General features: G+C 42.9%; 9 protein-coding genes and 2 pseudogenes across 16 annotated transcripts; 7 read left to right on the top strand and 4 right to left on the bottom strand.

Moving 5' to 3' along the window:
- The first annotated feature begins 16,773 nt into the window (after nucleotides 1-16,773).
- Nucleotides 16,774-17,377, top strand: LOC127687142 (geminin-like; annotated as a pseudogene).
- Nucleotides 17,378-36,733: 19,356 nt separating this feature from the next.
- On the top strand, nucleotides 36,734-63,004 carry Ptgr2 (prostaglandin reductase 2). 5 transcript variants are annotated; one of them, XM_052185446.1, is made up of 10 exons: nucleotides 36,734-36,876; nucleotides 44,950-45,034; nucleotides 47,241-47,359; nucleotides 50,377-50,568; nucleotides 52,006-52,176; nucleotides 56,235-56,444; nucleotides 58,178-58,299; nucleotides 58,808-58,895; nucleotides 59,879-59,918; nucleotides 62,835-63,004. In XM_052185446.1, exons 2-10 carry the CDS (start codon nucleotides 44,998-45,000, stop codon nucleotides 62,909-62,911), a joined length of 1,056 nt encoding a protein of 351 aa, XP_052041406.1. In that variant the 5' UTR covers nucleotides 36,734-36,876; nucleotides 44,950-44,997; the 3' UTR covers nucleotides 62,912-63,004. The 5 variants fall into 5 exon arrangements, 4 of the variants coding, with proteins under 4 accessions (XP_052041406.1, XP_052041407.1, XP_052041409.1 ...); XM_052185447.1 differs by having other exon boundaries at nucleotides 62,813-63,004; XM_052185449.1 differs by lacking the exon at nucleotides 56,235-56,444.
- Nucleotides 63,005-65,776: 2,772 nt separating this feature from the next.
- On the top strand, nucleotides 65,777-91,231 carry Znf410 (zinc finger protein 410). Its single transcript, XM_052185433.1, has 12 exons — nucleotides 65,777-66,038; nucleotides 69,596-69,776; nucleotides 70,452-70,587; nucleotides 73,867-74,088; nucleotides 75,597-75,788; nucleotides 79,199-79,349; nucleotides 79,794-79,975; nucleotides 81,098-81,187; nucleotides 83,890-84,015; nucleotides 85,021-85,158; nucleotides 86,468-86,595; nucleotides 90,465-91,231. The coding sequence occupies exons 2-12, from the start codon at nucleotides 69,744-69,746 to the stop codon at nucleotides 90,501-90,503; spliced, it is 1,437 nt and encodes a 478-aa protein (XP_052041393.1). The 5' UTR covers nucleotides 65,777-66,038; nucleotides 69,596-69,743; the 3' UTR covers nucleotides 90,504-91,231.
- Nucleotides 91,232-92,680: 1,449 nt separating this feature from the next.
- Nucleotides 92,681-108,755, bottom strand: Fam161b (FAM161 centrosomal protein B). The gene is made up of 9 exons (XM_052185428.1): nucleotides 108,616-108,755; nucleotides 105,085-105,407; nucleotides 103,538-104,091; nucleotides 102,251-102,588; nucleotides 101,539-101,666; nucleotides 96,034-96,198; nucleotides 95,714-95,813; nucleotides 94,005-94,145; nucleotides 92,681-93,731 (listed from the first exon to the last, which is right to left on the bottom strand). The coding sequence occupies exons 1-8, from the start codon at nucleotides 108,667-108,669 to the stop codon at nucleotides 94,038-94,040; spliced, it is 1,770 nt and encodes a 589-aa protein (XP_052041388.1). The 5' UTR covers nucleotides 108,670-108,755; the 3' UTR covers nucleotides 92,681-93,731; nucleotides 94,005-94,037.
- A 154-nt stretch (nucleotides 108,756-108,909) lies between these two features.
- Nucleotides 108,910-119,401, top strand: Coq6 (coenzyme Q6, monooxygenase). The gene is made up of 12 exons (XM_052185434.1): nucleotides 108,910-109,153; nucleotides 112,735-112,869; nucleotides 113,850-113,908; nucleotides 114,294-114,417; nucleotides 115,900-116,030; nucleotides 116,528-116,635; nucleotides 116,713-116,775; nucleotides 117,054-117,161; nucleotides 117,754-117,956; nucleotides 118,032-118,147; nucleotides 118,263-118,429; nucleotides 119,276-119,401. The coding sequence occupies exons 1-12, from the start codon at nucleotides 108,967-108,969 to the stop codon at nucleotides 119,303-119,305; spliced, it is 1,431 nt and encodes a 476-aa protein (XP_052041394.1). The 5' UTR covers nucleotides 108,910-108,966; the 3' UTR covers nucleotides 119,306-119,401.
- A 1,057-nt stretch (nucleotides 119,402-120,458) lies between these two features.
- On the bottom strand, nucleotides 120,459-154,001 carry Entpd5 (ectonucleoside triphosphate diphosphohydrolase 5 (inactive)). The gene is given in 17 exon segments (XM_052185435.1): nucleotides 120,459-122,941; nucleotides 122,944-122,982; nucleotides 124,032-124,147; nucleotides 125,235-125,291; nucleotides 127,122-127,262; nucleotides 128,703-128,804; nucleotides 129,627-129,688; nucleotides 130,283-130,362; nucleotides 130,659-130,747; nucleotides 131,237-131,272; nucleotides 131,518-131,593; nucleotides 134,531-134,674; nucleotides 136,637-136,716; nucleotides 138,333-138,612; nucleotides 140,680-140,746; nucleotides 150,091-150,160; nucleotides 153,916-154,001. Coding segments are annotated over 14 exon segments (1,407 nt in total). The 5' UTR covers nucleotides 138,547-138,612; nucleotides 140,680-140,746; nucleotides 150,091-150,160; nucleotides 153,916-154,001; the 3' UTR covers nucleotides 120,459-122,770.
- Nucleotides 153,992-180,611, top strand: Bbof1 (basal body orientation factor 1). Its single transcript, XM_052185432.1, has 12 exons — nucleotides 153,992-154,177; nucleotides 156,828-157,056; nucleotides 158,660-158,725; nucleotides 160,018-160,161; nucleotides 166,338-166,418; nucleotides 169,682-169,752; nucleotides 172,169-172,313; nucleotides 173,658-174,151; nucleotides 175,109-175,210; nucleotides 176,951-177,025; nucleotides 177,166-177,280; nucleotides 180,473-180,611. Exons 1-12 carry the CDS (start codon nucleotides 154,128-154,130, stop codon nucleotides 180,485-180,487), a joined length of 1,587 nt encoding a protein of 528 aa, XP_052041392.1. The 5' UTR covers nucleotides 153,992-154,127; the 3' UTR covers nucleotides 180,488-180,611.
- LOC127687139 (E3 ubiquitin-protein ligase RNF113A) lies at nucleotides 162,529-164,163 on the top strand. Its single transcript, XM_052185451.1, has one exon. The coding sequence runs from the start codon at nucleotides 162,910-162,912 to the stop codon at nucleotides 163,921-163,923; it is 1,014 nt and encodes a 337-aa protein (XP_052041411.1). The 5' UTR covers nucleotides 162,529-162,909; the 3' UTR covers nucleotides 163,924-164,163.
- Aldh6a1 (aldehyde dehydrogenase 6 family member A1) lies at nucleotides 177,298-205,213 on the bottom strand. 2 transcript variants are annotated; one of them, XM_052185430.1, is made up of 13 exons: nucleotides 205,201-205,213; nucleotides 198,325-198,388; nucleotides 189,831-189,890; nucleotides 188,385-188,459; nucleotides 188,061-188,222; nucleotides 187,137-187,215; nucleotides 186,280-186,582; nucleotides 184,877-184,998; nucleotides 183,449-183,638; nucleotides 183,072-183,253; nucleotides 181,042-181,221; nucleotides 180,606-180,704; nucleotides 177,298-179,484 (listed from the first exon to the last, which is right to left on the bottom strand). In XM_052185430.1, exons 2-13 carry the CDS (start codon nucleotides 198,373-198,375, stop codon nucleotides 179,380-179,382), a joined length of 1,608 nt encoding a protein of 535 aa, XP_052041390.1. In that variant the 5' UTR covers nucleotides 198,376-198,388; nucleotides 205,201-205,213; the 3' UTR covers nucleotides 177,298-179,379. The 2 variants fall into 2 exon arrangements, with proteins under 2 accessions (XP_052041390.1, XP_052041391.1); XM_052185431.1 differs by lacking the exons at nucleotides 198,325-198,388; nucleotides 205,201-205,213 and adding an exon at nucleotides 197,869-197,979.
- Nucleotides 198,720-277,593, top strand: Lin52 (lin-52 DREAM MuvB core complex component). 3 transcript variants are annotated; one of them, XM_052185461.1, is made up of 6 exons: nucleotides 198,720-198,986; nucleotides 202,255-202,329; nucleotides 204,131-204,168; nucleotides 206,353-206,419; nucleotides 208,791-208,874; nucleotides 275,702-275,789. In XM_052185461.1, the coding sequence occupies exons 1-6, from the start codon at nucleotides 198,956-198,958 to the stop codon at nucleotides 275,710-275,712; spliced, it is 306 nt and encodes a 101-aa protein (XP_052041421.1). In that variant the 5' UTR covers nucleotides 198,720-198,955; the 3' UTR covers nucleotides 275,713-275,789. The 3 variants fall into 3 exon arrangements, with proteins under 3 accessions (XP_052041421.1, XP_052041420.1, XP_052041419.1); XM_052185460.1 differs by lacking the exon at nucleotides 275,702-275,789 and adding an exon at nucleotides 272,441-272,830; XM_052185459.1 differs by having other exon boundaries at nucleotides 198,729-198,986; nucleotides 275,738-277,593.
- Nucleotides 247,524-248,370, bottom strand: LOC127687725 (elongation factor 1-beta-like; annotated as a pseudogene).
- Nucleotides 277,594-279,993: the final 2,400 nt, after the last annotated feature.

The raw sequence follows: 279,993 nt of genomic DNA, 5'->3' as shown, positions 1-279,993 counted from the left end.
TGCACCTACATTCAAGGCATGCCCCTGCCTTAGTTACTAATACTCTCTGCAAACTTTCTCACCCGCATGCCTAGTGATGCATTTCCCAGATTACAATCATCTTGACAATGGAGATTAACTCTATCTTGTCAAATTGTTACCCAAATGTATCACTTTAAATTGTAACATTCCAGCCCTAGCCCGTACATTTGCCTGCTTATCTCACGAGGCAAACCACGTTCAACCCAATTTCAAAGGTCCCCGTGGTCTTCAACAGTCTTACCGCTGTACAGAGCCTCTTTTGCAATGCGAGAGACACTTTCCTAACTGCAAGCCACTATAAAATCAGAACACGTTTTCCTTCCAATGTCCAGGACACAAAGCAACTGTCGCTGCTCCAAAAGGGGGTGGGGTGGGGTTGGCAGAGCCAGAAAAGGCTAGACCCTGTTCAAACCAAAACCCAGGAGAGCACATACCGAATCCTGCAGCTCCACTTCCAGCGTCTGTGGCTCATGATAGAGTCATCTGGACATCAATAACCCTGGGAATCGCTGCTCCTCTAGCCCATGGCTACAGTACACAAAGCCTTTGAAAGAAGCTCCACTGTGTCTGCAGTTTTCTGTGGTGGCTTCCCCTCAGCCCCAGCATCTCTAACCACTTGGAGTCTCTGCAGAGACAGAAGCTTCTCCTTCTCAGCTGCACTCAATCATCCCTGGGGACCTGCTGCAGGAAATCTGAGCCCGACACAGACTTGCAAGGCCATCTTCCTTGACCTCCTCATTCTCATGAGATCCATGCTTGTGACACCAGTTCCAGGTGGACAGCACTGTCTCTGTTACCAGTTTGAGGTGTAGCCTGGCTCCTTGGACCGCATTTCATTGGCCTCTGTGTGCCTTCAAGACTGACTTCTGGAGTAACACTTCCCTAAATATTTGTTTTGAATGGGGAGTTTTTCAATGACATTACCTGTTATCGGTTTAGGCTTTCTCCTCAGGATATCTTCCCCATTGTCCCAGTCCCCTGAGGTTTCCTTTGAATGACGATAATCTCTTTAACAGATGCAGCCTGCCTCTCTGCACCTGTCTTGTCTGGGAGTACAGATCACTCCTTTCCTGAAGGGCTGATAACCAAATCCAGTGAAATAGCTGGCAATCTTGAGATTTTTTTTTCTCTACCAAACAAAGTAATCCATCACTTTGAGTGTGTGTGTGTACATGCCGAAGTCAACCTCGTGTGATGTTTCTCAAGGAGCATTAATCTTTTTTTTTTCCGAGACAGGGTTTCTCTGTGTAGCCCTGGCTGTCCTGTTCACACACACACACACACACACACACACACACACACACACACACTACACCATGCACACAGAGGTCAGAGGATAACTTTTAGGTCACTTCTCTTCTTTTACCAGTGGGTTCTGGAAATTGAGTTCAGGCCTGCTGGCAGATGCCTCTAACTGCTGAGCAACCTCTCCAGTCCCCAGACCTTGTTTGGTGAGTCAGGGTCTCTTCGCAGCACAGAGCCCACCAAGTCAGCTAAGCTGGCTGGCAGCAAACCCCACCCCCGAGTGCTGTCATTACAAAGGTGTTTACCATGCCTGGCTTTTTATGTTGAATTCTAGGACTTGAGTTCTGAGTCCTCGGGTACTAGGCAGGTACCTGACAGTCAGCTGCCCCGACAGCCTAGTTCATTATTTTTGAACCCAGCTTCATTAAAGGACACTGGCAGAATGAAGCCAGATTCTTTTTCAGAATGTAATGTGAGAGGTCCCCAGCCTAGGTTCCAATAGAGTTCTTGTTATTCTCAGAAAGCATGTGATCTGGGCTTCCGGCATCCACATTTCTCCCCACAGTCTCATTTTCTTTTTTTTTCTTTTCCTTTTTTTTTTTTTTTTTTTTTTGGATTTGTTTTTTTTTTTTTTCAACAGGGTTTCTCTGTATAGCTCTGGTTGTCCTGGAACTCACTCTGTAGACCAGGCTGGCCTCAAACTCAGAAATCCACCTGCCTCTGCCTCCCAGAGTGCTGGGATTACAGGCGTGTGCCACCACTGCCTGGCTATAGTCTCATTATCTAAACTCTTCAGGATGGGCCATTCAGCTCTGCTTAGAGCTCGGTACTTCATAGGTCCAAGTGTTTCCGTATTCCTCCAGCAAAGCTGGTCTAGAGCCATGCGAACCACACAGGAAGTCTCACACAGAAACCGGTCCTCGGTTCCCTCTCAGCACCAATTTCCCAGTCAGTTCCTTTGTTGTTGCTGTGACCAAAGTTGTGGCAGAAATCAACTTAAAGGGAAAAGGGTGTATTTCAACTTATAGTTTGAGGGGAAATAGTCTGTCACATGGAAAGTCTGCACACTGACCCAGTCAGGAAGGAGAGAAAAGTAAACCATTTCCACAGAGAGAGTTTTATTGTTTTTTTGTACAGAGAGGGTTACTATGTAGCCCTGGGTGGCCTGGAACTTGCTATGTAGAGCAAGCTGGCTACAAACTCACAGAGATCTGTCTCCTTCCCCCCAACTTATCAAGGAAACTCTTGATTTGTGAGATGCCATGGTAAGTGAACAGAGCAGACAGGGTTGGGGTCAGGGACACCGGTGTAAGGAGAGCTCCCAGGGACCAGAGACTTTGAAGACAGACTTAAGCAAATGACTTACAGGTAAAACTTTAGGGCTAGAGAACTTTCTCTATCTTCTTTCCCAGTTGACTCCAATTATGAAGAAAAGCATTACTATTTGCAAGATTGTTGGGAGTCAGCTCTGTGTTGCTTTTGATCATGATGCAATACTGTAGATTTTAAAGAATGAAAGGGGGCTCAGATATATTTGGGTCACATTCCTGTGCCTCTCTTTATCTTCCTCAGCAGTATCTGACATAGAAACATTTATTTTACGAGAATGACTGTACGGGATGTATCATTACTGAAGGAAAGGGTCTGTAGCTCAATGGTAAAGCACTTGCCTCGAATGTTTGAGAACCTGGGACCTGTCCCCACTACCAGAAAAACTAGACTGAAAACTTAGAACCTCAGAGACCCCTCAGGGACTTCTTAGCAAATCTGCAAGAGGCCTATTGTAGCTCTAAGGCCCACAGCTACATGGTGGGAGAATCCCCCCAGTACTGTGCATGTGAAATAAGGATTGAGTGTGAGGCATTTGTTTAGAAAGTATCCTAGGAAACATCAGAGGGATACTGAGGAATGCAGGCCCAGGAGCTGGTCACACCATGGGATAGAGTGTGTGTGTGTGTGTGTGTGTGTGTGTGTGTGTGTGTGTGTGGGAGAGAGAGAAAGAGAGAGAGAGAGAGGGAGAGAGAGAGAGAGGGAGGGAGGGAGAGAGGGGGAGAAAGAGAGGGAAAGAGAGAGAGGAAGAGAGAGACCAGGCCAGCAACAAATGTGAGACTGGAAAACCATCCCAGCTGTTGCTTCTGCCTTCCAACATCACTCAGTACTTTCCCTGTAGGCAAACCTTATTCTTTGTTTTTTGTTGTTGTAGTTGTTTGTTTGTTTCTGGTTTTTTGGTTTTTTGGTTTTTTGGTTTTTTGGTTTTTTGGTTTTTGGTTTTTGGTTTTTTGGTTTTTTGGTTTTTTTGGTTTTTTTGGTTTTTTAGTTTTTCCGAGACAGGGTTTCTCTGTATAGCCCTGGCTGTCCTGGAACTCACTCTGTAGACCAGGCTAGCTTCAAACTCAGAAATCTGCCTGCCTCTGCCTCCCAGAGTGCTGGGATTACAGGTGTGCATCATCACCACCCAGTGCAAGCCTTATTCTTATGTGTGTGTCGATGTTGTGTGAGTATATGAGGGTATCTGTGTGTGAGTGTGTGTGAGAGAGTATTGTGTGTGTGAGCATGTGTGTGTGGGCATGTGCTTGTGTGTGAGTGAGAGAGAGAGTGTATTGTGTGTGTGAGCATGAGTGTGTGTGAAAGTGTGTATGTGTGTGGGCATGTGTGTGTATGAGTGTGTGAGAGAGTGTATGTGTGTATGTGAGAGAGTGTACATGTGTGTTAGAGATGTATGTGTGTGAGTGTGAGCATGTATGTGTGTGAATATATGAGTGTGTCGTTGTGTGTGTGACAGGTGGTGGATGTGTTCTGGGAGCTACGGTTCCACTGGAGCTGGATGGAGACAGTTCTCTGAATCTCAGAGAATAGGATTATCTGTCCAGAGTCAGGCTCTGTTGTCCATACCTTGGGCTTCTGCCTCTGAGCCGCCGTCTAGCAGCATCTGGTACAGTACTTAAACCACATGTTCTTGGTGTTTCACGCCTTGGAATCAGGGCAAGATTCTGTGATCGTACCGAGTCCACATTGGAGGTTCCCTTCTGTCGCGGGTGCCGGTCCTGAGATCAACACTGCCTGCCTCAGAAGCTGCTTCAGACCTGGTGATATCTCCATTTCCTTGTTCCACTTGGTCGCTATTACCTTGGGGCCTGGCCTGGAAATCAAGACTGAGCACCATTTCGATGTAAACCCTGTGACCCTTTCCCTTTCTCTTCTGTGTTCTATATCTTCTAGGACTTGGTTAATGAGAACCAAAAAGATGATTTGCCTTTCAGAGTCCTTCTCTAGGGAAATAAGACACAAACATGCTTGGAGGGAAATATAAAATGTTGGCTTATTAATCATTAAAGTTTTATCTGGTTACCCTGCCTGCAGTGGCTCCCCGATTTGTCTCATGGGAACCCTAAGTGGTAACAGCAGCTGGGATCGAAGGACAGCCTCCACCTCAGCTGCCAACACCCTCTCTGCCTTGGACACTTTTCCCTGCTGCACTGAGGCAATGGGTTGGGGAGGGTCTGACATCAGTGTGAAGCCTCCGTTGCTAGGAGACTCCTTGAGAAAATAATGCTACAGACTGCACACAGCAATATTACACTTGTCCTGAGCCTGGTAAGCTTTCCTATCTCCCTCTGTGACCACATCATAAGAACTGCCAATAAGCTTCATTAATATCACACACACACACACACACACACACACACACACACACCACCTTTAACAACAGAAACAACAGCAGCAACAACAACAACAATACTCCTCAGTCACAAGCAGCTCAGGGTTGACAAAGGTGAGACCTGAGAAGTGGATCTTACTTGCAGATCACAAGTGACAGAGGTGATGGGATGCATGGTCCCTTGAAAACAGAAGAGAGTAGAAGCAGAAAGGCCACTGTCACCTGCCCCTCACCCTTCATCCCTAGAGCTGGCCATAAGATGACTGTCTTCCTCTCCACCCTGCCCCCACCTCCCAAGGTTTGCATGCATTCCCATTTGCTTGAGGAATTACCTTATCTATGAGGACACAGAGATACAAGAACCTGAACAAGAGGGCCTTTAGTTGCCAGGGTGGCTGTCAAGGGTCACCTTCTTGTGTCCTCTAATTATACTTCTGCACAACTGTCCACAAAAATAGTCTTTCAGCTGGGTGTGCTGGCACATGCCTTTAATCCTAGCACAGGAGCAAAGGCAGGTGAATCTCTGGGTTTGATACCAGCCTGGTCTATACAGAGAGTTCCAGGACAGCCAGGGCTACATGAATAGATGGATGGATGGATGGATGGATGGACGACGGACAGACAGATAGATAGATGTAGATAGATAGATAGACAGACAGATAGCCTTTCTTGAGTTGGTGAGGTGGTTCAGTGGTTATCCACTAGCTTCCAAACCTGATGACCTGAGTTTAATCCCTGGAACCCTGGAAGGAGAGCACTGACTCCTATAGCTTATTCTCTGACTTCTGCACACACATGTGTGCACACATACTCAAAAACAAATACAATTAATTTATGAACTTGTTCAGTTTGACAGCAAGCAGCCAGAAACCAGCAGAAAGGCAGAATGGAAATTCCTAGTAACTTTCTCAGAACAAGAGGCCCCAGCACAGACACAAAAGCCCATCTTTTATTCACACACTTGTCCACGTCTGCCGTGCATCTGTCGTTTAGCTGAGCCTCCACGGCCTCTTTGCAATCCTGTTTCTGAGAAGACTTAAATGAACGTTCTTCCTGCAAGTGGCCGCACACTGTTGTCGAGGACTTGAGTGCAGGTTGTACTTTAGGCTAGTTGTTCTCAACACCCCCTTCAGTGTATTTCATCCCTGTTCAGGCTAGCTTTGCATCTACTTGACACAGGCAAGGATCATCTGGGAAGAAGAAATCTTAAATCAAGAAAATGCTTCCAGGTCGGGAGGTGGTGCCACACGCCTGTAATCCCAGCACTCTGGGAGGCAGAGGCATGTGGATTTCTGAGTTCGCAGCTAGCCTGGTCTACAGAGTGAGCTCCAGGACAGCCAGGGATATACAGAGAAACCCTGTCTTGAAAAAACAAAACAAAAACAAACAAACAAACAAAAAACAAAGAAAATGCTTCCAAAGGAATGGCCTGTAGAGCATTTTCTTGGTCGATGATTGTTGTAGGAGGGTTTGGCCCACAGTGAGTGGACCCACTCTTGGGTTGGTGTTCCCACTCCTGGGATGGTGGTCCCACTCTGGGATGGTGGTCCCACTCTGGGCTGGTGGACCCATTCCTGGACTGGTAGACCCACTCCTGGGTTGGTGGTCCCACTCCTGGGTTGGTGGTCCCCAGGTACTCTAAGAAAGCAGGCTGAGCAAGCCCTGAGGAGCAAGCCAGTAAGCAGCATCCCTCCATGGCCTCCTCTTCAATTCTCACCTCCAGGTTCCTGTCCTGACTTTCTTAAATGATGGACTACAAACTCTAAGATGGAGCAAAGACTTTCTTTTTGAAGTTGCTTATGGTTATGGTGCAGTTTGCTTTGTTTTGGGTTTGTTTTTTTTTTTTTAATTTGGGAGGGGGATGTGAGACAGAGTTTCTCTCTGTGGCCCTGGCTCTCTTAGAACTCACTCTGTAGATCAAGGTAGCCTCAAACTCCTCCTGCCTCTGCTTCCCAAATTCTGGGATTAAAGGCATACATTGCCACCACCCAGCATGGTTATGGTGGTTTTTTGTTTGTTTTTGTCCCCCTCTCCCCCAGACAGGGTTTCTATGTATAGCCCTGGCTGTCCTGGACCAGGCTGGCCTCAAACCCAGAAATCTGCCTGCCTCTGCCTCCCAAGTGCTGGGATCAAAGGCATGTGCCACCACCTCCTGGCTTGGTTATGGTGTTTTATCACAGCAAAAGAAAACAGTGACTGATTTTACTCTACACACTTTGCATAGGCATGCCCTCTGCCCTTCCCTAACACCTCTTCCTATTTTATCTGTATAAAGATCTTACTGCAATTATGATTTAATGATTTTTTTTTTTTTGCTCAGACTGATGCAATGGTAAAATCAATTAAAACTTGTGTGCATGTGCAGCGTTTGTGAATGACATCAGGAAAACCATGAAGAAGGCTGCATCGCGAGTGGATGGCTAAGTGTACTGTTCCGAGTGAGCTCACTAGTGACAGTGGCTGGTAGAATGGCTCCCTTTGGCCTCCTGGGTTCTCTGCATTAATTAAATTGGCATTAAGGCAGATTGACAGGAGCTGGAGAGATGGCTCAGCAGTTAAGAGCACACTGGCTGCTTGTTCCTCCAGAGGTCCTGAGTTCAATTCCCAGCACCCACACAGGGGCTCACAACCATCTGCAATGAGATCTGGTGCCCTCTTCTGGCTTGCAAGTCTACATGCAGGCAGAATACTGTATAATAAATAAATAAATAAATAAATAATTTTTTTAAAAAGACAGATTAACAGAAGAAAAACAAGTCTAGTTATGCAAATAAGCAAGGAATCCCTCAAAAATTAGTCATTCAAGAAGGGGTCATGTGAGGTTTATGTAATTATTCTCAGCTACAGAAAGGAATGGGGCTTGGGGCTTCTTGGAGGTGGTGAAAAGAAAATTTGGGATGGCTGCTTTTCAATATCATCACAGCCAATGAACCAGAATCTTACCCTCACCTAATGTCTGTGCCACCCTCCAAGCAGAACCATTGTTCATTGAAAGAGTTGATGAATTACTTCATGGACAGACCATCTTAATACACAAACCATTTCTTAAATGATTGTAACCTGTTCCCTGTGGGCTGAGAATGATGACAATCACTCAAGCCAAATAGCTTTTGACCATAGTGAGAAATCTGTATCCAAATAATTGTGCCTATAATTCATTCCTTGGCACAGCAGAACTGTCAACTCTTAGCTACTATGGAGGTGAAATCCTTTGATGATGTGAGGGACATCGAAGTACAGCCTTATTACAGTGAACTCCAATGTCTAAAAACTGTCCTTATTTTTAGACAAAAACAACAACAAACAAACAAAAACAAACAAAACAAATAAACAAAATCCAAAAGAAAGAAAATTTGGGAAGGTAAGCATCCGGAGGGAAGAATGGGGAGCAAATCTTACCCTCCGTGCCTGTAGAAATGTCTCTCAGCACTTGGGAGGCAGAGGCAGGCGGATTTCTGAGTTCGAGGCCAGCCTGGTCTACAGAGTGAGTTCCAGGACAGCCAGGGCTACACAGAGAAACCCTGTCTCGAAAAAACCAAATCCACCTCCCCACACACACAAAAGAAATGTCTCCGAGTAGCGTTCTCCGTTGTATGGATATCTTGTCTAATATCGATCTGCTTCAAGGATGTCCATTTCCTCTATAGAAGGACAAATCTAGGCATTTGAGTGTGAGGTAATGAGCTTTTCCTAAATCAGCTGGTTGGTTCTCAATTTCTTGAGCTCAAAAAAATAATCAATATTCCAAAGTAGTATATTTGTTGGTGGCACATTCTGAATTCCTTCTTGAGCATTTTCTGATTCAGTTGTTTTTATCCTGTGAGCAGTTATGGGCATCGTTCTGAGAAGACAGTTGTGTGCTAAATTGGATGTAATCTTCAACTATTTTTGAATTTTTTTTTTGTTGTTTTTTTGGATTTGGTTTTTTTGAAACAGGGTTTCTTTGTGTAGCCCTGGCTGTCCTGGAACTCACTTTGTAAACCAGGCTGGTCTCGAACTCAGAAATCTACCTGCCTCTGCCTCCCAGAGTGCTGGGAATACAGGCGTGTGCCACCACCGCCCGGCTTGAATATTTTTTATTTTCATTATTTTCTGTGCTTAGATGTCTTGCCAGCTTGTATAGCTGTGTCCCATGTGTGTGCCTTATGCTTACAGAGGACAGAAGAGGGCTTTGAATCCCCTGGAACTGGAGTGACAGACTGTTGTGAGCGGCCATGTGGGTGCTGGGAATCAAACCCAGATCATCAGTAGAGCAGCCAGTACCCTTAACTGCCGGCCCATCTCTTCAGTTCCAATCTTCAGCTATTTTCGAACTTACATATATTATGTAAAACTATCTCTTGTCAAAATAAACACTGAAATAGAAAGTGAAATTATTGGTCCAAATGTTAAATTGTAATTCTGTTCTTCATAGTTGTCTTTATTTATTATACATTGTCATAGTCAATTCTTTATTAGTTGATTATTATAAAGTATGCATCATACAGCTAGTACAAAGGTGATTTGCTAATCAATATGATTTTTTAGTTTTTCAAAACAATCAAAAATTTGCTTGTGATTGTACACACCCCACATCTTTAAACTCAGCACTTGGGAGTCAGAAGTAGTCAGATCATATCTCTGTGAATTTGAGGCCAGCCTGGTCTACACATTGAGTTTGGGGCTAGCCTGGTCTACACATTGAGTTTGAGGCCAGCCTGGTCTATACATTGACTTCCAGGTCTACAGAGGGAGACTTTTGTCTCAAAAAACCAACCAATCAAAAAAGTAATTTTCCTGTTTTTGTTTCTTAGGTTTTACTTATGGTCTTAGTCAGGGTTTCTATTCCTGCACATGACCAAGAAGCAAGTTGGGGAGGAAAGGGTTTATTGAGCTTACACTTCCTCATTGTTGTTCATCACCAAAGGAAGTCAGGACCAGAACTCAAGCAGGTCAGGAAACAGAGGCTGATGCAGAGTCCATGGAGGGATGTTTCTTACTGGCTTGCTTCCCCTGGCTTGCTCAGCTTGCTTTCTTATAGAACCCAGGGATGACACCACCCACAAGGGGCCTTCCCCTTGATCATTAATTGAGAAAATGCCCCACAGCTGGATCTCATGGAGGCACTTCCTCAACTGAAGCTCCTTTTTCTGTGATAACTTTAGCCTGTGTCAGGTTGACACACAAAACCAGCCAGTATACTTATTATTCTTTTTTCTTTCTTTTTTTTCTTTTTTCTTTTTTTTTTTTTTCTTTTTTTGGTGTTTTTGGAGACAGGGTTTCTCTGTGTAGCTCTGGCTGTCCTGAAACTCACTCTGTAGACCAGGCTGGCCTCGAACTCAGAAATCCGCCTGCCTCTGCCTCCCAAGTGCTGGGATTAAAGGCATGCGCCACCACTGCCCGGCTTATTATTCTTATTTTTATTTATGTCCATGTGTGCCTGCATATTCACCCTGTGTTCAGGTGCCTATGGAGACCAGAGGGTGTTGGACCCCTGGGACTGAGGCTGCAGGTACTTGTGAGCCACTTAGTGTGAGTGCTGGGGACAAACCCAGGTCCTCTGCAAGAACACCAAGTGCTCTTGACTGCTGAGCCATCTCTCTGGCCCCCCAAATTTCATTTTTGATAGATCAATAGCTATCCTTATAGTTTTCCACTGAATATCAGGTTGGTTTTGGTTTAATGTTAAAATGGAAATCGGGTTTGTTGCCCTGGCTGGTCTGGGACTTCTGGGCTCAGGTCATCCTCCTGCCTTAGCCCCTCCCAGAAGGTGGGACTGTAGGTGCTGCCAGTTCCCCAGAAGGGAAACTTTGAGGTTTCATCATCTGGGCATAGCTAAGTGGACATTGGACATCTTATGTAACTCAGTCTCTGTCTCGCTCCCATTCCTGGAAATCATACTGGTCAAAGCTCCAAACTCCTAGTCACATGGTTGGTCCTGAGAACCAGCACCCCATCTTAAGAGCACTCATTGTCTCAGTATAAACTCAGGGGTGAACCAAGGGACTCATGAAACTAACACCTAGTGTTCTAGAACTCAGGAGGCTGAGGCAGAAGGATTTTTAGGTCAAGGCTAATTTGGATTACATAACTAGACCTTGTCTTAACACATATCATAAAGATGATGACAACAACAACCACCCCAACAAAGACAGTCCCCTTATTTGGGAAGTACAAAGATTTATGTTCTTACTTCCAGGAATCAGATACAAAAGCCAGCCAAATTCTCAATCCTCCTGCCTCAGATTCCAGAGGATTAGGATTAAAGGCATGTACATTACACCAAGCCCAACTTCAATATGTATACTTCTCTATTCTTAAAGATTTATTTTTTAAAAACTTTTTATTTAGCGGGGGTGGGGTGGTGGTGGTGGTGGTGGTGGTGGCGGCCGCCGCTGCCGCCGCCGCCGCCGCCGCCGCCGCCGCCGCCGCCGTGCACACCTTTAATCCCAGCACTCAGGGAGGCAGAGGCAGGCAGATTTCTGAGTTCGAGACCTGGTCTACAGAGCCAGGACAGTCAGGGCTACACAGACAAACCCTGTCTCGAAAAAACCAAAACTTTTTATTGATTCTTTGTGAGTTTCACATCATACATACCTCATCTCCCTGTCCTGTAACATACACCCTTTGCCCTTGTAGCCTCCCCTTCAAATAAAGCACACACACACACACACACACACACACACACACAACACAACAACAACAACAACAACAACAAAACATAGAAAACGTCTCATCGTGGAAGCTGTGGTGTGTCACAGCGTGTCCCACAGTGTATCCCTCTGTCCATACATCTTCACTTGCAAATGTTCACTGCAATGAGTTGTGGGTCTTGTTCAAGATCTCTGGTTTCTGTGACTCCATCAATATTAGCTCCTCATTCGGGACTCCTCCCTGTTGCCTGGTGTCATGGCGATCTTACAGTTTGGAACAGCAAGACTGGCCCTTTCACGTGTCCCAACCGTTTGCAGATGATAGAGATTTGGGGGCAGGTCAACTCACAGCTCTGGATCCTGGCCTGGGTGGCTGCAGGGCTTGTCAGTCGGCAACTCTCTACCCACACCACCGGACAAGCTCTCCAGCCCCGCGCTCCTTAGGCCACTCATTGCCACCACGCTCAGCAGGGACAGGGTCAGCTCTCTTGCTCTCTCAGGCCCTTTGGGCCAGCTCGCCAGCACCTCCACCTCCACAGCCAGCTCCACTGTGCTGCCCGGTCAAGGTGTGGATCTCAGTCTCCCAAGTGGGGCAGCCTGCGAGGGGCTGGGCCAGCTCTCCCACGCTCACTCCCGTGGAGTGAGCTTACCCGTCCGTGCCTTCAGTGCCTTCACCATCCGGGCTAGTTCCAACGTGACGCCCAGCTCTGGAGGTGAGGTGCAGGGCAAGCTCTCGGAGAGCTTCAGCCAGTGAGGGGGTGGGGTTAGCTCTCCTCATCTCATGATTCCCGGTCCAGCTCCCCATTTCCCTGACACCCAAGCCACACTTCACTACAGATGAATGACGGGGCCAACAACTCACCTGTGCACACTCTACTCTCCTGCCCAGATGAGGAGGTGTAGGCCTGCTCTCTCTGTTGACAGCTGCAGCTGGTGAGAGGAAAGGCTACTCTCTCATGACCCCACAGGTAGTGAGGGGTAGAGTTGGGGGTAGGGCATCACTCGACAACCCTCACCACCTCATGGCAGGCGAGGGGAGGGCTCTCCTGCACTCTTGCTCTCAAAGCTGGCCTGTGTGCCAGTAAGGTCAGTTCTGATGTGCTCTCCAGGCAAGATGTAGAGGGCCCTACATCTCTCTCTCTCTCTCTCTCTCTCTCTCTCTCTCTCTCTCTCTCTCTCTCTCTCTCTCTCTCTCTCTCTCTCTCTCTCAAGCTTTATTTATTATTAATGTAAGTACACTGTAGCTGTCTTCAGACACACCAGGTGTCAGATTTTGTTACAGAAGTTTGTGAGCCACCATGTGGTTGCTGGGAATTGAACTCAGGTCCTTCGGAAGAGCACTTAGTGCTTTTAACCACTGAGCCATCTCTCCAGCCCACCCCCCCCCCTTTTTTCTTTTTCTTTTTTTTTTTTTTTTTGTTTTTTTGTTTTTTTTGTTTTTTTGAGACACGGGGTTTCTCTGTGTAGCCTTGGCTGTCCTGGAACTTACTCTGTAGACCAGGCTGACCTCGAACTCAATAATTCACCTGCCTCTGCCTCCCAAATGCTGGGATTAAAGGTGTGCACCACCACTGCCCAGCCCCTCTTTTTTTTTTTTTTTTTTTTTTTTTGAATTTGGTTTTTTAGAGGCAGGGTTTCTCTGTCCTCTGGCTGTCCTGGAACTCACTCTGTAGACCAGGCTGGCCTCAAACTCAGAAATCCGCCTTCCTCTGCCTCCCAGAGTGCTGGGATTACAGGCGTGTGCCACCACCGCCCGGCTTAGATTTTGTTTTTTAAGACAGGGTTTCTCTGTGTAGCTCCACTGCTCTGTAGACCAGGCTGGCCTCAAACTCAGAGATCTGCCTGCCTCTGCCTCCTGAGTGTTGGAATTAAAGGTGTGTGCCACCACTGCCTAGCTTAAAGATTTTTAATTGTGTATATGTGTGTATGTCTGTGTGGGGGTATGTATATGAACATGAAGGTATTGATGAGGCCAGAAAAGGGAGAAGGAGCCCTGCAGCTGGAATTCTAGGTAGTAGAGGCCACCGTTAAGATGTGGGTTCTGGGAAGCAAACATGGGTCCTTTGTAAATGTAGTACACACCCCTAACTGCTGAACTCTCTCTCAAGCACCTTTTCTTCTTGGCATTTATTTAATGTGTTAGGTGTTCAAGATTGTGTACGACCTGCATGTGAAGGTTAGAAAACAACTTGCAGATGTCAGTTCTCTTTCTTCCACAAGGATTCCAAGGACTTAACTCAGGCCTTCAGGCTTGGGTGAGAGGGATGCTATTCATGGAGCCTCTTCCCAGCTCCAGGTGCAGAACTCAAAGTCCTTCTAAGCATTCACTTGTGTGTGAATGAATACCATCTATTTATTGCAGTGGGCAATTAGGTTTTATGGTCCCTTTGCTGTAAATAAAGTAGCCAAAAATAAAATAGCAAAATACAATAATAAAGCAGAGTAAAACACAGTATTTTTTTTTTTTTTTTTTTTTTTTTTTTAGGTAAGATATACTTTGACACAGTTCTGTAAAATATCTCCAGGCAGAGATGGTGTCTGACTTGGGAACACATTCTGACATATGTGTCATTAGTTTTTCATTGTTGTGACAAAGATGTGAGTACAAGAGTTTAAGGGAAAAGACTGGCTTAGGTTGTGGTCTCCAAGGTGACAGTCCACTGTCCTTCCAGTGGGCAGGCTGGACAGCATGCCAGAAAACATGTAGCGACCCGCTGACCTGGTGACAGACAGAAAGCAGGAAGAGAAAGACAAGAAGGGTCAAGCGATAAGGCACTCTTCCAAGCCCCTCCCCCCAATAAGCCACTTCCTCTAACTAGGCCCTTCCTCCTAATGTTTCCAGAATCTTCCAAAATAGTGTACCAGCTGGGCTTGTGAGGACATTTTACATTCAAATCATAACAGGTATGAACTGATAGTTTATGTGAAGTACAAGCCCCTGCCTAGTAGGTCTTTAGTCGCCACAAGGAAAGGCAGACTGTGGGAGCAGTGTATCTGGAAGTCTTTGCTGGGTACCAACAGAGCCTGGAGGAGCCCTAGAACCCTTATTGATTAGTTAAGGTAGACAAGAGCTATTTTAAATAAGTGTCTAAGTCTATGCAGTGCTAGGCCTTATTTTCTCCTGGATTCTCACAGACTGGATGTGGAATTGCAGAAGGGAAAAGGGAAATGTAAACAGTACTATCCGTGATGTTACCATTCCTGATGTTACCACTTGTGATGTTACCATTCCTGATGTTACCAACCCTGATGTTACCATCTGTGATGTTACCATTCTTGACGTTACCATTCATGATGCCCCTACTTCTTCTGCAAAGAGCCTTGCTCTAAGTAACTGCTCATCCCAACTTCTGTTTTAAGGTTCTTGTGAAGGAGCTGGAGAGATGATTCAGGGGTTAAGAGCACTGGCTGCCCTTCCAGGGGACTGGAGTTTAATCCTCAGCACTCACACAGTGGCTCACAAATGACTATACTTCCAGCCCCAGGGGATTGCACATTTCTTCTGTCTTCTGTAGCACCAAGTGTGTACATGATCTCTGATAAATATGCATACAAAACATCCGTACACATAACTAAAAAATAATTTTAAAATGTTTTTTCTAAATGCCCTTTAAATGACAAGTAAGGCTGTTAGTACTGTAATAAGGTGTGCTTCACTTTTCTTTGAGGAGTGAAATTCAACAGTCAGTTTAACAATAGTGCTGCATACAAACTCACACTGAAATGTAAAACTAACCCAGTTAAGAGAAAACGTGTAGATAAAATGAAATGGGCCATAACAGGTAGATGGTCTTTCAATTATGGATTTCATGTTGTGAAGATTACAAACTGAGCCCTGAATGTTAATAAGGCTCTCAGTAGTCTGCTGGCACTGGGAAAGAGAGCATACATCTTTAATCCCAAAACTCAGTAGCAGAATGGTTGTGAGTTTGAATCTGAACATTTCTCAAAAAAGAACTCTAGAAGATGGCAAAAAAGCTTAATTTTTAAAAGTTATTTTATTTTATGTGAATACTTGTTTTCTTGCATGTATGTATGTACCTCATGTTCATGCCTGGTGCCTGCGGAAGTCAGCAGAGGCTATTGGAGATCCTGGAACTGAAATTATGAAGGGTTGTGAGATGTCACATGGGTACTGGAGACTGAACCCAGACCCTCTGCAAGAGCAGCAAGCATTCTTTGTTATTTTTTTTAATAATATACTCTCTTGTCATTCATTGAATACGTGGACTTGACTTTTCTTTTTTCTTTTTCTTTTTCTTTCTTTTTAAAGGCTTATTTATTTTATATATGTGAGTACATTGTCACTGTCTTTAGACATAGCAGAAGAGAGCACCAACCCTCATTACAGATAGTTGTGAGCAGTCATGTGGTTGCTGGGAATTAAACTCAGGACCTCTGGAAGAGCAGTCAGTGTTTTTAACCACTGAGCCATCTCTCCAGCCCCTGGCAAGATGGCTTGACAGGTAAAGGCACTTGCTGCTGAGCCTGATGGGCTGAGTTTGATCTCTAGAACTCACGTGGTAAGAGGAGAGAACCAGTTCCCACCTAGACACTTTATTAAACTTATAAATACAAGTTGTGCTTTGTTGTTGCCCCCCCCCCCCCAATAAGGTCTTATTTTGTAGCCCAGGCTGGCCTCAAACTCTCAACAATCCTCCTGCTGCAGCACCTCCCCCCAAGCTGTGAGATACAGACATGAAACACCCTGCCTGGTTTCTTTAACTTTTTCTTTTTGACATAGGGTCCCACCACGTAATGCTAACTGATCTGGAACTTTCCATGTGGACCAGGAGATCCCTGCACTCAGAGAATTCTGTCTCTACCTCCCAGAGCTCTGTGATTAAAGGCAAGCAACACCACGCCCAGCTAGTTTGCATTCTCCCACACACACCCCCAGTCCCCGAATTCCCCTCCCCCCCCCCATGTCACACAGGCTCTTAAAAAATGACTAGCCTCCAGGTGGTGTCGCACGCCTGTAATCCCAGCACTCTGGGAGGCAGAGGCAGGCGGATTTCTGAGTTCGAGGCCAGCCTGGTCTATAGAGTGTGTTCTAGGACAGCCAGGACTATACAGAGAAACCCTGTCTCGAAAAAACCAAATCCTCTTTCTTCCTGCTGCCTGTGGATCCTGATGTAGATTCTCAGCTACTTCTCCCGTGCCACGCCTGCCTGCATGCCACCATGATGATAATGGATTAAATTCCTGAAACTCTGAAAAATGAATCTCAGTATGAAGCAGAAACAAGAAGAAGCCCAAGAGAATGTGAAGAGCGGTCCTGTCCCAAAGAGAACGCTGAGGACGACCCAGCCTTCTGCAGCCGGATCTCTTGTTGGCAGAGAAAATGAGTTGCCAAAAGGCTTGTCTAAAAGGAAGCTTTGGGGTGACCAGTTAACATTTAAGACTTCAAGCCAGAAGCTAATGAAAATAACGATGTTGGAGACCTCACCCAGGAAGCATTTGATCTTATGATTAAAGAAAACCCATTTTCTCAGTATTGGAAAGAAGTGGCAGAACTCTCTACGAAACACTTAAAGAGAATGAGAAACTTCATAAAGAAATTCAACAGAAGGACAGTGAAATTGCCCGCCTGAGAGAGGAGAATAAAGACTTGGCAGAAGCAGCTGAATACATGCAGTTCATGGCAGAGGTAATCAAGAGGCTGAGTAATGAACCTCTGGATAACTTTGAATCACTGGGTAGTCAGGAATTTAATTCTGAAGAAGAAACTGTTGAATATTCAGAACTGGAAGACTCAGGAGCTGGTATGTGTGCTGAAGAGACTGTGTCTTCCTCCACAGATGCTAAGCCGTGCACATGAGGCGGTAGGCACTGCCAGTGTTGCGCTTTGGTATAGCTCTTGGTAAATTAACTACTTGATGCAAGTGCTGGAATCCAGGTGTGAATCCTGGGGCTGTTACTACGTTAAAATACAGATGGTGTGTATTTTTAACCTGTTTTATGTAAATAGCATTTTCATTTTTGTCAGTGTCAGATGTGAATTGTATATATTAAATAAACTCCAATTTCCCACTGGGGAAAAAAAAAAGAAAAACCAAATCCAAAAAAAAAAAAAAAACCAAACAAACAAACAAAAAAATGATTGAGATACAATCTCTAGGCTCACACCAGTAGTGAGAGAATACACACAAAGAATTGTTAAACGGGGCAAGAACAACCTTCTATAGGAAAAGGGGGCAACATGCTGGTAATCTAGCTAACAGGATGGGAAAGTAGCATTGTTTTCTGTTACCTTAGCAACACCATTCACCATGCAACACAAATGTTCTTGATTTCTGTTCTGGATGATCCAGAGGGTGATCTAGAGCCTGGGGCTTGTGACCCCTTTGGGGGGTCAAATATCAGATATCTTGCATATCAGATATTTCTATTACAATTCATAACAGAGGTAAAGTTACAGTTAGGAAGTAGCAACCAAATTAATTTTATGGTTTGGACTCACCACAGCATGCGGAACTGTAAAGGGTCGCAGCTTTAGGAAGGTTGAGAACCACTAATCTAGAGGATGATTTACAACAGACATGGTCCAAAGGATTATCTACAATGGACAAGCGTTTAGTTTCAAATGAGTATTTATAAAGCATATAGCAAGCACAAGGTAAAGAGCAAGGGGCTGGGGACATGGCTCAATGGGTTAAGGTGCTTGCTGCCCAAGCCTGGCGATCTGAGTTCCATCCTTGGAACCCACAGAAAAGTGGAAAGAGAGACCAAACCCCATAAAGTTGTCCTCTGATCTCTAAGAGAGCACCATTGACTATGGACCTGTGCATAGTAAATAATGTTTTGAATGAAAAATAGAACAGAACAAATAACAAGAAACTGATAAGTGGAAGCATCAGGTTGATTGCAAAATATAATCAAACCAAGCACTGACAACATTCAACAAACAGAGACAACTGGAGCAGTCTGATTGAGAGTGCAAACAAAGGTGACATCATCAAGTAGGCTTACAAACATGTAGCAGGCATGCGCCAGGAAGAAACAGTCTGTGGAAGCTCCTAACTGTAGCTGCTCCATCTAAGGGCTTTGTCTCCTCACCCTCTCTCTCCATAGGCATTTTATATCATGGAATAAACAGTAACCTCCGTCCACAAACTTTTCCCCCTTGATCTGTCCTCAAGGGCACTGTGTTTCACTCTTAGGCTATTCTACTGTTTTGTGTCCTTGTCACAGGGCCAGGGGGCTATCCCATCCCTGACAAAGGACTCCAGGAGGACACTTGGAGACAAACATGCTTGGATCTGGAGAGAGAGGAGGGAGTCTTCCTCACTTTGGGGTCACTTTGTGATAAGCTGAAACAGCCTGTGATATTTTACCAAAGTAAGGTACATTGCAGTCTCTGATAAATTCCTTGAGGTTGACTATGCAGAATCTCAATTCGTGGCTCCTCTTGCCTCTTGGCAGCCCTGGGCATTGTTAACTTTGTTCTCATTTTTCATTTGTGGGGCTGTGGTAGAATTCACAGCCTTAGGCATGCTAAGGCTAACACTGCAATGAACTGTATTCATAGCCCATGCTCTCCCTGTGATGTGTGAGTGTGTGTGTGAGTGTGTGTGTGTGTGTGTCCGTCCTTGTGGAGGCTGATGTCATGTGTCTTCCTCAATTCTTATTTTTTAAGACAGGGTCCCTCACTGAATCTGTTTGAGCTAAACTGGTTGACTCCCATGATCCTCCGGTCTCTGCTTACCCCCTGGCAAGCCTGGATTACAGAACCATTCCTGGATCTCTGTCTCCATGCCTGGCAGGACCTGAACTTAGCCTCATGTTTGTGCAGCACCTTGCCCACTGAGCTTGCGCATACCCACCTCTCATACCCACCTCTCATACCCACCTCACATACCCAAGGGAGTGCAGGGGAGAGAGAGAGAGGGTATCACAGAAGCCTTCTCTGTCTCATTCTCAGCAGTGAGTCTATAGTCACTGACACCACCGCAGAAGATGCTTCCTTGCCCTTTATAGTCAGCAGCAGCATGGATCAGACATCCACATGGCTTCTGTCAACAGCATGGGCCTTGGACATCAACGTGGATGATTGCATGGACCACAGACAATCCTTATACACTGGAGCTTAAGGTGGTTTGGGATGGTTTTTATATGCTCGGCCCAGGGAGTGGCACTATTAGAAGGTGTGGCCCTGCTGAAGTGGGTGTGTCGCTGTGGGTATATGCTTTAAGACCCTCATCCTAGCTGCCTGGAAGTCTGTATTCTGCTAGCAGCCTTCAGATGAAGGTGGAGAACTCTCAGTTCCTCCTACTTTCATGCTTGCCTGGATGCTGCCATGTTCCCACTTTGAAGCTAGCCCCAATGAAGTGTTGTCCTTATAAGACTTGCCTTGGTCATGGTGTCTGTTCACAGCAGTAAAACCCTAAGACATGGTGTTAACACAGATCCTGCCCACAGCTAGGTCACAGACACCCAACAGTTTAGACATCAACATGGCTTCTGACTGTAGCCTTACCCGTGAACATCAATGTCAATTCAGGCAGCATCGCAGACTGTGAACATCCACATGGCCTTTGGTGGTAACAGACATCAACACAGCCTCAGGTGGCAGCACCAGCTACACACATGGGCTGAGGACATCAACATGACCTTTGGTGGTAACATGGCCCATGGATACCACCAACACCGCCCTTGATCTAGTAGCAGCATGATCCACAAACATCAACATGGCTTCAGACAGCAGCTCAGGCTACAGCTTGGCCTTTGGTGGTAACACCAACCACAGACATCCACACAGCCCCTAGCTGTAGCTGGACCATAGAGTCCAATATGGCCCTTACTGGCAACAAGGACTCCAAATATCAAGATGGCCTTAGACCAGGCACATCAACATTGCCTCCAACAACAACATGGACCAGGGACTCTAACATGGCCTTTGGTGGCAGTACGGACATTTACATGGATGTAAGTGGCTTCACAGACCCCAGACATCTCCATGGCCATCAATGATGACATGGGCCTTGGACCTCAGCATAGCCTTCAGTGGTAACACGATCACAGACTGAGGGCATCAATTCAGTCCTCAGACACGAACAGGAATGGTGAACACCATCACGGCCCTCAGCAGCAGCACAGGCTGTGAACATTGACATGGTCTCTGGCAGCAGCACAGTGAGGCAGACTCTGCTTTGCCCTTTCTGGCATTCTGTGGCCTGGTTTTTCTTTCATGTCCCCTTCTCTCCTTGGGTTTTTTTTTTTTTTTTTTTTTGTTGTTTTTTGTTTTTTGTTTTGGTTTGGTTTTTTGGATTTGGTTTTTTCGAGACAGGGTTTCTCTGTGTAGTCCTGGCTGTCCTGGAACTCACTCTGTAGACCAGGCTGGCCTCGAACTCAGAAATCCGCCTGCCTCTGCCTCCTAGAGTGCTGGGATTACAGGCGTGCACCACCACCGCCCGGCATCTCTCCTTGTTTCTTTGCCAACTCTTCTACTTTTCTGTATAGCTTACATTTTCCAGCACTGTTCCAAAATACCAGAGAGACACAATTCAAAGAAGGTTTATTTGGGCCCATGGTTTGGGGATGCAGTCCATCACAGCAGGGACGGCCGATCTATAGTCAGGCAACAATGAGATGAATGGGGAGCCCCCTTGTTTTCTTCTTACTGAACCCTTGACGCAATATTGCTGCCTTGCCTTGTAAGCTCGGTTAAACAGACACTCCCAGAGGTCTGTATCCTTGGTAACTTAAGTCCCCTAAAGCTGACGATCAAGACCAACCATCATACTGTCCACTAAGTACTGTGTTACGTGTGCTTCTGTGTGGGGGCTGGGGGAGTGTCTCTTCCTCAGTGATCTCGAGTGTCCACAGATCCCGACTTGCATGTCTATACTCTCGTGCACTCTCTCCCAGTTGGCTGGCTCTGCTTGAGGCTGGATCGTCTCAAGTGCTGTTGGCCCGGACGTCTAAACACTCATCTGTGCTTTTCTTTCCATTGCTTCTGTTGGCTTCCCTTAGGTCACCGTTAGCTTTGCTCAGATTTCCTGTTTTCAGTCCAGTGCATTAAAAATCCATTTTATTTATTTCAGCCAAATAACATGATTATCTTTTTGTTTGTTTGTTTTTTTGTTTTTGCCTTGTTTTGTTTTTCAAGATATGTTTTTTCTATGTAGCCTACCTTGGCTGTCTTGGAACTCGATCTGTAAATGAGGCTGGCCTAGAACTCACAGAGATCCACCTGCCTCTGCCTCCCAAGTGCTGGTATTAAAGGCCTGTACCACCTGGCAATGTGAGATTTTTTTTTTTAATTGTGTAAAAGTCTTTTTTATATAATATTAATTTTTATGTGCACTGGTGTTTTGCCTGCACATTTGTCTGTGTGAGGGGGTTGGATCTCTGGAGTGAGCTGCCATGTGGATGCAGGAACTGAACCCTGGTCCCCGGGAAGAGCATCCAGTGCTCTTAACTGCAGAGCCATCTCTCCGGTCTGAGACATGATAACTTTAAAAAAAACAAAATTTTGGCCAGATCTGATGTTACACATCTGTAATCCCACAACTAGGGAGGCTAAGGCAAAAGTCTTGAGTTTTAAGTCAGTCTGGGCTACATAGGAAAATCCAGTCCTATAAACAACTAACAGAAACCATCACAAATATAATCAGTTCCTTTAAAAAGAATCCATTAGGATTTTAATAGTTTTCTCATTGTTTTTAGGATAATCCCCTCCTCTTTTTCCATATCCCACAGTCTTGAATGCTGAGCAACACTCCACAGATGAGCTCTACCCCAACCCGAAAGCTCTTACATAGCTTACACAGTTTTGTATGATCTGGTTTTTATAGGCAGGAGGCAAAGAAAAGCCATTACTGCCATCATGGCTCTGTGATATGGTCAAGTTACGGTTTTTATTGTGGATATGAGAGCGGACAGCCAGAGGCATCTGGAGGAGTCCAGAACGCAGAGAGAAAGTAGACAGACTGGACATGGCCCGAACTGCCTGTGAGAGAGGGAGACCATCAGGAGAGAGCATCGGTGAGAACAGACAGCAGGGGCGGGGCCTGGCTCTTACAAATACAAGTGTGTGCCTGAGAAGAGAGAAGCCCGAGGAGAGACAAAATGTCTGGGTTATATGGTGAAGAGCCTCTGTGTGAGAGAAAACCCAGCCTCTGGGTTGGAAAGTTCAGCATAGAGGGCAGGGCCTGTCAGCCAAGTCCAGTCATAGGTAGGGACTGAGGGATGCTGGGAGAAACTGGAGGCCAAGTCTACTTTAGTATGTTAAGCATGCACCTCAGCTGTTTGTACCAGGCCTGGGACCCAACATATATGTGCATATGTGTACCACCATGGGGAGTACGTGGAGGTCAGAGGACAATTTTCAGGACTTAGTTTTCTCTTTCATCCACATGGGCTCCAGACATTGATCTCAGGCCGTCAGCGTTAGGGTCAAGTGCCCCAAGCCACCGAGTCCAAACTCCTTGTTCCAAACCTTATCAGTTCATTTTCTCTTATCTGCAGATTTGCTCACATTATGTTCTCATAGCCCAGGTCAAGTCTGGTGGTTGTTTTTCAGGCAAGTGGTTGCCTAGGCTGGCCAGAAGTCACTACGTGGACTAGGCTGACCTCGCACTAACAGCAGTCCTTCTGCCCCAGCCTCCCAAATGCTGGGATTAACAGGTATAAGCCAAATACCCAGCTTTAGTCAGCACCCTCCTGTAAGGCATCCTTCCTGCTGTAAGCGCTCCTTCACTGCTAGCCTCATTTGGCCTAATGTCTTTCGTATTTAATCTAAACACCATTTCCTGTGAGAGGTCTTTGTACTGTCACAGTCTTCCTTCCCTCAACACCCGCCTTGTCAGGGTCGGGATCTCTCCTGATATACTCCCATAACATCCTATACATCATAGTGAGCTATTGAACTATAGCTATGCTGTCTCCTGGAAATATTCCCAGAAATAATTTCATTGCTAAAACTCTCTTGGGTCACCTGGCTTCTGGTCACTATATGATGTGTCCCTGATCTAAAGGTTATGGGAACTGCCCGGCCACTTAATTGTGATCTTTCCAGTTCTGTAAACAACGCTTGCTGCAGCTATCCTGCTGCCTTTCTGTAGACGTCCCAGTCTTGGTTTTTGCCTTTAAAAACTGGAACAGCCGGGCAGTGGTTAAAATTAAGAATTAAAAAAGGCTGGCCCACCAGGTGTGGTGGCGCACGCCAGTAATCCCAGCACTCTGAGAGGCAGAGGCAGGCGGATTTCTGAGTTCCAGGCCATCCTGGTCTACAGAGTGAGTTCTAGGACAGCCAGGGCTATACAGAAAAACCCTGTCTTGAAAAAACCTAATCCAAAAAACAAAAAACAAAACAAAACAAACAAAAAAACTGGAACAAGCTGAAGGTCAGCCTGCTTCCCACTATTCTGCCTGGGACAGCACACTGGTTGTGAATAAAGACTCCATATGAGTTTTTCTCTTCAGGCACTCCACAACATCCCGTTGCCCTGGAGATGCTGCTTGTACCTTCCAGGGTTCATGTTCACACCTCCAGACAAAGGGTGAGGAAGGAATCTCTGTGTCTGCTTTTCCTGTTCACTGCTGGTCCACGCATTTGCCACACATACTTGCTTAATTAATTTAAGAATAATTGAACAGGGCTGGAGAGATGGCTCAGTGGTTAAGAACACTGACTGTTCTTCCGAAGGTCCTGAGTTCAAATCCCAGCAACCACATGGTGGCTCACAACCATCCATAATGAGATTTGATGCTCTCTTCTGGGGTGTCTGAAGACAGCTACAGTGTACTTACATATAATAATAAATAAACCTTTAAAAAAAAGAATAATTGAACGAATGAAACATCTATTGTGTAGTTTGCTCATTTGGGTTCTTAACTGTATATAATCTTCCCAACAATTGTAACTTCCAAGGGTCTAACGTGTCTGCAACACAATATTTATTACTTCTTTATGAATAAGTATATAATAGATATTATCTTTTCAAAGTATGTATCACATGATTAGAATAAGGACTAGACAGATATGACCTTAATCATAAAGAAAACCCTGATGCATTGATTTTTTTTTGTGTGTGTGGGGGGGGGCAGGCTTTCACTATGTAGCCATGGTTCAGAACTTCTTTTTTTGTTGTTTTTTGTTTTTTGAGACGGGGTTTCTCTGTGTAGCCCTGGCTGTCCTGGAACTCACTCTGTAGACCAGGCTAGCCTCGAACACAGAAATCCACCTGCCTCTGCCTCCCAAGTGCTGGGATTACAGGCGTGCGCCACCATGCCCGGCTGGTTCGAACTTCTAATGTAGACCATACAGGCCTCAAACCACAAAGATCCACCTGTCCCTGCCCCTCCCCCTGTCCCTGCCCCTGCCCCACCTCTGCCTCCCTAGAACTATGAGTAAAGTCATGTTCCAAGGTGCCTGGCCTCTGAGTCTATAGTGTGGTACTTTTTCAGTAAAGGATTATTGCATTTCCAATTGCTAAAAGATTGGGAAGGTTTACAAATAGTGTTAACTTTAATTTTTTTCAAAACTTATTTTTAATGATGGTTCTTAAATGTTTTACCCTCCCTTTTAGTTCACCACCCACCAGAGGCAGTGGGAAAGAAAGGATACGGGTCAAGTGGACCTGTTTGGAAAGGTTCTTTGGGGCAACTCCCATCTGTGTTGTCTGCAAATCAGCAGCTCACAGGTCAGCGGCGGCAGCTCGATCTGCTCTCAAACACTTCACGGAGATACACCAGTGGTCCAGTTTGGTAGAGTCAAGTTAGCAACAGTGGAGACTCCACCTGGCAGAGACAACCAGGCCTCAGCAGGAGGGACCAGAGGGAAAGCGGGAGAAGTTCTCAGCTGTGCCTCTCTGAGTGAGATCGAAGATCAGCAAAGATGCAAGACCCACAAGTGTTGCACAGGTCTCTCTCTCAGCAAGCCCAGCTCAGCTTCCTTCACATCCTATTTACACCCTCCAGGCCTCACGTGTCCTCCACCGGTCTCTCCTCAGCACGTGAGTCTGTCTCAGCTGACATCGCTCTGCCAATCAGCCCGAGTCTGAGAAAGCAGCAAGAGGCCTCGGCACACCACCAGAAGATTTTTGGTGCACTTTTTTCTATGGAGTCCCAACAAACACAGCTCAGCCATGCAATGTAAGGCGGACCAATACATGCATGCTGATAGAAAAGAATCCTTCATCATGTGTCCTTTCCGTGCTTGCTTTAGCAAAACATCCTCTCTCCTGTGCCTGCTTCTGCTAAACGTTCCTTCATGAGTGTGCCTTAGTCTTTCACTTGTGCCTACTTCAGGAAAACACTCCTTCACATGTTTGTCCCAGCAAAACACCATCAGCCGATTTTCAAAAGAGACCTTAAGTTTCTACTACAAAATAAGAGTTTTTAAAAGTCTCTAACATGGGGCTACAAAGGTATCTCAAGGTAGCAAGGTTCATGGTAACCCGAGTTTGGTGCCCAGAACCTACAAGGTGACAGGAAGGAACAGACCCCTCCCACAATGCAAGTGGTATCTAAGTGGCATGTGTAACACCCTCCCAGCCACAGAAAGTAAGTAAATAAATAAATGGAACATGCCTATTACATTAAAAAGCAGAGAAAAAGGTTTCTGTTCTGGTTAGATTTATATCAGTTTAATGCAAGCTACTGTCATCTGAGAGGGGCCTCATTCTGAGAAATGAAGATATGAGTATAGACAAACCCAGGAGACACTGTCTTAGTGACTGATGGAGGAGGGCCCAGCCCTTTGTGGGCGGTCCCTGGGCTGCTGGTCCTGGGCCCAATAAGAAAGCAGACTGGGCAAACTATGGAGAGCAAGGCAGTAAGCAGCACTGTGGCCTCTGCATCAGCTTCTGCTTCTAGGTTCCTACTGAGTTTGAGTTCCTGTCCTGACTTCCTGCAATCATGCATTCGATGCATCGATGCAGTGATGGGGATGAGTCAGCTAAACAAACCCTTTCCTCTCCAGGTTGCTTTTGGTAATTGTGTTTTGTTGCAGGATATTTGATCACATTGTGAACCCGGAGATTGTGAACTGACATGGTGTGGTTCAGCCCTACCACGTGTCTTTAATCCAAGGGCTAAATGAAGTCAACTCTAGATCAAGAGGCAGACCAAGCAAGCAGCTGACAGGAGTGGACAAGGGTAAACACTGTTAGGATTCCGTCTAAGCTCCACCCCACAGTTAGCCAGGTAGGTCTGGCCCACTATTAAAGGGGATGCTTGCCCCTCCCCTCTCTCTTACTCTCTTCTCTCTCTCTCTCTCTCTTGCCTCTTGTCCTCTTGGGCTCTCCTCCCTTCTCCCCTCTCTCCACGTGGTCATGGCCAGCCTCTACTTCTCTCCTTTCTCCTCTCTGCCTTTCTCTGCCTTTACTACCCTCTTAACTCCCCACCCCATGCCCTAAATAAACTCTATTCTACACTGTGCCGTTGTCGTCGTTGTGTGGTTGGTCTCTCAGGGGGAAGGGATGCCTCGGCATGGGCCCGCTGATGCACCCCCTTCCTCCACACCTCATAGAACATAGTCTAATGCTGCTTTCTCTTTTATGATCCCAACAAACCGAAAGGAGGGATTTTGAGTTGGAAGGAATTTGAGAAAGTCTGGAGACACAGAAAGGCTTATTCCTTCTGGGACATTGGTGGAGGAGGAAGGTCAGCCGGGTGTTTTCTCTCTGAGCTAGCAGGCTTTCACCCCAGAGTCTGGTCCCTGAGTCTTCATTAGTAAAATTGAACAACTGAGATTTTTCTTTAAAACAACAACAAAACTGTTGGGTATTGGAGAAATGGCTCAGTAGTTGAGAGCACTGACTGCTCTTCCAGGGGCCCTGAGTTCAATTCCCAGCAACCACATGGTGGCTCACAACCATCTAAAATGGGATCTGCTGCCCTCTTCTGGCCTGCAGGTGCACATGCAGCAGAGCAATCATAAATAAATAAAACAAAAAGCAAACAAAAAAATACATGTATTAAAAAAAAAACCAAAAAACAAAAAACCAAGGGGCTAGAGAGATGGCTCAGTGGTTAAGAGCACTGACTGCTCTTCCAAAGGTCCTGAGTTCACATCCCAGCAACCACATGGTGGCTCACAACCATCTGTAATGGGATCCATCTGGAACAGTATCTGATGCCCTCTCCTGGGGTGTCTGAAGACAGTGGCGGTGTACCCATATTCATAAAATAAATCTTAAAAAAAAGATAGTAGCCATAACTAAGGCAGTTCCCAACATAAAAAAAAAAGAGAGAGAGAGAGAGGAGAGAATAAATGAGACTAAATTCCTGGGGCCCAATGTCTGTGGTCAGGAGGTGAGTAGCTTCCTTTTGAGCAATTTGTGTGAAACATCACCCTCATCCTAAGACCCCTATCAGCAGAGATGTTAACAAGGAAAACATATAACAAACTTATCTAACCACAGCTTTATATAGCATAGGAGACTTCAAACAACACGGAGAATGAGGAGGGAATGTAGCTCAACCAGTAGAGAGTTCTTTGCTAACACACAAAAGCCTTAGTTCCATCCGCAGAACCACATACACTGGGCAGGGTGTGTGGTAGCACACACACATTTGTAATTCCAGGACTCAGGAGGTGGAGACGGGAGGCTCAGAAGATCAAGGTTATCTTCAGTAACAAGGAAAGTTTGAGGCCTATCTGGAATACCTGAGACCCTATCTCAAAAACAAAAAACAAAACAAAACAAAAAAAATCAACAATGAACAAACAATACCCACCAAAGACAGAGGGGAAAATGCCTGTTTTATGGCTGGGGTAATGAAACAGGCACAGATACAAACAAATATGATTGGGAAGGGGGAAAAAAAAGCATGTGAGATATAAGTCACTGACAAATTTGAGGCCAGCCTGGGCTACAGGACAACCTGTCTCAAAAAAAAAAAAAAACAAAAAAACCCAAAAAACTTCAACAAATATTCAGTGTGCAAAGCATGAGCCTGTGCGCTAGGATTTTTCTAAGCTATCAAAGATGAAAGAGGACCTATCCTCTTGTTATGGAATCATTTTTAGCACTTGTTTAGCAAGTAGTAGGCCACTGGTTTGATTCCCAGGACCGTAGGACTAAAAATTAACATGTGGCAAAGATTAACCGGTGGGGGAACCAGTAAAGATATAAAACTGACTATAAGTTAATCCTCAAAACAGGCAGGAGCGCTGAAACTAGCCCGTTAATGGCAGTCGCCGTGCCTTCTGGGAGACAGGGAGAGAACAGTAGTATTCTAGGCCTTATCCTCATTTGCATTTCTATAGATAAGAACATTTGCACTGTTTTGCAACTGGACCATGGTAAACAGGCAAAGACAGCAAATGATGGAAAGAACCTGTCAGATACGTGCAGTGTCTGTCTGCTGGGGACCACTTCAAATATTTTGCTAATACCAATCTTTTGTTTACTGAAGGTGAACTTAAAAGACCCATTTACATTTTCTTCTCTCATAGCTTTGCCTGACACTGATAGAGCCTTAATTTGCTACCTAACATAGAGCTTCAACATGTGACGCCTTACTGCCTCTTTGAAAAGGCTTAAGAAAATGAAGGGCTTTGGAAGAGTACATTAACCACACAGATGGGAGTGAGGCCTCTGGGTAACTCAGATAACACTACTAAGTGGAATAAAATCTCTTCGCAGACAGCCGCCTACGTGCTCTAAAAGCCAATCTGTTTGTCCTCTTTTAAAATTTTTAGATTTACTTACTTATGTGTGTATCGGTGTCTTGCTTGCACATATGTGTGTGCCCCAAGCACATAGCTGGTGCCTGTGGAAGCCAATGAGAATGCCAGATACCTGGGAACTAGAGTTACAGTAGTGTGTGGTGCCCCGGGGGTGCTGGGAATCAAACCCGGGTCCTCTGGAAGAGCAGCCAGTGCTCCACCACTGAGCCATCTCTGCAGGCCCATTAATTTGCCATTAATTTGTCTTTTCTATTCAACATCAGGGTTTTTAGATCTGGCATTGGGTTTGTTATAAAACAACAGTGGATGAATAGGAGGTATATCTCAGTGGCAGAGGGCTTGCCTGCCATGTGCAAGGCCCTGGGTTCATCCCTAGCTCTAAAAGGGTAAAAAAAAAAAAAAAGTAAGAGAAGAGATGACTCAGGAATAGGGAGTAAGTTCTTCGATTCTTCTTTCTATGTCACTGTAATGGTGCACATGACTGTCCTCTCTGATGACATCATACTCTCAAGAGCATGGACAATGCCATCTGGAAAGGCAAATGTCAGCTGTGCTGGGCTGTGATCCAAAGTCACATTAGATGCTGTGTTGGTGAGGCACAGTCACAGTCACACGGGTGCATCTGAGATCATCCGTGCTCACAGAGTTGGGCAAATTGCTGTGAGCCTCACAGCAATGCTAAATAAGAATGGAGTGATTCACTCCTGATTTAATGTACAGCTCATATTCCTGGAAAAATGGCAGAAGAGCCCATGCCCAACCATTAGTTTGGCTGCATTATATTATGATCTCAGCTGGCATTGTGGACCATGAAGAAGGAAGGAAGAAAAGACTCAGAAAGGATTTGGGGAGTTGTTGTTTAGGAATGAAAATCATCCATTCAGATAAAACTCGTAAATGTAGAAGAAGGAAAGAAGGAAGGGGAGATGGAAGGAAGGAAGGGAAGATGGGACAGGAGGGAATAATGGCCTGTTGGTAACAGGAATAGGTAGGGATCAGTTGTACGAGCATGATCCTTCACTGATAATTATAGGTCCCAGCTATACATCCAGCGAAACCACATGCAAAGCCAAGGTCACAGGTGACCAACACATGACAGCAAGTTTAACAATTTATAAAAAAGAGTCCTAGGAAAGGTCATTTTATTTAAATAAACAGAAGGGTCATTTGTGGCAATTAAAAAACAAAAACAAAAAAACGAAGTTATCATCAGGAACACTGGGAGTTTGAGGTATGCCTGGATACACTGAGAGCTCTGGGCCAGCCAAGGTGACATAGTGAGACCCTGTGTGTGTGTGTGTGTGTGTAACACAAACCAAACAAACAAACTACACAAGATCTTATTGTGTCATTATGTAGTCCAGGCTACCCCGAAATCATAATCTTCTTGCCTTAGCCCACCACGTACTTAAGATTATACGTGAGGCAGGAAGGCATGAGTTTAGCATCTGATGCTGCACTTGGATTGGATTATGTACAACCTCCTCTTCTAATAATGTACTTGATAACCTAGCTTCTTTACCCCACACATACTACACACACACACACACACACATTCACACTACAGACATGCATACACATACACATACTATACACACACACACACCACACACATGCATACACATACTATACACACACACACACCACACACATGCATACACATACTATACACACACATACACTCACACTACAGACATGCATACGCATACACATACTGTACACACACACTCTCATACTACAGACATGCATACACATACTATACACACACATATACACACATGCATACACATATACATACTATACACACACACACTCACACTACAGACATGCATACACATACTATACACACACACACCACACACACTACACACTACAGACATGCATACACATACACATACTATATACACACACACTCCTCTATGAACACCGAACCTAGAATGTCACATAGGTACCTGCATCAGACTACCCTTCTTGAGCAATAGTATGTTTTTCTGCCCCTAATGACAAATATAGGCTATTTCTATTCAACTATATTCCCAGTACATCCTGGTGCATGGTATGTGGCAGGGGAGTGATCCAGCCTGATCTGGTTTCAGAAGCTGTGCAGTAAGACAAAACTTTGTCCTCATGTAAACCTTTAGGGAGAATTTACTATTCATTAACTTGTGTCTATGCATAAAATCTGAAGCATTATAGGTAAAGTCATGCATATTAGGAAAATGATTATAAGACCTGTCCTATCAATCAAAACAGAGAACCACCCTCATTGCATCCATTAGCAACTAAACAACTCCTTCTCCATGTTTTTAAAATTATTCATTTATTTTTATGTTATGGGCATTGATGTTGTGCCTTGTGTGTGAAGGTCTTAGATCCCCTGGAACTGGAGTTCCAGGGCTGAGCTGCCATGTGGGGGCTGGGAACTGAACCAGGGTTCTCTCAATCACTGAGCCGTCTCTGCAGCCCTTTTCTTGACTTTTAATCAAGGAATGCCCTTGAGTATCCTCCACTGCTCCCTGGTATTATCCTCTGACCTTTTTTCATTGTGTTGTTTTAAATAATTTTTCCATGCAACTTGACATTCGCTGTGGATTTTATTTCAGTTCCTTGAATAAGAGTTCAAAACTCTGGAAAGCCCTCCTGCCCAGCCCTGGGCATCCCATTCAGCTGCTCTCTTTTCTTTTCTGAATTGCTGGGCTTGAATTTAGAGACACTTTCTCAATTCTTTTTTTGTTGTTGTTGTTGTTGTTTGTTTTTTGGATTTGGCTTTTCGAGACAGGGTTCCTCTGTATAGCCTGGCTGTCCTGGAACTCACTCTGTAGATCAGGCTGGCCTCGAACTCAGAAATCTGCCTGCCTCTGCCTCCCAGAGTGCTGGGATTACAGGCGTGTGCCACCACTGCCCGGCTGAAACATAATCATGATCTTGTGATTATGGCCAACTGAGGAGATCCGTAATTCAACTCCTTTAAAAAAGAAAATCAAGGGGCTGGAGAGATGGCTCAGCAGTTAAGAGCACTGACTTCTTTTCTAGAGGTCCTGAGTTCAATTCCCAGTAACCACTCGGTGGCTCACAACCATCCGTAATGGGCTCTGATGCCCTCTTCTGGGGTGTTTAAAGAAAATGACAGTGTACTCAATAAAACAAAAAAAAATTTTTCTTAAAGGAAACGAAAATCAGAACTATAAAGATAGGCAAGTTTCTCTTGAACAATCATCTTGTCTAGATCACAAGGTGTAAACAGTCTAAGACTTCATGCCTGAAAACTGCCAGGCTTGTGCTATGCCTCTGAGGAGAGTGAGGCGTTCTGCCCGTGCCTTCCTCCCTCCTGCCTCACCCCAAGGCAGTGTGTGGAAGTTCTCTCAGAGGACTGCCAGTCATAAGAGTAGGGGGCTCTCCTGCAGCTGAGGGAAGCAAGGCTTACAGGCAAAAGCAATGTTCATGCTAGGATACTGTCAACCAAAGCCGCCTCTCACAGGCAGGCCGGCTGGCAAAAGGGGGTCAAAGGGCCGGATGTAACCAGAGGGTACAGAGGGCAGAGCCTGCAAAGTGTGGAGGGGGAACTCATGCAAAGAAGATTCAGGCCCTGCTGGCAGTGGGGCTGCACTGATATGATGACTGATCCTTAAGGGTTTGTTCTGTTTCGTTAGGTTTTGTTTGTTTGTTGTGTTTTGAGACAGGGTTTCTCGGTGTAGACCAGGCTGGCCTCGAACTCAGAGAGATCCACTTGCCTCTGGGTCCAGAGTGCCACGATTAAAGGTTTGTGCTACCATCGCTTTGCCCATAACAACTCTAAGTAATAAATGCTCATGTTTTAAGATACCAAGTTTGAGGGTGATTTGTATGCAGCAATAGAAATAACACAAGCCTCCCCCACCCAATCCCAGAGGGAAAGGCCAAACTGTGAATTTGGGGCCTGCTCTAGAGTGAATTCTAGGCCAACTAGCTACATAGTAAGAACCTGTCTAGTCTTTTTTGTAGACCAGGCTGGCCTCAAACTCAGAAATCTACCTGCCTCTGCCTCCCAAGTTCTGGGATTAAAGGTGTGCGCCACCACTGCCCGGCTTGTTTGGTTTTTTTTTTTTTTTTTTTTTGAGACAGTGTTTCTGTGTATTCTTGGTTGTCCAGGAACTCTGTAGACTAGGCAGGCTTTAAACTCACAGAAATTTGACTGTTTCTGCTTCCAGAGTACCAGGATTAAAGCTGTAAGCTACCATGCATGTCTGGCCTAAACTTTTATTTCCCTGAGACCAGGTTTCTCAGAGTAGCCATGGCTGTCTTGGAGCTCACTTTGTAGACCAGGCTGGCCTTGAACCTAGAGATCTGCTTGCCTCTGTCTCTGTAGTGCTGGAATTAAAGGTGTGAGCTACCTCTGCCTGGCATTGATTTTGGATTTTTTTTGTTTGTTTGTTTTCTTGAGACAGGATTTCTCTGTGTAGCCCTGGCTGTCCTGGAACTCACTCTGTAGACCAGGCTGGCCTCAGAAATCCACCTGCCTCTGCCTTCCAAGTGCTGGGATTAAAGGCATGCGCCACCACTGCCCGGCGACTTTGGATTTTTAAGGTCATGTTTGATATTCCCGTAGTGTACATTGTTAGCAAAACATGGGCTAGTAAAACTGAATTTTACTGGCAGAAGTAGGAGAAGAGATTAAATATACATAACATGGGAATGGGGAACTTATTAAAGTCTTGCATTAGGAGGTATGGGAGAGAAAATTAGAATATAAAATGATCAGATTCACTATGTATAACGACTGTGCCTGGGGCTGGAGGGATGGCTCAGTGGTTAAGAGCTCTGACTGCTTTTCCAGAGGTTCCAAGTTCAATTCCCAGCAACCACATGGTAGCTCATAGCATGCGTAATGGAATCCGACTCTCTTCTGGTGTATCTGAAGACAGCGACAGTGTGCTCACATACATTAAATAAATAAACAAACTAAATCTTTAAAAAATAATAATGACAGTGATTGAAAGCAGCCTGGGAGACTTCAGCCCAACTCTGCACACAGTTCTAAGAGCCCATGGCGCTGTCTTCCCATGAATTTCAGCTGCTACTTTAGCCCAAGTCATTCTTCTCTCTCCTTCCTTCCGTGGGCGTAGATCTTGAAGGCATCCGAGATCCCTAATAAACAGCCAGCCCATTAAACTTCTGCTCAGAGTATGTGTTCCCGAGAAGGCACCTTGTGACAGGAATTATTTTACTTGATTTCTACATGCTGACTGATTTCTGTGGTTTGAGGCCAGCCTGGTCTATGTAGTGAGTTTCAGGACAGCCAGAGCTACACAGTGAAAGACCCTGCCTCTAAAACCAAAATAAAACAAAAGACAACAAACAAAGAAAAACCCTTGTTTTTCTGGGGCTCCAGAGATGGGTGCAGGTAACACGCGCTGCTGTTTTGGAGGGCGGCAGTTTGGCTCCCAGCATCCCCACAGCTCACAACCATCTAACCTGAGCTCAAGAGGCTCCGATACATGAAATAAAAATAAAAAAAAAATATTTAAAATAAAATTATTTTTCCTAAATGCTCAATTCGATTAGTAATGTACATGTAGACATGAATTCAGAATCATATCACAGCATGTTTTTTCAACTACAGTATCAAGCTCATGCAACAATAAAAGCGACTCTAAGATAATGATCTGATTAATACAAAATGTCCAGTGAAAGCAAATCCATGGAGAAAGAAAGGAGATTAGTGAGTGCTATTAGGAACCATTATCACTTCCATGAAAATGTATTTGTTTAGCATCAAATTATCTCTGATGCGTGGAGTGGCTATGTATTAAGAATGTTGGACACACTTTAATTCTTTCTCCTGAGTAATTTGCCATTGGAAAGAGATGATTACACAGGAATTCAAATGAAGTCATTTTAGTTTTAAACGTATCAGATGAAATGTTTATATTTCATGCTGGAGCGACACAGTATATGCCACAGTTAGTTCGCATTAGGCTGAAGTGAGAAAGATTGACACCTCCTTCTAAAGTCTGGAAAACATTTATCTCTGGCACTGGTCAAAGGACAAGAGGCAAAGCTCTACAGAGAAGGAAGTGAAGGGGATTCCAAACTCACAGCAAAGGCAGAAATAGATGGAGGTAATTGGTCTCATTTGGGGACTTGTTCCTTTTCTTACTAGTTCCTTCATCTTGGTGCTTAAGTGATTAGCCTCCATTTCCACAAAAGTAAAATGGGAATGGCAGTAATACAGTAACCTTGAAAATAAAATCAAGCTGGGCGGTGGTGGCGCAGGCCTGTGATCCCAGCACTCTGGGAGGCAGAGGCAGGCAGATTTCTGAGTTCAAGGCCAGCCTGGTCTACAGGGTGAGTTCCAGGACAGCCAGAGTTATACAGAGAAACCCTGTCTTGAAAAAAACAAATCCAAAAAACCAAAATAAATAAATAAATAAATAAATAAAATGAAATAAAATAAAAGCTGGTGCTGGCATGCATCTTTAATCCCAGCACTCAGAAGGAAGAGGTAGGTGGATCTCTGTGAGTCTAGGCTAGCCTGGCCTACAGGTCTATGTAGCAGCACCCTGATACAAACCAAATCAAACCACACCAAGCCAAACCAAAAAGCATGAAAATAAAATCATATCAGGAAAAAAAGGGTTTATTCAGCTTACAGTTCCACATTGCTATTCATCACCAAAGGAGGTCAGGACTGGAACTCAAGCAGGTCAGGAAGCAGGAGCTGATGCAGAGACCATGGAGGGATGTTCCTTACTGGCTTGCTTCCCCTGGCTTGCTCAGCCTGCTCTCTTACAGAACCCAAGAATACCAGCCCAGGGATGGCACCACCCACAAGGGGCCCTCTGCTCTTGATCACTATTTGAGAAAATGCCTTACAGCTGGATCTCATGGAGGCACTTCCCCAACTGAAGCTCCTTTCTCTGTGATAACTCCAGCCTGTGTCAAGTTGACACACAAAACCAGCCAGTCCAGGGGTTCTGTATTAAAGGATTGCATTAGGAAGATTGAGAACCACTGCTCAAGTCTTTTAGCTCTCAGCATCCTCACATACAAAACGAGGGTTAGACTTGATGCTATTTCTCTCACTGTAATACTCCATCCAACCTAGGACTCAGTGAATCTAACATGAATAACGTTTCTTCTAGAGGCTGGGCTGTAGGTCAGTGTCAGAGTGTCTGCCTAGACCGTGCCAGGATGCGACTTCAACCTCTGGGGGTAGAAGAGGACACAGGGGACTTGACCTGAAGTCTTTAGATAAACAATTTGCTCTCTGGGTCCTGGAGGCAGGGACAGCCATGGAGCCCCCATGTGGTTAACTTATGGATACTTCTTGCCGAGACTAGCAATGTATTCTGTGTTTCTTCACTCTCACCAACCTTGGGGACAAAGAGATCGCGTCTAAACTTCAAAATCCCAGCCCTGGGAGAGGGCCAGGTCACAAGCTTAGTCCTGCGCTTGCGCAGTGCGGTCCTAGGGCTAAGGTCGTGCATCCAGCCGACCCTTCGCAGTTCATCAAATCCCGCGAGATCTCAAGCTGACAGCGGCGCAGGGCCCGCTGTATCCGGGCACCGGAAGCTGGTGGAAGCCCACAGAAAAGGAGGAAGTTCCGAGCCGGGGTGACCTGTGGGCGTCCTCGTCGAGCTCCGGGCGACACCGGCGGGATAGCTGGGGACACTAGACTAGGGAATGCCCAATAACAGGTGCTGTCCGTTTTTTAAGAATTCTGAGGGTAAACAGCGTGAAGTTTGGGCGCGATTGTGTTTGGGGTGCTTCTGATTTGAGCATCTATTGAGAACCTGCAGTGTGCCACGCACAGTATTTAAGTCCTGTTAAAAAGCCAACACGCATTTTTATCCTCTTGGTGCTGAGGATCTAGGAAGTCGGTTTGAAATTCAGGGCAGATTGCTAGTAATTTCTGTGAAAGTGGTTAGAAATAGGAGCCGTAGAGGAAGGTTGGGTTTCTGAGGAAGGGAAGAGCCATGTAGAAATTCTCACACGATGACAGAGATGGCACAGGGAAGGTCAGCAGAGTCCTTTGTGGCAGAATGGTTGAACAAAATACGGATGAACGCGAGGCGTATTTTATTAAAAGGTATCGGGGACAAGTTGTGTGACCTTGGACAAGTCATTCAACCTCTGTAGCGTCTGTGAAAAGGAGAGGATGTTGCAACGTCATAGCGGTGGAGGGAGGGAGTTGTATTTAAGCAAGCTAATTTATAGTTTATTTTCTTCTGTATTGGGACTTGAACCCTAGATTATCTTTTCCTCTCCCCTGTGTATGCTGGGCAAGTGGTTTTTTTGTTTTGTTGTTTGTTTGTTTTGTACTACTGGGCTAGATTGCCAGTCTGTTTTTCATTTTTATTTTGGGACAGATTCTCACTAATTTGCCCAGGCTGGCTTTGAATTAGGCATCTATATTCTCTCTGCCCAATAACTGGGATTACAAATGGGTGCCACCATGGCAGAGTAAGTAAAGTCGCGCACCCAGTTTTGGGGCACCTGGAAACGTTGAGGCAGTAAGCTGCGATGACCTCTCCAAGGGCCAACTTGGTTAGGAACAGAACACAGTTCAGTGAGCCTTCCTTCCAGCAGGCTGCCACACAGATGCTTACCGCATATTTTTCTGACTCTTATTGAACCATGTCTTTCGGGGGTATTATTTTGGAAGCATCAATTAGAAACCCACTTTAACAGCAAATGGGATTTACTCGGCTCTGTCTCTGTTGTGACGCCTCCGAGCCCACTGCCCTTCAGGTCTTGAATGTGATCTGTCTTATTTTACACTTGATCTTAGCCAAAAGGCCGAGAAGCGATGATCTGCCTTATTTTAGATGGAAACCCTGTGAGTGAGTCAAGGCTTTTGTTTCTTTGGTGCTGGGTTCCAATCTGGGGAGTTGCAGAATGATCTGAGTGTGTTGTCAAGAGACTGTAGTTGTCATTAATTAATCAGTTGTGTTTGGCACGTGGAGATTTCTGATTTCAAACAGAAATAGGAGGCCATAATAGCATCCTTTTCAGGATGAGAAGCAGTGAGGAGGCAGACCTGGAGTATCCTATTCATTTTTTTCTGTGGTGCAGGGTCAACAGAGTGCTTTACACATGTTCAGAGATACTTCACCGCTGAGCCACATCCCAAGCCTTAGAGTTTTCTTTTTTCTTTTGTATGTATCATCTCCCACAAAGTCTAGGCTGGACTTCAGCTTGAGATCCTCATGCCTCAGCCTCTGGAGTGCTGGGATTACATGCGAGCCACATTATACTGTGTTATGTTATGTTATGACTGCCTGTTAGGTTTGGGTCCCGGACTGAATAAAAAAGACACAGCCAGCTGCACCCTAACATTCATTTTTCTGTCTCTTGATTGTGGGTGTGGTGTGACTGCCTGCCTGAAGCACCTGGCGTGACTTCTCCATCACAACTGTACCCTTAAACTCTGAGCTAAAATAACTCTTGTCTCCTTTAAGTTGCTCTTGTCAGGGTAGTTTATCATAGCAACAGGAAAAGAAACTCAGTTCGGCGACAGTTCTTTGGTTGACAATTTAGCTATCTCAGTACGGTTAATAACCACTCAAGGACAGTCTGACAACTGTAGCTGAATTTTATGAATTTTATTAAAAATTTATGATTTTTAATTTTTCTGTGATTTCTATACACTGTGTTTCCACAGAAAGCGTCTCTGGCTGGGTGTAGAGAGAGGTTCTTGGAGTCTGCACCCAGTAGGAGGGTATGGCAGGGAGCTCCAGAACGCAGGAATTTGAGCACCTAGCAGTCACATCTTAAAAAAAGTTTCCTCACTACACTAAATGATATGACAAATAAGATGCAGACAGCAAGGTCTTTATAGATTCCCGCCCCACCCCCCAGTCTGAAGCACTTGCCAGGATCTGGGTGCAGTCTCCAATAGTTGGGGAAAGAGAGAAATTGAATCTCATTGGACCTCTAAATCGACTGATCATTTCCAAATAAGAGAAGAAAATAGAAGAACTAGGCAGGTTACACTGAGGAACCAGTCAGGACATTCTCCAGACAAAAGAGTGAAGAAATAAAGCAAAGAGAGACTCCAAACGTGGTGTGTGATCCTCGAGTCCCAATTCTGGTCATGCACTGTAAAAACATCTGCAGGCATTTGGGCAAGTTGACTTAGCACCCGACGTTGTAGGGGAGGGACTTACCTGTGCTGTTGATTCTGTTAATAAATCATTTATTACATAATTACTGTTAACCAGTATTTATGTTGCCAGGGAAACTTAACTGAAGGGTTTTGAGTGAAAAGGGATGGAAAGTAATTTACCCTGATGGAAGAGAGTTTGAGAGCAGCTAGCCATTGTTTCTGCCACCATCCATGAGACTATCAGTCTGTGTGCTAGAGAAACTAAAGGAGGGAGGATGTTCCGTATTCTTCATCCTGTCTTACTAACGTCTTACGAACGTTACCAGCATCGGACATTTGGTTCTTTTACCTCTTTGAGTCCTAGGTTTCAAGTTTAGGACGTCATACATACCAGACAAGTACCCTGCCACTAGGCTGAAGCCCCAGTGCAATAGCAATAGCAGCAAGTGCTCCTAATAGCTGAGCCATCTCTCCAGTCCAGTCTTTTTTTTTTTCTTTTTCTTTTTTTCTTCTTTGAGACAGGGTTTCTCTGTGTAGCCCTGGCTGTCCTGGAATTCACTCTGTAGACCAGGCTGACTTCGAACTCAGAAATCCCCCTGCCTCTGCCTCCCAAGTGCTGGGATTAAAGGCTTGTGCTACCACCGCCCTGCCAGGAGTACTTCTTGAGCTCAGGCATTCAAGGCCAGGCTTGGCAACATAGTCAAGACCCCCTCTTAAAAAACAAGAGACTAAAAGATTTAATTTCAACACTTGGGAGCTAGAGGTAGGTGGATCTCTGTGAGTTCCAGGTCAGTGTGGTCTACAAAGAAAGTTACAGGACAACCAGACTTACATAGAAAGATCCTGTCTCCAAAACAAGGTCTGGGCAATATAAATATTTTCTTTCTTTCTTTCTTTCTTTCTTTCTTTCTTTCTTTCTTTCTTTCTTTCTTTCTTTCTTTCTTTCTTCCTTCCTTCCTTCCTTCCTTCCTTCCTTCCTTCCTTCCTTCCTTTCCTTTCCTTTCCTTTTCTTTGTTTTGTTTTGTTTTTGGATTTGGTTTTTTCGAGACAGGGTTTCTCTGTGTAGCCCTGGCTGTCCTGGAACTCACTCTGTCGACTAGGCTGGCCTCGAACTCAGAAATCTGCCTGCCTCTGCCTCCCAAGTGCTGGGATTAAAGGTGTGCGCCACTACTGCCTGGCTTTCTCCAGTCCATTCTTAATAATTGATTAAGAACAGAGTTGGGACTGGGAGTGGTGGTGCAAGTCTTTAAACCCAGCACTCTAGAGGCAGAGGCAGGCAGGTCTCTGTGAGTTCGAGGCCAGTTTGGTTTACAGAGTAATAAGAAGTAAGCAGGAAAAGTGGAATCATTCTTCTGTAGCATTGAGCACCTGCAGGAGAGTCAGGGTAGCAGTCCGGTTATGATGTCAGAGCACCGTTTGGGGAAGTAGTGGTGGGATGGGAAGTGTGGGAGCCGTGAGGTCTGACTGAGAGCTGCGCCTTTCAATCTCACTCCTGTCTTTACCTGTGCTGTGGTCTTGGGCACACATCATACTCAGCTTCCTTTGTAAAATGAAGTTACTTTAATAAGGGATATAATTTCTCCATATCTACTGGAGATTGGTTTCATGATCCTGTGAATATCAATGGATATCAAACTTTGCTGATGTCTAAATTCCTTAAAATAAGATGGTCTATTAGTGTATCTATACATCTTCCTGTAATCTCTAGATTACTTTCAATACTCAACACAATATAAACAATGTAAATAGTTGTTAACACTTTGTTGTTCAATGAATAATGTTAAAAAAAAAGTCTGTAGGTGTTCAGTACAGAGAGTATCTCTTTTAATACTTCTAAGACTATTGATTGATGGAGATAGGGCCTGGCTGTGTGCTCCAGGCTGGCCTGGCTGCGCTGGCCACTAGGGTCAGACTCCTGAGTGCTGAGATTCTAACTATCGGACATTACGCTGGCTTTTTGTTGTTGTTGTTGTTGTTGTTTTTAATACTTTTTTGTGTGTGTTTTTGTTTTTTTGTTTTTTTCGTGACAGGGTTTCTCTGTGTAGCCCTGGCTTGTCCTGGAACTCACTCTGTAGACCAGGCTGGCCTCGAACTCAGAGATCCGCCTGCCTCTGCCTCCCAAGTGCTGGGATTACAGGCATGCGCCACCACGCCCGGCTTGTTTTTAATACTTTTAATCCACAGTTGACTCTTTGGGAGCAGAGCTCAGGGGTATGGTACACTGTTCATGTCTATAACTTTGTTGCAAGCAGTAGTAATGGAATCTTTGCAAAAGTTATCTGTAAATTGTCCATATCTAATAAATACTAACTAAGCAGGTCACAAATGAGCAGGAAAAATCAGCAAAGCCTATTCTCCTATTAAAAATTGATTATCAACTTAAACATGCTGTATGGAAAGTTTCTTTCTTTTTTCTTTCTTTCTTTCTTTCTTTCTTTCTTTCTTTCTTTCTTTCTTTCTTTCTTTCTTTCTTTCTTTCTTTCTTTCTTTTTCTTTTTGATTTTTTTGAGACAGGTTTCTTTGTGTTGTTCTGTCTGTCCTGTCAACCAGGCTGTCCTTAAACTCAGAGAGACCCACCTGACTCTGCCTCCCAGTTCTGGGATTAAAGGAGGTGTTTGGCTGCACAGAGTCAGACAGTTTAGGTTGGAATTGGCTCCACCACTCCGGTTTAGTGCTTAAGGCCTCTCAGGTGCAGTTGCCTCATCTTTAAGATGGAGGTAATGGCTGGTGAGATGGCTCTGCTGGTAGAGATAGTACTCAGAGATCTGATGGCTTGTGTTCAATCCCTGCGTCCCACAAGGTGACAGAAGAGAACCAGTTCCTTAGAGTTGTCCTTTGCTCTACTAGAGCACTGCGATGTATGCACACCAGTGAGCACACAGATAGGGGATCGTGCTGTTAGGTGATTAACCAAGAATCCATTCTAATGTGGGCACATTGAGGGCTTGGCCTTTATTTCTGCTGACAGAGCAAAGGGATATTCAGGTAGTGCCAGAACTGAACTCAGTTTGCTTCATTTGCTAGCTCAAATGATAAATTCTGAAAAATTAATCTTTTACTTAACATGAATTTCCTGTAAATTGAAGATTTAAAAATACTTTGATATACATGGATGTCGTGGTGTGAGCCTATAATCCTGTCTATTTGGGATGCTGAGGCAGGAGGACCAAAAGGTGGAGGCCATCCTGGGCAACATAGGCAGACTGTCTCAACATAAACCTTGAGTTATAAGCTGAGCCTTGTCAAATAATCAAGGTAATTTTCCAGCCCAAAATAAGTATTTTTTTAAAGGGGGAAATTATGAGGAAGGCATTTGAGTTTAACCACAGTACTGTAGAAAAAGTGGTCATGCTTTGATATATTTTTAAAAAAGTATTGTTTTTATTTTATATGTATGGGTGTTCTGTGTTTGCACATGCTCATGTTTGGTTCACTTTGAAAGCCAGAGTAGGGCATTGGCTCACTTGACACTAGAGTTGGCAGTAAGCCACCATATGGATATTGGGAGTCACACCCAGGTGCTCTGGGAGAGCAGCACTGAGCCGCCTCCAGCTCCTTGGTGTGTTTGGACTCAGCTGTTTGCTCTGATGAAACACCGTCACCAAAAGCTAGTTGGGGAAAAAAAGAGTTTGCTCCCAGTTAGTTCCATATAACAGTTTATCATCAAAAGCAGTGAGGACAGGAACTCATGCAGGGCAGGAGCTGATGCAGAGGCCATGGAGGGCGCTGCTTACTACCTTGCCCATCGTGGCTTACTCAGTCTGTTCCATTGTGGATCCCAGGACCACCAGGGCGGAGATGGGCCCACCCACCAGTCACTAAATAAGAAAATGTTCCACAGGCTTGCCTAGAGCCCAATTTTATGGAGACATTTTCTCAGTTGGAGCTCCCTGCACTCAGATGACTAGCCTTTGTAGAACTGACATAAAATTACCCAGCACAATATTCATTTTAGTAAATGAATAAAATAAATCTTTGAAGAGCTTAAATCTTTGAAGAGCTAGATATGGGGGCTTGGCCTGTAATCTCAACACTTGGGAGGCTGAGCTGGGAGGATTGCCTCTGAGTTCCAGGCCAGTCTGGGCTACTATTGAATGTAACACTGTCTCAAGAAGACAGACAGTGATAGAAAGCTGAAGGGAGGGAGGGAGGGAGGGAAGGAGGGGGAGAGGGAGAGATGTGGGAGGGGGGGCAGGGACACACACTCACACACACACACACACACACACACACACACACACATGGGGGGTGGCAGAGACAGAGAACACTTAATTGGCACTTTCCTTGCAATCTTAAGTGTCTGAATTAGGTCCCCAGAACCCACAAAATGGACCAGTAAAATGGCTTAGCGGATAAAGGTACTTGCTACTGAGCCTGATGGACTTGAGTTCAATCCCCAGAAACCAAATTGTGGAAGAAGAAAACAGGCTTGCGTATTGTCCTCCGACTCTATATGCGCACCATGGGTATACTCCCCTCCCCCGACAAAAGGATGTAAAACAACGAGACCAACCCCATGAGAAACAGAAAGCTGATTTATTTTGTTTGAGACATAGTCCCACTGTGGAGCTCTGACTGGCCTGGAACTCACTTTGTAGATCAGAGTAGCCTTGAGTTCACAGAGCCCTACTTGCTCTGCTCCCACAGTGCTGGTATTAAAGATGTGTACCGTCATGTCCAAGTAAACACTGTTTTAAAATACTTTTAATTTATTTTGCGTGGGTGTCAGGGCCATGTGGATGCATGGCACATGTGGAGATCAAAGGGCAACTTCTGGAAGTCGGTTCTTTCCACCATGTGGGTCCTGGGGATCAAACTCAGGTCATTAGCTGGGCATCTTTAAGGCATCAGGAACCTTTACACATTGAGCCATCTTGCTGACCAAGCAGTGAAGGTCTTTGTGCTCTGTGGAATCTGGGATCCCATCCTAGCTGTACGTTAGGCAAGTGCTTCACTCTTGAGCTGCATGTCCGGTTCCTAGGCTAGTGCTTTTTATATTTATAGCGTAAACAACTGCCTTGACCAAGTCCTTCTGGCTCTTTTAGTCTTTAGTAAACGCATTCCTATTAGCTAAGAATTGTAATCGGATTTAGTTGGCTTCTACATGTTTACCTTAGGAGGTAATATGTAATTTCCTAGATTCTGCTCTTTTTAGTTCATGTGTGTGTGGGTTTGCCTAGTCCATGTCTGTGTACCACATGCAGGCAGTGCCCAAGGAGAATAGAAGAGGGAGTCAGATGCCCAGTACTGGACTGGGGGCTGCTACATGCATGCTGGGAACTAACCTTGGTTCCTGGGGAAGGGCAGCCAGTGCTTTGGACCACTGAACAGACTCTCTTTTTAGATTCCAAAATCTGAGTTTTCCTCTCCATTTAGAAGCACAAATGAAGTTTTAATTTTTTATTTATTTTTTATTTTTTTGTTTATTGGATTTGTTTTTTTGTTTTTTGTTTTTTTTCCAAGACAGGGTTTCTCTGTATAGCCCTGGCTGTCCTGGAACTCACTCTGTAGACCAGGCTGGCTTCGAACTCAGAAATCTGCCTGCCTCTGCCTCCCAAAGTGCTGGGATTACAGGCGTGCGCCACCACCACCACCCGGCTGAAGTTTTAATTTTTTAATTGAATACTTTATATCTTTCTAATAATTCTTTTTCTAATTACAGGAATTATTTTATATAGAAGTCTTGTGAAACCATTGCACAAATCAAGTGATGATCATACAAAGAGTGGTATTGAATTCCCGACCTGGTATGTATGATTCTGTGGTAAGTGAACAGTTGTGGTCTCTGGTAATTATAACACACATGGAAGAATAGAAACCAACATGATGTCAAGGTGGCAAACTAAGGTAGGAAAGTAAATTAAGACGAGTAAATTTTGAATCTCTGGGTTTGAAGCCAGCCTGGTCTACAGAGCGAGTTCCAGTTTTCAGATGATTACTTTTCAAGGCCATTGAACCATAATATTTGAAAGGTTATATTGAAAGTGTACGAGTTTAGTATTTTTTCCTTGTGGTAGGTGTAACTCATTCTTAAAATTTGTTTTTCTGGGCTGGAGAGATGGCTCAGCAGTTAAGAGCACTGACTGCTCTTCTGAGTCCTGAGTTCAAATCCCAGCAACCACATGGTGGCTCACAGCCATCTGTAAAGAGATCTGATGCCCTCTTCTGGTGTGTCTGAAGAAGATAGCTACAGTGTGCTTACATACAATAATAAATAATCTTTAGGCCAGAGTGAGTGGGGCCAACTGGAGGGAGCAGAGGTCCTGAATTCAAATTCCCAGCAACCACATGATGGCTCACAACCCTCAGTACAGCAACAGTGTATTCATATAAATAAATAAGTAAATAAATAAATAAATCTTCAGGGAAAAAATTGTTTTTCTACTTCATACCATCTTATGTCGGTACTGATATCCACCTGAATCATAGAAGCATTTTGTGGGCCTGTTTTGTTGCTCGCCTACCATGTTTTCTGCCCTCAGTGTTAGGGTGGTAGACAGTTGGCTTGAGATATTTACATTGGATCCCCACCTTGGAAATCAGACAGTTCTTGAAAGGAAGTGTGCTCATGTTAAACGTAATTCAAGACAAACACACTGTAGTGATGATAGCGTCTGCTTCAACATCTTTTTCAAACCTTGAAATTTCTAGTTACCTTTTTCTAAGACTTTAAAAGCAAAACAATAAATGTTCACCTGAGTCTCTGTTTGTTTCTTAAAATGAAGATGCAAAGCTTACCTAACTTTTATTTTGCCTTTTCTGTTACTTTGAAACTTTTAATTCCATAATTAAAAGAAAAACTTGAATTCAGTTTTTTAAAGGACTTATTTTATTTTTTGTGTATGGGCATTTGCCTACATGAATATATGTGTGTACCATGTGCATACCTGGTGTCATGGATCCCCTGAACCTGGGGTTACACACTGTCCTAGTATGGGTTTCTGTTGCTGTAAAGAGACACCGTGACCGAGGCAACTCTTATAAGGGACAACATTTAATTGGGGCTGGCTTACAGGTTCAGAGGTTCAGTCCATTATCTTAAGGCAGGAAGCATGGCAGCGTCTAGGTAGGCATGGTGCTGGAGAAACTGAAAGTTCTGCAACTTATTTCAAAAGCAAAAAGAAGATTGACTTCCAGGCAGCTAGGAGTCAGGTCTCAAGTCCTATCCCATAGGGCCAACAAGGCCACACCTACTCCAATGAGGCTGCATCTAATAGTGCTATTCCTTGGGCCAGCCATTCAAACCACCACTCAGACAGACAGATGTGAACTACCTTGTGGGCTACTGGGAATTGAGCCCCAGCCCTCTAGAGGAGCAGCCAGTGTTTGTAACTACTGAGCCATTCCTCCAGTTAAATTTTTTTTCTTTTTGAGAATTTATTTTATGTGTATAGGGGTATTGCCTACATGTATATCTGTCTACCATGTGCATGCAGTGCCCTTGAAGGCCAGAAGAGGGCGTTGCATCCCCTGGGATTGGAGTTACAGATGGTTGTTAGTGGCTATGTAGATGCTGGGACAAACCCCATGTCCCTGGAAGGTCTGCAGGTGCTCTCAGCCACTGAGCCATCTCTCCAGTCATCCTGTGTCCCACCCTGATCTCCACACTCCTATCTTCCCTCCCATTTTTTTTTTTTTAAAAAGAGAAGGTCTCTACATAGTCTTGGATGGCCTGGAACTCACCACATAGACCAGAATGACTTCCAAATTCAGAGTCACTGCCTGTCTCTTGGGAATGCTTAAAATCCCAGGGTAACATTTAGAAAATAACAAATGTCTAGGCATGGTGGTGTACACCTTTAATCCCAGCATGGGAGGCAGAGGCAAGTGGATCATGGAGTTGGAGGCCAGCCTGGTCTATATTTGGAGAACTGTGTAGTGAAAGCTATACAGTGAGACTGTCTGGGGCATAAAAAGCAACTTTTTAATTTCATGTTTTGCCTGAAAATTTAGGGAAAAATGGAAATCCAGTTGCAGAGAATTTCAAGGTGGAAGAAGTCAGTTTACCAGATACTATCAATGAAGGACAAGTTAAAGTGAGAACTCTTTATCTCTCTGTGGATCCTTACATGGTAAGAAGCAGGGTGTTGGAAGTTGTAGAAAAATAATTCTGTGTGGGGGGAAAAAAAAGAAGCTGGGCGGCAGCAACAGCCAGGTAAACAAGGGGCAGGAGAGCCTGGCTGTAGCTAGGTGGCTGTAGGGGTGGAGTCCAGCCAGAACACTAGGGGCTAGGGGCCTGGGGCGTGGCCATACGTGACTGATGGCCACAGGATTGTGGAGCTGAGGAGTCAGCAGTCTGGGAGCATGGCTCAGGTTCTGTCCCCTGTAGAATGTTCTACTGGATCGCCAGAGTGGGCCTTACTCAACCAGGCTACAGACTGCCTTACACGGTCCCACAATTCTGTTTTTGTACTTTAATGTTGTTGCATCAGAATTTATTGTAGCTTTTTTTGTATGATTAAAACATCTGTGAATTATAAATTACCTTTATTTTTATTCATTGGTGCTATTAAAAAATATTGTAAGCCAGAAATGGTGGTGTATACCTTTGGCCCCAGCATTCAGAAGACAGAGGCAGGAGATTGTGAGTTCGAGGCCAGCCTGGTCTACATAGTTCCAGAACAGCCAAGCCTGGTCTACATAGTTTCAGGACAGCTAAGTCTATGTAGTGAGACCCTTTTTGAAACAAACAAACAAACAAACAAAACAAAACAAAAAAACCCCAGCAAAGACAACAAAAAATACTGTAGAAAAATGTGGTTAATGTCCTTCCAAATGACCAGGTTACTACTCAGTAGTAAGTGAAGCTTTAAATTAAGGTAATAAAATAATATGAAATAATTTAAAGTGAAGCTTTAAATTAAGGTAATAAAATAATATGAAAAAGTCTCTCATGGGGTAGTGAGATAGCTCAGTGAGTAAGGCACTTGTGCCAGCCCTGATGCCCATAACCCACATGTGGAAGGAGAGAGCTTCCTGTGGGTTGTCCGCTGACCTCCATGCTTGTGTGGTGACACTATCCTGTAAGCCTTGGCTGGTTCTATTACTTGGCAATCATGATAAGCTATGAACATTTGTGTATAAGTTTTTATATAGACTGCTTTCATTTCTCTTGATTTGTACCTAGAGATAAAAGTGTTTTGTTATATGGTCAGTAGTCTCAAGACCCCACAAGGCTGCTGCACATGTCCCTTGGAAATGCAAGTCCCCGAGACCAAAGGCCCTGCAGCTCTGAGGTCTAAGGACAGAAGAAAGGTGTCCCCTTGAGAGGAGGGCAGAGTTATCCATATCCCGGGTGTTTTTTTTTCATCCAGCTCCTGACCACGTGACTAGACAGTGCCTTATGGGCAGATCTAACCCTGAGCCCACCACTTTATACGCAGATTCCTCAGGAGACACCCTCTTCACAGACATACTTAGAGACAACACTTTATGCATCAAGTAAGCACCTCTCTAATCTAGTCAGATGTAAATTTAAGTCTTTCTCTCCCTGTCCTCTCCCCAATTACCCTGGGGAGTTTGGTGCTGGGCAGGCGCTCTACCATTGACCCCCTAGCTGAATCATCACAGGGTTCAGCTTCAGTCTTTTGCAGGTGGACATGCCGTGGTCAGTACCTCTTGTTGAAATGACTGTACTTCATTCATCGTCCCTTTGTTGGAAATCAGCTGTCCATGGGTGGGCATGGTGGCTCACACCTGCATCCCAGCCATCCCAGCACTGGGGAAACTGAGTCCCCAGAGACTTGCAGGAAGGTCTCTGCAAGTCTGAGGCCAGCCTGAGTTACAGTGAGACCTTATCTCAATAAAAATGTTACATTATAGTGTGTGTGTACATGTGCCACAGCACACGTATAGAGCCAGAGGAAAACCTGCAAGGAGTCTGTTCCCCCTTCTACAATTGAGTCCTGGTTATCAATCTTGGACTGTCAGGGTTGGCAGCAAGCACCTTTACCTACCAAGACATCCCACTGGACTTATAAATTGGAGGGTTTTTCCCTCTGTCTTTGAATTTGTGAACAATTTATATCAATTATAACTACTGAGCCATCTCTCCAGCCCCACATTATTTAAGTCAGTATGTGTGTGTGTGTGCATGTGTGTGCTTTGTGTGCAAGCATGCATGTGCTATGACACACACGTGGAGGCCAGAGGATAGCTCTATGGAGTCAGTTCTCTCCTTCCTTTGTGTGGCACAGGGATCAAACTCAGGTTGTCAGGTTTTATTGTCTGAGTCCCTCTGGCCCACTCCACTCTATTTTTTGAGACAGGGTCCCCCACTGACCCTGGAGATCCTGACCCAGCCAGACTAGCTGGGGAGCAAGATCCAGGATCTGCGTGCTTCAGCCCCAGCCCCACCAGTGCTGATGTTGCAAACACACATTTTAAAATTTCCAAAAGGAAAAGTTGGCCTTTAAATGTTTTCCTTAATGAATCCCACTCATTTTTCAAATCTAAAAGTTACGTGTGTGTGTGTGTGTGTGTGTGTGTGTGTGTGTGTGCTTGCATGTGCTCATTCATGACTGCTACAGCTCACATGTGGAGGCCAGAGGACGACTTTTGAGATTGGTTCTTATTTCCTTCCATCCTGTGGGTTCTGGGGATTGAACTCAGGCTTGGTGACAAGTGCTTTTACCTGCTGAACCATCAAAATGACCTTCCTTATGTATCTTTTTATACCAGAACAATACTGTTTTGATTATCAAATCCAATTTAGAAGACATCTAAATTTCTTTTCAGTTGTATTTCTTTACTGGTAAGAGCCAGGTACATGGATTCCCCAATTTTTGTAGAAAGAAAAAAAAAAAAAAGGCTGGAGTGATGGCTCAGTTGTTAAGAGCCCTGCTGCTCTTTCAGGAGACCAGGGTTCAATTCCCACTCCCTACATGGCAGTTTACAACTGACTGTAACTCCAGTTCCAGGGGACCTGACGTACTCACACAGATGCAAGCAAAACAGCAATGCATGTGAAATAAAGATAATTAATATAATTAATAAAAAGAAGAGAAGAGAAAATAATAGAGCAAGAGAGACCTGCATGGCTTCAGTTGGTAAATTAGCCTGGCCTTACTGAGCACTGTCTTCCCTCCAGCGCTGTAAGATGAACGAGGACACTGGCGCCGACTATTTGGCACCATGGCAGCTGGCACAGGTGGCTGATGGCGGAGGAGTTGGGGTTGTAGAGGAAAGCAAGCACCAGAAGTTGGCGAAAGGCGATTTTGTGACTTCTTTTTACTGGCCCTGGCAAACTAAAGCAATTCTAGATGGGAACGGCCTTGAAAAGGTGATGTATAATATAAAACTTTATGACTTTTTTATTATTTCTGAATTTGTATTATTTTGTTAGAAAGGGAATGGTATTTTCTTTTAGATGATATGGAATAATAATGCCAAAAATAAAAATATAATGCAAATGATATAAATAATGCCAAAACGTGGAAAGCCTTTGTCTTTTTTTACTGTTGGCTGTCAGACATTATCAAAGAACATTATCATCTCAGATTGAATTTATAATATAAAGCTGAGCTATAAGCATAAAAATATTTAATACTGGTGGCTGGAGAGATGGCTCAGTGGTTAAGAGCACTGTTCTTCCAGAGGTCCTGAGTTCAATTCCCAGCACCCACATGGTGGCTCACAGCCATCTCTAATGGGATCCGATGCCCTCTTCTTGCATCTGAAGAGAGTTACAGTGTACTCACATATATAAATTAAATAATATTAAGAATATTTAATACTAAGAATGAGAAATCCCGCTTATAATTATATATGCTAAAGTTTCCTGAGAAATAGCCAAATATATGAGGAATGTGTTTACTTGATGATTGAGAGTCATCTCATGTCAGAGATGCAGACTTTAGTTGCTGACTGAGCCATGTCAAATGACCAGTGCTTGTTCTGTCCTATAAAAACTGGCAACTTCATGTAATTTGACCTAAATGATCTATCAATAGTAGCGACGCTTTATTTCTTTATACTTCAGCTTTTTTTTTTCTTGTTTTGCTTTTTGTTTTATTTTGAAATAGGATCCCAGTACATAGCCCTGGCTATTGTGGAACTCACTAGATAGACCAGGCTGCCCTTGAACTCACAGAGATCTGCCTGCCTCTGCCTCTCCAGTACTAGGATTAAAGGTGCAGTGCAGGCCACCACCACTTGCAGCTCTGAAATACATTGTATTTATTAATATATTTTTATGATTACAAATTCTTAACTAGTCTGTGAGAGTTGCTAATGCTTACATATCAGATTTTCACACTTAACAAATGGATTGGGCAGCCACAAAGCAAGCGTTCCTGGAAGACCACACACACACACACACACACACACACACACACAGATACACACACAGACACACACACACAGAAACATCATACAGACTGGGTAGCTTAATCAACAAGGACTCACTTCCTATTCTAAAGGTTAAAAACCCAAGCTTGAGGTTCTGGAACATTCAGTTTCTGGCAAGGTCTCTTTCAACTTGCAGGAGAACGCCTTCTTGTGTTATCAAGTACCCTTTTCAGGCAGTGAGGGGTGTTGTATCTGTTCCTTCTTCTAATGGCATGCATATATTAGGTTCTTGGCTTTATGACCTTATTTAAATTCAAATACCACCTAAAGGTCTTGATCCATTATACTTAGAGGATATAGAAATTTAACATGAAGGTGGTTGGAGAACTATTCAGTCCATAACTTTCTGATTTCATCTCTTTTATTTTAGGTAGATCCACAACTTGTGGATGGACACCTTTCATATTTTCTTGGAGCTATAGGTATGCCTGGCTTGACTTCCTTGATTGGGGTACAGGAAAAAGGTCATATATCTGCTGGATCTAATCAGACAATGGTTGTCAGCGGAGCAGCAGGTGCCTGTGGATCTTTGGCTGGGCAGGTAAAGTTTCCAGAAATTACCTGACTTTCCTAAAACAGAAGACATAATACATGTATATAATTTAAAATATAAAACTAAGAGCTGGTGACATAACTCAGTTGGTATTGTGCTTACCTAGCATGTAGGAAGCTCTGAGTTTGATCTTTAGCCCCACATAAAGTGGTGTGGTGATGCACACCTATTCTCTCAGCACATAGGAAATGGAGGCAGAAGCTCAAAGTCCAGTGTTGTCCTCTGCTACTTACTGAGTTCAAGCCCAGGTTGGACTACATAAAACTTTTTCATAAAAAGTAATTAATGAGCCGGGCGGTGGTGGCGCACGCCTTTAATCCCAGCACTTGGGAGGCAGAGGCAGGTGGATTTCTGAGTTCGAGGCCAGCCTGGTCTACAGAGTGAGTTCCAGGACAGCCAGGGCTATACAGAGAAACCCTGTCTCGAAAAACCAAAAAAAAAAAAAAAAAAAAAAAAAAAAAAAAAAAAAAAGTAATTAATGGCCGGGTGGTGGTGGCGCATGCCTGTAATCCCAGCATTCTGGGAGGCAGAGGCAGGGGGATTTCTGAGTTCGAGGCCAGCCTGGTGTACAGAGTGAGTTCCAGGACAGCCAGGGCTACACAGAGAAACCTGTCTCAAAAAAAAAAAAAAAAGGAAATAATGTATTCTAGGGGTCAGCCATTTGTAAGTTGCTCACACTCCAGCAAATCACCTCACTCACACCCATGTACATGCAAGCAACACTAATTCAACTTAATGGGTTATTTAAAAACAAAGAAGCATAGGAACAGGATGTATTAAGATGAAGGAATTTCAGAGGGAATGGGAGGAGGATAAGAAATGAGAATGTGGCTGAGTGTAATGTATATAGGATACACATATATGAAAGATAAAAATTATTTCAATTAAAAAAGACTTGTTTTTGTGATGTGTATGAGTGAGTGCACCTGCACATGTGATGTGTATAGTGAGTGCCTGCATGTATGTTTGTGTGTTAGAGCCCGTGGAACTAGAGTTACAAGTGGTTGTGAGCCTCCTGATAGTGGTGTTTGGTTGGAACAGAACTCACTTAGAGCAGTAAGTGCTCTTAACCACTGCGCCTTCTCTCCAGCCCTCTTATTTTAAATTTTTAAGATTGTATCTTATTACTTTATATCTTGTTGTTAGAAATGGTGTTATTATCTATTTAGATTTTGTTGATAATAATATGAAAAATACAGGTTTGTGTCTCTCTGTTAAATAAAATGGATGTGGAAAATGTTAGAGTAGTTCTGTTAGCTATATAGGGATGAAAATCAAAGCAATCTGTCTGTAATTCCTTGAATTAAAGACAAACAAGCAGGGTTGTCGAGGTGGCTCAGTGGCTAAGAGCATTTTACATTCTTGAGAGAACCAAGGTTTAGTTCTTAGCACCACAGAGTGACTTAGAACTCCCTATAACTCCAGATCAGGGGACCCAGTGCTGCCCTCTGGCTTCTCAGGCACCAGACTTGTACATAATACATACATACATGCATATATATATATATATATATACACATACATACATACATACATACATACATACATACATACAGTGAAAACACAAATACATCTTTACAAAAAATGACAGAGATTTTCTTAGTTGGGCTGTAAAGAGACACCATGACCATTGCAATGCTTATCAAGGAAAACACTTAACTGGAGCTGGCTTACAGTTTCAGAGGTTCAGTCCATTATTGTCATGGCAGGAAACAAGGCAGCTGCAGGAAGACATGGTGCTAGAGAAGAAGCAGAGAGTTCTACATCTTGATCCACTGGCAGCAGAGGGAGACTGGGCCAGGATAGGTGTAGCTTAAGTAAATAAAACCTCAAAGTCTACCCCCATGTGACACACTTCCTCCAACACCTAATAGTACCACTCCCTATAAGCCTATGGGGGCTAATTACAATCAGACCACCTCAGGGCTCTTGGGTTGTAGATCAGTGGTTAGAGCCCTTGCTAAGCATGTATGAGGGGCTCTACATTGCCAGCACCAAACAACATAAAATCAGACTCATATTTTAAAAAAAAATTAATTCTTCCACAAGAAGGTTATTTGTTTGTATTTTGAAGCACAGTTACTTGTCTGCCTGGCTGGCCCCGAATTCCTGTTTCTCCTCCCCCACCCTCTCATCACACACTGAGATTACAGTAGTGCCAAAAGCATGTATTGAATTGTAGGTATGCAGTGAATGTTTTGAAAGAACTGTACAAAGTGCAGTGTTTTATAAATAGTAGCTACATTAGTTGTCTTTGCTGTGGTAAAAGTGCCTGACTGAGGCAATCCAAGCAAGGAGGGCTGAACTTGGTACACAGGTTCGGGGTGTGGTCTCTTCTGACAGGGAAGTCATGATCATAGGCACTCAGGAAACAGGAAGCAAGGGATGCTGGCACACAGCTTGCTTTCTCCTGCGTGTTCAGTGTGGCCCCCAGGCCGTGGAATGGTACCACTCACATCTGTGGTGGGTCTTCCCTTTTCTGTTAACCTAGTGTAGACAGGCCATCACAGTTGTGCTTCCATGGCGATGCTAGACCTTGTCAAGTGGACAGTCAAGGTGAGCCATCTTAGCAGCTGCAGAGGTCTGACTGAGAACGTCCCCAGGACCTCAGTTACTGAACACTTGTGGCCCAGGGGGTGGTGCTGTTTGGGAGATGGTGCAGCCGTGCTGGGGAAAGCATGTCACTGGGACAGGCTTGAGAGTTCATAGCCTCATCCTCTTCCTCTTCCTGCTTGTGGCTGAAGGTGTGATTTCTATTTCTTGCTCCTGTCCCCCCCCCCCCCCAAGATGGACTCTTAGTCATCTGAAGCAATAATCTCTCTGCCTTAGACTGTTTTTGAGTCTGGTGTTTTATCATAGCAAGAGAAAATAACAGACACAGTAGTTTTTATAGTATGGGAAATAGAATACTATATTTTAGCTGTAATATATGTTCTTCACTGCCCTGAAAATTATTGAATTTTAAGAGTGATACTTTGGGTCGCATTACTTATGTTACATTTGAGTTGTTGTTGTTGTTTTTGAGACATGGTTTCTCTGTATAGCCCTGGCTATCCTGGAACTCACTCTGTGGACCAGGCTGGCCTCCAACTCTGAAATGAAATCTACCTGCCTTTGCCTCCCAAGTGCTGGGATTAAAGGCGTGCACCACCACTGCTCCACTTTAAGTTTGAATTTTAATCTACATTTTATTGTTTTTTTTTTTTTTAAGGACCATATTATCATTCTCAGTTCCTACTTTTTTGGTTTTTTTTTTTTTTAGGACAGGTTCTCTTGGCTGTCCGGGAACTTACGATGTAGAACAGGCTGGCCTTGATCTCATAGAGATACATAAAATACTTGAGTGCTAGGATCAAAGGTGTATAGTAATGCTTTACATTTTTTGTTAAATCAGGCAGTGGGGAGGGGGCACACCTTTAATCTCAGCACTTGGGAGACAAAAGCGCAGGCAAGCAGAGGTAGTAGATCTCTGCATGCAAGGCTAGCCTGGCCTATACAGACAAACCCTGTCTCAAGAAATAAAAGCAATTTTATTTTTAAAGTTAAAAGCACTGTCATCAAATCTAAATCGTGACAAATACTGTCTAAGTGTTAATATTGCTGTGATGAAACATTATGACCAAAATAAAGCAAAGAGTCTATCCTGCTTACACTTCCAGGTAACAGTCCATCACTGAGGGAAGTCAGGGCAGGAACTCAAAGGTTACAAATCCATAGACAGGACCCGGTGCAGAGATGGAGGAGTGCTAACGTACTGGCTTTTTCATAGACTCCAGGACCATCAGCCAGGGTGTACCACCCACAGTAGGCTGGCCCTCCCACTTCAGACACTAATTAAGAAAACACCCTTATGGATAAGCCTGTCTACACTTAAATTTTAAAGAGACATTTTCTCAATTGAAGTTCCCTCCTCTCAGATGTGTCAAGTTGACATAAAAATTAGCCAGGACAAATACTCTTCGTCTACTTGCAATATCTTGTATACTTGACATTTTTATGTCTGTGTGAATATAAAGTCATTTAATTTGCAAAAAATTCCTCCCTAGATTGGCCACCTGCTTGGCTGTTCCAGAGTGGTGGGGATTTGTGGAACGCATGAGAAATGTCTCTTTTTGACCTCAGAGCTGGGGTTTGATGCTGCAGTTAATTACAAAACAGGGAATGTGGCAGAACAGCTGCGAGATGCGTGCCCGGACGGAGTGGATGTTTACTTTGACAATGTTGGAGGTGACATCAGCAATGCTGTGATAAATCAGGTTGTCTGCTGATTTCTCTGTTACAAATCTCTACTATGTTACATATTGTGTAATATAAAATAATATTTATTGTGATCTACTTTTGTTTGATACTGAGGGGGGCTATAAAATTACAAGGCTCATTTTGAAAGATTGCATTATCATTATTGTATTTTTTTAAAGATTTATTTATTTCATATATGTGGTTATACTGTCACCATCTTCAGACACAGCATGAGACAGCATTGGATCCTATTATAGATGGTTGTGAGCCCAGCCATGTGGTTGCTGGGAATTGAACTCAGGACTTAACCACTGAACCATCTCTCCAGCCTCTGTATTTAATTTATACAAAAGATTTTATTCATACTTTCATTTAATTGCACATTTGTATTCTAAATTTCAGTTCCAGCCTAGCAATGTAATGCTTTTACCTTCAATTTACTTTTGTGAAAAATTAAGAGCTGCAGTTTTGAAATGGTGAGCCCTGACCTGTACCTCACCATCTGTCAGTCACCTTGTAGCCATGACCCTGAGTTGGGTATGGAGATTGTTTTCATAGATTATAGGCGTTGTGTATTTTTTTATTGACAATGTAGTCAAATATCAACAGTTATAATAAGAATTTACTATATGTAAAATTACTTGCAGTTGAGATTAAATTATTTAAATCTAAGGAAATATATTTCTGGGCCAGAGAAATGGTTCAGGTTGAGAGTGTGCTGCTTTGCAGAGGACCTGGGTTTGAGTCCCAGCTTCTATGTCATCAGGCAGCGCAGACACCTGTAACTCAGGCTCCAGGGAGCACTGAGACTTCTGGCCTCCTCAGGCACTTGCCCTTATGCATGTATCTATTGTGGGGTGTCCACCAGAGAAGACTACTGGGACATGGAATTAAGTCAATAGAAAGTCTTTTTTAGTTGGCTACCAACTACAGTATATGTTTAGGATCCTAGTGTTGCCTAGATCCTTTCTCAGGGTGAGCTTTTAAGCACAAAAACCATATCCTAAACTGACATACTTCAGTTAACAACAACAGTCAGAAGGAGAGCTATAGAAGCCAAAAGCAAGGTCAGTATATTTAGAGACTTTCTCAGAACTATGGACTTTGATGGATTAGGTCTTTGTTTTCATTTTGTCAGGTAGTACTGTCTACGTGCTGAGTTTTACAGCCTGAATGGTACGTCCATCATGGAGTCAGTTGTGCTGAGGTCTGGGGTCCTGTTACAGTTCCTGCACACAGACCCACACATATACATAATTAAAAATAATAAAGCTTTTAAAAAAATATATGACCACTAATAAAAGCAGCAAGGTCAGTGTCAGTGACAACTAATATAATTACCAAACTTTGATTAATTCTACATTCCTTCAGAGTGGATTTATTAAAACTTGTAGGGGCTAGAGAGATGACTCAGCAGTTAGGAGTACTTACTGCCCATAGAGGACCTGGTTTGGTCCTGATGAATGCCAAGCAGCTTAAACTGCATATAACTTCTAGGGCATCTGAGCCCTTGTCAGACCGCCACAGGCACTGAATGCATATGGTGAACATAAAATTCATGCAGGTACTCACATTCACACAAATAAATTAAAAATTTAAAATACTTTTAAATAGGTAAATCTTCAAAATAAATGCAATTAATTGGCAATAAAGGTTTAAGTATGGTGGTTAAATAGGCTTTCATTGGTTAGTCATAAATCCATCAACTGGAAAGGGGTCCAGGGGTCATCATCACTGTTTCTTTACACAGATGAATGAGAACAGCCACATCATTCTGTGTGGTCAGATTTCTCAGTACAATAAAGATGTGCCCTATCCTCCTCCACTGCCCCCTGCTGTAGAAGCCATCCAGAGGGAAAGAAACATCACAAGGTGTGTCCTTTCCCTTTGCCCTTCTTGCCACTTCCACGGGGGCTGGGCTGGGAGATAGATTACACAGATGTGAACTGTATTCAGTTGCAGCTTTTTTCTTATTAAATAAAACTGAAAAGTGCATATTTCAGGAAGCTCAATATTTAAATGTTGGTTCACTTATTCTCAGACACCTAATGCTTCTGGTTTTGACTGTATGAAATTCTGTGATGACGGGGAAAGATTATTATCCACAAAGGAAGAATTACAATGCTGTTGCCAAATAAGTTGTACAGATAAGCAGTGATAAACAGTCAAAGTTTAGTGCATTCACCCTAACTGCACCTCTACAACCTGACAAAGTTTAGTGCACTTCACCCTAACTGCACCTACAGCTGGATCTGACAGACTCAACATGGTTACATGCTAACCTAAAGACTAACAAAGATGTTACCATTTAAATATTTGACTTTGGGTTCTCATTCTTGAAATGTTCTCTAACTATTATTCTCTTATTTTCTGTTTACAGAGAGAGATTTATGGTATTAAATTATAAAGATAAATTTGAGCCTGGAATTCTACAGCTGAGTCAGTGGTTTAAAGAAGGAAAGCTAAAGGTAAAACGTTTACTCTTTGAACCAGTTATCTGTAGCTCAGGCTGGCCTTGAACTGGACACGTAACTGAAATGACCCTCAGCCCTTAGCCCACTTCCTCTGCCTCACAAGTGTGAGGATTGTGGGCACGCTCTACCCAGGACCAACTGAGTACTCTACCAACTGAGCCACATCCCCAGCCTGAACGTCTAGTAACTATAAAAGTATATATTTTTCTGCCACTTGGCATACTTTAGCTTTATTATGAAGAATTTCTATAAAAGATGGACTAGAGAAATAGCTCAGAGGTTTAGAGCACATAGTACTCTTACAGGGGCTCCAACTCTGTTTTACAGCAAGTATGTCAGGCTGCTCACAGTGACTGTGACTACAGCTTCAGGGGCTCCGTGACCCTCTCAGCGACCCCTAAGCAGCTGCACTCAGGTGCACATACTCACAGAGACACACAGACACATGGTTCAAAAAGTTAACCTCTGAATAAAGTTCCCTCCCAGGTGACTATAAGGTCCTGATTGTGAAGCCTGTTGGTTACCTTTATGCAGGTTTATTAGGCTCAGGACTGTGTTCTGAACAGTTTGTTTAACTTAGGCTGGGAGGGGCCGGGCAGGGATGGGGCTGTAAGATTGCTCAGGAGGTATGGACGCTCACTGCCAAGTAGGACTGAGTTTGATGCCCAGAGCCCATGTGCTAGAAAGAACTAAGCTGGGCAAGCAGCTCAGACCTTTAAACCTGGCACGTGGGTTGGCCTTTGACACCAGCCTGCCCTATGGAGAGAAAGAAAAAGAATCTGCAAGTTGCCCTCTGACCTCCACATGCATGCTTTGAATGACATGTGTGTACTCACCCACAAAACAAATAGATGTAAAAAAGCAAAAATCTTTTTAGAAAGATTAGACAGTGGGAGTATAGGATATTACTGTTCTGAACAGTATTGTTTCCTTTTATGGAAACCATTAACCCTAAATCTAGGTATTATGATTTACAGATCAAGGAGACTATGGCAAACGGCTTGGAAAACATGGGAGGTAAGATGAATACAAATTGATTTCATACATGTGTTTTTTTCATACATGCGGTTTTTCTTTTACCACTGCCTTTCAGGTATTCACCTTTTGTTCTAGAGAATGAGTCTATGGCTGCCTGCACAGTAAGCACACATTTCCCCACCTTGCTACCCCAGCCACTATTCTCCCTTTTTTAGAAACAGGGAGGGGCAGTGTTACCTGAAAGACTGTACAGTGAGGGAGAATCGGGGCCTTGTGGATGCCAGGCAAGGCCTCTCAGACCAAGCAATATCTCTATATCTTCTTTCCTCCTCCTCCCTTTCTCCCTCCCTCCCTCCCCCATCTCTCACTCTCTCTCTTTCTTCCTCTCCCTCCCTCCTTCTCTCTCTCCCTCTGAGGGCAGAGGGGAGGTAGAGCAGAGCCTTTCTGAGACTGGTCTGTGTAGCCCTAGTTGGCTTTAAACTTGATTGGCAGCTCAGGCTGGGCTGACCTTAAATTCCTAATCCTTCTGCTTTCACCTCAAAAGTGCTGGAATTAGAGCCATTTGCCACCACACCCATCTTAATTTCTTGTTAGTAACTTATTGCTGGGGCTGAGGATCTAGGCTAGTTGGTAGAGTGCCTGTCTCCCATGAATGAAGTACAAACGGTTCACCTATAGTAGCAACCTCTGAGACCCCAGAACTTAGGTGGTACAGGCAACATGGCCAAGCAAGGTTATTCTCAGCTATGTGAGACTGTCTCAAAATAAAACAGAATTATCTCTTCCCTATGAACAGTCCTAGATATATATGCTTTCTAAACGATTGCAAATCAACACCATTAGACTTGGCTTTAGTGATATTTCTTTTTTTGTTTGTTTGTTTTGAGACAGGGTTTCTCTGTATAGCTCTGGCTGTCTTGGAACTCACCCTGTAGACCAGGTTGGCCTCGAACTCAGAAATCCGCCTGCCTCTGCCTCCCAAGTGCCACCACTGCCTGGCTATGCTATTTCATATATGTACGAGTTACTTTTTCATCACTGTGAAAAAATACCTGAAATAAAATGTTAGGGAATTGTTTTGCTCATGATTTGAGAGGGGTCAGTTCATGGTCACGTTCATGCACTTCGGTAGGGCACATCATGGGAGTACGTGAGGGCAGTTTTTACATCAGGGTGGACAGGAAACTGAGAAGACAGATAGGAAGGGCTCAACTCTAGTGACCTACGTTTTCCAGTTAAGTCCCACTTCTAATGTTCCCAGAGCCTCCTAAAGAGTACTGCTAGCTAGCTGAGGATCAAACACTAAAAACAAAGCAAGCTTGAAATTCTATATTCAATCCACATCAAAAGGCAGTTTTCATATTTCAAATATAACATGTCATATACTGTATATGTATTTCTTTGGCTTTTCAGACAGCTTACAAAAATATAAGGATTATAAAAGCTTTATAGGCTTTAGGTAACTTTTTAGACTAAATTTCTCAGACATAAGATTTCTAAGTTCCACTTTTGTTTCCTTTTTTTGCCTAACATAGACATTCTCTTGTTCATTTCAAATGAAAAGGCTTAAACTAAACTGATTTTTTTTCATTTTTTTTTTAAAATTAATATATTTCCAAACTGGTATTTTGTATTTCAACATAAATTTTACTCATTTGGCTTAACAAATATATACTGTATTTACTCAATAAAGCTTGTTAAGTTTCTAAAATTTTGAAATATTTAGAATTGTTTTTGCTGACATTTTGGCCCCATATTTATTTGCCTTTACTCCTCAGATTCTGTACTGTTGTATGGATACCAGTTAGACATTTCCATTTTAAATAGCAATAGGGTTTTTGTTATTTTTCAGTCTTTTTGAGGCCAGGTTTCTTGCAGTCAAAGCTAGGATGAGCCTGAACTCCTGTCTTCCTGTCCCAGGAACTATAGGTGAAAATCACGATCTGTTTATGCAGTAGTGGGTTTAACTCAGAGCCTCTTGTATGCTAGGCTGGTGGCACTGTGCTGAGCTGTGTCCTCAGACCAGCAGCTGCTCAGGGTGTTGGTTGGATTCCCTGTATCTTACTTTACCTTTTGTCTGTGTTTATTTGAAGCAAGATCTCCTTTTCCTTTCCTCACATTTCAAAATGCATTAATTCTTTCTTCAGACCAGCCTGAGGCAGGTCCCCAACATCCAAGCTCACTGTACAGGTGAACCTTTCCCTAGGTTTCCAAGATACAGACTATGTCTGAGGGAGTCAGTGTGCTCTCTCTCCTGCCCAACTCCTTTTGGTTGCTTTGGAGTCTTGTTCTGTAGCCCAGACTGGCCTTAACTCCAGAGCACTAGGATCGCATGCATACACCATGAGGGTTTTCTTCTGTATGTAGAATTAAATAAAAGAAAACAATAACAACAACAAAAAACACAGAAAAGCTCGGTGATGGTGGCGCATGCCTTTAATTCTAGCGTGGGAGGCAGAAGCAGGTGGGGCTCTATGGGTTGGAGGCCAGCCCGGTCTACACCACATGCACACATGGTGCCCATCAAGTTCAGAAGAGAATGTTGGATCCTCTAGAGCTGCTGCCAGGAATAGGAATGGTTGTGAGCTACCATGTGGGTGCTGAGAACTGAACCCATGTCCTCTGCAAGAGTAACAAGCACTCTCAAACACTAAGCCATCTCTCCAGCACCACATAAAAAAATCTTCCACATCTCCCGACAGGCTTTCACTGGTTAGTCTGGGCTGTCCTGGAACTCAATCTGTAGACTAGGCTGGCCTCAAACTCACAGAGTGCTGGGATTAAAGGCATGTACCACCACCACCACCCAGCCACAAAAACCAAACCAAAAACAAAACAAAAAAACTTAAAAGAAAAATCACAGAAGATATCGTTCAAAGTAATTTTATATGTTAGACCTTCTAACAGACATATAGTAACGTTTTGCTTTTCAGACAACCAGTTTTTTTCTTTCAGTCGCGTTCCAGTCCATGATGACAGGAGGTAACATAGGGAAACAGATCGTGCGCATCTCAGAAGACTCTTCTGCATAGTCTCAGTGTGTCTTCATCAAGGAAGCCCTCCATTTGTCACCGCCCACAAAGATTCTTAAGATACATTTATAAAATAATCTCTTGGTACAGATAGTTCTCGATTCCAGTGTGATAATATTTTCTTTGTTGTATAACTATTTTATCTTCAATATCACATATATTATACACTTAACATGTGATTACTTGCCATAATACAGGGGTTCTCAACCTGTGGGTCACGACCCCTTGGCAGGGATCCTTATCAGCTATCCTGCATAACAGATATTTACATTATTATTCATAACAGCAAAATTACAGTTATAAGGTGGCAACCAAATAATTTTATGGTTTGGGGGTCACTAAACATGAGAAACTGTATTAAAGGGTGGGTTTTTTAGGAAGGTTGAGAACCAATGCCACAATAGATTGAAATTAGTATTATTTTTTTTTTATGTCTTTTTTACTTTATTTTATTTTTGAGGTACGATTTCTATATGAAGTCCACACTCGCCTCCAACTTGTGATCCTGGGGCTCTGTCTCCTAAGTCCTGGGATTGCAAGCATGTACCACTGTGCCTGATTATTTTTCTTATAATAATAACTAATAATACTGTTGTGGAGATGGTCTGTTAGGTTAGCTCAGGCTGGACTGACTCCTCAGGTCTCCCACTGCAGAGACTGCTGGACGCCAGGCATCTGTCACTCACTAATACTTGGCTAATTTTGTTTGTAAAAACTAATATTACATTATTTGTATCAAATATTAAAAAACCCCTGGGTGGTTTTTAACCCCAACTGCTTTGATCATATATATATACATCTTTAAATTGCCTTTAGAACTGAGTAAACATTCTACTAATTCTAAGGTGAGAAACAGTTAACATTTGTTGAACTGGGAACATTTTTATCATTCTTAAACCAAGTATTAGAATTAAGATAGCCTCTCCATATTTTTGCTGACTTTAAAAATTTTTTTGTTCCGGCATGTCTGTATCCCACATGCATGTCTGGTGCCTGCAGTAGAGAGTGGGTGGAGAGGGCATGGGGTAGTGCATCCCCTGGAACTGCAGAGAGTTGAGCCTCCATGTGTGTAGTGGGTTCTAGAATGCAGGTCCTCTGGTAGAGCAGGAGATGATCTTAAGTGCTGAGCCAACACTCTAGCCTTCCTGTACTTAATGGCATAGGTATATAGGGTTTTGGACAGCATTGGGAGTATTTACAGATTATGGAACTGTTTTTGGGTTGGAGGACAGGCGTTTTGGGTTGGGAGTGGTTTGAGAAGATAAATGAGTTGGTGGGAAGCCCCACAGACTAGGTTTACATCCAGAGATGATCTATTTGTGTTTTGCCAAACAACTGAGTAGCAAGCCCAACAACTTACTACATACTGTTAAAAACTTGTGTTTATTTTAGGAATTGTTTTTTTTTTTTTTAAACAGAGTCTGTTAGGTAGCTTGCTACCTAATCCAGACTGGCCTAGAATCAGATATCCATTTGCCTGTCTACCTCCGCAGTGCCAGTGTTAAAGGCCTGTACTGCCATTCTGGGCATGTACTTTGGAGAGCTAATAGATATAAGCATCACTAAGGGTGTGATCTGGCCAGAACACCGACCAGGACTCTAGGGGCTTTAAGGTTAGTCCCCACCGGAAGGTACACTTCCCCCTACAAGCTTCAGAAGACAATAGGCATAAGTAAATTAACCGATAGTTATAGACACAACTATTCCAGATATACTCATGTGTCACATTTGTTTTATTAAACTCAACCTTTAGAAAAATAAAACTAGATATGTTCTCTGAGTATGACTTATGGCCACTTTTTTTTACAGTCAATGTATTTTAGAGGCAAAACAAATTGTATAGCAATCAATCAAGTTTTGCAGCGTTCTAACCTTGTTTTACGTACATTCTCTGGACCCCAGTTTTTGTTTCTGGACAGTTCTTCATCTTTTCATATATTGGTAACTGCCAAATCTACTTTGTTTTTTAATCCTTACTTAAATTTTAGCTCCTAGTAAACATTTCTTTGCCACCCCAAGGTTTTTTCCAGATACCGTGTCGCCCACTGTCCTTGTCACAGCACTCACTCCTCAAGTGGGACACAGTCAAGCTTCTCAGTGCTCAGCACGAACTGTAGCTAGGAAATGTCTTCAGAACATTCCGTACCCAAACTATTACTCCCTAGCTCATCCAGACTCCTGGCTTATCTCTAAACTTGAAAATAAGCGCCTTCAGAGAACATTAATTCCCACGGGCACAATCTTTAGTACCCTACTCTTCCACACCACATCATGGTTTGTTTTTTTTGTTTGTTTGTTTGTTTGTTTTTTGGACAAGATCTCAACTATGTAGCCCTAGTTCACCGGGAACTCCTGGAGGGCTGGGATTGCTGGAGTTACAGGCATGTGCCACCACACCAGATCGTCAATTTTATGCAGTCAAACTCGAAAGTTTCAACAAGAACTATTATCCAGCTTGGAACTTAGATATCTGAGCCCTCAGTCAAGGCACCCAAGGTCTCTGGAGAATTCTTAAATGTTTCTAAAGCTGTGCAGTGCCTAAATTCATACCCAGTCCTATGGGCAACACGGGGCTTGATTTCCAGGTTCCTCTTTGGGCCATGAATATTTTAGGTGCTCTTCATGGGGTTTTGGTGTTTCGGGAGCACAGTTTCTCGGAAGCTGTCCTAAGTCCTCAGCTCCGGAGAAAGCTACCCTCCACGCCTCGCCATCCCACCCATCCCAGCCGCGGCCATCGCCACACCCCTGCGCCTCAGCGGGAAGGCAGTGACGTCACGGCTAGACTGCACTGACCTGGTTTCAGATTTCGCGGACCTGCGAGCCCTGAAGGGCACACAGGAGGGGGCGGGGCGGGGCGCTGCGGTTCCTCGGTCGGGAACCCTGTGTGTGTCGGGGTGTGTGTGTACTCAGTGGGGAGTGGAGGCTCGCTCTCGGAGGCTGCCCAAGAGTCAGCACCTCGACCTGAGTAACAGGCGCGGGGCGGAGAAGAAGCGAGTAGATATGTTGGTGGGGGGCGGCCAAACTTCCTGTCCCGCTCTGGAGCTGCTTCCGGCGGGAGCCGGAAGACGCCGCGTGTGGACGGAATTCGGGACTGACTGACGGACGGCCAGCTGCCCTAGACTGGAAGGTGAGCTCCAGGCTAGTGTAGCCACACCCGCTCGGCTAGGTGGCCCCGCAGAGAAAGGAAGCCACTGCGGGGTCTAGGGTCTAGAGCCGAGTTCGCCCCCGAAGGGCGCAAAGAAGCCGCCCCCCAGGCTCCCCCAGGCGTCTAGCGGGCGGGGAGCGACCGGTCCGAAGCCCGGCGGCTCCGGCCCTAGCCGCTTCCAGGGTCTGGGCGCGCTGTTTCTTCTCCTTTGCTTGTTTTTTTGCGGGAGGGTGCCTGGAAGCCAGAGTGCCCCCAGAACGCCGGAGTTAGCGAGTCCCGGGGCGGAGGCTCCGGACTGCACCCGCGGCTGGGCCTGCCCCAGACCGAAGGGCCTTCGGCTGAGGCCTTTGTGCTGGCGGGAAGGGTTGGCAGCGGTGCCCTGACGGCGTTTCACCCAGGGCGGCCGGTTCCTTCCCTGGGTCAGCTCTCTTCCTTGGTGTGGAATAGGGACGTCTGCGGACCAGGGCTGGACCTCCGGTGTCACCTCTGTGGTCACTTCATGCCCGTGTGTGGGCAGCGAGTGTTTGTAGCCAGGGTGTGTTTTGCTCATTCAACTTGTTCTCTGAAGTTTCTCAAGAGAAGACGGTCTGATTAGTTTACGAAACTTTATCTCACTTGCTCACGAGGCTCTGAAATGTACTTAGGAACCATTTGGGAGTTAAATATTATTGATTTTGAATTAAGAGTTCATACATTTACATTAGACTTTGACACAAAGGCCAGTGTAACATATGCAAAGAGAATAAAGCATAGTTTGAAGTGAAGACGGGCAGTTCTGGGTGTTTGGCATTGAGAAATTACACATTGTATTTAGTAACGTACGACAGAATACGGGGCAGCCAAGCATCAGAAAATGTGCTAATTTAAGCTTTGTATCCCAGTAGGTGTCAATTTAGATGATTTCCAAGGTTTTTTGGGGGTGGGGGGTGGAGGGAGGAGTATATCAGTGAAGAGGTTTACCCCTCCGGGGCTGGCCATTATTCTGAAATACTAAACTGCATATGGGGAGTGACAAGCATTTTTGTGTTTTGGAAAAATAATGCGTGTTTGTGTAAAATATAGATCGAAAAGGGTAATTTAAGAAGCAAGCTGACCAGGTAGAAATTTGTGCTAATAGTGCAGTTGGCAAAAAAATAAAAGTGTAGTTGAAAGATACTGAGAAATCTGAACAGCATCACAGAAGTAGTAAATTTGGGGTCTCATTATTATTAATGACGGAGATTATTTAAACATGTAGGATGAGAGGCACTGCTAGATAGAATTTGCAGCTGAGTGGGACAATTGGGCAATAAATAAAAGAGATAATTCAAGAAGAACAGGTTTGGTAGGGGAGATGATAATCTGTGTTTAGACGTGGTTAGGTTTGAAATGCTGATATAAAAGCAGAATTATTCTGCAAGCAATTAATAATGTTTGGAATTGGAAGGCCGGAGTAAAGGGGTGGGGAATTGGGAATCATTTGTCATGTTACTTCTCCTATGTCTGAATATTTATTCCAGTGCTTTCTGTGTGCTCACCAGGAAGCTTGTGTGGACTTAAACTCCCAATAATGATTAAGTCAGAAGTGGGTAGTGACTTCCGGGTTTCTTTTGGGAAAATGTAAAATTAGCCAAATATGGTGGTACACACCTTTAATCTCAGTACTGTGAGGTATAAGCAGGAGTGGGAGTTCAAAGCCAGCCTCTGATACATCATAGAGTTCACACACACACACACACACACACACACACACACACACACTGCTCGATTTTGCAGATTCATGACTCTGATTTGTTGAGCCTCAGTTTCTTCCCTTCGTGCACATGAGTAGATAAACATATTAAGCTGTTTTAGTGCTTCAGGGAGAAAAATAAATGTACAAAGAAAAGTTGGGTTTTTCTTTCTCTGGTTTTTCAAGACAGGGTTTCTCTGTATAGCCCTGGCTGTCCTGGAACTCACTGTGTAGACCAGGCTGGCCTCGAACTCAGAAATCCTCCTGACTCTGCCTCCCAAGTGCTGGGATTACAGGCATGCGCCACCACTGCCCGGCTTCCAGGGTTTCTTAATGTCTGTCTTAGCCTAACTTTCCAGTCTATCCTGTTATCAATAGAAAAATCTTCATCCTGGGTAAACTTTTTACTGTCTCCACTTTATGGATAGCAGTGCTCCCAATTTTACCAGCAATTCTACCAAATTGAGTGAATTCATATGCCAAAGTCGGAGATGGTGGGGAGTTATGCAGGAGTTTTGGTTTGGGGAACTAGCAGGGTCTGTGCTCGGCATGGATAGACAGACCTTAGGTTCAGTACCCAGTGGGGACCAAGGAAGGAGGAGGAGGGAGGAAAAATGCAGATGAATCCACTGCCTCTGTATGGAATAGTCCCATCACTTGCCCTGCCCCCTACTGGTTGGCTGGTTTGTTATGATTGTACTTGAGCACTGTGCTATGCTGTGCACGTGCTCTGCGTCCAGTTACACATCTGTACTCGGTAGCCAAACAGACCTTGAATTTGCTGTAGAGCCCAGGCTCCCTGAGCGCTTAGATTGTAGGTGTGCACCACCAAGCTCCTGCTGGGCTTATTTTTTGAAATGATCAAAACAGCATAATTACCTTTTAGAATCAAGAAAAAGAAGTAAGTCACACTGTCCTGTTGCACAATAAAAGTACTGTCATAACTGTGAATTTCTTTTTAACTTTTTCTTAGGATGTTGTAATTACTGTTAAAATGGGACTAGACTTGTAATCACTTTTTTGTTATATGATCTTCATAATTGTGTGTGTGTGTTGTCATGAACCAAACTCAGGTACTTGTACATGCTAGGCAAATGTTCTGCCACTAAACTACATCCCTAGCCATAACTATATTTCCAAGTGACAATGCCATATTTAATAGTCATGTCCTATATTGTGTGTTTGTGTGTTTGTGTTCTAAAAGATACTTGTGAGTTGCTTCCAGTTCTTTGTCTTATATTTTCAATGAACATCTTTGGCAATTTAGCTTTTCCATATTTGAAGACCCTTTCATAGCCAGGTGTATCTGTAACCCCTCCCAATGCGCAGGAAGAGGTAGGAGACTCACTGACAGTTGAAGACCAGCCTGGCCTCTGTGCATTTCAGCCAGTCAGGGCTTCATTAGGAGAAACTTTTGTGGGGACTGGAGCTAAGGCTCAGTGGTTCAGTGGCTCAGTTCACTTGCTGTTCTTAGAGAACCAGAGTTCGGGCCTTAGCATCCACACAGGGCAGCTTAGAACCACCTGCAATTCCATGGAGCCAGGAGAATCTGATACACGCTGTTGGACTCTATAGACACTTGGACACACAGGGAGTTGTTACACGTGCATGAAATAAAATAAAATTTTAAAAAGAAGTAGAGATAGCTTATTAAAGCATAATGCTTTTTATAGGTTTTGATACTTATTGGGCTTGTTCTGCTGCTTTAAAACATGTTATAATCTGAATGTCTGCTTGTGTTTCTTTAGATGCAAAGGGATGCCTTTGTTTGGCTACATTTCTGTACTGCTCTTAATGCTATGTCTTTCTCTTTTTACCCTTATTTTAGGTTAAATTGATTACCAACCTAGTTCAGCATCTTACAGGGAAAGTGTAATGTTTTTTAAAGGGATGTGAATATAACAGGAAGGTGTCATTGACTGAATTAGATTTGAACCTGACCCCCGAACAGCTACAGGATTTCAGAAGCTGAATCAATGTTATCAGATGAGTTAGAATCCAAACCAGAGGTGAGCCCACTTCGCTGTTTGTTCTTCGGCTGTTGGTCAGGAAACAACTTCTCTAGTGGCTTAATAGTGAACACTTTTGACTTTGTGAGCCAAAAGATTTTTACTACAACTCTTAGTTTATGATTTTTCTGTTACTATATGTTTTCTCAAAGAGTTTAGAAAACTATTTAGTTTCCATCTTTTATGAGTGTTTTTGCATCTGCTATTTAAGTATTTAATGAAATATCTAAATACTTAAATATAGTAAGATATTTTATATTTCTAAAGTATATATTATATAGTTGAAATATATATATTTACACAAATCTTATATGTAATTGAAAATATTTTCTTTCTGGATATAATTGAGAGATTTAAGCAGTTTGTAATTTCTATCATTTTTCATATTTTAATTTTAGTAAATTTGTGTTCTATACTAGAAAAGTCACTAAATTTGACATTATTATTTAATTTTGAAGACTGAAACTTTAACTAATTATGTCATCTTACACAAGTCAGTGTTTTCAGGGTGATTCCTCATTTGTAAACTACATGGTTGCTTAGGAATTTAATATTAATAGGATTAAATGAACCGATACCCAGGAAAGTGCTTTATCACTTGTTTGATAAATTTAAAGTTGAGATTCGTTCCTAGCAACCTCTGATTCTCAGTTTTGCCTGTTTTCCCCTCCTCAGCTCCTGGTTCAGTTTGTTCAGAACACCTCCATCCCCCTGGGACAAGGGCTAGTAGAGTCAGAAGCTAAAGACATCACCTGCTTATCGCTCCTGCCAGTGACCGAGGCCTCAGAATGCGGCCGACTAATGTTACCAGGTAAAACACGTTCACTGCAGACAGGACAGAGAAGACTTAGAGTTAGACTACAAGTGTGTGCCCAGAGTAGAATGCACCTGATTTTACAACTGGTTCATAGAAACTCAAATGTAGGAGTCACATCAAAAGGCAGCCACGGAAGCCACAAGGGCCTAAGTAGTTTAAGCACAGGAACTGTGTGAACGTGGAGCAGAAAAGCCACTGTAGCTCCTGGTTCTCCCATTCGAAGGCATGATCTCAGGAGGGAAGATGCCGAAGCAGATGGCCGTCAGCACAGCAAGGAGTCATGGGCCCCCGAGGGGATCAGTGTGTCTGTCATAGGCCCTCAAGGGGCCAAGGACACAGAGCCTGAAAGGAGGACACCCTAACACTGGCAGGGAGGCTGGGGAGCCTGGCTGCAGGGATGGAGGTGATGGTATAAAGGATGGCAGGTGCAGTCCAGAAGGGATTATAGAGTTCTAGACATTTTTTGGTTTTTTTGAGACAGGGTCTGGCTATGATCTGTAACTGGCCTGGAACTCAAAGTGATCCACCTGCCTTCTGTCTGCCAGAATTAAAGGCAGTGTGCTACCACTGACCCTTATATAATTTTTTTAAATGCTTTTTTGCCTTCCTGCCTTCCTTTCTCTTTTTTTTTTTTTTTTTTTGATGGGGGTGGGTTTTTTTTGGGGGGGGTTGTTGTTTTGTTTTTGTTTTGTTTTTTTTGTTTTTTGTTTTGTTTTTTTTTTGAGACAGGGTTTCGTTCTGTAGACCAGGCTGGCCTCGAACTCAGAAATTTGCATGCCTCTGTCTCCCAAATGCTGGGATTAAAGGCGTGCACCACCACTGCCCTGCCCTTCCTTTCTTTTCTTCTTTATCTTTTTAGATGTTTAGATGAATACCAGCTTATGAATACCAGCTTATTAGATTATAAACTATTGCATCTGTGCCTATCTAATTTAATCGCTTCTCTTCTAAGTTTGGTATATATCATTTCATGTATGACAGACATGTTTTTAAATTAAAAAAAACAAAAAACAAACAAAACCTACAATATTTGGGGCTAGAGCGATGGCCTGGCAGTTTAAAGTACTTGTTGTGCCAGGTGCAATTTCCAAAATTCATATGCTGGATCTCAACCACCCTAACTCTTCTGACCTCCACAGGCACCAAGCACACATGTGGTGCACACACATATGTAAGTGTGTGTGTGTATACATATATGTGTATATATGTATGTATATATGTTTTATATGTAGTAAAAACAATACACATACAAAAATTAAATTGTAAAAAATTAAAAATATAGTTATTTGTAACTTTTGAGCAATTCTTAATTCACTTTTTTACATTAAGTTATTTATTGTGTGTCTATGTTTATATATTATAATGTGGCGGTCGGAAGATAACTTGTGAGGATTGGTTCTCTTCTTCTACTATACTGATTCCAGAGATTAAACTCAGGTCATCAGGCTTGGTGGCAGGTGGCTAACCACAGCGATAATATTCGCCCTCATGCTTTTAGTTGGGATATATGGTGAATGTAGAAAAGTACAAAACCACATACGTATAGCTTGAGGAATAAACATAAGGAACTGTCCATATACTGCCCTCCCCAAACAAGAAGCACCTCATTAGTTTCCAGGCAGGCTCGCCTCATGGAGAAACGTCCATTCTTTAATGCATCATCACCATTTGTACTTTTGAGGTTATTTCTTTTGCTTTCTAAAATCAGTCATCCTTGTATATATCTCTAAGCAAAGTTTTTTAATTTTGTCAGGTGTGGGGACCTTAAATGAATGGAATAATGTAATCTTTTTAATGTGTGTTTGTGTGCTTTGTTTTATTCTGTGTTTGTGAGGTTCATCCTTATTGTAGCTGTGTTTTGTTTTGTATCAGTCATGCTATCCTGCCATATTTACTTACCACAACTTTTCATTCATGTTTCTTCTTTGATATTGTGGTATGATGGCTAGTGCTATTATAAAGTTTATGCTTTAAAAATATTTTTGGTGTATATTTAGTAAAATACACATGGCATAGAATTACCATTTTAAATTAGCATTTAGTATATAATTGTGTGACATTAAGAATATTTACGGTGGGCATGGTGGTGCACGCCTTTAATCCCAGCTCTTTGGAGGCAGGGGCAGGCGAATTTCTGAGTTTGAAGCCAGCCTGGTCTACAGAATGAGTTCCACGACAGCCAGGGCTACACAGAGAAACCCTGTCTCAAAAACAAAACAACAACAACAAAAGAATATTTATGGGCTGGAGAGATGGCTCAGCGAGTAAGAGCTTCTGAAAGTTCAAATCCCAGCAACCACATGGTGGCTCACAACCATCTGTAATGAGATCTGGTGCCCTTTTCTGGGGTGTCTGAAGACAGCTACAGTGTACTCACATATAATAAATAAATGTCACATGGCATTACATCTTTAAAAAAAAAAAAAGAATATTTATGGGCTGGTGAGATGGCTCAGTGGTTAAAAGCACCAACTGCTCTTCCAAACGTCTTGAGTTCAAATCCCAGCAAGTACATGGTGGCTCACAACCATCCGTAACGAGATCTAAAGCCCTCTTCTGGAGTGTCTGAAGACAGCTACAGTGAACTTAGATATAGCAATAAATCTTTAAAAAAATTAAAAAAAATATTTACGTTATTGTCCATTTCTATTCTTATGATCTTGCCACCTTTCCTTTTATAAAGATGAATGAAAGCCTCTGAAAATATTGTATATGTCCTCATGGTAGTATAATTCCTAATTGTATTGAGCCATAAGGCCTGGCTCCTCCGTTCTTAGAATGTTAATTTTTGTTTAAATTTGTGTAAAAGTTTTTTTGAAAGACTTTTTGTTTGTTTTTCTTTGAGGAAGAGTCTTATGTAGCCCAGCCCTTACAACACACTTCTTTTTTGGGGGTTTTGAGACTGGGTCTCTATGTATTCCAGGCTGTTCTAGAACTTGCTCTGTAGACATGGCTGGCCTTGAACTCACAGAGACCCACCTGTGTCTGAGCTTCTTTAGAGCAAGTCTTTTAAACGATTCATGTACCTTCAGTATAAACCCCAAGCGGTAACGGAGCACGCTGGTTACGTCACAAAGCTTCAGTGGTTTGCCAGGCTATTTGTTCCCCGAGATTATTCTGAGGTAGTTTTGTATTTGCAAAAAAGAGAGCACAATCTTCTCCTGGGAGGGTGCTGGAGACTGAGTGCAGTTTAGTCCTCAGGCACTGTGTGCTGACAGGTGCGCTCCCTGGAGGTGAGTGCTGCCTAAAGCTGTGGTCTTTTCCCCTTGCTAGATGAAGCTCCAAATCATGTTAATTCCTCCAAGGAGGTCCCTTCTTCAGCTGTTTTGAGGAGCCTTCAGGTGAATGTGGGCCCAGACGGAGAAGAGACAAGGGCTCAAACTGTACAGAAGTCCCCAGAATTCCTGACCACATCAGAGTCGCCTAGCTTGTTGCAAGATCTACAGCCAAGTGATAATAGCACTTCGTTCATTCTTCTGAACCTAACAAGAGCAGGTCTGTTTAATCTTTTCAGAACATTACTCATTGTTTTAAGTGAAAAAGTTAGATGTGGGGAAAATAATATATACAAGATGCAAAAAGTGTAAACTCTCTAAAGTGATAACAATAAAACTACAATAACTCTGCATTTTCTCTTGTTTAAGTTTGTGAGAAGGTTGTTAATTTTGCCAAATGTAAGAAAAGTCTGTTCTTCACATTGGGCTTTTATCATCCCCGTTTTCATGTGGCACAATTTGTGTACAAAATGAGGATGCTGCCTGCTCTGTGTCTGGTGTTAGGCATTGTGTGTCCAGTGGTAATCTCCTTGGATATGCTAGTTTCTCTGTAGCACTGACTGTCTTGAATATGGGATCTCTCTATGGCATACTTCTTAGAGCTGGGATAGATGTGTCTCTATATCCTGCAACAGAATCATTTCTTGTTTGGGGAATTCATGTGCTGCCCTTGACCAGGATAGTGAGAGCAAGTGTGTGGTGGTGTGTGTGTGGGGGGGGGGTGCTTAGTTCCCAATGTGTCTGTTAATGTTTTGACTTTGGAGGCACATTGATGAGGGAGCATCCTTTAGAGAGTTAAAATACGAATGGAGTTCTGGAGAGGTCTGGTTCAGAGTAGACAGTTGGGCAGCTCATCACACCCAGGGAATGGGAAACATGTATATGCTTTGACTTCAGGTAAGTTTGAAGCGTAAGTACAAAGAAGGTAAACCTGGGAAGGGGAGACTTCAGATGGCAGCCGAGTAGCAAGTCGAGCTGGGAGAGTGGTGCATGGAAACCAAGGGAGGGAAGTGGTTTACGAAGGAGAGGATGCTAAATGATTCCATCTGCTGCAGGATGGACTGGTGAGATTGTGTCTGGTGGCCTTGGCAAAATTAGTAGGTATTGGAAGATGGGTCTGGGAGAGAGTGTAATGTGACTGAATGGAAATACAAGTTAGAAGGTAGAGTTATTTTTGAACTGTGTATGTATCTGTAAACCCAATGCCCATGATGCTAAATCAGGAGAACAAGTTTGAGGCCAGCATAGGCAACATAGTGAGACCTTGTCTCAAACAAAATCAATAATTAAAAAAAACCTTGTTGGGCAAGGGTCACTCACTTTTAATCCCAGCTCTTTGAAAGCAGAGGCAAGCAGATCTCTGTGAGTTCAAGGCCAGCCTGGCCTAAATAATGACTAACTGCATAGCCATCTTCCCAGCCCCGGTGAGGGAGAACTTAACTGAAGCATTCAAGAGAGAATCAGTCATTCTTGAGTATGGGATTGGAATATTTCAAGTGGGAGGTGTCCTGGTTGCCAGGGAGGAACATTTTGCCTCTGAAACAAGAGGAGGTGGAGTTTAACAGTAGACCTGTGGGCTGGAGGGAAAAATGATATCTTAATTATTTATAAGAACAGAAACTTGAAGTAAGAAGGAAAGATCTAAGAACGATTAATTCAGGACAGTCTTTGGGCCAGGGCTAATAAAAGAATGCTGCCTAATCTTCCTTATTCTTGCCCTTCTTCCAGGTCTGGGATCTTCCGCTGAGCACTTTGTGTTTGTACAGGATGAGACAGAGGATTCAGGGCCTGACTTCCTCTCTGGTGAGAACACAGACAGTGGTATCCCATGGTTCCTGCGGGTTCAGGAACTGGCCCATGACAGCTTGATTGCGGCTACTCGTGCACAGCTGGCAAAGAACGCAAAAACCAGCAGCAATGGTGAGACTCCTGCATTCTGCTCTCGGGTTTCTCCTACAGAGCGTTGGGTAATGAAATGGCTGTATTTTGAATTGTGTATAATTGCAATTGTGTTTTGTAAAGTGGCAGTATAATGTGGCGGGACAGAACACCTCAGTGGGTCCAGCAAGATGTTTCCCTGAGGAATCATCACCATGCAACAGGCCTAGTTCAAAAGGAAGTTTACTGGGGGAAGGGAAGGGGACCTGGAAAAGGGGTAGAGGCAGAGAAGGGAGAGGGGACAGAGATGACAGAAAGAGAGAGATGAGAAATAAGGAATAGAGAGAGGTAGAGAAATGACTGGGTGGGTAAGGTAGGGGGTATGAACAGGGAAGGAGTGAGAGAAAGAAAGAGGAGAGAGAACAGTCCTTTTAAGTCAGGTTGCCTTGCAAGCTAGCTAGCTGTTAGGTGGAGCTAGCAGAATTGCCAACAATCTTGAATGTTTTTATTGTAGCCATCCTTAAGTATGTAAAGATCAAAATTTATAAAAATATTTTATATTTAGAGCTCAAAAACGTTACAATAGCTTTATCAGTTAATAAAAATACAATTGTAAAATTAATGTTGAGTGACTCATAATGCTAAAACTATGTTGTTATTCATTAGCTAATTTCTTTCTTTCTTTCTCTCTCTCTCTTTCTCTCTCTCTCTCTCTCTCTCTCTCTCTCTCTCTCTCTCTCTCTCTCTCTCTTTCTTTCTTTCTTTCTTTCTTTCTTTCTTTCTTTCTTTCTGTTTTTTGGAGACAGGGTTTCTCTGTATAGCCCTGGCTGTCCTGGAACTCACTCTGTAGACCAGGCTGGCCTTGAGCTAATTGTTTTATGCTAGTTACTTTTTGTTTAAAAAATGTGTGTATGTATATATATGTACACATGGACCCTAAAGGTACATCCTCTTCGCAGCTAGGATTATCCCATGTGTGGCTGTCTTATGTTTCATGTGGGTCGTGGGCACCTAGTCAGGTCCCCATGCTTGGGTGACAAACATTTCCCCCACTGAGCTGTTTTCTCAGTCCAGTGTTTCTCTTCAGCTTAGCTTGTACAACTTCATGTTTCCTGACAGTTTGGAAGACTGTCCCTGGATCAGCAGTATCACCTGGAAGCTTACAGGGCTTGGTGCTGAGAAGTGACTCAGCTGTTAAGGATGATTGCTACTTCAGGTGGCTCACGCCCTGTAACTGCAGCGCCTGAGGCTCCCACACACCCCACCCCCACATTAATCTTAAAGTGCAGCTCTCATGTCTAACACAGATCTGTTACATTACAAATTTGGGTACAATACATGTTACTCTTAAGAATCATGCCTGGGTAGATTCAAAACCTCCCCATAGTAGTCAAACCTTCATTTGCATACCATAAATTTTTGGATCTCTTTTGATTAGTTCTCACTGTGCATTTTCTCATTAGTCTGTGATGATTAAGTTATTACATGTGTCAGTATTGTCACCAATCTAAGGTTACACACAGAATTGTCAGTTGATAACTATCAGGAAGGAGTTCAGAATATATTTATAATTATTTTCTAGTTACTGTTCATATAAAAACAAAAAAACTAAGTAATATCTTATAAACAGGGATTCTACAGCTATTTCAGAATATTTTATATTTATAAATGGTAACTTCTACATAGAAAATTCCATAATTTTGTTGATCTTCAAATGATTAGTTCATCGTGGCTTCACAGTACCCTGTATTCATCTAACCATTTGGGTAAGATTTCTCCTGAGATGATTTTTCTAATTCTAAAATCTTTGTCCTGGTTAAAATTTAACTTTGTTCGGCCGGGTGGTGGTAGTGGCGGCGGCAGTGGTGGCGCACGCCTTTAATCCCAGCACTTGGGAGGCAGAGGCAGGTGGATTTCTGAGTTCGAGGCCAGCCTGGTCTACAAAGTGAGTTCCAGGACAGCCAGGGCTATACAGAGAAACCCTGTCTCGAAAAAACAAAAACAACAAAAAAATTTAACTTTGTTGATTAAATCTGTTTTTTATAAATGGAGAGTAATATTATGGAACAAAATGTTAATGTTAGCCAGCGGGGAAACATCTGAAATTATATCCTGGCTTAAGACAATTAGTTGTTTAACTGTAGCAAGGGGAGCATAGCAGTGGAAAAGAAAGACTGCTCAGTGGGGCGGAGACTGCCCTTGATTAGCTCCGCATGGGGCTGTGGAGATGCAGAACATCATCCTGCTCTTGCTTTTCCGAGGGGACTCTGTGTGTGTACAAGGAGACTCAGTGTGCTCAGGCAGAATCCGTGAGTGTTTCAGCATTCTGAGGACAGTGAAAACAGGAGTGTCACATCACCTGTCGATATGAACACGCATACAGTTTTAATTAACCGATTTCACCTAAATTAATCGAGGCATTGCTTATGCTTCTCGCTTGTCTTTATGGAGCAGCATGCCTACTCGTGTTCTCTTTTATGAAAGTTTAACTCAATATTTTAAAGTTCATCTGAGGTCTTATGTTTTTTAAACATTGAATAACTGAAATGGGATGAGATATGAAATTAGAAGGTTGTGCTTATTCTTCAAATGATAGGGAATGAATGAACAAGTTGATTTTAAAAAATGGGGAATCTTAAGAATGGCCGTGATAAAAAACCTGCTGTAAACTCACTCAGCCAGAATAACAGTTTCCTTATTGCCTAGAACTTGAAGCTACCTCCTTATATTCCTTATAACTGTATAAGGAATAACAGTTTCCTTATTACCTAGAACTTGCAGCCACCTTCGTCGCCTCCACTCTGGGTGTTACTTCTCCCTCAGTTTTTTTTTTTTTTTTTTTTTACGATTTATTTATTATATGTAAGTACACTGTCGCTGTCTTCAGACACACCAGAAGAGGGTGTCAGATCTCATTATGACTGGTTGTGAGCCACCCTGTGGTTGCTGGGATTTGAACTCAGGACCTTAGGAAGAGCAGTTGGTGCTCTTACCCGCTGAGTTGTCTCTCCAAACCCTGGATGTTATTTCTCTACCAACTTTTGTTACAAAACGCTCGCGTTTCTTTTGAGACTGCTCAGTCAAGCATAACCTTGTTTCTTCTTCCTTCTACTTCTCCCCTACCAAGAAAAGCTGAGATTACAGGGGTGAGATCACAGGGGTGAGATCACAGGCGTGTGCCACCATGCCTGGCTCCGACTGAATAGATTTAATTCTACTTTCTGAAATATGTGAAAGGTAGCCTTATTTGATATCTACATTTGTCAGAAGCCTAGTGTTGTGAAATCAAACATGCCAGTTCTGGTTGCTGTCTGGCTGTAGAGTACTCTGGTACCTATACATAGTTTGCATAGGGAGAGATATGCTGAGTAACGATTGCTAGCAATGAAATGCTTGAATCTGAGTATCTGAGCAGGATCTTTCCCTGAATTATAAAATGTCACTTGTTACAGGAGAAAATGTCCACCTTGGTTCCGGTGATGGGCAGCCCAAAGACTCCGGGCCCCTTCCTCACACGGAAAAGAAGCTCAAGTGCACAGTAGAAGGCTGTGAGCGGACGTTCGTGTGGCCAGCTCACTTCAAGTACCACCTTAAAACTCATCGGTGAGCAGTCACGAAGAGGACTTGTCCCTGACTAGACAGACTGCAGGAAAGCAGGAACTGCAGTTGTTCTGACTAAGATGTCTTCTTTTGTCGGGTGTGATGATGTATATACACCTGTAATCTCAGCCTTTAGAAGGCTGCCAGCTTTGAGATCGGCTTGGGCTACAGGGAGAAACTCTGGCTCAGAAAATTAAAAACAAATACAACAACAAAAAAACTAACAACAATAATGGCATATCTTCCTAGGGCATCATCTTCAATTTGTGTGGTGTTGCAGCTGGGATTTGGCTTGTACAATTTTAACCAGGGTTTTTTTTTTGTTTGTTTGTTTTGTTTTGTTTTTGACACATCCCAGTTTGGAATGTATCATATAGTCAGTAGAGATGTTGACCACCACCTACACAAAGCATTCTCAGGTATTGGTGCTTGTGACTGTCTTTACAGAAATGAGCGCTCCTTCATCTGCCCTGCAGAAGGTTGTGGGAAAAGCTTTTATGTGCTGCAGAGGCTGAAGGTGCACATGAGGACACACAATGGGGAGAAACCCTTTATGTGCCATGAGTCTGGGTGTGGCAAGCAGTTCACTACAGCTGGAAACCTGAAGAACCATCGGCGCATCCACACAGGTGTGCAGCTCTACCTTCCCTCAGCAGTTCCTCAGCTCGGCTTGCCTCTCCTCTGCGATCACCTGTACTTAGGAACCGAATAGTGAGAGCAATAATGAAGGCGCAGTGCTGTTATTAAACCCTGAGGAAAGGTTTTCTTAATTTCCCTGTCTTGTCCATTCTACTGATTCATTATCAGTAGCATTTATCCAACTTCATCTGTGTGAGGAGTAGACCATATTGACTTCTGTCTCTAGAAGCCTCCCTTGTGGAAAGGTTGTAAGGTTGTCTAAGGTAACCTTAGTGACACCAGGAGATAATGGACGAGTCAGCCTGTTTTCCAGTCTCTCTGAAGATTGCATAGTTAAATTTATTGAGTCCTGCGGATGCTACAGAGCAATAAGGAAAAGATAAAAATAGAGCCTGAACATGAGGCGCTTGCTTTCTTGTTAGAGCTCACAACACGAGAAATAGAGTAAGAAGTATCCAAATGAAAGAAGCAAAATAAAGATTCCTTGCTTCTTAGTCCAAGATCCCATGGGTGCTTCTGGAGCCATTGTTAGAAATGTGTTTTTGCAAAATGCAGTCACTGACAGCAGGTCACGAGTGACCATGTGCACCTCTTCCCTGTACGTGCCTCTACGACAGGAAGCATACTGTATAGGAAATTAGAAAGGGGAGCCCATGAACAAATCACAATTGTTCTAGACATAATTACCTCCAATTGGCATAACTTTCAGTATGTTAAGATGGAATAATTTTCTTTTCAGTTTTCTTAACTCAGTAGATGTGCCCGGAGGTGGGGCACGCCTTTAAGCCCAGCACATCAGTTGGAGAGCCGCTTAGTCTGCAGAGCTAAAGCCAGCTTTAGACAGCTCTGAAATCAAACCAACCAAACGAAAGGGAAATAGTAAATGGTACTTATTCCAATAAAGAAATTAGAATAAAAAATAGAAAGGCTATCTCATCTGTATTTCAGAACATTGAGAGGCAACATTTGCTGGGTACCCAGTTGAAATTACATAGCATAAGTTAAACCAGAAAGAGTCAGTCATTGAAAGCAGACCGCGATGCTGAGGAAAGCATTGTAGGTGGACGTTTTCAGAAAGAAGGCTGAGCCTGTGTCTCACTTTCTATCCCCAGGAGAGAAGCCGTTCCTCTGTGAAGCCCAGGGATGTGGCCGTTCCTTTGCTGAGTACTCAAGCCTCCGAAAGCATCTGGTAGTTCACTCAGGTATGAGAACCTACCCTGTTTGTAGACCTCAAGTACAATAAGAGACAGAGTGGGAAGGCAGTTTGTAGTGTTCTTATGAGAAACATTTCATCTCTGTTGATCACTAATAAAACTCAATTATTTATTGAGTGGGATGAAGACCCTTAACAGTATTCAGAAGGGCTTCTCATCCATTAGAATCCACTGTTCTCTTCAGATTTATGAGTGAAGATCTTAGAGTTCTGTGCTGGATCCTTTCTTATGTTGTTTGGTATGTATCCTGTATTGACATTTTCATTTTTCTGGGGGAAGATTTAAAAATCCATGGCAAACTGGGAAGGCTCAGTCAGTGGCGCAAGACCTGTGTGTTCTGGGTATTCTGAGAGGCCGTGGGCAGGCCGCCATCAGCCTCCACTCTGCAGAGACTGCCTTTGCCCGCGTTGGGACATCACGGTAGCCAGGACAGAGAAGACCTAGGGATCTGCTTTTTGCTTTGTTTTCCTAAATTCTATGCATGTCTACTTCATCAGAGCCTGGTTGACTTCTATGCGGATGACTTAACCTTCTGATAAAAATGTCTTGAATTTTCTGAAAATACTCTACAGCAGCCACACTTTGTAAGCTTAACAGAAAAATCTAAGCGGTCTTTGTCTCCTTCCCTCCTTTCCCATCTTCCCAAACAGAAATTAGCACTGAGGCAGTAGAGGCAAGATTGCTGGTTTTGATGAACACAGCAGAGCATTTGAGTGAGTTAGTGTGGAGACGGTGCTGTCAGTCGGGGCAGGCATTTCACCACCGTCGAGTTCTCGGCGCTGGGGCTAGTTTGTTTTTTGTCATGTAGCACAGGATGATCTTGAACATCTAATCATCTTGCCTGCAGCTCTCAGATGCTGGGATTGCAAGTGAGGAATTTGTGCATGCTAAGCAAGTATTCTGTCACTTGAGTCAGGTCTCTGGCCCATAGGCAGTTTTTATAGGTTCCCAGGAGATGTGGCAGACTGATAGCTTGTGGGCCAGGTGTAGATTCCACGTGTATATTGCTTGACTCTAGAGTTCTTTGTGATACTTGTTATGGAAAACTGTCAAACATTAGGCAGATATATGTAAGAATACAAAAATAGACATTTTATGCCTATTAAATTTAGAAATGTCTTGTTTTTTATCTTGGATTCAGTGCCTGGTCTGTTCTATCTAGTTGTCTCCAAAATGAGCTCAGTTGATTTATTTTTAAATGAGTTAATTTATTTTTAAATTTTATTTATGTATTTTGTGGAATTAAATCCAAAGCCTCTTGCACAATGGGCAAACATTTAACTGTAGATCTACAGCCTCAACCCAGATGTTGGTTCCTTTAAATGAGGATCCCACGGGGTCTAATAGTGCTTGCTCCTGGTATTAGGTCTTCTTTGAACGTAAGCCTTTTTATGCTGTTGTTCATTTGGTTGATTTGCTATAGAATTGAGTTCCAAGGGTCCTATAGAAGTGCCGTCCTCTGGATTTGTCAGCTTCCTTTTATGTCTTTCTCCCCAGAGCTGGAGATTGAGCCCAGGCCCTCACACGTGCAGGGCAAGAACTCCAGCACTGAGTTGTTTGCCAGCTGCTGTTGGGTTACAGCATGTGTTCCTGTATTGCCCAAGGTGGACGCACGCTCTAAAGCTCCCAGACTTACTGTGTACTTCTTGTGTCCCTGCAGGACTGACACAAGGCTTGGTTGTCAGACCTGATCTGTAGGCTCAGGTGGTGTCAACCGTGACCTTAGGTTCTTTCTTAATCTTTGCCCTTGTTCTTTAACCTGATAGTTCATTGGTTGTTTTCCTTAGTACTATTCTTCCGCATTAGTTAGAATTCTTCTGTATGTTGGACTCTCCTCCATGGAGTAGGGCTAGTTGATCATTTACACAAGTAAATGGCAAGTTACCTAAAAGGCTTTTCATTATGGGCTTGCTGGATCTTTTTGTTTGGTTGGTTTTTGTTTTGTTTTGTTTCATTTGTTTTTTTTTTTTTTTTTTTTTTTTTCTCAAGAAGGCTTGGACTGGAACAAGCCACATAGACCAGGCTGGACTTGAATTTAGAGTTATCCTCCTGCCTCAGCTTCCCAAGTTCTGGGACTGTTGACATGCACTCTCATGCCTGGTCTTCATTGTGAGCTTTCAGAATAAGGAACTGGCGCTTTCGTTACTTGTGCAGATTAAATTGGTTTCTTGACTTATTTGGGGGTTGTTTATAGCTAGTATGTAGACATAGTTAAGAGAAAACTACTGTCCTTTCAGAGGACCCACATCATGTAACTCCAGGGCTAGGAGCCCTCCTACCTGCTGGCCTTGCTGGCACCTGCATGTAAATAAATGATGCACATTTGTGAATGCTGAAGACATTGAAGGAAATAGGATATGGGATATTATAAACCTAGGTTTGTGATGAATCCTTCAGGTAGATATGAATTCTGTTGGTTGATGGAAGACTGTTGGAAAAGGAAGAAAATATTTTCTGTAATGCCGTGATACCACATTGAAGAGGCTATTTTGGAAGGACTGTGGTCTAGAAAGAGGAAGTGCTAGAAGACAGACAGTGCATGTGCTAAGCTCTCCCGGTAACCTTTCTTTCCTTTCCCATGTACAGAAGGCTGTGTCCAAAGAGCAACCTTCTTTAAGTCTACTTGATGCCGTCAGAACTGCCAGCCGCCTTTTGGGCTACCCAGTCTTTTAACGTGGTTCTCTTTGCAGGAGAGAAACCTCATCAGTGCCAAGTCTGTGGGAAGACCTTCTCCCAGAGTGGGAGTAGAAATGTGCATATGAGAAAGCATCATTTGCAGCTGGGGACACCTGGGCGTCAAGAACAGGATCAAACTGGTGAGGACGGTCAGGGTGGACATCTGTGTTCAACAGCCACGTCATTGGCTTGCCTTGGCTTTGGGAAGTCTGGTTAGGTTTAGTGGAAAGACTTGGTTTCATTTGATGGCTTAATAGTTTGTAACAGCTGCACAGTACAACCATCTGCAAACTTTCAATACATAGCTTCTCATTGCTTTTGTTCCTCCCCTTAAAATAAAGGAACTTGATAAATGAGCTGAGTTGCAAATCCCAGAACACTTAGTACTAAAAGTTCAACTAAGTGCTTCACGTGCAGCTCAGTAGTAGAGTACTTGCTTAGCGTGCATCAGATCCTGGGTTTAAACATAAAAATATGCACATGCACACAGATAAATAAGTAAATAACAATTTCTCTGATGGTATATGCCTATAAATCTACTTATAAAACCGAAGCGAGCAACATAGTAAGAGCCTCGTCTTAGGAAACAAAAACCAGGTGTATTGGCACATGCTTTAATCCAGTACGTGAGAAGTAGAAGTTGGAGACCAGAGGTCGAGGCCAGCCTCAGCTATAGAACAAGTACATGGGACCCTGTCTCAGAAAACAAAACTAGTAAGTAAATGTTCCCCTAATGAGTTTGAGGTCAACTAGTGCTGGTGTGCTGATCCACGATTCAGCTTTTAAGGAATATGGACCTAAAAGATTTCTATATAACTAAAGATTTAAAATCTTTTATGTAAGAGTTTTGATAACCCTTTTCCTACTTTAAAATTGATAAAACTCTTTCCTTTCCCATGTCTTAAATATCATTTCATCCCCAATATATGCTAATCTTCAGATGGTGGTCACACGCACAGATAGTTATCCCTAAGGACCAGCTCTTTTCCTCTAGGTTTATTCTCGTTATCTGAAAGTGAGTGAAATAGTGAGTGACATCCAAGACAAAACACAGTTCTGAAAGAGGTGGCCAGCTTCCTGGTGGAGGGGGTGAGGACCAGGCCCAGTGACCGCTGTATGTCTCTTATATTCTGTTCTCTGTGCAGCTGAGTCACTAATGGGCAGTAGTCTGCTTGAAGAAGCTTCAGTTCCCAATAAAAACCTGGTGTCTATGAATTCCCAGTCCAGCCTTGGAGAGTCCTTGAATCTACCAAATACCAATTCTATCCTTGGAGTTGATGATGGTAAGACATTTAGTTCTCCTTTCTTTGAGAGAAACAAGTTGCAACTAGGGACTTAAGGAATAGTGTCTCCAAAATGGAGGTTTAATATTATCTCTTGTATGATATTGTGATTGAATAGTATTTATACTTACTCTCTGGGGTGGATAAATGAATCCTTTTCTTTTTAATGATTAAATATGCTGTTAACACAAAAATAAAGAAAAAATTTAAAAGATAATATTATCTGTAATCCTTAGCATCCTAGCCCAACTGTGTCTGTCTTTCCTGTTGCAGTTATGGAAGAGCTTAACTTTTAAAACATTTAAACAGAGCATAACCAGGTTTTACAGAGGAGATACAAAGCAATTTCTCCATACCTTCAAAAGCCATATCTTCTGGAGAAAAGAAAGGGCTCTCTAGGAAACAGTTGTTCCTCTGATATAGAAATTTCACCCAGCTTACACAGGCCAGGCCCTCTTCTCTGAAAATCTTACCAGGTGAGGTCAGCATGCATTTATTCAGTGCCTACTGTGTGCCTGGCACCATGGGAAAGACAAAAGTGGAGGCAGGTACCATAAGCTCTAATTGAGAAGTGAAAGCTTAGTATAAGTGTGTGAAACACCGTTGAGTACAGAGATGAGCTTACAGTAGCAAGCATCTGTTGTTCAGTGCAGTCTAGAAGAGCAGACCGAGCTACAGATCTTCTGGGATCCCACTGAGGAATGTCTGCTAGGCCTAAGAGCATGTTTTAGACATTCCTGTCTGTCACAGTTTAGGTAAAAGTGACCATGTTTTTGTAACTTCTATGTGGAGCTTACAAGACCTAAAATGTGCCTGTTTCCTGAGCATTACTAGTACAAACCTCATGAGAAAATAAATTGCATGGAGAGCTTTGCTGGCCTTGAAGAAGCAAATTCCAGAGAGGAAGGGTCATTGAGTATGAATTTTGAAGCCAGGATTAACTCAGGTTCTTGACACATAGTACTCAGAATAGTAGTATTGTCAACTTCCAGGGCTGGCTCTCATTGTCTGGCCTGCCTGCCTGTGCAGGGTTTGATGTATTTCATACATTGTTTTAATCCAGGTAACAGTCTGAAAACTGTATTGTTTTAAATTGTTACATTGAAGTTGGTCATTCTTATATCAAAGCTTTTACTTCCCATTCTCCTTTTGTAATATTTTCTAAATCCACTGACAGTGAAAAGCATGTAAGAACATAGGGCTGAGTTTTTAGGAATAGACTTTAGCATTTTAATACTGACTTGCTGAAGCAGTGGGTGTAGATGTGGATTTGCTGTTCATTGAAGGTAATTTTCCTGTTGTTTCACAGAGGTGCTTACTGAAAGATCCTCACGGCCCCTGTCTTCAGTGCCTGATGTGACGCATCACTTGGTGACCATGCAGTCAGGGAGGCAGTCCTATGAAGTTTCTGTCTTAACTGCGGTAAATCCGCAGGAGGTAAATCTGTTTCCTGCCCTTACTTTGTCTCTGTGCATTAGTCCAATGTCTACTGGGGCCTAAATGTCACCCTGTGAGCTGGGAGACTGACCTGAAGCTCTGAGGACTCTGAGCACTCTTACACATGATTTTAAAGGGTTATTTTCATTTTTAATTATGTGCACTGTGTGTGAAGGAGTGTGCACAGGAGTGAAGGTGTCTGTGAAAGGCTATCAGATCCCTTGGAGCTGGAGTTACAGGCAGTTGTAAGCCACATGACATGGGTCTGGGAATGATGCAAACATGAGGACTTGGGTTCAGATGTGGTGAACCCAAGTTCACCACTTGTGCAGAGACAGATGTGGTGGGTGACATATATCTGTAACCCTAGCGCCAGGGAGGGTGAAGCAGGGTGGTCCCCAGGGTACACTGGTTCCAGCGCACACACATACCCCTATACATTCCATATACAAAAATATATTAAATATTATGGGGAGATGGAATGATGGCTCAGCGGATCAAGTTTTTGCCAGGCAAACCTGAAGGCCGTCATTCAGACCCCACACAGCAGTGTAAATACTGTGTAAACATCATTCACACCCCAGTGTAAACACTGGATAAATCTGTCAGGCACTTGTTTGTCTCAGCATTCACTGGTGTGAACCAGCCTCCACACAGATATATATACATGTTCCTGTACACATGCACACACATGTACATAGCATCTTTTTTTAAAAGCACTAGATGTAAAAGATGCTCTAAAAGTGCGGAAATTAAGCTTATGTCATGCCTCAGGCCTGTAGTCTCAGCATTCCCCGTTGAAATAGGGGCATTACAAGTACAAGGCCAGCCTAGGTTACAGATAAATAGATAAACAGATAAATTATAAAATAAAAACAAACATCCATGGAAGTAGAAGGGGGTCAGTATATTTGGAAAGAGGAGGGGGTTGGATCATAGGACAAGAAAAGTCAATAGGGTCAGAGTATGGTTGGAATATATGACTTACTGCTAATAATCCACACAAAGAAAAACAGTTCTTGCCAGGCACTGGTGAGGCATTCTTTAATTCCAGCACTTGGCAGGCAGAAGCAGGCAGATCTTTGTGAATTCAAGGCCAGCTTGGTCTGCAAGAGAGTTCCAGGACAGCCAAGGCTACACAGAAAAAAAACAAACTGTCTCAAAAAAACAAACAAACAAACAAAAAAAACCAGAAACACACAAACAAAAACAGTTCTTTAAAGCAGGTGTGCAAGCCTGGCAGTGGTGGTGCACGCCTATAATCCCAGCACTCTGGGAGGCAGAGGCTGGCGGATTTCTGAGTTCAAGGCCAGCCTGGTCTACAGAGTGAGTTCCAGGACAGCCAGGGCTATACAGAGAAACTCTGTCTCGGAAAAACCAAATCCAAAAAACAAACAAACAAAAAACCATGGGTGTATAATCTCATCACTGAGACATGAAGAGTTATGAATACCAGGCCAGCCAAGGACACATCATGAGACCGGGTCTCAGACAACATCAAAATACCTACGGAAAAAGAAAAGGCCAAACATTTTTATTTGAAACTTTCCCTGTTCAAAAAAGAGGTGCCATTTCTTCTGCTGTGGTCGTGAGTCTGGAGGCTGGATCACCTGAGCTAAAGGAACGTAGTCAGACTTGTTGGCTGAGAACTCCCCAATCAAGGGGGAGATTTAGATTGATTCTGGGCGCTTGCAAGGGTATGGTCTTAGCTCTGACCCTAAAAACAGAATGAAAGTGACCAAGCCTTGGTCCTGGTCAAGGGAACACATGACTGTCATGAGTTCATTGTGCAGGGATAAGTTTCTGCAAAAATCCCTCACGTATTTGGTTTTTTGAAGAGAGGGTTTCTCTGTGTAGCCCAGGTTGTCTTGGGACTCATTCTGTAGACCAGGCTGGCCTTGAACTCAGAGATCTGCCTGCTTGTGCCTCCTGAGTCCTGGGATTAAGGTGTGAGCCACCACAGCCCAATGGTTTTGTTTGCTTTCCAACCTTTCCTTTTCCCCCTTTTCCGTAATCTTTACTGGGACATAATCTTTATGTATTATTTGTACTTCATCTTTGTATCATCCAAATGACTCAATATTCCATGTTAAATATTTATATTTGTTCTTATGACTTATTTTAATCCACTATTCTGCTATTGGTTCCATTGGTTCTCAGTAGGTAGCTGCTTTGGAACCAGTTATTTCTGTCTCACTTAGGCAACTGTCCCCTCTATTATTGCCCCCTTGTTTTCCTTCTTTGAAATTTATCTTATGGAAATAGCTTTTAGAGGGTCTGTTGAGAAAGACATTAGTACAAAAATGTATGAACCCTTTGCCCAACCTGAACTGTTATTTGTACTTCATCTCTGGTTTGATTACATATCTGTCTGTGCTCCTCGTGCATGCCTTGTTCCCTAGGAGGCCACAGAGGGCATCAGACCCTTTGGAACAGGAGGTATAGGTAGTTGTGGGCCACCTCCTGCTTGCTGAGAACCAAATTCAGGTTCTCTGCAAGAGCATCAAGTGCTCCTCACTGCTGAGCCATCTTTCCAGCCTCTCAGTTATATAATGTTTCACTGTTTTTTATTTTTTATTTTTTTTGCTGTTTGTGCCAGAATACTTTAAAGTATTATAGACCTATCTGTAATTTTTTAAAGTATACTTGTGAAAAGATAAGAATGTAAGAAATAACTATATTTCCATACCCAGCAAATTTAGTAGTAATATTTTATCCTTCAGTATTTAGTTTCTTTCTTTTATCTCCTCAAAAATGTCTTTGGTTGTCTAATTTGAGCCAGAATTGAAACAAGGTCCATGTATTGCATTTGGTTAGCACATTAATTTAGTCCTCTGCTGCTGTGATTTAAACACCATGACCAAAAGCAATTTGGAGAGGAAAGGTTTATTACAACTTGTAAGCCCATCATGGAGGAAAGCCAGGGCAGGAACCTAGGACCAGGAACTGAAGCAGACACCCTGGAGCTAGGCTGCTTATTGGTAGCTCTGCCTGCTCTCTGGTGTGACTGGAGAGATGCCGCATTTGGTAAGTGCTTGCCATGTAAGCACGAGGACCGCGGTTAGCTCAGCAGAACCCGTGAAAATTAGCCAGGCATGATCTCACGTTTTACAAGAGTTCTGGGTCTGACAGCATGTGCACTGTGGTCCTGCGCAGGACGTAGAGATGAACAGTGATATACACTGGCCAACTAACTTCAGCAAAATCTGAGTTTCAGGCCACCAAGAGCTCTTGTTTCAACAAAAACATCTGGACCTCCTTCATGCACATATATACATATATAAGATGGAAACAGATGATGTCAGTTATTATTCAAAACCTCTGAACATTAAGAGTGGAATATCAGTGTTTGTTGCAACTCCCTAGGAGTCCTTTAGCCTTGACCCTGGAGCACTCATGAATAGGTTCCCGCTTCAGGACTTGTAACAGAAACAGCTCCTTGTGTATCCTTTGGATAGTCACTGCCTATATACTGGTTCCTTCTGTGTTGATTCTTCTGTCACTGACTGGCAGGCATGATCTCAGTCATTGAGCCTATAGATTCAAGTTATTTAATTGCCATATTAATGTGGTGGTACATACCATTAATCCCAGCACTCAAGAGGCAGAGGCAGGTGGATCACTTGAATTCAAGACCAGCCTGGTCTTCATATAGAGTTTCAGAACACAGAGACCTTGTCTCACAAAACAACAGCAAAAAAAAAAAAAAAAAAAAAAAAAAACAAGCTTTGGGGGTCTGGGAAGATGGCTCAATGGTGACGGTAAGAGCACTAGCTGCTCTTCCAGAGGACATAAGTTTAATTCCCAGCCCCCACCTTGCTTCTGCAATTCATCTGTAACCTAGTCTCTATTCATTTTCAATTTTATAGTTACTAAACCAAGGAGATTTAACTGAAAGACAGACATGAGTGTGCTGACTCCTGGAGGAACAGTGTCTGATCCCAGAGTGCATGATGGGAACAGATCCGAAAGGCTCATAATCTGACAGAACTAAAATGAGTCTGAAGGACCAAGACCTCGCCTTGCCTCTGTTCATCTTCCCTAGCAGAGAAGAGGGATGTCTGAGGGCTTCTCTTCGACCTCACTGGATGCAGTCCAAGAATGAAGGAAGCAGTGCCCGTGGGCTGGAAACCTGTGCTGCCTCCCTCCTCAGTGCAACGTTCAGGGGTAGACTTCCCAAGAGCAAGTTTAATTATGTGTTGGCTGAAGATTTTCATTGTGACTGTCAAGGTTTTCCTTTGAAGAATTTTCACCCTAGACCTAGCTATCTTTTCATATGGTTGAATTATGTCCTGCTTCCAACCTGAACTTCACCAGAACACTGAGTTTTCGAGATGCCTTGTTGCTTGGAAGAAGGGAGGAATGCCAATTACATTGTGGCATTGCACCCTCCCTTTAGCAACCTGAGGAAAAGACTCAGCCGTTGGGCTGTAAAAATTAAATTACTTGAATCTCCCCTTGGCCCAGGCTGAGGTACCAACTTATCCTGTAAACTTTGACTTGGTCATTTTTTGTTTTGTTTATGGGACTTAAAGTAGCATGTTATCAGGGGGTTTTATTTGTTTTTTTTTTTTTTAAGTTAAAAACCACATGATCTAGTTTGTTTTCCTTTTAAATAAACAAAACAACCTAGTCACCTCTTTGGCTCTTGTTTTAAATCAGTGATTCTCAGCCTTCTTAACACTGTCACCCTTTAATAAAGTTCCTCGTTGTGGTGACCCAACCATAAAATGATTTTCATTGCTACTTCATAACTGTAATTTTGCTACTGTTATGAATCATAATGAAAATATCTGATATATAGTCTATCTGATATGTGACCCCTAGGTTGAGAACCGCTGTTAGACAGATGTGGGATATTTTTGTTTTGGTTGGTTTGGTTTTGGTTTTTTTCAAGACAAGGTTTTTTTGGTGTAGCTTTGGCTGTCCTGGAACTCATTCTGTAGACCAGACTGGCCTTGAACTCTGACTCCTGAGTGCTAGGACTAAAGGCGTATGTATACCACTACTGTCTAGTAACAGATGTATTCTTAGAGGTCAAGAAAATTACCCAGTCTTTCTCTTTTAAGATAGAGTATCACATGGAGAAAGGGGGCTAAGAATAGGATAGTAGCTCATGCCTGTAGTCCCAGGACTCAGAGGCAGAGTCAGGCAGATCTCTTATGAGTATGAGACTAACCTTGACACATAACAAGTTCTAGGGCAGCCAGGGCTACAGGGTTACACAGTGAGACATTGTCTTAAAAAAAAATAAGAGGGACCCTGATGAGCCAGGTCCCTCAACATTTAGGGAAAAAAACAAATTTCTTGAGTTTGAGGACAGCCTGATATACATAGGAAATTCTAGATCAACAAGGGCTATATAGTAAGAATTTGTCCTAAAAACAAAAAAAAAGGAAAAACATACTCTGGGGGCTGGAGAGATGGCTAAGTTAATAGCACCTGCTGCTATTCCAGGGCATTCCATTTCAGTCCACAGCAGGCAGCTCACAATACCAGGTAAGCCAGCTCCAAGGGATACAATGCCCTCTTTTGGGCTCTGGGCACTTCACACACACACACCCATGTACATAATTTTAAAAATAAGGAAATCGCTAGTACCATAACATACACACACAATGTACATAATTTTAAAAATAAGGAAAATCACTAGTACCATAAAACCTGGTGCTGATTTACCTTTAGCATGCTATGAAGGTAGAATTGAACTGAGGAGCTGAGGAGCCTTAAAAAAGCAACACCAGTGTCTTTTGTTTAGAACTGGCAAACCTAAGCCAGTGGTGGTGGCACAGGCCTTTAATCTCAGCACTCAGGAGGCCGAGGCGGTGGATCTCTTGAGTTTGAAGCCATCCTAGTGTACATATAAAGTTGGACAGGACAGAGAAACCCTGTCTCAAAGGAGAAAGCAAGCAAACAAAACTGTCAAGCTCAGATGGCTGTTAGCAGAGTATTAGACCCAGCAGTAAAACAATCTGTAAGTCTCATAAAATAGCAGTCATAAGGGATAGTTTGGATTTTTTCCACAAGTGGTTAAACATGAAAAATGCACTTTTAGCCCATTATCAATATCCCAAACATCTATGAGTACAAAATCAGTGGTCAAAGAAGTTTTATTTTAAGTGAACTCTTTGCTGATACACATATGCCACTAGTCTTCTCAAAGAATGGTAGAAAAGAGCTGCTGCTCTGCATTTGTTATCGACTTGCATAATTATCCTCTAGTATGGAGACAAGTTCCTAGCAGTTACTTGTTTTTCCAAAATTAGCAGTCTGTGCTTTCTCCAGTTTGCTCTCTGGAGGCCATTTGGCAATATCTGGAAACATTTTGTCAACAGCCTGAAGAGGGATGCGAACATCCTACAGGCAGCTGAAGAGACAGCTCAGGGGTTGAGAGCCCTGACTGCTCTTCCAGAGGTCCTGAGTTTAGTTCCCAGAAACCACATGGTGGCTCACAACCATCTGTTACGGGATCTGATGCTCTCTTCTAGATTAATCTGAAGACAGCTACAGCGTATTCATAAAAAATAAAATTTTTAAAAAAACTTAAATTGATACAAATAATAAGAATTGACTTGTCCCAGATGCTAATGATAAGGCCTGTACTTAAGGTTGTAGATATGGATGGAGAATTGTGTTTTATTTCACACACAGTATTCCTACCTACATGGTTAATTGTCAAGATTCCAGGTTACTGGAAGCTGATAGAATGTATTTGGTCTGGCTGCCCTGGATGTCTGTTTCCTTATTGCTACCTATTTTCCTACCTCTGTTTCTCTTATACCTACACGATAGGTGTGGGCTCTACCTTATTTTCTATACCTTCTCCTAGGGGTCAAGTGCAAAACAAGTCTTTAATGCTCGGCTAGGGTGCCTCCACCCTCCGCCCCACTTTGATCTCTGCATTTCTGTTCTGTTCTTCCATTCATTCCCTAACAGAGGCCTTAACTCTAAACTCAAGCCCCTCCCCTAGCTGGCTGCTTGATGTGCTGACATGAGATGATGAGTGAACTATTTCAACAAGCAGATTGTTAGCTGTTTAAGCCATTGCTGTTCCTGCCCGGGGTTAGCAGGCAGTTGTAGAGTCTTCTAAATCCTGCCGTCAACCTCGGATGCTGAGTTTTGTAGCTTAATAGATGCTGAAAAAAAAAACAATATTTTAAATTGAAAGGATCTGTGAGGTTTAAGAATGGTCTCAACATTTTCATTATTTTACATGGTAGAATGGAATTTTAAAGAGAAAACAGGAATTACTTGGACTTAATAAAACTGGAAATAACAGCAATACTCTGCGTTTCTCTCCTTGCCTATGATATGTAAGTTATGAAAGAGGTGATGCTGGGCGTTAGCTATAAGGACAAAGAATGGCAAACCCCGGTGGCCTCACTGGGGATGACACCAGTACTTCTTACCAGGAGAATGCTTGACTTGGGCTTTCTCCTACATTACACTGCCCCTGTGCCTTGACCCTTGGTTCTCACAAACTCTTCCTCCAGGCCAGCCTGCCTCAGGGTGTCCCGATATCGCTGTTCTGCTTCTTTCCTGGCAAGGGCCTGTGGAGAGCAAGTGACTGTAGCAGTCTCACGATATAAGGTTCTGAGTTACTTGGGTAATCAGTCTTTATAATACTTAATACTGCTCTTTCCACCACCCACCTATCTTTAGTGCTAGACAAAAGCTGGCACAGGAACTACTTGGAGCCTGAATTTTTTTTTTTTTTTTTTTGGTTTTTTTTTTTTGAGACAGGGTTTCTCTGTGTAGTCCTGGCTGTCCTGGAATTCACTCTGTAGACCAGGCTGGCCTCGAACTCAGAAATCCGCCTGCCTCTGCCTCCCAAGTGCCCGGATTACAGGCATGCGCCACCACCGCCCGGCTTGGAGCCTTATTTTTTAGCCATAGTTTATAGAATGAGTCCATGCAGATCTTGTTCAAATGCAGGTACAAATACAATCCATATCTCTAACACTTCTAGGAGGTGTCAGTCCCTAATTAATTTGAGAGCTACACCTTTGAAAAGCATCCACACCATCCTCAGGAAGGAACACATTACAAATACTTAGCTGGAGGAGTATGGTCTGCAAATAGCTAGAAGGCTATCTTGTTTTATATATCTAAGAACAAAACCACTGGCTACTTTGTGTTTTCTATGTTAAAAGATCTATAGGGGATAGGAGTGAGTTTTCTCAACAAAATTGGATCTAAAAGCGCTCAGCCTAAGTAAATTCTAGGCCATCCAGCACAGGGAAGGATATCTGAAGGAGGAGATGCCCACCTAGGAATGTCACATGCTCTATGATGGAGCTCATGCTCACAATGAACCACAGAGCCCGATGCAGCACTTAAATGCCTGGGGCAGGTCTTTCTGGATATTCAAGGGCTCTAGAGCTTCCTTAGGGAGATCTCAATTGAATTCAACTTAAAGTCTAGAGAATATTTTTTCAAATGATTCAGCCTAAAAACCTTGAGGGGTGTCTATAAGCACACTGATCTTTGAGGACCTATGTTTGGAGTAAAATGGCATTAATAAATCTAGTTAGCCTTTCATCATTACAAGCAGCGTAAAAGCTGGGTGTGGTGATGCATGGCTACAATCCCGGCAGGATTAAGGCATGAGGATAGTGGTTTCAAGTCCAGCCTGAACTCGAGGAATTATAAATCAGCTTGAGCTCCATAAAAAGAAATTGTGACTCAAATATCAGAAGTTAAGTCCACAGCCCCTTGGCCCTGTCACTTTGGACTTCCGGACAGGCACCATTATAGAGGTGGAAGTATATGGAGGCTGCTGTCCATATCGTGGTGGCCAGGAAGCCAAGACAATGTCCATGTGCCTGTGCCTTTTATTCCACCCAGGCACCCCCAGTCTAGGAGACCTTGCTGTCCATATTCAGGGTAGTTTTTCCTTCCTTAGCTAAATCTTTATAGAAAAACCCTCAGTCACACCCAGAAATGAAGTGCATTAATTTTCTGGGTCATTCAGCACGATCAAATTGGAAAGATTAACTACCATGAAGTTCAATTTAGAGTATCTGAGTTTTATGAAAATAATCACAGAGTAAAATCTTTTTACAATTTCTAAGAAACCTTTGACCCAAGGAAGGAAAAGGTTGAGAGTCTGGATTACCTTGGTAACCTGTTCAAAGAGATAGGGTCTTGTTTGTATTCTTTTCTTCATTTCCTCCAGTTCTTTCTTATATTCCTTTGCTCTTTTACGGTCATTGTTCCTGGAATTAACAAGGTTTCTAGAAGCAATCGATGTCTTTCAAAATCAGAAACCCTTCATGCAAGTTAGGCAGAGCCATTCCCAGGTGCACTAAATTCCTATTGCCTGCCAAAACCCTTCCCTGATGATGCAGTTTACTCTAACAACACCATTTTGCCATTTCAAAGCCAGATGTGCTAGGACCTAACACAGGCACCCCTCTGGATGTGGGGGACACTGACCGGTTCTCCTTAAGCTTCGCTTTGAACACCTCCTCCAGGCTTTTGTGGGGATCCATGGCCTTGGCCCTCAAGGTCACTGATTTAGACATGGCTTGGCAGTTCTTTTTGTGCGTCTCCAACCACTGAATGCTCATGTCTGGTTTGTCCTTCTTTTCAAGTGACATTCTAAAGGAGAGAGCAAACACAGCAGATGACCTGGGCACATGCAAAAGCAACCTCAGGAACTTCTCTGCAGTCAGTTAAGTCTTGTCTCTTTCTTAAGCTGTCTGTGTGTGTGTGTTGGGGGTAGGGGTATGTGCAGGTGTGAATGCAGGTGCTGCCAGGGTCCAGAAGAGGGCATTAGGTCTGCTGGAGCTAGAGGTCCAGCTGTGAGCAGCCCAGCGTATCCTGGGAACCATATTTAAATCCTCTGCGCCACATGCTCTTAACCACTGAGCCATCTCTCCGGCCCTTAGCTGGTCTTTCTATGGATAAGATTTTCTATACATTTGCCACAACTATGTTTTCAGAAAAGAATGGTTGTGGGGATGGGCGTGGTGACACAGACCTGTAATCCCAGCAGGAGGAACAGATGTTGAGGATGTCCCAGCTACATAGTAACTTTGTCAGCCTGGCCCACAGGGACCCCCATCTCGACAGCTAATCTGGGGTGAAAAGCAACGGTCGATGACGCCTTTCCTGCTTTCTGGGTTGTGTGATTTCCCACATAAGAGAAATCCATTGATTGAACAGAACACGATGGGCAAAATTGCCGTACCCAGCTAGGATTCAATAGAATTTGTTAGGTGTTTGTTTCCCTTGTCTGGAGCAGTACTCATAGCTACCATTTACAGAGCTGCCAACCAGGAACAAAAGTAACCTTATGTCTCATGTAACTGTCAACCAGGCTCTGATGAAGTAGACATGCTAGGCCCCATTCCTCTGTGGGGGACTGAAAGCCAGAAAGCCTCGTGTTCACCACTACTCACCATGCAGAGGAAAAGCCAGTATGACCAGCATGGTGGATCTCTGAGTTTGCCCCTAACTGATGTGCTATAAACACTGGTCAGGCAATGACTTAGGTTCACAGTTCTTTGAGAATACAAATCTTCATTTCCATAAAGATCTCTAAACAGGCCTTTTTTTTCTTTCTTTCTTTCTTTCTTTCTTTCTTTCTTTCTTTCTTTCTTTCTTTCTTTCTTTCTTTCTTTCTTTCCTTCCTTCTTTCTTTCTTTCTTTCTTTCTTTCTTTCTTTCTTTCTTTCTTTTTTTTTTTTTTTCCGAGACAGGGTTTCTCTGTGTAGCCCTGGCTGTCCTGGAACTCATAGACCAGGCTGGCCTCGAACTCAGAAATACCGCCTGCCTCTGCCTCCCAGAGTGCTGGGATTACAGGCGTGCGCCACCACCACCCAGCTCAGGCCTTTTTTTAATGTAGACAATTTGGGTTCAACTTGTAGTACTTAGTTTGTGTAAACTATTCTACAGTTCTGTGGTGAGTTCCACCAAAAGACAAAAAAAAAAAAAAAAAAAAATCAAGATTCTGCACTTAGAAATGCATTCAAACAGATCAGGAACAAGGGAACAGAAGCTTAATCTGCTAAAACATTCACTCCCTGATGTTGGAAAGCAGATGTGATATCTCCTGTATGTGGGTTGCCTCTCATTTGCAGGCCCACTTCCTGGGCCTTGGGATACCGATAGACTTGGCCTAGGGTGAGTATCAACAAAATCTGAGGAAGCATCTCTACCTCCTAAAGATATTCTCATAATGTTTTAGTAGTGTAGCCATTCTACTGTTGTGATTTTTGCTTCTCCATTCTGTGTAATGTCTTTTCAGGGTTTTCAGGTGTCTGATGTGATCTGTTTCTCTCAGAAGCACACCCCGAACTGAGATAAGAACCTAACAGCATCACCTCTCTTTTTCTATAACTTGGGTACCATGCTTCCTGAACCTTTTATCCCCCTGGACTAATCTTATCTTGTAGCATCTTGTGTCTGGAGTTCCTCACTCACGTCTCTGAATCTCCACCCTCAGCTCTGTGAAGCCTTGGCTTGCAGCTCTGACTTGGGCATACTCGCACTTTTTGCTGCAGGGCTTAGAGCTAGCCCCCCCCCCCCCTTTGGTTTCCCAATGGCAAGAAATTGTCTTGGATATATCTATTGGACCTACGCTCTGGTCCAATGACAACCCTTGCCATATCACCTGCATTTTAGGTGCTTAGACCTTCTTTCTGGTTTATATTTAGAAAAACTATTGCACTTAGGTGCCTTGTACACTCTTTCAAATTGCCATATTCCCCACAATTAAATCAGCAGACATTTTGAAATCTGAGACTTCTAGTGGCTTTTCACAGTCTTTGCAAATGACCATACTTTCCACAGTTAAAGCACCTTTAGCTATGGCTTTCCCATTATTGTGGCATTATACATGCTAGAGCCAATATCGGTCATCTATCTCCCTGATCCACTTTTCTATAGGTGCTACCCTTGCCTTTAGTGGCCAGATAACCTTTTTGCATTTGTTACATTTTCAAATGTCAGAGTCTCAATTAATGTGTCTTGAGTCAGAGTCTGATGAGCCTTTGCACAGCTGAAACTCACCTTTGTAAAAAAAAAAAAAAATCAGTGAAGGCTTCCCCTGAGCCTTGTATACTTTTTGTAAATGATATACAATTCTTTCCTGGGTCCTCAGCTGTTGTGACTTGTTCTATGATTGTGACCTGTTGTTGTACATTAGGATGCTCCCCTCACCCACCACCTGCTCCCTCTCTGTATTATTTCCTCTTGCTCTATTGTGCTGTTCCAAATTCCTGGATTCCTGTCTCCACCATGACAACCAAAGCGAATGGGGACCAGCCTCTGCTGCAGCCAATCCCCTCCAGCTTGGGGGATAATTCCAAGTAGCCCAGTTACTTAAAGATGGTCTCACATAGGGCAGCTCATCAGACATCATTGCTCTTTTAAGTCACCTTAGGTTCATTCTACAGGATCCATGCTATTTTGTCATAACCTGTGGATTACCCCATCAGCAGGCATATGCTGTATAACTACCGGAAATGTTGTTGGTGATTTTGTGACCCAGAACTGCCTGTCCTCAGTCTCCTGCCCTGTGTCCTCTGGCTGCCCCGCTTTCCCCTCTTTGACTCGGCTGCCCTTGGCACAGGTCTTTCCCGCTCTGTAGCTGGGGAAGCTTGCGCCTGCTTCGATCTGGGAGAGAGAGAGCCTGATGGGTCCCTGTCCCTGTGCTTGGCTCTTCCCAAGTTTCTCTGCCACTGCTCCGTTTCTCTAGCTGCACAGCCGGCTCTTGTTGCTTTTTCAGAAAGAAGAAACCCTCGTGTTTTCCCAGTTCCTCCGTTTCAGCCTCCCAAGCTTCTCCATTGCCACCACGTTCTTCCAGCTGCTCAGCTCCGCTTTCAACCATTTTATAAGCAAAATAGCCCAAAATGAGGAAAAGGAGAGAACAAAACTGCTGCTGAAAGCCACGGGGTGGGGGTGCCCCAACAAGAGCCTCAGCAAAGTATCTACCCCTCCTTTTCCTGCCTTTGCTCTGTGGTACTTGAAATCAAACGTTCCATTCTGCCCAGACCCACGTTGGATGCCACTTATAAAATGTGTGGGGTTTTTTTCTTTTATGTTGTCACCTTTTCTTACAAACACTAACCAGTTCTCATAACTCCTTGCCAGCCCTCCTCCCAGTTATCCCTGCCCAATCCTTTCAAAGATTTTTTTCTCAACCATTCCTCCCTCAGTTCTCCAACAGTGTGTGTAAACAGTTCCCTCTCCCAGTTTTCCCTCCCCAGCTCTAAACTCCAACACCTCTGCTCCTGTCTGCTTGGCTCAGCTTCTGACTCAGCTGGAGCTGTCTGCTCACTCTCCACTGTCTCCTGACAATATAGTATTCTCCGGCTCAGCTCGGCTCTGGCTCAGTGCTCTCCTACTCACCCTGCTCAGTCTCTTTTCTGCACCAACTGTCTCCTCTTTAGCCCCACTCAAACCTTCTTCTAACCCAAGTCTTCTCTAAGCCTAGTCTCTGACCCTACCTAGACCTTCCTCCTCCTCTCTGCTTAGGCTGACTTTGTATATCCTCTCCTGTTCCCAGAAGTCCAAGAGACAACTGACAGTGAAGGTCATAGGGCCAAACAGTTCTCTTAAAGGGGCAGGCACACAAAATAAATCACTACAAAGTAGGGTCCTGCTATACCCCGGGAGTCTCCTAGGAGGCACTGAGGTGTTAAACCTTTCCTGGGCTTTAGCTTTATGCTGAATCACAGCTCCTTCTGCTTACTTCAGAGCCCTGGCAGAGGTCTTCCTGCTGACTAAAGGAGAGCAGTGCCACAGAGCCAGGTCAGCAGAACTGTTAAAAAAATCCACAGCCTGGAGTGTGACCCAGTTGCAGAAGGCCCTGAATTTGATCTCTAGTACTGAAGCTGAAGGAGAGAAAAGAAAGGAGGGAAGGAAAGAAAAAAAGAATAGAAAAGGAAAACAGGCTCCTGCTTCCCAGCAGAACCCAACATTGCCCAAGGAACCTCCGAGCTCGCCATCTGGGCAGTGGGCATTGCATCTTGTCTGTGGTGGGTTCTGCTCCCGCCACTCTGCCTGAGCCTGGCTGTGTCTTCACTGTGACTATCCTCTCCATCCAGACAGGCTTTTGTTTTGTTTTAGAAAGAAAAGAACATTAAGCACATTATAAGGGACAGCAGGCTGCACAATAGCAAACAGAACTACTTGTGGTCTCATATATAGACATCCTTTTTCTGGAATCTTCTTTTCTCTACAGACTTTGTCTGACTTGTTCCTCCTTCTCCTTGGGAAGGGTGTTCTCACAGTATGTGTGTGGAAATCAAGGGTAACTTGCACGAGTCAGATCTCACATTCTACCCTGTGTGTCCTGGGATTGAACTGAGGTTACCAGGCTTGTCCACAAGTGCATAGACCCACTCAACCATCTGGCTGGCCCCGGCTGCTCACTGAGTCTGGAGCTCCTTATTGCTTAGGCGGGCTGTCCAACAAGTTAGAGGGTGCTCTGCTCTCCGACCACGGCTCACCTGGAGTGCAAGAGCTGCTGGCACACTGGCGGACCTTTACTTGGGTCCTCGGGACCTGAACTCAGGTCTTCTTCACCTTGCACAGCAGAGGGTTTATGCCAGCGCCATCTCCCAGCCCTTCTTCCTTCTTCCTCATGGTTTACCTTAGACAAGTGTCCAAAAGATGTGCGATCAGCCCCTAGGCCTCCCCGTATTGTCTGTCATAGTCCTCTGTGCTTGCACTGCTCCTAAGACAGGGTAGCCACCCTGGAAAATCCCATGTTTCAGACTGCATGCTACATTGTCAGTTTTCCAGAGCATCTCTGGCTTAACCCTGTATCTTGCACAGACTGAAAGGATGATAGCACATAGCCCTGCCCCGTCAGAGAATTCTTTCTCCCCTTGAGGTGTTTCTGATCATGGAGAAGAGGCCCAGCAGCAGGGCCAGTTCCAGCACTTGGGGCTAAAGCCTGTCACGAGTCTGCGGTGGCCTCCTTACTCACCGGACTGCAGATTCCCTCTTCCTGGTAGCATCTGTGATGTGCACAGGGAGGGTGTTGGCAGAAAAAGAAGCGAGGCCACTCAGAGAACGACTCCTTGGCAGGGGTGTACCTGTCGGCTGAGGGGACTTCTGCAAGAAAGGGGGTGATATTGGTGACAGCATGATTAGTTTCTATCCTAATTAGGACTCAGTTTCAGGGAAGGGACTAGAACTGAGAATCTTTAATCCCCCACCCCTGGGGATTAAGTGAACAAGATCTTCTTGCTTGTGACTGCAACCATGACGAACTACTCCCGCAGCTTTGTCTTCCCAGTCATAACATACTGCAACTTGGGAATACAAGAGAAAATAAGCCATTCCCCGCTTCAGCTGCTGTGGACAAGCTATTTATTCACAGCAACAGGAAACAAAGCTAAGACAGATTGGGCTCTGAGACTTGCTTGGACTCATTTGCAGATCCCTCTAGGGAGGTGTGAAAGGGTGTGTGAAAGGGTGTGTGGAAGGGTGTGTGGAAGGGTGTGTGGAAGGGTGTGTGGAAGGGTGTGTGGAAGGGTGTTTTCAGTTTACAGAATGTGGATCTGAGTGAAACTGAGCAGGTATTCAAAAAATAAGAAAAAGACAGAAAAGTGTCAAGGCATGTGCCTCCCTTTGAGATCTGGTTATACTTTAGGATGCAGACCCTGACCCTCCCTGCTCCCTGCCTGGGTTCTCACCTTCCCTCCACCAGCAGTAGCAGCCTCACAGGATCGTGGAGTGTGACACAGGTTGGCAGTCCTTAGCAAGAAGGGCTTGTTTCGAGTTGCCTCCCGGGTCTCCCTTTTCTCCGCAGCTCTTCTCTGGAAAGCCTTGTAAAGGCTCTCATAGTCAGGGACCACGGGGTTCACTCGAGGCTGGAATCCGAACTCTGTCTGTAGGAAGCTCAGCTTTTCCTCCTGGGTGCGGGTGGCCGTGCGGGGAGCCTTGTTACTAGAGGTGTGGATAGGAGAGGAAGCCATCCGGAGCATGGCAGTGGCCCGCATCTGGATGCGGATTTTTCTGAGGAGCTCTGATTCTAGGAAGAGGCAATAAAAGAAGATGTGGATAACGCCTCCCCTATCCCCTTTTGAGATACTCTCACTAGCCCAGATTGGTCTCTGATTTATCTAAACCCTCCAGCCTTGATCTCCGGAGTTTGTGGGATTTCATGCATAGGTCCATCCTTTCCCCCTTTGAATATGAACAGTCGTATGCTAAAGCCAGGGGTAAATGCAGACAGACAGACAGATAAAGTTAACAATCATCTCCTAGGAACTCACTCCTCTCTGAGATGAGGGCTGGGGAGGTGGCCTTCCCAGGGGCAGCAGGCTGGAGATGGCACTGGCTGATGGATGGCTTCATGTCTCATGGTGTTAGCTTCCATACCTATGCTAGTCCAGAGGCTGTATGGGGGCTCCCTGAGAGGTCACCAGGCTGAGCCTGGGGGCAGGGTTGCTGTAGGACCTCCCTGCAGACTAGTGGTTCTCAGCCAGTGAGTCTCCACCCCTTTGAGGGTCACGTATTAGATATTCTACACATCAGATATTATATTATGATTCATAACAATAGATATGAAGTAGCAAGGAAATAATTGTATTGTTGGGGTCACCACAACATGAAGAGCTGTATTAAAGGGTGTAGCAGGGGCTGGAGAGATGGCTCAGCGGTTAAGAGCACTGACTGCTCTTCTGAAGGTCCTGAGTTCAAATCCCAGCAACCACATGGTGGCTCACAACCATCCGTAGTGAGATCTGACGCCCTCGTCTGGTGTGTCTGAAGATAGCTGCAGTGTACTTACATATAACAATAAATAAATCTTTTAAAAAAAAAAAAAAGGGTGTAGCATCTGGGAGTTTGGGAACCCCTATGGGACAGCCCCAGCTCATTGAGCATGGGTTATGGTCACCCTACTGTATTCCTGAATTCCGGCAGCACCTCTGGGAACCCAGACCACAGGTAGCCAGAGATGCCAAGATTATCCTTACCCTGGAGTTTTTCGCCAAGGGCTGGTTCTAGAATGGACTTGGGGATCTTTCTAGAAGTGGCCTTCTTTGGGGGGACCTTGGTCTGAGCCACAGCAGCAGAGTCTCTCTGTGGAGTATCTTCCTTTTGCTGCTCTTTCTTTTCAAGGAAGCTGAAGGGCTTCAAGGAGGAGAGAAGTAGCTCCTTCCTCTTCTGAATACCAGCACGCCTCCTTGCCTCTCTGCGCTCCATGATCTCCTGATAGAGGGGCAGGTAGACATGCGCGGGCACAGGCTGGGCCCGGAACTGCCGATGGCACTCCGCCTCTTCCTGGCCCTGCTTCTGGGCCTGTAGCCTTTCCTGCTCAAAAGAGGCAGGTGAGGCCAACCACTGGGCCTTCTTCCGGGCCTCACGCAGTGTCATGCGGAATGGCTGAGGGACAGTGATGGAAGATGCCCAAGAGCAAACACTTCTGTGTTGGGAGGGAGGCCCAGAGTCTGAGGTTGGCGGGACCTGAGCCTTGGGAATGGCAGAGGGAAGGCAAGTCATAGAACTGCAGCGCCTCATGGAGCCACACCTGGGGAGAGAGCAGTTCTGTGTGGACCCAGCAGATCATACCCAAGAGGCTTCCTAGTCTTGATCCCAAAGCCCCAAAGGCCTCTGCGTTCTCTACCACATCAGCTAGGCTTCCCTGCTTGCTACAGCACAGGCGCTCCCAGCAGCCCAGTGGGAACCATCTTCTAAGAACTCATGCAGGGACTGCCACTTTGCCACTGATATCTGCATGCAGTGTAGGGTAGCACAGGGCCACAGTCAGAGGATCCAAGGCGAACCTCAGGTTTGTGGATTTCCCATGTAGAGTGGCAGAAATATTATCCACTTATAAGGTTATTGGGAAGAGAGTGGATATTACATTTGAGAAAGGCCAGTGTGGCATGACATGCCTGAAGCCTTCGAGAGCTGTAACTGGGAAGTTCAGGGGTTTTGGGCCAGCCTGGACTACATGAAACCCTGTCTCAAAAAAAAAAAAAAAAAAAAAAAAAAGATAAAGCATATATGCTGTGAGAGCCATGGACAAAGACAATGAACCTTGTTCTTGGAGGAAAAGATGTTTGGGAAAGGCATCACTTAGGTCAGTTCCACTGATTCATGACCTAAGTGTTGTGCAAAGTTACTGAGGATCCTGGGTAAAAGTCAAGATATGTGGGCTAGAGAGATGGCCAGCAAGAAGAGCATTCGCTGCTCTTCCAGACGGCCTGGGCTTGAGTCCCAGCACCCACATGGCAGTTGAGAGCTGTGTGTAGCTCCAGTTCCAGGGAATCCAATGTTCCTCTGCTCTCTGCGGTCACTAAGCATGCACACGGTGTACGTACAAGCAGGCCAAACAGCCATCGACATGAATGTATCTAAAAAGAATCACAACGTGCAGAGGATCCAAGAACTAACTGGACTGCGTCTTAGATAAGTGGCGACGTGCAGAGGTGGTCTGACAGGGAAAGCGGGGCCCTGAGACATGGTGAGACTGCCCTGCTCTGCTGGAGCATGGCAGCCACTGAGTGCCATGACTTACCTAAGAGATGGAGGGCCCGGGACCTGCGGCCTCCCCCTGCTCTTGTCTTGGAAGAAGCTCTCCAAGTCTTCCTCATCCTCAGAGCCATTCAGATCACTGTCTGGATCAGACTGCAGAAGAGACTCCAATAGTCCCCACCCGCCTTTCTGCTTTGGAACCTGTGGGGTTCTGTAAAAGCTCTCCGTGGAGTCGGACGTAGAATCTGTGTCCTCCTCTGGGCTGAGGAACTCATGGAGTTTGCCAGCTCTGGGCAAAACCAGCCCTTCTCCAAACAGCTCATCTTCTGGTTCGGTGTCGGAGGAGGACGATTTGGGGGGAAATATCTAAAACAGAATAGAAATCAGTGAGAGTTAAACTCTCATTTCAAAGGTTCTCAGGACATGGCTTTAGCTTCACTTTGAATGCTTCGGTTTATCTGCTCAGAGAGGGGCAATGGAGAGTAAGATGCATTCTTCATCCAAAAGGCACTGACAACACAGGGTATGTACCTGCCTGCGTGCCTAGCAAAGGCTGCAGAAACGCTAATGACAGTTCACTGCTCCATTCAGCATATAAAAGAGCACTGTGGGCACCTAGCCCCAGCCACATAGCATGTTCCTAGTGCTCCAGGAACCCTGCCAGGACCTGGTTATGCTCTGCTCCCAGTTCCCTTGGGATTTATGTAATTCTCTCTCTCTCTCTCTCTCTCTCTCTCTCTCTCTCTCTCTCTCTCTCTCTTTTAAAGATTTATTTATTATATGTAAGTACACTGTAGCTGTCTTCAGACACCAGAAGAGGGCATCAGATCTCTTTATGGATGGTTGTGAGCCACCATGTGGATGCTGGGATTTGAACTCATAACCTTTGGAAGAACAGTCAGTGCTCTTACCCGCTGAGCCATCTCCCCAGCCTGATTTATGTAATTCTTACCCTTCTTATTTTCCCATTAACACCCTTACTTTTCTCATCCTCTAACCGGTTTCCACACCATCACCAGGAATGGAGAAATGATGTATTTAGGAGAAAGAGCAGCATGGAAAGTGGAACTCCCAACCAGAGTTTAAATCCTTTAAGGGCTACGAGTGAAATTCAGTGGTTGAGTTCTTGCCTAGCATGCTCAAGGGGATCACGTTTTGGCCTCACTCCCTAGCACTGCAAAGCATCAGCATCAAATTACATCCATTCATCTGAACATACACACCAATGTGGGGCGGATGCCTAGTATGTCATTGTCTTAGAGTTTCTATTGCTGTGATGAAACACCATGACCAAATAGCAAGTTGGGAAGAAAGGGTCTATTCGGCTTACACTTCCACATTGCTGTTCATCACAGAAGGAAGTCAGGACAGAAACTCAACACAGGGCAGGAACCTGGAGGCAGAAGCTGATGCTGCCCACGGAGGAGAAACTGGCTTTCTCCCCTGGCTTGTTCAGCCTGCCTTCTTATAGAAACCTAGACTACCAGCCCAAGGATGGCCGCACCAACCATGGGCTAGGCCCTCTCCCACTGATCACTGAGAAATGCCTTACAGTTGGCTCTCACAGAGGCATTTCCTTAACTGAGGTTCTTTCCTCTCTGATGATCCTAGCCTGTGTAGGGTTGACACACAACCCCCCAGTGCAGTCATAAAGTCTGTCTTCTGGTTAGAGCAGAGGGAGAACATAGGGAAGTGTGCTTGGAAGCTTGTCTGCTGCTGCCCTTCAGAGGGCGCCAGGAATGCACCAGTACTCAGGATTAAATGTATCCGTTTGTTGCACAACATCATGGAAAACTATCACAGATGCACAGGGGTAGATTAGGATCAGCATGTTCAGACTGTTTTGAGAGGAGGGATAGGGAAGAGGCCTCACCTCGGGACAGGCACAGTGATGAATGAGACCAGTCTAGAAAGGTAGATATTTGTGAAATATTTTAGGGCAAAGGTAAACAATTGATAAGAAAGCATAATCATTTAGAAGAAAGACGTGTTAGTAATTCTGCACTTATGTTATGGACCCAAGAAAACCACGGCCTTTTCGTGACCTTGCTTCTGCTCTTGGTGGATCTGTTAGGCAGAGAGCAGGTGCTCTTTCACTCATCATGCGGTTGTATCCAGATAAACCAATTCTAAGTTGCTGTAGTTTAAAGTAAAAATGTACTAATGCATTAACTTAATGATCAGGGCATTAGAAAATGGCTGATGTTCACTCTCCTGATCGTGCAACTCACTAGAAATGGCAAGTCCCTGACTACTGTATCACCAAGACAGAGTATCCTATTGCTATTTAAAGAAAGACGGAAATCTGCAGTTGAGAATTTAGCTCCTTGGAGAACACTTGCCTAGAATGCACAGGATCCTGGGCTCCGTCCCCAGTACCATAAACATAGAAAAATCAAAGTATGGAGTATTGTTTCTCCCGAGGGCATGCTTGCCCGTCATTACAGTGTGGAAAGCGAGCTAATCCACTGAAGTCGGCGGGAGTGTCTGACTTTGTGTGCTAGGGTGACTTTTACTCTCTCAGTGAATCTTGTGGTGATAGAGGGGAGGCTGGTGTGGCTAGAAGAAGGTGGCCTGAGATGTCCTCAGAGTGGGACAAGGCCAGCCTCCGACTAGAGATGATTGGTCACAACTGGGGCAGTCCATCTGAGTTAAAGATCAGTTTGTGCTGTAACCCTAGCTCTGTTGCTGAAGAACATATGATCTAGAGCAAAACTCTCTCCTTCCCCTGCCCTTCTCTCAGTCGTGACAGGGCTGGGCGACCCTGAACTCTTATCCTTCTGCTTTAGTATTTGGAGTTGTTGGGATTACAAGTTTAAGCCATAATGATGGCCCATTCATTTTAAAAACAACTTTATTGAAACACAATATCCATAGCATACAACTGAGCCATTCAAAGTGTATTCTCCCGGTTTCTTTTTTTCTTTTTTTTTTTTTTTCGTTTTTTTGGGGGGGTTGGATTTTGATTTTTTTCGAGACAGGGTTTCTCTGTGTAGCCCTGGCTGTCCAGGAACTCACTCTGTAGACCAGGCTGGCCTCGAACTCAGAAATTTGCCTGCCTCTGCCTCCAAGAGTGCTGGGATTCCAGGCGTGCGCCACCACTGCCCGGCTGCACAATCTCACCCTGAACGTGCCCGATCTCATCTGATCTCAGATGCACAATCTTAACTAAGTAAGTCTCGGTGCATTTCCTTACTCTAAAACAACAACAAAAACGTTGGAAGCTTTTAGAAGTCTCTCTCTGTTTCTCCTCACCTCCTCAGCTCCAGGCAATGACTCTCCCCCTAGATTTGCGTTTTTGGGTAATTATATGGAGCTAGAGATTGCTTTTAAGACTTTCAACGTTAATTCGTGGTTTGTTATTAATACGGTCGCTGATATCAGAGCCTGGTACGAGACACAAAAGACCCACGTCCCCAAGACTGACTCTCTAAATGCCTAAAATGCGCTGCCAATTTTAATTCTATGTCCTTTGGTGACACGCCCCTGACTCTGTCTCCACGGCAACGCTAAACAGTTTCCACTCTTGAGGATTCCTTGCTGAGGCATCCTGCTTCCTCCTTTCTCCACTCACCTCACGGCTCCACTTGGCGCACTCGGGGCCTCCCGCAGCCTTCCCTACAGTCATCTTCCTAACTAGAGAGAGAAGCAGAGGCGACTGGAGCGGTGACAGCTGACAGCGAGGCCGGCGGCAAGGTACTGCTAGCCACGCCCCTTTATGGCTTTGACCTTGGATTGGCTTCCAGTCTCTAGTCTGTTCCGCCCAATGAGGCGAGAACGTTTTCTGATTGGCTAATTTTCTTCAACCATTTTATTTCCGGTTCTCTATAAATGGGGAAAACAGCGCAGGGTTGAAGACTCTGCCCCGGAAGCACTTTTCAGGACCTATCAGCAAGAAGTCCCGGGCGCGGACGCAGGAGTCATTATGGCGGCCCGCATTGGCTCCATGGCAGGCTTGGTTTGCGTTCGCTGGTGGAGTACAACGCAACTCGCAGCTAGAGCAGGCCCGCTAGTTGCCTGTCGGCGATGGGCGGGCTCCTCGGCAGACCCCGTGTACGATGTGGTAGTGTCTGGAGGAGGCTTGGTGGGCTCTGCCATGGCTTGTGCCTTGGGTAGGTGCATCTCGACCGTGGGGTGGGGGATCTGGGCTGTGGTGGGACGATGCGCGCAGTGGGAGTCGGGACGCTGACCAAAGACCTAGCTTACCTGACCTGGAGGCTTGGTCACTACCTTTCCAGAAGAGTCCTTGGGAATGGCGTCAAGCTTCAGTCGGGCCACTATAAATCAGTCTTACCCCTGAGACCTGCCCAGGATTGTTTGTGAGCACCTTGAGAGGCATCGGGCGGGCTTTGTAGTATTCGGATTGGCTCCACAATCACCGAGGTCCTCTTCCTCTGTCTTCTGAGTGCTAGGATTAAAGGCCTGCGCCCCCCACTTCTGGTCTTAAAGCTGCTTATTAAGATAACGTTCATATAGTTATAAGTCCTCCCGCTTAAAGTCTACAGTCCAGTGAGTGTTTATTACATTTTATTACATTTTTCTTACTCTTAAACCAAAAAGCACATTAAGACTTGGAACTCATTAGATGTTACTCATCCTCTCAGCCCTAGAGACATCCTCTCAGCCCTAGAGACTCTCCTTCTTCCTGTCTAGATTTGCCTTTTCTGGATAGTTATATGTAGCTGGAGATATGTTCAGTGTTTTAAAGGTTAATCCATGTTGTAGCATGTTTCAGAACAGCTTTTGCTTTGAGGGCTGAAGCAATCCTCAATTGTGTGTCTGTGCCACATTTAGTTGGCTCATTTATCAACTGTTGACCATGTGCTGCTTGGTCAGCAGTTGGCTTATAATGAATCATGCTAGTAGGGACCTTTTGTGTGCAAGCTTTGGTGTGGACATAGTGTGGATTATCTTGAGGCTATCCACTAGTGAAGTTTATGGGTTATGTGGTAACTGATGTTTTGAAGAACTGCCAGACTTTGAGAGTGGGCCAGTTTTCACTATCATTGGCAGTATGTGAGTGCTCGTTTCTCCAGACCCTGACTGCACTATCTGCCGCCTTTTTGTCCTCTTAAGTGTGTAGGAAGTGGTTTGTGTTTATATTTCCCTAATGACCAATGGTGTTGAATAAATTTACCATGCTGGCCTGACGTAGCACTGTTTCTGGCCCCTTTGAAACGTTAGCGTTCACATTTTGGTGGCTAGCTTTTGTGTGTGTGTGTGTTTCATTTGTCCTGAATCCTTGTCTTGCTCTTTCCTGAGGAAGACATCATGGGGAAGGAAGACAGCAGCTCTTTCACTAACGTTCACACACAATTCTGTTTTGTCACTGTTTGCTTTTCTGTCTAACAGAACATTATTTTTTAAAACTTAGGAGTGACTGTTAAAATGATGGTGGTAAAAAGCATGGTGTTCTTTGGAAGGTAGAGGCAGGAGGATCAGAAGTTCAAAGCCATCCTTGGGCTTTATCGAATACAAAACCTCCAGAACCAATGAGCATGTAGATAAGACATTCCAGTAGGCTTTTTGTTTGTTTGTTTTTTGAAATAAGCCTTGTGATCTTGGCCATTAGTTAAAGTTCATGTGACCTTTAACTGATTCCCACCCCCCCTGCCTCTGCCTCCTAAATGCTGGGATCCCAGGCGCACCCTGTTACTCCCGAGTCATAAAGACTCTTACTGATCTTCCCCCTTAAGTCTCCAGTTTTCCCTAATTCTTCCTACAGTGCACAACTACTTGTTGTTTTAGGCTTGTGTTTTCCTCTGACATTTGAGTTTGGGAACATTTCCTGTACAATTCCATAAGGTTCATTCTTTTCTTTCTTTTTTTTTTTTTTTTTGGATTTGGTTTTTTCTTTTTTTGGATTTGGTTTTTTCGAGACAGGGTTTCTCTGTATAGCCCTGGCTGTCCTGGAACTCACTCTGTAGACCAGGCTGGCCTCGAACTCATAAATCCACCTGCCTCTGCCTCCCAGAGTGCTGGGATTCCAGGCATGCACCACCACTGCCTGGCTGCATTTGTAATTTTTTTAAGGCATGTACCATATGGCCAACTTGACTTTCTTTGTGTCTGTGTACATTGTGTACACATGAGTGCAGTGTCTAAGGAAGTCAGAAAAGGGCATCGGGTCCAGGGCTGGAGTCGAGAGCCTCTGGACAAGGGGCCCCTTTGGCCCTCTGCAGGAGCAGTCTGTGCTCTGCACCGGTGAACTCCTCCCCCCCAGATTGCAAAGTAAAATCCTATTTCCTAATGATGCTACATTGCTTCAACTTCATTGGCAAACTACTTTCTAGTTCTTGTGCAGTCTCTGGAGCTTTCTCAGGGACTGGGAGACTGTCTGCAGGCCTCTCCCAGTCATGTTCCAAGTGCCATGTTTTCACTACCGATGTTTTAGGATCAGATTTGCAGTGTATTTTTTTTTTTAATTCTTTATTTTATTTTGAGACTGTAGTGAATTTTGTTTTCTTAAAATACTCCATTGTTAGGTTTCTGTCTAGCTCTTCCCCACTCCTTGCTTTCTCCTGAGTGTGCCTGTGACTGTGCAATTACAGCCTGGAGGGGAAACTCAAGGCCACACTGAGATGCATGTATGAGGCTTGTGCTACACCATTGAGATGCATGTGTGAGGCTCCTACTACACCACTGAAATGCTCATGTGAGGCTCGTGCTACACCACTGAGATGCATGTGTGAGGCTCGTGCTACACCACTGAGATGCACGTGTGAGGCTCGTGCTACACCACTGAGATGCACGTGTGAGGCTCGTGCTACACCACTGAGATGCACGTGTGAGGCTTGTGCTACACCACTAAGATGCACGTGTGAGGCTCGTGCTACACCACTGAGATGCACGTGTGAGGCTCGTGCTACACCACTGAGATGCACGTGTGAGGCTTGTACTATACCATTGAGCTGTGTGCATCCCAGACAATGAAGTGTCCGTTTTAGTGAGTTCACTCTAAGGCTAAGAATTAGATGGAGAGAGTTTTATTTTTTATTCTTCCTTCCTTCCTAGTGAATTCTACTTGTTGGTAATAAAGTTTTCCATTATTTGTGTTTTTGTGTGTGGTGTGTAGTGCGTTCTGTCTGGAGACTCTGTCCTGTTGTATGGGGTGGCTGTCTTGGGTGAAATGGCGGGATAGTGTTATTGTTCAGGATAGTGTGAGTCTCCTCCCCAGGGAACTGGAATGGTTATTTTGCAGTACTGAGGACTGAACGGGGACCTCGCACTTGATTGGCACACCACCACGGAGCTATGTCCCCAGAATAGGAATTTCAGTTCCAAGGCTAAAGGGCTACTTGATTTTCTTTTTTACTTTTTGTTGGTGTCTTGCCTTTTGTTTGCTTTTGAGACATGCTCTCATTCTGTAGCCTTGGCTGACTGAAATCATGGCAGTCCTCCTGCAGGTGTGTGTGAGACCCCAGAGCTGGTTTATATTTGTTTCTGATTGAAGAGTTAAAACATAAAAATTATACATATTAATACTTGTAATATTTTGATTCATCCATATGTTGTATAATTTTAAGTCTGCTTAAATATTTATGCTCTTAAATTTATTATTTATGAAGACTTTAAAAATCCTTCTAGCTTATAAGTGTAGAGCACATCATTATTAGATGTAGTCGCCCTACTGTGTAGTTAAGTCCTTACCTTCTGTAAAATGATTTAAAATGTTATTTTTTTTCTTCTTTAGGACATGATATTCACTTTCATGACAAGAAAATCCTTTTGCTGGAAGCGGGTCCAAAGAAAGCCCTGGAGAAATTGTCAGAGACTTACAGCAACAGAGTCAGCTCTATATCCCCTGGCTCCACAACCCTTCTCAGTAGTGAGTAGGAGAGCCTGTCTCCTGGGCTCTTTCCTCAGCTTTCCAGGGCATTCAGTAGGGCAGGGCAGTCATGGGAGCGAGTGAGAGAAAGCCACAGCGAGGAGGGGGCAGGTGGGCGTGGTCGCTGAAGATCCTGTGTCAAGTCTGGGGAGGACATCCCTGGGACTTGGGCATCTATCATGTGACCGTCACGTAAATGGTAGGCCATTGCTGTTTGGTTTCCCACATCTCTATGACCTAATGGTGAACCTTCACCTTGTTCCAAGTTAGTTCTCACCTGGGTTGGGGGTCCCTTCTTTTTTGGGGGGTGGTAGATGAGTTGTCTTTGTGCTAGGTGGTACGCCCTCGGGCCATCCTGACCAAAGCTATTTTATGTAAGATGAAACTCTTCAGTCACTTTATCTAGCTGTCTATGTCCCACCTGCTGGGGTTAGAGAGGCGTCCCTCTAACCACTAGCCACTTGCTTCAGAATGCAGCTTCCTCCTCAGTTTATAACTTCTGCCTGACATTATATGGTGTGTGTATGTGTATGTTCATGCTGTCTGGTTCTCCAGTCAGAATATTACTAGTTGCACAAGGGAGTTTGGTCTGCTCTAGACCTACAATTATAACTGGCCCTTGGTAGATAATTCTTCAAAGTAAGTATTTCTTCAGAGAATGAATTTTACTCAGTACCGTGAAGAGGTGAAAACAATCTTTAGAATGTTTTTTACTAATAAGCTAGTGAGGAAAAAGAATGATTTCAATTTAGATTTCCTTTTTGAATTCAAGCTACTTTACTGTGACCTGGCCCGTTGGGTCTTTTTTGGTGTGTGTGTGATCTATAATCTGGGCCTGAGAGAGGAAGGGCTTTGTTCCTAACAGCAGTTTTTACCTTCTGTTTTTGGAGAACACTGAAAACAACCTCCTACTTAACAGGATAGAGAGACCAAAGGGGGCTGCAGCCAGGGTCACTGAGGTCACTGTGTTTCTTTCGTAGGTTTTGGTGCATGGGATCACATCTGCAACATGCGTTGCAAAGCCTTCCGGCGGATGCAGGTGCCTCCTTGCCCTTAATTTGTCGGGATGTCTTGTCTGTCTCTTGAAACCTTGTTAGAGTCCGCTTGCTCTCGGCTCTTTATGAATCAAAACTTAAATTTAGTGTGGGGGCATTCGTGAGAATCTGCTTACTTTTTAATTAATTAATTTGGTCTCTTTGAAATAAGGGATGGAGCTGAGGCTTGCCTGGCCACCTGTGTCCACCTCCCAGCAGTTGGGGTCACAGGCGTGCCTATGTTCCTGACCGAGAGTCTCACTTTATACCCTGCCAAAGAGGCTGACGGTCTGTGCCGAGCTGCTCCCCACTGGGAACACGCTCTTCAGCTTTGGGTGGGAACTGTGTTCCCTTTCTGTGGTGCGGATGCACCTTACCTTGTGTTTGCAGGTCTGGGACTCCTGCTCAGAGGCCTTGATAATGTTCGACAGGGACAACTTAGAAGACATGGGCTATATAGTGGAAAATGACGTCATCATGCATGCCCTCACCAAGCAGCTGGAAGCTGTGGCGGGTGAGCTACCATCTCCTTCCTCTCTGAGAAGCGAGTGCCAGAGGAAAAGACCCTTCCTCAGATACTGTAGTCAGGCATGGTGGCCTGCTTTAATGCTAGCACTCGGGAGGCAGAGGCAGAGGCCGGAAAATAGGAGCTGGGAAAGGAGCTGAGGCCGTTGTGACTGTCTAGCTGTCTCAAGACCCTGCATCAATCCTGAGTACCAGGAAAAAAACCCAGAACAATAAACCATCCATCCATCCAAAATCTGTACACAAAATATTCACTATTTACCAACTGCCAAAAAGTGGAAACAACCCAAATTCTATTAGTTGATGAATAAAGAAATACAATTTGATATATCTATATTATGAAATGCTATTTGGCAACAAGAGGGAGTGTATTACTAGTCCATGTTACAGTGTGACAGAATCTCAGAACCGTGCTGAGGAATCCAACACATTAACACAGCGGTTTCATCCACCATCTGAGCTGTTGAGGACAGACAGCTGCAGAAAGAGAAAAGCAGTTGCCGGGTGGTGCTACACAGAGAAACTCTGTCTTGAAGAAAATATTTACAGGCGGTGTAATATTGGTAGATCAATTATCTAGTGTCTAACCTTGGGCTCCAACAACAGACAGAATCACTCTGCGTGTGTGTGTGTGTGTGTGTGTGACCTGAGATTGAACCTAGGATTTATAGCATGTTAGGTAAGTGCCTTTCCACTGACCTGCCTACATCCTTATCCCTCTTCAGGCTGTTTTGAAATCTGTAATATGTTCTTGTCATCTGCTGCCATTGTTCCCTGAGAATGCCCACCAACATTTATTTCGCTCATCTAATTACATCTTAGCACCTAAAAAGATAATACGATGGCTGGGTGGTAGCCGCAGATGCCTTTAACCCTAGCGCTATGGAGGCAGAGGCAGATCTCTGAGTTCAAGGCCAGCTTGGTCCACAGAGTTTCAGGATAGACAAGGTTACACAGAAAAAAACTTTTTTTCAAAAAACAAACAACAAACCAAAAAACCCCCCAAAAAACAAACCCCAGCCTTTGAAGGCTAGGACGTATTTCAGCCTGTGGTGCCCCTCCTGCTTGCTCAGATGCAGAAGGAAATTGGGGAAAAAACTGGGCTAGGATTCTCCCTCCCACCCCCAGTGTGTACAATGAGGGCATTGTTGAGATAGCCCAGTGTAGCCCTGAGTGGTCTAGAATTCCCCATGTAGACCAGGCTGGCCTCAGACTCGTAGAGCTGTATCTCCATTTGCTAGGACTGGCTATGCTTTCTCTTTTTAACTTTCCGACATCAAGCTGTTTCCTGGCTTCTGTTCCTTACCAGCAGTTCCAGGGCCAGAGCATTAACTATTTGAGTTACTTTTAGATCTTTTCTTGCTTATCAGTAAATGGGAGTTCAGGGCTAGCCAGAGACCTTGCTCTCAGATCCGTGCAGTCTGCCCTTTGACCCGCCTTCCTGATGTCTGCTTCCTTCTTTCTCCTGCAGATCGAGTGAAGGTTCTCTATGAGAGCAAAGCTGTTGGCTATTCCTGGCCTGGCCCATTTTCCATGGCAGACTCCAGCCCTTGGGTCCATATTACCCTAGGTGATGGCAGTACCCTCCAGACCAAATTGTTGGTAGTTGAAGATTCTTACTTTGTCAGGGGTCTTGCATGTCCACACCTTACATTCTAGGGTCTGTAGTTTCAGATGGAAACCATGGTTGGCTTTAGGTTAATATCTCTAGAATGACCAGTCCCTGTTCCAGGCAGCCGTAGCTGAAATGGTCTTAACCCCTCCTTTACTAGAAGCAACCTCATGGGCCAGCGTAGGGTAGGATAGGTAGACTCCCAGGACAGGACAGGGCAGTGTCACAGAGATCCTGGTGGCGTCCATCTCCTCGCAGCTCTCGTTGTAACTGCAGAGCCTGCTCTGTGCCTGACATCCCTGTCTAGCTCACGCCCCCACAGACTCTGCTCCAGCGTGGCTGCTGTTGGCACCTTTTGGTTCAGATCATCCCGTTGGTCCCCTTAGCTCAGGCTGGGGTCGCTTCCCTATGGGGGCTGTGAGGGGGCAGGCAGAGCAGTTTGATGAATGAGGTGGTTCTCAGACCTAGCAGTGTCCTCTCCATGCAGATTGGTGCTGATGGGCACAACTCCGGCGTGAGGCAGGCTGCTGGGATCCAGAACGTCAGCTGGAACTATGACCAGTCCGCCGTGGTGGCCACTCTGCACTTATCGGAGGTACTCTAGGACCGCCCGGCGGGACCGCGCCCTGAGCACCCAGTAGTACTCCTGACGAGAACTGTCTTTCACTCTAGGCCACGGAAAACAATGTAGCCTGGCAGAGATTTCTCCCCTCTGGGCCTATCGCTCTGCTCCCGGTAAGAGATCCTCTGGCCAACTAGCTCAAGGTAGCCTGCCTTAGTCTTAAGAACTTTACTTTCTTTCAGCCTGGTTAAACGGGCTCTGTTCCAGGAATGCATTGCTTCCTGTGCTCGGGTTCCATTGCTTGAAAACGCCTACGTTCGGAAGAGCAGGTCCCCTTGCTCTTGTTCCTCAGACCTGTCCCAAGACCAGCCTGACACTCACTTCTGCTGCTGTATACTGTGATCACAGGCATGTGCCACCACACCAGGCTGATATTCTTCTTTTGACACAGCTCTCAGATACCTTGAGTTCCTTGGTTTGGTCCACGTCACATAAGCACGCAGCAGAGCTGGTCAGCATGGACGAGGAGGAATTCGTGGACGCCATCAACTCTGCCTTTGTGAGTGTGCTCTTGTCCAGATGTTGCTGTGATGAGGAAAAGAGTAATCACGCAGCTTCCGCTTAGCAAGGGCAGAGTCCTGGGTTCAGACGGTGAGGGCTCAGAGGAAATGCAAAACAATGGAAGCTGTGGGCTGCTGTGCTGATAGAAAGGCCTGCCGAGTTGCATGGGTCATTTAGTGTGGGTGCCCATGCAGTGTGGCACCCTTGCTGTAGTGCCTTCTGGGTAACAGGCTCTGGAGAGCCTCTGCTGTTGGGAAGGCCATATTCCAGTGAGAGAGGATGACAACTAAGACCCATTCCAGATGTAGGCCGAAGGAGAGCAGAGGGTGAGTGGCACTCTAGTTCCTTTGTGACCGTGGCTAAGCACCGGTGAACGGTAAGGTTCGAGTTTAGTCAGGAACCAACCCAGGAATACTTTGCTAGGATCCTAAATAAAACCTGCCAGGAGGGGTTGCCACTCATGAACAGATCAGATTAGGTGTGTTACATAGCATTACCCCTAGCTTTGGTTATAAAAGGTACTCTGGTGAGTTTTTAATTGTTTGCTGGTCACTAATCAAATCCCACTGTTTGGGGCTGACGGAGTGCAGTGGAGTGATGTTCACCACACAGACTTCGTGGACTCGGCCAGCGCCATGCTGCACCATGCTGTCGCCCTTCTGAGGCCAACTAAGATCTCAGCCCGTCAGCTGCCCCCAAGTATAGCCAAGGTGGACGCTAAGAGCAGAGCCCTCTTCCCTCTGGGGCTGGGGCATGCTGCTGAGTACGTCCGGCCTCGAGTGGCCCTCATTGGGTAAGATTGTCATGAAGTAGGCCACTGCTTTCTACGTTTGCGGGAGACCACACCTGAATGTCACTTTGTTCTTAGTGATGCTGCCCACAGAGTCCATCCACTTGCAGGACAAGGTGTCAACATGGGCTTTGGGGACATTTCCAGCTTGGTTCATCATCTCAGTACAGCAGCCTTCAATGGCAAGGACTTAGGTAAGGATTCAGGTGCCCTGACCTGAGGGAGAGAAGTCAGGAGTCTGCTGGAAATTAGAGGAAATGTTTACTACTGCAGTAAGGGTTTATCTTTGTTCTTGCTTTTTAACCCCAGGCTCCATGAGCCACCTCACAGGTTATGAAACAGACAGACAGCGCCATAATACTGCTCTTCTGGCTGCTACTGACCTATTGAAAAGGCTCTACTCCACCAGCGCCACTCCACTGGTGCTGCTCAGGACATGGGGCTTACAGGCAACTAATGCAGTGTCTCCTCTCAAAGTAAGTGGCCACCTCAGGCTCTCCACAGGTTGGTTGGTTTGTTTTTTTGTTTTTAAAACTGAGGAAGGACTACAAAAATTCTAAATTTCTTGGGATTAAAAGCATGTACTACTATCTACAGCGACCATACCTTCCCAGATGGTTATGAATAAGACAACCTGCTGGGTTTGTTGGTGTCCACATCTAAGCAATAATTTGGAAAAGTTAGGCAGGACCAAAGAATAAAGGGCTGGAGAGATGGCTGGGTGGTTAAAAGCACTGGGTGTTCTTCCAGGGGACCTGGTTCAATCCCCAGGACCCACTTGGCTCACAACCATCTGTAACTCCAGTCCCTGAGGATCTGATACCTTCTTCTGGCCGGAGTATACTGGGCATGCAGTGGTGCACAACATGCATGTAACATGTAGGCACACCAGATATAAATAAAGGATAAAATCAAAACAGGACGGAGAGGTGGCTCGGCAGAGTGCTGGCTGTTTTCGCAGAGCTCAGCCCCCAGCAGCCATGCTGGGTGCTCACAGCAGGCATCTATCTGAGAGCTCTCTGCCCGCTCAGGCTCCTGTATTCATGTGTGCACATGCCACAGCAGACATGTGGATGTCAGAGACAGTTCCAAAGAGTTAATCACTCCTTCCACAGGGGATTACAGGGATCGACCCCAGGCTCTCAGGCTTGTATGGCAAGTGCTTCCGCCTGCTGAGCCATCTTGCCAGCCCTGTTCTTACAGCTGAAATGAGCAGGGCTCCTGGGAGGGTCTCTGTGGGGTTTCTGCCGTTTCTCCCTTAGTCACCTGTCCTCTCTCCTGTAGCAAGCAAGTATCACTCACTTCCGTTCCTTTTTCTCTAGGAACAGATTATGGCCTTTGCGAGCAAATGAGTGCTCCTCTTCTGGAGACCACGAGGATGACAAAGAACACCTAGTCCTGGGACATCACATGCCTCCCCAACATGGTTTAATAAACTGACACTAGAACTTGTGTCTCTTTTCTTCTTCTGATTAACTGGCCTGTGGTGCCAAAATAGCAACAGCTAAGGAGAAGCCCAGAGGAAAGCTATTTAATTGAAAGGAGCTTTTTATTACTACACAGACACAGGGTCTCCGAGACACTCCCCTCATTTCACTTGGTAACAATCCTAAATAAAGTACTTTAATGCTGGTCATTAATTATATAATTATCTTGACAGAGTAGGAATTAGAAATACCCGATACATTTTTGTTAGACCGTTGTTTTAAAACTAACACTGGCATGCCAATTAAATACGAATTGCTTTGACAAAGTACACTGGGTTTAAAGGGGACTTGGAGATAAATAACAGCCAGATCTTATTAAAACTGCTATTTCTCCTTCCTTATCATAGCTCCACAGTTCAGTTCTATTTACGGCTCCTCTCTGGGATACCATTCTCTGTCCAGTAATAAAACAATACATAATCTCACCGCATACACAGCTGCAGAGGCTTCAGGAGCCAGTCAGGAGGGAGCTGAGCTGCTGCCCCAGTCCTCCATGTGTGCTTGTGATGGCTAACAGGCAGCGGTTCATTACTTGGGGTTTTGAAGTGTGTACTGCAAAGTACCCGAGAGGCCTCCAAAAGAGACCTTTAGCTGTGTTAGATAATAACAGTACACAATGTCACACCTAGTAGTTTATTTTGAAAAGCTGAAGTAAAAAAGTCTCCTTTTCAAATAAGCTAAAATGTTTTGGAATAGCTTTGAAGGGATGAGACAGCTGTTGCTACAGAGCAGCTTTTTAAGGATCATGGAAACTAAGTACAAAGTAATGATGTCAGTAAGCCCAGAAACTGTTCCCAGAATAAAAGATGTCAGCTGCTGGAAAAACGACGGCCATAGCCTCTCAGAACAAGGTGACTTTTGCCAATACGGGAGCCTTCATGAGAATACTGACTTTGATGTATGAAAAAAAGGTAAAAAGGTGAGAACTTTAAGGCACACTTTGCAGGACTTCCATGACTCAGATATCCTTTAGACAGTAGTGATAACACGCAGCAGCCACCAAGTACCAGACCGCATCCCAGGTATTTAAAATATATTGTTTTCACAGAGATGGAACTCATAACACATAGAAGCCCCTTAATAAAAAAGCCCCATGTCACTGGGTAGAGGTGGTACACACCTTTCATCCTAATACTAGAGAGGCAGAGGCAGATCTCTGAGTTTGAGGCTAGCCTGATCTACAGAGTGAGTTCTTGGACAGCCAGGGCTACACAGAAACCCTGTCAAAAACAAAAAAACAAAAAACACCTTGAAGATGAACAGGCTATATGCAAATAAATTTCTGAGGTAAAAGTCCATGTAGCAGTCCTGGCAGTATCCAAGGTAACCATAGGTGTCTGTGGAACAATATTCACTTTATAGCTGGGCCCATTTATAGCTGGAGGCGTCAGAGACCACTGTGTAGCGAGCAGGAGTTGTCTGCTTTGTCTTTGGTGCTGGGGACTGAATCGAGGGCCTGATATGACAGAGCTTTGCCACCGAACACTGTCTTCTAACTTACCCTTTTAACATTTGTTGAGTGTTGGCTCTGAGTTGCCCAGAGTAGACTCAAACTGGCTATGGCCTACATAATCTGTTAATCCCCCTGCCTCAGCTCCAAGGTAGCTAGGATTGCAGGCCTGTGCCATAAGACCTGTTATAAAGGCATCTTTAATGAGTATAGCTTACTCTTGGGGAACAGCCTGGTTTCTCCCCACTGTGATAGCATTTAGTGGACTATAAATGATCTAATACCTTTTTCTTGATTTACATTATTGATTCAGTGTAATGGTTTAAAAAACAAGGTTCCCCAGGGACTGTCACGGGCCCGGGTATAGTTACATCTTTTGTGAAGAGTGGAAGGAAAAGGAGGTGACTAAAATTATGTTAAGGGAGATGAAAACTTCCTAGAAAGAGAAGAGGAAGGGTAAAGTGCTGTGACAGGAGCCAAGCGACAGGAGACCCTGAGGCAAATGATGTCATACCAGAAACGACATTGTGACAGAAGTTTAAAATCTTTAAGGTAATGACTTTAAAGGGCTAAATAATGAGCAGGGGGAACACCATGCCTGGCACGCATGGCTTGTGTTCACCCGGGACACAGAAGATGTCCAGAGAGAGAAAACATGGTTCTCCAATGCTACTCACTGTTGCGAGCGACTGGACCAACATGGACCAAAGGAGTCAATCAAATCAAATGTGGCTATCATTGGAAAGGGCATCTGAAATCCTGAGCTAGACAATAAATCCAGAAAAAAGCTAAATTCAGCAAGGGCCTCGGCAGGAAAGCACTACTATAAAAGCATAGTGCTAGCACAGTCAGTGCTTAACATTCAAGAAGCCCTGGATTCAATCCCCAGAACTTTTCACACCTTAGCCCCCCAAAAGGACAACGGAAAGGATTGGTAATCTTTATGCACAAATAGCTCAAGTACTAACTTCTAACCGCAGAGCAAAAACAAGGGTACGGTTGTACTTCACAGAAATACAAAGGAACACAGCGCTGTGTTTAATTCTATAAACACACTAGCTTCGGAGGCAGTGCTGGCACTGCACAGGCACACATCGCTAGGGCTGAGTGCTCACTGAGTCCAGAGTGGCAACAGCTGTCAGAGCAGACGATCTCCGTGCTTACAGCTCTGATCCAGGCAGTTAAGAGCTACTCTCTCCGTCTTGCTAAGATTGACCGTGACACGACATGAGCACAATAGCTCACTCCTGCAATCACAAGGTTCAGGAGGCTGAGGCAGGAGAGTTGATAATTCAAGGCAACCTGCATTACATACTGAGTTCCAGGCCAGCCTGAACAACACAACACAGCCCTTGTCTAGAAATAAAATACTTAGGACAACTCTAAGCTCTAAATTGATTGGTTGATCTGCCGCGTCACAGGATCACACACATTCTAATACAGTCTCTTTCCCCCTCTCTTTCAATTATAGATGGGAAGCAAAACCAGGTATTTCTCCCAAGCTTTTAGGGTAGGGAATATAATAAGGTTAGGAAGAAAAAAATTACCAGTATTGATGGGTTATGGGATTTCAGTAAATCAGCTTAATTTAGCTTATAAGCAAAAATGAAACCATTCAAAGCAATGAGGCATCCAAGGGTTGAAATGAGATTGTTCTTTGGTTCCCAGGGACCTGTCTCGCAATCTAACATGGAGTTCCAAATCTTTTTTTTTTCCTTGCAGGACTCTGTAACACACAAAGAATCTCAAAAGATTTACACTCTGGTGCCAGCCATGCACCCACCAAGTGGTTAGGAGCCATTCACATTAGATGTGCAAAATTATTTGAGCCCAAATCACTAGGCTCAAGGGCAAGACTCATCTATAAAACCCCCTCCCTCCTAATAAAGCCAGTTAACGGGTTTCAGTCCAGGCTTTTCCCAGAGAAGGTCAGAAAATGTCTGAGTCCACGCCTTCCGGTAAAAAACTTGTTCAGAAATGCAGGCTTCAGAGGACGTGCTTGGCCTCAGCTGGTGATGCCCAGAGACTGGAGCAGGTGAAAGGTGGCCCCCAAGGCCCACCCGGTCTCTATGTTGTTCACTTTCTTTGTGAGCTGTTGAAGAAAAAAAAAAAAAGTCTTCACATTTTCATGGAGTTTTCAACATCTGCAAGTATGGTCTTTGGACAGCTGCTGCCTCTAAAGAGCACTCCGTGGCCAGGCCCTCACTGCCCCCTCCAGCGTGCTCAGGGAGTGGGACTCCCAGACGTTTGTAGAGAGCATTCTGTCAGACAGGCTTAAGGATACTCCTTAAACTCAACAAAAAGTACAGCACCTCTTGTTTGTTTTCTGAATCACCAATTTCTGATAAGGCAAATCACGACACAGCTCATGGATGTGGTAGGAACGGACCTGGCAAGAACTGGGGTGTATTCAGGGCAGGGAAGCACATACTGTTAGCACTATTGTGCAAGATAGAAAGGGGTATGCCAATGTCACCAGCCAGGTGTACCTGCCTCGGGCTCTCTGATATAAATCTGTGTGACGGTCCAGCTTCTTGTTATCTTGCGATCTCTAGATCAAACTGCAATTCTTATAACCACATGATCAGTGGCGGATGAGGGAATACCAAGCCAGGAAGGAAAAGAAGCTGGGATCCGGGAGGCGTGGCTCTCCCGCTCGCCTGTACTGCACTCTGGATGTTTGTTTATTTCTGTCTCTTTCTTTCTCAGTGCTTCCTTCCCACTGGGTTCTAAACTGACTTCATAAACTCTAGGACTTGAACATCCTCACTGGGCTCTAAGTCTTTCTGTCCTGTGTCCTGTGGGATACCAAGCTGGGTACTGTACTAGAGACTAAACCGTGTCTGTCATCCAGTGTCTGTTGTACCTAGCAGGGTGCCTAGGCTACAGCCCAAGCAAGAACATCTGCTGCGCTGGGTGTGGTGGTGCATGCCTGTAATCCCAGCACTAGGGAGGCAGAGGCAGGCGGATTTCTGAGTTTGAGGCCAGCCTGGTCTACAGAGTGAGTTCCAGGACAGCCAGGACTACACAGAGAAACCCTGTCTTGAAAAAACAAAACAAACAAAACAAACAAACAAACAAACAAAAGAACTTCTGCTGCTCTGATCACAAGTGTCCCCCTGAGGTGCTCTCTGCCCTTACCTGCAGGAGGGTGCCGTCCGCGAAGCCAAAGCCATCCTTCAGTAAGGCTGTGATGTAACTGAGGTCCATGCAGAGGAAAGGGCTGCCTGAGGAGAAGGTCTCCAAGTTGTCACACACTAAAAGTGAGAGAAGACAGCGTTCATACTTGCAGCTAAGAGATGGGTGGGGCCTTCTCTAGACAGGTAGGACTTGAGTAGGCAAAGATGTCTCTAGGTGTTGCCCGGGCTTCCTGGAGATGAGCCGGTGTCCTACCTTCTTTAGGATCTGCACATTTCCAGTATGAGATCATCGGTTCGTATTTACATGATCTGAGCTTATTTACCACTTAGGGGTGGCAGGGGAGCAGGGGAAAGGCCCTGTTGGAAACCAGGCCAGGGCCTGGCACATACCAGGTGAGTTCACTCCTAGCAGCCTGCTTTTCAAATTTCTATGACTTACTGTGGCCACTTAGTACCAAGTCCCCAGGTGAACCCAGAGAACAGAGAAATGCCCGTTAGCCCTCTCTGTGGCCATTGGAAGAGATCATTTGTGGCTTAGACTTACTCTCTGGAGGGTGTCCATGGGGCAATCTCCCAGGCACCTTGCTGCTCGGTTCTTTATTACAGCTCTATAGCTATTTAAATTCTCAGTGAACCAGAGAGAGAGAGAGGGAGAGGGAGAGGGAGAGGGAGAGGGAGAGAGAGAGAGAGAGAGAGAGAGAGCGCCAGGCTGAGTGTGTAGCTGGTCCGTTGTTACGATGACTGCCCAGCATCCATGAGACGACTCCATCTCCACTACCACATAACCCAGGCACCATACCTCGTGCCTGTAATCCTAGCACTTGAGAGGTGGATGAGAACTCAGGGTTATCCTCAACTACACTGCACATATGAGGCTGTCCTGGGCTACATAAGACCTTATCTCAAAACAAAACAAAAGCAACCCCAAAAAACCCAAAACAACAACAGCAACAAAAATCCCCACAAACAAATAATAGTAATGTGGTGATAATAATAATAATAATAATAACAATACTAGGCAAAAATGTGGAAAGCTTGTTTGTTTGAACCACTTCCCTAGAGTGTCTCACATGCCCGTGATCTCTGGCAGCACCTAAGGTGTCGTCCAGCAGACTGGAAGGCTCAGAAGGGAGCCAGGCCCAAGAAAGAGGCTCTGCACTCAGCCAGTCCTCATGCCCAACCTCAAGCCTTTTCTGGCACTTACCTTCCCTGGCTTTTCTTTCAAAATCTTCAACTTTTAAAACGCCGCCCTTTTCATAATCTAAAACGAAACAACAATGGATAGTATCCAAAGCTTTAAGGAAACAGGACATTTACCCCAGTGATACCTGGTAATGCGAACTAGAAATATGCAGTTTTTCCAACGTGAGAGACTCCTGACCTCTCTACAAAACAAATCATGCTGCTTATTTATTTACAGTTATTGCATGGTGCCCATTTCATATTACATATTTAACCACAATAAAGCATAAGTTCATCCAAAGGTATAGCAACCGGGCTGGAGAGATGGCTCAGTGATGAAGAGCACTTACTGTAGGTGGGCAGTGGTGGCGCACACCTCTAATCTCAGCACTCAGAAGGCAGAGGCAGGGGATCTCTGTGAGTTTGAGACCAGCCTGGTCTACAAAGTGAGTTCTAGGCAAACCAAGGCTACACAGAGAAACCGGAGTGTGTGTGTGTGTGTGTGTGTGTGTGTGTATGTTGGGGGGGGGGTGAAGAAGAAAAAAGAAAGAAAAGAAAAGGCAAAAGAGCACTTTCTGCTCTGGCAGAGGGCTCAGGTTTGGATCCAGACCCACACTAGGCAGCTTACTCCACCTGTGACTCTGCTGCCTCTGAGACACCTACGCATACATGGTACTTATAAACTCATGCAGGCACATACACATACGTCAAAGAATACAGGACACAGGACAGCAAATCATCTCTCAGGTCCTGTGTGTACTCTCACATATAAACAAAAACACCGCTTCTATGATAAGAAAAAAAGTCCTAAAAGAACAGGAAATTGAGGTAATGGGTATAATATCTTAAATGTGGTGAGGTTTCACAGGTACATACATGTAAGGTTTGGCAAACTATGAAAGCAACACATGCATTTACCATGTACCAACTTGTTATGAAACGTTCAGATACGAAATGTCTTCTATAGGCTTGGTCTCCAGACACTGGAGTCCCCAGTCACCGAGGGGTGACTGGACCATGGGGGATCTGCCTTAAGTGAATGAAGCTACAGATAACATGATAATGTCATGGGAGGTAGTGGGAACCTCTAGACTTGGGGCACAGATGGGGAGTGGCCCAATAGGAATGTGTTGTTGAAGGCTCCATCTTGTTCTAGGGCCTATCCTCTGTCTCTCCTGCGCCCTCTGCCAGAAGGTAAGCACCTTTGTTCCTTCAAGCCTTTCCACCATTATTTCTTGCCTCACCATGGCAGAAAGAAGGAAGTTGCTGACCCTGACTGAACCCTGTGAAACTATGACCCAGAAGAAATCCTTAGTCCTCTAATAATCCTCTCAGTACTTAATCAAGTTTATAGAAGCTAACACAGTACCAACTCAATGAAGATAGAAAGCAGGCTAGGTCTGGTAGTACAGGACTGAGATCCTAGCAACTCAGGAGGCTGAGTCAGGGGAATCACAAGTACAAGGCATACACAGGCTACAAAGTCTCAAAGCCATCTTGGTAACTTTGAACTGTTGCCTGTGCAGAGGTTCTGGGTTCAATCCCAGTACTAAAAAGATGCAAAAAGACTTTATGTACAAAGTCAGGCATGGGGGCACATTTGTGTAACTATGTGTAACTCGGAAGTCTGGGGCAGAAGGATGGCTACAAATCTGGGGCCAACCTGGGCTACATAGTGACTTCAGTCTCAGTGGAAGAGACATAGTAAGAACCTATGTCCAACAGACTTTACATACAGTTAGGTCATTTCCCACCTCCCAAAGACCCCAGTGTGCTCCTTCTCCTTCCCCTTCCAGGGCAGGTATACTGGAAGAGAACGGGAAGTCACTCCAACCAGCACAGCTGTGATGCTCTCCCCAGCTCGGTCCCACTCTCTCCCTTTCTGGCCTGACCTTAGGCACGAACTCACCAATCAAGTGTGTATCGGCAGCTCGATCGTAATAGTAGGAGAAAGCATAAAAGGAGCTTCCTCGAATCTCTTCCGGTTGGTGAAGTTTTCCTTGTACTACTCTCAGCACTTCCGCATAGCAGGGTTCAAAGCCCATCTCCCCTGTCAGGGCAAAAGTAGACATCACTTGGGAATAATGATGTGGCAACAATCACTCTCTGCGGCAAGCTGCCGGGGCCAATGAGAGCAGAGCAAGAAAGCAAGGAGGCTGACTCTCAGCCTCTGAGCAGCAGGCGGGAGCAGCTTAGCCATGGTGAGGGTCAGGCTGGACACCCTCACAGCGAGGTGAGGGTGGAGCGCTAACCAGCAGGGCACTCTGAGGTGGAGCTGACACAACACTTAGAGTGCCAGGTGGAGTGCTGTCCAAGCTGTTCAAGGTAAGAGTTGTCCACAAATACATGCCTGTGTCCCCTGTCATTATACTCAGAGAGAAGACCTCAGGCAGGAAATTCCACAAGGGAGAGCAGTAAAGGGCCTGGATCTGCATTTCAGGAAGACCAGAGCCAGGTACTGCCAGCTCACCAAGTCTGAGAAACTGAAGACAAGCAGCAGCAGCAGCAGCAGCTGTGCCTTCTGTGCAAGCATGCAGCTGAGGTCTGAAGTTGCCTCAGCAACAAAGCCCTCAACCTGGGGGCTGGAGACATGCCTCAATCAAGAGCACTGGCTGCTCGTTTAAAAAGTGTGTTTTCCCACATGCGTGTGTGTGCACCACATGTGTATCTGGTGCCTTCAGAGTCCAGACTCCACACTGAAACTGTTGTTTCAGACAGTTGTAAGCTGCCATGTGGGTGCTGGGTAGTAAACCCTGGCCTCTGAAAGAGCAGCAGGAGTTCTTAACCCTGAACAATCTCTTCAGCCCCCGCTTCCTGCTCTTGTTCTGGACCTTGGTTCAGTTCCTGGCAACCATGTGAAGGTTCACAACTGTCTGTATCTCCAGTCCCGGGGGTCTGACTCCTGACCTGCATGGGAACTAGACACACACAAACATGCAGGCCATGTATAAGACACACACACACACACACACACACACACACACGCACACACACACACACACTAAAAACAGCTGTGTAACTTTCTTTAACCTCACTGCTTGTTCGTGGAAACTACTCCCCTTAACCTTTGTTCACCCAAACCAGCACCAGCCACAGCCATAGCCACAGCCATCATGCTGTCATTATGGTTCATGGTCTAGAAGGCTTGTTTCCTTCTCTAGGATAACAAAATTTCCCCTGACGTTACTATCTAAGATGAATGGTTCTTATCTCAATTTTGAGTTTTACTATAAATGAAATTGTCACCAGACCTGAAACAGGGATCCTCACTGGTGCATGAGATGGCCGGGTTACAACAGATTCCTGCCACTCCCATGGAACTCAGACGGCCTGCAGAACAGGCTGCGGCTCGCTGGCCCTGGATGCACCAAGACCTCTAGGATAACTGCCTTCATATGGTATGTCCCCCTGGGCTCTGGAGCCTTCCTACAGGATGTTCCCAGAACGTGAGCTAGGAAGGTAATCTTAAACAATGAAGAAGCACATTCACCTTCTTGGTTACCACCGTACTGGTACTTCACACCCCCAAAGATCCACTCTGCTTCCAACCATCTTGGTAAACAGGCACTTCGAAAAGTATGTCCATCAGTCCCTGAAAGAACACAACATGGGAAGGCACATCTGTGAGAGGGAGATAGAACCAAGAGCCACGTGCGGCTGAGGGGACCGAGGGGACTTATAATCTTGTCACAGTAGTTTATCGGCTGCACCCTGCGACATGGATTCTTCACAGGCTTTGTGGTCGTGGTGAGCTCTCTAAAGCCAGAGGCAAATCTTCATGCACATTTGCCAGGGGGTTATAACTTTATCACATCCCAAAGAAATAAAAACCCCATAGTAAAGTCAGTTCCTTCCTTTAATGGAAGAACAGTCCTCCATTGGTAGTTGAGAGGTTAAAAGAGACGTGCTTGAAGATAACCTGGCAAACTGACCCGCCCTGCGCATCTCTGCCCTGTACCCGCTACTGTGAGCAAGCACTATCTGGAGTGCATTAGACAGAAACTCCCGTACAAGGTGAAGAACAGGGCACAGAAGGGTCACTGATTTGTCTCCAGTCACACAACTGGGACTGCAGCCAGTTCTGCCTGTGCCCAACTGTGAGGACAGAAAGGGAATTGCTCAGTCACTCCACTTGGCAAACAGAAAAGACCCTGCTTCCTGACAAAGGCTTGTGCAAGTACAGACACTGTGGAGGTTCCAGCCTTGTAGCTACAGGTCCTTACCAGTGTGCAGTAAGCTTTCTAAAGGAGATGAATACACACCACAACACAGGCAGCTTTTATGTCTGTTATGCAACACACACCTCCCAGGCCAACACAGCCCTTTGCTCCCTAGGAAGAATGCCAAGCAAGGAAGAGAGCGAGCTGTGTTTTGGCGTCTCCCCGTCTCCCACCACAGAGCGGGGCTGGCAAACCTTCTGCTTCCAGGGCTCCCAGAGTTGCCAGTCTTGCAGCTTTCAGTCCAAATCCCAAGTAACTGAAACACACAAGATTTACCAGTTTCAGGCTGCCAGAGATACTCTCAGTCCACAGCTGCCTTCATCAAATGGGACATGGTTTCTCTGTCTCCCTTTGGAAGGATGGAAGCTTTGTCCTATCTCTGTGCTGTATTTGTTCACATTGACAATAAAGGAAGACTTCTGTAGTCTGGGTCAAGGCTGTGCAGGAAGAACTGCTCCCAGGTATGATACTGAGGGATAAGATTGTTCCAGGTGGCCCAGACTGAGAGCCATCCCCAGAAAAGCTCTTACCAGTTACAGATTGGTCTCTGAAGCCCAGAAGCCCTGACTGAATGAGTGGGTGCAGAGCTCTGGCTGAAGTCTGAGCCTGCTCCACATGCAATCACCTAAAGAGAAACTGACTCTAACATCACATACTTTGGAGGTCAAAACTGGAGATGCCTCCCAGGTTTCTCAGGTTTGGTATGGCTTAGGTTTCAGTAGACAGGGCTTAGGGGACTGGCAGAGGCTTTCTGAGGCTGGTAAGATCCAGTAACAAATATTAAAATGCGTTGAGAAGTAAGGACAAGTACTATAATGTGAACTAGTATATCTCCCCTACCCCTCCTCACCTATGTGTATAGAGCTTAAAAGTGCTGTTAAACATCTCAAAGGACGTGAGGTAGCCCCTAGGTGTTTGTTCCAGGGTTTTCTGCAAATCAGAAAAAGCAAAAAGACTCTTCAGCATCTGCAATCCTAACACCGCCATCCACAACCCTCCCCTAGATCAGATATGTGTCTCCCACATAACACCGCCATCCACAACCCTCCCCTAAATCAGATGTGTGTCTCCCAAGGCTCCAGGAGCCAGAGAGACTTCTCTAGGCAGTTAGTGGCTCCACAGCCTCGTCACTGTGGAGCTGATGTCGCAAAGCAGCGTGATACTTTCTTAGCACCATGATGCTTTCTAAGTATGTTGCCAGAAAGGCCTAGATCAAAATGACTCACCTCAAACTGGGGTAGAAACGTGATCTGGGTGGAGGCACCTCCCAGGTCAAGGGTCCCCACAGTCTCCTGGCCGCGGCCATGCAGCTGACCTGTTAATGAGAGCAAGGGATGAGTACCCAGGCCATCCGTATTCCTGCTTACTGCACTCCAAAGCTATCTTGTGACGATTCACTGCTCCTGCTCCCAGAACCCAAAGGCTGCAGTGCAGCTGCTGTAAACACAGTCTCTGGTTGCCGCTGAGGCCTTGAATGCAGATGTGGGATTAGCTTGTCTCCCTACCCTCTTCTTTTTTCAGGAAGGGATTTTTTCCAGTTTTAACTCTGTGTATGTATACGGGTCTGTACAGACGAGGGTGGCTGCACAGAGCTTGAGGCCTGGAGTGGGAGAAACAGGCAGCTGTATGGCACCCAGTGTGGGTGCTGGGAACTGAGCAGGGGAGACTGAACTGCTCAGCCATGTCTCTGGCCCCAGTCCTTCTTTCAATGAAAGAACAGTACAGGAAAAGACAAGTGGAGTTTTACCCTCCTGGCCCACCTGTAAAAGCCAGCTAAGGGTGTACGATAAACGTCAAGGTTTACCTGTTAGAAAGTTCACCGTAACCCAAGCTAGTATACCTACAGGAGAGAAAAGGAAAGTTTACACTCTAGGTCGCTTCCTCCTGTTGTACATCTCTCTGAACCTCACGTCTGTCTGTCTGTCTGTCTGTCTGTCTCCCCCCCCCCATCTCCCTGCGCCAGCCCTCCCTGCTTATTTCCTTAGCTCCCTTTCTTTTGGGCTGCATCTTTATTCCCAGTCCTTTAACTGGATCTCGCACCGACTCCATCCCCTCCCCCACTGTGTATTTCACCATCTTCCCCACCTTCATAGGACCCATCCATGATGCTAACGCTGTCATCTGGGACCAGAAAAGGTGAATTCTTGAAGATCTCCTCTACCTAGAGATAAGTAGAGAGAGAAAAATCTGGGTTCCATGGGGAAATAAAACAAATGATTGTGCTTGGCTGGGTTCTGTAACTCTTAATTTCCCTAGAGATCTGTAAGTCGCTCTAGCTCACCTCCCCTACGTTCTGTAAGTCGCTCTAGCTCACTTCCCCAGGTAAAACACTAGCAGCATTCTTTTTCCTGTGAAGCCAGAGAAGGAACTAGACATGGAGTTTCTATTTTCTTGCAGAAGCCCAAGCCCAAGGATCTCCTAGGAAGGCATCTAAGCTCCTTATCAACTAGACGGAGGGAAGAGCATGTGCGGTGCCTTCCAACTGGAATAAAGAGTCTGTAATTGTGTTTGCACCCTGAATCATTTTACCTGCACATGTAACAAACACTAGAGGACCTGTTGTCATATCACTTCTTAGGTAACTGACAGGCCTGCCAGAATAGCGGTGCTGAGGCCCCCCCCTCTGCTGGCTCTTGGTGCAGGGCTGGCCTACAGAGCCTTGGGAGACCTCAGGCCTTGCCCATGGAGTCCTATGTTAGGAGATGTGAATGACGACCTGACAGTAATGCTTCTCATTCTCCACAAACACAGGCCACTGACGCATGCATCATGGCCCTACGTGTGTTTACGTTTATGGATTCTATGTGAGTGTGCACATGTGTGTGCATTCACGCGTGCCTGCGTATGCCTCAGCACGGCTGGCGGTTAGAGGACAACTTTCAGCTCAGTTTCACCCTTTGACCAGGTGGGTCCTGGGGACACAACTCGGGTCACCAAGCATGGTGGCATGCGTCCCTACGGGTGAGTCACCTAACTGGCCGTTGTCACAGCCTATTTTTACATTACTATTATAGGTGGGGGATTCCCCAAATATAAGTAAAAGGACTCTCTTCAGTCTGCTGTTCTCGGGTGTGACGGGATAGCCTGGATAGGCGGGAGCCCAGCAAGCCACTAGAATATCATCAAGCAGTGGCTATAGCCTTTATTTCAGCAAGGAAACCAGCGAGTCAAGTGATCTGTAGGCAAGCTTTAAAGACACAGACAAGCCAACAGAAATAACCAAATTCTGCTCTAGCCTTCTCTGAAGTGGAAACTTCTGGTTTCTTTGGGAACTCAGTTATGACATGTGATGTTTTGCTGGAGCAGACAGGTGAAAGAGTGTTTTACTGAAGCAGATACAGGTGAAATGTTTTACTGATGTAGACACACAAAAGGACACGGGATATTGAGACAGTGTATACACACACAGACAGTGGGGCAAGCCTGGTGCTTTGGTTCGCCTCGTAGCACTTTGCTAGTCTCTGTTGACAACACAATGGCACTGGCTGGTCTTACACCATCTTGCCGATTTTCGCTTGTTGTGACTTCATAGAGAGTAATTCACCAAAAACCTTCTGGTGATAGTCCAGCGGCTTGCGGGACCCACACCTATCCAGTTAATCCTGGATTGAGCTGCCACTGCTGATTCATGTTTGGTGGTTTGCTAGTAGACTGAACTGCTGATATCTTGACAACAAAGACTGGAATTGCCCCAAAGAACTATTTCTAAACAAGTCCACTTCCTCCGTGTCCTAATAACCATTCTTTTCCACTACCTCTGGTGGGTGGTGGGCTAGAAGGGAGGTTGAACTGTTTAAGAACCCTTGTTAAAGGTATACAGAAACACACATGGGTAAAATACTCATAAAATAAAGATAAGTACATCTAAAGAAAAAGCTTTTAAATAAGAGTTGGGATCTGAATTCTCACAAACATGTTAGATGCCTGACGCTGGGCAAGGGACTTACACCCTCTGTGTCGAGAGTCAAAGAAAACCTGTTGACAACAAGACTGTACTTACAACTTGCCTCAAACTGGACAAGAACACGAGTTAGGTGGCAGCTTTAGTTTAGAGGGCAGAATAATCTCACTTTGCCATGATTTATTTTTATTATAACAAGATTTTACCTATAAATATTCTTTACAATGTGAAATCTTATGTTTACTATATAAGTATATATGATAAATATAAAATATTAAGTTTAAAAAACTACTTATCTTTTTTATTTGAAGAACAATGTTTTTAAAAATATTTCAAACATTTTATCTGAGAGAAAAAAAAAAGCAGACTTACAAAACCAGAGACTGTAAACTGTATAATTTCATTTGTTTAAAACATAAGGAGAAATTTTGAGTTTCCTTTCTCAAGGTCTGTCACCGGGACCTGGGGTTCACTAATTAGGCTGTGTTGGTTGGCCAACAAGCCCCTGGGATCCCTGTGTCCATCTCCCCTGCACAACGATTTCAAGTGTGTGCCACTGTGCCTGGTGTTTTCATGTGTGCTGGGGATGATATCCGCGTGCTCAGGCATGTATGACAAGCATCTTACTGGCTGAGCCATCTCCCCAGGTCTGTGAATAGACCTCCTTCATTGTTCATTGATTTTCTTTGGTAGAGTTTGTTTAAACTCATTTCTATATTATACCTTTAGAAAATTCCAGTGAACAATATGTAGGGCAGCAACGCGGCCCAATGGGTAAAGGCTTACTGCCAAGGCTGGTGCTCTGGGTTGGGGACAGCCTGGTGACCCCAGCTGGGTCCCCAGGACCCATTTGGAGGGCAGAGTGAATGAACTGTAAGCTGTCCTCTGGCCTCCACACTGTGCTGTGGCACATGAGTGAACACATATAAGCACACATACACAGACACACACACACATATATATACATACACAAATAAAATGTTTTATGCAATAAAAACATCATGGAATGGAGTAATTTGAACTTTTGGGGGGAAAACTCTTTAAATTCAAGGATGACAATTTAAAACGGAAATGACTAGTTAGTATCCTGGTCACCACAATGACTGAGCAATGATGGGTCACTGGTAGCAGTTGTCACTCCAAAGGGCTCCTTAAAAGAAAAGACAGCATTATCCAAGATCCAGATTCAAAATTCACCTCCAAGAGCAGCGCCTGGGCCTTCTGCTCTGGCAGTAAGCGCAGTCCCGCTGTCGCCTTCAGAACCACTGGGGTCCTTTCCCAGTGACTTCTGGGGATCGAGTCTTTGGCCACCTCTAAGAGTTCCTGAACAGTCTCAGCACCCTGTAAAGGAGAAAGCTCAGTCAGCCAATGGTGGCCCACCTCGCAGCACTGATCTATTGTTCCATCCCTTCTGCTCGTCAAAAGCAGAACCTAGAGAAATGGAGCATTGTAAAGGAGGAGACCCTCCCCCCTTTCTTTACAGAGCTGTCATTTGGAATGATTGTTATTTTATGTTTCTGTAAGTTAGACAGAGAAGGTGCGAGCTGGAGCCATGGAACCTGCACGCTAGCCATGACCTAAGGTGGTTACTCAGCTTCCCGTGGCTTGGGTGTCTAGGGTAGGTGTTGGCAGGTATGTCTCCTATTGCCACTAAACTGCTGTGTATACTGGACGAGGCACAGTGCTCACAAAATGCTAGCCGAAGCTGTTATGTAAGCTCTAGGATATAGGGTTTTGGTTTTTTTTTTTTTTAAGAATAAACTGTCGCTCTCTTCAGACACACCAGTAGAGGGCATCATTGGATTCCATTACAGATGGTTGTGAGCCACCATGTAGCTGCTGAGAATTGAACTCAGGACCTCTGGAAGTGCTGGTAACTGCTGAGCCATCTCTCCAGCTGGTTCTTTCTTTTCTCTTTTTTAAAAATTAACACTAATACCAACATGCATGGCATACAGCATATCATTAACCTATGACTATTTAAAACTATTATTTTGGATAGTTTTTGGAGCTGAGATAGTTCAGTGGGTAAAAACACTGGCTGCTCTTGAAAGGACCCATGTTAGATTCCCAGTGCCCACATGACAGCTCACAACTGTCTGTAAGTCCAGTCCTGGAGGTATCTGATACTCTCTTCTGTCCATCACAGACACTGTATGCACACGATGCATAGGCAGATATACAGGAAAAAATCCATACACATAAAAAAAAAAAAGAAAAAGATTTAAACCTAAGTGAAAATGTATTCTGGTAACAAGCTGCCCCCAACTTTTGAGACAAAGTCATTATGTTGCCAGAGCTAACCTTCAACTCCTAATCCTCCTGCTTCAGCCTCCAACATGCTGAGATGACAGGTGTGAACCACCAAACTCTTCCCTTTAGCAAGCACAATATAACCATCCCTCCTAAATGTCAGATCGTCTTCTGCTGATGTACTGCTTTTTACGGTTCCGTCCTCAGCACATCTGCAGTTTCACCTAAGCTGGAAATGCGTCTCCGTCCTTTAAGCTCACACTGTTCTGTTTGCTTGTTTGTTTGTTTGAGACAAGGTCTCTCAGATGTCAAACCCAACAGAGACAGTACTATTTCGGTACGCAGTCAAAGCTGGGCTCCAACTCTTGGTAATAATTTTCTTGCTCAGCCTCCCAAGTGCTGGGATTACAGGGATACATCACCACCCCTACCTACGCTGGAAGCTAGCAAGGCCCGCAGTTCTCTTGGCCCTGGTTCTCAGTGAGCTGTGGTTACAAGCATTCTCTTGAAAGAGGAGGAAATGCCATGGCCAGCTTTTTAGGAGGGTGCTGGGATCAGAGCTCACCCCTCACATTGCAGGTACTCTTTCTTACTTTGGGAGGAATCTGTTCATCTCTGAAAATCTCCTTTCTAGCCTTCTACCTACTCCTTGAGAGTCTGGGGTATATAGTCACAGTTATTCAGAAGACTCACAAGGAGGGAAAATGATCTCACGTGCCATCAGTATTATTACCAAACGCCAGAAAATGTTTAACCGCAAGGGTGTTGTGGACTTATCCAGTTTCAGACCCCTAAACATCAAACTAAGGCAGGCCTGGTTCTGTTGACCTCATCACAGCTATTCAAGAGGCTGAGGCAGCAGGATCAAATTATAAGACCTTATGCCACTGAGTGAGATCAAAGCTGGCCATGGCAACTTAGTGAGATGCTATCTCAAATAAAAACGAAAGGGTTCATGGACAGAGCTCAGCCACAGAGCACTCCCTCCCTGGGGTTTGCTCCCTCGAATACATACAATGGAAAATAATTCCATCAAATTGTAAGACTCACCTGTTTGGGTCGATCCACAAAAGCAGAAAGTCCTGGCTTCACAGAATCAAAAATTTCACCTTCCAGAAAGGGGAGCTGTCCTATTTTGTCCATGGGAGAAAGACAGACAGACAGACAGACAGACAAGGGAAGAAAGAAAGGGGGAAGGGAGGGAGGAGGGAGGGAGGGAAGGAAGGAGGGAAGAAGAGGAGGAGGAGGAGGAAGAGGAGATGATTATCAGATAGTAGACTGCTTCAGATGCCATCTTGACATTGGTATGTGGTTTGATAGATAAACCGTCTCCATCCTGAGCTGTCCCTAAGTGGCCCGTGGCCTGAGAAGTGCTTTGCAGCAGCATTAGGAAGGCAGGCAGGGGCACATGCTGTCAGAACCCCAGGGGCCCTGTCACCATCTCTCTGCTGGGACTTTAGCTCTTACTGCTTCCCCCAACTCTGTATTTTTTTTAAACTGTTAGTAAAAATTTGAGACAGGTTTTCAATATGTGGCCCAAACTAGCCTTGAGTTCCTTACACAACCTGAATTGTCCTCCTGCCTGAGCCCTGGGCTCTCCAGATAATTCAGAAAACGTTGGTCAAGGACCCCTCCATCCCCTTCCCAAGGACGCTTCTCCTCAGAGTCACTCCAACACTCTCAATGCTCCAGACTTTTGCTGTATTGACCTTTAGAGAAGATGGGGGACACATTCCAGCTACACTTGCACCAAAACCTCCCCCTATCCTTTTAGAGACAATGCCTGTTGTAGGGCATGCGGGACCTTGTTACCAGACAGGCATAACAAACCCCAGGAACCTCAGAAGTAGAGAACGGCAGGAGTGGAGCCATTCCCTACCTGCCTCTACCTGCTCTGGAACCATAACATCCCACTGAGGACCATGGACACTGGGTCACACAGCATAAACACCTAGAATTCTCTACACTAACGAGGTATCTAGATAGCATTGGGTCAATGACCTTCCCTTCCTGGGCATTCTTTCCTGCAAAAGATATTTAATCCCTGGTTCACTCCAAGTGTATACATTCACATCCATCATCAAATAAATCAATATGAACAACCCATGAGCGTCTCTTCGTTAAGGAAGTCCTTTGTCTCAAAGATCTGGGTCTAAACCTCCCAAGGAAGGCATTCTCCATACTCTTAGCACCCACTCCAAATCAGACTGGGTTCCACCATCCTGGGATCACACATCCACCCAGAGGGAAAGGCAAACCCCTGGACACCTGCTTCTCAATTCCCTCTCTCTGCACTCTATCGATGGCACTCGGATACCCAGAGAGGAGAACTGAGAACCACTGTGGACTCCCCACTTCAGACTTCTCACGGAGGAGAAGCAGGGCTTGGTATGACATCTTGTGTTATTCACTGGCCTCAAATACCCTATGTAGATGTGGATGACCCTGAACCCTTTATTCTCCTGCTTTCTCTCCCAAGTGCTTCCATGCCTGGTTTATGTGGTGTTGTGGATAAAACCCAGGGCTTTGTGGATGTTAGACAAATGTTCTACAAACTGATACAAGTATCTCTTAGTTCCACACTAAACTAAACTAAACTAAACTAAACTAAACTAAACTAAACTAAACTAAACTATGTGTTCAGTTACATCTCTACTTCCACATGACAACACTTGGCATCTGTTTCTGGTAGAAGATGCTAAGGCACAGACTCACACAGACTGCAAAGGGTCCCAGATGTACTTACCTGCTGTTTTCTGCACAAAAGTGTAAACGTGAATCCGAGTTCCAGTGCTGCCCGCATCAAACATAATTCCATAAAAGGTGCCGGCACTGGCATTAATGGGGCACATGGAAGACAAGAAGACACCCTCAAACCAAGTTTGCTGTTCTCTGTAGAAGACAGTGCTGCCAACACCAGCTATGACCAGCATGAGGACGGCCCCCCAGGAAGCAGCCATATTCTTCCCGAGATGTGGACTTGAGGCTTTGTTGCTGAAGCAATGCTGCTCACACTCCTGTGGGGGCTTCAGGGACAAAGATACACAGGTGTGGGGACTGGCTTTTATGGCTAACCTATGTTAAACAAGCAAACAAACTGCCGACAAATCAACTCCTTATGGAAATCCTACCCGGCTCTGAGGGGTTCCTTCTGTATTTCTAATAACCAGTACAACAAGCTAAACCAGGCCAACACAGGCTCTGCGGCCCCTCTTCTGAAGAGTATCTAATTCCAAGAGGAAACTGGGATTTAAAGTGTATTTTTCCACACCTTATTTTAAATTGTAAGGTATCAAAGGTGTACGTGTGTTGAGACAGGATCTATGTAGCCCTAGCTGTCCTAGAACTCACTCTGTAGCCTAGGCTAACCACAAACCTACAGAGACCCACCTTCCTCCACCTCCCAAAGACTGGGGTTAATGGTGTGCACCACCATACCTGGCCCAAGCAACTCTATTTTGAAATGGCCCTCAGAAAAGATGAAAACAGCAGTGTGTTAGGTAACTATTTGCTTAGAATTTGTGTACGGTAGAGGTTAGATTACACATGCTGCTGGAAACCTAGCACAAAGACATCGGACACGGTGGAGCGGGCATAACTGTTCAGTCAGTCATGAACGCCAGACTGACACTTTCCCTTGGCCTCTGAGCCTCCACAGCCTGCTCTGTAAAGTGAGAATACTGAGCAAGTGCTCTCTCTGTTTTCTTTCCTGTATGGTTTTCTGTTTTAAAATTATAGGGTATTGTTTAAAGATTAATTTTTTTTAATAATATTACCTCATTGTTTTTTTTTAGGTTCTTTCATTTTCATCTAATCTTTTTCTAGACTGACATGGAAATGGGAGGAAACAATGGATTTGTTACTATTGTTGTTATATTGCTATCAGTTATTATTGACAGTACAAGAAGTTGTTTTTTTTTTTTTTATCATAATGCATCAAAGCCATCAAAGGAACTGTGAATGTTCTTGAAATCTCTGATGAAGACGTCATTAGCAGGGTGGCTCAGAACGTAAGAGTAGGCCCTGCTCTTACAGAGGGCCTAAGTTCAGTTCCCAGCAGTGCACAGAGGGTAGTCTGTTTCATAACTGCCTATAACTCCAGATCCAGAGGGTCTGACACCTTCATGCAGGTGCTCACCCAACACGCACATTAAAATAGAATAAATATCGATTGACAAAACCCTAAAGTAGTAGCATTTAGGAGAAGAGCAGAACCAAGTCTACCTGGTTGCTTTAAACATTGTTTTTTTTCCTAGATAGACACTAACTGGAAAACAAAAGGGCAGGGGATGTTTTGGTGATCTGTAGCTGACCTGACTTGTAAAGAGAACTCGAGCGCAGCCTGAGCACTGCCATCTGGCTGGTGCTGCCCAGTCCAGAGCTGTCCTGTGTAGAGCAGGGTGTTAAGCAGCATCTCTGGTCTACACAGGCCACTAGACACTCATAGAAGACTTCACTCCACCTCTGCCCAGCATCCCAACTGTGACAACCAAAAAATGACCCTGGACATTTCCAGCTATCTCCAGCTTTAGGGTGCATGTTTTCCTGACAGCTATCCCCCAACAGTTAAGCCTTGCTTAGTTGGCTATTACATAGTTATTCCAGTCTTCTGATCCCACTTTCATTTCTGCATTTTTTTTTGTGTTAACTTACAACTGCTGATTCATTCACAAGATGAGACCAGGCTATTTTCCAGGCCCTCTCTCTTTAGTAGATAACTTTAATAGAATATTTGGTATATTTGGAGTATACAGGTCCATGATTACTCTCCTTTGTTAACCATCTAGGATTTGTTTAATCAAAATATTCCTCTCCCCAGAAAGGATAAATTATATAAAGTAAATCAAATGAAAGTTAGCTGCATTTGCAGTTTAAAAATATTTCAAAGGCCTACAGTTATATTAACAACTACAATGGCAGTTTGAGTATCTATTCGAATACCAAGGTTCAACTCTATCCTGAGGCCAAGAATAAAAGCTATTATGTAGGGAAAGAAACAATGAGAATTGTTAATCCTTCAGAATCCCACAAAGAAAACTCCATCCAAGCAGTCAGCCACAGAAGGACAGCTGCCCGGCCAGATCTGTACTCACTCCGTAAGGCCCTCGCTTTGGCCGATTCTTCAGCAAATGGGCTGGTCCCGTAGATCAATTTAAAAAGCTGAAAACAGAAATGCTGTTTTAGATTTTCTTGCTTATTTTTGAGATAAAGGCTTTCTTATGTAGTCTTAGCTGGGCTTGAACTCTAAGAGATCAACTGCCACAGAGTCCCAGCGCTGTAATTAAAGCAGGCACCACCATGCCTGGCTGTTTCAGGTTTTGTTTTAACCCTTGGGTCCCTCTTCTCTTTGAAAGGCCTGGGTACCAGCTTTCTCAATCTGTCACTCAGGTCCACTCAGATTTTCTATATTACTGTAGGTTCCATAAACCAGTCCAGTGAACATTTCATTAAGTAAACATTTGTTTTCTTCCAGAAGAGATTAAAGGGGGTAGCACATGCAGTATCTGCTTGCAGTGAACAAGAAACTGCAGAGTCATACTTGTGTAAGTAGAAGGTCAAGTGAGGCGTTTACAAGAAAGCAGACGGACACACGGATGCCCTTTGCCCTCAGACCCGCCTTCTAACACCACCTGCAATCTCCAGTTGCTTTAAGTTTGGTTATTTTGAATCCATCCTTAGAAGGGCTTGTGATGTGGGATTCAGGGGACGAAACTGCATTTCCTGGGACCTACCTGCACACTTGCTCGGTCACCTTTTGATTGTCTTTGCTCACGTGCTATTTTCTTAGTGAAATGCCCCCAGTCCTTTTAAAAGACATGTCTCAGCTGGCCACATGCTCGTCCTTTTCTGTTCCCCACAGAGCTTTTCCCTCCCAACACACTGGTCTACGTCTATCTCCATGTCCCTCCTCTCTCCACTCGCATCCCCATGTGAGCGACCCATCCACAGGGATTTTTGAGTTTTGCCCCTGATGTATTCATTGCTAGAAGATTGATGATACACAGTAGGTGCTGGAAAAATACTCTGAAAAGATAAAATCGGACCTAACAACAGCTCAGGCTCTAGGTCCATTTAACACAGTGTAGGAGCCTGACATTTTTCCAACGTTAATCACTCCACACTGGAGAACAGGTCTCCCTGAGCCAAGGACAGACTATCTCCCCAAATGTGAAGATTACACAAACGTTTCATTTTGTCCAAATGCATCAAGTTTTATATGCTACTCAAAATAATGTAGACAGTTGTTTCATTTTTACAGACAGGGAGGATAAGACAATATATTTAAACCCACCCTCTTCAGAACTGTTCTCTTCAATAATCTCTGCTCATTCTCTTCTCTCCCAACATGGCCCCTTCTGATGCTTTAAATATTTGGTACGAGGTCTTGTATTCCACCTCCTGTTCAGTCTTTTCAAAGGTAGTTTGGATTTGTTTGTATTCTGCTAAAGTCTCTATCTTTGATCCTCCAGCCTTGAACTCCTGTGTCATGTTTGTTTATAACCATACCAAACACTAGTCCCTGTGCCTAGTCTTATAGAGCCTCACATTTTGCTTATTCTCCAAGCCCCCTTGCCCTCTAGACTACAGGAGCCCGGGCTCCCCCAGGCACTCACCGCAGCGTCTGCCGGCTAGCTCCGAGTGCGTGTGCGGTCACTGAGGATTGATTGCCTTTGCTCTTTGCTCCTTGTCAAGCCTTTCTGAATAAGCCTTGCTTCCCAAGTGAGTCACCCTGTGCTACTTTGTAACTGAGTAGATTTTTGCTAACTCATTCTCCTCTTTATCTTTTACTCTTAACTTTTCCACCTTTTCTCTGCCTACATGATTGGTTCATTGACTTTTATAATTGCTAAATTCTAACCAACAGAATTATTGTTCATTGGGCAGAAGTTTCTTCCCCCCCATGTGACAGGATTTCTCTGTGTACTTCTGGCTGTCCTGGAGCTCAGAGATCCCAGTTTCTGCCTCCCCAGTGCTGGGATTAAACGTGTGAGGCACCAATGCCCCATAGGGTAGAAGTCTCTATTTTTTTTTATTCGATATATTTTTTCATTTACATTTCAAATGATTTCCCCTTTCTTGGCTCCCCACTCCCAGAAAGTCCCATAAGTCCTCTTCCTTCCCCCAGGGTAGAAGTCTCTTAAGAATTAAATTCTAAGCCGGGCAGTGGTGGCGCACACCTGTAATCCCAGCACTCTGGAAGGCAGAGGCAGGTGGATTTCTGAGTTCGAGGCCAGCCTGGTCTACAGAGTGAGTTCCAGGACAGCCAGGGCTATACAGACAAACCCTGTCTCGAAAAAACCAAATCCAAAAAAAAAGAATTAAATTCTAGAGGGCTTGGTAGAAGAGGCCTGCAATCTGTGCACATGGGAGGCTGCAATATGAGGACTGCAAGTCTGAATTCACCCAGGGGGGAGCAGTCAGCTCCAGGCCAGCATGAGATCTTGAAATCTTGTCTCGAAAAAATAAACAAACAAAAATAAGTAAATAAAAAGAAATCCCTGAATTTTGTCTTTTTGAAGATTTTGTTTTTTCCTTGTGTGTATGTGCCCACCTTGTTGTGCCTACCATGAGTTTATGGGTACCCAAGAAGGCCATAAAAGGGCATCGTGTGTGATGAACCTGAAGCTCCAGATGGCCATGAGCCACCACATGGGTGCTGGGATCCTAACACAGGCCCTCTACCCGAGCAAGAAGTGCTCTGAGCCACTGAGCAGCTCTCCAGTCCCTGGGGTGGTTTCTATATTAGATAAATGGTGGAAAAGTTAAGTTTCCATCCCCAGGTTGGGTTCTAGAAAGCTGGACATTGGTTTTCCAACTGACTGTCTAATATGTCAGGCACCAGGCTAGATCTATAGAGCATAGATCTATAAAGGTCATCAGTTTTAGTGGCGGGGACTTACAAAGAAAAACGGGTACACTATCGGCTACCAAGAGTTGGATAAGTTCTCTGGCAGAAATGTGTGCAAGGAGCCAGGACGGGTGAGAGGTGGTCACTGTTAGAAGTGGAAGGGTGGCCAGGCGGTGGTGGTGCATGCCTTTAATCCCAGCACTTGGGAGGCAGAGGCAGACAGATTTCTGAGTCCAAGGCCAGCCTGATCTACAGAGTGAGTTCCAGGACAGCCAGGGCTATACAGAGAAACCCTGTCTCGAAAAAACAAAAAACAAAAAAACAAAGAAGGGGAAGTGTGGGGGTATGAGATGGTAGATTCTCAAAGGATAAAGGCAGGACCAAGGCAGATCCTGAGTCAACAGAAGGCATTCACCTGCACAAGTGACTCATAGGAGATGCGTGCCTAGAAAGTACAGGAGCTCCAGAATAAAGAGGGCAAATGTGAGGAAGTAGTTCTGGAGGCACCACCTCAGACTATTAAAGGCACAGGCATGCTTTTGCCGTATGGTTCTGCTGACGCCTAAAGTAATTATTAAAAATCTCTCTAGTCTCTCCCTCAGCAAATAGCAGTATTGATTAACTTGGATAAGAGGACAATATTTGCCAACAATTAAAAACAACACAATAGGGTAGGAGACTAGAGAAGTCCACCTAAAGTTCTGAGAGCAGAAACACGGAAACCAGCCTGCTGCCAATTCAGCTGAGGCCACAGCGAAGCTGTCTTTAACAAGGTTAAACATTAAGCATAGGGCAAGTTTAAAATGCACCTCGGAAAACAGTTTTGAATAATAAACTTAACTACGGGACTACATATGGCCAAGGCCACACTAAGCCAAAGGGAGGTAGAGCTGATAAGGTAAGTGTGAGAGAGCTCAGCAGTAAACAAAGCCCATCTGGGGGGTGGGGACACACTAATGCCAAGGGTCAGAGCCTCGGAATACTTGTCATCTGAAGGGCGTGGGCATGGGTAAGACCAACAGACACCTAGACACGAGGGAGTGCATCCCAAACGGACTAAGGGAGCATGCAGTGGAGACAGGGCGAACTCCCGAGGTCTCACTAGGATTCCATCTCTGTGAGCTTCTGCTCAGCCTGGTCTACCTAGGAAGTTCCAAAATTATACAACAAAATAAAAAAGGTAACAAAAAGGAGAAAATTAATAAACATGTAATACTGTTTTTAAAAATCCCTTGAAGTTTTCTATTTTATGTTACTAGCCTCATCATATTACTTAAGGAAAAGAATTCAATTTTAAAAACTACATGTCATACAATATTCTGCTCATTTCTATAAGCAAAACTGAATTAAAATTTTCAAATAAAAGTCAGGCACATTTCTGAAAATGTAAAAAATATGTAAGTCACTATTTCTCTTAGTAAATACTTGAACAATTTACTGGAACTAAATAATACTCAGAGGGAAAAAATAGAAAAGGAACTTACATTACAATACATACATAAAAATGTTTCTAACCATACAGTGGTAGATTAATACTGAATTTGGTAGAAAGAGTTAAGAATGACAGCTTTGAAAAATCACAAAAACACTTAACCACATGTCATTTAAAGTATCAATAAAACTAATAAAAAGGCTTAATGAAAAATCAATTTTTATATAAAGCGTCGGCAAGGAGTTATTTAGTTATCTGAGTGAGAACAAATAGACTTTCCCAGTGAGGCTATTCGTCTCATAATGCGGCTCAGCCCAGACCTCACCACACTAGTCAGAGCTCCCCACCATCAGAAGGGTAATGAACCATACGTTCTTCATGCTCCTCCTTCTTCACAAATTCCTCCAATCCTCAGATCAAATCCTCTAACTCCCAGGAAAGGCTTAGCACTGATGTGCTGGTAGTCAGACAAATGTTAGGCTCTTTCCTGTACTCAGATACTTTCTTTCCATGTTTTATTCCCATCAGAACAGCGCCAGACACAGACCACGAGTGCCCATAAGGCTCATTCTATACAATGAAACTGTGTGCTTTTATATCAAAATGAGTCTGGCAGTACAAGCCTTCATTCTCCATTGTTTAAGCTTGGCTGAATGAGCTGCAATAATCACCTTCCAGAGACAGCTGTTGCTATTGCTCTCCTCCCCCACAATCACAAGGTCTTTTCTTAGCCACCCACAAAGAGAATCAGCCTTTTAGATAAGACTGCATCGTAATTGGGGTTTATACTGTCCCAATAAACAAATATAGTGAAATATGAGGTGATAAGTTATCTCTACATCATAAACTCATATTTACTGGGGGAGGCATTTACAGCAGTCCCATTATCCATGGTTTTGCCTAACAAAATTTCAATTATTCACAGATAATTGCTGTTGGAGAATACTTAACTGGAAAATTCTAAAAATGAACAATTCATAAGTTTCAAATATATTATCAAAGCATATATTTACCCTATTTTATCACTTATGATTTATAATGTCTTACTATCCCTCATATATAAATTAAACTTTCTCACAAGTAAGAGTATAGATGAAGACATCATATACCTTTTTTGGGAGAGTGGGTCCACTATGTAACTCTAAACAGCCCTGAACGGACCAGTGCCCATATACTACTTTGGCTGTAGGAACTGTATGCTCCTCAGTGCACATCCATGTGTGTGCACACACTGGAAGTGTGCATGCAGGTGGAAGTCAGAGGGAAGTGTTTCCATTTTAGAGAGCCAGGGTCTTTTGCTGAGTGCAGAGCTCATGCTTTCAGCTAGAATGACTGCCAGCAAGGCCCTGGGATCTGCCTGTCTCGCTTTACTCGACAGCACTTTAGGTCAGAGGTATATAGTTCCATGCCTGGCTTCTTGTGTGGATGCTGGGAATCCAAACTTAGATCCTCATGTTTGCACAACAAGCACCATGCCAGAACCTTAGGGAACTGAGCCATATCTCCCCAGCTCCTCAACGGAGGTTTTTTACATTTTGTTAACTATAAATACTTCTGGCATCCCATAGAATCCTAGGATGTAGTAGGATTTTCCTATGTTTTCCTTTAAACACACACACACACACACACAGAGGGGGGGGGGGAGAGCGAGAGAGTGAGAGAGCAAGAGAGAGAGAGAGAGAGAGAGAGAGAGAGAGAGAGAGAGAGAGAGAGAGAGAGAGAGAAGCTAGAGAGATAACTTGGCAATTAAAAGCCATTGCAGTTCTTGCAGGGAACCACATTTGAGTTGGCTTCTTTGAAGCTCACACTTGCCTATAACTCCAATTCCAAAGAATCTGACATCCTGAGCCTCCTCAGGCACCTGTATTCATGTGCACATACCCACAGAGAGACAGACAGACACACAAATAATCAAAAATTAAGTTGCATATACCCCGAATAGCAATTCCAAACCAGAGCTACTTTGATCTGGCCCTCTATAGTGCCCCTCCAGCTTTATCCACACCTTTACAAAGAGAGTGAACTGATCCTTTGACTAATCACCCACGTTTTCAGTGGCACCACAGCTTTCCTCACAAGGAACTCAAACTGTTTCTGCTTTTAACTTTAGTCTCTCTTGCCGTCTGTAGTCAACATTCTTACCAAGACTACATTTACAGCATCCCTCCCCTCTTCCTCCTTCCTTCTAGTTCCACGGATAACTAAATTCTGGTCCTTACTACTTCAGACTTCTGGTCCAGACTTGAGCTGTTATGGTTCCTACACTGGTCTGTCAGCTACCACTGATGCTATCCTGAAACCCAGGTCTACCATCTTCCCAAACACTCCTTTCTTCACCCTTCTTGTGCTCAGAGAACTTGCATAGCAGGGGCTCACTCTAACGCCAACTACTCAACACAGAGCAACCTCACATACGTGTAATGAGCTGCCCATTGAATAAATACATAAACATGTTTATCACTTTCTATCTACAATAGAAGATACAGGCTCACATACCTACAGAGACTTCCTAAAGGAAGTGTAATGAGTGGAAGTCTATGTAAAACACAGGATGTAACAGGGATTGTGGCAAGCTGGAGAGCACGCATACTCACTGAAGGGATAGGTTTTGGATTTTTGTTTTCGTTTTGCTATTCCCACTGATTGGTGCAATAATGGAACACAGGCCCCCGCGTTTCCAGCCCATGTAATTCCGAAGCTAAGCTGTGTGGTGAGATGGCTCATGTTAGGGCATTGCTGCCAAGTGTGGTCCCTGAGTGCAATCTCCAGGCCACACATGGTAGGGTAAGAACAGACTCCCCAGCAACCCCTAATTCCACAGCCATATCCCGGCACACAGACTCCCACCCCCACCCCGCCAAGTAAATACTGCCATCTTAAAGGATACGCTGAAAGCACAGACTTACAAAATTTGCTGGATTTTAAATGGTGATGACTTATTCCAATTAAAATCTAAAAATATCACTATTCCCCTCACCAACCAACCAACTCAATAACTTAAGTTAAAGTGAACACACCAATCGACCAATATTAGCCCTTAAGTCACAAGCAGTTAACACTAATATGCAGGATAAAAGATAAACTTCTGACATTCTAAGTTCTTTTTATTTAGTATTTTTGTTAATTTTAAAATTTTTATTTAATCAGAGAGAGAGAGAGAGAGAGAGAGAGAGAGAGAGAGATCTCTTTACATAGACCATGCTGGACTTGAACTCATAGAGATTTACTGTCCTCTACCACCTAAGCACATGGATCACAGGTATGTACTATTGTGGGCCTGCCTCAAACACACATCCCTTAGTTATGACTTTAAAATTAGCTTGCCTTGGGGCTTGCCTCAAACACACATCCCTTAGTTATGACTTTAAAATTAGCTTGCCTTGGGTCTGGAGAGATGGCTCAGTGGTTAAGAGCACTATCTGCTCTTCCGAAGGTCCTGAGTTCAAATCCCAGCAACCACATGGTGGCTCACAGCCATCTGTAACAAGATCTGACTCCTTCTGGGGTGTCTGAAAACAGCTACAGTGTACTTACATATAATAAATAAATAAATCTTTAAAAAAAATGGGTTGCCTTGTTTGTTTATTTATTTGTTTGTGATGTGATGTGTGTGTGTGTGTGTGTGTGTGTGTGTGTGTGTGTGTACCTTTATGGTAGGGCCTCTTTTATTCCCTAGTACCCCTTAGTCTACTAGGGAGCTTGGAATGTACTTTGTATTCAGTAAATACTTGAGGTTTTTTTTTTTGTTTTTGAGACAGTGGATCCTTCCTGTTCAGCCCCTACAGTGCTAGTATTATGAGTATGAACACTGCTGGGCAGTGGTGGTGCACGCCTTTAATTCCAGCACTTGGGAAGCAGAGGCGGGTGGATTTCTAAGTTGGAGGGCAGCCTGGTCTACAGAGTGGGTTCCAGGACAGCCAGGGCTACAAAGAGAAACCCTGTCTCAATAAACCAAAAGAGTATGAGCTTACGTCAGACAATATATCTTAAACAGATGGGTATCTGAAGGATCTGTGACATCAAAGTACAAACAAATAGTGGTTCTCCCTCTCCTCCCTCCACACCCTTCCCTCTCTGTATATCTCTCTGTCTCATCTTCTTTCCCCACCCCTCTCTTTTTTGAATATATAGTCTCACTACTATGGCGCCCGGCTAGCCTAAACTCCCTAAGTAGACAAGGCTGGACTGGAACTCAGGAATATCCACCTTCCTCTTCCTCTCTAAAGTTGAGATCAAAGATATACACTGCCACGCCTACCCAGGGTCACTTTTCTTAAAGAATTGGCTTTTAGTTTATGCTAATGGCTATATTGGAAAAAATAATTACTAAAAATATGATGCTTTGCAAAGAACTAACAGTCAATTAGTAGTATTTATCCATGAGTATAAGTTATTTTTGAGAAAAGTTCTCATGTAGCTTAGGTTGACATTTACCCTTGTAGCTAAGGATGGACCCAAACTGCTGACTTTCCTGCTTCTACATTTTAGCCCCATGATCACAGGCATGCATTGCTACACCCAGTACATGCAGTGCTGGAGATCAAGCCCAGGAATTAAAGCTTGACAGGCAAGTAATCTAGTTACTGTGCTACATCCCCAGCCTTAATACCATTTATATACAAATAAAACATGAATTTTAGTGGATCTAATCGGTAAGATTAATCTTGACCTCAAGAATTCTGAATAGTGCTCCTGCAGGGGTGTAAACTAACCACATCACAAAATAATGTCCATTTAATGGAGTTCTGTATGTACACAGACCTGAGTTGCACCCCCAGAGCCCAAAATAGAAGGAAAGAACCAATTCCATGTGATTAAAAAAGTAAGATAAAAATGTCTCCTGAAATACTGTTCAGCCCCCCAGATATAGTTTGTATACTAATATATATAGGATTCTAAAGGTTTCATGAAAGCAGAATTAACATTTTCAGTGTAAAACTTTCTAAGTAAAGTCCAGTAAAATCACAAAAAAATAATGATTAAAGAATTATGAAAACACCTAGAGAAAAGACTGAGAATACTATTAATTTTGATACAAAATAATTCCAATTGACACCTGACAATAATACAATCATTGAGAAAGAAAAATATGTATCTTTTGGCAAAAGATGGTCGAATTCAGGAATAACATAAACAACTCCTACCCAGAAGCAGAAACCTCTGAAGTACAAATTCAGCATTAAGCTATCTGAGGTGGTACCTATGTCTGAATACTCTACTTACCAAGGTCATAATGATCACCTCTGCTTGAAGATTCGGCCAAGATTCTTGTCATTTCTGTGTCAACCAAGAACTGTGAGAATTAAACATAGAAAGTTAACAAAACACTAACTTATGTCTTAAAAGCATTTAACATCCCTAACAATAAGACAAAGCAAATTAATAAAACAAAGTATTTCCCTGAAACTTAACAGTAAAGCTACCCCAGCAACTCCAGAAGGAAATGATAACGGATCAGCTTCTGAACAGGAACTTCCTATTGGATACTCTGTACTATCAGTTGCTTCTGGTCAATAGCTGACTGAATAACAATACCCAGTTCTTTGGTGGAGAATGTGGAGGTTCAAAACAGTGTAGTTTCTAGAACTACTTCTACCAAAATGAAGTATCTTGGCCTTTCTCCAATGATTACTGTCATGGTGCTGGCAAGATGGCTCCATGAATCCACGGAGGGTTTCTATCCATAGGTTTGCTATGCAAACCTGAAAACCTGAGTTCAATTCCCAGAACCCAGAAAGGAGAGAACAGACTTAATGCACACAACATATTCATATACACACTCACCGCCGCCCCCCCCTGCCATTTTAAAATATATATTCATGGCTGGCCATCTGGTACTGAATAGCCAATGAGAGGCTCTTGCCTGGGGAAGACTCTCTCTCCCACTCTCAGCATTCCTTAGTTGCCTGTAGTCCTTTGTCTAGGGTTGAGTTGGGGCCCTGTGAAATATCTCCCTGCCATGTTAGCAAGCCTATTGGTGTCATCTTGACCAGGTCTTGTTTAGACATCCCTGAAATCATATACATATAAGTAAGTAAAATAATATGGACTGAGCATGTTGCTTTTACTTTTTGGTATATATATATATACCATATATACTGACAGTTAAAGGAAAAGAAGCCATGAATCAGAGAGTGAGGGAGAAAGGGAAAAAGGGAGACAGAGAGAAGGCAAGCAAGTGCTGTGGGGATATGGGGACTGGGACTGGCTGCAGCTGAATGGAACACAGAGAAGTGAGCATGTTACTATGTTTTAATTTTTTGTTGTTGTTGTTTTGTTTTGAGACAGGGTTTCTCTGTGTAGCCCTGGCTGTCCTGGAACTCACTCTGTAGACCAGGCTGGCCTCAAACTCAGAAATCTACCTGCCTCTGCCTCCCAAGTGCTGGGATTAAAGGCGTGTGCCACTACTGCCTGGCACATTTTAATTTTTTTAAAAAGTAGTTTTTGAGTAGGGTTGTGAAATATCAATAAATTTAGGGAGACCTTGAAAAACTGATATATATTTACATCCTAACTTTTAATCTAAACAAAAATCAATTCATAAAAAATTCACAAAACAGTGAAATGAGGCCAGGCAGTGGTGGCACATACCTTTATCCCAACACTAGGAGGCAGAGGCAGGGGATCTCTGAGAGTTCAAGGTCAGTCAGCCTGGTCTACAGAGAGATTTCCAGGACAGCCAGGGCTACACATAGAGAAACACTGTCTCAAAGAGAGCCAAACAAACGAGCAACAACAACAACAACAACAAGAAAAAAAGAGTTGAAATGATATAATTTTATTGTAATATCAAAAACATTATTTATGTTTGATTAAATACAATAAATTATAAGTACTTTAAAGCACCGTGCATAACTAATGTGGTGGTGCACACTTTTAATCCCAGCACTCTGGAGGCAGAGGCAGGCAGATGAGTTCAAGGCTAGCCTTGGAACTCTACACCTTGAGTTCCAAGAAAGCCAGAACTACATACTAGATACTGCCTCAAAACAAAACAACAATAACAACAACAAATGTCACCTGGCTTTGGTGGCTCATGCCTTTAATCCAAGTATTCAGGAGGCAGAGGTAGGCTGATCTCTGTAATTTCCAGGACAGCCTGGTCTACAGAGACAGCCAAGACTACAATGGAGGAATCCCGTTCTGGGAAAAAAAAAAAAAAGCACTCTGCATATATTAAGCAACCTTGACAGGCTCACGTCTTTAATTGCAGCACTCAGAGGCAAAGGAAAGCAGGTCTTTGAGAGTTCTAGCCTAGAGAAATACATATAGTGAAGCTCTATCTAAAGAGGGGGGTGGGGGTCTGGAGAGATGGTGCCAAGTTTAAGAGCACCAGATGCTCGTGCACAGGACCCAGGTTTGATTCTCAGCATCCATGTGTCAGCTCATAACGACCTCTAATTCAAGTTCCAATGACCTCTTCTGGCCTCCAGAGGCACTGCATGCACCTAGTACATAAGTTATATATGCAGGCAGAACAACTATATATATGATAAAAATAAAGGTAAAAAATAAAATAACAACAAAGAAACTATTTTATTAAAAGTCAAAATTTTATGTCTGAGTTAATCTGTAGAAGTATGTTCAAAAGGTGTAAATTTGGGCCGGGCGGTGGTGGCACACGCCTGTAATCCCAGCACTCTGGGAGGCAGAGGCAGGCGGATTTCTGAGTTCGAGGCCAGCCTGGTCTACAGAGTGAGTTCCAGGATAGCCAGGGCTATACAGAGAAACCCTGTCTCGAAAAAAAACAAATCCAAAAAACAAAAAAAATGGTAATTTTGGACTTACAACAAATTTTTGTAAAAAAAAAAAAAAGTGTAAATATACACCTATGACACCTACTTCCTTTCTGCTTGTTAGCAATAGGTGCTTTATAGATTCCTTCTCAGAGGTAATGTACATTACCTCAGATAATGTACATTATGTAGAGGTGATTCCACTCATGAGTTTATGGCATATCACACATAAAGGGGGAAATGCACCAGAAATATAGTCAAAATAAGCCTTAGCCATGCTAGCAGAAGGTTCAACCGGTTTCCAAGGTCTCTTACCAAATCTACTAGCTTACTCTAACCGCAAAATTTACAAACCACATAAACCACGCCCCCTGGGGGGAATGAGGTGGGGAAGGAAGCTTTAGAGGTCAAAGATTTCACCTCATAGTTAAGGGCTTAGAAACTAAGGTCTCCCTAGAGATAGGGGAGAGGGAATTCTAACAATGATGTTTCAAATACATGTTAAATGTAATTTGAAACGGAGGATAAAGCAGAACAGAGCTTCTTCCAAGCCTCCTATTGACAAGGCAGCCACAATACCTGTCTTCCGTAATGACTCACTCACTCTTAGTGAATGAAGGCATAATCACAGGGTTCCTCCTCTGAACAAACTATTATACTGGAGTACTCCTCGGGAACCGGGGTGTGAGGCATGCGCTTGCAACTTTATGCAACTTGCAGCAATAGGACTTCAGTCACTAGAGGATGTGGGCGATGTTAGCTAACAGGAACCTGGCGGTCGACTGGAGCCAAGCACCTGCCATCTAGATTCGGGGACGGACGATCCTCCCCGCCACAGCGCTCCAGGCAGGGGAGCCCGAGTCTGAGCACCTTAGTCCGCTGACCCGCGGAGGCTGACAGCCTCACCCAAGACACCGCCCTCGGAAAGTCAACTGCCTCCCCGAAAGCGTTTGGCCTGGGATGCCCCTGGGTGCGCTGTCCTCCAGGGAGCCCACGGGACAGAAGCGAGGATGGAGGGGAGGCAAGCATGAGGCGGGCAGCGCGGACGCCGCCGAGACAGAAGCTGGGACGCGGGCAGGACCGTCACGGTATCCGCCGGCCCGACTGGAGGCGCTTCAAGCCCCACAGGCGCCGCTCGGACGCGCGCGGGGCGGTCGGAGAGCCAGCCGCGATGGAGCCTCAGGAGGCGCAGGGCGAGTCTTTGGAGGCTAAGACGCCGCAGTCCCACGCCCGACTCCTGCCCCTCCCGAGCTCCCGGCCTCCCGCCCGGCTCCAAACCCGCGGAGCGCTGCCGAGGCTCGTGCACACTCACCGCGCGCGCCGCCCTGGCGCGGACGCCCGCCGCCTTGCAGCGATCTCCGCCCCGCCCCTCGCCGCGGACACGTCACGCGCGTGCGCCCTCCGCGTGCCCTCAACGGCGCGGAGGACGTTAGCCCTTCGGCGTGGTGGTTTCCTTAGAGACAGAGTCGGCCCAGGTGGCGGCCAACCGGACACCAGCACGGTGAGACTCCAGGAGAAGTCAAAATGCCGGCAAAGGACAAGAGGAAAGGCAAGAACAAAGACAAAGAACCAAAGTAAGAGCAGCGACGGCGGCGCAGGGGCTCCCAATCCCCCCTGCCTGCCCTTGGCATTTTGAACTGCTATCTGCCTCTGTTAGGCTTTTGTGGACAGCTCCTGTTGTTCATTCTTTATTGGCCCAAAGATCTGAGAGACCTCCATTGTGAGACTGATATGAACTGATGTAGTTCTGTTCTAACCCTTGTCTGAGTGGTTAAAGTTGTTCCTTGGATTTTCAAGAATCCTATTTGGATCAAAGGGAGCACGCGAAAAGATTTGACCAGACCGATCAGAACACACACACACACACACACACACACACGGTACAGATCTAGTGCTAACCCCATAGTGCCTTGGGGGTCTCTGCTATAATGTCAACAGAATTACTGGGCTACAGGATGGTTCCTCAAGACTTTGGAGTCACACTAAGACTTCAACACCATAAATGAGAACTGCAAAGGAATCCCTTAAACTTGTGATAGTAAAGTGTATTCTCTGGAGACCAGTTTAGTAACACAGACCCATGGTCGCATTGCTCTGGAGGCTGAGGCAGGGGGATCACAGCCAGTGCTACATAGGGAGACCTTGTCTTTAAAAACAAGTCTATGAATGTAATTCAGTGATAGTTTGTTGTGCAGGGTCCTAGGTACCATCTCCAGCAAAGTAACTTAGTAATTTTTTACTCAGTACAGAAAGCACTAGAGGAGAAAGAAAACCATCTGTCATCCCACAGTCCATAGTTCACTACTATATATTTTCTATCATTTTTCTTATGCTTTTTTCCGGTGTAAAATGATACATTTGTAGACCCTTCTCCTACCCTGAAAATTAAATTCAGGGCCTCCTGACACACAAGTATTCTACCACTGACCTCTTCTATTAACATATATTCTACAAGATGATTAAGAAAACAAAATATGGGCTGGAGAGATGTGTCAGCAATTAAGAGCACTGACTGCTCTTCCAGAGGTCCTGAGTTCAGTTCCCAGTAACCCCATTGTGGCTCACACCATCTGTAATGGGATCCGATGCCCTCTTCTGGTGTGTCTGAAGACAGCCACAGTGTACTCATTAAAAAAAAAAATCTTAAAAAAATTATAACTTTTGCAGCACATTCTACAAATTGCCAAGGGCTTAACACATCCCTGCAACTCAACAGCAATGCTTTATACTTTTGGTTCTCCATCTTCAGTGCATATGTGAACAAGGAGAAACAATAATACACTTTGTATTCCTTGACTGGCCCAGGGGTCATTGTTTGAGAAACCATTGTTTCTCCAGTAACTTAGTGACCTTTTTCTTAGAAACATCTAACTGCATCCAGCATCCTTGACACTTTCAGGTAGCAATTAGACATGGTAGGAAGGCGTTCCTTCCCTAGTGTCTAATTCACACTGGAAGGGACAGCAGCTGCTAGGTGGGGCTGGAAAATTGGGAATGGAGCTGGCCTGAATTTGAAGAGAACAAAAGGTAGGTGTGCGAAGGGACTAAGAATCAGGAGTTGAGAGATTAAGGACGGTGACAATGTAAGGAAAGATCTGCTTATACACTCACAGGAGACTTTTTAGATTTCAAATACAGGTGAAAGGTCTAATGCTTTATTTATACAGCTAGTCCCTTCTGTACAACAGTGTTCTGTTAATGTTGGTGCAATCTTTATGTCGAAGGACCTCACTTTTGAATCCATTCTTTTATTATGTTCTGGGGATCAAACTTAGAGCCTGATGAATACATTCTATACAGTCTACTTATATCTGGTGTATGAATACCATAATCATCTTCTGCCTGATGTATGAGTACCATACAGTCTTCTTTCTGATGTACGTTTACTATATATTCTACTGCTACCTAACTTATGATGTGAGTGTGCTTCTACCTGATGTATGCGTACCTTAGACTCTACTTCCTACCTGATGTGAGTACCATATAGTCTTCTCCTTCCTGATGTATGTTTACTGTACATTCTGCTTCTACCTGTCTACATCCCCAAGGTCTAACTTTTTTTCCCCTCACAAAGGTTCTTTTTTTTCCTTCTCATCTCTGCTTCAATGTCTATAGTGTGTTTCAGGCATCCTAAAAGCCTGGTGTACTGTGGCACCAACAAGTGAAGTACTTAACATACTTGCCCAAGTAACCTGATCCTTTGTCTAAGAACTAAATAATGAAACAATAACAACAAAGGCTGTGGAGAGGACAGACATACAACAAATGTGTCCTCATGTAGACGTGGGCCCAGACTCATAACTGAGTGAAACAGGAGAAAGAGTTAGATCTGGAACTGTAGCTCATTTGCAGAGCACTTGCCTAGCATGCTTGAGACTGGGTCTGACACTCAGCACAGCAAGAAGCAGTAAACAAAAAATATGGAGACTGGAGTAAATGAGAAGATATAGAACTTATCAAACACATTTGGCTTCTTATTTCCTCTTTGTTTTTCTCATCATTTAAGGTCATATTTCAAAAATAATAGTCATACTCCAAAGTTCTCCTCTTGAGTAAGAAGCACCAATTTAAGTCTCTTATATGAGTACAAATATATATATATATATATCTTATTAATGTATTAATGCATTAGTCCAACAATATATGCTTTTATGTGCCAGGCAAGCCAAACAAACATAGAAATGATACAAGTGAATTACATGTTGTCGATGCCTTCTTCTACAGGAAAGTAGTCAAAGCAGATGACCATGCAATTGAGCGAGCCAAAGCCAATGCCTCTCTCTGGGAGGCCAGATTGGAAGTCACAGAACTCTCTAGGATTGAGTATCGTGATACTTCCCGAAGACTGGCAAAAAATAATGAAGACTTAAAGAAACAGCAATATAAACTGGAAAAAGACACTATGTCTGTACTAAGCTACTTGAAGAAGCAAGATCAGGAAAAAGATAATATGGTAGGTAGGTAGAAAACTGTGAATCTCACAACTTCCCTCTGTGTTTACATGAGATGGTTATATTTTCTTCAGGCTTTTTGTTTTGTTTGTCCCAGGAAGAGTTAACCCTCAGCCCTACTTGAAGCACACTGCTATTTCAGAATGGCTTTGCTGTAATCGCCTTTTCTTTCTTGTAGTGTTATTCACATTAGCTGATATGAAAGCAACTCAGAAACATGGAGTGCTGGCTTAGCAGTTGAGAGTGCACTGCTCTTCCAGAGGACCTGAGTTTGGGTCCCAGCACCCACACAAGACAATCCATAATTCCTGCTCCATGGAGATCTGATGCTACTTGGTCACCAAAGGCACCCAAATACATGTGACCATACTCAGATACAGCACATAACTTTAAAAAAAAAATCTGAAAAAAAGCTGGGGTGGGGGTGGGGTGTTGGGGTGGTGGTGGCGCACACCTTTAATCCCAGCACTTGGGAGGCAGAGGCAGGTGGATTTCTGAGTTCGAGGCCAGCCTGATCTACAAAGTGAGTTCCAGGACAGCCAGGGCTACACAGAGAAACCCTGTCTCGAAAAAGCCAAAAAAAACCAAACAACAATAACAAAAAAACCCTGAAAAAAGCAACTAGGTAGAGAAAATCAAGTGAGGCTGGTTTTTTGCTGCACAGATTTTAAACCCAGCACTCCCAGGACACATGTGGATATCTGAGTTTGAAGCGAGTCTAGTCTACATATCCAGTTCCAGAACAGCCAGGCCTAAATAGAGAAATGATGTCTTTACCCTTCCCTCTAATAAACCTCCCCAAAATATAAAATTATAATCAGGTATACATATTTCTGGACAATTGTATAGCCTTAAGAAAACATGTAACATGCTCCGCTATAGTAAACTTCCAGAATATTATGTTAAATGATACAAGCCAGTCACAGGAGGTCAAATGTTGTAGGATTCAAGTCAAACTCAAGGAAATAAAGTAGAAAGAGATTGCCAGAGGCAGAGAGGAGGGAAAAGGAGAATTGCAAAATAAATGTTCTAGAGCGCTTTTATGTAACAGCTTGAATGTACTTAGCACCACTAACATGTATACTTAAAAATGGTTGACAGAGTAAATGTAACATTGTAGGGGTGTGTGTGTGTGTGTGTGTGTGTGTACGTGTGTATACGCGCGCGCGCGCGTGCCTCATACATGCAGGAGACTGCAAAGGTCAGAAGATGTAAGATCCCTTGGAACTGGAGTTATAAGCAGTTGTGAGCTATCATGTAGGTGTTAGGGATTGTACCTGGGTCCTTTGCAAGTGTACACTCTGAACCACTGAGCAATCTCCTCAGCCTCACACTGTGCTTTTTACAACAACAACAACAACAACAACAAAGAGTTATGCATATAATTCTGATGACAGATCTTGGAAACTGCCAATAGCAGATTAAGTGTATGAGGAAGTCCCTGTCCCCCTCCACCTCCTCTTCCTCTTCCTCTTCCTCCTCCTCCTAATGCACTCTCCTGCCTCACTGGCTTTAATGTCACAGACAACAGTAAAGTGTATGAATAGAAACAGGACTCAGCAATATCTGCATCTTCCTTACTCTCTCCCATTTTACCTTTTACAGATAGAGAAACTGAAGCAGCAGTTGGCTGAAACAAAAGAAAAGGCCAAGGAAGAGAAGGAAAGACTGGTGTGTCTCTACATCTACTAATCATTTGCTTGTTAGGGAACGAAATTTCTAGTGCGCTTGCTTATTTTAGACTGAACAGGAACAAGGGAAAAAAAGGTCCAGGAGATGACGCTGTGGTGGAGCATTCACCTTGTACCCATCAGGCCCTGGGATTGACCCTGGATCCTTAACAAAAAACAAAAAAAATAAAATAAAAACCCATGCACTTTTTTGACATCAGCATGAGTATCCCATTATAAGGCTTACTACAGTAACAATCTCAGAATGCAAATACAACCACCAGGAGATTACTAGAAAAAGTTCAAAATGGCTTGAAATATTTGGAAAAGGGGTGTTTTTCCTTCTAAATACTGATCAATACAAATCTTTGATCAAAACTGCAAACACTTTCCTCTCTGTGGTGCTGAGGTTTGAACCCAGGACTTCAAGCATACTACTTCCCCAATTGAAGACTACAGTTTAAAAACTAAGTGAAACCCAAGTTTTCTGGCTTGTTTCTGCAATTCTGGTATTCAGGAGGTCCAGGCAGCAGGACTGCTGAGAGTTCAAAGGCCATCCTAGGCTAATAGTGAGTTCAAGGGCAGGGTAGTGGGGAGCTAAGTGGAAAGACCCTGTCTTAATAGTATGAAACTCCTTTCCGTAAGATTGTGCTACCGAGCACAAAAGCTGTGAACTTTAGAGGGGTCTTAACTGGTTTGGGTTTTATTTCCTTAGAGGAGTCTTTTTTTTTTTTTTCCGTGGGTAGGGGTGGATGGGGGTGGGTTAGAGACAGGGTCTCTCTGTGTAGCCCTGACTGTCCTGGAACTCACTCTGTAGACCAGGCTGGCCTCAAACTCAGAAATCAGACTGCCTCTGCCTCCCAAGTGCTGGGATTAAAGGCATGTGCCACCACTGCCTGGCTCCTTAGAGGGGTCTTAATTTGGTTTAGGTTTTATTTGTTGCTAGGGACTGAACCTGGGGTTTTACCTGTTAACCATACATTCAACTCACTGAGCCACACAGACAAAAAATATTCTAGAATTTGTTTCTTATTTAAGGCTGGTTTTTTTTTTTTTTTTTTTTTTTTTTTTTTTTTTTTTTTTTGAGACAGGGTTTCTCTGTGTAGCCCTGGCTGTCCTGGAGTTTACTCTGTAGACCAGGCTGGCCTTGAACTCAGAAATCTGCCTGCCTCTGCCTAGAAGGGCAGTTCTTTTAAGAAGTGATACAAATAGCTCAGGCCTTAAATAAAGCTGTATGGAACACTTGTTTTTTGTTTTTTTTCTTACTCGTTAATTTCTCTTTTTTGAATACAGGAACAAAAGTATTCTATACAAGTCAGTGAATTGGAGGGACAGTTTCATCAAAAAGCCAAGGAAATTGGCATGATTCAGACAGAGCTAAAGACAATAAAACAATTCCAGAAGAGAAAAATACAAGTGGAAAAAGAATTAGAAGATGTAAGTTTCTGTTTCATTTCTTCTCTTTAAAAAAAAATTATTTTTATTTTATGTGTGAGCATGTTTTGCCTGCATGTATCTAAGTGCACTTCATGCATTCCTGGTGCCGGAGGAAGCCAGAAAAGGATGCTAGATCCCCTGGAACTAGAGTTACTGAAGGTTAGGCCACCACGTGGGTGCTGGGAACACTGAACCACCTTTCTAGTTTCTATTTAAAGGAGATCAGATTAACAATTTAACCCTTGCAAAACAGTTTTCACATTTATCCCTGTGAGATATCAGCACATTTTAGAGATGAGAAAGTGAAAAGTCTTAACTGTTAAATGTTTTTTTTTCTTTTCCTTTTTGTTTTGTTTATTGTTATTGTTTTGTTTTGAGACAAGCTTTCTCTGTATAACAGCCCTGGCTGTCCTGGAACTTGCTCTGTAGAGGAGGCTGGCAGCAAACTTGGAGAGATCCAACAGTCTCTGTTTCCGGAGTACTAGGATTAAAGGCCCGTGACAACACACCCCCACCCCCCACCCCCACCCCCTACCCTCCCCCCTTCTCCCCCCCTCTTTTTCTTTTTGTATGTATATCTATTTTCTGTGTTTGTGGAATATAGCCATGTGTAGGTCAGAGAAGGCCATCTTGTAGGGTCAGTTCTTTCCTTCTGCTGTGTTCCAGGGATCAAACTTAGGTGGTCAGGCTTGGTGACAAACACCTTTATCTGTTGATTCAGTCCACCTGCCTGGCAGTGATCTTTTCCTAGGCATTGATTTCTTTGTGTGCTTGTCAAGTTTTAGCCAGTGCCCTTTTCCATGTCAGTCAGAAGATAAACCTTTGATTTGATCTGAAGTAAACCACCAGTTCTTAGGAATTACCAGTGGGTAGGTAGATGAGTTCTACAGGACAATGTGTTTAGGATGAAGAGGGACAATTTGAGGAAAAAAACTAGAAGGCATAGATAGGGAGGGATACATGAAGTTTCCTGAAAGGCCTGTTTTCATACTATTTGCTGATTTCCATGGTATCACTCCGAATAGAGTCATCTTAAGCATTTGTCATATGGCTGAGCAGGTGTTGCTAGTGATTGGTGGTTGACCTCAGCACTGTTCTCTTGGGCCCCTCAGGAAGTTGCTTGAGTGTCCTTGCTATATGTAGGAGGATGACACTGACTGTATAAAATTCAAGAATTCAAGAGCTGTGCAGAATATATCATCGGGGTGTGCGTGTGTGTGTGTGTGTGTGTGTGTGTGTGTGTGTGTGTCAGGGGAGGAGTGTTTGTTCCCAGAGCTTCCTGTGTGCTATGAAAGCATTCTATCCTGACCTGTATACCTATCCTTGCAAGTGGCACAGTAACATTCTCCCATAGTCTATTATTTGGAACCAAGTCTCTAAATCTGGTCTAAGGGTGGAAATTAGGTTCCATCATTTGCAGACATTGACAAAGAATTGTAAGCATACTTTAAAACCACACACCCTTATAGCCAAGTATACACAGCTGCAGTAAGAATATTTATGTATTTTGGTTGCTTGAGACTCCCTCCTGTTATGTAACAGGTGGCCTGTTTGTTTTGTTAGCCCAGTCCGGTCTCCTGATGGACACACCTCTTCTGTCAGTCTCTCAGTGCTCGATGACAGGCACAGGCCTCCCCACCTTTGTTTTTTATTCTTTTTGTCCCAAAGATTTTATTTTTAATTATGTGCATGGGTGGTGGTGGGTATGCATGTGTGTTCATGTTCATGTTTTAATCATGTGCATGGGTAGTAGGGGTATGCATGTGTGTTCATGTACCAGCAAAGGCCAGCAGAAGTGCCGGACCCTCTGGGGCTGGGGCTGGAAGCCATTGTCAGCTGACTGATGTGTGGTCTTATGCAAGACCTGTACATGCTTCTAACTGCTGAATCATCTCTCCAAGCCCCCATCTTAATTTTATTTTGAGGAGGGTCTCATGTAGTCCAGGCTAGCTCTGAGCTCCTGATTCTTTTGCCTCTGCCTTCCAAGTGCTGGGATTAAAATGTTCTGCTTACTTCCCTCAAGAATTTTATGTAGTTCTAAGCTGTAAACAGCATATTGTTTAGTGTGTAAGTTAAGCCTACCTATATCAAGTTTTAATCTTTTATAACACTACACTTACACCAATACACGGTCTTTTAACCCTTTAATTTACCCAAATTGGATATTCACATAACTTTGAAGTTTTCTTTATTTTCTGTTTCGGTGCTGGAACCCAGAGCCTTGGATATACTTGAGAAGCAATCTACCACTGAGCTACACTTCCAGCCTTTGTCTGTTTTGTTTTGTTCAGAATATCTTTTATTATCAATAAATTGCTAATAGATCTTTATCTATTAAATTTTCTCCTAGAATTTAAAGGCTTACCTTAAATGCACTTTCTCTTCGAGGTCTTTCCCCAGAGTTCTGTTTAACGACTCCTTGTACCTTTCAGTGGGGTTTGGTACAGAACACATCCTGATTTACCTTTTGCCTAATAGACTGTAAATTCTTTGAGGCGGGAGTTTTGTATTCGTTGTAATTCAAGAATCACAGCAATACTTGACTAAATACCTAGGTTCACTTAAAAAACAAAAAAACAAAACCCTTTACTCGGCTGGCTAGCGCATGCGCCGTGACGTTCTCGGCCTCAGCGGCACACCTCGCCGCCCAGCAGTGACGTAGCGGCGCTGCCTAGCAGTGACGCAGCAGCCCGCGCCAACCTTCACGCCGCAGCCACTGCCAGCCGTTTCGGCGCTTCGGAGGCGAAGATGTCAGAACAAGTTTCTCAGGGAAAGTCGGCGGACCAGGTGTGCACCTTCCTCTTCAAAAAGCCCGGGCGGAAAGGGAGTGCTGGCCGCCGGAAGCGGCCGGCGTGCGACCCGGACTCTGGGGAAAGCGGAAGCAGTAGCGACGAGGGCTGCACGGTTGTGCGACCGGAGAAGAAGCGGGCAGCCCACAATCCAATGATCCAGAAGACGAGTGGCAGCGGGAAACAGAAGGGGGCCTACTGTGATCTGAGCAGCGAAGAGGAGGAGAAGACGGGGAATGAGAGTCTGGGCGTCGTCTACAAGTCCACGCGCTCGGCGAAACCGGTGGGGCCCGAGGATATGGGAGCCACAGCAGTCTACGAACTGGACACAGAGAAGGAGCGAGATGCACAGGCCATTTTTGAGCGCAGTCAGAAAATTCAGGAGGAGCTGAGAGGCAAGGAGGATGATAAAATCTATCGTGGAATTAATAATTACCAGAAATACATGAAGCCCAAAGATACGTCCATGGGCAATGCCTCCTCTGGCATGGTGAGAAAGGGCCCCATCCGAGCCCCTGAACATCTACGTGCCACGGTGCGCTGGGATTACCAGCCTGACATCTGTAAGGACTACAAGGAAACTGGCTTCTGTGGCTTTGGAGACAGCTGCAAATTCCTCCATGACCGTTCAGATTACAAGCACGGATGGCAGATAGAACGTGAACTCGATGAGGGCCGTTACGGTGTGTATGAAGACGAGAACTACGAAGTAGAAAGTGATGATGAGGAAATACCATTTAAATGTTTTATCTGTCGCCAAACCTTCCAGAATCCGGTTGTCACCAAGTGTAAACATTATTTCTGTGAGACCTGTGCACTTCAGCATTTCCGAACCACTCCACGATGCTATGTTTGTGAGCAACAGACCCATGGGGTTTTCAATCCTGCGAAAGAACTGATTGCTAAACTGGAGAAGTATCGAAAAGCAGAGGGTGGTGATTCACACACCCCGGAAGACCCCGATGGAATCTAATTGCCATTACTTAGATTTTCCATAATTATCAAATCTCAAAGTACTTTTCGTTTTGGTCACCTCAAACTAAAGCAACCATGATTGAAGAAATACTAAGTTTTCTAGGAAGAATATCGAAGTTTTGTTTTATATGACAGTGCTGGAGATGGAATTAATACAATTAAAGAACTCTTAGGTTGCCTGCCCATCCTATATACAGCTATACATTCTGAATCTAAATAAAGAACTAGTTCATCTCAAGTACCCTGATGTGATTTTTCTTTTTTAAAGAACAATGTTGCCACCTGTTGGAGAGGTAGATTTCAGACTGTTTAAAGAGGGCTGTTAAGGAACACTTAAAATTCAAGGGCAAAGTTAGTGCCTTACTGGAAAAAAATAGGGCAGGTCTGTGGAATCTGAAATGTAGAAGAAATGAGGTAGATATGAGGGACCCATATATGTAAAATTGTGATGTATATATAGGTAAGAGATTTTTGTATAGAATTCACTGCATGTTGAGCCTAATACATTTAGTTTATGAAAAGTGATTCAAGTTAATCTAGTTCAAAGGAAAAATATGAAAGCCAGATTAGTGTGTTTGTTGTATGTATATGTGTGAGCACTCTATCTTTGTACAATTAGAGAGGACCATTTTGTAGAGTCATTTCCATCCGCATTTACTTAAAACTCAAGTTGCCAGGGTTGTATGACAGACATCTTTATCCCTTTACCTTCTGATCCATCTCACTTGCTCCTTATTTGAGTTTTTGAGACAATCTTTCTGTGTCTCAGATTAACCTTCAAATAATTATATATTCCAGGCAGGTCTTAAGTTTGGAATTATTTTGTCTCAGGCTTCTAACTTCTGGGTTTACAATTGTGAGTCACCATGCTCAGCCACTAATTTTCAACTTAACTTTTATTTACAGTGTGTGTGTGTGTGTGTGTGTGTGAGAGAGAGTCAGAATATAACTTGGAGTCAGATATTTCCTTCCACTGTGTGGCTCTTGGGTACATTTACCCATTGAACCATTTTGTTGGCCCCACTAATTATCTTTTGAAAAATTTATTGATATACAGATTTTGAGGGGAGTCTAATAATGTATCTCCAGCTAAGATGGGGTTTATTTGACCCATAAATGAACTGGTACATTGACATTAATTTTGAAAGTGACAAAATGAGCCATTTGAAAAATTAAATGCAAATGGTAAAAAGAACATCAGAAAGGAAAATAAAACAGATTTAGTATATTAGAACAAATTATAATACAGAATGTTGTTAAGTAATAGGTGAGGATTGTATTATGTCATTAAATGTCTACTATGCTAAGCATTTTACCTGCGTTATTTAAATCTTACCTGTATTTTCTCAGTGTTGTAAAAGCAACCTTAGGGAATTTTGGCTCACAGTTTGAGGCCAGGCCATCATGGCCTCAAGAGTGTGACGCTGCTGGTCGCACAGTTAGGAGCAAAGAATGAGAAATGCAGTCATTCTGTTTGCTTCCTCCTCATTCAGCTCTGGACCCCAAACTACTGAATGGTACTGCCCATGTTCAAGGTGGCTCTTCCCTCTTCAGCTGAACCTTTCCTAAATATATAAAGTATATCTGAGCCGGGCGGTGGTGGCGCACACCTGTAATCCCAGCACTCTGGGAGGCAGAGGCAGGCGGATTTCTGAGTTCGAGGCCAGCCTGGTCTACAGAGTGAGTTCCAGGACAGCCAGGGCTATACAGAGAAACCCTGTCTCGAAAAAAAAAATCCAAACCAAACAAATAAATAAATAAATAAAGTATATCTGTGTATACAGAGAAACCCTGTCTCGAAAAAAAAAAAAACCAAATCCAAAAAAACCAAATAAATAAATAAATAAACAAATAAATAAATAAATAAAGTATATCTGTGTTTGTATACCCTTGGAGGCCAGAAGAGAATGAGATCCCTTGAGCTGGAATTACAGGCAGTTGTAAGCCACCAAATATGAGTGCTATCTGGAAGAACATTTAATGCTCTTTACCACTCAGCTATCTTGCCAGTCCCTGAGCCTTTTTTTTTTTGGTTTTTGGTTTTTCAAGACAGGGTTTCTCTGTGTAGCCCTGGCTGTCCTGGAACTCACTTTGTAGACCAGGCTGGCCTCGAACTCAGAAATCTGCCTGCCTCTGCCTCCCAGAGTGCTGGGATTACAGGCGTGCGATACCACCGCCCAGCTATATTTTGTGAATCTTAAAGAGTATATCTGAATTCTCTAGGAACTGATGTTCATGAAAGTCTTAAGAAACTCATTATCAGTCTAGTAATCATGAAGATAGTAAAGGAAGATGTGCTAAGAGGTGATGACACTGATTCTGTGTGTTCAAGATTATATGATAGTGTATCTTCAGAATTCTCTATGAATATGTCCCAATCTTTCCTTTAAACTTTTTTTTTTTTTTTTTTAGTTGAAAGAGAATTTAAGAAATTCAGAGAAGAACTATCAGGAGACTCTTAGAAGACTAGAAAGCAGATTTTTTGAAGAAAAGGTATTAGTATTAAGAAATGCTTTTTGGGCTGGACCTAGGCCTCCCTGCACATATGTTACAGATGTGTAGCTTGGTCTTCATGTGGATCCCGAACAACTGGAGCAGGGACTGTCCCAAAATCCTGTCTGTGGAATTTGTTCTAGCTGGGCTGCCTTGTCTGGCCTCAGTGGAAGATGAACCTAGCCCCACAGATACTTGGTATGCCACGGCGGGGGACGCCCAGGGGGAGCCTCCACCTTCTCAGAGGGGAAAGGGAAGGGGGTAAACTGGGAGGTGGGCAGTGAGCAGGATGTAAAGTAAGTAAATACAAATAAAATGAAAGGGAAAATGTCCTGTATGAAAAAAAGAAGAAATGCCTTGTTTATTAGAACAGAGGTATGTTCATATGATATGCACTGTGAGCATTCCAGCATTCCAGCTGGTATCTTACTAAAAATGTTATCGAGTAGCAGAAAATATGTGTAGGGATATGCACTAGTGTGCACCTATGATTGTAGGACTTAAGAGGCTGCTGAGCTAGAAAGATCTTGAGTTCAAAGCCACCTCTGAGCCTCATGGTAACTTTTATGCCAGCCTAGGCAATACTAAGACTGCTCTCAAAAAAAAAAAAAAAAAAATTAGAGTACAAATGAAGGAAAACAAATCTTTATATTTTATGAATCTCCGTGTCTAATCCTTTTTTCTTCTCCACTTAGAGATTTCTTAATTTTTAACTGATAAATAAAAAATAAAAATTTTAAATTCTGATGGTGTACCATCCAGTTTCTCAATATCTTTATACAATGCTTAAGTTAAACATCTCTTTTCAGTTTGTTTCTTCCTTTTTTGAGATAAGGTCTTATGTAGTCCAGCTGGCCTTGAGCTTACTATTTAGTGGGACTCGGCCTTGAACTCCTGATTCCCCCACAGAGACCCATCGTGGTCCCCCACATATTGTGACCCATTATACTTGATATCTGTCTGCTCATAGAAGTACCATTTGTGATGGACCTTTCAAAATATTTTCTTCTACCTTTTAAAAACATTGTACATTGCTCTCAATAGTCAAGCTGCTTGTGCAATAGCTTGTATGTAACTATAACTTATCACACAAGGCCACTTTTCTCCATCCTACCCATTCTATGTTGAGTAGTTTTATGTCACCTTGCTTGATACATGCTAGAATTGTTTGAGAGGATGGAGCGTCAATTGAGAAAATGCCTCCACAGGACTGGGCTGTAGTGAAGTCTGAGGGACATTACTCCAATAGCAGTGGATGTCGGAAGGTCCAGCCCATTGTGAATGGTGCCATCCCATGGCTGGTGCTCCTGAGTGCTATAAGAAAGGCAGATTGAGCCAATACCCAGCATCTTCGTGACATCTGCACTAGCTCTTGCCTCTAGGTTCCTGATCTGATTTTCCTCAGACTGTGATGTTAAAATGTAAGTAAAATAAACTCTTCCCAGTTTGTTTTTGGTCATGGTGCTTCATCATAATAGAAACTCTAAGACACCCTCTTCACTTTCCCTGGCCTCCACAACCACCATTCATCACAATAGAAACCCTAAGACACCCTCTTCACTTTCTCTGACCTCCAGAACTACCATTCCAGTTTCAACTTCCCTGAGATTGTCTATCATCCATTTACCCATTTTGTGGTGTTATGGATTGAACACAGGATATTACACATGGTAGGCAAGCACCCCTGAGTCTTCCAGCCACAGGTAAACCTTTCTAGATTGTATTTCTGAGGGAAATCATGTAGTTCTTGTCTTTCTGAGCCTGGCTTGTTTCAGTAAGCACAGTAATCTCTAGTGCTGTTCAAGTTGTGACAAATGACAGGCTTTTGCTCCTTTTTATGGCGATAGGATTTCATTATGTACATCCACCAAAACATCTCATCAGTTAGTGGTAGGCACTTAGGTTGTTTCCCTTCCAGAGTGTTGAACTATCCTCAGGAGGGACTGTCATCTTGTCTTTACAAGGCTTCGGGCCTCGGCTTCTTATCTCCCCTCCTTTTTTTTTTTTTTTTTTTTTTTTTTTTAAATTTTCAAGTTTTTTGAGATGGAATCTCACTATGCAGCCTTGACTCACCTGGACGTGAAATGTAGATCAGACGGGCCTGGAACTCACAGAGATTCCTCCTGCCTCTTCCTCCTGAGTACTGGTTATAGGTGTGTGCTATCTTGTCTGTACATTCTCCAATTTTAAAGTTAGTGACTTTCATCATGTTTTGTTTAGCAAAAACTATCCTCTGGCTCTGCTTCTTTTTTTTTTTTAAATATTTATTTATTTATTATATGTAAATACACTGTAAAGAGGGTATCAGATCTCTTTACGGATGGTTGTGAGCCACCATGTGGATGCCGGGATTTGAACTCATGACCTTTGGAAGAGCAGTCGGTGCTCTTACCAGCTGAGCCATCTCTCCAGCCCCTGGCTCTGCTTCTAAGATAAACATTTCTTTCCCCGTTTTATGCACGTGCCATTGTTCTAGCTTGCTTATCTGTTTCTGTGTTAAACACCATGGCCAAAAGGACTTGGAGAAGAAAGGATTTATTTCATCTTACAACTCCCAGGTCACACTCCGTCACTGAGTAAAGTGAGGTCAGGAACATGGAGGCAGAAACTGAAGCAGAGACCATGGAAGACTACTGCTCACTGGCTTATTCCCAGACTACCTTGTTATGCTATCTTATTTAGCCCAGGCCTATAAGGAGCCTCAGCCTTCCTACAGTAAGTGGCCATCAAGAAAATACCCCACAGACATGACCACAGGTCAGTCTGATGGAGGCAGTTTGTCAGTTGATCCCCTGGAATTGAAGTTAGAGACAGTTGTGGCCTGCCATGTTGGATGCTTGGAATTGAACCCCAGTCCTCTGGAAGAGCCACCAGTGCTTTTAACCTCCTAACCTTGTATCTAGCCCCACACTATCCTTTTTGCTAGCTCTTTCCTCCACCAAAGCTTAAGAGTACTTTCTATTAGGACAGTACTTTTTTTAAAAAATCTATTTAATTGAATGTGTGTCTGACTGAGTATATGCATATGCACTTTGTGCCTGCAGGGGCCTGTGAATGTTGGAAGGGGTTAGATTCCCTGGAACTGAAGTTACAGATGGTTGTGAGTCACCATGTGGGTACTAGAAACCCAATCCAGTCCAGGGAGGCATCTCTCCAGCCCCTAAACAAAATATCCTGTTTGAGCTTAAAGTAAATACTTTGTGATATGCAATGTTTGTTATTAGAAGTATAGTTCTATATTTAAACATACATTCTATTTTTAGCACCGTCTGGAACAAGAGGCTGAGAAGAGGATCATAATGCTGGCAGAGAGAGCCCACCATGAAGCTGTGGTGTAAGAGACTGTTGCCTTAATCAGACAGGCTTTCTTTGTTGCTGTCTATTTTAGTCTTAGTTTAGCTTCCTCTGTCTCTTGGCAAGCCTCCTTTAATTCTTGTCTACTTTATTCTCTTTGTGTACCCTACTCTTTCCCCTTCACCTTTCTGTAACAACATGGTAGCAACAACCTTCTCTTTGAAGTTAGACCCTAGCTATATATACATGCATGCTGATTTATTTGAAAATTATTATTTTTAGGTACGTGTGTATACATGAGGGAACACCAATGCCACAATGTGAGTGTGGAGGTCAGGTAACTTGTAGGAAGGAAATCAGTTCTCTCTTTCACCATGTGGGGTTGCAAGATATTTCCTATCCATTCACATTGAGGCAGTGAGAGGCCAGAGATTGGAGGGGAGAGAGGAGGAGGAGCTAAGAGAAGTGAGGGGCAAAGAAAGAAAGCGAGAGAAGGAGGGGAGAGAAGGAGGGGGGAGATCCGAGGAGAGAGACAAGGATATCCAGATGGCTTCAGACGTATTTCTGGTGTTTTGGAGAGGTTAGAAATATTGGGATAAGACTTTATCATTATAACTTGACATTATGTAATTGGGAGTTTTATATACATAAAGATAATTTGGCTAACTATTTAAGAGTCATACTTTACCAGGTATTTGGGTGTAGAGCGGGAGCACAGGACTTCCACCGTTTACAGAGTCTATGGCGGAGAGGAAACACAGCTGGGAGGCTGTGAGAGCTAGCTGAAGGAGACTGGCTTAGCTGCCACAGTGGGAGTCGCCCTGAGCTGGACCCGTCAGGACTTGGGTGCAGAGGTCTGGGGGCGTGGTACTTTTTATTATTTACCTACTACAATGTGGGTTCCGGGGATAGAACTCAGGTCATTAGGCTTGGTGGCAAGCCTTCACTCACTGAGCCATCTCACTAGTCCCACTGGAAGAATTATTAATATCCTTGAAAATATTAATTCCATTTAAAAAATAGGCCATCCAGGCATGGTAGCAGACACTTAAAATAATCTCAGTGGTTAGGAGGCTGAGGGAGGTGGTTCACCAGTTCTAGGACATCCTAGATTACATAGTGAGACCCTGTTACAAAGAAATCTACAATAGGGCCAGGAGAGCCACTTTGCACAACTATTGAGAAATATTTGTATAAGTAGCATTACAGTGTTTTTATGTTAGTACATGAACCCCCAGGTCTCATGGTTTATTTCTTGTTAATGTAACAATATAATATGAGTTGAAGCTTTTTTAGATGGTGACTCAGAAACTTGGGCTGCTGCCACCTTCTGCCTCTGTCACCTTAGGAGGTTTTTTTTTTTTTTTTTTTTTTTTTTTTTTTTTTTTTTTTTTAAATTTAATTTTATTTTGAGACAGGTTTTCTCTGTATAGCCCTGCCTGGCTGTCCTGGACCAGGCTGGCCTTGAACTCAGAAATCCGCCTGCTTCTGCCTCCCACCGCCCAGCACTGGCCCTCTTTTTTACCTATTGAAACTGAGTCTCACTAACTTGCCAAGGCCAGCCTTGTAAATGCTATGTAGCCCACGCAGGCCTTGAACTTGTGATCCTGTTTCCTTAATAACTAGGATAAAAGGTGTACTATTATTCCTAGTCTTTTATTTTATTTTATTTTTAAATTTATTTATTACATTACAGCTGTCTTTAGATACCCCAGAAGAGGGCATCAGATCTCATTACAGATGGTTGTGGGCCACCATGTGGTTGCTGGGATTTGGACTCAGGACCTTCAGAAGAGCAGTCAGTGCTCTTATCTGCTGAGCCATCTCTCCAGCCCCCTAGTCTTTTATTTTTAAGAGAAGGGGCCTTGCTATATATAGCTCAAGCTGATAACCAGCTTGCATCATCCTGACCAGCTAACACATGGTTTTTCCCTTTACTGCTGAAGAAGTACTTTATCCCTTCATCCCCAGGTCTTCATCTACCTAGTGAGCAGTTAGTTACCCGTAAGTGGTGGTAGTGTCATGTGTGTCCCATGTTTGGCCTTCCCCCAACTCTGATGCTAGGGATTGAACTCAGAGACTTGCACATGCTAAGCAAGTGTTCTCTCCCTGAACTACATACCCAGCCTAGTGGTGGTCAATGTAGTGTTTGGAGGGTAAAACTGTTACTGTTCCTCTTAAGAATTTAAACTTAGGCATGAGCCAGGCGCAGTGAGTGATACCTGCTTTTAATTCCAGTGCTCCACAGGCAGAGGCAGAGGCAAATGGATCTCTGTGATTTTTGAAGCCAGCTAGGTCTAGAGCGACCTTGATTCAAATCTCCCAACCCTCTCAACCCCCAACCCCTACTCTACCACCCAAACCCACCCTGATGTAGTAAATTTAGACCTATATTTTGGGCTCTAAAATGTGTGTGTGTGTGTGTGTGTGTGTGTGTGTGTGTGTGTCTATTTCAGGCAATTGAACACTGCTGGAAGAAATGTTTTCAAAGAGAATGTTTATCTTCACAAGGCGCTTGCATACCACTTGAAGGAAGCTGAAGTTCGACAGAAAAACTCCAAGAAGATGGAGGAAAGTCATTCCTGCCTTTTACAGCAAAAGGTTTCCACTTAAATTCACATTCATTTTCTTTTTTTTCCTTTTTTCTTTTTTTTTAGGATCGTGTTGGTAAATACATTGAGCATTATACCAATAGATAGGAAAGTATCTTGATAATTGTCTTATCTGAAAAGGTTATTCAATGACTTTAAAGACACATTAAGCATGACTTTTCAAATATATCAGAAATATAAACGTGACTCCTACCCTCATATCTTAGACTACTCATTTTGCTTTGTTCATTGTTGAACCCTAAGTCGTTTACTAATTGGTTTGGCTGTAACAGACCTGAAATTAATGGTATTACCACATAAAGGCTTAGTTGTTTTTACCTAAAGGTGCCTGAAGGAAAGCAATACAGATGAGAGCTGTCTTCATCAGCTCTCTGTAACGTACAACTTATATCCTTAACATTGGAAAAGTTTTATTTTGTGGGTATGGGTGCTTTGCCTGCATGCACATCTGTGTAGCATGTGCATGCAGTACTTGTATAGGCCAAAAGAGGATTTCAGATCATCTGGAACTAGAATTACAGACAGTTGTGAGCCGTCATGTGGGTGCTAGGATTCAAACCTAGTTCCTCTGCAAGAATAGCAGATTCCTAACTGAGCCATCTCTCCGGGTCTCATCTTAAACATTTTCTTTTTTTACTTTCGGGTTTGTGTATGTTGGGCACTTTATGGCCAGGGCAACTGATAGAGATCTAAGGATTACTCCAAACAGCAGGAAGGAAAGATAAGAAAAAAACAAAAACAAAACACACAAATGAAATCCTAGCTCCTTTACCAATCTTCCCTGGTATTCTATTTCCGCTTACATCTCAGCGAGGCATGGCAGTGCAAGCCTTCAGTCCCAGCACTCAGAAGGCAGAGCAGTTGGAGCTTTGAGTTTGAGGCCAGCCTAGTCTGAGAGCATATTCCAGAACTGCCAGTGCTACACTACACAGAGAATCCCTGTCTCTAAAAACAAACAAACAACAAACAAACAAATATAATTATTCTTGCAGTCTGCCTGACCTTGTTCAACTTCAAGGGACCCTTATAGACTTGCTGGTGTTTCTTATACCGTTTTATTGATTTCTATAATATAAACTATGTAACCTTGTAAGAATTATAGAGGAAGTCTGAAAGTTTCCTAATTAATAAAATCAGTGGATCGCCTTCAGAGGCCTAGTCAAGGACCCAAGGGTATGTATTGGTTATTTTTTCTGTCCACAGAGATTTCAAAATAATTGCTTCCACCTGACGTGAAGTTCAGATTTCCCCTTAGGTAACAAATTATTGAGAGACTTTAAATTCTAGGATATTTAAAGGAAAAAAAAAAACTCTCCCTTTCCTGTTTTTTAAGGAAATCAATGATCTGTTGGTTAAGGAAAAGATTATGCAACTCACCCAGCAGAAATCACAAATCCAGGCTCTTCAGAAGAAGGTGATCAGCTTGGAGAGTGCTCTAACTTACATGACCTCAGAGTTTGAGGCCGAAGTGTTGAAACTGCAGCAAAAGGCAGTCATAGAGAACCAAGCAGGCTTGGTGGAGATTGACAAGCTGCAGCAGCTTCTTCAGATGAAAGACAGGGAGATGAACCGAGTGAAGAGGCTGGCCAAGAACATACTGGATGAGAGGACGGAAGTAGAACAGTTCTTCCTAGACGCTCTCTATGAAGTGAAGCAGCAGATTCAGACCAGCAGGAAGCATTATAAGCAGATAGCACAAGCTGCTTTCAATTTAAAAATGAGAACAGCATGTGCAGGAAGAACAGAATACCCCAGAATCAGGACCTTTGATGGCAAAGAACAAAGTACTAATAGTGTGAAACAGGATCTCATGGAGGCTGAAAAATGGTACTAATAATGCGGAAACATATTGTCTTTTTGTGCCCGTTTTCATGTCCTTTAAAAAACTAAAGCTCAGCAGGTTGTGGTGGCTCACACCATAGCACAGGACAGACACAGCCCTGGGCTGGGCTACAGAGAGAGCCTGTTTTAACATGTCTTCCTTCCTCTGAAAAGGAACAAACTCAGATTGTTGCATAGATTTATTAATAAGCTACTTGACTTATCTTTGTAGTCCCTATGCTTAGTATGTATTCTTGGTAGCCGTGGCAGGACCCTGTTGAAGTGACTATTATTTTGTCCCATAAGATATTATTGTAATGTCTCTTACGTTCTTTATCTTAGTTCTTATAATTTGGAAATTTGTTGCAAAAACTTGACTAAGTCCAGATTAAACATTTTTAATGATACCTTTTCAGATATTTTATGGTGTTCCTTTACTATTCTAAGATAAAATTAATAGGTAACAACAATTTTTAAAAATCAATATAATAATTCTTAAGACTGTCATGTAGAAATCTTCTGTGGATTGGAGGGCATTCTCTAGTGGCCTCTATATCACTCAGATCAAATTCTCAAAATTTCCAAAATATCTAGAGATTTATTTGTACTATGAAAAAGTGTAATGTCTGTGGCAGTTCAGTCTAAACGGGGTGCATTTGCTTTTTCCATGGCACTTTGTTTTCAGTGACCTGCCCACTGGCAACTGCCCGCTCAGGCCACAGTACATTTGGTTGTGTTTCTCATTTCATCTCAGGACCACAGAACATTTTGGATTGACTAGCATGCTGACGGTCTTTTTTGGATTTTATGGTTTTGTAATATGTACTTTGCTTTGAAATAATTACATATCTGGTTATGGTATAGAAAATATCTATTTACATACTCTATATTTTAAAAAGAAGATAAGTTTACTTTGATCACAATTTTTTACCTTTCTTTTTTCTTTTCTTTGAAATTCTTCAGGCCAACTACTAAAAAAAATGTGGATATTAGAGATTTGACCTGGGAGCAAAAGGAAAAAGTCTTAAGATTGCTCTTTGCAAAAATGAATGGTTTTGCTGCTAGGTAAATTTCCTATTTTTGTAATGAAATATCAGGTTGTCAAACCTAGAAGCTACACAGGAACAGTGACTGTGTTGTTATTGAGAATGAAAGGAGGGCTGGAGAGATGGCTCAGTGGTTAAGAGCACTGACTGCTCGTCCAGAGGTCCTGAATTCAAATCCCAGCAACCACATGGTGGCTCACAACCATCCTTAACGAGATCTGATGCCCTCTTCTGGTGTGTCTGAAGACAGCTACAGTGTACTTACATATAATAATAAATAAATCTTTTAAAAAAAGAGAGAGAGTGAAAGGAAATACATTAAAGGCCTTAGCTACTTGCTCAGCTGTTGCAGTTTTTAGACAGACTGGGAGATGAACAAATGAACATGGAAGCAAGAGATGACTGATGAATTGACCAGCTGAACGTGTGGCACCTTCAGGGACACTTAATTACTCTTGAGCTTGTGTTGGTATGCAAAGATGAGCAAATTAATTTAGGCTGATATTTGATTTACTTTGTAGCAGAGGCTCATGAGGTTTAGGTTGGCTTCTAGCTCACTGTGTCATTGAGGCTATTCTTGTAGTCCTGGTCTTCCTCCACCTCCCAAGGAAGACTAATACTTAGGAACTTGGTAGACGTTCATAGTTGGCTATGTACACCTATAAATTCAACAGCAGAATATTTTTTAAATGACCTAAGTCAGAGGAGTATAATCAGGAAACAACTAAAATAAATGACTTATGCCATCACTTAGGCACTATCTGTGTTTTACTAAGGATGTTTTCCTGTTTAACTATTAGTATATTTAGTGTTTCCATCATTTGACTAGTTTTGTGCTATTTTCATCAGCACTTGCTTGAAGTCAAGTTCAGGATTGACATATGTGACTTCTTGAGAAGTCAACATGTGATTTCTTTACCTCTATAAACTTACTCAAAATAGTGAAATCAGTTATATTTTATTTCGTGTTTATTAGCCCTACACTTTATACTAGGCTTGTCTCTGTTGACTTTTCTGTCCTGAGAGTCCTGTGGTATGTGTGCACAAGTGTATGTGGTGTGGGTGCCTGTGCAGATGACAGAGCTCCGGGAGTCTTCCTCTATAGCTCTCTACCCTTTCTGTTAACCTTAGAAGTCAGCTCAAGCTTTTTCCTTGTCAGAAACCTTGACCTTCACAGTGAAGGCGGATCCCTTCAGTCCAGGCCCTTCATACTTTTATATAATTCCTCTTATCTGCAGAGGGGGAAAGAGGAGGACCAGGGTCATCCTATTATACACTGAACTGGAGGCAGCTCTCTCTATCTCAGAACAACCAAAAAGCCATTTCACTTGACATCAATTCTTTCTTTGTTCTTGTTTTCAGTTCCCAGGATCTGCCTATATCCTCCTTCAAATGCTATACTGGAACTCATGTCTTCTTGCTTGTCCAGCAGGGACTCTGACCCACTGACCCACCTCCTCATGCCATATGGTTCCTCTGTGGGATGGGAGCTTCTCTAGGTGTTTGGGCAGTTCTCTTACTCAGCCTTGCTTTCCACAAGCAGTCAACTGCCCATGAGTGCCTGTGTTCTGATTGTCTACAGAAATACGTGTTCCTTGAACTTTAAACAGTTATATTTGATTCCTTATCACATCTATGTTTATAAAATGTATTCTGAAAATAGAAATCCTATCTAACTGAAATGCAACTCAGCATTTTAAGGGTAGGAAGGCACCAGGACACATTTCCTCATTTGTTCATTGATGTTTATCCACCACAGGAAATACAGTCAGAGTTCTAAGCCTCCTGTTCCAGACCATATTGTTTATGACAGTGGAGAAATGAAAGAAACTGGGTAAGATTCTCCTGCCTGATCACAGTGCCCTTTGTGAATATTTTATAGCTTAGCCAAGTGAGAATGATATAGCAAGTCTGCTGTTCTGAACCAAAGTCTACACATGACTGTTGAAACACTATGTTTTTTCTTTATTATAGGGATGAAATTAACCTTCTAGATCAAACCTTCATCACCCAGCAAGCGCCAGTATCAGACTCCAAAATAATGGTGTCACCTGGTGTTATTCCTCAAAGATTACAGGACTCTGACATAGTAAGGAATCTGCTCTCTAATCAAACAATACGTGACTGTTATCTTTCCCTATGTGATGTCTTGCTAGTTCATAGTTCTCTACTACCGAAACAACTCTCAGGGATGACCATAGAAAATTTTATAACAATGTCTATACTAATAAGGCATATTACATATACAGGAGACCCTGTAGATTACTTTCTGAAATAAGCAGCTCAGTCAAATGTGTATTGCGTTATTACTGTTTTCAGTGCTGCTGATTTGAACCTTTGGGCATACTAGGGCAAAGTGCCCTCACTCTGGAGTCAACCTCCATCCTATCTTTTTTACAGGCACAAAATAATGTCCTTATAAGTCTTGGCTCCAAGCACAAGCACAAATCACTGTAACCTAGAGAACAAAAAAAAAGGAAAAGACCATTTTTTTTCAAAACTGTATTTCTTCCCAAGGCTTTTTTATTTGTAGTTTGTTATTTATGACCAGTATAAAAGCTCGCAAAACTCAGTGGGGCTATATGAGAAGAAAAAGGAAAAATGCTGGTTTTCTGTTTAGTGATATTAACTCGAATATAACCAAATATAAATTTCATCTAAGAAACAAACTCTTGAGCACAAGTAGCTGGTCAAATCTATTGATTAACTAGAAGTAATGCAATTCTGATTAGTTGTAATTTAAAAGTAATTTCCTTTACATCTAAGGAAAATATTAGGAGTTTGTGACTAAATTCTATTTGGAACTTAGATAATAACCACTTTTCAATCCAGCCCAAAATAGTTGGATTAAATGAATATGAACTGTGTTTTATAAAACAAAGGGCATTGCAGCCACAAGTGTAAATATCTACTTAGCTTTAAGATGGAAAACAGAAGAATATAGAATTGTGTTTTGTTAAAGTAACTGAAGCTCTGAATTCTACCAGAGCTGGTTACTCTAATAACCTTATATCCAAAGAGTAGAACATTTCAAGGTTTTTCACCACCTTTAACTCACCAAACCCACAATGGACTGGAGCAGCACTGTCCTCACACGGCTGTACAGTACAGAGAACAATAATGACCAGCACCATACCTCACTAAGCACTAAAGATTAAGCAGAACCCATAGCTAGCTAGTTTAGAAAGTCGGGCTGCAGACAGGTCAGACAGACAAACTGTTCTGTTCGGCATATCAGTCAGTCTCTTGTGACTTAAGGTTTGGATTATCAGAGAAACAAGCTTAAAGGCAGCTGAACAACTGGTTAAGTTGAATAAGGAGACGGAATACTGTCAAAGCATTAAACTCTGACGTTTCTAGTACCCTAATCAATTATTCTATATGAAGAGTTCTTTCATTAAAAAGTATCAACTAATAAGAAATGCTGCCAAAAGAAAGAATAACAAAATTTGGCAATAATAGGTTAAGCCTACATAAGGCAAGAGTCTATCCACTTTCATGATTGGAGATCCTTTGATTTCTGGATCAAAAGTCATTTGTGAAATAGTTTGTCTAAGTATCTATTTGCATCTGAATGGCTGGAATATTGACTTAATGATTGCTGAGCCAAACCATGAAGAATGCACATGTAACAAAAAGCTAACTTACCACTTCATCCTGAGGTATCCTTGAGAAGTATTTTAAGAAGCAAGAACATGGACAATGATAGAATTAAATAGTGGCTATGAATCACACAGAATAAAGTGGTATTGAGCAGAGAGCAGTCGCTACAATGCTGGGATACATAAGACTAGGTTACATGTTAGATAGTGTGGGGACTGATGGAGGATCAACAGGAGGGTGAATTGTTTCAGTGATTGGAAGATCTGTCCCTACATTGACATTCCCCTCCAAGTCATCAGAAAAGAATTGCTAGAAGATAGTTCTCAGCTCTCATTCTAGACAAACACTTCACACTTAACAACAATTGTCTCAAAAACTGTGGAGAAGTATGGAGGATACTGAAGGCCTGGTCTTAGTGTTATCCTGCACTCCCTACAACTTTGAAGGGATTGAGAATTCTGAGAAAGAATTTAGTTCCAATATATTCCATTCTCATGGATCTGTTTTGAGCAAAGATGGCACATAAAGGTTTCCAAGAACAATGGGAAATTACTCAGGCTGGATTGAGTCTTGAAGAACTTGTTTCTAACGCCCCATGGTAGGCATGACTACAGCAGGTGAGGAAAGAGTAGCATCTTCTTCTTTCCACTGCGATGTGATAGTCTTTAACTGAGTGTAAAACTGGATGCCCTTAAAAAAGTCAGAAAGAGAAAGAGTCAGCATTTAGTTCCTCTTTTCAAATTATCTGTTGAAGGTGGTGCTGTGAGCAGTATTCATGCTCCTCTCTGAGTAACTGGTGCAACAGAATCCACTGTTGTTCATGATATAGCACACCCACACATTTATGGGGGGAAAAGAGTGGTTCCACTATCAGAGGCTGCTCTTGCAGAGGACCAACGCTTTTTCCTCAGTAGTCAGATGGCAGCTCACAACCATGTGTAACTCCTGTTCCAAGGAATCCAACACATTCTTCTGTCCTTTTAGGGCATCAGTCACTACATGGTGCACAAACATACATGTAGGCCAAAATGTATATGTGTATGTGTGTGTGTATATATAAGATTACATATAATTGAATATACAATTTACATATAATGTAAATTGTATATTCAATTAATATAAATGTAAATTATATATTCAATTATATATAATCAAGTATAAGTTATAAATATATAAAATTTATATAACTTATATATAATTATACACATACATATATTTACATACATACATACACACACAAAATCACCTACATTTATGGGGCTTGGATATAGCGCAATTGGTAGAATGCTTCTCTAACATGCATGAAGCCCTGGATTCAATCTCTAACAGGGCATAAACAAGGCAAGTATCAGACATGGTAATACATGACTGTAATTCCAACACTCAAGAGGTAGATGCAGGAGGATCGAGAGGGAAAGGTCATCCTTGGCTACACAGTAAATTGGAGACCATCTGAGGATATATAAGACCATGTCTCCAAAAAAAAAAAAAAAATCAAATCTGTGGAGATGTGTTTGTGGGTAAAGCAGTTACCACATGAAAATTAGGACCCAGTTCAGACTCCCAGAAGCCATGTAAAGGTTTGGATTGTATGATGCTTTTTTCTCTAAACCTATTTGCCTTGATACTCATGAAGAGACATTTGGCAAAATTTTGTTAACTTTTAAATTTTTTTTAGGGGCCTAGGAAATAGAGCAGCACAGCAGATGACTCCACAGCAGGTGCAAGCAGACCCTTCTTTATGTAATCTTGCTCTGAATATGTTCAAGACAGTTTCTCAAGGAAAAAGAGAATTCCAACTCAAAAGTTACCTGTTTGCCATAGAAATTGGTGTCTCCCCTGAAAGAAGATCGAGAGCCAGTGAAAGAAAACATTGGCAAAGGCACTGGAATGGGGACATTCACGCCCACCTAAAGAGAACAAACACACATCAAAGTCCAAGAGTCCCCAAAGGACTCACACACAGTGTCCATGTAGAAGCTCAAAGGCAACAGAGATTCATTTTATTTTTGTTTTTGTTTTTAGATTTTGTTTGTATTGGGTTTTTTCTGGGGGGGAGATATCAGTTTTAAGTAGTCACCTTGCACCTTGTGCTCCACCCTAAGAACTTTTATTCTGAGGAAGAGATGGGGAAATGTGGGCAATTAAAGGGGCAGTGTTCAAACAAGCTGCAGTTGACTGATCATTGTTTATCATTTCCTCTTCAGGAACAGCTGTAAGAATCTCTAAAATTCTATTCACACAAACCTGTCCCACATCCACCATGTGAGCATATTTCCGAGCCGTGGCTCCGTTGGTGGTGAAGATGGCAGTTCCATTTCCATATGGGTTGTCATTTACAATCTTGATGGCTTCATCCAGTGTTTCTGTCTCCAAAACCACAAGAACTGGACCGAAAATCTCCTCTTTGTAACAAGTCATACTTGGCTGTCAGGAGAGATGGATCCAGAAAAGAAGTCAGCTTTTTTAACTGATTATTTTACGCTTTGGCATTCTGAGTCACTACCCATTGTCGCCACAAGCTGTGCTAGTGATCTTTTATCTTCTCTTATTTCTGTCCAAATGGTAGAAACCTTTTGAGCTACCACTATATAAATAACTTGGAATTCCTGTGCGCTTAGCTTTTCAGTCCTCTATTTCAAGCTCAGGGCTCAGCACCTGCACCTGTACAACTTGTTTCATTACAATTTTACTGAAAGTTACATGAAAAGTCCTTTATGAATCTTTAAGTATACTTTTCTAGAAAGTTCTTGCTAAATGCTCTGTAACAAAACAGCTCTCATTCATTCCTTTGTTTCTAAATAGGTCTCCAATTTTGATGCTGGACCTTCTTAAACATTCAAAACATCCTTTACCTCAGCACCTAGTCAGCTGTGTTTGTTGACAGTAAGTTTTCCTCTGCAGTCGGTAGTCAAAAACTTCAACCCATGATCTTTCAGGAGTATGTAGTGAGGACTTACAAAGCCTGCTTCAATTAGGCTTTTGAATGTTGGCCGGGAGACTATCATACTTTCTTTGATAAATAAAAATTAATACATGATTTCTTTCTTTTGTTTCAGTCTGGTGAAGTGGGCACAGGTCATAATAGTCAATAAATACTGGGTGGTTACTATAGTGATTGAAATACTACAAGTGAACAGGTGGGAAACAAGTGAAGAAGGGTTTTGTTCATTTATTATAGTTTTTAAAAATGATTTATTTTTATTTGTTTACATTGGTTTACCTGCATGTATGTATGTGTGAGGCTGTCAGATTCTCTGGAAGTGGAGTTATACAGTTGTGAGCCTCCATGTGGGTGCTGGGAATTGAACCCTGGTCTTCTAGAACAGCAGCCAGTGTTCTTAACTGCTAAGCCATCTCTCCAGCCCCCAATGACAAGGGTTTTTTTTCCTGCTGTTTATGAACAAAATATGCCAGCTGCTTGTTCTTACATAGCATACAAGCTAAGAATAGTTTCAACCTTTTTTTTAATGGTTAGGAAAAAATTCATAAGACTATTTCATGATATAAAATTACAAAATTCAAATGTGTGTCCATAAATAAGATTTTTTTTCCTGGAATACAGCCATATATTTGTGGTTGATTTTATACTATACACCAGAATGGTTGTGACAGTTTTTATTTCTTCAAAGCTGAGAATATTTAGCCTTCCATGGAAAGTCTATTGTACTGGATAGTTTGTGTCATCCTGACATATCCCAGGAAACTGGGAAAAAGGAACCTTTACTGGCCTCCATCAGACTGGCATGTGGGCAGATCTATGTGGTAGTTTCTTAACTAATGATTGGTGTGAGAGGGTCCAGCCCACTGTGAGTGGTGCCATCCCTGGGCAACTAGTCCAGAGTTGCAGAGTTGTACATTAAAAAAAAAAGGTAAAGATGAACCAGTCATGGAGAGCAAGTCAGTAAACAGCCTTCCTCCATAGTCTCAGCTTCAGTTTCTGCCTCCAAGTTCCTGCCTTGAGTTCCTGACCTCATCCCTCAGCAATTAACTGTAATCAAAACAAAATAACCCAGGTACACCCCTTTTCCCCTTAAGCTGCTTTTGGTCATTTTTATCATAGTTGATAGAAAGCGAGCCGGGACATGTGCTACATAGGGGAAAGAGCTCTGGTTGGTAGCCAGATGGGGGTTTATTTAGTTTCCAGACATAATAACTGAACAACTCTAGCAAGAGTTGCTCTTAAATATCTTTACTAATAGAAGGGTGAGATTTCATAGCCCCTAAGGTGTTTTTAGTTAGCTCTTGTATTTGTGAAGTAATTCAGAGTTGTTTACCTTAACATTGGAGATGACAGTTGGTCCAACAAAGTTACCATTTTCATAGCCCTTGACTTTAATTTTGCGCCCGTCCAGAAGGATAGAAGCTCCCTCTTTTGTTCCACTATCAATCAGATTGCAGACTCTCTCTTTGGCCTGCGGGGTGATCAGGGGGCCAAGATCAGCTCCAGGTTGGTCTCCTGTAAATCAAGTAGAAGTGTCTAAGGATCTTATTATCATAAACTGTGACTACTGAGATAAGTCTGAACGGCAGGTAGAATTTAGGAGAGGTAGCAGTAGGAACAACTGTTCCCCTCCAGCAAGGCCAACGCTACATCTAAGAATTTAGTGTCTCGAAAGCCAAGTCTTAAGTTGCTCAGCAGCTGACTGCTTACCTGCATTGACTCGCAGATTTTTGGCACGTTCTACCAGTTCCGGCAGCCACTTCTTAGCTTCTCCCACGAGGATGGCTGTTGAGAGAGCCATGCAGCGCTGCCCAGCAGCTCCGAATGCTGCCCCGACCAGCTGGTTGAGGGTGTTTTCCTTATTGGCGTCGGGCATAACCACTCCGTGGTTTTTGGCTCCCTAAAGAGATGCAGAAAGCACACACATCTTCCTTAGCTAAATTGACTTAAAAATTATCCAAGAACTAATCCAAATAATTAATCAAAGAATCTGATAAATAAGAATTTATGGAGAGAAAAGCCATCGTTTGTTATTTTTTAAGTTTTAACTTTTGAAGTCTTGGGAATTAAACCTTGGCCTCATGCATGCCAGGCAAATATCAGTCTTTATCTTGAGACAGAGTCTCACTGAGCTGCCAAAGGTAGTATTGAACTCACTCTCTAGCACAGGCCAGAGATTATTTCTTTTATTTATTTCTAATACTGCCAAAGTTTAAGCAATACTAAACGTCTCCATGTTTCTTTAATCTCCTTGAGAAGCTGATATGTATTTAAATCAAAACTATTAACCTGGGCAGGGGAAGGCCCAATTACTTTCAAATTAAAAAACTAGTAGAATGCAAACCTAAACCAGGTATTTTAAGAGGACATATGAGGAAGTGCCTTGTGTGGACTAGCCCTTTCCACTTCCTTAACAAACAACCTGGTCATTGTAAAGATGAAATAACCTGAGGAATAACCAGCTCTTTATCTCTTTTCTTTTTTAAGTTTTTTGTTTTTCAAGATAGGGTTTTCCTGTGTAGCCTTTGCTGTCCTAGAACTCACTCTGTAAATTAGGCTGGCTTCAAAGTCAGAGATCTGTGTGCTTGTCTTGCTGGGATTAAAAAGGTGTGTGCCATCTGGCTTTCTACCATATTTTAAAGCCATATCACTAGTAGAGTACACTTTTTAAAGAAGCAATAAGTGAGGCCAAGAAAGTGAAAATTTGGAGCCAGGCGTGGTGGTACACGCCTGTGATCCCAGCACTTGGGAGGCAGAGGCAGGTGGATTTCTGAGTTCGAGGCCAGCCTGGTCTACAGAGTGAGTTCCAGGATAGCTAGAGCTACACAGAGAAACCCTGTCTCGGAAAAAAAAAAGAAAAAGAAAAAGAAAGTGAAAATTTGGCTGTTAATACTTAAAGACTAAAGGATTTATTAACAGTTTTGAGGAGAAATGTGCCCTTTGTCACCAAGATCAATTGTATATGATAAAAGATGATAATTATAACAATAAAATTTCACAAGGCTCAAGGACCAAGGGAGAAGACGTTCAGGATGAAAAGACAAACACTGGCCTTCATGAGACATGGGGTGAGGACAGTCCCTAGGTCTTATATATACACAGAGCAGAGTTTGCGGAGCTAAAGGAGTGAGAAGTCACCATATTGGCTTGAACCCTCTTGCCATTTCTTGACCCTCTTTCGAAGATGTACTCTCCTGCCTGGTTGGATCCCACAAAGCTGATTGCCTTGATGTCTGGATGATCGCAAATAAAATTTACAGCTTTGAAAAGAAAAGAAATGATTACCACAAAGATTAAATAGCCCATAGGCTTACCAACAGCAAATCTCTCCTTCCCCCACATTGTAAACATTCACACATTTCTACATGGAAATCTCATTGTGATGTGCTCTTTTTTCTCTTAAAATTTGTTTTGTTTTTTTAAACAGGGTCTCTCCATGTAGCCCTGTGTGGCCTTGAGCTCACTAGACTAGGCTTGTCTCAAACACACAAGAGACCCACCTACTTCTGCCTCACAAATACTAGTATTATAGTCATGGGCCGCCACACCTGCCTTTAAATTACAAATTGTATTTAACTTGTTTATTCTCATTAGTATTCCAGAATTTCCAATTCTAATCTTTGAAAGCCATTTCTTTAAACTTTATTTTTAGTGTATGTGTGTGTGTGTGTGTGTGTGTGTACACAACAGAGTACAACTTTGTAGAATTTGTTCTTTTCTCCCACCTTTATGAGAGCTCCAGGGATCAGGCTTGCTGATCCCTTGAGACAAGCCATAAAGGCTACAACTTCTATTTTCCTCAAAAACATTAACATTCTTTCAAATTTTATCTTTAAGAATATGTTATATCTAAGTTTCTCAGATACTTACACCCTCATACAAGAGGTTATAGGGAAGACTATAAGTAAGAACCAGCACCTGGAATAAATGTATCCTAACTTCCCTATTTTCTGTTATATAGTTACATGTCACGTTACTTAGAGCAAATAACTTAATTGCATTATGCCTTTATATTCTCATCTGTAAGATGAAAAATAGCACCTCCTTTAAAGGGTTGTTCAGAAATTAAACAACATAAACTTTCTCTTTCATTTCATCTTTGTCTGGTGTTCCACTGTGTAGATTAAAGTAAGAAAAATGGCTACTCCCTAGTTAGTTACTTTAGCTCACCCAGATGGCAAGATGGTTAAGCTTCATATGACCTTCAAACATGAAGGTCAGTATTAGTAAATCCTTCCTTGCTAATTTCCTCATCCTAAAATACTCAACCACAGAGAGATGGCTCAGTTGGTTAGGAATGCTTCCCACTCTCCCAGAGGATATGCATTGAGTTCCCAGCACACATACTGCACACTTCACAACCACCTGAAGCTTCAACTTCAGGAGTTCCAATACCCTGTTCTGACCTCCATGGGTACCCACACATATGTGACACATACACAGAGTCACATGCACCTTAAATAAACACTAAAAATCCCAATCAATTCTTAACACCTTAGTTTCTTTGGGAGTCAGATTAAGTAGCCATATAAAAGAGTTACCTTCATGTTGTCCGTGGATGATGTTCAGTGTCCCGTCAGGGGCGCCAGAATCCTGAAGCAACTTGGCAAGAAGCATAGTCGCTCCAGGTACTCGCTCTGATGGTTTCATTAGGAAAGTATTTCCACAGACCATAGCCATGGGAAACATCCAAAGGGGGATCATGGCAGGAAAATTAAATGGTGCAATGCCTGCGCATACCCCGAGAGGCAGGCGGTAGGAATAAAGGTCCATGTCTTTGGTGATAGATGGCATGGTTTCTCCCATCATGAGGGATGTCACACTACAGGCATGCTCAACCACCTCTGGAAGAGAGAAGACATCAATGAGGTCACCACCTCTCCATGCTAAATACTACTTAGCTTTGCCATACTCTGTTCAATCCTGAGAATCGGGGGTGGGTCATGCCACTGACAGGGATTTGTCCTTGCATGTTTCTCAGATTCTCTGAGTGGGTAAGAAAGAGATTAAGATGTACATATGTTATCAAATATCATTTGGGCTTTAAAAAAATCAGTAAATTAGTTTCAAAAGTACCTGACAAATAATTGCCTTGAAATTATTTTAAAAGGTATTGCTGGGCATGGTAGTACAGAACTTAAAATCCTAGCACATAGGAAGCTGAGGTAGGAGGACTGTCAGAGCCAGCCTTGGCCACATAATTCCAAAGCAGCCAGAGATAGCTACACAGTGAGTCTCTGTCTCAAAAGACAAAGAAAAGAAAAAGAAAAGAAGAGAATACCACATGATAGGTAGCAAAATCTACACTACACTACATAATCAGCCTTCCCAGTGTGGGGTCTGCCTCCCACATTCTTTTGATGTCTCCCACAAGTCCAATGAGGGGCTCCCAGCTTACGAAGGCCTCGGAATACATCTCCTTCAGCATCAGCAAGAGTCTTCCCTTGTTCCAATGTGATTAACCTGGCAATTTCTTTCTAGAGAGAAAACATAAAAATAGAAACTAATCGAAGGATGTTCCCTTATTTACTTACTTGCTTGATGTTGGGGATATACTTCATGATTTTGTTGTTTTGAGACTAGATCTCATGTAGCTCTGACTAGCCTCAAACTCACTAGGTATTTGAGGCTGGCCTTGACTCCTGATCATTCTGCCCCCTTCTGCCTTCACCTCCTAAGTTCTGGGATTACAGGCACAAACACCATGTCTGCCTGAATCCAGGGTCTTGCTCATGTTCACCGTGGTAGTTTGAATATTCTTGGCCCATGGGAAGTGGCACTATTAAGAGGTGTGGCCTTGCTGGAGTAGGTATGGCCTTGTAGGAGGAAGTGAGTCACTATAGGGGTAGGCTTTGAGGTCCTATTCTTAAGTTCTGCACAGAAAGAGACCCTCTTCCTGGCTGCCTGCAGAAGACAGTCTTTTCCTGGCTGCCTTTGGATCAAGATGTAGAACTCTCAGCCCCTTCACCAGCACCATGTCTGCCTATAGACTGCAGACATGATGATAATGGACTGAAACCTCTGAAACTGTAAGTCATCCCCAATTAAATACTGTCTCTCATAAGAGCTGCCTTGGTCATGGTGTCTCTTCACAGCAGTGAAACCCTAACTAAAATTCACTAAGCACACACTCCACCACTGATCTCTATATCCAGCTCCCATTCCCTCCAGGGAAAGACAAAAGCTGAGGGAGAACTCGGATGAGGAGAAGGGTCCTGACCAATGTCCTTCTGTGTTGTAGAGTTAGGACAGCTGAACAAGGCTCTGAAGTGGTGGCCACCATACCCTAGGACACAGGCTAAGACACTCTCACATTTCTTACCAGGTTTTCTTTAATGAGTTGCTGATAACGAAGCAGGACCTGCTGCCGGCTTAAAATAGATGTGTCCGCCCAGGCAGGGAAAGCACGTTTGCAGGCCGCAACAGCTGCGTCCATTTCAGCTTTGGTGGACTGAGGAACCCGACCGACAACCTCATTGGTGGCCTGAAAGGAAGCCAACACATTTTACCAACGCCTCACTTCCCCAGGTTGACCCGCTCCCAGCAGCAACACTGAGCTTTGTGGGAGAGCTCCGAGCCCCCACCCAGCCCCTTGCTCCCAAAATCCTAGGTTAGTGGGTTTAAGTCCCCATAAAGGTTTACTTACTGGGTTGTGGATGTCAATCCATTTGTCACTTTTGGATTCAACAAATTTCCCATCAATGAAGAGTTTTACAGTTGGCTAGAGAAAAACACACATACACACAGGCAAAAAAAAAAAAAAATAATTTGCTTCTCTTTCTCTTTGTAAAGAGAGAATTCTGGTGGATGCTTGGATCTAATTGCTGAGCTTTCTCTCTAGCCCCTTTCCCACCCAAAATTTAAACTCCCAGTAGCAATGGAAATGCTTATACCTTATGTCACAGCTAGTAAAGTTCAAGAGAACTTAAAAACTGCATAAAAATACTTAACAATATTGAAAAACTGAAGCACACAAAATGTTATTTGAAAAAAATTCAAATTACCTACACCTGATGGAATATTATGCAGCCATTAAAAATTATAATTATAAAGAACATTTTTCAAGACAAACTATTTTAAACATAATAGATATAGTTTCTGATAGGAAAACCAAGATAGGACGTTTTTCTGGGCATGGTGGCATGTAGAGGACTAAAAAGGACTTGTGCACACAGACAAGCACTGGAGAATCCAGGAATGCTACATCTCAATGGAATGAGATGCATAGCTGCTCTTCCTGGGATGCCAGGAATGATGGAGTGTTACAGCCTGGTAGTCCTTTGTTGTCTGATGAGACAGGCTCTGCCTGTATCTCCCAGAATTCATGCTTTTACTTATCCCAGATCCTTTCCTTCTAAATCTTGAGCATTGCTTTTAAACCACAAAACCCATTCTTATGAGTAATCTCATTCATATTTTATAACAGCCTAAGTGACTTCTATCTATCATAGATCCAGGCTAATCCTGACACCCACAGGAATTATCTCTGTCTCGGTCAAATTTGCTATAACCAAAATCTTGGGCACTGTCTCTGAGTCCACAGCACCCATTCTTGTGAAAGAAACCAGATGTATTTTGTAAAGAATCCCAATGTAAACATGTCTTAAATTGTTGTACACTTAGGACTGAGTTTAATTGTTATCTGAATACTTTTTTCCCAAAAATGTGCTGTGTTTAAATATGACTAAATTAAAATGATCTGGGCCAGATTCTATAAGTCTTAGTATAGCAATGGTTACACTAAAGTCAGGCTGAGCCAAGTTTTATCCTTACCTCACACTGATGGTATTTTCCCTGCCTGCTGTAAAGCCTGCAGGGGAATCCTCAAAGTAGCACACATCTGTTTATCCCAGCATTTGTAAGGTAAGAGTTGAAGGCCTGCCTGATCTATATAATAGGTTAAGATAAGCCAGGTCTGCATAATGAGACCTATTTTTAAAAACACAAAACAAGGGGCTGGAAAAACACAAAAAATAATTTAAATTAAAAAAATAAACCCACAAAACTAAAAGTCACATTTTGATCACAATCAGCTTAAAAATTACATTGGATTCCTTCTCAGAAGTCCCTCTTTAGCTCCTAAGTTACTTACCACTGTTGATGAAGAGAAGGAGGATGCTGGGTACCGTGTGCAGTTTACTTTAGAAGAAACCTATGGAATTAAAAAGTATCTGATAAGCCGAGCAGTGGTGTCGCACGCCTTTAATCCCAGCACTTGGGAGGCAGAGGCAGGTGGATTTCTGAGTTCTAGGCCAGCCTGGTCTACAGAGTGAGTTCCAGGACAGACAGAGCTATACAGAGAAACCCTGTCTCAAAAAAAAAAAAGTATTTGATAAATGTCTGGTTCCGTGGTACACACTTTTAATCCCAGCATTCAGGAGGCAGACAGGTGGTCTCTGTGGGTTGGAGATGAGCTTGGTCTACATTGCGAGTTTCAGGCCAGCCATGGCTATATACTAATACCCTATTTATTTCTTTTTGTTTTTCTTTTTAAGATTTATTTTTATTTTATGTATATGAATACATTGTAGCTGTCCTCAGAAATACCAGAAGAGGACATTGGATCCCATTACAGATGGTTATGAGCCACCATGTAGTTGCTGGGAATTGAACTCAGAACCTCTGGAAGAGCAGTCAGTGCTCCTAACCACCGAGCCATCTCTCCAGCTCCAAGACCCTATTTCAACAAAACACAATTTGATAAATAAGCATAGAAAAGTATATAAAACTTGACAAACGGCTGTTATAATGCTCAACATCATATAGCTACTGTGATTGTGTAAAGGATTTAGTATTTGGTCCCAAGGACCATATAGTTTTGTTTGGAGACTGTCTCCTTCTGTAGCCCAGTCCTTCCTGGAACTCATTATGTAGCTGAAGCTGGCCTTGAACCAGTGATTCCCTACTAGCCTCCTAAGTATAGGAGTATAAGCATAAGCCACCACAAAACGCTTGGGGCCATATTCCTTTTTATTTGTTTGAGACAGGTGTGCCTCAAGGAAGCTGGATGTTCTGGAACTCAATATATAGACCATGCTGGCTTTGAACTCACAAAGATCCTCCAGCCTCTGCCTCCTTAGAGCTGGGAATAAATGTATGTGCCACTACTCCTTGCACCTTTTTTTTTTTTTAAATGAAGTTTAGTTGTAGGTGGAAATACCAAGACTGGATCTCCTGTCCTATCCCAGTATCCCCCAGGGGTTAAGGATCAAACCGAGGCTCTTATGTACACTATCAGCCATTCCACAACCAAGCTACAGCCTCGGCTTTGGCTGAATAGTCGTCATTTAAAAAAAAAAAAAAAAAGACAAAGCCTGGTGCTATGCACAGGCCTTTAATTCTAACCCATTGGTAGGTGGAGGCAGGCAGACCTCTGAATTCAAGATTAACTCTGATCTAAACAGTGAGTTCCAGCTCAGCCAGGGCCATTTAGTGAGACACTGTCTCATAAAAAGGGGGTGGGGAGAGAATAGGTTACCACAAACTCAAGGCTAGCCTGGTAGTCTACAAAGTAAGGCTATTTATTTAAATAAATAAATTTAAAGATTTATTTATTTATTATATGTAAGTACACTGTAGCCGTCTTCAGACACTCCAGAAGGAGTCAACACAAAAATGTTCAACACATTACAAAAAAAAAAAAAAAAAACCCAACAAACTTATCAAATGAAAACCCTGACAAGAAACTAGGAGACACAGAAAGTTACAGAAAAAATTAAATCATGAAGATCATGTCCTCGATTTCTAGGAAAGTCTCAATTTAAGGAATCTTTTTAGTCATTGTATTTTGCAAAAACAGTCACCACAAATCTAACAAAAGTACTTAATGATATCTAAAGTAAATGTTGAAGACAGTATAAATCAATATAAGTATAATAAACCATAAATAATATTGTCTATATGATTACAGATTAAAGAGTAATAAAATATAAATAATAGGCTCACACATACTTGAATACAAATGCTCATAGGATCTTTATTTTCATTAGCCCCAACCTTAGTAGAGACTCAACTGTCCACTATTAGATAATATGATCAAAGTGCAGATGTATGGAACTTTCACAATGGATCCCAATTTTTATAGAATATAAGTTAGTAGTAACCTTTTAAAAATGTAGTAGTTGAGTATGAGAAGAGTATGGAGATCCTTCAGGAAGCTGAAGGCTCATTTGTTCTAGGCCAGTCTGGGGTACCAAGTGAGACTCTGTTCCAAAGGAGGAAAACTAATGAGCTGAAACACTAGATGATTTCATTGAGATAAAGCTAGGCAGCACAAGCGCATCTGTGATGCCGTTAGATTTGCTGGCACCCTTGGATGAAAGGGACGGCAATAAGGAGCACTAAGAGGATACTTTTTAGAGTAATGGATATTTTTATTATCCTGTGATACTTTCACAGGCAGTAAGTCTTACCAAATGGAATATGTACATATCTTATTTTGGGTCAATTTCACTGTAATGAGACTATTTAAAAAAAAAAAACAATAAAGGTACCTTAGGGCAGGGGAACATGTTGCAATATTTTGTAGGGCAAAAAAGTCAGGGAGTCGAGGGAGGCTCAATTATAATAATGTTAAATCTTACACTGTATTTCTAAAACAAAAATGTTCAACACATTACAAAAGTTGACTTGAGAAATATTCCAGTAAAAAAATGTAAAGGAAAGCTGGAATGATGGTTTCTGTGGCCACTGGTCCCTCTTGCTTTCTTGAGGTGATTTATGACAGTGCTCCCCTTGGCTTTTGTCCACTTTCACCAACAGAGTGATTCACTTCTATGCTACCCTACCCTACCCTACCCTACCCTACCCTACCCAACCCAACCCTACCCTACCCTACCCTTGAGTGTCTCCCTTGAGTTCTTACGATGACAGTCAACAAGGACCAGGGAGCCCAGGAGAGCAACACCAAGTCCCAGTGAGCTCTGGGTTCTTACCTTCACCCTGAGATCTTTGATGCTGTCAACTCAGTTTCTTCTCTCAACTATCTTTACTTCCTTAACATCCAACAGCTCTTTGATCTACTCCAATCTTCATGAGTGTCAGTGACTCCTCCTAACATAGACTGCACCTCACAGTAGAGGGGACTGGCTAAGAAGCCCTTTCTTTCTATTTTTTCTTTTTTCTTTTTAAAGATTTATTTATTATATGTAAGTACACTGTAGCTGTCTTGAGACACTCCAGAAGGAGTCAGATCTTGTTACAGATGGTTGTGAGCCACCATGTGGTTGCTGGGATTTGAACACAGGACCTTCGGAAGAACAGTTGATGCTCTTAACCGCTGAGCCATCTCTCCAGCCCTCTTTTTCTCTTTCTTTCTTTCTTTCTTTCTTTCTTTCTTTCTTTCTTTCTTTCTTTCTTTCTTTTTTTGGTTTTTGTTTTTGTTTTTTGAGACAGGATTTCTCTATATAGCCCTGGCTGTCCTAGAACTCACTCTATAGACCAGGGTGGCCTCGAACTCAGAAATCCACCTGCCTCTGCCTCCCAAGTGCTGGGATTAAAGACCACCATTGCCCGGCTCCTGAAGTCCTTTCATTTGTCTCCCATGATGCCCTTCTCCACTCCTCCCTGCCTGCTTTTTTTCTTTGTATCCCCTCCTTATCTCTTTTGCTCGATCATTCTCCTCTTCTGGCCATCAACTCCACTGCCCAAGGCTCAGCCCCAGGCTTTTCTTCTCCTTCTGTATATTCTCTTTAAGTGATCCCAGCACCTCCAGTGAACGACTTGGATCCTGCTGATACCCAGGTCTGCAGTTCTCAGCCAGTCTTCCTCTTCCGGCAATACCCATGTATCTATTTCCACACCTCTACTTGGAATCATGCTGAAAAGCTAAACTCCTCCCTCCCCTCCCATCCATGGCTTTACTTCCTAGAGCCCGCCCACCCACACAGTGGTCCTTAGTTACCTGGCTGACCAAGGTGAATTCTGAATGTCACCTTATCATCTCCCTTTTGCTTCTCAGTGAGCCAGCCAAACATGTCCTGGCACAAGTCACATCTATCTTCCTACAAGTCTCTGAACACACTGTCCTCTCCTCATATCACCCTGTCCCTTTTCAAGCCCAATGACCATCTCTGTTTCTTCTTTAGATTTCAATAATGGCTTTCTAATAAGTCTCATCGTTTCCAACATGTTCTGAATCTAGTTTCTATTCTATAGATAGAAATAAATAGGTTCTTTCTAAGAGGAATTAGGCAAAACATTAACAAATTCTCAGTCTATTCGAGGATACAAATTACTCCCGTATGTAGAACCCTTCCATGCTGGGAGTGCAACTCAACCTTAATGCAGCCAGTGTCTACAAGGCTCTGGGTTCCATTTTTAGCAACACAACATAAAACAGCAACAAACCTCCTGATGGCTTTCTATTGTCCTTGCATTTAAAATTAACATTCCTGGTGTTCAGAGGACACCACATAGTACTTTTGCTTCTGGAACTTCATAGTTTGCTCACTACTTCCTCCTTGCTCTCTGTCCCAACCATCCTGGAGCTGGATATTATACAGTTTTGTTCCCAGGGTGGCCCAAGACTTCTGGACATGTTTTATCTTCTTTGTTGTACATATGCTGGTCCATTCTGTCAGTTTCATTCCACTTACCCGGCTCCTTCTTAACTCCCTCAGGAAGTCTCAACCCCAGACATGGTATAAGCATCTAATTGCGGAGTTCACTGAACACCCGAATGCCATTTTTCATCCCACATTATAGGAAAATAGCTCATTTAATTATTTTGTGTCTCTTCAGATCACTAGACCATTGTGTTCTCTGCCCCTAGCAGAGGCACTTGTTAATATTTTGCAGAATCAAAGGATGAATAGTCACCAGGCAATCATTTGTTACTAATATTGTCTCATGTGTTCTCCTTTAAGGATAGAAAGTGTGCAGATCAGCTAATTTCAGCATTCCAAATCAGTTAAGCTTTGTGTTTTCACTTGTACACTGATAGACTGTGTACTCAATATAATGAAATAGCACCATGTAGCTTTTGTAGGGTTAGACCTCATGTGTTTCACATTTCCTAAGAAATACTCATTAGCACAATTCTTGAATAAACTAGCCTATGACTACTTTTACTGTCTGGGCAGTGATTCCCAGCCTTCCTAATGCTGCAATCCTTTAATTCCTCATATTGTGGTGACCCAGCCATAAAATTATTTTCGTTCCTACTTCATAATTATGATTTTCCTACAGTTATAATCGTAATGCAAATATCTGATATGCAGGATATCTGATATGAAGGGTTGCTCAAGCCTGAGGGGTCTCAACTCATGGATCAAGCTCTAGATATTAATTTCCTACCTGCTGTTTCCTTTTTCTTCTCCTCTTGGCTAATGACTTGATAGCCTTGTAACATTCAAACAGAGAATCTGCCCCTTTAGGAGGCCTGTGCTGAGCTGGGCAGTGGTGGCGCACACCTTTAATCCCAGCACTTGGGAGGCAGAGAGCCTGGTTCCAGGACAGCCAGGGCTACACAGAGAAACCCTGCCTTGAAAAACCAAAACAAAACCAAACCAAAACAAAGAACCACCACTAACAACAACAAAAAAGAAATGTGTGCTGAATTAGACAGGCTGAGTGTGGGACTCTTTCCCTCTGTCCCTTCAGGACCCCAATTGTCTTGCACTTTCATTGCATTACAGTTGTAAATGTTAAAAGTCTAGGATGGGGCAGAGAAAGAAAGAGAGGCATGCCAAGGTCTAAGTCCTAAACTCTCGCTCCATCAATTACTAACTAGGTGACCTTGAGGCAGTGACCTAAAGTGCCAGCACATTTTAAAATTCTAAACTTCACAGATAATCTTAAAACTAGAAAGTGGTAGAGTTAGGGTTAAATTCACAAATTTGCTCTGCATTGTGCAGGCAGGTCTCTGCTGTTTCTTTAAAACTGGTTTTCTTATCTCTGAATGGGAAAGATAATATCACACAAAGCAGAGGGACAGGGGCTAAGGTTAATTTCTTCTAATTCCAAAACAGAAAAGATAGGCTGAATACTTAAAATAACTGAGAACTTACCCTTTACTCTGTAAACTGCCCTAAAAAATAAATCTAAAAAGCTCTGAAATAAAAGTTTGATCCTTCTTAGGTTCTTCTGTTAGTCCTCTATGATTCATGGCTGTCAGAATGTAGAATGTGTTCCCTTCTCTCTCTCTCTCTCTCTCTCTGTGTGTGTGTGTGTGTGTGTGTGTATGAGAGAGGGGCTTAGTAAGTTATTCAGGTGTTTGGTTGTTGTTGATTTTGTTAAAGTTTTTGCTGTTGGTTTTTTTTTTAATTTTTGTGTATGATTGTATGCAATATGAGTACAAGTGCCCTTGGGGACCACAAGGTATAAAATCCCCTCAAGCTGGAGTTAGAGACAGTTATGAGCCAGCCAGCGTGGGTCTAGGAACTGAACTCCACACTCCAAAGAAGAGTGAGCACTCCTGACCTTCCAGCTACCTCTCCAGCTCCGCGTTTTATTTTAGAAAGCATTTTTGTTATTTTATTTTTATTTTTATTTTGGTTTTTTTCGAGACAGGGTTTCTCTGTGTAGCCCTGGCTGTCCTAGAACTCACTTTGTAGACCAGGTTGGCCTCGAACTCAGAAATCCGCCTGCCTCTACCTCCCAAGTGCTGGGATTAAAGGGATGCCCCACCACCGCTGTTCTTTTTTCAGTAAACATTTACTAAGTACTAGGCTTCAGTGAAGCGTCTCCAGGCATGCCCGTATACAATGTTGCCTTTCATTCTCTTCTTTAACCACCCTCCTCATCTGGATGGCTCCCTTCCCAGGCTGGTTTTGAAGTGGTCTCAAGAAACTTTCCTTCCTCTGTTTCTCCGAGATCTAGGCCTGCATATATGCACCACATGCCCACATAGATTAGCCTTTATCAAAGTGTCAGATTACAGTAACTAATTGTCTAAGATCTACTTCTGGTCTTTTCCCAAGTCAGTTCAGAGGTTTATAATTTTGTTTTTAAAAAGAAAAAGAGGGGCTGGAGAGATGGCTCAGCCGTTCAGAGCACTGACTGCTCTTCCAGAGGTCCTGAGTTCAATTCCCAGCAACTACGTGGTGGCTCACAATCATCTGCATAATGGGATCCGATGCCTTCTTCTGGTGGTCTGAAGACTGCAACAGTGTATTCACATATATAGAATAAATTAATCTTTTAAAAAAAAAGAAAGAAGGAAAGAAAGAAAGAAAGAAAAAAAGAAAGAAAGAAAGAAAAAGAGTATTTCTTCCAAAAAATAACATACATAGAAAGAGAGATTCTGTTCCTTTGTGCAAAGGACAAAATATGTTTGGATTTTCAGTGACTCTTTGTAATAGAGAGAGGAGCGATTTTTTATAAAGGATTTTAAGAGGTTGGTAATGGAAAACCTAGAGAGGAATGCTGTATCTGTTACTAGAAGAAGATACCAGAATAGAACTAGGGGAGTGAAGTCATGCCAACCCTTGAAGACCTCCAGTTCATTCTCTACATTGTCCCAGTAAATAACATTCAAACCTGAACCTTAGTGACTCTACCAATAACAGAATAACACATGCACACATTTCTGCAGTAGAACTAAAAACCTGATGAACAGAAATAAAATCTCATGTAAAAGTGCAACAGGCGACATTCCTAGGCTGGATGAGTAAGAGGCAACGTTGCTTAATGCTGGATTATGAAGCTTGCCAGGAACAGATTCTAAGTCCATGCTAAGATGCAAACACTCGGAAAGGGAACGGGTGTACTCAAAGCTAGGCTCACAAGCTTGCAGCTTCTGCAGCCTTAAGGCTTCCCTTGGGCTGGCTTCTGTGGGGCTCCAACCGCAGCCTAGAAGAGTGGAGGGTGTGTTGGCACTTGAGAACTGATTTTGGCAACGTGTCTTCCTAGGCTCTCATTTTTTACCCCCTGTTTGGGGAATGTTTAGTCTTTTGAGTGAAGCAGTATTAGCAAAACAACATGCCCTTATTTACCTCCAAAAGTTTAACTTTGCTGAGAAAGTTTAACTTGGCCCATAGCTTGGGAAAAACACTAAGAGCCAGAATAGTTTGTGAAAACTTGCAAATGGCTGCCTTTGATGTGAAAACCTAGGGTACATGCCTAGGAGATTCAAAGTTCTTTCTCTGACCCTCGTTCCATGTCCCTAATGAGCTCCCATCCCCTCTTACCTCACATAGAGGCTGGATGGGGGAAGGGACGCTCCTGGCAAAGGAAAGTACTTTATGAACAGTGACCAAAAGGAGGAGTTTCTGGGGCACAGAGGTGGCTGGTACAGAGGTGAAAGAGAGACGGTGAGAGGAACCAAAGAGAGAAAGAAAGCAAGCCAGCGGGTGACAGCAAGGACCGAGCTTGACTGGAGGTGGGTGGGTCAAAGCTAGAAAGAGAAAGGCTCACGAGTAAAAGTGAGGTGGGGGCGGGGGTGGGTGGGCCAGGCGTGACCGTCCGGAGCTGGATCCCGGGGCCAGGCGGTACAGAGTGACAGCTGGAACGCACAGGTCTGGAGGAACACAAGGGTCTGCAAAGAAGGGGCTGGGCCAAGTCTGTCCGGCTGAAGCATGGTTTAGAGACGGGGCGGAAAGGACTCATTTCTAACATCATGGTCCCTCGTCGCCACCCTCACTCGCCTGCAGGATCCGGGACCGCATTGCTGCCGCTGCCGCCACTGCCGCCGCCATGGCTCACCACCGACTCTGCCCAGCTCCCCCGCGCCTCGGCTGCCAGTGCCTCCCTTGAAGCTACACCGCTAAGCCACACCCAGACACGACCGAGCCTCTCCATTGGAGAGAAGGGCCACTTCTCATAACCAATAACCTGTCAGAACTCTTGACTCCACCCATCATACTCAGGTCTGGTATCACCTGATTGGTCAAAGGCAGAAGTGTTTCCGCCTCCTCTCACCTCTGCCTATTTTTGGTTGGCGGAGATAGGGAGACGCCCCCTCGACTTGGTACTGCATATTAAGCACACAGGGAAGCCGCCCCCTAACCGGGAACTCCGATTGGCTACAAGTAGGCCTCCCGCAGGTCCCGCCCCTTTGCTAAGGAAAGTAAATAAGGTCCTTGAAGAATTTTGCCTACGTTCCACCTTAACTACCACTCCGCGGGTGGGGCTGCTGCCTAGGGTGTGACTAGGCAAATGTTACCCTATGAGGTAGGGAAACGAGACCAGTCTGTGAGTGAAGGATAGGGTATCCCTGTTAGGGGCGTGGCTTGCGGATCCTCGCTTTCCCGCCGACGGTTGGCCACGTCACGTGACATGGGCTGGAAGATGGCGTCTCCCACAGACGGTAAGAGCCGGCTTGGAGATTATTGGCCTGTAGTCTCATTATCTGCTTCTCTGGGAATTTCCACCGTCTTTGCGCTTACACTGTTTTCTTGAGCCCCTCTCCTTTCTCTACCTCTTCTCTCCTCTGGGGTATGTCGGCTTTTCGGCTAGCAGGTGCCTGGTACCTGGTCTCCTTGCTGGGTACTAGGTAGGTGAAGGAGGCCACCAACCTGAAACACTATCCGGGAAAAAGGACAGAGGTCGCTCCGGCCCATCGGTGATGCGGAGGGTTCAAAAGGGGCTGCTGAGGGGAAAGGGAGCTTTCTTTTTGAACGTTGGAGTGTTGGCTCTGTTCTCATCTCAGTAGAGCTGTAGTGAGTCTCTCAAGCTCTATAGCTGTGAGTGGTGACTGACATGAGGTCTAGGGCTCAGCCTTGTACGGAACCGAGAGAGAAAGATGCTTGTCTCCTCCTCAGTTCAGGACCGTTGTCTTGGCAGCAGGAGAAGCGGGGATCTGGTTTCCTTGCCCTGAGTCCCGAGGGAGTGAAACTTAGACTTGTTAAAGTAGCTAATACGCTTCTCAACCCTTCCTTAACCCGTCACCCCTCTACTGTATGTGTTGTTTTCGTAGGCTGAGGGCAGGAGCAATTCTGCTTATCTGCCGTCTAAGATGCCAGTCATCTCAGGTGGCAAATAGGTGTTCTTGTTATATCCGTATGCTTCTGCTCGCGGTTCTACCGCTTTAGCATTTGGAATCGCTCGTCTGTCCTTATCCAGTATCTCAGTACATATAGTTATTCTGTTAACTTTGTCCGGTCCACACCCAATTATAAATTCCAAGTCTGTCGTATTTCTTAAGTCTAATCCTAGGTTTTAGAATAATGCCTGTATAGGATTTGGCCTTAAGTAAAAGTTTATCCAAAAGTGAAACTGGTCCCGGTGTGTGTGACCTCTAAGTCTAGCTACTTGGGAGATTGAGGCAGGAGGATTGTTGCTTCAGGCTTGCCTAGGCTGCAGAGGAAATTGTAGGCAAATCGTGTCTCAAATTAAAAGTTGGGGTTTAGCCGGGCAGTGGTGGCGCATGCCTGTAATCCCAGCACTCTGGGAAGCAGAGGCAGGCGGATTTCTGAGTTCAAGGCCAGCCTGGTCTACAGAGTGAGTTCCAGAACAGCCAGGGCTACACAGAGAAACCCTGTCTCGAAAAAAAACCAAATCAAAAAAAAAAAAAAAAAAAGTTGGGGTTTAGATGGTTGTTGGGTTTTTGTTTTTTTTTTTGGCTTTTTTTTTTTTTTTTGGCTTTTGTTTTTGTTTTTGTTCCCCCCACCCTAACCCGCCCCAGACAAGATTTCTCTGTGTAGTCCTGGAACTTGCTCTATAGACAAGGCTGGCCTCTAACTTAGAGTTCCTCCTGAGTGCTAGAATTAAAGGCATGTACCACCACAACACAGCTTCAATTAAAAAGATGTATTTTAAAAAGTAAGAGAGGATTGGCTCGAGAATGGCTCAGCGGTTAAGAGCACTGGTGCTCTTCCAGAAGTCCGGAGTTGAATTCCCAGCCACCACGTGGTGGCTCCTAACTGTTTATAATGAAATCTGGTGCTCTCTTCTGTTGTGCAGGCATACATGCAGGCAGAACATTGTATATATAATTAATAAATCTTTTTTAAAATGTAAGGAGGATACAGAGCGCTGTAGAGATGGCTCAGAAGAACAACTGGTGCTTTTACAAAAGACCTGGACTCTATTCCCAGCATCATGCATGAATGAGTTCCCATGGCAACTCATGCCTCAGTTCCTTGGGTGGGTCTGACCTGCATGAGAATCAGGCACACATGTACTCCACATATATCCCATGCAGACAAAACAGTCATACAGATAAATCTGAAAATGAAAAATAAGAAGTGAGAATGTAGTTCATGGTAGAGAGCTTGCTTTTTGCTTATCAGGAACAAGATCCTAGGTTCAGTCTTTAGTACTGAAAAGAATGATTAAACTATATTAAATATTGTTAGCAGATTCCACCCCCCTTTTTTGTTTGTTTGTTTGTTTTTGAGACAGGGTTTCTCTGTGTAGCCCTGGCTGTCCTGGAACTCACTCTGTAGACCAGGCTGGCCCGAACTCAGAAATCCACCTACCTCTGCCTCCCAAATGCTGGAATTAAACGCCTGTACCAGATTTCCCTGCTTTCTTCCTTTCCTTTTGTGAGAGAGGGTCTCACTGTGTAGCCCAGGTTGGCTTCAGACTCGCAATCCTCTTGCTTTCCTACTTGTGCCTCCAGTAAGCTGGGATTAAAAGTCTGTTCCACTATGCCTGGCCTCTTACTTGATTTTGAAGACTTAGGTTTGACTGCATTTTAAGTTTTGAGCACATTCACATACCTTAAGAAATTGTGTTTACAACAGAAGAGATTTGCTAGCTTGGGTGATTTTTTTTTTTTTTTTTTTGCTAAAACATCCTTTTCTTATTAGCAAAAAAAAAGTGTTGGTAGGATTTTTATTGGGGTTCATTTTGGTGTCTGTGGAAGTTTCCTGGAAATAGTACTTTTTTTTTTTTGGATATATATATATATATATATATTTTTTTTTTTTCCCCCCCCAACAGGGTTTCTCTGTATAGCCCTGGTTGTCCTGAAACTCACTGTAGACCGGGCTGGCCTTGAACTCAGAAACCCACCTGCCTCTGCCTCCAACTCCCAGAGTGCTGGGATTACAGGCGTGCGCCACCACTACCCAGCAGGATTAGTACTTCTAAAAGCCAGTATCTGCAAGACTGTGGTGCAAGGTTAGTTTTTGTTGGGTAAGTGAGGTTTTCTAGAATCAGAGAGCATACAGCTCTTCTTCAAATCTTAGGCGTTTGTATCTGAGATGAAACAATTCTACTAAGGCAAGAGATGTGCTTATGTGTATAAAAGAGTAACACACTGACTCCTGGTGGCAAACCAAACAAAAGCAGAATAATCTGAGGAGAGGTAAGTCGGGCCTGTGGAAAGGTAGGAGGAGGAGAATCACATGGTAGAGAGGTTGCAGAGGGAGGTAAGGGGGAGAAGTTCACATAGGTAATCTTGGTAACAGTAGTTTTAATGCAAGTAGGGACAGAATTATGATTTTTATAGGTTAGGAGAGTGTAGGCCCAAGGAGACGACCATACACAGTAGGTAACTCTGCACATAAGAGTCCCTGAGTGTGAAGTCAGGCATGGTTGTCCTGCCAACATTGTGGGGGCAGCGAGACTGAAATGTAATAAAATGTAAATGAATGTGTTTCTCATCCCATCTTGGTGTTTGGTTCTAGGGACGGATTTGGAAGCATCTTTGCTAAGTTTTGAGAAACTTGACCGTGCCTCGCCAGATCTTTGGCCAGAACAGTGTAAGTTTTGACTTTTCTCATATTAGAATTGACACAGGAGAGTCAGTACTCCCTTGGGAGAATTTTGCAGTGTCATCATGCATCTGATGACTAAAGCTTTTATTTCGCTTCAAAGAGAAGAGATGGGGACTTAAAAATGGGGACTTAGTGGTTTAATTTTTCAGAACATTGCAAGATAAGAAGTGATAAGGAACTTTTAAACAACATTATAGTTTTAAAACTATATATCTGCAATTATAATTTCAGATAATACGGAGATGCATGAAGTATTTCTTCATCTCCTTTAGTGAAATAGTTAAATATTGTTCATAATTTTATTTTATTTACTTATTTATTTTTTGGTTTTTTTCGAGATATGGTTTCTCTGTGTAGCCCTGACTGTCCTGGAATTTACTCTGTAGACCAGGCTGGCCTCAGAACTCAAATTCGCCTGCCTATGCCTCCCAAGTGCTGGGATTAAAGGCGGGCGCCACCACCGCCTGGCTTATTCTAATTTTATACAGACTGGTTTGGACTTTTTTATGCTTGTACAGATAAGCATATACATATATATGTTTGTATGTATGTCACACACCAGGAGTTTTTGTTTTTCATGATGATGCAATATGTATAGAGCTTTCAGCTTAATTTATTTAACCAAGTAATTTGATGGATCTTTCCATGTGGATCTTTGTAGGTCTGCTTCATTGTTTTGCATATATTACAGTCACAGGTATATTCTAGCTCCTATATTTACATTCTATTTGGGAACCTAGGCTACCTCATTTGTATTTCCTCAGTGCACATCTGTCCTGTATGTAGAAGAGGATGACTGCCCATTTTCTCATTAGCCAGTGTCATTCCTTGTTGTTATGTTCAGCTTGCATTTCTTTTAAATCATATTCATTATAGGGCTGAGGGAAGCAGCCGTGTGCTATGATGTACGTATGGCGATCAGAGGACAGCTCACCCAAGTCAGTTCTGGTCTTTTACCATAAACCAGAATCTACAATTCAGGGTGTTGGGCTTGGTGGCAAGTGCCTTTCCCTACTGAGCCCTCGCTTGTATTTCTTAGTTAATAGAATTGAACATTATTTCACTTTCCATTTGTAATTTTAGCTTTTTTTTTTTTTTTTTTTTTTTTTGCTTTTTATTGTGATACTATCCATGAGGCATTTGAGTAAATAAACCAAACAGGACAACCGAAAAGAATGTTTAGTTTATTTATATTATTTATTTATTTGTAGCCCTGGGGATCAAACCAGGGTCTTGTGCATGCTAGAAAAGCACTCTACCCTTGGTCTAAATCTCTAGCCCTGGAAAGGGAATTAAAACTTTCTGGTGAGAAATAGCTTACTCTTCTCCAAGCCAGATCCTAGTCCTTTAAAGCAGGAGGGAGACATTGGTTTCTCAGACAAGCTTCTCCTGCCTGGTCATTCTTTTTGAGGCTTTGTTTGGTTTTGTCTTTCTGTAACACCTGCTGGTTTCCTGAATGCTTAAGTGATGTTAATGATCTATGCTCTGTCCTTTTCTAGAGTGTAAGCTACTTGAAGGCAAGACTTTGGTTTTTAGGTTTTTTTGTTTGTTTGTTTGTGTTTCGTTCTTTTCAGACATGGTTTCTTTGTGTAGCCATGGCTGTCCTGGAACTTGCTCTGTAGCTCAGAGTGGCCTTGAACTCACAGAGATCCCCCAGTGTCAGCCTCCTGAGTGCTGGGATTAAAGGCGTGCACCACCACCATCAACCAGCATTTCTTTATTACATAAATCCTCAATCTAAACACAAAAGTTTCTTAAATGAGTAACCTTTTTTTTTCTTTTTTAGTACCAGGTGTTGCTGAATTTGCAGCTTCTTTCAAAAGTGTAAGTAAATAGCTTCTGTCAATGGAAGTTTATCCAAACTTTGCTCTTGGGTATAAAGCTCAAATCTTTATTCAAGACTAGTGTCATAGTCTTCTAATCATTTTTGACATTATCATACTGTTAACTGCTGATAATCCCTTACTCTGCTTAAATGCTTTAGTTTGACATCCTGACCCTTGTCTATTAGTAGGCTCTAAGGTTAAACATTTCAAAGTTTTGATATAACAGAATGTTTGGAATTCTTGATGTAACATAACACGTGTTCAGTTCACCCCAACTATAACTTGGACCCCCCCCCCCTTGTTGGTTCTCTCTTTTGTGGTTCCTGGGGTTTGAATTTTGGTCATCAGGTTTGGTAGCAAGGTCACTACCTGCTGCACCATCACTTTGGCCTGTGGTGGTGGTGGTGGTTGTGGTGGTGGTGGTTTTTTAGTTCATTAGCTTTGTTCTTTCTAGTAGTTCCTCTTAATGACCTGGGTTTGGTTTTTGCACAGGGATGAGGGAGATGATATCACTAACTTTCTCAGTCATTGTTGTATTCCTATGAAAAGACACCATGACCAAGGCAACTTCTAAGAAAGCATTTTATTAGGGGTTTGGTTAGATATCAGATCATCATGGTAGGGCTGGGGACATGGCAACAGACAGGCGGCAGGTGTGGCACTGGCGTAGTAGCTGAGAACTTACTTATCCACAAGCAACAGACACAACTTACTTATTCACAAGCAACAGACACTTTAGAGCAAGAAACCTCAAAGCCCACCCCAAGTGACACATTGCCTCCAGCAAGGCCACACCTCCTAATCCTTCCCAAACAGTTCCACTAACTAGCAACTAAGTATTCAAGTATATGTGCTTTTCTATCTATTTATTTATTTGTTTGTTTACTTGTTTATTTGTTTATTTATTTGGAATTTTCGAGACAGGGTTTTTCTCTGTATCCCTGGCTGTCCTGGAACTCACTCTGTAGACCTGGCTGGCCTCGAACTCAGAAATCCACCTGCCTCACTTGGGATTAAAGGTGTGTGCCACCACTGCCCAGCTCAAGTATATGTGCTTATAGGAGCTATTCTCCTCAAGCCACCACCATAACTGAGGCTGACCTTGAACTTCCCGTCCTTTTTGCCTCAGTCTTTACTCAGATTGTTTATCCTACTATGTCTATTAACATTATTTTTAGAGTTATCTATCTGTTGTGGGTCAGGCAGGCCTGGAACTTGGAGTTGTGCCTGCCTCTGCCTCCTGTGTACTGGGGTTAAAGACCCGCACCACAGCCATCCGGCTTGTTTTTGTTTTAATCGTGTCTCTTTCCATTGCACAGTTTGGTCTCTTGAGTTCACGAGCGTCCTTCTTACATGCAAGTAGATTTGAAAGCTACTGATCTTACAAATGCGCTTTCATAATTTTAAGTTTACTTAAATGAGAAGATATTTAATAGAAATGAGAAGATATTTAAAATGCTGAAATTTTCTAAAAATTTCTACAATACAATTGTGTACTTTGGGCTGGCGAGGTGGCTCAACAGGTGAACACATTTATTGTCAATTTTGATGGCCTGAGTTCAGTCCACTGAGCCCATCTCTGTAACTGAGCAGCAGCATTTTGTGCAGTGACTTTTTTTTTATTGTTGTTGTTTTTTGGTTTTTTGGATTTGGTTTTTTCGACACAGGGTTTCTCTATATAGCCCTGGCTGTCCTGGAACTCACTTTGTAGACCAGGTTGGCCTTGAGCTCAGAAATCTGCCTGCCTCTGCCTCCCAGAGTGCTTGGATTACAGGCATGTGCCACCACTACCCGGTGTGCAGTGACTTTTTAAAGTAAGATCTTGACCTAGAAACCTCGTTTTAAAAATTTGTTTGTTTGTTTGTTTGTTTTGTGTATGTGGGTATTTTGCTTGCAAGTATGTCTGCATATCATATTTGTGCCTAGTGCCCAAGAAGTTCAGAGGAAGGCATCAGATCCCAAGTGTCTGACGCCACAGGTGGTTGTGGGTGCTGAGAGTCAAATCTGAGTCCTCTGGAAGAACAGTCAGTGCTCTCCCCAGTGAGTCATCTCTCTACCCATAAAACCTGGATTCTTGAGATTGCAGTTTGCCAGGATTTTTAAACAATCTGAAAGCTGTGTGACAAACTACATTCTTATAAGAAGGATGTACCTGAATGAATATATTCTTATTTTCTGACAGCCCATCACAAGCTCTCCACCGAAATGGATGGCTGAGATAGAGCGTGATGACATCGATATGTTAAAAGGTCTGTGATGCTGGCGTTTGCTCTCTTTTCTGGCTTGGGTTGGCTTGGGTTGGGTTTTGGAGACAAGGTTTCTCTGTGTAGCCCTGGCTGTTGTAGATCAGGCAGGCCTGGAACTTGGAGTTGTGCCTGCCTCTGTCTCCTGTGTACTGAGGTTAAAGGCCCGCACCACAGCCATCCGACTTATTTTTGTTTTAGTAGTGTCTCTTTCCATTGCACAGTTTGGTCTCTGAGTTCACGAGCGTCCTTCTGTCTCAGCTTCTGAGTACCTGGGACTGTGGCAGCCACCAAACCTGGCTTGTCCTCTTACATTTACTCTTCCATTTATGACCTTCCACAAATCCCTGGGCAGTTTTTCTGTCACTGCTTCCACAGTGTTCTTGGCTTTGCTCTGCCTCCTTTTTTGTCTTTTTCTGACTGGAATGTTTTCTCCACTTTTTGCATGTGTGGAAACGTAGCCAGTTTAAGAATCCACCATGGGCTCTTTCACTTTTATTATTTTTTAAAATTAATTTTGTATAATGCTTACATTAGACAAAAAACCCCTTATGTAAATTTCTCCCTTAATTATGAAGGCCCTGTTAGCTATGATTAAAAGCCAAGGTTTGGAGACAAAATGGCTAGTATTTAACGTTTGTAAAATTTAAATTCTGATCTTTTGAAGTCTGGTCTTCACTGTATTAGAAGTGCCTTATATAGCTGTTAATACTATTAAATGACAACCCTTTAGTACAGCGGTCTGACCCTTTCAGGGTCAAGTGACTCTTTCACAGGGGTCACATATCAGATATATGCATAACAGTTCATAATAGTAGCAAAACTACAGTTATGAAATAGCAATGAAAATAATATGGTTGGGGGTCACCGTAGCGTGAGGAACTGTATAAGGGTTAGGAACCGCTACCTTAGTGTTTTTATTTATTTTATTTCTTTCTGTCCTTTTAGTTTCTTCTATCAAGAAGTCTATGAGCAATGACTACTGTTTTTTTAATAAACGTTTTAGTTCAATCAGAATGAAAATTTAACACATTAATTTTATGACTTTGCTCTTTTTAAAGCAATTATTCTTAAAGTGTTGAGAGTCATGATGGTGGTAAAGACTGAAATTTAGGTGAAAATCGGGGATTCTTGAGCTATTTAAACAGCTGAAGCAGTTGAGAAAGTCCCATGTGCTGGATGTGGGTGAGACTGCAGGATGATAACAGAAGCCCAGAGCTCCTTCCTACGATTTCAGAAGTGTGGTTACTGTCACACCTAGCGGGACCTTCATAATTAGGGGGGAAATTTAATAAGGGTATTACTGTTGTTCACCCTCTGCATGTTTAAATGTTGATTCTTTCCAACCTGTGGAAAAATTTTGTCTCAAAGGCATGTCAAGTTTATTGTCCTGATCATTCAAAAGTGTTTATGTGACAAAGAATGAGCATCTGTTAAGAAAGCTTTGACTATTTAGTGGGAGTTCATGTAGCATTCATTATGCTTCGTGTGAACTGACCTCTAGTTTAAACAAAGAATTAGGTGCTATTGAAGTGAAAATCTGGGGACTAACTTTTATTTTAAAGCAAGTAAGATCTGGGAGGAAAGAGTAATTAATTGAAAACAAAACAAGGAAAATTGGATTTGAAGGGGAGATTTGGATTTATGTTTAGTTTTTGTTTTCTGCCATTGGGAGCACGGAGAACAGTATTTTGTTGCTGTTATTTGCAGTTATGTATAATTGAAAACATGGAATTTAGAAATGGAGACATCTATTTTACATGACCAAGATATGTCTGCAAGGTTTTCTCAGTGACATGTCACACTGTAAAGCTTCATATTTTATTAGTATGTTCATTCTGTGTGATAGGCAGAAGTGAATGTTATAAATGGATACAGTGAGAGGACTCAGCTGAAAAAGGACTTGCTCCCAGCTCTGACAACCACAGCTTGCTCTCTAGAACCCACGTGATGGGAGAAAATCAACTCCTTCAGCCTGTTCTCCGACACACATGCAGTAGTGCGCACATACACACGAAATATATTTGAAAATATTAAAAAAAAAACACTTAAAAACCGTTAAGTATAATGCCAAGGTGTTTTGCAGTGGTAGAAATCCTTACTCTTTGTTGAACCATATGTAAAGTTGGAAGAGAAGAAATAAGGTTCTGTCTTGCACTTCTTCAGTAAAGGACTTCAGCTTGACACCCTCCTTGCCCTCTCACTGTGCTTCGTGGTCAGGTCCCGAGCTTCCTGCATGCTAGGCCAGTGTTCTGACGTTCAGTGTATGTCCTCCCAGCCCAGCCTGAAGTGTTCATTACAAGAACTGTCAACCCAAGCTAACTGTTACTTGGAGGAGTAGAGAGAAGTGATACTGAAATACAGTCTTTTATTTCAGAACTGGGGAGTCTCACCACGGCTAACCTGATGGAGAAGGTACGAGGCCTCCAGAACCTGGCCTACCAGCTGGGGCTGGATGAGTGTGAGTACACAGTTAACTTGATACGGGTTGTATGTGTATGTTCCATATGACTTCTAGGTATAACTCATGAAAATATCATTTCCCCTTACTAAGACAAAGACAAGCCTTCTGAAGGTAAGAACTCAGTGTGACTTGGTACCTTTGTGTCAGAATGTGATAGAATATTGATTGAACTTCATCTTCTGGTTATAAGTGATATCACAAGACTAAAACAAGCTCAATCCAAACATTGTCAGTTCACATTTGTGTGTTTAAAGTCCAGGGGTACAGATAGCCTTGAGTGTCTAGATTTGGGGCTCTCAGTGACGTCACAGGGTGTGTTCTTATTCTTGCCTTTGTGTATCTGGGCTCCACTTTCTTCATGCCATTTAGTCCTAGAGCCTGCTGCTGCTGCTGCTGCTGCTGCTGCTGCTAGCTTTTTCTCAGCCCTAGGGAAAGTGAGCAAAAAGAGATCCAGTTGTGATTTTGAATCTCAGGATTCCCAAAGGAAGGAAGAGTATCTTTTCCAGATGTTCCAAAAGAAAGTGGCCAGGAGGGATGTTAGCTGCTGTGTTCCAGCTCACATGATTGTGCTTGTGCCAGACCGTTGGCAATAGCAAGAGTGAGCCTGAGCCCTGGGTGCAGATAGAGTTTAGAAGGACTGGTCTGACACAGACTGCCTGGAATGAGAGGGAGGGGATATATGGAAGACCAAGAACACGGCTGTGCCTATGGATAAGACTTTGTTTCCCAAGATTGCTCAGTGGGTAAAGATGCTTGCTGCCAAGCCTGATGATGCAAGTTCAACAGTGCATGTGTACACACACACACACACACACACACACACACACACTAAATCAATTAAATGTGTAAAACTATTTTTTTCAAAAATTTTCTCATTTGTGTCCATATGCCCTTTGTTTTAAAATTATTCCTTTGATCACTGACATCATGGCTCACATCATTAACCCCAATATTCAGAAAGTAGAGACTGGAGAATCTTCGAATTTGAGGGTAATCAGAGCTATATTGTGAGGCTTTGACTCAAAAACTAAAACAACAAAATTTATTTCTTTGGGCTAGTAGTATCCCTCAGTACTAGAGTACTTGCCTAGCATATAGTAGGCTCTGCGTTTGATCCATGCTTCTATATTTAAAAAAAAAGTTTAACTGAGTATGGTGATGCATGCCTAGAAATATAACCATAGCACTCAGTGGCATAGTACTCAGATGGTAGAGTTATGAGTTTAGATTTTAGAGAAAATTCTCACTTTGTAACTGAAAGAAGAGATTGTTATTGACGGTACAGTGGCTGGAACCTTGTCCTCAAGCAGCACTTCCTGAGGCACCTAATCTGATGTTTAAAAACTCCAGTTTTGTAACTGTTTAAGAGAATTGGATAACTTGTAACCTATTTTAGAGTATACAGGCCTATGGTGACGTTGATGGCATTGGTTTGTTACTATCAAGTGCAACAGTTAACCTCATCATTGCCATTCTTAAGCTTTCCTTTCCATTGTTGGCCTTCCCAGTTAGCTTTTCCCACCCCAGTGCTGAGGATCAGACCTAGGGCCTAATGCAAGCGCTCCACCACCACAGTGGCACAACTCCAGCCATGATTGAGTTGGGTTTCCTTAACCAAAAACATTTTCAGTCCCTTCAGGAATCAAGGCTCGTGCAATAATATACTACTTTAAGTTAGAACTCTTAAGTGATCCTCATCTCCCTCTCTGCTGTGCTCTGGTGCTTTTTTTCTTGCATTAAAGATTATGCCTTGGCAGAATTAATTAATACTAAGTGTGTTATTGCTAGCTAGGGTTTATAAAGAGAAGGTTGATCTGTGGTTGTTAAGTTCATGACTGAGTGGCTTGCATGGCATAGGACTCCTTCCTTTTGTGTCTAGCATTAGATTATAAATGCTGCAATCATCTTAATAATCAATGCCTTAGTTTTGCCATTTTTAATGGAGTAAACTTTATGCTTGTCATATCAAGAAGATGCTGTTACCATCTCTAGTTAGTTGTAGCTGAAGTCACTGCATTCTGTCTAATCATTATCTGCTGAGAAAAATATTTTCCCATTCTTTATGACAGAAAAAAACTTAGACTAAAGTAGAGAACAGAATAGTAAGCTCATATCAATGATCCAGTTTTTGTAATCAAGAGTATGTCCAATTTGGCTTCACTTATAACAAGTAGCCTCCCAATATCATAGTCATTCTAATGCAAGTCCGATGCCTGTATTACTGCTAGTGCCAAATAGCTTCATTTATGTTTCCAAAAGGTAAGGCTTTAAAACATTGTAACTACATTTCCACTGTTATTTCTTTAAGGGAGTCTTACAGGCCAGGCATAGTGGTGCACACTTGTACTCCAACACTTAGAAGTCTGAGGCAGAAAGATTATGAATTTGAAGCCAGTCCTCTGGGCCATATAGTGAGTTCCAGACCAGCCTGGGCTATCTAGGCAACCCTTCTATATAGAAGGAATAGGGAGGAGGTGTCTTACCATGTTGCTTAGGATGCTCTCAAACTCGTGCTCTCAACATCCCAAGTAGTTGTGCTAGAGACCTATACCATCATGCCTGGCTTATGCCTGAAAAGTTCTAACAAGCTACTTAGTATCTTGAACTACCCAGTCATGATGACTGAACCATGTAATTCCCTGGTTGAATTACAAATGACTATACATACAGTTGGTTTCCTTTAGTCATGAGCTACATGAGGGTTATAAGCTATATTTAATTGATACTCTCTCAGTTTTTTATCTAGTTTGACTTTTTTTTCTTGCTATTTACAAAATTTAGTGACTTTTTCTGGAATTTGTCTCAATCTGTACTTTGTTGCTTATATCCTTGAAGACGTACTTATGAATGTATATTTTTATTTCATTGGAGGTTAGATTTGGAAGCTTGCATTGATACAGGTTACAGTTTTTATTTTAATTTTGGCAGGAATATTTTATAGGTGTTGTGTCTATCTAAGGATATTGTCTGCTCATCTCTTTTCACTTAACACTAGGATCGATAGTTGATCAAGGTATCGCCAGCCTGTCTGTTTTCCATTAACCCTTATCCACAGTAGCAGCCTTTGGTTACTGTCTAGTTCCAGGATTTCAATAAAGGTTGCAAGCCTGTGATAATCTTATTCTGTCATCCCTTCTTATTATCTTGAATTTTCTTATAAAGAAGTGATCAGTTATTTGATGGTCTCAAAAGTTGTTCCCATTAGAACAAAAAGATGAATGGCTTGTTTTTTGCTTACTAGTTTTCAGAATAATGAGTTTGTTCACTAAGCATTAATGAAGTCTATTTTATTGGATTCCCACCGTATAAAAATCCACAATTAAAGCATTATTACTATTAACTGTTCTTAGTATAACTTTAAATTTTATAAATTTTATTATTTAAAAAAATGTTGCAAATACTGGTGCAAGCATTTAATCCCAGAATTTGGGAGGTAGAGGCAGGTGGATTGCTGTGAGTTCAAGGCCTGCCTGATCTATGTAGAGAATTCCAGGACAGCCAGTGCTACATAGAAAAACCCTGTCTCATAAAACAAAGCAAAAACTTCACAAGTAAATAAAAATATTATACACCAAAATTAACCAAAGTCTGTACAATTCGATAAATTTCTGTACATTGAGAATAGGCATTTTGAATGGAAGCTGTGGCGCTTCACATTAAATTGTGCACTTTCAATATCGATATTTTATGTAATGTCTTTAATGGTGGATAAGTGTTTTTAATTTTCCAATTAATTAACTTCATTGTGCATACATTTGTACAGCAGTCAAAGAACACCTTGGGAGAGCTGATTCTTTTTCCATCAATGTGGGTTCCAGGGAATTAACCTGACGTCATTAGGTTTGACAGTGTGTTTGTTCCCTTACCCACTGAACCATCCTTACTGCCAAGTATTTGTATTTCTAAGAACTGAAGACACTGGAATTGGGGTTAGTTGCAGTCAACTAAGTCATCTTAATAATTGAACTTTTTTTTTTTTTTGAGACAGGGTTTGTGTGCGTAGCCTTGCCTATCCTGGAACTCAATTTGTAGACCAGGCTGGCTTCAAACTCACAGATACCAGCCCACCTCTGCCTCTCAAGCTCTGGGATCAAAGGTGTGAGCCACTATGCGTGACTTTAATCACTGGATTTTAAACTGAATAACAAAGACTTCTTGCCAGTACAGATAGGATAAACACAGTAGAGACTCTTAAATTATGTTTTAGTTCATAACTGAGCCTCTTTCAACTTCTGTAACTGTACTTTGTAACTCACTGCTATTTTTCTTGACCATAGTGACTTTAGTTGAGGTAAGAAAATGCTTTAAGTTAGAAATGGAGAGGATTACATTGATACTGTTTTGGACTTCTTGGATACAGTGGCTTTGTTTTAATGAGTAGAGTGTATTTGCATAAAAACATCTTTATTTTTTTTTTTTTTCCTTTTTTGGTCCTCTTAGATTCTTCATCTGTTCTAGGGGCTGCCCTTCATTTGACATCTTAATCTGGTTTTTGATGTCTGAGTGTTCTGTCCTACATTAATTGAAAGGATGACAAGGGTGAAAAATAAGCAGTAGGAACTGGGTCCTGGGGACCAGTGATACTGTTTCCATGCAAATATCTGCCCTGATGAAGATGATGAGATGGAAAATGCAAAAATTATTTAGCCTCAAAGCATAATTGTTAGTTCACCGTATTGTTAGGTGATAGTATAGGAATAACAAGAACCTTGTAGTTAGTGCTGGCAGAAAAACTAGATTGTATCTTTTGGAAGGTGAGCCTTCCTGTGATTTGGTGCATGGTTATCTGTCTGATAACTCTTGTGGAGTACAGGTTTTAGAATACCATAACTTCTTTTTATAGATTTGTTTCATTTTTAAGGTACTACTGCCATTCTTGGGACTTGTTATGTTTGTTTTAGCTCTTGGACTAAATGAAAATTTTAAGATAAGAATCATTTTTGAGATTGTCTTTGTAGTCTGTGGGTCAACTGACATAATAGCAAGGTTGCAGTGTGTAAATGTTTGCGGGTAGAATAAACGAATGGCCAGTTGTTGATGGATGCCCTTAGAGGAATGACACACTGTATTTAATGAAGCTATTGCTTAAAACTCAAAGGACAAAAGTTTCTGAAAACTGCTCTAGTATTAAATAATTGGTGTTTTAGTAATGAGAAGTAGTGTTTGAAGATCTTGTGATTTATATATATTTATATATCTATTTATATATACATATATTTATAAATATATATATTTCTTACCTTAGTGAGAATTTCACCACAGTAGTGAACAGAAGTGGTAGGAGTAGATCTCCTTTTTGTCTTTCTGATCTTGGGCAGAAAGCATTTAGTGTGGTGTGAAAGACTGTGTGTGTTCAAAGATAATTTTTAATCATGCATGTTCATTTAGCAGTTTGAGTAAGAGTGTTATTTGGCTAGATTCTTAGTTTTAAAAAGCAACATTTCATGTAACAATAATAATTGAGACTTCATTTTCAACTTGCAAAAGATTTATTTCATTTTTAATTGCATATATGTGTGCCTGCATGCTTCCGAGTGCCCAAAGAGGCCAGAAGCATCTGACCCCCAGAACTGCTGTCCCTGCCATTGTGAGCCACCTGCTGTGGGCACTTGGAATCAAACAATCCTACAAAGGTATCTGGCCTGCCCCATTTAAACTTGTTACTTCACTCAATTACATTGTTGAAGTTTGTTCCAATGTATGGTAAAGTGGTTATACCAAAGGAAAAAACAATGCTTCTAGACTCTTCTGTTAGTACCCTGTGTGCATGTGTTTTTGAAAGTAGCTATTAATTAAGAAATTATTCTCCTCCTACATTTTTTGCTTATGGATGTTGCTTGTATAGCCAGGCTGGCTTTGAACTCAAGGCAATTTTCCTACTTGCACTTCCCAGGTGTTGGGATTTAGAGGCATGGACCACAATGTCTAGCTCTAAGGACACTAGCTCTGTTGAATTCAAATTTTAAATTGTGATTGAAGGAGAGAATAACTGTGACTCTATACTCTAGGATTACTTCTTTGGTGTCAAGGTTTCTTGTCTGACTTTTATAAGACATATTCAGCACTATGTCTGTGTCCTTGGTGAAGAAAAAAAAATCTTGTCTGTAGCCTCTAGATGGCAGCATAGGTCCTACAGTAGTTCTGATTCTGGCCATACTGCTTGAACTGGGTTTTTGATTTGGGTAAAGCAGTTTTTGTGGGTTTTACCAGACTGTTTGCCTAACTTTTTCCCTTTTTCTTTTTCTTTTCATTCATTCTTTTTTTTTCATTGCTCTGTCTCATTTTTTTTAAAGCTCATTTCCCCTTTGAAGCAATGTATATTTTTGATGTTCAGAGTCCTTTAGTTTCTTTATTATCTAAAGGAGTATTTTGAACTGTATTGTGGAGGTGGGATCTTTAACATTCCAAGGGTGTGATTGTGCAGTTCAGCTCAGCCTTAGATAAAGGCTCTGAGAATGGGCCCAGTGCCCTCACGGGGCACCTCCTCACGGGGCGCCTCCTCACGGGGTGCCTCCCTTTCTGTAATCTGTCTTGCAGTCTTGGACTCTGCTGTGTTATCCTGCACTATCAGGCAATACTATGGTACATGAAAACACATTTTATCTAAAATTGATAGAATAAACTTGGGCTAGTAATCCTTAAGAAAAATTCAAGTATTTTAAAATAAGGTTTTCAAACAAGTCATTTTGAATGATCAGATATGAGAAAGAAAAAAAAGAAAATGAGTCCCATTCAGCAGCTGTGGATGTCACACAGACTCTGGGTGGGACATGAGGCCTAGTCTAACACCATTACTTCACTATGCGCATTCAAACCTATGAGGAAGGGGAGACATGGTAGTAATAACTCTTAATAGACCTTAGAGAGAGAAGTTCTCTAAGACTACAAAGAAGTAATCGTTTTGGAGAGAAGAGGGCAGTTGTGTATGCCGCTATGCTCCCGGAAGAGCAGGCAAGCTTCCTTTTATATGTCAATATGAATTGATCAGTAAGGCCTGCCTAGAAAGAATTGAATTGAATTGAATTGAAGATTCTGATTTCAGAGAAGTCAGTTACTCAGTTACTGATGTCTGCCCTAGGCAAGAAAAGGGAACATGGTAGCAATGTTTGAAACATTGAAAATAACAGACTCACTGGGTGGTGATGGCCCATACCTTTATGATTCTCTGAATTTTAGGCCAGCTTGGACTACAGAGAGAATTCCAGGACAGCCAGGACTACACAGAGAAAGAAGCTTTGAGTTTGGGGGGTTTTGGAGGGTGGGGTAAGACTTGAGATGGCTCACGGGATAAGAGCACTTGTTGAATAAGCATCCCCAGCTCCCACATAAAAAACAGACTCAGCCATTTGTGTCTGTAACCCCGATATTAAGGGGTAGGAACAGGAGATACTGGGAATTCTCTGCACCCTCAGTGGCCAGATTCATGTTCAGTACACACTGTGTGAAGAGAATAATAAAGCGGAGCATTGCAGCTGGTCTTTGTGGCTTTGTGGGTTCTTCTCCCCCTCCCATTTCTTCCCTAGCACTAGATAGGAGAGAAAGGATAGAAGAGAGGGAGGGAGGAGGGAGGGATGGAAGTAGGGAGAGAGAGAGAGAGAGAGAGAGATCCTGAATCTAATTTTTCTTCTTTGAGCATGACTACTAACAAACTACGACCACCCCCACCCCCCATGGCCAACAACCCTTCCTCTAACATTTTATGTACCCTCTGAAAATTCCCAGAATTCCAAATATCACAGTTGCAGAAACTCTGCAGCTAGCAAAACCGTGCCTCTGCTGGAGCATTGTCAGCTGCTGCAGATAATCCAAAGCAGCCTCACATCCCACACCTGGGATTAAAATGAAAGCACATTCTTATAAGATTTCTGGTTTTGTTTTGTTTTGGTTTGGTTTTTGTTTTTAAAGAAACTAAAATCCCAGAATTCTTACTACAGAGAATGACAGAAGAGGACACCCAAAGTTATCTTGACTCTGCATGTGCACCTATGGGTGTACACCTACCACCACCACCAGCAGTGGAAATGAATTTTAAAGAACATGTAGGATCTTCATAGGTAGAAATGGAAGGAAACATATTTCAGGTAGTTTGAATATTCGGAGTTAAGTAGAGTTGCAATAGCTGTGTTCAGAAGAATAGTGTGAATGACAGAAGAGAGTTTCTGAGGACCCCAGATGATGGAACTCCTACTAGAACAACGTAAGATAACAACCATAATTTAGCACTAAGAGGTGACTGCTGTAAACATTTGATGTCGCCTCAGCTCTTTTTATTCCCTTTGTACATGGATTTATACTTGCCTATATAGATACACAGAGAGACCTTCCTAGGTTTTTATTTGTTTGTATCATTGTTTTGGTTTGTTTGTTTCAGACAGGGTTTCTCTCTGTAGCCCTGGCTGTCCTGGAACTCACTCAGAGTTTCACCTGCTTTTGCCTCCCAAGTGCTGGGATTAAACACGTGTGCCACTGCTGCCCAGCCTGAGATGCTTTCCTAACAAAACTGACACTATGTTTATTTTCCTCTTCCTGAAATTTCTACCACTGAAGATCTTTTAATAGGACAGTCACACACCTGTAGGAATGGAATGGATTATGGCTAATGGATGGAATGGATTTTGAGAGCCCAGAAGCAGGCAGTTAAGGATGAAGCTCTCAGGGGCATGAGACCGGAGGACAGAGCACAGAGTGTATCTTTAGGCTTCATGCTATTCCAACATGGCAGATGTCTGGGCTCATGTTAGGTGAGGTGAGGGTAGACTGCGGCATGCTAGGGCTTGCTTTGTTTTGTTTGAGGCAGTTTCATTGTAGCTGAGGCTGACCTCAAACTCAGCTGTAGCCAAGGAAGATCTTGAACTTAATCCTCCCGATGTATACTGGGATTATGTGTGTGTGTGTGTGTGTGTGCGCGCGCGCGCGCGCGCGCGCGTGTGTGTGTGTGTGTGTGTGTGTGTGTGTGTGTGCATGCACTGTGCCTGATTAGTTTCTGTGATGCGGAGGAATTCAGACCTTGTGCATGACAGACAAAGACAAATGTCTAGATGTGGCACATCCCAGACTCTTATGCTGCTTAGAGTCTTGTTAATGACAGGGAAGTTAGAAAGGGAGATAAGACGCTTGATTAACAACAACAACAAAAATCTTCTGGTTCTTTTCTGTGTCTTTTTGTAGGCAAAATACCTTTTATCTTTACCTTTTTTTAAAGGTTTATTTATATATGTGAGTTCACTGTAGCTATCCTCAGACACACCAGAAGAGGGCATCGGATCCCATTACTGATGGTTTTGAGCCACCATGTGGTTGCTGGGAATTGAACTCAGGACCTCTGGAAGAGCAGTCACTTTTCAGTAAGAGTCATTTTTCAGACTGAGGTTTACTATCTTATGAAAGTAGCACTCTTGTTTAAGAGTGATAAGTAATACTTCATATGGCATGGTAGGCTCCTTATATATGGTAAATATAAAAAGGCTTAGAAATTTAAATTTGAAGTGACAGTAGTAACTGGTACCAAAAGATTGCTGCATAGCTACTTTTGGATTGTATCTGCACCAGTTTAGTTTATCTTAAGAACGAAGACTGCGTTTTCTGTGTACTTAGAGAAAATACATGGGCATCTCATCTTCCAGAAAGGCACTTTCCACCTCTCCTTTCCTACTAACAGCAAGAATTAGAATTTTTTTCATTGTCAGTGATAGACAAAAACAACTGTGAAAGTAAACTTCGTTTCCTTATATATTGATCATATCTGTTGTTAAGGCTAGAAAATGAAGAAAGCATAAATTCAGATCTGGACATGACAGGGTACACCTCTAATGACTTAAGGTGGGAGGAGTTGAAGGGCAGACAGGCTTTACTGTCTGTTGAGTTTCAGGTCAGCCTGTGACCGTGTCTCTCAAGGGAAAAAAAGGGATATGTTTAAACCCAGGGAATTTTGAGTAAATGCCTGATAAATTATTTCTTTTTTTTTTCCCCAATACCATTCAAAACTTAACCTTATTTCTTTTGTTTCATGCATTACCAAAACATCTCACCATATTCATTATCATGGCATTCCTGTTTAGATAATAATACAGTATAAAGTCTAGAATCCCCACTTTGAAAGGATCAAGGTTATTTCTCATAATTAGAAATTGTCAATTTAGCTTTCAAGTATTTTGTTTAAAAATGTATTATGATAATGGGAAATAAAACATGCCAGTATTTCTCATTTTTCCTTTGGTTAACAAATTAGGATACACAAATCCTTAAATTACCTTTAAGGCTTATAAGCATTCATATCTTTTATCCATTAGTCAAGTTATTTTATAAACCCAACATTGCCTCTGAAATGGTTTTACTCACAAAGAGGATTTTGCCATAAAATGCTTCTGGTCTTTTCTTCCCTTCTGATTTGGTGAGGAGGGGCAGGATGGAGGAGAGCAGACGGGGTATAAATCAATTAAGGATTGCTTTCAAAGTATCATCTTGTATAATTCTACAGTATATGCTAGCTAAGAAGATGTATAGCTAGAGGAACGTGTGTGTGTGTGTGTGTGTGTGTGTGTGTGTATGTGTGTGTGTGAGAGATGAATCTTAATGATAGCATTTGAGTCCTGGGTTCAGACCCCAGTGCTATAATCACAGAAAGACCAAATAGGTGCATGGAAATTGGAAGCAAGTAAACTGTCCTGTATCCTTAAAGGATAATGCAGCCATCAAAAACAATGCTAAAGCATCAGAGAACATCTGATGACAGAAAGTCCTCACATGTAAGTACAGTTCTAAATATAAAAAGCAGAACATTGGTCAGTGAGGTGGCTCAGTGGGTAACTGTGCTTGTTGTCTGGTAGCCTAAGTTTGGTCCCTGGAACCCACAAGGTAGAAGAGAGACAACTCTTGCAGGTGATTGATCCTCTGACCACCTCCATACATGCAGGATGTCATACATGTGTGCATATTTAAAACAAATACAAGTATACCTCTGTGTGTGTGTGTGTGTGTGTGTGTGTGTGTGTGTGTGTGTGTGTGTGTGTAAAATTTTGAACAGAGCCTTTATATAGCCCTAAATGACCTAGAACTCTATGTAGACCATGAGCTGGCCTTGAACTCACAGAGATCCTCATGCCTCTGTCCCAAGAGCTGATACTAAAAGTGTGATACCATACCTTGCTCAATAAACACATTTATATTTTTAAGAATAAAACATAAAATCAGTTTTATTTTTAGTTTTGAGAGTAGGAACGTAGGTAAATGACAGGAAGGAAATACAAATATATTTCATTCCTATTACAAGTGATTTTATATTATTTAGGGAAAATACTATTAAAAATTAGGGAAATTGAGATACCATTTTAAAAATAATTGAAGTTATTTAAAAGATCCATTCCCAGTTTTCCTGAGAATTTTTTAATTCTTTGATAGACTGTTTCTAAATCAGAGTCATTTTGCCAATTAAAAACAACTGGTCAGCTCGCACAATGACCTCTGAGGGTAAAAAAAGTAAATGATAGTTTTTTCCCAACTTTAGCATGTTCTTGCAGAAGTACAAGTCTGGGAGAGAGAGGAGGGCAAAGTTGTTAGGTCAAGGGAGAGGATGTGGCTGGTGCCTTTTGTGGCATACACGCTTGTCACTCCAGCACTGTGGAAGGGAGGACTGCAAGACAGCTGTCTCAGGGAGTGCCCAAAGCCGACTGGCTGGAGGGATGCGCGGCTGCTGAGAGCATTCGGTCCTGGTGGAGGACCTGGGTTCCCAACACCCACATGGAAGCTCACCTGTAACTTAAATTCCAGAGGATCCAGTGTTCTTCTGGCACCAGTTGTGGTCATGCACACACATACATACATAGATGCAAACATTTTAGACAATAAATACATTTGTAGAAATATAAAGAGCATTTTTATTGTTTTTTGTTTTGTTTTTGTTTTTCTAGACAAGGTTTTGCTATGTAGCCCTAGCTGTCCTGAAACTTACGCTGTAGAGCAGGCTGGTTTTGAACTCAGATCTGCCTCTGCCTCCCAAGTGCTAGAATTAAAGTCATGTGCATCTTTGCAAATGTTGGCCAGTTTTGTCAAGCTTTATGTTTTAGGCTGTCTTGCTTGTAGTTGGAAAATTGAATTCTTAGTATTAGCTGTACAGTAGAAGCAAGGAGCCACTGAGGATGCCTGTCAGGCTGGAACTACAGCCATTTGTTTGAGAGATAAAATGGAAGATTTGTCAAATTTTTTTAATAAGTTTTATTTTTTTTATATTTATTTATTTATTTACTTATGTATTTAGTTGCTTATGTAAATTACTTATGTAACTTATCTGTCGCTGTCTTCAGACACACCAGAAGAGGGCATCAGATCCCATTACAGATGGTTGTGAGTCACCATGTGGTTGCTGGGATTTGAACTCAGGACCTCTGGAAGAGTAGTCAGTGCTCTTAACCGCGGAGCCACCTCTCCAGCTCCTTGTCAGCTTTTTTTTAAAACAATAATTCTAATAGGATTTATGGAAGTTGATCCCTTTCTAGGCTTTAAATTTAGGAATGATTGTGTTCATAGGGAATTAAAAAGGCATATTCTGTTTTTGCTTGCTTTTTATGTTTAGTTATTGATAAGCTAGAGATTTCAACCTAACAGTATTTCCTGTTTTAGGTAAAATATTAATCCTTTTGTTTTGTTTGCTGGTTTGTGTTGAAAATATAATCTGGGAAGAAATGACATTGTAAAAGACTTTATAAAAGAATACAAAGTACTTTGCTATGGGTGCTAGAAAAATAATGATATTAACATATATAAGTGAAAAGTGTCTCCAACCATTACATCCAAATTAATAGTTTGTTTAAAAGTACGTTTTTATGTAGCTAGAGAAATCTCTTTTTTTTAAAGATTTATTTATTATTATATGTAAGTACACTGAAGCTGTCTTCAGACACACCAGAAGAGTGTATGCATCAGATCTTATCACAGATGGTTGTGAGCTACCATGTGGTTGCTGGGATTTGAACTCAGGACCTCTGGAAGAGCAGTCAGTACTCTTAACCACTGAGCCATCTCTCCAGCCCAGAGAAATCTCTTGATTATTAAAATAAAACATTTGGTTGACTGTTGTAAGAGGCTAAATTTAAGACCAGATGTTGGGGTAGGATGTCCTTCTAGAGGGCAGTTGACTCTGACAAGTCTGTTTTGGATATGGGATGAGAAAACAGAGCTAAAGTGATATTTCTGATCCCAAAATATTCTATTATTCCCAGGATTGGTTGTGGGTTTTTTGTTTGTTTATTTGTTTGTTTTGTTTTTGTCTTTAAATTAAGTTTTAGAGTCAGAGACATACTTTAGTCAGTAAAGTACTTGATGAGAAGCAGAGTTCAGATCTCAGAACACACATTTTATAAAAGCCAGTGCTGAGGAGGTAAAAAATAGGGGAACCCTGGACTCTGGAGCTGGCCAGCCCATCCACTTGACAGATTCTAGGCTTGTTAAAAGACCCTGTCTCAAGAACAAGGTTAACTAACAGCTTTTGAGGAAAAGCACCTAAACTTGACTGTTGGCCTCCACACAGAGCTTTGGGGGTGAGGCGCAATTGATAGTGCTTGTCAAGCATACTTGAGGCCCAAGGGTTGACCCCCACCCAGCTCCACATAAAGACGGCATAATGGCACACACCTATATTGTCAGCAGTTGGGAGATAGAAGAAGAAAGGTCTGGGGGTTAAAGGTTATTCTTACCTTCATAGTGTGAAGCCAGCCTGGGCTACATGAGACTCTGTCTCAAAAAATTCTCCCTAAAATCAATAAAAAATCCAAACTATACTTTCATGACCTTCATATTTTATAGTGATAAATTTGTTAAGTGGAAAAGAATGTAGTGGGATAGGGGAATGAAAACTAACTCTTAGTTGGCTGATCTTGTGTGTAAACTTTGACAAGCTAGAGTCATCAGAGAGGAAGGAGCCCTAGGTGAGGAAATGCCTCTATGAGATCCAGCTGTAAGGCTTTTTCTCAGTGATCAATGGGGGAGGACCCTGACCATTATGGATAGTGTCATCCCTGAGTTGTTGGTCCTGGGTTCTATAAGAAATCAGGCTGAGCAAGCCAGTGAGCAGCACTTCTCCATGGCCCCAGCATCAGTTCTTACATCCAGGGTTCTAGTTCTACTTGAACTCCTGTCCTGACTTCCTCAAGTGATGGACTAATCTGGAAGTGTAAGCCAAATAAACGCTTTTCTCTCCAGCTTGATTTTGGTTCATGGTGTTTTTGTTGCATCAGTAGAAACCCTAACTAAGGCATAGATAGGTATTAGAGTGAGAGCAGATACCTATAATCCCAGTCATTGGAAAGTGGATGAAGAATCAAATTCAGGGTCATCCTTGGATATATAATTCAAACTCAAGGCCAGCCTGAACTATGTGAGAGAGAGTCTGTCTCAAGAAAAAGAACTTCTGTTAAAGTTTGAATAAACATTAGAAAGAGAGAATTTCTGAGAAGTTTGGAGTGATTTAGTTGTGTGTGTCCAGGCTATCTAGGAGACAGTAGAATATGTGGATATAGAACCCAGAAAACAAATATAGATACTATCAACTCACAGGCTCTAATTAAAGCCACATGCGATGAGACACCCCAAAAGCATATAGAACATTGAAAATGAATCTTGGTGTGGTAAGCCCAAATTTGGCCAAGTAGAAATGGTTCAGAGGAAGGCCGGAAGTGGGTGATACAGCTCAATGTGTGAAGGTGCTTGCTGCACAGGCCAGTGACCTGATTGCAGTCCCTGGAACTTGTGTAAAGGTAGGAGACATTAACTTCACAGATGTGTCTTCTGACTTCCACACATGTGTGGTGGCACTACTCAGACATATATCATGTGCAAACCATATACTACTACTACTAATATTATTATAATTGCAAATTTTTTAAGATAGAGGAAGGCAGGAGAGAAACTAGGGTAGGTAACTAATGCCATTGCAGTAGCCAAGAACTGAACTAGGAGACTATTGGATATGGAGAGTGAGGCAGTTTGAGAAAGGTAAGGGATAAAGCCAACCAAGTCTTGATAGATTTGCTATGAGAAGGAAGAAAGTTGTCAAGCATGGCTTCTGGATTTCTCTCGAGCATCTTAGCCAGTAGCACGCACAAAGGAAAGGCCAAATGGCAGATTGGACTAGATTGACCTTCTTGTCACAGTTAAGTTTTTAGTGACAAAATATACAGAAAATATGTGTTTATTAATTAAGGCAAGACATGTCGGTGTCCCTTTGATTTTTGGAGCTTACTTCTTTGAGAGTTTCCAGTCAGTGGTGTCAGGGCCAGGCAAACACCAGCTGTCTCCTGTATTGAAGAAACAGCTGGCTTTGGAGCAGCAGGGGAGCCAGAGTCGCACAGAGGAGCAGACAGATGAGAGTTGTCCTTGTAGGGGTGGTTGAGGACTGCTCTGCACACTCACACGAGGAAGCTGTCTGCTCTGAAGGAGCCATGTGGGAGGAAAGGCTAGAGGGAACAGGACTAGTAACCGGGAGTACTCGAGACTGCAGCAGCAATGGCGGGACTCAGAGGATGCTGTAGAGGACTCAAAGATCTTACCTTACCTCAGCGGTGAGAGTACATTTGTCAAGAATTAGCAAATGGAATTCCAACATACATTCATTTTGTGTCTTAGCAGAATTTTTTTCTTCTTGGGCGAAGAGGATATTTGGCATTTTCTGAGGCAAGGTTATGTAGTTCATGGCCTCAAAATTTTGATCATTTCGCCTTCTCCTGAGTGCTGGAATTATTGGTAATGATCTTCAGGACAGTTCTCAGCAAAGCTATTCAAGGAAAACAATAGAAAGGAAAAGTGATGGGATAATGGAGAAGGAACACATTTGTAAGGAAAGGTTACAGGCTCAGTTTGTGTGCATTTATAAATCCGCGTGATACGTGGAGAGACCAGAGCTCAGTGTCCGGTAACATCTTCAGTCATTTCTCCCCTGTATTTTTTGAGACTAGATTTCTCACAGGAGCTAGAGTCCCCATTTGGTCTAGACGGCTGGTCCTTAGGCCAGGGACCCACAGTGCTGGGATCTCAGGGGTGTGCTATTGCACTTGCCTCTGTGCATAGGTTCCAGGAATGGGAACGCAGGTGTTCAGTAACAGCTCCTTACTACGGAGCTGTCACTGCAGTGTCTTAGTTTGGTTTTTGATGTGCAGTGTGGCATTAAGTGTAGGAGCTATTTCCCAGGCCTTTGAATGTGTGGACGGCTGGAGCTAGTGGAGGGGAATTGAAATGAAGTGAGGAATGAGTGGAAAATGTAGACAGCTTTTTTGGGATTTGGCTCCTGTCAGGAAGAGAAGGTAATAGCCAGGGAAAGAAGTGGAGTCAGAATTTATTGTTTGCTTCAGGACCATTGGCTTAAAAATGCTTAAATTCTTTTAAAGATTTTGAAATCTTAATTTTATTTTGTGTTTGCTTCCATGTATGTTGGTGCCCCAACTGTGTGCCTGGTGCCTACTGAGGCCAGAGGAAGATATTGAATCCTCTTAAGTTAGAGTTTCATTTGGATGTGAGCCACCTTGTAGGTGCTGGGAATCAAACCCAGGTTCTCTGGAAGAGCAGCCAGTGCTGTAACTGTTGTGTCACGCAGCCAAAATGTTTCAATTCTTATGACAAAGACAGACTACATGGGATGATGGGAAGAATGCAAGTTTCTTGAGAGGTTTGAATGGGTGGGTGTAGAGCACAGGCGCATTGGCCTCGGGTCAGAGAATATGGCTCCATTACTGTTATAAAAAGAGAGGCAGGAACCTCATGGCTGGACCATGGAGGTTTGTGAATTGGTGATAAGAAAGAGCAGCTGTTTGAATCACACACTTTCCCTTTCTGTGTCTAGTTCTAGCTGCAGGAAATGAAGTTCATTAGCACATACTGAATGTAGAAGGGCAACCAAAATTTCAGTGTCATATAGAGGTTCAATTTTTTAAAAATATTCTTAAGGGCCCCAATTGCTCATTTACCCATCTAGGCTGTCTTGCAAGAGTCATCTTACCTGTCAGCCACCATCGATTTTGCTCTGTCAAATCCCACACTTTGGCTTCTCCTGGGTTTTAGTAGTCTTGAATGGGTGGGTCCCTTCTTAGCTTAGCATTCCTAAATGCTATGGTGTTTCCAATCCAGATGTCAAAAATAACAGGATAAAATTGACCTGTATATTAAGTGATTTTTAAAAATTAGTTTTCTAGACTTAAAGTTCTCAATTTGTGTGTGTGTGTGTGTGTGTGTGTGTGTGTGTGTGTTTTATTTTGGTTTTTCGAGACAGAGTTTCTCTGTGTAGTCCTGGCTGTCCTGGAACTCACTCTGTAAACCAGGCTGACCTCAAACTCAGAAATCCGCCCGCCTCTGCCTCCCAAGTTCTGGGATTACAGGTGAACGCCACTATGCCCAGCTTCACTTTTTTGTCAAAGATTGAAAAAAAAAAAGAGAGGGGTTGGGGATTTAGCTCAGTGGTAGAGCACTTGCCTAGCAAGCGCAAGGCCCTGGGTTCAGTCCTCAGCTCTGTTTAAAAAAAAAAAGAGAGAGATTATTTATCTAATTGAAAATTATTAATATCAGAATCTTTTATAGTACATATTTTTATTAAAGTTAAGATTTTGTTCTTATAAAAATATATACATCTCTGTGTATATTAGAAAATATGAAGAAATCAAAAATTACCTAAAATTAAACCATATTAAAATAGTCACTGTTGAGCATCTTACCAAGCCTTCCATGTGATATCTTATTGAAAGACATATAAGCCAGGCAATGATGGCACACACCTTTGATCCCAACACTCGGGAGGCAGAGGGAGATGAATCTCTGAGTTTGGGGCCAGCCTGGTCTACAGAGGCCAGCTACGGCCTCACAGAGAAACCCTGTCTTGGTGGGAGGGAGAAGGACAGACAGAAAGATGAACATGTGTGCACACATACTCAGACATGTTATTATGCAGATATGTAGATCTCATTTTTACATGTCCACTACTATACCATTTCTACTCTCTCACATGTTTTCTTGTTCTAATGTGCTGTGAACAGACTTCAGAACAGCAGGCTGTGATCATTTGTTTTTTATTTGAGTGATTATTTCAGTGGTCATTTAGGTAATTTTTAGCATCTTGCTAATGTAAATCATGCTGCAACAATAATCTTTTCTTAGGTCAAATTAAATGTACTTTTAAAATTTGTCGACATAGAGGGTGGAGGTGTAACTCTGGTAGAATGTTTGCCTAGGTAACACAAAGCCCTGGGTTTGATCTCTTATACCATGTAACGGGTGATTTGACATGCTTGTAGTCCCAGCACTTGGGAGTTAGAAACAGGAGGATCAGAAGTTCGAGGTCTTCTATGCTATACAGTGAATTTGAAGTTAGCCTGGGATGTGTGAAACCTTATTTCTAAATCAATCAATCAATCAGTCAGTCAGTCAGTCAGTCAGTCAGCCAGTCAGAAAGTTTAGTTGGTTTCCCTGAGTCACATAGGATCTAGGATTAGACTAGATTAGTCTAATCTAGGATTAGACTCCAGGTCTTTTGATTGTGATTCAGGGTTGTTGGGCACCGGTGAGTTTAGCTCAGCGCCCCCAGCTGAGCTGTTTGCACAGTTTTCCTGAGAACAGAACATCCTGTGGCTTAAATTTGATTCCTGTTTTCCTGCCTGGTGTGGTAGGGACTTCCCAGGTGCCTGACCTAAGGCTATGACTGTTTTTTTCCTGTTGTTTGTTTTTCCTGTCCTTTAGTGTATGTTGCTGGTCCCTCAGTAAAGCTTTGGCACTCTCCTTACTGAATGACCCTAGTCTGTGTCTTCTGTCAATCCCCCAGGCCTACAACAGATACTGTACCATGGCATCGCAGGCGCTGTCACAGGGTAGCCTTGCCTGTCGGCAAACGAGCAGAGCTTATGTTTCTTGGCTTTATTCTAATACTCATTTGATAAAATGTGATTTGCTTCTGAAGCTTATAAATAAAACTGCTTCTATTTTAACAGTTGCTGTTGATACTAGTTCCTGATTTGATGTTTATGACACTTCCAGCTTAAGGTACTTTTCATTAAAAGCAAGAACAGTTCAGAGACCATGCCTTGTACCTACCAGATAAATAGAATTGAGATCTAGCTACGAGATAGGACCTAAGGTTTTCTAGTAATGATTGCGTGGGTTGATACTAGTAAAAGTTTCTTAGAACTGTTTTTACTCTAGAGAATAAAATCTTAATATATAAAATGAAAATGACATTTGGGTCCTCTGAAGTGTAAAATGGACTTGAAATCATCAGGGGTCACATTGGAGCAAAATCGAAACCATGCCAGTTGCATCTGCCAAACCTTTTTTTTAAAAGCCTTTATTTCTTAATAGGACTCATAATTCAAATCATATTAGTGCTAATTTGGCTGGCACTTGTTCTGTCTAGATGCACAGTCTTAGCATTGACTTGCATGCTGCCCCATTGACAATCTTCTGTTCGCTATATAGAAAACAGTTAGGAAAGCCTGTGTTTACTTCATCTTCTGAGGGAGATACTAATGTTTTTAACGGCCACTATTGCATCTAATTAAGTTGGGAGAAGTGAGGAGAGAGTACCTGTGATAGAATCCTTCTTTTCGCTTCATTCAGGATTTTACAAAAGGCCTTAGAGGATAAAGGGACCCAAAATTAACTCTTCTTCCCCTTAGTTGTAGGGTCTCTTAAGCCTGTTGTTTACGGAATAGGCATTACTTCTTTGGGATTTTTTTCTGATTTACTTTATTGAAACAAGACTTGCACATCAATTATCACATCAGACAACACATGCAGAGATGGTTACATAACTGCAAACCATTAACTGCTGCAAAACAAATTATCACCAGAAGCAATTCTTATTCTGGTATCAAACACAACAGTCCTTTAAACTCTCCTTTGGACCATTGAAAAGAGGTCAAATGAAAACTTCAGAATGGTTATTTATTGGGGAACAAGAAAACTCCAATTTTATTCACTCATTGTAGCTCCACGTTCTCATTTTAATGCTCAGTCCTTGCTCAGGGCAGTAAAAGATGTCCTGCACCTACAGAGATGTCGCAGAAGAGGGGACATCACCTTTCTGTTTATTGCCTGTTGCAATTTGGCCTGTTTACAGACAGAATTGCTCTGTGGGTGCTTCTAGTGGAGAGAAGAGGAAATCAAGAGAGCAGCAAGAAATCAGCCTTTGCACATGACCTAGAATTAGCTGATTGTTAACATGCAGTTAGTTAAGAGATGATTGCAGCCTGCGGAGTCATGACCTCAACTTTTCATCAGCTCCATTGGCTTGTGCCTCAGTTTGGAAATGAAGAGGTATATGGGAAGTTTTAATTGTACCTGTGTGATTTATCCCTAGTCAGCTCTTTAATTTCTTCTGGCTGTCTGAGGTTTCCGACATGCTGTAAATTTCCCCAACTTTTTCATTATCTGCAATTTCTTTATGACTCGTGAATCGGAGTGGAGAGAGAGTGTGGATTTACAGCGGAGATAAACATGTCCATAAAGTCTGTATCTGTGTCAGTAATTGTACTGCTGTCAGTGACTGTCCTGTTTTACAGGCCTCTCTTGGGAAAGGTGCAGGCTTCACTTCCTGCAGCACTGAAGTGTTTGCTTTGATTTGCATTAGCTTGCTAGATTAGGTAGGGATGCTTGCTAGGAGTTGATGCTAGACCTTGGCCTCTCTTGTTTGCTCGCTTGTGTGTGGTCACATGACTCTCTAGGATAAGGCTGTGCTGAATGGGACATGGACAAGTAATGTTCCTCCCCTAAATGAAGACGACTTAGATTGGTATTAATTGCACATTAAATGTGAAGAATTTTTTCTTTCTAACTTCATTGTATACAACCATGCCTTTAAGATGTCTTTCCTTTCCTATCACTGCTGATACTAAACTTTCCTGGCCCCAACCTTTCTTTTCTTAGCATTCTAAGATACACTTTCTCTTTCAGGACACTCATTTCTCGCTAAAGTTAAAATGAAGACTGTCTCAGCCTTGTCCTCTCTACTGTTTTCAAGTTGCCTAAAGTGGTTTGCTGGCAGCGATTCACCACGAGAAAGGCACTCTCAGAGAAAATGTCTCAGTGTTACCTGCCTTTAAGAAGGCTGTTTAGAGGCTGATAAGGTGTGGTGAGACACACCCTCCATCTCAGCACACTCTTGGAAGGCCAAGATGTGCAGATCTCTATAAGTTAGAGCTGGTTTAAATAGCAAATTCCAGACAAACTGAGGCTGCATGATGAGACACTATTGCAAGAAAAGGTGTGTGTGGTGGGGACCAGGGGGTGGCTTTTTAGAATGTCTGTGGTGGTTTTTGTTAGTCTTTTAATAGCAGTTTGGGGAAAAAACTGAAAATTAAGAGCCCCAGATAGATTCCAGGCCAGTCTGAGCTATATAGTAAGACTGTTAACAAGAAATTATCAAAAAGTTTTCATTTTTACTTTTCCTTTTGTCTTGGTGTGGAGTTTCTTCTTAACCAGCAATGGGTTAACTGTTGTGTTTGGGTGTGGCCTCTGACTCCTGTCATTCTTGACTTCCTTTAGAACAGGAGGGTCCCCTTTTAGTTTTTTTTAACATCTTTCCTATTACATCGACATTATTCTTCACGGTATAATCTTGTGCAACTATGCTGTCACCTAACTCTTTGGAAAAGTTATACTGTAGGGCTAGGGTTACCATATCCTCTATAACACAGAAATCTAAAAATAGCTACAGACATCTAAGTTACTCACTTGTTGCTACCCATATTGTGTTTTATGAACTTAAAACTGTTTTCCTTAGTGAATGCTTGTAGTTGACATCTATTTTGATACAAACTTTTATTTTCTTTTGTCAACTTTATACAATCTCAGTACAGAAAGTTTCACCTCTATATCTGCTCAAGTCAAAAGAAGCTGCAATTTCTAGATATGTCTGATGGAAATGGGTTTTGTAATTGCTTAGTTTAAGAAGTTTGTTATTACTAAGAAAACTTCCTACCAGAATATGGTTTGAGTTGAGGATGGGGGTGCATAACGACACAAGAAAGCAGAGAAAATTGTCTGCTTCTCTTGACATCAGCTGTCAAAAGTCAGTATTAGACACCGAAGAAACTGTCTTTTAAAAGAGCAGCACATTAAAAAATACTTCATTGCTAGTGAGTGATACTGTTCTTTAATGGGCTTTCTCCATAGTCTTGGGTTAAGTTTAACAAATACAGAGAGGTCGAGGGAGGTCAGTCACAGGGCTCCAGCTTTAAAGTGGACAGGCAGCCTCCTCAGAGACCCAAGAGAAGCCAGGCTGACAGAGTTTCCCCTGCAGTGTTGATCAGTGCTGCAGGAGGGATGGTTCTTGAGTTCTTCATGTGGTTTTCTATTTATTATTGGTGTGTGTGTGTGTGTGTGTGTGTGTGTGTGTGTGTAGAAACATAAGTACAACCTGCTGAGTATGTTTAGTATTGCTTGTATGTATGTTTTTAGGACTGATCACTTAGTATTGAATAACCATTTAGGGTCTCATCCCTTGGGGAAACTGATTCTCCCTCTCTCAGTAATCATTAAATTTCTGCAGCTCTTCATCTAGGTGTGGGGTCCCATGGGATTGTGTAGCATTTTTTGTTGCTGTTGTTGTTTTTCTGTTAAATCCAATATTCTTTGTAAATGCTATTGCATTGTATGCTAAATTCTGAACTCCAGCTCTCTGGACTATTTGCTATTTTTGCTCCAACAAACATACTCACCCAAGTAGCTATCGTTTTCTTCTAGAATATTGAGTTTATTTACTTGTTTCTTGACAGCAAGCTTTATCACAGACTCTTTATTTTGGATCTTCTTCTCTTCTAGCCAAACTAGCTGTGGAATTGATCTTTTCTCCAATATCCACCACATTGTACAATTAGAATAGTTCTGAAACAAATCGATAGGCGACCCCATTCCCTTCACATAGCCCCTTGGTGGCTCTCTGCTGTTCCTAGGGTAAAGCAACGTCTTTAGCTTGGCCAGCTACTCTGCTTGCTCTTGCCCTTCTCACCCCCTGCTCATCCCACCGCATGTGCGCTTTCTGAGCATGTGCTCTGCAGGTTCCACATGCAGAAAGGAGGAACAACTCTTGGAAGAGATGAAACTTGAAATGATACTTGGTGGCATTTGCATGTCAGTGGAATGAGTCTACCCAGACTGGGAATACACTCTTAAAGTACTAAAAAGTGTGTTGAGACAGCTGGGCGGTGGTGGTGCATGCCTTTAGTCCCAGCTAAAGGAAGCAAAAACGGGTGAATATCATGAGTTCAAGGCCAGCGTGGTCTACAGAGTGATCCAGGAGAGCTAGTGTTACAGAGAAACCTGTCTCTCTGTCTCTGTCTCTGTCTCTCTCTCTCTCTCTCTCTCTCTCACACACACACACACAACTGGGGGCAGGGGGTGGGATTTGGCAAGGAAGAGCCAGATTGTTGAGAACCCTGTGGAGAATTGTTTCCTAAAGCTGGATGACACATTAAAGGCTGTGCTGAGGGGCCTCAGACCTTTTAATGGATTTTTCAGCATTTCTTGTTTGGTTTTGCTATTTTTAAAATGAAAATAAATTTCCTATTTTAAAATAGGGGAAAAAACTCAATTCTTTTTAATTTTCAGGGAATAAGCTGATATTCCAGAAATATTAAACTTTTTAAATTGCTGGATAAAAAGCCTGTGGTAGATATTTCTAGCATGGAAAAAGAAAAGTGTTTAGTTTTCTGGTTTCTGTATATTCAACAAAGCAGATTATAGGGTATAAAGGGAGAGGGAGTTGGTAATGTTTTGTCTTATCCAATAACAGGGATTAGTGAACCAGGTGCTAGATTTTATTTTATTGTATTTGACATACATAGTGTTGCCTAAAAGAGGTTTTTAGTAGATTGATTGAATGATTACAGAAGGTCTATGTGAAATTTAGAAGTTAGAGACAATTCTCACTATTTAACAAAAGAAAATGATTTGTAGATGATACATTTTAAAAAGGTATCATTTTAAAACATATTCATAATATTTACTATAATAATATTTTTATAATATAAAGCTCTTTTTAAATAGACTTTTTAATTGGCAATAAACCTAGCAAGAACAGTTTTCAGCAAAAAACATGGAAAAAGGTTCACTGAGAAACATTTAAAGGAAACAAAATAACTTAGCTTTAAATGTAAAGTGCATTTACGTTGCTTACTTATAGTGGGGGAAGCATCTTCCTTCTGGCTTTTAAAGACAGCTCTTTACCACCTTTGTAGCAGTCTGCCAGCTGCACACTGTGCATGATTTTGTCCTGCTTATGGTGAAGATTCTCATCCTCTCAATAGGATCAATATTAGACCAGCAGTCTTTACCTACTCGATCCATATTAAACCTGTCTAGGAGAGAGTCTGCTTATTGGATAATATAGCTACACCAGGGCTCTATGACAGTATCTTTTGCTGCCTCATTAACTCTTGAGCTTTAGAACATGATAAAACTGCCTTAAAGCCTCTTATCTGATGTGTGGTGTAACCTGCGGAGAGCAGGAGTGCCATTAGTTTAGGTTAGAAATCAAACAGCCCTCTGCAGTGCAGGAAGTACTGATTAAACCTGAAGTATCCCTGGAGAACGCTACAGCTGTCAGAGGGGTGGTAGCTGTCCCTCATGGAAAGGGAAATCTGGGCCAGAGGTCCCAGTGGGGCGGTGCTCCAGAGCGCGGCACGTGGCTGCCCCAGCTGTTCTGCTTTGCCTAATGAATTGTTTTACAAGCAGAGGCTGGGTATTATCATCACAAGCTGCCTTCCTGCGGGACTGGAGCCGGCCACATAATAAGTAATGTTAGTGATGGTAATTGAAATGTGATGGCTCTCCTGAGATCTCTCTGGCCCTGGAACTGGTTGGCACTTGTGGATTGTCTTGTCCTACCCAAGTCCTATTTGAAGTGTGCCCACCCTCCCTCCAGTGTCATAATACTGTTTCTCTCTCGTTCCTGCCCACTATGGAAATTCATAAACAAAGACAGTGTTTGGAATGCTATAATGGCTTCAAGTACAAAAAGAATTGCTTTGACTTTTTATTTAAATTATGGACCTTGCAACAGCAAAGAAAAGCCACATACCCCTTTTAGAGGAACCAGTTTAGAGCTCTCTATGGGCTCTGAAGGGAATATTATTACAAACTTGTAAGTAATACAAGCTCTTCATGTGAAGAAACTTAGATAACATGGGAGAATATAATGTCAGAAGAAAAACATTATGTGCTAAATTTATCAGAGGCGACCATTACCACCCCAGTTTCTCCATGAACACATATAGACATGTTCTGTACTTAAGTTTGTATTTGTTATTACACAGCTATAAGATAATTTACATACATGTAACTTATCAGCCTATAATCTCAGGCATAATTTGTATATGTTAATATATATTATAAATATATTTTGTATAGAGGTCCACTTCACTGGTCTTAATTGCTACATGGAATTTCATTGTGTTGATATACCAATATAAGACTCACTAGGTCATTTGACTTAATTGTCACGTGGTCACATTCATGATTTCTGCTCTATGTGTGGTTCAAACTTTGACTTCTCATGTGATCTTCCTCTTCGGGATTGTTTAATCCAGGATTGGTTTAAAATAGGAAATGCTGAAGGGAACACTTTTAGGGGGTTAGAATGAATCTTGTCGTGTCATCAGCAAGATATTTATATATTGATATGTTCCCTGCTGTATTTTTCCAGTCTTTCCTTTGGTAAATGAAAAGTGTTTGGTACCACATAACTAGGAGAGAGTACTTTGAATATAATCCAAGGCATCTACAGAGACATTCTTTAAAATAGAATTAATGTTTTTCCCCTCATTTTCTGCTTCAGAAGTCCCATGATTTAAGCTTTTAGGTGCATTGATGAACTTGGGGAATTGTTAGTGCATGGAAATGAGGAGCTGGGCTTCCTGGGAGCTTTAAGGGCCCCAGCACGGCTCAGCACTGAGCCGCAGTGTGAGGAAAGCAGTGACTCAGGGCACTGATAGGGAGATCAGTTGTTTTCTTGGGGGAGAGAATGATGTCAGTGAGACTCTGTTCACAAGTGAAGAGTAGAAAAGTTCGTGTCTGTTCAGATTGGGGACATTGCATGGCCTTTCATACTTAAAGCCGATACCTCAAAGTTTCTGATTTTGTTTTATCTATGACTGTTTGTCCTGTCCTTGATGTTAAACATTGGGATGGTGTATAGCTCGTAGGTTAGTAATAATAATTACTGATTATTCTTGTCTAGGCTTTTAGTCAATAACTGAGTAACAGGTTAGTGTTTTCTTAGGCTTCTCTGGTTTTTGGAGGCCTCCAAGCCTCTGCTGTTTAAAATAGTCAACCCCGACCGGCACATGTGTCTGTTCAAAGTAATGACTTAAACTCCTAATGACTTAGACTCCTCAGCCACACTGGCAGATGCTCAGTGGTCACATGTTACATTTTTGTAAGGGTTTGGGGACATGTGGGACAGAGAATGTTGCAAAACACAAAGTGAAAATTACCTTAAAGCTTAACATATTTAATGTCTTATGCTTTATAGGAAAGTTTACTGAACCCTGGACCTCTCTGACCTTTTTTGTCCCCTGGCCCGGAAATCAGCTTTCTGATTTAGTTAGGTTAAGAGCTTCCCTGTGCCATTAGAATATTGTGAATCTGTTAAGTAGAATTCAGAGCAGAGTTCTTAAGACGAGGGATGGAGTACTGACTGTAGAATGAGACTGTTTCCTCGAGCTAGCAATTTGGATGAACATTTAAAATAGGTAAGATGTAATTATCAACTGCTTAAGTTTTGTGAATAAATAGCTCTAGTTTAACAGATCCCCATGCTGATTCTGTACATCATTTTGGGTCTTCTAGCTACTAAATTCTTCTGTCTTACTCTGAAAGGAATCTAATGACTGAACTTCTACATTATTTTATTTTATTTTCAGTGTTGGGGCTCAGTGCTATACTTCTGCTCTTAACTTATTTTGGTCTTCTAGGAAGAACAAAGTAAAAAGCTATCAGTATTCCCAACATCTGAGAAATGTGTGTGACTAACAACTCTTCATTAAGTGGAAGGCTCACAAATCTCCCTTTTAAATGAGCATCTGGAACTTTGGGGACAAATTAGAGAATTAACTTGATGTAGAATTATCTTTCTGCATAGGACTTTGAGGTGCCTTTATGAATTCCAAAGTTTATAATAACCCTGAACCCATAATTTTTCCTCTTAAAAGAAGACAAAGTTGATGAAAGTTAGGTTACTCATTTGAGCTTTTAAGTGAATCATTCTATAACTAGAGGTAACTAAAGTGGTTTTCCCATAAAAATAGATGTTTTAATAAGACATGTTGAATTATGAATAGTATTTTAACTTGACTTTGCCTGAATCTTTAAACTCAAGAGAGCTAAGTACCAGATTCGGAGGGCTGCTGTAGGTCACCAAGTGAAGCAAACAGAAATGATCACGTTTTCACGGGTCTTCATGAAGTAAGAGCTTCCTTCTGATGAGCCAGTGCGCCTAGCACCAGATGCTCCACGATGGTCATGGTGTCAGTGGCTCCTGGGTTGGAGCTTACATCGCCATTGTTCCAGTCCTTCAGTACCACGCCTCTGCCGCTCTCTGGCCTGTCACTCAGCCCTTCTGTTCAGTTCTTCCTTCACTTTATGTGTGACCTTGAAAAGTTTGCCTCACCCTCTTGCCTTGTCTGGATTAGGTGCTCCTCCTGTTCAGTGTTTGGGAGAATAATTTCACTAAAATTCTCCTTCCATAAGGCATGGACAAGTAACTTCTTTTTGATCTCCTGATCTCCAGAAAGAGATCTCATTTCGTAGGAACACAGATGGGCCTTTCCCAGGGCTGTTTACCAGGCTTTGTGCTTAGGGCTTCCTAATGCTGGTGAGTATATGGCAAAGCACACGGTCTCAGTAGCCAGGCTCCAGCTGACAGCATTAAAGAGAAGGGACATCCTGTAGGATTTGAAGTTAAAAACTATGAAAACAGGACAGAACACCTTGCCCTGGCATGGTGGCATATACCATGCCAGTAATCCCAGCACTTGGCATTTGAGAGACTTAGAGACAAAAGCTGAGTCTAAGCCAGCCTGCAATATTTAGTGACATTAAATGGAGTCTGGGCCCACCTATTGTAAGATCCATTTTCACGATAAGAGAATACCTAAGCAGTGTGTGTTAGGCCGTGACTTGTCTTGTATCTGAGACTTATTTCCTGAACTGGGTTACCACCTTTTGAAAAGGCATTTTCTTTAGTGTCGTATGACTCTCAGATTAGCAGGGAGTATGGTTGTTTTCTCCATACAGACTACACATTGCTTGTGTTAGCTTCTCATTGCTACAGGGTAGCATACCAGAGAACTTAAATAAAGGAAGAAAGTATTATGGAAAGTCATGGCAAAGGAAATCTGCTTGTCTCCTGGCAACCAGAAAGCAGAGAGTCTGAGACGGGAGAAATCCAGAAACAATATACACCCTTCGAAGCCATGCCCTTACAGTCTTGCTCACTAAGAGCCCTTTCAGCTGTGATTTATCAGTATATTAAATCATCAGTGAATGTAAGTGCCCTGTGCTGCGATCCTCTATCATTAGTGTCAGCTAGTTGGAGGTCAAGCTTCTTGTGTATTGGGGAAACACTTTGTAATCTAAACCATGTTACACGGTGTGGAAGAGTCAGCTGACTCTAACAGCTCACGAAGGATATCTGGTTATCTGGGATGTTCACCATTAAATTGCCAACACTTAGCATAATTGGAGCGTAATAGATATCCATTGTCTGGTACTTGCTTCTCTCTCATGATTCATGCAAAGGCATTTCCATTTATTATAAGTCACTTTCGGGCCAGGGGTAGAGCACTTGAATAGCATGAGCAAAGTCCTGGATTTGATCCCTTGCACTAGCCTCCCCCCACCACCACTTTCCCCTTCCCCCGCAAAAAAAAGAAAGAAGAGTTGGAGGGAGGTCAGTTTTATGTTGTTGGGAAAAGAATGATTTTTTTTTTTAACCATTAAGTGAAATTTACTATTTTCTCTACTTCTGGTCTTAGAAGTTACATAGTTTCTGCTTTTGTTGTTTACTGATAGTGTGCAGGATGGGCTGTTACCTTCTAGATGTGCTTTTAGTTTTGTTTGATATGAACAAGAGGGAGGTCCTAGGACTGAAAACTATAGACTCATATAAGTAAACTGCCTCTGTCCTTTCTATTTTGTTTTTGCTTTCTTCGCACTTATTTATGAATGTGTGAAGATAATTACAGATGCTTGTGGAGGTGAGACAGTTTAAAGCTTGTTCTCTGCATTGTGTGGGTTCCAGGGATTGAACTCAAGTCACCAGGCTTGACACAGCAAGTGCCTTACCCACTGAGGCACTTAGTTAGCCTTTTCATTTTTATTTTTTCTCTGTCCTCCAATTTTATCAAGAATGAAGCCAGTTTTGCAGAAATTGGTAAGCTAATCCTGAGGTTCACATTGTATTGCCACACATCCACATGGTTAAACAGTCTTACAACAGAACCAAACTCTGAAGGACTCCTAATTTCTGGCTGCTTTTTTTTTTTTTTTTTGGTTTTTTGGTTTTTTGGTTTTTTGGTTTTTTTTTTTTGGAGACAGGGTTTCTCTGGGTGTCCTTGAACTCACTCTGTAGAACAGGCTGGCCTCGAACTCAGAAATCTGCCTGCCTTTGCCTCCCTTAAGTGCTGGGATTGCAGGCGTGGGCCACCATCCCCTGGCCACACATACTTTCAATAAATGAGATTATAGGGTGTCTCTGGAGGTATCTTCGATAGGGTTAAATTTTTTTAATTTGTTTTGCTTTTTGTTTTTCCAAAGACAGGGTTGCTCTGTGTGGCCCTGATTGTTGTGGAACTCATTCTGTAGACCAGGCTGGCCTTAAACTTGAAGATCTACCTACATCTGCCTCCTGAGTACTGGAATTAAAGGCGTGTGCCACCCACTTGGCGGTGAGGTTACAATTTGATAAGACCGTGGTGCTTTTAAGATTTGCACAAGGGGTCATGGCTTGTCCTTTTAGTAAATGGTTTTTGTGAGACTCCTAGAAAATTGTAAGTTTACAGCTTAGTGGGGAGAAAATCATACACACTTCAACTGTAAGTATGGTTCACTCCTGTTAAAACATTCTTTTTTTTTGTTTTTTTTTTTTGGATTTGTTTTTCGAGACAGGGTTTCTCTGTGTAGCCCTGGCTGTCCTGGAACTCACTCTGTAGACCAGGCTGTCCTTGAACTCAGAAATCCGCCTGCCTCTGCCTCCCAGAGTGCTGGGATTACAGGCGTGCGCCACCGCCGGGCTCTGTTAAAACATTCTTATATGAAGTCTTTCTATATAAAAGGAATATTGTCTCTAATTTAGCACTCTTTATAGCAAATATGTTAATGAGTTGCATTTCTTTACTCTTGATGCACAAGAGGCTCCAGGATGAAGTATCCATTTCTCTTCCCATGTCCTCATTGTCTTCCTGCCTTTCCTCCTGCCTCAGCATAGCAACCAGTGCATGTGAAAGTGGCCTGAAGACACCATGCAGATCAGGAATGAGATGAAAACCTATGTGGGCATCAACCTTTACAGTTATAATTATTGGACTTTTGACAAAAGTTCAAAACTACTTGAAAGGGGGAACTATAGTCTCTTTAACAGATGATATAAGGAGGACACCGGAATATCCATTAGCAAAATTTAAGACTACATTTCACTCTGCCCTCACAATATACAAAACTAACTGAAAGTAGACTATTGTCTTAAATATAAGAGTTGGAACCTAACACTCTTAAAAAGAAATAGGCCTAAATACTCATGACCTTCAAATTAGCAGTGCCTTCTTAGATGTAATACAGAAAGCATAATGTTTAGAAATGGGAAACAGTTGAGGTCCAGCAGAGTTTAGAACTTTGTGCGGTAAAAATGCCACTGAGGAGGAGGTGATAGGGAAAAGCGGGAAAGTAGCCTGCATGTACTTCGACGGACGCATGGCTGTGGCCAGTGCAGTGACCATATGGGCTGCTAATCAACTTTGAAAGAAGGAAAATCTGACTTATAACTTTTGAGGATGTTACACTAAGTGGGGAGAAAAAGTCACAGTAAGACATACCGTACAATTCCACACACATGAGGTAACTAAAGTGACCAGACCCTAGAAACAAAAGCAGATGAGTGGGTGCCAGCTGGAGGAGAGAGGACAAGTTGGTTTTTTAAATGTTCTTTAATGGTTTCAATTGCAGAGGTTGATCAATTGTTTGATACTTATTGATCTTAATGATAACAGATGAATTTTACATTTTAAAATGCATGATGGTAAGTTTTATGTGTAGTTCACTATAACTTTAAAAAGAGAGGTCCTATTTTCACAATATGTGAGTAATGTCTCAATTTTAAGTTGTATGAGGAAAAAAGAAAATACCTTGTCTAAGAATCATGAAGGGATGTGACAGTCTTTCTTATAAGTCCACTTCTCTTAATATATACTGATTTTATTATTTGTCAAGTCATGAAGTCTTTTTCACTTCTCCTTTTCCTTGTATTTTTCAAGATGGGTTTGAATTATCTTCTAATCTTTCCTAGTATTTTAGTATCTAGGATCCTACCGAGGGTTAGCATCTATTTCTTAAGATTTGTATATTATAATAAGGATAATAAGTAGAACATTTATTATGGGCTGTTTTGAAAAGCAATGTGCTAGACCTTGGGTGTTAAATACATACGAATCTCTCAAAGCATCAGCGGCCTTGTTAGAGAAACAAGACAATTTATAAGAGGATTGCTCACAGTGAAGACAGTGTACTACGTGTGAGCCACTTACTAGCATAGTTTACAGGCACGAGGGAGAGAGTAGGCCATGGGGAAAGTGAAATGACAGAAACAAATCCTTATGCTATTAGTGGTAAATTGGTTCCCTCCTCACTGTCAGAGTCCATGTAAAAAGTATCATTCCATATAGCAGTTGCTATTACATTGGCCAACTCAAATCCTTTTCCTCATATCCATTTCCCTTGTTGGCAATCCAGTAAAAACCATTGCTGGTTTGTCTGTCCCTACACATATAGACCAGTAATTAAACAGTTAGAGAAGCAGATTATATGGCATAATTTGGCCACTGAAGCATGTAGTGCCTCTCTCTATTTGTCCTGTTAAGCCTGTGAGTGCTAACATAGACGAATGGGAAAATCACCACTGTCGGTATCTCTGGCCTAGTGAATTTGACCTGTACCTTGACAATAATTTCGATTATGTTTGCTTTCTGTGTTGAATGGTTTTACTATCCATTGGATTCTCAAAAAACCTTTTTTTAAAATATTCTTTCTTAAAATGCCTTTACCATGTCAAATGTTTACTTCTTTATGATATGCTATGATGCTCTTTTAAATATTCATTAGGCAGGGCCTGCTGTTAAAGCTCTGAAGCAGTTAGCTACTATTGCAGCTAATCTTTTTTTTTTTCTCTTTTTTAATCTATTCAAGAATCCTTTAAAAAGAATTAGCAAGAACAGTGTTAAAAATTCATAGCAGAACTGATATATATCAGTTCTGGCTTGGCAGGTTTTGACCCAGGACTGTGCAATGTTTTATTACCCTAAGCTACATAAGGACACACACTTACAGCACCACTTTTGTAGCAGATATGTTTATAACTCTACAAAATGATTAGACTGACGTAAAGCAATTCTCTAAATTCATGGGTGTTAAAATATTCTGGCAGCTGTCTCCTTTTTGCCCTTAAGTTGAGACATCATGATGAGATAAGACTGCCAGGCCTGTTCTGTGCGTGAGTGAGGTTAGGCATAGTAGTCTGACTTTATTGACAAGGATTTTTGTCACTACAAATAGAAGAAATCCTGGGGGAGAGGATCTAATTATAGTAATTCCATTCGATTCCAGTAATACCTTGATTTTAAGAAAGTATTTTAAACACATTCCATATGATCAGATAAAAGGGAAGTTAGAGTATAAAAAATGTCTTTGAATTCTAACTAAAATAACTTACTGGGTATGGAAAAACCTAACCTAGATGTGATATTTCATACATACATAAATCACACTGAGGTAGAAACAGGAAGATGGTTGGGTTGAGGCCAGCCCAGGCTATATAATGCTTTTGTAGCCAACCTAAGCTATATACTATATAATATGACTCTGTTTCAAAAAGCCAAAGGTAGGATGGCATAGTAGCTTTTGCCTGTAATCCCAGCATGTGAGAGCTTTTGGTAGGAGACTAGTGACAGGAGTTTAAGGCCAGCCTGGCCTACAAGGTAAGAGACACTGAATAAAACAAAGAAATATAGCTGAGTTGGTCTAGCATGTGCAAAGTTCTTAATTCCACCCCAGAATGACAAACCAATAAAGAAGAAGCATTATCTCTTGAGGAGCCAGACGCCCTGCTTAGGGTTCAGAGCACTGGCTGAAGCTTCAGGTATATTGACACAAGCAGGCTTTTCCTGCATCAAACGGGACTTCTTTCTAGTAACCCCTGGATTTCAGATCCAGGCGGGAGCCCCAGAGTCTGCAGAAAACATGGTGATCCCAGCCAGCCTTCTGACCTCTCTTTTTCTAAGCACTTTCATCCTACTTCATAATGCCTCAGAGTCCGTTAACATCAGACAATTTGTAGTTTGAAATATTGTCCCTGAATTAGTAAATGATCACTCGGTTTCTGTCATAGAACACCTGAAGCTTCATAATTTATAAAGGGTTCTTTAGCTCACAGTTCTGAGGGGTTGAAGTTAAAGTTGGATGTGTGCATCTGATAAGACCCTCATGATGCATGATAATAAAACATAGAAGCTGATAGATTAGCAAGTGAGAGTCTACAGAAGAGGGGCAACCATTGGAAAACTGGCAGGCAAAATCTGCTATGCTGTTTAGGCAAGCGCCCTATGGCACAGTGATTCTAGTGCTAGATGTATGTCCTAAAAACAAAAAAGCATAAATTTGTGTATCAAGAGTCCTGCATTGTTAGGGGGATGACTAGAGATAATCTTAAGCGCGTTGACAGTAGCCCGAATAATGTAGTCATTTGTGTGCAAGACCACAATTGAGGATCAGGATGACTAAGTACTTGTAGGAGACCCAGACTTGTTTTCTAACACCCAGGTGACAGCTCACAACCACCTATAACTCAGTTGCCAGGATCCAGAGTCGTCTTCTGACCTTTTTGGGCTCCTGAATACACACGGTGTACATACATTACTCTCACACACATATTAAATAAATAAGAAACATTTTAAAAGAATATAATAGAATATAGTTATATAAAAACACACAAACTGTTAGCTATACTCAACAAAAATACAGAAGAGCACAGGTTATACAACTCACTCATATAAAGTTCAGAAACACTGTCAATTAAAAATAAGGTTTGCCTTGGGATTACAATGATGGCTGGGAAGACCCATAAGGCAAGAGGTGACATCTGGGTGATTATAGTCACTCTATGTTTTGTTGTTTTATGAGTATGTGATTTTGTAAGGTTTCTTATATGTACTTACATAGTTTTCTATATATATGTTTTACCTCTAAAAAGTTTTTAAAGACAAGAAATACACATTGAAGCAAATTGACTGGAGTCCAATAACCAATTTCTCCTTAAGCTAAAAATGTAGCTCTATAGCTGGGTTTGTTTTTGAAGTTCAGGAAGAAGGATATTGAACAATGGAGGTTTTCTAGCCAGATAGGAAGAGATGTTTCCAGGAGTTCTTCTTCTCACTGATAGCTATTAATATGCATATGATTTTGTGCCTTAAAGTTTAGGTTTTATTTTTATTTGTTTGTTTTGTCTTTTGAGATATGGTCTTACTGTGTAGCTTGGCTGGCCTAAAACTCAAGAGACCTGCCTGTCTCTGCTTCCAAGTGCTGGGATTAAAGGTGTGTGTCAACATGTCTGCCTCTTTTTGTTGTTGGTTTTCTTTTTAGCACAAACATCCTGAATATTAAAATTTTGCTCTCAGTGCATCATTAAATGAGGTGCCACTGGATTACAGAAAGGCTGATAATGCCATTCAATAGATGGCAGTATTTCCTTTGAAGTTTTTAGTTAGGTGGGCACATGGGGGTGAGTCATAGCAACTTTTCAATAGGAATGAAGGATCTCATAAGAGGGACAGGTAGACAAGAATTTTTTCATTTGCTATATTATTATCTTGAATGAACCAACAAGATTTATTTAGAGTTCAGGAACATATAGAATACATAGGTTTCTACATAAAATCATAGAAGAGCCTTATGAAGTTTTTTGCTATGTTATTATTTCAGGGAATGTTAATATTTAGGAATGTCTTTGTGTCCCAAGATTGAGATCACTACTGCCTGCCATGGGCCAAGATGTGGGTGAAATTTACTGATAAGGAGATTACAGTGCTATTGAACAGAAATTAAGAGAAAAAATAAAGTCGATCAGTTTTGATGTTCATTTAAATTTTTTCTGTGTGTAGGTACTTTGCCTGCACGTGTATAGGTGTGTCACTTGCATTCCAGGTGCCCACAAAGGCCTCTCTTCAGCCTTTGAAGTTTATTTTAATACAAATAAAATGTTACTTGCATAGTCTCCTCTAAAAGAGAGCATCAGATCCCATTTTAGATGATTGTGAGCCACCATGTGGTTGCTGGGAATTGAACTCAGGACCTCTGGAAGAGCAGTCAGTGCTCTTAACCACTGAGCCATCTCTCCAGCCATTTTAGACAGGGTTTCTCTGTATAGACCTGGCTGTCCTGGAACTCACTCTGTAGACCAGGCTGTCCTTGAACTCAGAAATCCACTTGCCTATGCCTCCCAGAGTGCTGGGATTACAGGCGTGCGCCACCACCGCCCAGCCTTAGTTTATTCTTAATGTCACTTTTCCAAGATACCATAGACTTCCTGAAGCTTCCCATCCCAGATCTCTGACTTGTACTATAGATTGCTGCCCCTCCCCCCACAGATTTTCTTTCCCTCCCCTGGCCTTCTCCCTGGCTCTCCTCATACCTCATCTCCCCTCTTCCCCTCTCCCACCCAGTTCCTTTTCTCCATCCACCTCTGATAACTGTTTTCTTTCCCCTTCTAAGTGAGATTCGAGTATCATCCCTTGGGGCCCTTCTTGTTATTTAGCTTCTTTGGGTCTGTTAATTTAGTGTGAGTGTCCTGTACTTTATGGCTAATATCCACTTAAAAGGAGTACGTACCATGCATATCCTTTTGAGTTTGGGTTACCTCACCAAGGATGATATTCCCTAGTTCCGAACTTGATGGGTTTTTTGTAGAGGTGCTGGTGAGGGATACTGTGGGTCACCCCTCAGCTCAGTTTGTCTTGCTCTATACACATTTGTCATGTGGAGGAAGGCAGATGAGAATTTGAAAATATTGGTGGTGGATAAGTAAAAATAATTGTCAGCTGTGTTCTTTGTTTGCATTGAAATACTGACAATAGTCCTTTGGTTGTTTTAATATTTGTATCGTTTTTTATAAAGATCAGTTATAATTCTGCTGGAAGCAGGAGTTTTGGTAATAGAATCTTCTCCCTGCAACACTTTCTTCCCACCTATTGGGGGACATTTTGGACACAGTTTGATGTTACTCCTGAGAGCTTTATTTAATCTGTATTGGCCTTTTAATCAGCAATGGGCAATTCTGGGCGAATTGGTAATTGATTAGAATTGTGGAAATTATATGCAAAACTATTTTGTCAGTTAGTCTAGAGCAGTGTAAGATTAGAACAGGATCTGGTTTAGTTACTATTCTAAGATGAATGCTTGAAAAGTATCGTGTTAGTGGTTTTGGTTTATATTCCAGCCTAGTTTAAACTCTGCTAAGAATTATTGTCTTTTAAATCACTGAGGTCCTCAATTCTACTCCATTAAGGGCCACTTTTCTGCCAATCAAAAAGCAGCATCCCAGAGATTGATTTTTTTTTTTTTTTTTTTTTGTTAAACTGGATAGTGTGGTTGCCTAGTGACAGCATTTCCAACTCTTTTATGTAAACAGAAAGCAATCAGATAAGCACTAATCCTAGGATTATGGGGACCCAAATCTGGGGCCAGAAGAATCTCTGCAGTGTATGCCCCTGGCTCTTTGCCATCTAGTGTCAAGCAATGTCTCTTTCCTGGAAAGCCTGCTTACTGCTTGTGCTGCCTGTTAGATGTCTGTGTGCTAAACCAAAACACCTCCACAAGTCCTGAATGGAATTCAAAAAGACACTTACATTTCCATAAATAAATTAGGAATTCAGCGGTTTCTTCGGGCTAATCAGGGCAGGCTGATAAACCTTGCTAGCTGTTTAATAAATGAATTGTGACTGATTACCTATTAATATGGACGCCTCAGGAATTCACCCTGGGGGAAGCAGAGCAGTGAAATAGAGAGGGGCATGGCCCCTTGGGAAATCAGGGCTTCATGTTTGCAGCTTAAATATCTCTGTGAAGTATCAATAAGGAGGTAATTGAATTTTGAACACAAACATGAGTGCTAGATGGATGAAATGGGGAGGGGCCGGATCGGCTCTTCCCTGCCCCCTCCCATTCTCCCCTCCCCTTTTCCTCAGAGACCACTCTAGTAAAGATAGATGCTAAATCCATTAAATAAAGATTAGACTCTGTCGTTGTAGAAAATGGCAGCTTAGCTGGATCCCTGGGAAAATTGGGACCTTTTGCAATACAGAAAATTAAAATATACATTTTTAACAAGTATGCTGTCCTGCTAGAAGCAATGCCAGGCCAACCTGCTCTTCCTTTGGTGGCCTTTGTTTGGCAGCATCACTTTCTCGGTGTTAATGCCAATCTTTTCTGTATTCTGGGAGCAGAAGGGGCTGGGTTTATTTATTTATTTTTAAAGCTGTCGAGGCCTTTCTCTAGCATCCTGCTTGTTCCTAATCAGAGGAGTAGGAAGGAGATTACTGTCCCATGAATTGACGGTAGATAAATGTTCCCTCCCCTAACTGGTGGGCCCAGAAGAGCCCAATCACTTGTATTTCAGGGATGATTGGAGCCTGTACAGCTGAGCAAGAAAGAGCTAAAGACTGACAAACATTGATGTTTGGGGTGCAATTTTACTTGGCTTTATTTCCTCTAGATAAGGTTATTGATTTGCTTTGTCCTGCTAGTTTAAGCCAGATAAAGTCATATTAACAGGGAAAGAATTGGCATCATTTGGTTACAAATCATACTCATTCCTTTGTTAGCAATAACAAAAACCAAGCTATACATTTTTGTGTGTGTAATTGGGCTTAGATTTATTTATTTGTTTATTTATTATTATTATTATTATTTTGTTTATTTATTATTTAATATGAGGGCTGTGTGCCTGAGTATATGTATGCACCATGTGCTTGCAGAAGTCCATGGACATCAGAAGAGGGTGTCAGACCTCTTGGAACTGAGATTCAGACAGTTGTAAGCCATCACATGGATGCTGGGAACAGAACCTGGGTCTGCTACAAGAGCAGTGATTGAACCCCAGTGCCATCTTTCCAACCCTTAAATATTTTTCCTTTAAAAAAAAAGTTATTGTGGGTTAGTGGTGCCACATGCCTTTAATCCCAGCACTTGGGAGGCACAGGGAGGCAGATTTCTGAGTTGGAAGCTAGCCTGGTCTACAGAGTGAGTTCCAGGATAGCTAAGGCTCTTCAAAACCAAAAAGAAAAAAAAAAGAAAGAAAAGTTATTATATTTTATTTAGTATGTGTGTGCTAGTCAGAAAAAAACCATTTGGGAGTTGATCCCTCCCTCCATTTGTGGGTCCCAGGGACAGAACTTGGATTGTAAGGCTCTGTGGCAAGCACCTTTCCTCTCTCTCCATGTCTCCAGCCCTAAGTTTTGTGGTTTTTGTTTTGTTTTGTTTTGTTTTGTTTTGGTCTTTCAAGCTTTTTATTTAACTGCACTGACTTGAGGATGATTTAAATTTTGTTAAAAGCAGCCACATCCATGGACTGTACGTAGTCCTCAAAAGCACTAATCTGCACTTCCAGCATATCTGTTCCAACCTTATCGTCGTCAACTGTACTCTGTATTTGAAGTTTTTTAATTCCGTATCCCAGTGGAACCAATTTAGAGGAGAGGAGCCCCGCACCAAGCAGTCTGCTTGAATGCTTTGCACACACTCCTCTAGTTTTGTCACGTCTGTCTCATCATCCTAAGGCTTCACATCTAGGAAGATGGAAGACTTGGCAACAACTGCAGGCTTTTTAGCTTTCTTTGATTCATACTGTGCGAGGCGGTCTTCTCGTAGCCTTTGCTTCCTCACTTTCCTTCTCCTCCTCAGATCCAAAGAGATCAACATTATCATTTTCTCATCTTTAGTATCTGCAGCTCCACTTCCTGTGGTGTCTTTCACACTGGTAGCCTTTTCTTTTTCACAAGACTTGATGTGATTATACCAACGCAGGGCACGACACAGGCCAGCAGGTGGTCGACCAGAGACTGCTTCAAATATTGCCACATCTGCTTGTGATGGCACACACCTCAATGTAGCTCTTGTCCGCCAGGTAATCCCTAAGCACCTGGAGCCCGGCGGGGGTTAAGAGCGGAGCAAAAGAGCGCCAGAGGCCCGCGGCCAGCGTCCATGGTGCATACATACACTCTGGCACATAGCCCTCATATTAAATAATAAATAAACAAACAAATAAATCTAAAGCCCAATATTGGCATTTTGAACTAAGGGTTTAGTTTGCCAGTATTATTACCAGATATTAATTGAGTATAATAAGAAGTGGTGGAAAATGTCTAACTTTTTCAGTCCCCAGTATTTCTTTTGAAATCAAGTCATTTCATATTACTGCCTATTAATTTTCTTTTTCTCTTTGGATTCTACAAGATGAATTGTAAGTCCCTTAGGCCATTGTGAAAGCGAAGAAGCGTCTACTTAACTTTCAAAGAATTTCAAATACATTTTGCCATTTATTGTAGTTTTTAAGCTTGAGGGGTTTTGGCCACAGAAGAGGAAGTGTACATCTTCTTATTTCTGGTAATCAAGAGCTTCATTAGCCACATGCTGTTTGGTTGTTTCATTGCGGGGGGGGGGGGGGGGAATGTTTGTTTGGGTGTTTGGGGGGGGTGGTTTTGTTTTTTTGTTTTTTCGAGACTGGGTTTCTCCATATAGCCCCGGCTGTCCTGGAACTCAATCTGTAGAACAGGCTGGCCTCGAACTCAGATATCCGCATGCCTCTGCCTCCCAGGTGCTGGGATTGCAGGCATGCGCCACCACCGCCCGGCTTTAGGTGTTTGTTTTTAAGAGTCTCATTATGTGGCCCTAGCTAGCCTGAAACTCACCATGTAGATAAAGCTAGACTCACATCACAGAAGTCCCCTTGACTCCAGAACGCTGGCCCAGCGTGTTCTGCCAGGACTTTGCTAATTATCTTTTTCTTGAGCTTTCTGAGGATTTTAACATAGCTCTCATTCAATGAGATGTTTCTTGGTTTTGCATATTCACAACCAAAAAAAATTATCTACTATAACACTGCTTCTTTTTTTCCTTGTACTGAAAACAGCCTTGGTTCTCACATAATATACCCTGATTACAGTTTCACCTCCCTCAGCTTCTCTCGGTTCCTCCCTACCTCCCCTCCTATCCAGATCCACCTCTTTTCTGTCTCATTAGAAAACGAACAGGCTTCTAAGAGATAATGATAAAGTAAAATATAAGATAAAACAAAATTAATGTAAGTGGGGAGAAAAGGAAAGAAGGCGGGAGCAGGCAACGGCGGCAGGTTCCCGCATATGAGAGAACTCTGGCACGCAGCAGAGTCCACGAGGGGGATAGGGAACACAGGCAGGACCACGCCCGTGCATGCGGGATGAAAAGTGCTGGCGGCCACGTACCTGGGGAACACGCAGGAGGCTTCCCGCCGGCTAGCGGAGATTTTGCCCAAAAGGCGGTACTGTTCTGGCATGGACCCTCCCTGTTCAAAGAAGCTGTGAGACACGTCTTGGCTGAGAGGCGGCTTGGATCCTTTCCCTGGCGGCTGGAAACGCTGAGGCCTGCTCCGTGCTCTTACGGGCTGGGTATAATAAAAGAGACAGTTTATAGTTTCCATGTTTTAGTTATTAAAAGAATAGAGAGAGAAAAGGAAAAGAAAAGAGAGAAAGAGAAGATAGAGAGATGAGGGATGGTCATGACCACGTGGGAGGGTGAAAAGGTTGGGGGGGGGGGTACAGAGAGAGAAAAGGGCAAGAGAGCGGGATGAGAGAGAGCGAGGAGGGCCAGAAGCCTCCGTTTATAGTAAGCTGGTGCCAGGTAACGCACCGCCGGCCGGGGAAAGCCTGGCTGTAGCCAGGTGACTGCAGAGGTGGAGTTCAGCCAGAACACTAGGGTCTGGGGCGTGGCCACATGTGACTAATGGCCACAGGATTATGGACTTGAGTCTCCGGAGTGGCCTTGCCCAACTAAGCTATAGACTGTCTCACACCACTGTCCCACATCCACAAATATATGACAATAGAACAAACTAGAATGAAAATATTTAGAAAAATATAAATCTCCTATTTAATCCACTGACTCCGTTTGTTGTGGTAGCCATAGCTAACGAATATAGTCTCTTAGCTGGAGGTGCTTATATCTGCGCACTATAGAACCCGGTCTCCTATGGACAGGAGGCTGAAATGTTTCACCTAACAAGTACTTTTCATAATTTTTGTCAGCAGCTCAGCAATGGAGACTCCTCATGTTAGTCTCACCCTCAGGGCGCTCAGTTCCTTCTTAGATCGGCTCCTCTCATATTTTCAAGATGGACCATACAGGTTTTACATCATATGCTGACAGTAGTACACTAACAAGAAAGATTTCTCTTCCCTCTGAATTCTTTTTATCAGTGAGAAAACATCAGAAGCTTTAAGGCAAATTCCCCTCATATGCCATTGAACAATGTCAGTCACATTCCTATGCCCAGATCTTTCCCTATCAAAGAAATGAGATGGCCATGGTTGACTTAGATGGACCAGTAAAAGGGCTTACCTTTGGGGTTGGAAGGACCTCAGGCTCCCCTAAGCATCCCACAAGCACTCTTATAAAAACTGGTCGTATTTGAATACAACCACAGTTTGGGGCTGGTGACATAGTTGAGTGGTATAGTGCTTGTCTAGCATACACAAACACCTGGGTTCTGCTCCCCAGACAAAAGGATCAGATACGTTCAAAGTCACCCTTCACTGTCTCTCAAGACTGAAGCCAGATGGAGAGACAAAAGACGCTGACTTAGATAAGAAAAAGGAAAGAAACGCCAGCTGGGCAGGGTGTGTGGTGGCAGAGTTCTGAAATCCTAGCACTCAGGAGTCATAGATTGGAAGACCATAAATTAAGACACCAACCTGGGCTACTTAGCAAAATTTTGTCTCTAAAAACAAAACATGAAATAGGAAATGCTGGCTGGAGAGCTGACTGCTCTTCCACAGGACCAGGGTATGATTCCTAGTACTTACATGCAAGCTTACAACTGTCTGTAACTGCAGTCTCAGGGACCTGATGCCCTCTTCTGGATTCCCTGGGCACCAGGCAGGCATGTGGTGCACAGACAGACATGTAAACAAAACACCCATGAACATAAAATAAATATACTTTTTAAAAGGGAAATGCTGGCATTAAAGAAAGTTGCTCAGTGAAATAGCTGGACATAGAATTATTGATTTATGGGGGTTGGTTTTGTTTTTATGTTTTTCGAGACAGGGTTTCTCTGTATAACCCTGGCTGTTCTGGAACTCACTCTATAAACCAGGCTGGGCTTGAACTCAGAGATGCACCTACCTCTGCCTCCCGAGTGCTGCGGTGAGTATCATTGGTACTGGGAACTGAACCTTCTGCCTCCTCTGTAAGAGCAGTAAGCACTCATAACCACTGAGCCATCTCCAGTCCTGCATAGGATTATTTATAGACCCAAACATTCATCTTTCTATGAGTTTTGTACGTTTCTATAATTTATACTTATAAAGTAAGCATTATTAGGTCTCCTGGGATGACTGCTGTTCCTCTCCACCAGCTTTACATATGGAGTCCTATATACGTGGGATGTGGTAAAAGTTCATTTTGTATTAATCATTTGCAACAAAAGGAAACAATTCAGCTTTTGAAAAGTTTCTGCATATCTTTTTCCACTTTAAAAATCCTTTATGCTGTAGGTAATGCTGGTTTTCACAGGTAGCTTCTACTTCATGTGTGTACTCAGCATTAATTAACATACTCTTTACTTCCCAGAGCACTAATGGAAATACGAGATTATAACACTCTAATACTCTGTGGACATTCTACCAGACACTTTGCTTAATGTGATTTAAGGCAGTGTGTAATCACTCCTTGCAGTATTTGGGCCAGTCTTCAATTCATGAGACTCATATATCCTGTATAGTTTTAATTAATTTTGCAAGGAAGATGCCAGGTTGAGACAGTGTTAAATACTTCCATAGAATTGGGTTATTTCATCCACTGGGTTCTTGTAACTAATCTTGTAATTTTATCATAACAAAATATTAAAGGTTTCTGATGTAGTTTATAGTCTTGTTCTTCAGCTTAGATGCATTGGAGTAGCCTTACACTTAAGATAGTGAGACTCAGAATTGATATTTGATTGGTTTTTTGTTTGGGCTTGGGTGGTTTGCGTTGTTTTGTTTTGCATTAGGACTTGGGGACCAGCTGTAATTGGTGTCAAGTGCTCTGCAGTGTGATTGGTAGCACAAGCATAGTGTATAACAATTGAAGAGCACGTAAATGGTTATAAACAAACAGTCTGCTGCCCTCCACCGCCACCTCCCCACCCCACCCCACCCCCCAAAAAGACAACTCAATGTGACTAAGGACTTGGGAGACTTATCTTTATTAACGTTTTTGTTTTGATGTTTTCTAGTTACCCTCAGTCTTTGGTCTGTGTTCTGTTGTTGTTTGTTTTTGAATTTGTTACACCCTGTCCTTGCAGGCTGGGGACAGTTCAATCCCCATACCCACAGTTAAAAATCAAAAACACAAAAAGCCAAGTATGGCAACCTACCCCTGTGATTCCAGCACTGGGGAAAGGAGAACGGGGGATGCCATGCCTCCAGTCTGCTGGCCAATTGCTCTAGCCAAATTGCTAAGTTCAGGTTCAGTAAGTAACCCTGCCTCAAAACTTAAAATAATTGAGCCACTGTGATATGTCAGCTCACGCGTATAGTACACTTACATATATGCGGCCAAAGAGTCATTTGTTTATGTTTAAAAAGCACTGATATGGGAACTTGATTGATTAACCAGGTTTGGTCTTCAGAACTCTCATAAAGGTGGGAAGAAAGAAGTACCTCCACAAAGTTGTCCTTTGGCCAAGACGTGCCTTTGTCTATACACATCACATATACCAGATGGTGGTGGTAACACTAATAAAATTAAATTCTTAAAACTTGGGAGTCACTGGAGAAGACAACCTGACATCAACCTCTAGCCTCCCCATATGCAGACATGCATACACATGCATTAGTACATACACAAAGATGGAGGTCCATACTGAAATCTTATAAACTATGTACATTGCATAGAAAGTCTTCCCCTTCCAGACTTTTTCAGGGAATCTGAGCAGCCTAAGGACAATAATGACTGATGTTAGAAGTTCTCCAGCGAAGCCCAGTAATCAGAGTCAACAACCCAGATCCTGTCCTGAGGAGCTGGCAGGGAGCATCTGTTTGTCCATTTATTTTGGATTACCAATCCATTTGTTTTGGATTACCAATATTTGAGAAAATTCTTAACATGAAAACTAAAGAACAAAGGAACAACAATGACCAAAGAACACCTTGGAGAAAGTAGGGTTTGTTATTAGGAAGGTGGGGTCAAATTCCATGCTACATCTTGATATCTTTCAAAGATTTAGACAGATTCTGTGGTTGAATTAGGAAAATGAAACACAACAGAAAAACAAGTAATGTCCCAGAGAAACATACACATATACCAGGGAGGAAAAGAAAAAGTAGCTTATTTTACTATGTGATAGCATTTATGTAATAATTATTATATTATATATATACATTATATATAATTATATATTCTACCATATAACAGACTTTAGGGCAACAATGGACAGTGTAATCAATTGATTGGATAAGGTTATAAAAGAACTGAAAATTCCTATTGCCTAGTTACCTAAAAGCTATCAAAATATGTTGTCCCTGGGCTTGTGTGCATGACCAGTAATGGAAATACAGCAGATGAGCAGCCAGCTTGCTAGTTCCGAAGTAAGAGTTTATACTGCAGGTCTGACAGCCTGAGTTCAATCTCTGGGACCAGATAAGATAGATAGAAGGAGGGAACTGACTCCCCAGAGTTGACCTCTGATCTCCATACCGGTAGCATGGCACACATGCAACCACACACACACACCACAACAACCGTAATAATAACAGCAGTGATTAACATTAAATATATATAGCAGGTGTGATTAAGTATGGAACATAGTACTTAATAACTGCAGTACAAGCTTGTATTCTACTAAACTAAATTGCTGATCATTTAAGAGTATACTCATATGTGTGATGTATCTTATAAGGTATGCCATGTATGCCCGCAGTGCCTTCATATGTCCTATGTTTACTTTGTCTCCAATTATACTGTGCTATGCTTCATTGTATTATTTCATTCACCATGGCCCTAGAGCAATAAGATGGTCCACTTAGCCCTAGTATATAGTAGGCTGTAGTATATGTATGACTATACTCTAGTGTTTACACAAAACCAAAAATCACTGGAGTGCAGCAATTCTTTGAATATGTCACTAGCCACTAAGTGACACAAGACTGTAGAACTCTGAGAAGGTATAGTGCTTGCATATATAGTCTTGGAATTAGAAGTTGGGAATGTGTGGAAAACAGTGAAATCACCACTGTCTTTATTGGGGCAAGTCAATATTGAAAGAAGAAAATCAAGAAATAATATAGCATATTTAGCTATTAAGAAGCTTTGAGGTGAAATAATGAAATATGAAACAATGTCCTAAACAGGGTGAAAGCAGTTGCCACTAGGCAGTAGTTAATGAGAACTGTAGCTTTTCTTTTAAAATCATTTCAAATTATTTGACATTTGAAATATATACACATATAAGTTTGGGTTAAAACTGGGTGGAATTGGCAGGTGTGGTGCTCCCAGCACCGAGGAGACAGAGGCAGGCAGATCTCAGACAGAAACTCAGCCTGGACAACATAGCAAATTTCAGGTCAGCCAAGGCTACAGAGTAAGACCCTGTTTCAAAAACAGACTAATAAGTAGGTGGAATTGGCAATAGGGAAGACAGAGGCTAGATAGTATAACACATAGATATATGTAGGTAGTATAACACGTAGACATACAGGCTAAGTACCATTTAATAGCAAAATAAATGGAAACTAAAATAAGTAAAGAGCGTGTGAGTGAGCCAAAAGTAAAGGAAGGCCACCTCTATTTGTTCATTAAAAAAAGCTAATTACTTTGAATTAAAATGTGGTTGTTTATGGGTTTTGATTTCTGTGTTATAAAATCTGTGACCAAATATCACTATAATCCAAAATAAATAATTCACACTTTCTGGATGAGAAACAACAATTTCCATCCACTGATGTGGAAATGAAGCTCAAAATGTAAGTCATTGGCAAGGTGTTGGTAATAGATTTGAGTAAGAAATTGTATTCCTTCCAACTGTTCCTGCCTTAATATAAGTATACTGTTCCCACATGTAGTGGAGTTGTAATTCATTTGGAAAAAAATTGTGTAATTCCCATTAATATAGTATTTTAAATAATTTGACCTCTGGTAGCTGATGGATGTTGATGGGTTGCATTTTTTTCGCATGACATTGAATTAAGCATTGGTCTGGGTGGTCTCTCAGGGGAAAGTGAAATGGATGGATCCTTTCTCAGCCCCCGGTGGCTGGTCGTGGGAGCAGGTGTTGCTGGAATGCTGCATGTATTCAGCAGTCACAGTGCAAGTCTGATCAAGGCATGTATTTCCCAAACCACTCAGCCTCGTGTCTCTCCTGGGGAAGGGGCCAACACTGGCCTCCTATGCTTTTTTGCTTTGTTTTGTTTTTAAGAAAGAAAGAAAAAACTAATTATCAATCTATAGCATATGTCATTCACTCAAATCTCTGAAGGATAAAGGCATAGGTGACAAATGTTCCTGGGGAGGGGGTTGAGCTGTCACTTGTCTTCAAAGGATCATCCGTGTTGGATATAGCATTACATCCCATTTCTCTTTATTGTATGTCTCATCTAAAGAAGTACTTGGTGTCTCTAATCCAAAAAGACTTGGACAATTTCTAGAAACCTTTTTGGATTTGAGTAGCATCCTAGCATTAGAATGATGAAGAGTTGTTTCATTGCTCTTTTTTTTTTTTTTTTTAGATTTTTTTTGTTTGTTTTTGTTTTTGTTTTTTTCAAGACAGGGTTTCTCTGTGTAGCCCTGGCTGTCCTGGAACTCACTCTGTAGAACAGGCTGGCCTCGAACTCAGAAATCCCCCTGCCTCTGCCTCCCAGAGTGCTGGAATTACAGGTGTGCACTACCACCGCCCAGCTGTTTCATTGCTCTTAAAGCAGTCAGAGTTTGCCGATTGACTTAGCTGTGGCTAAGACCCCACCTGTATTCCTTTGCTTTTGATTAAACTCCTTACATCCCATTTTCCCCTCCCTTGACTAACTGAGCTTTGATCCTTGCTCTGTCTTCTGGGACAGATTAGGTATACTGAGAAATTAAAGAGCAGTTAGGTGTTTTCTTATGTATCTATCTACTACACCATTAGAGAACTTTTTTGGTTTTTGAGACAGAATTTCTCTGTGGAGCCCTGGCTGTCCTGGAACTCACTCTGAAGAGGGACTGAAGACTTTCTGAATCTCATTTAGTTTCTGGACATTTAGAAGGTCTTGCTTTGCCTGTCTGTATACCTATCTACTATCTACTAAGTTAATTTGTTTTCTCTTTGGATACATTTTGCTTTGTGACTCTAGCTGGCCTGCCACTTGCTCTGTAATCTAGGCTAGTCTCAAACTTGTAGCAACCCATTTGCCTCAGCCTCTCAAGTACTGGAACCTACCATACTCACCACCACTTCTGCCTTCAAAGTTCTTTAATGGTGCCAGGCAGGGTGATGCACGCCTTTAATCCCAGCACTCGGGAGGCAGAGACGGGTATATTTCTTAGTTTGAGGCCAGCCTGGTCTACAGAGCCAGTTCCAGGACAGCCAGAGGAGCTACCCTGAGAAACCCTGTCTCAAAAAACCAACCAGCCAACCAACCTAACAAACAAACAAACAAACAAGCAAAAACATCTAAGAGTCCCACGTTGTTTGCTTTCATGGGTCTTTGGTGCATTGCTCCTACAATGTTTCTGTTTCTATCTAATCTTGCCATCCTCTGTGGCACAGCAGTTACTTGTTAATGGGGGCAACGATGTTACTAGCTCTTGGCTTGATTTAGCAAAGTGTTCTGATCAAAACAAAAGTCAGTGAGTTTTTAAAACATCATTTAGAGTAAAAGGAAACATATTTAGTCTGGAGTCTAAATAGCTTAGACAATAGTAACATTTTCTGAATACAAGGGCTGTAATGATTTGAATGGAACTGTGTAATTGCTGCTAAGTCTTTGAAAGTTTTTGGTGGTGTTTCTTTGTTTTGTTTTTTGTTCTTTTGGTTTGGTTGTTTTGTTGCTTTGACGGCAGGTGGTAGTTTTGGTTTTCATTTTCTGTATATATGGGTATTTTGTTTGCATGTATGTGTGCGTGTGTATACCATGATCATGTGTAGAGGCCAGTTGAGGGTGTCAGATACCCAGAACTGGAGTTATATATGGTCGTGAGCCACAAAGTTGTTGCTAGGAATTGAACCTAACTCTTCTAGAAGAGCACCCAGTGCTCTTAATCACTGAGCCATCTCTCCAGCCTAGTTTTGGTTTTTAAGAGAGGAACATTTGCTATGCCTCCCAGGCCAGCCTCAAACCCCTGGCTCAGCTGACCCCTGTTGCCACCACAGCACCTAATGAAGTCTTTTTTATCAGCTGTGCATTTTTGTAGTTGGCCTCGATAATTGAATAATACCTTGAAATCCCAACACACTTTTCAAATAGGACTTTCAAGAAACTAGAAAGCGTCTTGCTGCCTGCTTGGGAAAAGAGAAGTCATACTGCCAATTCACAATGAACAATTAGATGCTTTCCATTTAAGTTCCATTAGGACTGCTTCTTTTCACACTGTTAGTACTTGCATCTTCTAAAGCTTTTTAACCCTTTCACTGATGGGCATTTCTTCTTAAAGAATCACAGAACTAGCCAGGCGGTGGTGGCACACGCCTGTAATCCCAGCACTTGGGAGGCAGAGGCAGGCGGATTTCAGAGTTCGAGGACAGCCTGGGCTACACAGAGAAGCCCTGTCTCGAAAAACCAAAAAAAAAAAGAATCCCAGAACTAAGTATACCAGTTTACTTGATTGCCTCCTAGAACTTGTTACACTCTTTACCAAATAACCTTAAAGCAAAACACTATAAAAGTACACTTGGTGAGGTGAGTTCTATAATCTTACTTTTTAAAGTTGGCTTGGAGTTTAAGTGTTCCATTTTATCTCTTATTAAAAATAAAAGAGATTGAAAATTATATTTTCCTCCTCAATTTGATGCTTGATCGTAAAAATAAATGACGCATGCCCTAGCCTCCCTTGCTCCTCCCCCTCTCCTCGGATTTGGACCTGTTAGTGTGACTATTCTTTGTGCTCTTTCCTTCTCTGAAAATGCACTCTTCCCACTGCAAACTGTAGGAAAGAAAATTAGCTCCTGACTTTTAACTGTTATTAAACTTATAATGGTATGTATAAAATCAAAAAGGAGCTTTTAGCTACTTTAAAAGTTAATTAGTTTGTCCAACTTGCAGCAATGGAATAAATTGCAATGAAAACCATAAAAAACTATCCAAAATGAAGCACAAGAGAATAATAGTTAAAATGAAATTGATAGAGCCAAATTGAGCAATTCAGTGCTCTGGAGATAAGAGGCCTTCCCAGGGGACCTGTCCCCCCACGGGGCCTGTCCCCCCACGGGGCATACTTGTACCCAGAGCTAGCACCACCCTCATGTGGAGTAGGCCTCTGCCTGCACCCTTCCCCATGTTTTCTGCCAGCCTGAGGAGTCCCAGGGCCAGCCAGCAGTGGCCAGCCGCTCTGGCAGGGGCCACAGTAAGGCACAGTGGTGTGTGCACAAGAACATCTTGGAAGCTCTAGTCCCACAAAGACCTCAAAGTCCAGTGCCAGCTAAAGCAGTGGAGGAGGCCTCGTGGTGGAAATGAGCAGACTGCATGTGAAGAGGAAAGAAGCTGCCTCCTACACAGGCCCCTCAACAGAAAAGAGCACGGGAGCCTAGCATGGCTGCTGGTGCTTCCACTCCAGCTACAGGTTCTGAAAGTAAAACACATCTATGAGCCTTTAGCTCAGGGTGAAGCACTCTGCCGCATGCCCTGTCTTTTCCCTTTTCCTCCTATGTATGTGTGTACGTATGTATGTATGTATGTATGTATGTATGTATGTATGTGTGTATGTATGTGTGTATGCATGTATGCATGCATGCTCTTTCTTTTTTGTCTTTTAAGGAAGGAGTCTTGCTGTGCCCTGCATTGGAGCTTAAAGTTCTCCTGCCTGTGTCTGCATATCCACCACACCCAGGCTTCCTCTTCCTTTTCAAAGACCCTGGTCACTGCCCTTCTTGTCCTAAAACAAAGGACACAGAAGTGCCACATAGGTGCCATGGACCCCATGATAATGATTATTGTGTTTGTTGTCAATGCTTTCTAAATTATCTAAGTGAGGGAGTACGGGGTTTATACTTAATGAGGAATGTTTCAAAGAAAAAAGAACCCCCGAGTTGGAATCAGGTGACTCAGATGGGTGTTCTGCCACTTGTTGGACGTGACCAATAATATAATTTCTCTAGAGACCGAGTCTACCTACTGTAGACTCTGAGCTACACCTTGCCTGGCTTTCAGTCTCAGGGCACACGAGTGGCAGGAGGTGTGTGAGGAAGCTTTGTCCCAGCCGAGTGGCATAGGTGAAATATCACTTCCATACAGTAACATAGGCAAACAGTCACTTTCATACAAGGAGTTTATTTTTTTGATAATTTAACAACATGAAAGAAACTATTCTTTGTAAGGAATCACAGTAGACTCATAACAGCTTTTTTCTTAGTTTCTGTGGGACCTAATGTACAGATCTATGTGTGTGTTTATAGATTTGTTTTTCAACTCCTCTAAAAATAAAGCTTAAGACACCCATCCCAAGACCCACAGATTAGCACATTTCTTTCCCTCATACTAGAGACTCTCCAACACAAGCAGCATAGATTCTCGACAGATGCCAGACCTATTCTTAGTGTTGGGCACAGAAATGAGCAAATGTGGCCCTCCCTGAGCTCCTCTTAGGACAGGAGTATAATTACAGGCACTTCCCTGGCTAATTTTGTGTCAACTTGACAAAGGCTAGGGTCATCGGAAGGAAGGAATTGGTGGTGGATGTGGAGGGCCCACATCATTATGAAATCGTCCCTAGGCAGGTGGTCCTGGATGTTATAGGATAGTAAGCTGAAGGAGCTGGAGCGATAGTCAGTGGTTAAGAACACTTATTCTTTCAGAGGACCTGGGTTTGATACCCACATGGTAGCTCACAACCATTTATAACTCCAGTCCCGGAGATCCTCTGCTGGCTTTGGTGGGTACCAGGTACACATGAGGTACACAGGCATACGTATTCAAAACACCCATGCACATAAAAAGATAAAATAAATGAAAACTCTAAAAAGGAAGAAACAAATAAAGTAGGCTGAACAAACCAGAAAGCACCATTCCTCCATGTGCTCTATGTTGGCTCTGCCTTGAGTTCCTGCCCAGCCTTCCCTTGGTGATGGAGTGTGCCCTAAGAGCTGTAATTTGGAATAAGCTCTTTCTCCCCTAAGTTGCTTTTGGTCATGGTGTTTTGTCACTTGTCTTCGTTAGTGCCTTGGTCATGATACCATGACCAAGTCAACTCTTATAAAGGAAAACATTTAATTTGAGGCTGGCTTACAGGTCTAGAGATTTGGTCTATTAGCATCATGGTGGGAAGCATAGCAGCTTGCAGGCAGACATGGTGCTAAAGAAGGAACTGAGAGGCTCCTTGATCTTTATCCTCAGAAGGGAACTCTGTACCACACTGGGTGGAGTTTGAACATAGGAGATCCAAAGCCCACCCCTGCAGTGACACACTTCCTCCAACATCTAATAGTGTCACTCCCCATGGGCCAAGCATTCAAACACCCGAGTCTATGGGCCTATTCAACCAACTATTCAAACCTCCACATCACTGCAATAGAAACCTAGTTAAGTCAGGCATCTGGGGCCTGGAGGTGGTGGTAGAGCCCAGAAGGCCTGCCATATGGCCTGAACTTCTAGGACTAGATGAGAGGAAGCACAGCACAGTTGTTAAATGGGTAAGATGTTTGACCTGATGCTTTACAAGGGAAATAAATAAGTGGCTAGTGAGTATGGAGAAATAATTTTTAACATCACTAGTCTTCAAAGAAGTTGAATTTGCAGATTAACATCATAATAGGATACCAGTGTATAGCCAGTAGAGTGGCTAAAACCAAAGGTAGACCATGCAGATGTTGGAAGGTGTGGAACATTGAAATCTCATACATTACTGACAGGAATATAAAATGTCATAGTCATTTGGGAAAAGTTTGTTAGTTTGTTTTATGAAGCTAGCAAATGTCACATACATAAAACTCCTAATTTTTTGGTCAAGATGCATGAAAATACACAATGTGTTTCAAAACTTTATTTATAATAATTATAAGTTAGAAACATCTCAAGTCTTTCAGAAGGTAAATGAATAAGCTAACAAATTTGTGGTTTGGCTACACAATGGGATGACACAAAGGCTTCCTGGTTTGCTTCCCAAAGCTTGTTCTTACAGAACCCAGGACCACATGCCCAGGGGCAGTACCACCCATAGTAAGCTGAACCCTCCTCATCAATCAAGAAAATGTGCCACAGGCTTGCCCACAGGTTAACCTGGTAGAGGCATTTTCTCAGTTAACTGTCTTTCTTTCAAAATGACTGTAACTGGAGTCAAGTACACACAGTGTACTAGAATAAGATCATTTCCTGATCTCTCCACTCCGCCCCTCAAGTTGTTGGGGGAAAGACTATTCTCACAGTCACTAAGCTCTCCCTAGATTCCGTGTTTACACAGATCACCAACTCCGGAGTAAGTGTCACTGCCCAAAGGAGTAGAGAGGCACTTTCTAGGGAAGAGTGTTCGTGCCTTTTGGTGTCTTACCAGCTGCAGACATACACACATAATAAACATGAAGTAAGAACTTAAGTAAGAGCTTGTTAGGCAGTATTTGAGGGCAGTGGTCTAGCATCTATAAAAGTGTTTCCCTTGACTTTCACTTGTATACTCATTTGAATGTAACTAAAATTAATAAAATGGAAGTTTAAATTTAATTAAAATCTATAGTAAGCACTTGTATAAAATCTGATTAACATTTCCCTTTTATTCTGGTTTGCCATATTTTTACCTACAAGCAGCATTTAAGATCCTAAATTATTTTTTAAAAATCCTCAGTGATGATCTGTGCTCTCATCAGAGTGTGCTTTTCTCTCTCGCTACGCAGCATGTCTTACTAGCTGGGACAGACTGAGCTATGGAGTTGAGTGATGCAGGCTGTTACACGGGCTTTAATTGTTTTGTAAGCTAAGAATATTTTTGTGTTCTAATTATTTCAAACTCATAATTTATGAGTATTATAAATAAGGTTATTTAGAAACATCAGAATAGGATATTATGAGGAAAAACAGGTTTAAGTGGCTATTATTTTTAAGCACAGGCAAAATAACCTCTTATCTGATTATAATTCAACTTTAAATGAAATTCATAAATACTGAAGATGGAAAGTGTTATGCCTTTCTACTGTGACATAATTTTTTCTATGCTACATAATTTTATAAAGAAAAGTTTTAAAAATTAAAGCTTGCTAGGTAGCTACTGTATATCTTATATCTTTTCAAGTTCAATTAACTTTAAAATCTTTTTCATCGATTAATTTATTTTCTGGTCAATTTGGTCAAATGGAACATATATATGTGAGTAACAAGTACTCTGTTTTAAGTTGGATAAATTGGGGAGCTGGAGAGATGACTCTGAGGTGAAGCACTTGCTGCTCTTGCAGAGGACCTGGGTTTGTTTCCGGCACCACACCCTCCTGTGACTCCAGTTCTAGGGACTCTGATGCCCTCTTCTGGCCTCTGTGGGCAGTGCACCCATGAAGAACACCCATGGGTTAGCTATTTGTCAGCTTGACACAAGCTAAAGTCATTTAAAAAGAGGGAACCACAATTGAGAAAGTATCCCCACCAGATTGGCCTGTGGCCAAATCTGTGTTTTATTATTATTATTGTTGTTGTTGTTGTTGTTGTTAATCTATGTGAAAGGGCCCAGCCTACTAGGAGCAGTGCTACCTCCTGGGTAGTATAAGAAAATAGGCAAGCCATGAGGATCAGGCCAGTAAGCAGTACTTCTTTATAGTTTCTGGTTTAGTTCCTGCCTCTGGGTTCCCTGCTTCAGTACCTGCCTTGACTTCTCCTCAGTGATGGGTTGTGTTGTAGAACTATAAGCTGAAATAAACCTTTTCTTTCTCAGTTGCTTTTGGTCATGGTATTTTATCACAGCAATATAAACCCTAAGACAACATATATATACACTAGCACTCATAAACACATAAATAAAATAAATAAATTGTTTTTTAATTAAGCAAATCTATGAAGTAAAAGACTGGTCAAAGTAAAGTCGAATTAGTGAGATCATCATTTCTCTGTGTAGTTAGTTGTTGGCAGTGTGAGGACATGGTGTTGAAATACAGTTTGGCCTGTGAAGCTAGGCAGTGGTGGCATATACCTTTAATCCCAGGACTCTAGCGGCCTTGGCAGGCAGATCTCTTGTAAGTTTGAATTTGAGGCCAGCCTAGTCTACATAGTGAGTTCCAGGATAGCTGGGGGGGTACAAAGAGAAACTATGCTCTTAAAAAAAAAATTAATTTAAAAAAATTGGCTAGTGAAAGCTTTAAGTTAAGCTAGTCCTTTTTGTATCTTGCTATAGTCTCTTCTGAGAAGATTCAATAAATAAATATCCAAGGACTCATTTTCTCCACCTCCCAAGAATCTTGTAGAGACATGTGACCCAGTGGGCTTCTCTCATAGCTGTGTACTGGACAGAGTGAAATATGCTACTTATCTGTATGATTTCTTAAGTTATTAAGAGAGGGATGGGCTGGAAAGAAGCAGTTATTTACCAGACCTAACCTGTGTGTCCAGTGTGTTAATTAAGTAATCTGCTTTTGACCATTGATCATTTGTAATTTGTTTCTCATCCAATGATTTTAATAATGAAAATAAATATTAATGACGTGAAAAGTTCTTCCCTTTCTAACACTTTTCCTGAGTAGCCATTTCCAAGCCCTCTACAGAATGAATTACACCTATCTCTCTTCCTGGTCTTCTCTGCCCTGAGTGCTCATGGGGAGCTTCCAGAATTTGCCTGTGATGTGCAGTGTTGGTGAGGCTTTCTTAGCTATAGCATGTGATAATGAGCCCCACACCCATCCCCACAGTCCATAAAGGTCAGCCTCCTGCTGCTGTTAGATCTGCACACTTACCACACTCTTTGCTTTGCTTGTGTTCACTGAAACCTCTAGCTATCACACCATTTCCTCCATTATGCTTTTCTGTGTATTTCTAACATTTTAAATGACAAAATTATCACATTGAACAAAATAATATAGCTCCTTAGCAATGTCTTCTGTAGTCATGTCCAATTTAGCTCAAAACTATGTTGTTGTTTTTTACAATTGCTTTATTTGAATCATTGTCCGGATACTATGTTTTATTGACATACATCTAGTCCATTTTAATCTTCCCTATAACAACACACACATGCACATGTGTGTGCGTGCATGCACACACACCTATTTCTTCAGGTTTTTTTAATATTATAGATGTTTGTATTCTATTAACTGGCAGAAGTATTTGTTTTGATTTTTTTATTAAAGTACTGTTCAAATTTGTTACTGATTATAAACTCAAATATATATGCTTGGTTTATTTAATAAAACTTACATAGGAAAGTAAAGAGAGCCTATAAAGATGACACAGAAGTTAGGAGCACTTATTGATATTATAGAGAACCTGGGTTCAGTTCCCAGCACCCACACGGTGCCTCACAGCCATCTGTAACTCCAGTTCTAAGGAATCCAACTCCATCTAACTTCTGAGGGCACCAGGTACACCCTTACGTGATGGACAGACATACATGCAGAAAACACACACACACATATAAAATATTTTAAAATCTTTAAAAAGAAGAAAAAGAAACATACCTATTGTCCCAACCTAACTAAAGCTAACTAATTTCAGTGTCCATTCTCATTTTTTATTTACTGAGAGCTTTGCCTTTAAAATTCCCTAGCACAAATATTCTCTAGTTTCTTAATTATATGCCAAGTATCTTATTTGTTTATTTCACAAATATATTTTTAGGGCAGGCGAAATGGCTCAGCGGTTAAGAGCACTGACTGCTCTTCCAGAGGTTCTGAGTTCAATTCCCAGCAACCACATGGTGGCTCACAACTATCTGTAATGGGATTTGGTGCCCTCTTCTGGTGTGTCTGAAGACAGTTACAGTGTACTCATATACACAAAATAAATAAATGAATCTTTAAAAAATATATACATATATTTTTAAATTCAATATGCAAGGTACTTCACAAATGTCTGTTTGATTAACTTAAGTAAGCAGAGTGACAAACATTGTTCAGGGCCCTGTAGATACCATAAAGTTAGTCTTAGGGGAAACACAGTCTTTATGTGTGTGATTTGTTATATATCTATTTTCTTGTGCCAGCAATTGCCAAATGTGAGGTGTTTGCACGAGCTCAAGTGTGTGTGTGTGTGTGTGTGTGTGTGTGTGTGTGTGTGTCTGTCTCTGTTCATGCATTGGAGCATGTCTTTAAGTCTCAAAGCAATACAGTAAGGTACAGAGCAGCCTCAGCTTACAGATGGAGTAGCTGATGCACAGAGAAGCCATGTGCACAGAGAAGCTACATGGCTTCTCTGCAGATTTAGAACCAGGTTTTAAATCCTGTACAATCAAAGGGTTTCTGTTGTGTTAAAAAAAAAAAAAAAAACTATCAGGCAACAGAAAATTTATTAGAAAATAGTGTTACAGTCTTCCCTGCTAGTGTTTTAAGGAAATGCCATAATATTGTCCAGTAAACATATGTAAAATTTGTAGACATCTATTCTCATTGACATCTTAAACTGGAACTATTTTCAGTTAAAACTTCAGTTATAAATTTATAAACAAGGCCACTTCTAACAACATTAAAACAAAATTATATTTTCTATATAAAGAAGAATTCCCCAGTAGCCATGGCATCTTTGTGGCGTGAAGGAGGATAGCATCTTTTGTGTCTGCAAGTCTTGTACACGGTGTTACTACAGAGAAAAGCAGTGGTGTGGATATCTGCTCACAGTCCTGCAAGCTTGATGTATCTGGGCCTTGGCATTTGCTTGAGTTTGCAGATTCATGAACAAGATTTTTATTTTTTAAAGTTACATATTTGTGTGCTTTGCACTCGATATCCAATCTGTATTCTTAGGTTGTAGGGTTCCATTAAAATAAATAAATAATTTCAGCACCTCCCCCCATGCTCATTTTGTATAATATGGTAATGATATCACCGTAGCAGTAATTACGGGTCATCTTCATTTCTTTCATCTCTGCCTGTTCTGATGGCTTCATTCCTTTGACGGAAAAGATTTGGCTCTGGGCGCTATGATTATTTTGTTAAGCGTTATTCGAATAGACAGGAGTGAGAGAAATTAATCAATCCAAATGCAATTAGCATCATGTTTAACCCAGTGATGGACATCTCAAGGTGAAACAGCCAGGGGAGTTTCAGACATTATTATTCAATCTAGTGGTTCTTATCTAAATTATAATCAAGAGAGGTTTTATTGGCTTCTCAATGTGAGGATGTAACTCTTTCCCTGCCCTAGGGGTCAAGAAGGCTGGTCTTTCTTTCTCCCCAGACTTAAGCTGCACTTAGAAATGGCATGGACCAAAAAAGAAAGTTGTCTGAATATCCAAGTTGTGTGGAGTGATGTGTCCTGTGATCTTGGACTGTTTTCCCTGAGAACAGAGTACAGCATACGAGTAAGCTATTCTGAATGTGTGCAGATGAGGCCTTTTGACTAGTGCTCTGTCTTAACCTGGAACAGTCATCATCACTGTTCTTACTTTATGAGTGATATAACAACTGTGTGACGCTCCTAGACTTGGGTCATCATGTTTTATGGGGATATATTATTATATAAATTCCTGAAACATGAGTATTCTGCACAAATGCATGAGTATGTAGTAAGAGTCCCTAATGGACTATTAGTTCATTGTGTTGATTGCATTGTGTTTCACACAGTTGAGCTTGAGAGAGAGACCTTGAGCAGAGTGTAGTGGTACCCCTATAATCACACAGGAGGCAGAGGCAGGAGAACCAAGAGTTGGTTATCTTTGGCTCTGGGATGCTATAGAAAGTTGGAGACCAGCCTAGCCCACATGAGACCCTATCTGAAAAAAGTGAGTGTTGGGAATACAGCTTAGCATGCATTTACAATCCCAGCACTCTGGAGGTGGAGGCATGCAGGTCAGGAACTCCTTCCTCCATAACAAATCTGATGCCAGCCCGGGCTACATGAGGCCTGGTCTCAAATACCTTCTAAGGTAGTTGGCTCTCACTTCTGTAATACAAATATTTAAGTTTCTTTGTTGTCTGGGAGAAGGATGATAAGATTGCATGTTTGAAATCTAGTCTTGCTTTTGCTCTTAAGAGAGTTCTGAGTAAGGAGACTTACTGGAGAAACACGGCTCTCTTCACCTGAAGACAGCATTTTCAAGTGCCTGACAATTAAGATTCTTCTGCATCTGCCTTCAATCTCCAGGCATCGTGGCTGACACCTCATATTTTATGTTCCTACTTTATGTTTTATATTCTGAAAATAAATCTGTTGGCTAGATATTTCTCTTCTTTTTTTCCCTCCTTCTGCTATGAAACACTTTTAAAATTATTTTCCATATTGGAACTGTCCAAATTTGTTTACCTGTTCATCAAGTCCTGGCTTTCCTTTCTGCTATTACTTCTTGGGTTAAACTTGGGTTATTGATCTCTTGGTGTTCGTCTCTGTCCAGAGGAGCTGTGACACTGAGCTAGCACTTAGTGAAGATTCTGGGGCTGGCAAGCTACCTTGGACCTGCTCTGCTGCATACCATTACAGCAGGAAAGCATTCCAATTCCTGAAAACTAAAATCAGCATTATAAATCATCTTGGCATCTGTTTGGTTTCTGCTGCACCAAAATATCTATTAACACCTGGCTTCACCTCCAAGGCAGCAGGCTTTTCAAAAACAGTGGCACCAGAAAGCATATGATACACAGTAGGCACACTGTGACTGACTTTATTGATGAACCACGCCCTTCCTGCTTCCTTTGTAGCACACACTGACCGTCAGTGAGTAGACTCTCTCTTGTCATAGCTGTCAGATCATTCAAGGTTTCAAGTGCAAAACAGTAATTAGTGAGAATAATACTACATATCTACAAAACATCTTTGCAAAGCTAGCTAAAAAAAACAGCCTTTTGGTGCATTGAGTAAAGCTGAATTAGCCAGGCTTTTATGTGTTCCTTTCTGTTCTGAGTAAATCTTTGTATGTTTAAAGAAGGTAGCTGCCTCTAATACACCAGGCATGATTCCAGTAGGGGCTGTAGGAGTTTGGTTTTATTTTTTTTTTCTGTTACTATCATGTTTGCTTATTATAATAGAAGAGATGGAATCAAAATATGACAGCTAAGAATATGAAACTTTTTCAAGGAAGCACCTTCAGCACCCTGATTTTGCCAGGAATATTCTAGTCCTTCTTTGACTTTGGGAGAGTTGTAAAGTGGACCCTAAAGTGTAACTGGACCCTTCTCATCAGGATTATTGGAGTCAGCCATAAGGGCACCAGAGATCTCCAACAGCTTCACGTGACAGACTTGCTTTCAGAAGGTTCAACCTTCCAGACTGCATGTGCTGCTGTCTATATACAAGGTGTCTCTGTTACAGTTGAAGTACAGATCTTTTAAGGATAACAAATAGAGGCCGAGGAGACGGCTCAGCAATTAAGAGAACTTGTTGCCCTTGCAGAGGACCAAGGTTTGATTCCCAACACCCACTGGGTGATCCATAGGAGACCTGACCTCCTGCTGACCGCCATGGGCATCAGGCATGTGCACGGCGAGCAGATGGATATGGAGGCAAAGCACTCACCTACAGTAAGATGAGTAAAATAAGTTTAAAATAAAGGTCTATGCTGAACAGTGGTGGCACACACACACCTTTATATCCCAGCACTTGGGAGGCAAGGGCAGGCAGATCTCTGTGAGTTCGAGCCCAGCTTGGTCTATAGAGTGAGTTCCAAGACAGCCAGGACTACATAGAGAAACCCTGTCTCAAAAAAACAAAAACAAACAAAAACCCAAAGATTTATTTTAAAAAGAATAAATGAAGAGCTTTCTTTTTACCAGGCCTCGGGCTGTGTTTGTTTATTTAGTACAGTGTGTGCGCCCCCCCCCCCCACACACACACACACACCCTGTTGGTGGACTACTAAGGAAACTCCAATACTTGCCAGGGTTGACCAGAAACCTAGGGAAGGAGTTCCGGCTGAGAACAAGGGTCACATGAGTTTGAAGGTTAGAACAGTATGTTTCTATGGTGCAGCTGAAGACTGAAGCACAAGAAAGACATGGTGACAGTAGGCAGCACTTATGAATGCCTGTGACCTTTGCAGTATCAGTCCCACCATGAACAGATGAGAAATCTGAAGCTCCAGGGGATAGAGCTGGGCTTGCCCACCGGTCCAGGTCCAGGAAGAGCTGAGCGGGAAGTCTGGGGCTGCTGAGTGTGGAAGAGACCTGCCCTACCACAGTTTACATGTCTTCTTTGTTTTCTTGGCTGCTCATAGGAGAATCTCCCAAAAGCTGCTGGCTGTGTGAGGAAAAAAACAAGAGGAATAGGGAATAACTCTTCTCTACCTTACAAATGTTTTTAATTACAGTGCAGCACCAAACTATTTAAAGTAGATTGAAATAGAAACCCCAGCATTTTATGAGTTTCTTCTATTTCATTAAAAGTTACTTAGTCTTTACTACACTGTTCCCTACATAAAAGTCAAGCAGAATTGTATCAGGCAATTGACTCAAAGTTATAATCTGAAAAATCTTTCTGTAATGAAACTCATATGTCATGGACAAAAGGTACAAAGCTCTGGCAGAGAGGGCTGGTCTCGAGAGATTCTGCACCCAATCTCGTTAACCAGGGGCCTCTGGTAATCCCTCATCCCCTTGCTGGTAAGAAATCAATCTGTACTACTGAATCCTTTCACCCAGCCACCAGAAAATTTACTGCAGAGAAGGCAGTTTGGGGCTAGGCGCTGCAGAATGGGAGTTAGAGGCAAGGGTAAACGGAAGATGGAGGAATTGAAGGATCTAAGGAAGAGATTATATTAACCCCACACCTCTTTCAGAGTGAGCAGGATAACATCGTCCCTTGAGCCATGACTTCTCTTAAGTCTACCCAGGTATTTACAGCTGCTATGAACTTGACAGCCTGAGAGAACTACAACAGGGGATAGAAGCAATGTAAGCCTGGGACTTGATTGTGGTCCAGCCCATTGCTAGCTCTCTGTCTGCATAGACAAGTGCTCCCCACTCTCTGCAGCAGTGATCCCTGCAGTGAGAGTCTCTGTTGTGCTTTCCCCACTCTGTGATCTCTGCCCTATCTAGAAGGACCTGTCAATCATGGTGATGTGGTGCCACACTTCTCTTCTGCGCATCACGTATTCTGGTGGCTGGTGACCGGTGGGCAGGCCTCTCTTGCATAGTTATTAGAAGGGTAGTAGTGTTGCCTTCCCATTTGAGCTGATAGTTCTAGACAACGGACCCCAAAGCAAAAAAGAGCAAATCTCACCAACTAAATAAAACTCTCCTGTCTACTTTTGTCTTGGTCTTTTCTCCTCTCCTTTTCTTATATATGTGTGGTGCTAAATGTCCAACCTGCTAGGCAAGCAATCTACCATTGAGCTATATATCCCTAGCTCTTAGGGTTGCTTCTTTTGTGTGTGGAGTATATGTGTGTGAGTGTGGATGCACATGTGTGTGTGGATGGAAGCCAGAGGAGAACCTCAGGTGTCCTTTCTCAGTGTCCACCTTATTCCCTAAGACAAGTCTCACTGGCCTGAAAACTCAGATAAGGCTAGACTGGTTGACCAGCCAGCCCCAGGCCTCCACCTGTCTTGCACTGGGATTATAAGTATGCACCACTCCACCCAGCTTTTCTAAGTGGGTTCTGAGGACCAAACTCAGGTCCCCAAGCTTATACAGCAGGCACTTTGTAGAGCATCATCTATTGTAACACACTGTAAGGTTGGGAAGAAGAGTTCCTCCAGGAGAACGGGGAGGGAACTACAAGTGTCAAGCTAGAGAACTATAATCTTACCTTGGCCTTCTCTGCAGAGAAAAACAAACTGTAACTACTGGGAAGAAGGAAGGGTGGAGCTAAGCAGGAGACAGCTAGCTAGCTTCCTTCCCCTGAGGGCAAACAGCCGCTCTGAGGCCTTCCCAAGACAGAAGTGAGATCCTTAGGTAAGAATACATTAGCAAATATATTTACATATATAACCCTTCTTAGAAGTGTGCTGTATCTCTCTCTCTCTCTCTCTCTCTCTCTCTCTCTCTCTCTCTGTGTGTGTGTGTGTGTGTGTGTGTGTGTGTGTGTGTGTGTGCGCGCGTATGTGTGTAAGGAATATGGAACAGTAGCAGAAGGCTGTCCTCTTACTCCTAATGGGATTTTGTAACAGCATGTGCGAGTTTGTTTCAGAAGTCAAAAATGAACAGATGTTGGTATAAATTACCTCTGTGTCTGATGTCTTGCAAATTAAAAGCGCGGTTGGCATCACTAAACAATTTCACTAGGTTTGGGGGGTGCGGTGTGTGGGCCGTGATTATTGTCGAAGGTTGGATAAGAATCTTCACACTGCAACAGATCAAGAGAGCAAGGATAAAAAACAACGAATAAAATAAGAGCTATATGAATTAATCAGAAACGCTAACGTTCCTGATGACAAGTGAACAGGAGGGCACTTGCTCTGGAGCAAGCCCTGACCCATAGCAATTTCCCTGTGCACAAAAAGGGGTTGGTGCTTGGGATCTGATTTATAGGACACAGCCCTCTTCTAGGGAGCGGCTGTGTCACGCATTCGTATATCTCCTATATGGGACTGGCAAGAAGGGGAACTTTCTCCCCTCCCATGCAGAAGATGATGTCTTTTGAATTACTTCTACTTTTACAGCGGTTTTCTGCAGCTCTGTACTTGGATTAGGTGGAAGGGGAGGGATGATGGAGGGGAAAGGGAGTTGGAGGAGGACTGGTTAAACTCAGGGAAAGCTTACTATGAGCTGCTTGGGGATTGCCGCTCATTTTCCCTTTAAGTAACTTGAGTCCTCAAATATTTGAGTCTTTTTAAAATTCTAAGTCTAAACATGTCCGGGTCATTCTTTCACCTAGGGGACAGAGATTAAGAGGCTGAAGAGATAGATGGCTCAGTGCTTAAGAACGCTCTCTGCTCTCACACTGGATCTGGGCTCGGTTCCCAGCACCCACATGGCAGCTTAAGACCATCTGTAACACCAGCTCCAGGAATCTGGCACCCTCTCCTGTCCTCTGCAGGCACTTAAACGGGCACACTGGCAGGCCAACCACCTGTCTTAGTCGGGGTTTCTATTCCCGCCCAGACAGCATGGGTATGGATAGATGCCATTTGTTTTCAATGTTGATTGCTATTCCTGGTCAGTTGGGGAGAGTAACTTAACTTCTATAAAACTCAATTTTTTTCTTTTAAATTTTTCCCATTTTCCCATACCCTATTTTCTATCTTTCAATAAATACAAACCAAAACACTTTGTATGTACTGGCTGGTTTTGTGTGTCAGTTTGACACAGGCTGGAGTTATCACAGAGAAAGGAGCTTCAGTTGGGGAAGTGCCTCCATGAAATCCAGCTGTGGGGCATTTTCTCAATTAGTGATCAAGGGGGGAGGGCCCCTTGTGGGTGGTGCCATATCTGGGCTGGTGTTCTTGGGTTCTATAAGAGAGCAGGCTGAGCAAGCCAGGGGAAGCAAGCCAGTAAGAAACATCCCTCCATGGCCTCTGCATCAGCTCCTGCTTCCTGACCTGCTTGAGTTCCAGTCCTGACTTCCTTTAGTGATAAACAGCAATGTGGAAATGGAAGCTGAATAAACCCTTTCCTCCCCAACTTGCTTCTTGGTCATGATGTTTGTGCAGGAATAGGAACCCTGACTAAGACATCACTCATATGCATAAATAAAAATAGATCTCTTTTTAAATTCCATGAGGAATTGGGAGACCTGAAGGACCACAGGCAGAAATCCCCAATGGAATCAGGACTTGTCCAAGGGTTCAGCCAAGGGAGTTGTTGCCCATATCTGTTTTCTATGTTGCAGACTGGTTTGATGCTGTTTGGGGGTTAAAGTTCCTATACTTTACACTCCAGAGTAGGCAGTTGACCTGTGCAGCTACTCTACCTGAAAGTGGAAGTAAATCTGTAAAGGAGTGGTTAAGAAAAAAGACTCCAGTTGGTGGAGTTTCTGAGGTTTCTGACCCCCCTTATTATCATTCATCCATCACTCAAAATGTGGGGGTGACAGCACATCTATCTGTTATCTGTCCATATCAGTTGTTCCTCTCTAAAAATGATTGTGTTGGTGATCACCACTATACTGATAATATCCAAGAACGGGTAGAGCAGATGGGCTCTGTCCACTGCCTGTCTACAGATGCAGAGGGTGAGGCTTGGAGACTGCCTAGCCTGAGGCCTTGAAATTCTGACCCTCCGGTCTCTGTCCTGAGAGCTGGAGTTTTAGACTTGACCACCATGTTTAGTTTATGAAGTGCTAGCAAGCAGTCTACCATCTGAGCTGCATCCTCAGCCCCAAATCCTGTGGATCTCTGAGTCTGAGGTCAGCCTGGTCTACAGAGTAAGTTCCAGACCAAACAAGTCTACATAGAGACCTCATCTCAAGGAAAAAATAAATAAGAAATTATTTTATTGGGGAAATAAAAACCCATTTTTTGAAACTCTACCATATGTAGAGTTCACTGACAGCCACTGGCCAGCATAACTGACTGTGCTGTGTCCCTTTCTGCCTATTCTTTTGTATAGTATTGTTTGTGTGATCAGCATTTATTCAATAGGCCTGCCCTCAATCCTGACATTTAAATGGAGGAATATATGTATAAAACTTGTGTGCATCTACCAAGGAAAGGTCAGATTTTTGCCCCTGTCTGGTTGGGGACACTGAGGGAAGTATAGGCTGATGATACCACTAAAAGCCTCCCTGTGGAGACAGACTGTACATGTACGGAACAGGCGTGAGGCTATGGGAGCTGTTTGTGCATCGCTGGTGATTGAACCTTGAGCCTGCTACAACTGTGGGCAAGCAAGCATCCTGCCAACCGAGCTACATCCCAGGCCTTATTTTACTTTATTTTATTTCAAGACCGGGTCTTATTAAATCATCTAGTCTCCAGCCAGGATTGCAGGCCTTACCACCAAGCCTTGCAGGCCTTACCACCAAGCCTGGCAAACCAGCAGCTGTTGGGTTTAGATGGATCAGAGTGAAGGATGTGTCTGTCCCACATGATGTGTTCTGCTCTAGGGAAGGCAACAAGGTCGGGAGCAGATGCCCCTCATTTACTGCAGATCCCTCCCCAGCCCCTTCCTTTCTTTGGCCAAGATGGACATGTTCTTTTTTTGAGGCCATGGGACACCACCTGCCCTGTGTCCACTGTATACTTCTGAAAGACTTGTTGCCTCCCCACCTAGCCCGCAGAAACTTTCAGAGCTGTTAAAATACATTTAAGATGTAAAATGATGACTTTGTGCAATGAAGATGGGGTGATGGGGGAGCAGGGGAATACAGTACGCATGCTTATTGAAATTTTGTTTGACAGAACTATACTAGGGGGCTTCTAGAGTGCCCCTCTTGTAATTGGGAAAGGTTTTACTTTTACTTTGGAGCCTTACATATAGGAAAGTGGCTGAATAAACCTAGCAGTAACTGGGTTTCAAAGATTGATGGTGCTGAAAGGCAGAGAAAGACACATAAACCTTGCCTGGCCATATTAAATACCTACGGACTGACAATGCCAAGAGAAGGAAGACCAAAGCTCTATAAACTCTGCTTTATTACACATCCTGGGATGAACTGCACTGAGGGAATATAAACCCTGTTATATTACAGTACACAAGGCCTCCCACTGCTCCGAGGAGAGGTGTGTATAATCACTGGTTTTGATTTGAGGTTTTAAATGTGCAGAGACCAACAGTCCGGAGAAAATTGTAATCTTGGTTGGATTTGAGCCTCCCAGAACAAACCTCATAAGATAGTGGACATGGGTACCAGAGTTGAGAGACAGAAATAGAGGGACTCCTACCCTTACTGGGAATCAAATCCCCGGTGACTTTTGCAAGGATAGTGGATAGCCTTCTCCAGTTCACTTGTGCCTTATACAGTTGCCAACTTTATACTCCCTGTCCAGTTTTAATTGACAGTAGTAGATTGAATTTGTTGGGGTAGCAATTTGGTATACAATTGATTTAAGCGTATGCCAATTGATCTAATTACCAATATGCTTTTAAGTGCAGGCACACGTGACAAAGGTAAGAAAGTCAGACTATAACTTTGGAGAAATGGGTCTCTTGTTCCAGTATGCATTTTTAACTTAAATCTTCCTTTTTTCTATTTTAGATTTGCATTGATATTTTGTTTACTTTGTGATTGCAGCCAGAGAGATGACAAGGGGAAAATTCTTGAACATTCTAGAAAAGCCCAAGAAGTAGCAACTGCTCATGGACTGGTGTTCTGAAGACTGTAATCAAGTTCCCTTCCACATGCAACTCTGATGTCCACCACCTGCTTCCTGGGGAAAGGCTGGAGACGGAGCTTCAGGACTGCCCTGGTCCTGGCCCCTGGCACCCTGCGCCTCTGAGGACATTAGGTAGAAGAGGAGAGTCTGTTCTAACCAAGGACCATTGCTGTTTGCTGCGTCTGCTCCATAGCTCTGGACATTGGTGACACAGGGCATGCCATTCTGAAAGGAGCTCTGGGATCATATAGTTCCTTTAATTCTGTAATAGCACAGTTAGAAGTGACTCGTTGGTTGAATGGGTTGTGTTGAGTTCTACTTGATCTCTTAAGCATTCATGATGTGGACATCAGAGACCAACTATGTTCCTATGCATCCTGACCTGTGACCTCTCCAAGATCTGTGGATTCCATGACTTCCATTCCAGAGGACACATTAGGATCTTGTTGAAATGCACATCTGCTTTTTGAAGTCCATACCTCCAATGACACTTCGGCCCTCAGCACTGTCCCGGTCCCCACCTCCCAGTCCCACTCGCAGGTCTGACTCCAAACAAGAACTCTTGCAGTGACTTTCCTGGGATTAGCTGTAGAATGATTGGCTCATGCTGTGTCACTTTGAGTCCTAGACCTTCAGACCAGTGAGAAGGTAACAGAAGGAACTCTGGGTAGTCTGTTACATTTGTAAGGAAAAAAGTGGGAGGACATGGTTGTGAGAGTCCCCACGTGACTGAAGACAGGAAGCCTGACTGACTGGTGTGCTAGCCAATGGTAGTGGCATTTGTCCCCTCCTTCCCCTCTCAGCCACTTATCAGACGCTTTGCTTATGTGATAAGAACACACCCCACGAAAGTGTCCTGGCTTAACTACAACTCTCACAGATTTTTTTTTAATTTATTATTATTATTATTTGCTAGTTGTAAAGTCTGAAAGTCTTGCCCATGGGTAAAATCAATTAGGCCTTGTCTCTCACATTTTGAAAAGTACAGAGAGTTCCTTGGGCATTGTAGAAAGAAAAGCTCTGTGGCCATCGTCTACTGGGAGTGTGGACACAGGAAAAGTTGTGGTCAAGTTTGTGGTCTTGTATCTGTTAGGCCACAGTACTCTTGGGTCCACAGCAGATCCCTTGACCGGTTTTTGACATTTCTGCTTAATGCCAGAATTGATGTTGGATTTTTTTTCTCCCCTCATTAATGGTTTTGATCAACACATTTTACTTTTTGAAAGGAAAAGGCAATGAAATATATACCACAAAATATGAATATGAAAAGATATGTATTCTGTTGGGTTACTCCCTACAAGGGCCAGTTGATTTTAAGCTTAAGTCTATAATTGACATTTTTCAATCGCACTGAATGCAGTTAAAGTGAGTGTGTACAAGTGGTCGGGAAATAATACCATAATGTCAATTTTTGTTCTTCACTCTATTTTTGAGAGTTGATGGCATCAGGCACTTTTCAGAGTTTGGGGACTGTGGAGAATACTGGGCTAGCTCCCCAAACTAATGCAAGTCTGTAATAGGAAGCCAGGAGTTGGTGTTTTGATCTGCTATGGCCTCCTCCTGTAGTTCTATTCACCAGCACTTAATTAATGTAAGTAGATGTTTTAGACTTGTGGTATTTATTGTTTTGTATTGTCATCCTTAGAAATATTAATGGTGTATTTTTATATTGATAATATAAACTTATGTATAGTATGTATATGTATTTTAGAATGTTAGAGATACTTTGTGTATAATGTTGTGTCTCCATAATAAATATGTCCCTTGTATAAGAGGCCACGGTTTTCCTTGAAGGGCCAAGCTGCATATTTAAAGCATAGACTTACCACAAGCACAGCTGCGGCGACAATCCCACGGTCCCACGGCCATCCTACCCGTTGCTCTTCCTAGAAGCCCCATGACCCTGCTGGAGTCACCCCCATCGGTCCTCAGCATTCATGAGTGCCACTCCTGTGACTCTGATCACCAACTCATGCCTCAGTTCATCTGTGGGCTCACTCAAATCAGGGCAGCAGATGCAAGTGATAAAAATCACTTTACTGTCTCTGCAGTCTCAGAACAGCATTTAAGCCACCTGTGAGTGCTTTGCAGTGACGTCCGTATCCCACAGCATTAAGGCGTCGCAGGAAGACAGACTGCAAGTTGAACAGGGCAGGTGGGCCGAAGTAAATGGCTCCCAGGACTCAGATCAATGGTTTCTTAACAGCTTAAGCTTGGCCGATCTTTATCTCCACGCATGAAGTCCTGTTCTCCATTTCATGTCTTCTCTATCCTTCAAGAGATCTAGGATCGCCACATGCCAGCAGCTCAGCGAGTGGGCAGGCAGGAGTCTGTCTCCAGGTTCAGTCCACATTCGGACCGGCCTATCACTGGCTGTTTATGTCTGTTTAGACCTTTGCCACTTTGGAAGTGTGCCCCTGGTCTGAAAAGCCCATTGACCTTCCCACCTTTTGTCTGGCCCTTTTTGTTTTAGACCAGGGACGGTTGGAGACTTCAGGTGATACCAAGTGCAACTTGGGTGCCCTGGTTGGCCGCAGTGCTGGCAGAGCCTGTTAATTAGCACAAGAACAGCCCAATGCTCCATTAACCGGCCAAGCAGTCGGAACTTCCCCTCCTGGGGCCTCTTCCTCCTAATGAGAGCAGGAGAAGGGCTCTTACAAAACATTGCCTTAGAATAATATTCTGCTTTGTCCCCACCAGTAACCAGGGCTGACAGGATCACTCTGTCCATCTCTCCTCTAATTAGCACAATTCCAGCATGGCCTGAGCCAGCAAATAGAGAAAAGCGATCAAAAGCGATCGGACAACCGTACGAATCACAAACACAGAGAGCCATTCCCTGTAATTAGGTGAGACAATCCCTCAGTCCTTTCTCGGCTGGAGTTTGCTGCTAAGACTCTGGCTGTTTGGGTCCCAGCAGCACAAGCTACATGTCTCCCTGGGACACTAATAAGCCCCAAATTGTCTTCCGCTTCATACAACTCTAACCAGAAGACAGATGCAGGGGTGGGGGGGGGGGGCGAGGAGGAGGAGGGAGGGAGGGAGGGATGGGGAACACAGTCTCTAAACAAAGCAACTCATGAGAGGTTTCCCAAAGCCCAAAAGGCTCAGGCTGTGGGGCAGAGCAGAGCTGCGCTGGGCACAGGCTGGACTCCATCCCTGGAGCCAGAGTCTGAAGTACCGGAGCTCTGACCTAGGAAGCCCTCTCTGTTTACTGTGGCTGTGGCCCGCAGTGTGTGACTGTGGTACTGCACCCAGACCGTCAGCTCAGCGAGGTTCTTACCTCAAAGGGGCGTCACACAGAGCCTGAGTGAGAGTCTACCCTCAGAGAGCGCTAGGCCAGGCAGAGGCGCCACTCCCTCTCAGCCGGCTTACATTTGAACCCGATCACCTCCACGTCTGGTTCTTCCCCTGTGTACTGTCGCAGTCTCTCTTGGATGATCTCTTTTTAAAAAAATAGAAATGTAGCCTGTTTGCCACGCAAGCCATCCTAATTGGCTGCATTCTGTGTGACTCAGAAGGCTGGCTGGTAGATGAAGGAAAATCTGATTCCCACCCCCAGGATCGCAGCACGACACTTGGGGTAATGCAGTGATAAACTTAATCATAGCCAGGGACAAAGGGTATAAGAGTTTCCTTGGGAATCTGAAGCTCAAGTTCTAAACAGAATTAGCTAACATTTTTTTTCATATTTATTTTGATCTACATCTGATATTGTTGGAAGTCACCTCCAATAACCAGAAAGTGCTCAATTATATAGAATCAAAAAAGCCAAAAATCTCAGTGACTTTTCCTACCATCCCTGTGCGGAAACACCATGGTAACAAATGTTAAGTCCAAATGTGCTAAGTCTCTCACTGTAACAGATAACACTTCACTGAAATTTACCTAGTCGTGAGGTGTATCATTGCATGTTGTGAGAATCAGTGGGGGGTGTATCTTACCATTGTGTGACTATCTGACAGGGCCATTAAAGATGGACCTGGTACCCGGGAACCCTGGAGTAATCAGTGCTAAGTAGCATCACCACCCCTTCCCTCCATCCAGCCTTCCACTTTCTGAAGTCACTTGGAAAATCCAGTAGTTGACTCAGCAGACAGTGGCGTGAAAGTCCATTTGTGGCTGAGAACCACTTGGAGGGAAGTATTTTCCATGACATTGTCAGGGTCCTGAG

This window comes from Apodemus sylvaticus, chromosome 6 (assembly GCF_947179515.1).
Source record: "Apodemus sylvaticus chromosome 6, mApoSyl1.1, whole genome shotgun sequence".
Lineage (NCBI taxonomy): Eukaryota > Metazoa > Chordata > Mammalia > Rodentia > Muridae > Apodemus > Apodemus sylvaticus.
Note: the sequence above shows the minus strand (reverse complement) of the source record. Positions and strands in the feature narration are given on the sequence as shown.

Coding starts and splice junctions, on each gene's coding strand:
- Ptgr2 (XM_052185446.1), top strand. CDS start 44,998: ATGATCATACAAAGAGTGGTATTGAATTCCCGACCTG. Junction 56,445..58,177: donor GCAATGCTGTGATAAATCAG/GTTGTCTGCTGA, acceptor TTCTTTACACAG/ATGAATGAGAACAGCCACAT. Junction 59,919..62,834: donor CGGCTTGGAAAACATGGGAG/GTAAGATGAATA, acceptor TTTTTCTTTCAG/TCGCGTTCCAGTCCATGATG.
- Znf410 (XM_052185433.1), top strand. CDS start 69,744: ATGTTATCAGATGAGTTAGAATCCAAACCAGAG. Junction 75,789..79,198: donor CGCAAAAACCAGCAGCAATG/GTGAGACTCCTG, acceptor CACTTGTTACAG/GAGAAAATGTCCACCTTGGT. Junction 86,596..90,464: donor CTGCGGTAAATCCGCAGGAG/GTAAATCTGTTT, acceptor TCAATTTTATAG/TTACTAAACCAAGGAGATTT.
- Fam161b (XM_052185428.1), bottom strand. CDS start 108,669: ATGACTGTAGGGAAGGCTGCGGGAGGCCCCGAGTGCGCCAAGTGGAGC. Junction 95,814..96,033: donor GCGAAGCTTAAGGAGAACCG/GTCAGTGTCCCC, acceptor TGTTAATTCCAG/GAACAATGACCGTAAAAGAG. Junction 94,146..95,713: donor TCTTTGAACAGGTTACCAAG/GTAATCCAGACT, acceptor TGCTCTCCACAG/GCCCTTGCCAGGAAAGAAGC.
- Coq6 (XM_052185434.1), top strand. CDS start 108,967: ATGGCGGCCCGCATTGGCTCCATGGCAGGCTTGGTTTGCGTTCGCTGG. Junction 114,418..115,899: donor GCAGCTGGAAGCTGTGGCGG/GTGAGCTACCAT, acceptor TTTCTCCTGCAG/ATCGAGTGAAGGTTCTCTAT. Junction 118,430..119,275: donor ATGCAGTGTCTCCTCTCAAA/GTAAGTGGCCAC, acceptor CTTTTTCTCTAG/GAACAGATTATGGCCTTTGC.
- Bbof1 (XM_052185432.1), top strand. CDS start 154,128: ATGCCGGCAAAGGACAAGAGGAAAGGCAAGAACAAAGACAAAGAACCA. Junction 166,419..169,681: donor GCAGATTTTTTGAAGAAAAG/GTATTAGTATTA, acceptor TTCTATTTTTAG/CACCGTCTGGAACAAGAGGC. Junction 177,026..177,165: donor GGAGAAATGAAAGAAACTGG/GTAAGATTCTCC, acceptor TCTTTATTATAG/GGATGAAATTAACCTTCTAG.
- LOC127687139 (XM_052185451.1), top strand. CDS start 162,910: ATGTCAGAACAAGTTTCTCAGGGAAAGTCGGCGGACCAGGTGTGCACC.
- Aldh6a1 (XM_052185430.1), bottom strand. CDS start 198,375: ATGGCGGCGGCAGTGGCGGCAGCGGCAGCAATGCGGTCCCGGATCCTG. Junction 189,891..198,324: donor TGCGGTCCCGGATCCTGCAG/GCGAGTGAGGGT, acceptor TTAATTCCATAG/GTTTCTTCTAAAGTAAACTG. Junction 188,460..189,830: donor CCTTCTCTTCATCAACAGTG/GTAAGTAACTTA, acceptor GTTTTTCTCTAG/CCAACTGTAAAACTCTTCAT.
- Lin52 (XM_052185459.1), top strand. CDS start 198,956: ATGGGCTGGAAGATGGCGTCTCCCACAGACG. Junction 204,169..206,352: donor TTGCAGCTTCTTTCAAAAGT/GTAAGTAAATAG, acceptor ATTTTCTGACAG/CCCATCACAAGCTCTCCACC. Junction 208,875..275,737: donor CCAGCTGGGGCTGGATGAGT/GTGAGTACACAG, acceptor TTGTGATTGCAG/CCAGAGAGATGACAAGGGGA.